Here is a 221,776-nt window from a genome sequence, read left to right on the forward strand (position 1 = left end):
TTGTAGTGTTTCTCTTCAATATTGAAAGAATTTGCTATACCCTTTTTTGTTTCTTGTAATTATGTTAGATGTTAATCAAAACAAACAAAATGATTTTTGGGTTTTTTTTTCTGCTTTATACTGGACAAAAATTGGAGGTCTTTTCAAAGAGAAGCCATAGTTCAGAGAATAAATAGCTAGCACTTTCTCCTGTGCAATGACTGGCAATAAGATCTTTGGGTACTAAAACCCAGAACAGCCACACAGGTTTTATTTTTATATTTATTTTCTTGCTGCCTACCTTCTTCCGTGAATAAGCTGATGCTGCAAATCCTTATTAGAGTTTAAAACATTTTAGAAGTCTGTTTCTGAGTTAAGTGAAGCTTCCCTGAAAAATGCAGCACTGAACTTTGTGACTGAGATGACAAACGAAACCTGGACATAAAAAGAACTCCTGAGATAAAACCATGGTCACATGTTGAAATCTACTGACTGTGCAATTTAGTATAATTAAGGTTTAATTCCAGCACCCATGTGTGTGTTGGTCTTGTTCTTTCTAAGTGCTGTTATACAAACAGTGTTAAGAGGAGAGAGAGAATCCAGTGTGTAAAAATATGTACATTTTCATAAGGGACACTCTGTAGATGTGACATGATACAATGTTTAGAACAAATAGCTCTTGAGTGATAACGCTAGCTCTGCCACTACATTCTACATCTATAAAACGGAAATGATGGCTACTAACCTGCTTTACAGAAGATTTGCGAAGATAAATTAGTTAATGTTTGTGCAATGTTTTCAACATGCAAAGTGTCATAAAGCTCCATGAATTATTACCTCAGTCTCTGCTTTAAAACAGCAGTGAGGAGTCATACAATATAAACTATAATGCAAACTGCAGTGTCCGTAATCTCAAACACCATGCAAATGAAATCTGAGAAAGCCAGATTGTAAAACCCTGCTAATTCAGCTCTACATAATTTCTTCTCTTCCAGTAAAAAGCCTGCCCTTTTCAAATCCCTTTTGCAACATACGGAGAAGAGCTGTGCTGCCATCGAGTAATAGTTGCTGGTTAATTTTTTTGGAGGGGCAAATGCTGACCCACTTCTTAGTGCATAATGAAAACCAAACCTTGTTTGTTTGGGGTTTTTTTCCCTCCTTTTTCAAGGAAAGGACCCAGCAGCAGGGATTTCTTTACTCTTGAAAAGATTTTGAGACTCTATTCTGTTTTGAGGGTATGTGGAAGACATAGGAGAATTAATCCTGATTTTTCCACTGATAGGGCAGTCATCTATTCATTCTCTATTAGTTCCTTCTCTCTATGTGGGGCAAAGTAACAAGTTCAGCAGTGCAGGCAAGTGGTGGTGAGCAATTGCAGTTCAGTTCTGCAATCCAGTAGAATCTTCATATGAGGGAACTACCAACTTACATGGACTTTACTTCATAGGTCAACATGTTTATGCTTAATATATAGAAGACAGGAGACACATACATACTATAAAGCAAGACAAAAGAAAGCTGAAGCAAGATGTTGCATTTAGTGTGATATTCTCACTATGAACCATCAATTTAAAAATTGGTGGTCAAAAGGTTGGCCTTTGTCCTGAACCTTTGATCTGTGCACACATGCAGCTGGTAATAAAAGTTTTGCAATATGAATATTGCATGCCCTTGACAAAATTCAACTCAAAGGAGTTATACCAAGGGCAGTCACTGCGTATGTGACCAACTGCTTAAGGAAAATGTCATGTTTGAACTGAAACTGTTTCAGAAATTTTTCAGTTGTGTAAAAAGGCCTGAAAGCCCTGCCTGTGATCATAAGCAGCTCAAACCTCAGTCTTAGAGTCTCTTTATGTATCTCATGACCTTGGCAAGTAGATCACAGATGCCATGAAAGTAACACATTTGTGCTCAAAAAGGTGGGAGGACGGCATTCATGGCAGCTTGCTGCACAGCCCCTTCAGCAGTACTGCACTGCCAGCAGCAGATCAGAGTCTCCTGTAGTGCATATCTGCAGTGTGGGAAAGCAAATTTAAATGGGAATTTGCCTAGTCTTCCTTTGCCCATCATGTCAGGAATGAAGGGTTTAGTTACAATTTAATACTTGGTTTAATGTGCATTTTTGTAAGGACAGTACATGATGGGAGGTGAAGCAAGTCTGATGTTCCTTCGCAGTATAGCAGGTAGAATCACAATTGCATGAAAAATTCTGCAAAGTGAGTATTTGTTCTTTAGCGTGTTAGGACAAGTCTTGGACAAGTTTCTCCAACAAGTTCATTTGCCAAAGATGTAGTGGTTTGTTTTGAGGTTTTTTTTGGTGGTGTTTTTTTGGTTGTGTGTTTTTTTATTTTTATTTTTTTTTTATTTGGTTGTGGTTTTTTAGTTGTGTTTTGTTTGGGTTTTTTTTTTGTTTTGTTTTGGTTTTTTTCCTATGTTTATTTTGTTTTGCAGCTATGAGCTTGAATCCTTTCTTTTTCTAGATTTTAAAAGGTTGATGCTCAACATGTCTGTCTAAGGGCACATGGTTTTATTTAGTATTTATCTACAGAACTGATTTAAGGTTAATTTCTTGGTTGTCTTAATTGTACTTCCTGTCTCATAATGCAAGATGCCATCATCAGTGTGGGCTGAGGATGCCTTGCAAATCTTCCCTCCCTATAAGCTGATTTTTTTTTCTGGTTCTCTCATTTTTAAAGATCCTCCTATTTGTCTAAATAAGTTCAAATTAATCATATACAGATAATATTTATGAAGTTGCATTGTATGAGCATCTTTGAAGCAAACTGCATTAATATTGTATTGTAAGCTAAGATTCTACCCTCAGTTACAACCATGGATGATACTAATGACTGAGTTTGGTTCAAAGTACATCTTTCACATTATTTACAAAATATAACCAAACCAGAATGTCAGCTGTAGCATACAAAAGCTGACTTGTGACCCAATTAATGATTACAGGCAAGGCGGGATGATACATGGCTAAAGGCATGTGGTCAGGCATAGGGATTTGTGCTAGGATAAGTAAATGAGATGGTGGTTTTCTCTCCTAGTTAGGACAGTAACTAGTTAAACTATCAGAAAAAGATTGTACAGAGGAAGTTGACTGGTAGAAGAAAAGTAATGCATCTCTCAGAGGACATGCATCACAGAGGAAAGTCAAGATACACTCAGTGGCTATTTTGCAATCCATTGTGTTCCAGCACTCTGAGATAGACACTAGCATTTAGCACGTAATCTCGCAAACCTCATGGCATTACAGATGTTACATTCAGTTTTGGACTTCCCAATTAATCATAACAGTTTTAAGGCTTCTTTGACTGCATGACCCAAGTGTTCACAAAAGTTTTATGAAGAAATTACCACCAGCGTTTAACAAGTCTGAGTGTTGAATCATGATTTACTCGGTGAGATTCCAACCCAGACAACTGACACTTCTATGTCCTATTTACATGTCTGAGTGACAAGACAGTGCTTCCTCCCACTTTCCAGAGGAGCAGCCTGATAAAAACAACGATTGTAACCATATTTTACTGCGTACTGAATAGCTTGGGTTTGCCTCTTGGGGGCAAAGCTGTTGCAGGGGGCAGGAGCACCATGCTCATATTTTTTTGCTTAATGTATGTGGATGTTCCTGGACATCCTCAGAACATCCTCAAGAACACTTGTGTGTTTATTAAGTAATTTGTTACGTTGAAGAAGGAGCACTTTCTCACTGCTGGTGCAGGAGACTAGCAACGGTATGTACAGATATGTACTCTGTTATCTTTGTGCTAAAATATGTGTAGAAACAGTGCAGTTTTATTCACACACACACACCTGGCCTTGCAAGCAGCTGCGGTAAAATGACCAGAAGGAGAACAGGACTGTTCACAGAGAAGCCAACTGGGCTCCTCAGCTTTCGGAGCAGCAGAAACGAGGGCCAGAGACCCGGAGATGCGCCCCTGGAGAGCAAATTTAACCTCCGGAGCCGCCTCGCTGCTGATGCTTCCAGAGAAAACGTTTCTATCTTCGTTGCCTGTTCACCCCTCCCTGGGGGCTTCAGGGACCCTGGGAAACGGGATGGGACAGAGTTTCTGCTGCAAAACAGCCCGGGGCACCCGCGCTCCCGCACAGCCTCTGCCCCCTCCCGGGGGCTGGGCCTTCGCCCGGGAGGGGACACGGGGCGGTGGGGGGAGTGGCGGAGGCAGTGCCAGGGCCACGCCGCTTTTTTGCGAGCAGCGGAGCAAATACATGTTCATGCTTTCAGCAGCTGCCGGGCAGAAGCCGCCAGGAAGCGAAGCATCACCCCTCCTCCCTCTCGAGCAAGGAGGGGTAGCTAAATTATCCTCTCCCCACTCACTCCTCCTCTCACCCTCTATCCCGGGACAGGTGGCGGGTCCTCCCCCTTCCCCACCTGGGCGGGGAAGGCGCCGCCGGTTTCTCCTCCTCTCTCCTCCTTGCTTCCCGCCCCATCCTCCTCCTCGGCGTCCCCAGAGGGAGCCCCTGCGCTCCGCGACCGGGCCGAGAGCGCAGCCGGGCGCGCCCCGTCCCGCAGCCGGCTCCGGCAGCTCCGCAAGCCCCTGCGCACCCACCGCCGCCTGTAGCAGGAGGAGCAGAGGGAGGAGGAGGAGGAGGAGGAGGAGGAAGGCAGCCCTCCCGCAGCGGGGCACGCACGTGTGCGCGCAGCCCTCGACGGCCGCCCTCCAGCATGCTGCGCGGAGCCGCGCAAGGCAGAGCGGTGGAGAGGAGCTGATCGCGGCCGCAGGAGAAGAGAAGAGAAGAGCAGAGCACAGCAGAGGAGAGGCTCCGCGGAAACCTCTGTGCGTCTGCCCCGTTCGACCCCGTCACCCCTGTGAGGGAGCGGTGGTCCCGCAGCATGGGCAGCTGCAGCCCTCTCGCCGCCGGGCCCCGCGGGGTCGCTGTCCTGGTGCTGCTTCTGGGGCGCGTCGCCTTCTGCTCCGTCGTGGAAGAAAAGAAAGGTAAGGGGGCCGTGGGGGTCCCGCCGCCGCTTTGCTGGCTGAGCCCCGTGGGACCGTGGGAGCCGGGACGCGGGCGCCGACGCGCCGCGGCCTCCCGCGGGGAGCGGCGGAGGGAAAGTCCCAACTACTTATTTCCTTGGAAAAAAGAAAAAAAAATAAAAGGAGAAAGGGAAAAAACCTAAACGTATAGCAGCGCTCACGCAGCTCTGGCTTCCTGATTCTAGGCTTATTTTCTTTTGTGGGGGTGGAGGAAATAAAGGGAATAAGCCTTGGCACATCTCATCGGTTGTGCCTCTTTCCTTTCGTGCCTTTTTCTTCATCCTTTCCTCCCGTTCTCTCCTTGTCCTGTCTTTCGCCGCGGCTCTCTCCGCGGCCGGGCAGGGGCGGTGCGAAGACGGGCGGCGAAAAGCCGCGCAGCCCCCTAGTAAGTGCCGCTCCGGTAACCCCCGCTCTAAGCGGGACACCTCCGCTCGTGCTGTTAAAAAAAATAAAATACGTGTATATATATGTATACACCTGGGAAGGGGAATGCGTGTAAAGAGGGGAAACTTCATGTGGGTTCTGGTTCCCCTGTTATTAAAAACAGGAGCGATTTATCCCTGTCTAACCCAGCGTGAAGAAGCCGCCGTCCCGACTCTGCCGGCGCTATCACCCCGCACAGTGACCGCCCAGCACGGCGGTGCGTGGGAACGGCGCAGAGCGGGCGTCTGCGGCCCCGGTCGTCTGATAGGGCTGGTGGTTTGGGGTGGTTTTGTGTGGTTTTTTTTGTTTGGTTGGGTTTTTTTCGTTTGTTTTTTGTGTTTGTCTTTATTTTTGTTTTGTTTTGTTTTGTTTTGTTTTCCTGAGAAACTGTTTTAGAGGGTGAGAAAACGTTTCTGGCTGGTCAGATCTGTCACTTTTTCTCTGTGTGTGGTGTTCTCTTTTGTGAATTTGGAGAGCAGGCCCCGGCTGCTGTTCCAGGCAGAGTGCAGTCCTCTTTATCTTGGAAATCTGCCAGCCAGGAAAAATGCAGATTTAAGTGGTGTGTTTTTTTTTTTTACTTTCATTCTTTCTTTTTAAATAAAGAGCGGGAGAAGAGAATTTTTAGAAGGACCAATGCATGGCTTAAAGCAACTGAGTGAAGTCTTTCATGACTGTGGACAGTAAAACCGTCCTGAAAAGGAGAAACACCCCATCCGAGAGAACTAGTTGCACAACCTTCAAAGAGTGGAGAGATTCTCTTGTTCCAGAAATCAAGTTCATACCTGTTGTTGATGTAACACGGGCAGTTTTTCTTTCCTGCTTTTCTTTTTTTTTCTCCCTCCCCTCACCCTTTGAAAATGATTAGAAGCAAGGTGACAGTATCTGCTGTGGTGTGTTTAAAGTCTTTTGAGATGCAGTCTCAAGTGCACATGACTTGTAACATATATAAAGTGTGAGGAGAAATACTTGTTTATAATGTTTAATTCTGTTTCTGATAAACTTAAGAGTGTGCCAGTTATTTCAGGATTACTAAATAACAGCTGAGTGATAAACACAATAGAGATTATTCTCAGTATGTTCTGTTAGCAAGTAACTGTTCCTCTGAGGAGAGCTGGAGGCTCAGTGGCAAAGAGGAAGGCAGAAGAATTTCTTCAGGAAGCATGAATCAATTGATTGGTCTTTATTACTTTCTCCCCACACTTGAGGATAAGCAAGAAAATAAGTCAGAGGTACAAAATGAAACGGCATTTGAGAGTTGTGAGATACTGGTTTGAAGCGATAGGTCCAACAGGTAACAAAGCATCAGTGTATGTGGAGGACGTGCCTCTTCATTTAAGTGATGGAATCCAGCATTAAAATTCAGGGTAATTCTGGAAGTAAACGTGCCGTAATAAATATATGCAACATACTTGAGTTTTAAGACCAAATTCTGTGGATTTTGGAAGTTCAAATTGCATATGGAATTACACTTTTAAAATTCCGCATTTCAAATTCAAAATTTCTCCAAAAAGTGGAGATGTCTCAATAATAAAAAAAAAAATACCTAGGCTTATGTTGTTTTTGTTAGAAGAATGTCAGAATCAACCTATAAAATCTGATCAACATAACGTTTGAATGGAAATTTAAATACAATTGTGTCTTTTCCCAAAACTTTACAATGAGTTCTTTGAATATGGATGAGAGAAAACTGGTTTAGTTATAACGCTGTAGTCATTAAGATACAAAAAAAGCCCTAATTGCGCATATTCCAGAACCAAATGGCATTGCTGGAAACAGAAGTACATTCACTGGGATCAGTACCTGACTCTATCTACCTGCTCTGATGTTGACCCAGATTAACCGCAGTGGAACTAATCCGGATTTCCATTAATGGCCTGCTCGGTGGTACCTGAGATAAATACCTGTGACAGCCAGAGTGCCACTTACACAGGATGCATTTGACCCACATCCAATTTTGTGTGTCAGTGCTTGGTGACAGCACTATGGTTAAGCGAACTGCCTTTTGTTGCTATATATTGGTTTTATATCTCTAGTTTTGATCTGTAGCTGCAGCCATTGTGGGATAGTGGCACGCTGCTCTGTGTTGGGAGCGTGTACGCAAGCATGCTGGGCAGCTCGGTAGCTGCAGAAGTTGGCTGCAATGGCGTTGAATACCTGGTAGCTTACCTGGATTTCTCAAAAACAAAGGAAAACTAAGTTCCTTAAGGATGTTGAAGTATTCATTTTCTCGTGAAATGAAAAAGCTCCATCTAATATCCTGTGCAGTGTTTACATGTGGACTGTGTGTGTACTGCTATTGTGCATTGCTGCCCTTTACGTTTTTTGTAGGTTCTGCACTGTATGTTATTCCATACTTACTAGTGATAGACGTACACAAGTAGACTGGTCTTTGTGGACTGCGTAGGGCTTGATCTGCTTATGTGCAGGCATCCAGTGCCTTTTCAGGTGCTCTCCGATGTAACCTGGCCACTGCTCTGTGGGAGCACAGATCTGGCACAAGATCCCTGTGAAATTTGCCCACTGGTGGGAGTGAGCACGGGGGCGTCTGCAGCTTGGTGGAGGAGTTGGCAGTGTCCTCAGCCTGACTGGTGCCAGTCACCAGGTCACAGCCAAAGGAGGTCTCTTACAGTACCTGTGTTGCTGCTACGCTGTTTTGTCATGCCTGTGTTTGCACTATCACTGATGCAAGTGGAGTTTTTTGTGTGGAGACAGAGCAAATATGTGTATGCGTGTGTAGGTATTTGTTTATTATCTATGGTCTTGTCTAAGCACCCTTTTACTTTTCTTTCTCCTTGGTAAATGACTGAACTTTCTTCGGATTTGGAAACTAAAACAAATCTCTGCAGCCTTAGCAATGAATGCAGTAAGAGAGATGGAAATTTAGGTATTGATACAGTTCAATATGGTGAAATAATATAATTAAATAAGTAGTCTTGAGTATAGACCTGCTCTTACTGCAGTACTTCAATGTGTGAATGATTAAGAAAACAAAAAAACAAAGCCCATCGTTAAGGACAATTTCTGATAACCAGGGAAGGAAAGGTAAAGTGCCAGCAGTCATCTCCTTAATTTGGGCAATCTGCAAAAATACCGTGACTGTGTGCAAAATAATACAAAAGAGATTTTCTTCTCAGCAAAGTATGTGCACGTGGTGAACAAACTACATACAGAAGTGATAGTAGTAAATACAAGTGGGTTGTTTCTCTCATCCAGAGTATATTAAGAGATTTGCAGATAAATAAGAAATCAAGATCAATGCCCTGGAGACTTTACAATCAGAGTAGTCCGTTGTAATTCATTTGTTAATTTATAGAGACTTTCAGGGAGTGTCGCACATGCCATTATGGTCCTCAGGGCTGACTTTTGCATTTGGGTATCCCTGTATCACTCAAATCAATGGGATATGCTAGCTTTAGCAGCAAGATAGATGACTAACCAAACCGGTTCCTTCAGGAGACGTCCTTATCTTCCTTTAGCACAAACTGCATTTGCTTAATAGCTCTTCAGAAACAAGCCCCGTGAAAGGTTTACTTCATTTTAGGCATGATGACAGTACCTTCATGGAATGGTGTGGCATAGAAACTGTTGAAATTGCCACAAACTCCTGGATCAGTCCAAGTTTTTGTAGCACATGTGCATCAGAGGGCACAGTCACTCTATATGTGAGCGGAGTATCCCAGGAAGAACTAACATATGTTCGAAATTAGCAGTCAGCATGTTACAAGCATTGGCATTTACAGGTGCAAGAACTTGTGTCAAATCTCATGTTAGACTTGGATCTGTATTGCAAAAGTCCTTGTGTAATGCAAAGGTGGTTGTACTGTCAGAGAAATGCTTTGACTTGTGGAACTTTAATTGGAGGAGCCAGAATTGGCTGTATCCACAAAAATATCCTCTGGCCAGTTAGGAGCACTTGCTAAGGTGTCCCAGCTGACAAAACTTATTAATTTAGATGATACAAAATAGAGATGAGGTCTTGTTCTGTACAAAGATGACCAGCTAGCTAGAGTAATATGTTATTCTGAAAATGCATGAACTGCATTAGGCATCTTCTATTTGTGTTTATAATTTTGCAAAACCCCATTCTGCTATACTTCTTGTGCACCCTCTAGGGAAAAATGCGATTGTGTTGGTTGGGGCTCAGCTGGCACAGGAATTGCACTTAATCCAGCTAGGATTTTGCTAGTTTTAGCAGAAAGGAAAAGTTAATAGGAAAGGCAGCAGGGCTTTCATTTGCTCCTCAGTGGAAGGCACATTCTCGCTTTTCGCTTCCTGGATTTGCTCTGTAGCAGTTGTAGAAGGTGTGTAGCCTCCGATGAATACTCAAGCAGCAGTTATTGCTGTGACAGGGATAATCGCCTGCCTTGCTCTCGCCTTGAGGTTAGCTTGAGCAACACGTCTTGCTGTAAGTGAAGTTGGCAAGGTTAGTGCAGAATTTGCCACTCTGGGTCCTAAGCCGCGCTCCACCCAGTGCCTGTACTGCGGACAATGACTGAGCAGGAGCTGGTGCTTCATGGAGCTGAGGGGTGCAGCAGGAGGGCAGGACTGGTGATGAGAGATTAGCAGAGAGGCCCTCACCTCTGGGATGCATCCTTTGAATGAGGCCGGTGCAGTGCCACACGTCTCCGGGTTCATGTGACAAGGGTGGGATAAAAGCTGCCGTGGAAAGCCCTTTGTTCCTGAGGACCACTGCTATTCATACCTGTTCATCTGGAGGGCTTGTGAAACGCATGAGGACATCAGCAGTGAGCACTATGGATTTATCAGCTTTGTGTAGGTGGAGGTAGAAAGTGTTCAGGTGAATTATTTTGCCAGGAGTTAATGGTACACAGTGCAGGAATCTACTGCTCAGCTTTTTGTGTGGGCTCTGACAGTTGTTGCTCAGCTCGGTACAGGACATGCTGACCCTGTAACATACATATTGATTTGACCTTCTCCTGTGCCACTTCCAGAAACATTTTATTCGTAGGTGCAGTATAAGATTAAGATAAGTATCTTTCAAGCCCATTCTGGTTTTTGATGTGTTACTTCTTGGCTTCCAACTGCGGCAAACGGGACTGTAATACCTTTTTTTTTAAGGGCTGAATTCTGCTGATCTAACAGTATTGAGTAACAGTGTATTTTTTTTTCTTCAGCAATAGTTACAGAACATTTGGCATGAATATGGGCAGCAGAAGTCATTTCTAAAGGAAATGTGGAAAAAAGAGATGTACTCCTCTGTACAGAGAAGTTGTACCAAAATAAATGTCTGTTCCCGCTGAAGCAAGATGGTTATTTATTAAGACTATGACCTGACTTCATAGTCTGTCCCAGAGGGAGAATGTGTAGGTGTGAGTCTTGTGCTTTCTGTGCTTAACAATGTTATTGAGGGTTGCTCACTGGGAAGCAGCACAAGAAACCCACTTGTGAGGTTGTGTGTTTGAACAGGAAATCTTTCTGATGACCATAGTCAAAAGACAAAGCCACATAGGTTGTCCATTGAGCTAGGTACACTTGCTACCATACTGCACCTCTTGAATTTTTTTTTAAAGAACAGGAGGCATTGCTAGGAGACAACAGGTCTGGATTTATGTAGCCTGTAAAGGCGTGTGAGCTTTCATTTTGAAGTTTTAATGCAAGGTGTGTTTTGCCTGTTGACAGATCCATGCAAGGCAAATGCAAAGTTCCTCCTTCTGCCAGCATGCCTTCTCCTGCCCAGCACATCTGCGTACATGAAAGTAAACATCTACGTGTTCACATGCATGTCGTACTGTTAGAGTGCATCAAACCATGGGTGGGTTTTGTTTGCTTTTGTGGTTGAAGAGGAGGAAAAAAAACCAAACCAAACCAAACTAAAAAAACCCCAACAAACCAAAACACAACCAAAACAAAACAAAACAAAAAAAAAAAAAACAACTGGAAAAAAGAATCACTTCCAGTCAAACTGCAACAAATATGTCAGGGTGATTCTAGTCAAGTGAAGGGAAAAAAAAAACCCAACAAAACACCAACAAAAAAACTCAGTTTTAAAATAATCTGGAAGATTAAACTGAACCCAAGACTATTTCTTTTCTTTTAAAGTTGGATAAGAAGGAAAATGAAATGCTGTTTGAAATGAAAATTTGCAGGTTTATTTTGAAAATACCAGACCACTTGATTTTCTTATGTCTCCCGCCCACTCACTTTTTTGGCCAAGTCCTGTTCTCTGAGTTTGGCTAAGTTAATGAACTAACTTCAATCCGCTTCTTCCTCCACTGAAAAACTAAAGGTTTGAGGGTGGAGTAAACTGTCATTTGAATACACATAAATATCTCTGCTCCAATTTGAGTGAACATTAAGTAAAGTGTCCAAAATGTTTGTGATCACTGTTTTCCATTTTCATCAAATGAAATAAAAATAATGAAATAATAGAAATAATGAAATATAATGAATAAATGAATGGGGTTTTTTTGAAAAATCTTGGTATCCATCACCTTCCTGGCCTATGTGTGCTTGCTGCCTTCACCATAACTTGCTAACCTCTGGCCAGAGGAGATGCTGGAGGCTTGCAACCTCCTTGCAGGAGGTGCACAAGCAGGCGGGCTGGGGCTTTGGGCAGGCAGGGTGAAAGCTGCCGAGCAGTAGCAATGCCCCAAGGGCAGTCAGTGCTGCTATGTGGGTTAAAAGCCTTCTCCATCTAGCGGTTACTGCTCTGTGGTTCTTTTACCTTGCAAAGGTGCTGCGTGAAGAAGGGTGGGTAGCTGCCCTGGGTGTACCCTCCAGCTCCCTGGAAAAGCCATGAGTTTGTCAGCCCCCTCCATCCCAAACAACACAAAAAAGAATAAATAAAACTATGCAGGACCAGCAAAGGCGGTTTTGCCAGAACCGCTCTGCCTGGGGTAGGTAGCTCCTCCCCAGGGTGTGGGGGCCAGCGGGGATGAGTGAGTTGAGTGAGTTGGCAGAGACCATGTCAGGCGGGATGTTTTCTGGGGAAAATGTGGAAGAAAGGAAGAGAAGATATAAACCAGGTGTCTTGATGACAGGATAGTAGTATTTTAGCTCTGGCTTTTATGAGAAGAAAATTATCAGTTTGTGGGAACAGGGCTTGTGTAAGTTTGGTAATCAAAACGTGGTGACATAATCCCTGCCTTCCCGTCACCAGATTCAGCAGTAAATATGAAGATAACCAGAAAAGCTCTGGAAATCAGCCACTCCTGGCACTGGGGCACTGCAAGATCATGCAGCACTTCTCCTAGGTAGGGAAAAGTATTATTTTACCTATCGGGAGCCATGGGATTGGAGCCACAGAGTCTTTGAATGGTTGCCTGAGGCAACACAGCTGGCTGTTGGCCTCTCGCCCCATGCCCAAGCCAATAATAAACAGTGCCTGGAGTTGAAGGTAACCAACATCCTGCTCAGGGTTCATTTGCTAGCTTTGAAATGAAATCTCACAGAGAGCATCATTTCCCCTTTTTTTCCTGAAGACCCTTCTGCATGTCCTTCTCTGGTGACAAGGCCCTTGATAGAGACTAGCTGTGGCTTGGGATGAGGTGACCCATGGTGGCATGCATCTGGCTTGGCTCCCTGTGACCCAAGCGTGCTCACTCCCTGTCTGTGGTATGGCTCAGCATGCCTGGCCCCTTGCTCCACCGCCCCAGGGGAAGCCCCAGCACATCCTGAAATAACAGTGGTATGAGACAGTAGCTGCAAATCAAGGTTGGGTGTAAGCAGATGTAAAGTCTGAATTGTTTCCTAAATTATGCATTCTACATAGCTGCAGCACAGTGGTGATGGCAATTTTCATATTTGCAAGGCCTAACTTAAAACCAAACAAACACAAGCAAACAATAACAAAAAAAAATACTATAGCTGCTTCTGTCTGGGGTTATGTATTCTCACTCACCATTAAGATCTGAGAGACATACATGCACTTCTGAAAGCTGAATTGATTCACATCTGAGGTAGTAAATGTTTCTTCTTGAGAGCTGTGTACTTGAATTCTGCAATGTGCAGTCACGGCTGAATGTGCAGTTCCCAATTGCTAAGCAATTCTCTGATCTTGGAAATACCCATTTTTTTCATTGCATGAAATTAGAGTCTATTTTATTATTTTTCTTAAATTCTTAAGTTCAAAATGCTTTTGTAGAATAATTGTGTTTTCTGAAGTTCACTCGTGATATAAGACTAAGGCAGGGTTCCAGAGAGAAGCTTGTTTTAGCAGTTGGTTCAGTTATTTCAACAATGCCTTTAGCAAAGAAATAAGAGGCTGTTTGCACAAATCGGTAACTAGTTCCCATGATTCAGATTGAATCACGTAGCTCAAGTCATTTGAATAAATAAATGACTTCTAGTAAATGAGACAACCTCTGCAATTAGGATGGCATGCTGCATATTTCATGTTATTTATTATGTGGTTTTCAATAGATATGATTAAGTTGGGTTGCACTTGGAATGCTAGGTGGCATTTCAACACAAGCCACTTAACCAAAGCTTACATAAAAAATGAGATACACATTTGTTCTGTACAGGTGGCATTGTACTGTATCTTCAACACTTAAGTTTTCTTACTGATTTTCCACAAGCGGGTACTTAACAGGGAAAAGGAGTCACTTTGCCAAGTGCACCTTCGCTTTCTTTAATTGTAGTGGGGAATGCTTCCCAAACTTTTGCAATTTGCTGCAATCTTAGCTTTGCTTCATGTCTTCTTGGGATATCAGCTCCCATGGATGTGCCATAAGCAGAGATGCAGAAAACTGCTTTTCTCAGATTTGCTCATGGATTATGTGCTATCCATGGTGATGTGCTTCATGGTACACCTCCAGCTTCTGCTGCTGAGTTTGGACTTGTGACAAGAGCATTGTAATTTGGTGTAGAAGACAAACAAGGAAAGGTCTTCTTGGCCTTTATTTCCTCATGGTATTATTTTGTAGTTTGTCTTAACTTTAAGTAACTGTATTATGCAATTGAAAGATCCCATGTGATTTTGGCATTGTGAAAGTAGTATTAAAAAAAATAAGGTCACTTTACTACCCTGTCATAAGTGGTTATACCATCTACAAAGCAATGTTGATTAATTTAAGAAAATACACTCTGAGATATCAAAGGCAATACGCAGATTTGGCTGATGATGCACTCTGGGGATATGGAGAATAGGTAAGATTTGGGGACCTACTGTCCAGATGATCATCTGCTTTATTCAGGAGAAAATTTTGCTATCATGTTTCTTTCCAACTTTTTTATAATATATAAATATTTATATAATGTAACTTTTTAATAATCTAAAAGATATGTAAGACACTAGGGATACCTATTTGATAAAAGGGCCTTTCAGTAGAGACCTTCAGTGCCAGATAAAAAATGCCATTTTGTATATGTGATCACCGTTTCTTCTGCAAGTGGAAGTTAGCGGTTCTCCTACCTGAAGGCATTGGTGCTGAACTTTGCACAAACTATGACTTTGGAAGCAGAAAAAAAAACCCAAAATCCTCTTTCTTTCCCTTTAATCATTGAGAAGGGGAAGCTGTGGTAAGAGGAGGTATGACTAATGTTTTACAAGCTTGCTTCTCGTTTGTTAAATCTGAAGGTACAGAGATCATCTACTGGGAATGTGAGGACAAGGATTCCTTCCCTCAAAAAAAAAATGGAGGGGAGTCCTCAAGTCCCTGAGTGCAACCCCATCACTGGTTGGATCAATGTTGTTGAAAACTACTGAGCAGGAAGTGCCTTACCGAAAAGCTTACATGTGTGGAGGTTTTTTTCCTCCTCCGTTTTTATTGCAGCTTATTTCTCATGAATGGAAACTTGACATTCCCACTTTCTGAACAGGATTCAATTTGTTTTGTTGCTCTTCAGAATTCTTTTGCACTAAGTCCGTGCCCAATTTTTTTCACCCCTATTAAAAACAAACAGAAAACCTCAAGTGAAAAACTGATGAAACCAGAACAAAACAAACCAATTTTTTGGAAACAGAAGTGTTAGTTGGCAAAATCCGGAGTCTGGAAGCTGCTTTGTCAAACCTAGGCTATAATTTAAGCTGTTTGGTCTCCATGTGAACATGAGTTTTGCACCACAGAGCAATGTGGAGGACGCAGGGCCCTAGGTGTTGGCTAAGAGTTGAGAAGTGGTGGCAGTACGACTTTGTTTTCAGAGCCAACCTAAAGGAGAGAAGTCGCTCCCTGAAAAACAAGCTGTCAGAAAATCTAGTAACAGCCCCATCTCCTCTCCCTTAAGCACTGATCCAGGTCTTTCCCAATGAAGACCTGCACGAACATGAACAGAAGATGAATTATGTCCAGGAAGAGTGTATGTCCCTCTTCAGGTTCAATATTTGAATTCTGGCTAGTTATCTGATCGCTCACAGTGAGATTGTCCTTACCAAGATACAGCAGCTGACAGGGCGTTGATCACCCGTAGAAGTGGGCAATTTAGGGTTTGGCTTTGTAATGAAAGCCTCTCTAGCTGGTCCTTTTGTACTCATACATGCTGGGGACAGAGCACAGCCTTCCATTTAAAGTTTCACTCATGGAGCAGAGGAAAGCCAACATTAGAATTGAGCTGGTGCCTCTGTGCAGCAGACTGAATGAAGCACATGAGGCTTGCAGGGTGGTATCAACACTGTGCTTTGCCTTTACTTTCATGGTTGTAGCATCTAGGTGGATATTGATGCCATTATCACTTCCCCAAAACTAATGGCAGAAGTGATAATGGTCTTTGGGAGTGGGAGCAGGGAGAAGTATTTCACAGCATATCCGGAAAGTCATGTTTATGCAAGTCATGTTTATGTTAAGTGCTTGGCTTCTACCTATCTGGAAAGGAAGAAAAATAGTTGAGTTGCAGCAGTCTTAATTTGGCGCAAAAGTAAAAATGTGATCCCTTCCATTTGTAATTCCTAATTTGACCACTTGCAAGGGGGATATCTTCAGTAGGGAGTGAAGTCAAAACTTCAGCATTTTCAGTTATCTGGTAGGATAATTTCTTAAAACATTTGTGTTAGGATATATGTCCATTTAATAGATCAGTTTGATATTTTTCTTTTTGTTTGGGATTTGAAAGGGTTATCATTGAAAAGCTGTCTCATTCCCATCTGGTCTTCAGAAAGTAATTAATTGTTGAGCAATGGCATTGTCATTGTGTTTCCTACCTAATAAGCTCTGCAACGTGCTCCTGTTAATGATTTTATTATTTCAGAGCTGCTCTTGTTCTTTCTTTCCCTCCTTAATGAGGCAGATCCCCTAGGCAGCATCACTTTATCACAGTTGTCTATGGTAGATGAACTAATCCAGCACTGTGGAAGTTTGTGTTCATCACTGTATAAGATGCTCCCATCAGTATGTGTGGGTAATTCTCCCTGACACTTAAAAGATTTGTCAAGTGCAAAAAAGGAAGAACAGACTGTTTTTCTAAATGAGGGTCATCTTGATTTGAACAGCAGCAGTCTGGTTTGCATCAATGAGCACATAACATTCAGTGAATTAAGAGTAAAAAGAACTAATTAACACTTTCTCTGTTTCTTTTGTCACTGGTCATTAGTCACTATGAACCAAATTAATTCCTGATAGGGTAGGACATGAAAGGTGCCAATGCCAAGCTCAGGTCAAGAACTGGATTCTTTGAGATTCTGGAGAGAAATATTCCCTTTTTACTGTATTGCTTGTTTCTCAGAGTTGCCTCCACGTATCATGGAATTTAATACATGTGTGTTTGTATGCTTGGGTAACGTCTGTATTTTGTATTTCATCATATGAAGAGAGAATATTAATTCATTATGGGCACTTGAAAGGGACTAAGGCTACTTTCTCCTGATTTAATATGGTACTGACTGGATCCTATCTATGAACTAAACTCAAATACTGTTTCAAAGACTCAGATCAGCTCAGAAATAGCAAACATATGGCTTCTGAATAAACAGACTAGCTATAATAGACAGGATTAGAAAATGGATTGTTCTGGGCCAACACTGTACTATTGAGAGTGATGATATCGTACTGGTAATTGCATTGTTGGGCTTAATGGCCCATAAACTTTGATAAAAGCTTTTGTAAAATTGTCAGCAATAATTCTCTCCATTGTTAGGTTACCAATGAACATCTTCAGCCCCCGGAATAGATTGCTACCATCAATTGTGTTTATGTAATTATATAAAATAAGACTTTCACTCTAAAGGTGTAATAACTCAAAAAAAAAAAAAAAAAACAAAAAAAAAAAAACAAAAAAACCAAACTACAAAACAAAAAAACCCTACCATTTTCAGCAGAAAATTAATGGGTCAGATCCACAATTGCTGTAACTACCAAGAGCTCTCTCACATAGGCTAGGACGAGGTGAGGGCTATGTGAATATGTGGTCCCTTCATTTTTTTTTTTCACATCTACCTACTTCCTAACTTTATTTTTCCTCCTTCATCCCCTCCAGGTGATTGGGTGAAAAACAAACTATCAGTCAGAAGATGATGGAAAATGAGCTATAATCCAAAGTGGGAAGAGGAGGAAGTTCTCTTGTGAGAAAATAAATAGCACAGGGTATTTAACAGTGCATTAAGCAACATAGCTGTTAGACTTCACTGATAATACAGTGATGAGGGCAGGAAAATACTCTGTATGTCATTAGTTTAGTCAAGCGGTGAAATGCTCTGGCTCTGATATTGTTGATGATATTCAACATATCTAACACAGCAGCATTGATAATGCAAAGCATAATGAAGAGCTGAACATGGACTTTCCACCTCTGCAGCGCAGGATGAAAAGGAGGAGCTGCCTCACCTGCCTGTAGGTGGAGTTTCATTTTTGTGCTCTAGGGAGGAGAGAAACTGAAGTGCTCCTTTTGCTAAATAGGAACAGGGTCTGTCCTCATAGAATTATTGCTTGCCTGTGCTTATTTGCTTAGCTTTCCTTAGGGGATGGTGGTAGAGGTAGGAACATATCCTGGAGGAGTATATTCTCCACTTTCCACCTATAGAGCTCCAGTAATGCTTTATGCCAGAAAAATATAACTCTTAAACTAATGATCTTGACTAGTGCACTAGCTGTGATAAAATTGCTTGCTCCATCTCCACCTTCCTGATGTATTTGGCAGTGGGTGGTAAAGTGGAATTCAAGGAGGGCCTCGAAGAGAGTCTGGCTTCTCATCTTTGGAGTGTGCAGCTTTGGAGAAAAGCACTGCAGCTACTTGCAGGGGAAATTATTAAAAAAGTAAAATTACAGAGAGCTGGAGGAGAAAGAAGAAAATCTGGAGCTCTTGTTTCTCCATTACAGTAACACTGGAGCAGGGACATGCATCTTCTATTGGGGCTCAATCCAGCAAACTTTAGGCATAATATTCCTTTGAAGTCTATGGGTATTTTGCCTGCCAGGACTGAAGGATCAGGTTTTTTATTACTTTATTTGCCTAAGAAAACTCTTCTCATTTAGTTTAAAGGGAAAAAGTGATAGAGAATACCACACCATGTTTTATGAAGACTATGCCAGAAAGTAATTCTCCTGAAACAGAAGGTATTATAAATTATAATCACATCACAAGGTATTGTGGTGTCAGTGTTATAACTTGAAATGAGTCTTCTGAGTGAGTATGCTTAAAAGTAAGTCTAGTAAGTATGTGTTCTGGTAATTGTTCTTCCACTTTCGTTCCCTACAAGATTGTTTCTAGATGCATTCTTGGATGGGTTTAAGATGGCTGAATTCTTTAGGTCATTTAAATCAGTGTGGCTTCAGCATTGATTTCTGCCAGCCAAAGTGGTGGTCTAACAGTTTAACAAGAAGGAGATGTCTCTCAGCTTGCTGGAATGAACTTCACTGATTTGAGCAACATTTCACTCACACACTGTATGTGTTGGTCTCAAAATTTTTACATGGGAGTTCTTAGAAAGAAGTGTGTGTATCTATATACCCCTTTCTCTTTCTCTCTGAATTATTTACTATAGCCCTGAGATGATATGTTAATGTGGAATTCTTAGTTTATAGATACCTCTGGCACTCTTGTGTTGTACTTAAGGAAGAAAATGGTGTTACCACAGCAACTGCTACACCACCCAGTACTGAAGCAGCTCCCATCTATGTAGCACTTATAAAAATACATTAGACAGATTTTTAAAGTGCATGTAACTAAAGCAAGAGAAGGAACTTAACACTTCCTGAATGCAACAGGGAAAGAGGAGCATGAATTTGTTCAGAAGTTGAGAAAAGTTCTTAATGGCAGTAATTAGCAATAGCTCTGATTCAGCAAGCTGCTCTAGCAGATGGGCTGTTTCAAGTCTAAATGTGATCCCTTTGAAATCAGTGGAGTTGTATGTATGCCTAGACTTTGTACAGGTTCAAGAGTCTTGCTTTACAGGGTACGAAAATTACATTGTTTAAGGGAGTGATGGTTTTGAGAGGCTCAAGTGGTGATACTTTCATAGGGTGTGACTGGTGAGGGCAGATACTTGGCATTTCTTGACAATGAGCTGCTGAAGATGATTGAAATGGAAGTCATGAGTAACTGGAAGTATCAGAGGTTTTGATTTATGTGAATTGTGAACAAAGTTTCATATTACATTTCTGTATCACCTGTATCTGATAGCAAGAAAATGGTTTTGAGGTGTGCGTGTATAATGCTGTTTTGCTGTTTATTAAACCTTAGACTGATACATTATAAATGTTTCTGTACAATAAAAATATAATTGTCGTAGGGGAGGTAAAAGACCTAGGAAAGACTATGAAAGGTTTTAGCCTAGTCTGGACTTGGTAAGATCATATCCTATTGAAAACCTAGTAGTGTAAGGTCAATATCCTGTTTAGGAGTTTTCTTTTTAAGACACAGTGGTACAGGAAGACCTTCTGTGGTAATGAATTTATTACATTTATTTGTATTCCTAATCCCCATGAAGAAAGAGCTAAGTATCTGTGAATTAATAAAAGTATGTGCTTAGAAAAAAACATACTTGGGATTATGAAGAATTACTTATTACTTTCAGTAGCACTGAATTTGCAACATTATTGATTGCTGTGCCCTTGTTGACTTCTTTTCTCACAGCTACTGTTTTTATCAGGTTGCGTAAAACAAAAGCAGTTTTCTAATTCTTGAAATAAAAACCAGAAAATGCTGTGCCTTTATTCTGGTCTCTTTCCCTGTTGACAGAGGAGTTTCTGGATGGCACCTTTAGTCTTTGAAAGTGTTTTGAAATCACCATACAGACAAAAATCTGCATAGATGCTAATCCAAAACTGAGTAAAAATGAATCCTGTGCTCTCCAAACTAAATTTCGCTCTCCACTACTGCTGTTCATCAGTGAGCTATTGCTAGTTGTGAGATAAATGACGTGTGGGGCTGGAGGGAGCAGCTCTCCTAGTGCTGTCTTTGCTCTTCGGGGTTACTGTGCTTTCCTTAGTATGCTCTGGAGCTGGTCCTGACGATGCTCTGAAGGACAGGCAACGCTGGGGATCACTTCTTTCTCTCCCATGAGAGTCCTTGGTTGAATAACTTAGGGGGGGGCATTGCAGAAGTGTGTCTTATCTGCTGTAGCTGGATGTTCGGAACTGAACCCAAGCCCTAGTGAAGCCAAGGTGCCCGTGAAAACTCACAAATTTTGCGTGAAAGCTATGCTGCGTTGGAAGGCAGTTGGCCCTTTCCTCTCCTTGACTCAGCCAGGTAGGCATGAATGCTAAAGTTCACTTTTGGGTGATTTGTGAACCTCTGCTTTTTATACTGTGGTGTAACCTCCAACACTTATGCTGATACTCCTCCATAATTCCCATTCTGTTCTTCTTCACAGATACTCTCCCTTGATAAGTATCTTTATTGCAGGTTTCTTACTGGATAACCATCCTACAACCTCGATACATTTTGTTCAAACAAATCCCAAAAGCACTTTGAAGTTCACTAAGTTAAAGGCAGTGACAGCGGCTATATCCTGGAACTGGAAGCTTTGCATGGAGGGAGCATCTTTGCGATGCTATCCAAAGGATAAGAAAAGCTGAGCAAGGTGGAGTGATCGTCTCTGAGAGGTCTTCTCTGTAACCTAATCTAGTTTTGGTACAAATATGCCAGGGGACTGCAGTGCATGAAAGATTTTCCATGCTTTGTATTAATAAACATTTTTTTAGGGAGAGTGCACAGACATGTAACATGTATTATGATTTGCCCAAAATGTAAGAAAAAAAGTAACTTTGTAGTCAAAAGCAGAATTTTTAAGAGACCTTTTATTGTTTTTATTCAATGTTTTGAATCGATACAGCAATAATGAGGCAGGCAGTCATTTATCTCAGATATGTACATATACCTTTAAAAACACAACCTCTGCCTGATTTCTCATTAATCACTCACCTCTGATGATAATGTTATACTAGGAATGCTTTCCAACGCTAGCAGGATTTTTTAAAAGCTGCTTTAGCTGTATCGTAAAAATGCTTTTGGAAACAGAGAAACAGAAAAGCTTGAAAGTCTCATGAGTATTCAAGTGAAAGGAGTTCTCAGGGGTAGGGGAACTGGCATTCCCCATTCATAGTGGTTTAACCAGGCAGGAAATTTATTTGGTCATCTGCTTACAGAGATATTGAGAGGATGACCTATTTTAAAATTCAAAATTAAAGGCAATGAAATTATTCCAGTACATGAAGTTCAGAGCCTTGCTTGAAGGTTGTGATGGTAGCTAGCATTGATATCTGAAGACCACATTTTCTCCATAATTTGCAACCCATACACAAAGTGAAAACAGGTGACTAATGTCAAAAGGAGGAAACGTCTCGAGGCTTAGAAAGTTATTTTGTAGGCTCTGTTTTTCATTGCACCAAATTTATTTATAATGTTTTGTGCTCCCTGTTTAAAATGTGTGCGTTGCCTTGCTGTGTTTTCTGATTTTACAGGATGTGATAATGTAAAAGGAGAGAAATTGCTTTAGCTATGGACTAAATTAAACACCAGAGGCTTCTGAAAGTCGTGTAAGAAAGTCTTTAGTTTTAAAGTGTAGTTTCATTTATAGGAAGGAATAGCAAACATTTACCTGTGCAGCAGGCAGCTGCATGGGCAGCTCTTATCTAACTTTAACAATACCTTTATGTGCACAGGTATGTACGGAGAGAGTGTAAGTATCTACAGCATCGTGGTATGAAAACATGAGGTCACATTCTGCCCTCAGGTGAACCTTCTGAAGCCCTGCTCAAGTGCTGAGATACTGTACTTAGGACTGAAAGCAGACCTGGGTATACAGCCAGGAGAAGCAGAGTTCAAAAGCAGGGATGCAAGTCTTTCAGGTTTGTTCCCAGTCTGGGCTGCCTGTCACAAAGGGCTTGTGGCAAAAAAAAGAAGTTGTTTGGCCTCTATGAATCCAAGCTGTTGTAGAGAAGTCCTGTATAGTACTCTTTCAATTACTTTTTGTTGTTTTGAGTATTTATTTCAGCCACTGTATAACTGCAGTAAAGAGTTTGCATGGAAATCATAATTAATCTGTTGCAGATAAAGCAGGGGGGTTTGGTTTAGTGTCTTAGAATAAGTGCTGGAAGAAGTATGGCCAAGAAAAAGGTAAAGTAAGGAGCAGATAAAATTACCTGAATTCAACTATGAAATCTTCAGCAGACTCTGGGGTAAAAGGTGGGGTGGCTGTTGTTTTCGGTTTTATTTGGGTGGATTGGATTGACTGTATAGGGATCAGAATAATGGATTTCCCATGAGATAGTCAAAAGAGGATTATAAAATCAGGATCTGTGTACTGTAGTTGTCTGCGCTGTTATATGGATTTGATATGGTCTAAAATTCACCCTACCCCCAGCCCCATGTAGCTGTATGTAGCCAAGAAATTACATGCTCTAATACAGGGTGTATGGACTAAAGAAATTACCTTTTTTTTTTTTTTTCTTTCTTTCTTCAAGGCCTTTATTTAGCTGTAAAAAAAAAGTGCAGATGAAGCCATGGCAAGATGTAAATGCTGGGGTCTTAAAAAATGTCTGTGTGTACATGTGTGGAAATTACCAGGAAACCCAATGGTTTTGGGAAATGTGTCTGATGTTAATTGCTTCTGACTTTCCAAGGAGCAGGTAGGCACCAGCTGGGACCAAGCACTGCATGGCAGGTGCCCCCATGGGACCCCATCTCCAGGGATGCTGGGGAGAAAGGGCTCTGCGCCACTCATTGCCTTGTGTGCTGGCTCGGCAGCTCCTTTGCTCTTCGGCCCCAGCTCGGCGGCTGGAGTGGTTAGAGCCTCTTTGATAAACTGGGAGGTTGTGTTTAGGTTAGGCATGATTCACTGCCTGAAAACTTGGCTAGGTGAGGGACTACATAACCTCTTCCTTATAGTCCTCTTAATTTGTCCACGGGTAAATTTTTGTTTTCTTCCAAAGTCTGTTGTGATTTGTAAGTTGTGGAGTGACAGAAAAAAAAATTGGAGCAGGAAAAAAAAATAAATATCTGTTAAGCTTTGAACTATATGTTGTCTATGAACTGCCATTAGCCATGGCTGCGTATAAGAAAGCTTTTTATTAGTTTGCAGCTTTGGGATATTCTGCTCTCATTAATATTGAGAATTAATCTGCACTGTGTTTTTCTGCAGCATTAGTGGCAATCCTTCTGCTGAATACAAATCAGATACTTGCTGCAGTCCAAATTTCAATATGGGTAAAGATTTAAAGAGGATATTTATGAGATATCTGCATGGAATAGTGGGTCCTGTTTTGGGTGTTTGGGAGGATGGTATTTGTTTTCTTTGTATTTTTTTGTTTGGTTGTTGTTGTTTTTTTGTTGTGGTTTTTCTGTGGGTTTTTTTGTTTTTTTTGTTAGTTGGTTGAAGTGACACTACTTTCTGCAACATGCCAGGATAACAGGTGGGATATTTACATCTCTTTTCTAGCTTTCCTTTTTTAGAGTGTTTGATCCTGTAGGGCCTCAGGAGTTCATAGCATATTTCCATCAAAAGATAATTTAGTCCTTTTCTACACTGTCAGAATCTCAGGACAATAGTCAGTTTTCAGATCATACATGATTTCTGAAGACAAAAGGGCTTTGTAAGCAAAAAACAGCCCTGAAATATCTGGGAAGCCTGCAAAAGGTGCTGAACAACTTCTGCACTTAACTAATGTTTTACAAGGATACTTGCAAACTGGCCGGATTGAGCTCTGCAGAAGGGGGGTGGAGATGTCTCCATGGCCAAGAACCCGATGCCAATCTTGGGCGTGTTGTATTTGCTCTATTTTCCTCCAAGCTGAGATAAGCATATTCCTTTGCCCAGCCACTTGCCTGTTGCCCTCGCCAGAAGTTTTCAGGTGGCTGAGCGCACACAGGGCTGATCTGCGCCTTCAGACAAAGCTCTGTAGGAAGGAAAAGCAGTTTAAAGCAAGGTGGTTTGGGCTTGCTGTCCTCCAGGCAGCAGCGCTGGTTAATTTGCTGCCCCCAGGGTATTTTTGTACCTGCAGCCTTTTTCTTTGGGGTGAGGAGTGGAGACATTGCCATGTGATGGTTGTCCATCATGTGATTCAAAAGGTGCTCCTTCCCCACAACTTTTTTGTTTTTTTAATGTGCATTGGACAGGCAAGACAAAATCCCCTTGATCTTCATAGCGTTTTGAACATGAATGACAGATAAATTGTTTGTTCTTCAGGCTTCATTTTGCATCTCGGTCCTGGGCCATGTTTTATTGGCAATTTAAATCCATTAGAAAGAAAAACAAGTCTCCACAGATCCTGTTATGTACAATAGCTTCCCATCTAAATTTGTAGTGTAATCATGCACAAACATTGACTTGACCAGCATTGCTAGTGGCATTCATGTTAAGTGGATAGTTAAAGGCTTAATGACCCCTTCAAAACCAAGTGCTTGCTTTCTGTCATATATTGATGGTACTGTGCAAGGCCAGCAATTTTTTTTTTTTTTCTTCTCAGTGATTTTTAGGAAACGTTTCAACTACTGGCATGGTTTGTCCACTCCGTTTCCCATGCTGGTTAAGATTGAGCTGTTTGGATAGGGCATGTGGCCATGTGACATCAAACTCTAGCTGGTTCATATAGCATCCTCGACGTTTCTTCTCAAATTTGGTGGACACTGGTTAACTTGCTGTCCTGATCATCAAGGCAAGAAGAGAAGTTGCCAGCTAGATGACAAATTTATATGATGCAAAGGAAAATCCCTCAGCCTGGGACATGTATAGTATTAATTATTTTCTTTGGTGAACCCAGTCACCAGGAGTTTTGCTTGTGGTGAGGTCTGAGGAGTAAAGGTAGAGAAGCCCTAACACTTAAGTTCCCCCATAACTTTTTCCATAGTGGGCTTTTTGTCATATGGCTTAAGAGTGTAGAGAGCAAAAATCACTAAATACCTTGTTTCTGAGTGTCTGTGATGAATGAGAAAGTAGTGCATAGAGGTCTAAAATGTAAGTGATCGAAAAAGTAGCTAGTTTGAGGTTTGGTAATGGAACAAATTGCTGGAAGCTTTGGGATGAAGTATGTAGGGATGCTCACTTTTTCTGGCACTTAGCAGCAGTTTAACACAGGAGAGCATGGCACAGGCCAGATGCTCCATGCTTTTAAAATGGGATTGATTCTTTAATGCTTTTAAGTCTTCTGCTTTTACCAGACAAATGTCTGCATGACCCACTGGCACTAACTGAGGCCTTGGGCTGCTGGGTGAACATCTCCAGCTGAACACCGAGGAACCTGAACAAAAGCAAGTGAAGCTTTCGCTCCTTGCTGTTTGTAGTTTCTCACCCCATTATAAATTTAACTTAATTTTAAAGAGGCAGCTGTTAAAACCAAGAACATACTGAACTTGGCATCAGTCCTCTTACGCAAGTCTGAGACTCATAAAAGACTTTGACATGGGATGAAGCACCTTCAGTGAGAGCCCCTGGCTGCTGCCCAGGACAGCTGCAGGGATGCCGCAGCCTCCTCTGCCAAACAAGGGTGTTGCAATACGCAGCCTCTGCTGAGTGCAAGGGGTCTTTCCTGCTAGTTTCCCCTCTTCCATGGAAAAACATACTCCCAAAAGTGAAGATGGAGAGCTGTTCTCCTCCTGGGACCAGCCTGGGGGGGGTCAGATAACATCTTTCGAGATGCCACTCTGCAGCCAAGAGACTGAATAAGCACTTAGATATGTCAGTCTGCTCTTTGGGACACTTAACAGTTGCAGCATTTGGTTGCAGCATTCGGTGTTCCCCGAAGTTGTGTGCGTGTAACCAAAGGCAAATGTGTGCTTGTGTAGACAGCAGACCTCTCCTGCAAAATCTCGCTTTGTTCATCCCTTGTGGTGTTAAGGGAAATCGTGCTTCCAGATTAAGCACACTGCTGTGTCTCCAGGAGATCTTTCTGCCTCTTGCCAAAGTGTTTGCATGCCTCTTCTTCTGGAGGAGCACTAGGGAAAGTGGAAGGAATCCTTAAGAAAGGCGGGGAGGCTTACTGGCATTTTGGCAGGCCTGCAACCAAGGAGATTTCTGAAGTCCCAGTTCTGCCTTTGGAAGGCTTGTTGTCACGTTATGTAGAAGGAGCTCTGCTTATGCAGGAATAACTTGCTGCTCTTGGTTTATGGAAACATACAGTGAGTCTGTACTCTGGGATGGTTGATTCTAAGACCTGTAAAGCTACAGTTTCTTTAAAGTCCCAAATTAAAGGGTAACTTTTATTTTTCTTTTTAAGCTGTGCAATTTGGCTGTTTGCAGTATTCCAGAGAGGCAGCAAAATTACTGTTGGCTTTCCCACAATAAATCCTTGACCTTCCCCACCACTTAAGCATTAACAGATTCCCTGCACTGTACATGGGTGTGGAGAAAGGAGCTGTGGAGTTACGTGCAGATACTGACAAACACATGTTCGTTAGTAGCTTCTAGCCTCAAGTCAGTGTTTGGGGGTTTATTTTCTCCTCTGCACAATACTGGATGTAAAACAGTTATGTTGCAAAACAATATTTTGCAAATTATGTAAAAACTGTCGCTCTGTACAACTGACATCACATTAATGTTCCCTGGGGCAGACGTGTAACATTTGTTGGTGTGTATCTGTGCATCCTCCTGCACCCAGCCCAAAGGGCTCTTGTGGTACTTGGCTTCTTCCTTTAAGCTCTTGGTGTTCATGCACTGATCCTTCATCTGGCGATGGTTGCAGAAGTTGAAACCTCATCTGTGCATGATGCTGATCACTGAGATGTAGTGTGACATGGAGTTTTTCCCTTCTACATTTCCATGAATCTCAGACTTCAGCAGCCTGTGAACTTTATGTAAGCTGATGGATGTGAAAAGAGTGCTGAGCACTGTAGGTGTAGGGTGGGGAGAGAGGCAGGGAGGATGGATTCAGGGCAGCACACATCTGTTACCTTCATGGCTTGCTCACAACAGAGCAGCGGGGGCTTTTTGCCACTTCAGATTTTTTTCAGTTCAGTTGCTTAATCCCGGCTTTTGTTTTGTACAGTACTGTAGTTTCACATTTCACTGTAAATTATTCACTTGCTGGATCAGACACAGGAAGTTTGTAGAAAATACTGAGCAGTTTGTGAGTAGGTTGAGGAAAGATGAGCAAATACCTGTGTTGGAGGTGATTAGTGCTGTGAGTTACACTCCCATTCAGACAGAGCATATGAGCCTTGCATCATATGTTGGAGCCAAGTGTGAAAATAACGGGTATGAGTTGCGTCCATGGGCCAATCCAAAGCTGATACCTTTGAGAATAAAGCAGACAAAACGGTGTCTGTATGCTTCTAATGGCTGAAAAACCTTATAAATTACAGAACACATTTAAAACCGAGTAAAAATATGCAGTGTATTACAAATACAGAGAACTACTGCTGGTTACCCAGTTTTCCTAGGCTGAGGTTACATTCTGGGATGGAAAATAAGAGGCTCTCCTTAGCCTGCATGTTCTGCAATAACATTTTATCAGCAGGCAAACTCTCATTAAATACACCCCATTGGCTGTGCTCGGGCTGCCAATTTTCAAGTGGAAACATTGTATTAACTTGGCTGTTCCCTCCAGGATATTACTCTTGGAAAATTATAACAAAGTGAACAATCCCCAAATCAGCATTTTTCATTTATAGCAGGCCATAATTTACAGTACAGTATGGATCTATGCCTGCCTTGAGAATTCCATGTCTGCTGTGGCAGGGAACAGCATACATTTCTGTATTTGCCCAAAGAAAGCATTTGTCTCTTTACCTAAATGTGCACAGCAGTTTGGATCTACCTGACCTCTGCATTTCACTGTATGTGTAATGACTTGTTATCAGCTGTGTAATCTGAGATTGTGCATTCTTCTTTGGGCCATAGTTTATCTCATTCATGTGAATGACATATGCTTCCCAGTGCCAAAAGGAAAGAACATGGTTGTGTCCCTCAACCCACCAGATTCCAGCCTGCAATAACTCACTTTAGGTCAAGACTTCATAAGGGAAAGGAAGAGAAGTTCTTCAAAATGCTGAATAAAAATCCAGCACCAAACTTCTTAAAGAGGAGTTTCAGGGCCTCCACTAAGACAACTAAGCAAGCCATCTTCTTGCACTCTAGAAATGTAATACTTGTAGCATCTGTAATTGTTTTCTTAACTGGATAAAGACAATACAATGTTTTAATTTAAATTTTGGAAGCTTTATGTCCTAAAGGTCTGTGAGAAGAGTAGAAAATTTTGCTATTACAGCAAAGGGAGAAGAAATCTTTCTCTCTGCCCTTAAAGTTTTCTTTGTCAAAGTTAAGTGATTTGCTTCGTGTTCAGAGGTACAGTCCTCAGAGTAGTTGTTCCCTTTTGTTTGCATAACAGTTGTATCAGCAAATGAAAACATGGTTCAAGCTATTCACTTTGGCAGTTTCTTTTTAATGGAGGGAATGCAAACACTAAATTGTAGCATGCTGGAAAAGCTCTGAATCCTGGAGGGGGGAACCAACCCCTAGTGTCCACAGAGGTGTGGTTGTTGGTGCATTTCTCTCTGTATTTACTTACATGTATCCATGGAAATGTATGTATATGTATATTCATATTTTTACACATCTGCTGCATAGAAACCTTTATTCTTTAAAAACATTACCCGTGGGTTTTCTTTCACATGGCCTTAGTCTAACTTGGTATCAGTGATTTCATGACAATGGGAGGAGAGCTATTCCGGTGCCACTACTTCTGAGAGTGCCAGCCTTAGATTTGCAGTTTGTGGGTGTTGTATGTTAAAAAAATACAATAAAATAAAATAAAATAAAATAAATGAAAACAATAAAATTTACTTGGGGGACTATAGTTGTTGTTTGTTTGGTTTTTTTTTTCCCATTGAAAACTTTTTTTATTTCTTGCTGGAGCATTTTGCAGAAGCTAGATGGGAAAGTATGCTTCCCTTAATATGTTAGAGATGGGGAGAAGAGGGCAGATATGGTCTGCTTTAGCTTTGTTTTTTCCCATTGACTCTGGTGTGGCTTCTCCCTTTCATATTCAATTTCATTTGACTTAATATTCTGCTTCAAAAGAGAGCAATTAAACAAAAGGCACTTTGTGCCAGCATTTTTGAAGCCAACCGTGAGACTCCATTCCCAGGGGATGAAACATAATTTTCAAGGAGGCCCAAAATTTCTAGTGCATAAACAAAGTAAGTATGTGGTTTTACTAAATTACTGTATTTATTAATAATTGTATTAACTGCTTGTTAGGGGGTCTACACCTGCTGATTTTTACATTACTGTTCTGGTAATCAGCTCAGCCTTTTCAATACCAGCAAGGTGCAGTGAGTGATGCCTGGTGCTCTTTCTGCTCCTCCTATTCTGCTGCCCAGACAAAAAGATGGAAGTGAAGCTGCCAGATCGTTTTTTCTTTTTTTCTTTTTTTTTTTTTTCCTTAAGAAAGAAGGCAGCAAGCATAGTTAGATCTACTTTGCACCCAGGCAGGTGATGAAATTGTATGGAGTGACCTTTTGGGGACACCAGAAAGTCATGTTACATTCATTAGTGTGCCGTGGTTGAGCTGTTATGAAAGAAGAGACCTTTTGGCTATTTTCTTTTTCTTTTTTATTTTCTTACAGTAAAATACATTTACCATTCCAAATTTGTTATTAAGAGTCAGCATATTTGATGCCTTTGTGGGTGGGCTCATAAAAACCTGATCTTGCTTCATGTTCTTTGCATAATGAAGAAGAAAAAGTAAAAACACCTCTGGGGGATTGTGATAATTGAAACGTAATTCCCAGGTATTTAAGCATATTAATGTCTTTAAAGACAAGGCCAGAAAGTGATGGGAACATCCAAGGACTTCATGCATATTTGTGGGAGGAAAAAGTGCATAGCCTTTACAGCTTTTCTTTTTTTTTTTTTAAATCCGGTCTTCTCATTGTTTCTTGAGAACATAATGCAAACTCCTGGATTAAGTAAGCAGAAGCAGCATATAAAATATTGATCTCGATTTTCAGCCCTACCACTCACTAGGGGGAAAGGAGATGCTTCCTGTGCAATTGCATCTCCATTGAAATTCACTTTCAGCTCCCTGGAGTTGAGGAGAAGAAGAGATGCCTTTCCATACTTCACAGGTGGAAGCGCAATGACCTGAAAGGCTCACACCAGAACTCACTCTCTTAAGCTCAAGGGCTATTCACAGTTACACTCTGCAAAGTTGTTCATGCCTCTTAAAGATATGTGGGATTACCAAGTGAAGATAAGGTTGGTAACTAGGGCAGTGCAACCTGTTAGCCCAAACCGAGCCTGCTGTGCAAAGAGAGAGAGTAGGAAGCTGAGGGAGGAGACAGTGTTGTGACTAAATAGAAGGTTGATCTTACTTGCTGCTTTTCAGCTGAAAGGTATCTCTACTTTCCACTTTCCAAAGGAGAACGCGTGTTGTTTTGGTTAGTCGCTGGGTTCAAAACCTAAGCCTCAGCTGTAATTAAATGTAAAAAAATAAATAAATAATGAGAGAACACAATTGTTTCCCTAAGGCTAATTTGAGCAGGTTGATTAATCATCTTTCAAACATTGAATGATAGAATTCAAAGTACCACTCCCCAGCAGTTTAAACCAGAAATTATTCTATAGGTAGTAGAGCATGTATGCAAAATATAGCAGCTTACTTGCAGTAGCCACTTTTGACCTCTGTGGGGAACTTTGCCAGTAAAAGTATCTTATGAAATTCAATTTTTCATGTACTCCTTTTCAATCCCACTCCTGCATTTGCAACCCAAAACTGTGCTTCACTAAGTACAGTTGGGACTGGAGGTCAAGTTCAGACACATGCTTCTGAGTCACACTGGACTGTTTGAAGGAGCCTCTAGCTGCCCAACACTGCCGAGCCCACCAGAGGGTCTGAAGAAGGAAAAGTGCCTCCATTACTGGAGTGTGAATCTAACACCTTTATTTAAATCGCCCATGAGCTAACTCCAAACTGTCATCAGTATAAGAAGAGCGAAAGCTCAGAAAACCTCAGGAGGCAATTCATGTTCTTTAGGATGGAGATGTTCACTCTCAGCGAAAAGCAGAACTTTTATAGTAGGGCGTGTGAGTTGGAAGTGATCAACAGTGTTGACTTCTGTAGAGTTGACTTCTGTAATGTTGACAGTTTTCTTCTGGAGTAGCAGTAGGATTAACAGAGCATCAAGGTATTATTAAGCAAAAATGATCAACCTTGGCACATAGTCTACGCAACCAACAGTCAGAGGCTGTGTGTGCAAGGGCTTTTGTTCTGATCTGGAAGAAATGACCATGCTGATATGTAGAATTAGGTTTTAATTAATGAGAAAGTGGGATGTGCTGTGTGTGGTGCCACACCTGAAAAGTATAATCTGACTTTTAGCTTGAGTGGCTTATGTTGTAGAGTCCACTTTTATATAAATCTCTGGGGAGTGGCAGAATGGAGGAACTTCTTGTATCCCATCATCATATGACTCATGTTTGCAGTGGATCTCTCTCCTCTGTTTGATAGAGGAGTCATTTGCTAGGCTCCCTGGCCCAAAGGACTGTGTCTCCTAGCAGTATTAGAAGCATGTAGGATTCCTGGATCACATAAGCATACATAGGATTTAAGGTGCTTCATTTCTTCCAGGAGAGGGGCAGCATGTTACAACCGGAGAGCTACAGAACAGTTCCAAGTGTGTATTGTCTGCTTTGCCTTTATGGGTTTCTGGCCCACCCTTCAAAAAGGAAAATTGTTTTTATACCCCTGGTTTTGAAGTTGCTAATGGTTTCTCACTGTCCTTGTGAGTTCTTGGGGTTCTCCTGATCTTCTGTGTAGAAGCTGGATCCTTTCCAGCTGCACAGGTTGGCATGAGCCATTCCCACAGGGCTCTTGCTGAAGCATCAGATATGTCAAGGCTGTTCTAACCTGTTGTTGGGACATCTCCAAGTTCTTGTTGGTAAGGTGGTTGAATTCCATACGCTTGTCTTTGGGGAGAGATTTCTGGGTCCCTTCCCACTTTTCAAATTGGTACTTGCCTGTGTATGGTTAAATGCCCATGGCCAATACTACAGACTGTTCAACCCTTTCTGCATAAGACACACAGAGGTCTAACACTTAGACTTCGGTCAGATGAATAAAGCTGTATGTTCTACTTGTGTTTTCTCATTCTTCACTCAGCATTTGGAAGAGCAAAGGGTTTTGGCAGAGGAGTCTTTTTGGTACTGTATTTTTTTTTTTTAAATGCTGTTCCATGGGCAGCTGATGTGGAATATGGGATCTGTTAGACATCTCTCATACTAGCAGTGCTTCTCTATCGGGGAGTTATCTTTAGGTTTTTCAAAATGTCTGCCCTGGGGTCACAGACTCCCTCTAAGGGTGCTTGTGAAGAAAATTACTGAAACCAGTCTTTTGTGAATGGGAGACAACAAAGTCAGGAGAGAGACTTGTAGTTGTCTGGGATAGTTACTGAATTTTCCTACCTTTCTATGGAAAAGGTGCACGTCATAGGAGAACCATCTCTCCTCTTGTGCTGAGGTGGTAGATCTGATGAGTGTAACTTGCTACCTGGCAAGATCGTTACATACCGTTAGGAGCTGTGGTGATACTAAAATGAATGTTGATTGTCCTATTCTGTATGTGTAATTGTATCATGTTTTGTATTTCAGATGAGTTTTTTAAGAGGTATTGCTAGTGCATGTCATACTGTTTCTGTTCCTTTATCCCTTTCAGGTGACAATGTGTTGTTTGCATTATCAGGCAAGCATGAACTTTCCATAGACCAAATCTTCGGCTTAAGCAGGGGATGCCTACTTGAATCTGTGGATTTTGTAGTATGAACTAAAAGCCAGAAAACAAAAAGGACTTCAGATATTATGGTGGAGGAACATTTTAGTGGAGACATTTCAGCCCATCCAGTCATTACTCATCCAAATTCAGTGGTTGCACTTAGCCCGTGTGGAAGAGACATTGGAATCCCATACTGTAGAGAGGAAGCACAAAGGGATATTGTCCCAGAAAGAAATATACATTATTTTCACAGTGGAACTATGTGTGTGTGTGCTGTTGGCCCTGTGGCCTTGATACCAGTGGGGAGGGATGCGACTTTGACAGTTCACTTCAGCAGAATTCGGATTAACAGTTCCTGGGCTTAGTTTAGGAATGAAACAACTGATGAAACTGTAAAGTGTTTCCACAGTGGTGTCATGTCCTGAAGTCTCTGCCCCTTTTGCATGCAGAGATCTACAATCCATTCTTCTTAACCTGTGCTTTGCTAAAGCTCCAGGATCTTAAACATTTCTTGTTGTTTTTTTTTTTTTTTTAACATATGTGTTTTCTTGAAGCACTGAAAATAAGACATTGTATTTTCAAGTGTCTTAAGATACGAAAGGAGGATGGGAAGTTAGAAATACAAAATTATAAGGAAACTATATGTTTAATGAAAACAGACCCTTTCACATGGAAGCCATGGTGAACACAGCAAATGGCTGCAGGTAGGAACAACAGATTAATTAAAACTGAAACAGAGAAACTTGTATATTATTAAAAAAAAAAAAAAACTAAAAAGCTTTGATTGACATGTAAAGCAGACACTTCTTTTAATGAAGAGCTCAGCCTGATTAATGTAGAAGGCTTGAGTGACTTTTCATCAGAGCAGTACGTGCCAGGCCATGTCTGAGCAGGAATATTTTCTCTTGGTTAATAAACATTTGTTCTTTGCCCGAAGCGCCAAACAACCCTGTTGTTCTGTTCTGCCGTGTGGAACACCTCAGTGAGCTTTACAAAGGAGACAAAAAAAATTCATCTTGGCTGATTAGAGCTCCTTGTGTTTATACTAAAAGCTTGGAACCCGCTCTCCCTCCTCTGCCTTGAACTCCTTGATTGGTGAAACTGCTCCCTGCCCTCTCTCAAGAGCTTCAAGTTGAGACAGTTTCTCTGCAGCAGCAGCAGCTGTGGCCGCCAAGGTTCCAGCGCTGGGGTCCCCTGCAGGAACAGCAGAGGTGGGAGTAATCGTTCCCTTTGGATGATCTGATGGCAGAAGGACAAAGTGGCTTGGAGTAAAGGGCCACAGCCTCTGCAGAGAAGGGTCTCCAGAAGGAGCCCCTGGGCTCTCCCAGACCTGTATTACATTACAGGCTGCTGCATCTCTCAAGCAAGCGCAAGAGCTGTAGCAGTGTAAGCGAAGGGGTGAATGTAAACTGATGTATCAGTGTAACTTCATGTGTGGCCAAATCCACTCAGAAAAGTCAAAGCAGATTAGGAAAGCAGAAAGCTGCCTGTTTAATGGTGAGCAGATACTTCTGAAGAGCATAATATGTGGGTGGTGGTGTAGCACAAGAGCAGTGTGTGTATGTGAAGCTGAGCAAGAATTAACTCTGTATTAAAGGATCCCTGTTGATTAAAGTCTATATACTCCTGTACTCATTTCATGTCACTTAGGAAGGGCTGCTTCTGTTATTGTGAACATGACACTAAGACATCTGATATCACATACTGTATTTTTATCATTTTTTGGCAGCACAGTTTTCTCACAAAATATTTTCTACTGGAAATAAAAGGGAGGGAGAAATGATGCTACAAACCCATTACTAATGCATCAGCTTTTTTTTCTACTACACTCGTGCCTTGCATGCCTTTTAAATGTGGCATGCAGTTTAACATCTGTTGGGGACTTGTATTTGTTCTTTTTCAGAGAATACAAGTTGGTTTGATCCTCACTTCTAATTCAGGAGGAAGGCTTGAAAAATCACTGTTACAAAAAAAAAAAAAAACCAAAACAAAACGGTAAATGTTATATATATATATATATATACCATAGGCATAAAATGGAAAGCTATCCATATGCTTCTAAAAATTAGTGAATCATGTTCATTTAAAGTAAATTGAATTAAATCTTTTGCCCTGGCCTCTGAGTAGCAGAGGTTTAGCACTACTTTGTTGCAGTAATTGATATTCAGAACATCAGATAACAGCAGATATCACAGACCAGACAAAAGCAGTTCACTTGAGAGTTCAACTACAGCAGTGTATTGTGTCTACTAAGAGCACCTTAGCTTTGTTAGAATGAATAGCATCCTTTATCTAGGTATTTTTCATACAAATTATGATAATAATGTATCCTGTGCTGACAAAGATGGCCTGATTTCACTTCTAATTGTAAGATGGCAATTATTCAAGCATTATTCAAGTAAACCAAAGAACAATCCAGTACACCTTGAATTCTCATCACACTCAAAAAGGCCCAATTAGTTTCCCTGGCAAAACTATCAAGCCCCAAATAAGAATTTAAATCAAAACTGTGTCCACTGCAGGATGTTACATGGCTGGTTGAGCCCTCTGCCTTTCTTTTGCAGTGTCTGACAAGAGGCGATAAGGTTTTCAGAGCAGTACTGCCCTTCCCCACCTCATCAGCAGCAGTTTTTTACTGACACTCAGCTTGGAAGAGAATGTCCTGGAGGCTTCCCAGCAGGGTTTGAGAGCCCATTCCCCTGCCCACAAACATTTCTTGACCTCTCTAGGAGACTGACTTCCACGGAAATTGGCTAGAAGGTTTGGTGGGTTTTTCACTTCAGTTTATTTAGAATGCATCTGGAAACATCTGTAATCTAGCACGGTTTTTCCTGGTTGTACCCCAAGCTCTCTGGAGCAGGGGAGCAGTGTGGCTGCAGAAAGCTGTTTCAGACATCTGATTTAAAGTAGTTTTGCAGCAGGTTCTCCTCCCACCCTCTGCACTCCCTTAGGAAGTTCACTTTGGGAATTGTGTAACTGTATTCGGCCAAGAGGACCATGCTGATTTAAAAAAAAAATCCTGAAAAAGAGCCTTACTGAAATTTTGGTTTTGATACTTCTTTTAGTTACTTTTTAAAAATTATTATTTAATCTTTGTCGCAGTTTCTTCAGAAACAAGCCTTTGCTCCGTCCCTGAATTAAACATAACTAAAGTCCATGCCATCGGTTGAATGTTCAGCCATTAAGCAGAATTTAAGCTAATTGCTGTACTGATTAAACCGCAGTTGTCGCCACTCCCCCAAGTGAGTTGCCTGGGAGATATTCTTGTACAATGACAATAAAACAGCCTCCGAGAAAGCAGAGGTAAATTGGTATGCATGGGTGTAATTAAATATAGTTATTATGGAATCTGTAATGGGACCACACTTGAACTTGTAATTTTACTGGAGCGTGTTTTTTTCTGAGTGGAACTTTTTCAGTATTTTCCTAAAAACACATGAATTTTATTTCTAAAAATCAGTTATGCAAATAACATGTTTTCTTGTTTGTTTGTTTAAAAGCATATGAAATGAAACACATAGCTGGATGTTCACATGTGCAAATGTTTGAACTGAACAAGCACAGAAGGAGTTTGTTTGCAGTTGCATACATTCCTGAGCTAAAAAATCTGGCCTATAGTTCATAAATATCCCTTGGATCTCTCAGGATAAAAGATACTAGGTAAATAGAATTATTTTTTATAATTGCTCTGCAGTGTAGCAAAAGTCATTACCTTCTAATCCTGAACAAGGGAATGTACTTAGAAAAGCCCAAAGCAATCTCTTTTAAACCTTCTGCTTTCTTCTTTGCTCCGTGTCACTGCAAAGCAGCTCCATGAGCACTCCCGGAGAGCTCTTCTCTCTCTGGGGAGCTGGAAAACCTGCCTGAAGAAGTTGTTTTTCAGGACTCAAGGTGCTTATCTTCCCTATCAGTTTCATGCTCACAAGGGCATTAAATTCATTCTGCTTTTCCACAGTTTACTTCTCAGGTCAGATGAAGTGCCAACAGCAGTGGTGGTATAGTCTTTGCTCCTCTGTCACCTTTCCCATCCCGGTGTAGCCAACCTTTTCTCCATCACCTCTGTGCTTTGAAATGAATTGCTGCGCTGGCCCAAGTCAGAAGTTCTCCCTTACCAAGACAAATGGGCTGGTCCTGTGCTACTCCCGAAGGGTTGTGTTGGTGTGGCTGGGAGGAGCTCTGCCAGGTGAGCACTGGAACAAGCAAGCTGGTGGAGGTGTGCAGCCACTCCTCTAAGTCAGCATTTGCTGCCAATGCCCCTCTAGTGCAGATCTAGAGCCTCAATAATGTACTATTTAAAAAAAAAAAAATGCTAGTAAGCTCTTTCTGTGGCAAAATGTGAAAGTGGGTATTGCTCTGATGCCCAAACCCCAGGGAGATACACCCTTTCTTGTCCCCCAGCAGCTGTCCTGCTGCTGCAGCCTTGCTTGGGCCAAGGATGCGGCACTCAGGCCCCTGGGTTTTTGTGGTGCTGTGCAGCACAGGGACTGCTGGGCTGTGCCTTGTGCTCGCTGAATGCCTGACCTGGCTTTGAGCTCCCTCCTGCCCTGCAAGCACGTGGGGAGCAGGAGGGACGTACCAGAGAGTTGTGGTGCTCACAAGGAGGTGTTGCTGCAAAGGTTGTACCAAGATGGAGCTTCAGGCCATGCGTCTGACAAACAAACTGTGGTTCAGTAAACCACCTTGAGTGTCAAAGGAGAGGTGTCTATATGTGAATAGTGCTTGCATCAGGGGGTAACACTGCATTTGTAATTTAGGACAGCTTTGCTTTTCCTCTAGGCTTTGGACAGTGGCTAGTTGTGTACAATAGTGTGGTGTAGGGTGAGTTGAGAGCCTGTGTCATTCGTATTCTATTTTATTGGATTTTATTGTTATGACTAGAGAAAGAAAAACTACAGAATGTTTTTAAAGACAGTATTTGGAAACTGTAGGCTTTTCCATTGTACTGAGCTGTGTTTCTGAAACAGAACTGTGTATTGGCAGAGGCTTTTGAGGCTGGGGTGACAGGCTCTGAACCAGGAGAGCAAAAGGTGTAAATTCTTAGCATTTCGTTTACAGGTCTGTTCCTTTGACCTTCCTTTGATGTAGTCCACCTTTTTGTGGGATTAAAATTCTGCTGAATCCCTCTTTGAGGAGGAATGTAACATCTCTTTGAGAGTCTCCAGGTTGCCCAAGGCGATAACGACTGTTCAGTTCTCTTACATAATGTGTCAAACATTAGCGAAGGGGCATTCTTCAAACATTTACACACTTGCTTTGCTTTAATCATGAGAGGAATCCTATTGAAACTGAGGTGGCTCTAAATGTTTGCAGGACATGTCCTTTAATCATCCCTCGAGGCATGGCCCTATGTCACTAATGAGTTTCTTCCTGAAAAAGGGACCAAGAGACAGGCCCATGCCTTCCATTTTCAAAGCATACATCAATGCCTTTAGATTTCCTATAGTTGTTTTTTATAAATACCACTGTATTGCAACAGTACATTATAATCTATATCATGTGTTTGACAGCTGTGTCAAGTTTTATTTAGATTTTTTTTTTAAACACTTGAACTCATTACCACGGTGTTTACATGGGTTCAGAGAGCAAGCAGGGGAAATCTGTGGATGAAATATCTATCAAGTGCCATTAAATACAAGTACATCTTCTGTTTCCAGAGTTTTTTCAGTGGTGGGCTAATGGAAAGACAAAAAAAGTCACGAGAGGCATCTTTTGTTCTTCACTGCTCTCCTGGCTGCTTTCCTTTGCTGCTGCTACTACTGGAGCAGGGGATAAGATGGAGAGACACACTACGATTGATTTACTTGAATTCTGCACAGATTAATGGGAATTTGAATGGCATAAATTTTGAATGAGAAAAGAAACTAATAGAAGCATCCTTGGAGATGAACGCAGTACTCAATAAAATTGGCCTGGCCTATTCTTCTCCATGAGTAGTTACCAACCCAGTTTTAGCATGGTGGTTCATTCAAACACAGGTGGTTTCCTACTCTAAGTGATACTGTGAACATCAGGCTGGTATACAACAAGGTGATTTGACATTAGGAAGTATATGATCAAAGCAAAGATCTTAAGGACTGGTAAACTTCAGAGACTTTCCTTTTACCTTCTAGCAATTTGCAGAAAAAGAACTTGGGCTAGTTGTCCATCATAGAGCATTGCCCCATACAGCAGTTTTTAAAATTTTAAACATGATTTTTGATTTTTAAAAGGGAACTCAATCCAAACAGATGAGTGCTGTTGTGAAGTTTCTACCACCATCCTGATGTCCGTATAGTTTTCTTATTCTACTGATCTGTAAAGGCTTTGAAACAATTAGTCTGCTTTAAGATGTTTTATAGATAACTAGGACATTGCTGAATGGTTTAGGGGCCATTAACTTGCATCCTTCAACTGATTGAATGGGATTCCTGCTGATTTGCTGGTACTGGCTCATGCGGTTTCCTGACCCCTAGATGCTTCTCATGGCTGCCATAAATGGCATTGTAAAGGAGCTCCCTGAAGTTATTGATATTCCCAGGGACAAAAATTCCTGAACCAGTTTCAATTTTCCTCTTGACAGCCATATTCAGACAGGCAGGAGAAGACCCTGTTGTTGTTTTTGTGCTCTTTGCCTTTTAGCACTCACTGGTTGGAGCTCCAGCACAGCTTTTGTAAGATGATCAATGCCTCTTCGAGCTAAAATCACTTTATTGAATTAAAATCTTCACCTTCCACAAAGTAAGAAAAAAAAAAAAGGCACAACAAAACCGACCAAACAAAAAAACATACAAAAAACCCAACCAAAACCGAACCAAAACATACCCCTCCACAAAAAAATTATCTCCAGGAGTGCTCATATACTGTTTGTTCACTTCAGATGTCCCTGCTTGTTTTTGAATGAGTGTTAATCGCTCAGAGAGGCCAGGCAAATTCCCACTGTCTAGTTTGCGAAATTCAGCAAATGCCTTGAGGAACCAGCAGTGCTGATTCAGTCCTGCTTGACATCTAGGAACCTTCTCTGAATTGTAAGTAGACCCTGTGTTTTGCCTGTATGGACTTGGGGAACCACAGATTCACTCAGTTATGGTGATAACTGAAGATGCAGATAAAGTGGAAATCCTGTGGATTTCAGCAGCACCAAAGCATCTGTGTTAAAGCTGTATGCACTGAAAACCAAGCTTTAGTTGTTAACTTAACTTCCCTTTCAATACTATAGAAATTGAGTGTATCATAGAAGCATTATCTGTTTATTTACTAGCAATATCCTGTCTGTAAATGCTTAAAGAACAGTTGAAAGTGCAAACCAGCTGTTTCTTAAGGCTTTTCTGGGGAGGCTTTGAATAACCTCAGTTCACACTGATTTGAAGCAAGCAAGTCAACGTATGGATGTAACTTTTGGGATCAGGCTCAGCGCCTTGTAAATCACCCATCTCCAGTATATTAATGAGTATTTACTTTAGTATAAGGAAATAATACATCTGTGGCATACTCTTTATGTCTGTAAGAGCTTTTTTTTTCTCAAAGCACTTGATAAAGGTATGACTAGTATGGCTCCAGAAGCCCATGAGAAACCTCAAGTGAGAGTTGAAGCTCTGTTACGGTGAAGATGAATGTTACACAGATTTTGTATGCCTCTGCCAGTACCTGTTCCAAAAGTTTCATCTTTTTTCCTTTAAACAGTCAAAGTTCACAAATGCTTTGCTGATTCTGTAGTGGTGGCATTATGTGTAATTGATGAGATGTTTGTTTGTGTGATTATTATGGTCAGAAAATCTGGTCTGCTGGACAAGACATAATTGTGCATTTGTGTGTTTTACCTGTTAATGTACATATTTATTGGCACCCAAAAGCCAGAACGAGGAGTGCATAAAACATTCAAACACATAGTGTGTTTGGGGGGCATGGTGCCCCTTGATAAGAGGTAGGGGGCAATCACATCCAGTTATCAACAGCAGAAATGTCTGTTTTCTATAATGGCAGAAGAATGTTATTGATGACTTGTGCAATCCAAACATATGATGTCAAGGCAGCTGCAGGGCTTTTGTTGTTGTTTTGTGTCCTGATTCCAATCTCTAGTACGTGCCAGTTACATTTGGTCACGGCAAGTGTTCCTGGACACACATGATCTCCGTGTGACAAAAATGCCTCTTTTCTCAGAGGTCAAAGAGCATCTCCCTTGCTTTGGCACCAGAGGGCTGCCTGACCTGCTTTCCACTGACCTTTAAAATGGCAAATATCTGATAAATGCACCTTGGAGAAGGCTTTGCTATTTTTGCCAGCATTTTGGGGATGCAGAGTTTCTGTGGTTCCCACTGTCTCCCTCATCTCTTTGGAGATAGTCCTTGTTTTTCCAGAATGCATTCCCAGAAATTGTCAAAAAAGCACAGTGGTCTCTGGGTATTGAGAGCTTTCAGACCTTGGTGCATGCTGTGACTGATCATTTAATCTCAAGAACACCAACTCTTTAACTTACTCAAGGCATTTCAACAGTCTGATGGTGTCTGCTGTGTGCAGGAAGAATAAAATAAATAGTGTTAAGTCAATAAGGGCTAATTTATTAATGCAGGAATACTTTTGAGGCATTGGTATCCTCTAGTCTAAAAGCTCTCCTTCCTAATAGACAGACGTGAGGTTGGATTTTCACAGTTGTATCCCCAAACCAGTAAATGGATACACCTCAAATTTTATCAGAATGAGAAGATTGTTTACCTGAACTGGAAATGATCTCCAGTGTAAACTGTAACAACTATGAGAGAAAGATGTCATTCACATACAAGTAAGACTTATTTCCAAACCAGAGCAGCAGAGGAATGCAGGTCAAGATCAGGGTGTCATCATGTTGTGACACAGCATTGCTGCATGTGGTGGAACACATGCAGTTTGACTTTTAATGACAGGCGCTTGGACATGCAGGAATGGCAGTGGTGAATGATACAGAAGGATAAGCATCTGCTAGGAAGAGATTCAAGTTATTTTAGCCCCTCTGATGCATCAGTGCTCCTGGTGACTTAATGTCATGATGGCATCCCTAGCGTCCCTGCTTGGTTTTAACCTTGTGGTCCAGTCAGTGGCTGGATTAAATGGCATTCACAGTCATTAGTGACAGTGATTATCACATTCAACCATACTCCAAAAGCAACAAAAGGAAACCTTTTCCTCGATCTCTCTTTCGTCTGATTATGATGACTAATATTTTTATCACTATTTGACATTCTGGGAAGTGTGTTTTTGAGAAAAGCTGTTTATAAAAGCGAAAAGGTGTTTATCCAAAGTCATGCCTGGTGAGAGTGAGCAGATTTTTAAATCATTAAGCATGACTTGATCAGATGTGCAGGTGAGAACCTCTATATATCTTTAATAAACAGCAACTAGTGCACTGTGACGTGTGGTTTTCTCACTGAAAAAGCAAAATGCAATCCTCTTGCATTTTTTCAAAAATTCCATGAATCACAGAATCACAGAATGTTAGGGATTGGAAGGGATCTCAACAGTCCAATCCCCCTGCTGGAGCAGGAACACCTGGATGAGGTTACACAGGAATGAGTCCAGGCGGATTTTGAATGTCTCTAGAGCAAGAGACTCCACAACCCCCCTGGGCAGCCTGTTCCAGTGCTCTGATACTCTTACTGAGAAGAAGTTTCTTCTCAAATTTAAGTGGAACCTCTTGTGTTCCAGTTTGAACCCATTACCCCTTGTCCTACTGTTGGCTGTCACCGAGAAGAGCCTGGCTCGTGACACTCACGCTTTATATATTTGTAAACATTAATAAGGTCACCCCTCAGTCTCCTCTTCTCCAGGCTAAAGAGACCCAGCTCCCTCAGCCTTTTGTCATAAGGGTGGTGCTCCACTCCCTTAATCATCTTTGTTGCCTTGCGCTGGACTCTCTCCAGCAATTCCATCCTTCTTGAACTGAGGGGCAATGGACCCGGAAAAAGATGTCTAAGAGGAGGCCTATGAGGGAAGAAGGCACATTAGTTGAGGGACTTATCCTGAACCAGGGTACCTTAAGGAACCAGTCAAACAGAGTTCTTTTTCTGAGTTACGCACTGTTGGTCAGTCAAGATATCTCTTCCTTCCTCTTACCCTCTCTGTAGCTGTCTTTCCCTCCAATATGTGCTTTTTCCTCTGTGGGAGCATCAACTAAAGTATCATAGACAAAGATATTTTTGTCTTGATGAAACGCACTATTAAATCAACAGACATTTTGCAGTGAAAGTGTTTTCTATAATTATATGTCTTGAAGACCCACTGAGGAGTGAAGAATGTAGGGGAATCACTTGGAGTTGAAATCGTATGGCAAAATGCTTCTTTCTTTCGCTAATCTTCGTCTTTTAAAGTATCAGCATGTTAGCATATGTGCAGTTCTGTGCTAGATAACAATGGACAAGCTCTTAGCACTGTTTGAACAAGGTACAAATCTCAGCTCTAATACATTGATGTGTTCTGTCCTTGCCAACAAGATAAATACAAGCAATTTTTGTTCTAACGCTACTGAGCAAATAGTGCTGTCTAACTGTAAATTGCTTTAAGGGGGAATCAATAAGGCGCATCCACTTTTAATAGCCCATTTGGCAATGTTTTTTTAAATCTATATATAAAGTTTGGGCATGGATGATCATTGTTCATTTTACTTGGCAATATATTGTATATAACTAATGCTATGGTTCAAGGGCACAGTGAGAAGGTCATGAGGTTTTAAAAAAATGATAACTGAGCACAGCAAAGGAAAGTTCATTGCTTTACAGTGTTTTGTAAATAATCTTACTAGGGATTTGCTCTGTATAAAATAGTCTTTATTTTAGTGAGTTGTTATGTAGTGGCTTTTACCTCTGAGGATCCATAGAGCACCTTCGTTCTGTCCTTCTTCTATAAATGAAGTTCAGAGGAAAACTAGTTCTTTGATAACTGTCTATTTATCCCGGTCCTCCATTTCGGCATACCACTGTTACACGCATTTCCATGGCAATTACAATGTATCTAAAGATTGTTCAGACTTGATTTCGTATCTTGGATTTGTTTTATAACTAGCTGCAATCAATAATTGCTCTCAGAAAGTACCCCAAGAGTATTGTCATTTAATCTCTGTAAACTTCTGTAGACACATACAAGTCTTGCTGGACCAGTCCTCCTATTGTTTTGGTTTGTCTTGTTTTGTGTTGTTTTGTTTTGTTTTAGTAGAACTCACCATTAACTTTGATATCCTATTGAAAGTAAGAATTTCTACTTAAAAATTGATTGCCTAGCAAAAGATTTGTTTATAACTGCAGGACTGAGAGAGAATGCTCTGGAGGCATTTCTCTGCAGGGTGGACAGTGCTTGGCTGCTCTCAATTTACACATGCTTGACTTCTGTGTTTCCAAAAATACAGTTTCCATCTATAATGACTAAAGTTTTTCTAATATCTGGGGGCTTTTGGAATCTAATGAAAAGGCATCTGATTTGTGTGTTTTCTGTTCTAGTTGTTTTATAAGATCACTGTTTTCTCAGAAAAAAAAAAAAATTGCAATGGGATTTGTGTCTGTGCCCCAAAGCAGATGGATGCAGTTAGACAGGGGAACAGCTTTCCCAGGGACCTGGTCCTGAGTTGTTTTCAGCACATCACAGGCTCATACTCACAAGACAAGGGCCACTGATCTCTAGGGGTATGTGTTGGCACCTCTACCTCTCACAAAGTATGAGAGTACATTCCATGGTAACCAGCGTGAATAAAGGGGCGAAAGCCTCTTACCTTTCCTCCTTTCTGCTTATTCCTTGCCTTTGCCTGTGGCCTTGTTTGTGTTTATGAGAACTGTACTTCAGAACAGATGTGATGGTCTTGATCAATTTCACCAGCACATTAGAAACAAACATTTTTTCCCTACAACATCTGTGTTGTGCATGTGTTTTCTATTTTATTCATCCCTTTATTTCAAGTGTTTTTATTATGAACCGGGTGATAAAAGCTTACTTTTTTGAGCCTATTTTCAGAGCTGGGTACCTTTTGTAGAGTATTCCAGGGCAATCATAGAATCATAGAATAAATCACTTAATGCTATGTGATAGTAACCTGAAATTAGAACACCAGGATGTAATGTGGAGGACCGACTGCCTTAGTTCCCGAAGTGTGGGGCAGAAATATAAATGATAACTTTTTGTTTTTAAGGAAGACGCTATTATAAGTAGGTTGTGGACAAGACTTGCACCTAAAGCAAGGTTATAACTTCTGAAATCCCTATTGGAAGGACTATAATGCAAATAACACGGTCGGACTATTCTGTCCATACGGAAGGTTTCAGTCGATATGCACACAGCAGTTAAGAAGTCATATTTTCAGTCTTTAACCCTGAAAGCTTGTACCCAAAGTTGACTGGTGTAAAAGCAGACTCTTAGATGGGTTCCTGTGAAGTGGTGAAGAAATGCTTGCTTTTATTTGAATAGGAAGTATGGCCACCTCAGCCAGGCAGGGCCTCAGGTAGCTTTGATGGCACTCCTTAAAGGAGATCTGGTAGCGTTTGGCCATTTATTAAAATGAAATTAGAACGTTATGTTGCAGAGTTGCTAAAAGGTGGCTAGATATTTCCTTTTCCATAATGTTTAATTTGAAGACATTTCAAAAGAATGATCTAGAGAGACTTTTTCTAAAACACAGTATTCTTAGTCTGTGACTTTCTTACAATGTTGCAGGTGCTCCATGGTTACCATCAAAATCCATGGCAGGAGTAGCAGTGGGAAAGTCCTCTCGCTGCTTGAAGCCATGCTAGAACTAGCCTTCACCAATTATGCTCTTTCTTTGGTGTTTAATGTTGGATTATATTTGTTTTATTCTCTGTTCTTCTGTCAGTTCGCTCTTATCCTACATGTCTCTGCAAATGGATATTGCTAGTCATGTGGCACTTTTATGAACTTTTTTGTGCCTCCTACTTTTTGGAACAATGTTTTGAGATGATGTTGAACTGCCAAGTCCTGTGGGAACTTTGTTATTTAATTGTGGTCCATATTCTCCCTTCAGGGCTTGAATTAAAAAAAACCAGACAGGGTCAATTTACACATGAATAAAAAATTAAGAAATAAATGAACAGGAAATAACCACTGTGCTTATATTGCCTTTTGCTCATTTCCAATTCTTTTCTTTTCACTATTACTCCCCTGTGATGTCAAGTCTGCTTAGAGTTATTTGGATTTGGGGCTTTATTCCCCCCTGCCATGTCCTCACTGTTACAGTTGTTCATTTCTGAGTCACTGAAGGTACACCTAACTATACAGATAATGCCACCGCCCTTTACAGATGGGTAGATGAGGTGTTTTGGATAGTCCTTGCAAAAGACAAGGCAGTCTGCAGGAGATGGGAGGACTGTTACACAAAACCTCCTGAGATTCACTCCCATTCTCAAGCACTTGCAGGTCTGTTCCTACCTGAGTCACTCGATTGTCACTGCAACATTGCTGCTCCTGGGCTGAAGCTCATAACCAACACTGTCAGCTGGATTTGTCAGAAAACAAATGAGGGGGGAGGGAGGGAAAGAACTGATACATAGAAACGATATAAAAGAACAGGGAGAAATCACAGGTTGCAAAACTATTTTACTTAATTACTATCTTGATTTTTCTACAACAGCTCTTTCTTCTTGTAATGGTTTTAACCTCTGGTCCATAGTTTGCTTCCTACCAACATCTGTCAGCAGGCTATATGCATGCTTGTGTTGGAAAACTGGGATAAACCAACCAGTTTAGGATTAACTCAATTTTCCTTTTAGCGCTTTCTGCTCAAGGAGAACCTCATAGTACCTGAAAATATCTGAAGTTCATGCTAAAGCTCAGCTAATAGCTTCAAGATTTTACTACTAAATTTAAGTGGGCATTTAATCTTTTTAAGTGATCTGTGACTTTTTAAGCCCAAAATTCCAAATGGCAGAATTAATTTTTATGTTATCTTAAATGTCTTCCTAGTGATGGTTTGCAGGTGAGGAGGACCACCAGGTTTCTTAGATATAGTCCCACCAAAGGAACTTTGTTTAGTGCTTTAAGAGAAAAGGATGGAACTCTTTAGGCCAGCAATTCCGAAATACAAAGACAAAAAAGGGAAATTCATATCCAGATTGATGTATTTACTATAGTTTCTTATAACTGGAGAGACAGCGGCTGTAATGACAGAGGATCTTTTCATAAAATACAGGGTATTCCTAAACATTAACAAGTACTGCACATGTGAGTGCATTTTCATTTTCCAATAGAGACACAGACCTAGAGCGTAAACCTGGAACAACCTCTGCAGTTTAGGCTCATCACGAATTCAGATACATAAAATCGTGGTTGTAGGAGGTAAAAAGCTTGGCTCTAGATCTTGTACACTTGCTGCTGCAGGCATTCTTCAGCAGTGAGGTTGTGCTTGCGATTTGAAGACAGTTTTGTTACGGGGATGGAGGAAATTTTTCCATGCTAAATTTGCAAACTACCCTCTGTTCTTCTCTGTATTGACTTTAGAAACATGTACTCTCACTTCCTTGAGCCCAAACATCTTTTGAAGATCACTCAAAGAAATGACCGAGAATATTTAGGAAAAGAAAAAATCTAGTTGATATTTGCGTTATGCCTTAGCTTTGACACCCAGCAGCAGGCAGACTTTATTAATGAAAGAGGATTGCCTAAAAGTTTGATCTTTAATGAAAGGGGGAGATGTGAATTGCTTTACTGCACCAGCTGAAATAGGAGTCTCTTGAGTTGCCTACAGGAGAGTTTCTCTTCCTTAGCAAGACATTTTGCATGCTGATTAATTTTTCCCTTTGGACCAGAAATCACACTGGAATAGTGGAGTCAAAGCTGTGAAAACACTACGAATGTGTTAGGGGCACAGAGCTGTGCCTGGAGTGCCAGGTGAGTTCTGTGCTTCTCTGTCTCTGTGCAGGGACATGCCATGCTGGTCCCATCCAGCCCCATGGCAGAGGGTTCATGGCACCCATGAAATGCTCCGTGACTGCTGCACACCCAGCTCCAGAAGAGTTATGGTAGACGTCATGTCCTGGTATTGACAGGGAGGACTTTTGTCAGGGCATGTTCCAGTAGCTGCGCACAAGCCCTCAAACTCAGGACTGAGTAGAGCCTCAGGCTCTTCTACTGGCACTGAGGCTCTTCTCTCTCAGGAGAGCCTCATAGGAGCCTCATGCTCTTGTGAAGCCCTTTGGTAGGCTGGAGAAGTCATGTTTCTTGTGGGAGGCTATTATGAGGCATGACTGGAAAGGCAGGGGTCAAGTACGTTATTAAATAGTGGCCAAGTCTGATGGGCTGTTCAATCTATATTGTGTAGACACCTCTCCTCAGCTTACTGTTTTTTCCTGTGGTGGCTTAGTGATGAGGTAAATCCCACTTCATTGGTCTTTGCATATCCAGTCTCAAGACTTCTATTTAAAAATAAACAAAAATAGGAAAAGCCAAATTACGTAATTCAGTACCGGTTGGGTTGGTGCCTGATCAGATACTAACTGTTCTTCTACAACTGGCATGAAGATGGTGTAAACGCACTGGGTCAAAATAAATGTCAAATCAGGTGTCCCAGCTAAACCAACAGTTGTGTTCCAGTGGCTGATCTGAACCTCTTGTGTCCTCCCGTGAGATGCTTGCCATGGGCAGTTGAGGAGCTATGACTTTCCTGTCCTCTTGTTCAAACCAAAGAGGGAGGTGGGAGGGCGTCAGCATGACCCACTGTGGCTCCAGCTGCAGTTTCTCAATGGGAAGCCAGCCATTCAATATGAGGTCCCGTTTCTCTCCAGCTTCCTCATCCATGGCCCTCACAGATCTGTCATTCACCTTGTGCCTTCTGTGGGACACTGCCGCTGGGCAATCCTCGGTTCTCTAATGTACTTTTAGCCCAATATCAACCTCTTTATGTGCAACCAATAATGTATCTTTTAAGCATTACCAACAGCTCACTTTTCCTTGTTCGAACATCTGGCTTTGGCATGTCTTCTTTTTTTTTTTAATGTATTGAGGATAGGTATGCTGTGGTTCTGGAAGGAGAAAGAAGCCACTGAAAGACTCTGCCTGGTTCCTGAGCTGCAAGCCAGTGAAATTTTGTGGCAAGTCAGTTCTTGAATGAAGGCTAAATGCAAGACCTGGGTGGGGTTTGCCTCTGTCTTCAGAAGTAATCTGAATTTTCTGTGAAGCACCAAAGCGATTTTTGGTTCTTTGATGAAGGAACCAGCTAGTTCTTTACAGTCTTGATTCTTCCTGTGGAAAATGAGTCTGATACTGGCTTTGTTTTAAAAAATAAATTCTAAAAAAAGTTTCTAAAACACAAGTTAGGGTTTGTTTCAGAGGTCATTATGCCCTTTTGTGATGTGAAGTATCTGGCTCTAGTATAACAAACAACACCAGTGCCAACAAGAAGCGGGCAAAGAGGAGCCATTTGCCCCTCTGCTTCCCCCTGGTGACTTTACCTCCTGCCCTGATGAGGTTTCTTTCAGACATCATTCCCTGCTAGAAACGTGTCTGTGACACGCTGATGGGTGCTGCGGCTTTCCTCTGGCACTGACATGTGCGGTCATAAAGCTGTCATCTCAGGTTGGCCCTCTTCATTATTCCTTCCAGTATTTTAGCTGCATTAACTTGGATGTCAAAACAGGCATAGAAAACTGTCTCTCCAATCTGGATGATGTATATAGTGTTGCTATTTTCATCTGTAAATCAGAGAATAAAAAACTGCGAGGCTTGCCTGAAAATTGCTCAACAGAAATGGGCAAAAATATCAAATTCTGAGAGAAAAAACACAACAACAACAACAACAACAACAACAACAACAAAACAAACAGGGAAAAGCAGAGCTCTCTATGCCCATGTGATTGTCTGTTTTGTCTGTTTGATTCGTATCATTTGGCTTTTAAAATAAGCTACAGAAACTGAAGCTGCTATGAATTATAGCCCAGGTGGCTACATCCAAGTCTTGCTCAGGACAGGAAGGAAATGTAAACTGAGAGTGTGTCAGTGTTCAGGTGTAGATCCTTCAGCCTTTGCGAGCAGAGCCAGGGCCAGGACAAGCACGGGGATGAGATGGGAGCATGCTCAAGTGTTTCAGCTGTTTGCTGAGAGCATGTCTGTGGGTCTCTGCCACAGAGCAATGAAAGTGAGTTACTGTCCACCTGAAGATTTTTTTTTACCCTTATTTCATAGTGAGCTGTGAACTAAGAAAGTTAAAACTCATGGATGGGTTTTAACCCTCGCTCTGAGTTGATGGCATGCTATCCAACTGCAGTTTAACCTAATGGTATGAAAAGCAAAGATAAATGAAGAGGAAAATTAAAGAGGTGAAGAGGAGATCTGCAGTATTCTTTATTTTTTTTTAAATTTTCCCAGCCTGTGAGCTGAGAAGACCATAGGGGCAGGGGGCAGGTAGATATCCATCTTGCTCGTAGATGACAGCCGCATCTCCTATTAAGGACTCTGTTGTATGTGAAATGCTTTAATGAATGGTGGGAGTTTTCTACTGGAAAAGACAAAATAAAATAAAGGTCATTCGAACAGTTGAAAAGTAATATATTTTTCTGTTTAAGTTTGTGCCGAGCATTCAGTCTTCATTTAACTGATTGTTTCCATATGGACTGACATTTTGTGCTCAGCTAATGTTAATCCAGCTGAAACCTAAGCAGGTCTTAATTCTTATGCTTAATGCTGCAGAAAGTGCACCTCTCTTTGTGTGCACATTAATTGCATGTTAGGGCAGTGTCTGTAGCATTTTTGGAGGTATTGCTATAACTGTGCTGAAGAGCAAGTTCCTGAAGTCATTACTGGACTGTTGCAGTTGAGTGGGGTCAGTACCAAATAAGAGCGTTTCCAGCATCCCAGCAAATTTGTCTGGATCTTGTTGATCATTTAAAGATGTTTCCTTTTTTTTCTGTATTTAGGACACTAAGGAAATTTAAACTAAACTAGGAAATTAATAGAAATATTTACAGTGCTGTTGAAATAATTTGTGGTGTTAATACAAAAGTAAACATTTCCAAGAAAGGATTGGAAAGCAGGATTATATTTTAAAAAGAAATAGCCAGCATGTTCTTTTCGTTCCGTCTTCCAACCTGCTAGTTCTGTTTGTCTCTCCCAAATGCCGCAGACTTTTTGCATGTTTATTTAGATTAAATAAAACATACAGCTCTATATCTTTTTCAGATTGGGTCAGAGAGCATAACTGGCTCAATCTGTAAAGCATAAATGAAAAATATAAATATTTTAACAAGTAAGCAGCTGCTGCATTTTCACTTCTACTGCGTGTGCTATTCTTGAAGGGAATGGGAAGGGAAATTGGGCTGGAGGGGAAGGAGGGAGGAGAAATGGTATGTAAAGAGAGACTGAGAAAATGCGCTAAAATGACACATCTTGAGAAAATCTGTTTGAATAGTGGAGATTTACAAAGTTTTGTCCTACTCCATGGCAACTTGGGTACACAGATCAAACATGTCATTGGAGTAATATCGGGCAGGTAAACTTTTTGCCAAAAAATGAGTGGGAGCAACATGAGGAGGCGGGTGAAGCTGAAAGACTTGCATGACCTCTGCTTGCTGAACGTCAGCAGCAGTTCTGACAGAGGAAGTAAGAGGATTCGATGCTCATCATGGGCTGCCACTAGCTGCAGCTGGAGATCTCACTTCATTTTTACAAGAGCACACAGTTACTGATTCTTTTGTTTATTTGTTTGTTTTGACAAAACCTTTATTTACAAATCCTGTAACACTGGATTAAGGACAAATACACATTTATTTGCTTTGCTTTCATTTAGAGATAGGGCTTGCTCCTTACTTTCCCATTGTCTGCTATGTATGACCAGAATATACTACTCCATGTTGATTTGCTGCTTATTTTACAACATGTTCTACAATTTGCCTTTCAATTTTAGGGTTTTTTTAAATTTATTTTTTCTTATGTGTCTTGACTTGTTTCCACTGTGATAGTGCTGAACACCTCAACCATTGACACAGTCTCTGTTATATCAGAAACTAAAACTGAGGTGTTCATGTAAATTTGGTGCTTTAAGGCCTTTTTGAGCAACACCAGAAGTCTTAGATCATTTCTAATACATCTTGATTGACAGAGCCTCCTTGAATGGAAATTACAGTGTGAGATCACACTGAGACACCACAGAATTCTCATGGCAGCTTAACGCATTCTCAACTCAGTGTAATTCTTGAGCTTGTACCTCTCAATATATGCCATTATTTTAGCTCAGTGGGTGTATCTCAATTGGCAGATTAATGACAAATTGTCTGGTTTTGTTCAATTTCATAGCTGAGTTTAGGAATTAAAGAAAAAAAAAAAGAGATGAGCTGACTTCTTAAAATAGTCTTTATTGAAGCTTAGTGTCCCCTGCAGCTAGAGAATGTACATGAACTGAAATGGGAAAGCCCATTTCTCCATAATGTTACTGGTTAGTGAGTTAGTGCAGCTGAAACAAGAATTTGATGCATGAAATTCAGATGATTGTTGGTTTCTGATGGGAGATGGCTGCTTATGTTTTATCAGAGGTCCAGTGGGCTGGAAGCAAAGCAAATCATAAACAGGAGCATGAGTTCTCCCTGTGCCATCCAACAAGGAGGGGAGAGGGGAACAATATGGGAAAGTTACAGGACAGAAGGAGATGTCTTGCTCTCATTACTTCAGCTTCTGATGATACTTGGAAAAAAACAGATGCTTTTAAATATATTCTTCTACTTTCTTTCCTGCATTTGTATATACAGTTCTGTCCTTTATCAAAACATGTTTGAAAATGACAGCTGGTCATGACCTCCTCTCAAAGCATTTCATTAGGTGCCATCAGTACCTGACCCTAGCTAAACTGCAATAAGAAAAATACCCAAAACAGCGTTACTAGTTTAAAATATTAAGTAATTAATTACCAGTAACAACTCCTTGTTTGCCCTAACAGAAGGCAGAGGAGGAGCAAGCTGGGCACCATGAGGACATAATTATTTTACCAACCTCTCCAGCCCCTTCATCTAAGCAGTGCTAGTGCTATGAGAATAGTTTTCTGCTCAGGGAGGGCCAATTCAAGTGGAACCTCTCTTCATTTGTTCAGTTTGGTTTGTGGGTTTCTTTTCTTTCTTCTTGAAAGCATCATTAATTCCAATAAATGATGAGAAATAGCAGAAGATGGTTCCATCCTTCTCTGAGATAAACTGAGGTTTTTGGTTTGTGAGAGACGCAACATTCCTGCAACTCCAGAGACTAAGGCAGTTTTTAGGCAGTGAGCGGTTAAACAGGTGGCTGATGTCAAATAAAGAGGGCAAAGAGGGAGCCTGTGGTTAAAGAAGGATGGGGTAAGGCTGGGATACTTCTGCCAGGTTCTGAAAGTGGGCCATCATTGTTTAGTCTATGCTGTGTCCAAGAAGCTGGGTCACACAAGAGTGTAACAGACCAGCTGGTCATATCTTTCAAGTAGCAAAGTTAGCAACATAAATCCTGAATATTAAGGTTTTGTAAGAACAGTCTAAGTTTTGGTACTCTTTTTTTCATACACTTCAAATAAGTTATTTTGGGAAGTCGATCAGCAGGGTGTTGCTGCTGCTTTCCTAGCAGGTTGACTTCTCATGAATGAGTGGCACTTCTGAGCAGTTCATTTTTAGCCAAATGAACCTAAGAGGAGACATTTCCCTTATTATGTTGTTCATCTTTTTTTCCAAGACCTTTTTTCAATAGTTCAATTTTCAATTCTCCAAGACATTTTTTTAATTCTCTTGAGCTTTGGTTAGATTCCCTGGGATTTATGGTGGCTTGAGTATTGTAAATGCTAGGAACGTTTCAAAAGATAGGTTCATTTCATCCCCTTTACTTAATACTTGACCAGGGAGGACACCTTACTGCCCAAGCCACTGTTGGCTCTACCTTGTCACATGGCTGGGAACTGTCCATCATCTCCCTGCAATAGGAGATGTATTGAGACCCACCTAGAGATGGGGGAAAATCAATAGTAAGTGACCAATGAAAACCAGTTACTATGTCTGCCACTTCCTGTTCTTGGGAATGAATGGGTTGAGAGACAGCACACACGTGAGCTCGTCTCCACAAGAAAACTCTGTAAGCAGGTCCAAGCTGCTGGTTCCGCTGGTGCCCATTGAAATTGCAGCCAGGGCAGGCTCATCCCTGCAAATGAAAACTCGAGGGTGACTCGGGTTTGGGGAAGAAAGTGAGAGGCATGGAGCTTATAGACTCAGTCGGGTGGTCTAGTGTCGGTGTAGCAGAGAGAGATACCCAGCCTGATGTGACTGGGTGGGAACACTGGAGGGTGATGGAGGCAAATGTGATCCATCGTTGCTTGTGTCCTTCACAGGAACTGCAGCTGTTGCTAAAAGCAGTTCATGGGACTGTGGGTATATAGATTAGCTTTCAATTACTATCTGTGCTCTGCACACTGTATCGTTGTTCTGCATTGTAATGTGTTACCAGAGCCCTTTCTTCTTGTGCTTTCTTCAGTAAGTGCAGAAAACTTTCAAGCTTTTAATACCAGTACTTGCAAAAAAAAGACAGCCTGCAAATGCACATGTATTTAAGTGTGTTTTATGGAGCATGTTTTTTTAAAGGTAAACATAGTTTACTACTAGTGGTGTAAGCCAAATAGAAGATCCCATATGTACTTGCAAACCCTTTTTTTTTTCCATTGTCAGCACTGTCAACTGATGACACTTGATGTTTTCGCTAAAGCCCAGTATCCTAGAAGCAAGTGATTAAATGACAAAGTGATTTTTAAAAAGCCTCACAAATCCAAACAAGCCCACCCAAAATGCTGGGTTTAGTCTTCCTGCTTGTAGAGAATGTTTTAAAATAAGACATCAATGCTTCCTAGGGCTTAAAATGTAAATAAATACAGCTATCTTCATGTTTATTATAATACACTTATTTTTATAGAATATCTTTCTGGAAGCCTGTTTATGATTTCTGAAAAGATCTAGGTGATTGTAGTAGTCTATTCAAAGATGTAGGGGTTTCCTTCTGATTAAGCCTAACTTACGTTAATAATACATGCCTGTATAATTCCAAAATGTTTCTTAATCCATATAACAGCTGCAGGTTTCTTCTTAATAGGTTTGAAATTTCCCCATTTGAAATTAGGTCTATTTAATTATAGTTGGATTAGGCACAGGAGTGTGTATTGTGGAGCAGCCTTGAAGGCGAGATTTTTGTCATACTTAGTGGTGGTATCAAGCAGGAAGGTGAACCAAGCCTGAGCACATTCTCCAGAACTGGTTATTTCAACATTATAGGGTATGCAATCTCCTCTGTAGACTCACTTTTGTCTTCTGTTGCCTGACTCGCGACTTCTCCTGGATTGCACTTGGCTTGATACTTCTATCAGATCTCAATATAAGCTCCGATTTCCTGTTATGCTCAGAAGAAGGTAAGCACACCGAGACGGCTGGGAAAGGGGTTTGTTACTGAGGGAGTCCAGCCTGGTGTTGGACTTTTTTTTTTTCCCCTATTTTTTGGCCAGCTCCAGCATTGCATAGATGAGAGCAGGACTTGGCAGTTATTCAGGGCTAATGTGCCAGACTGTATTTTCCTTTCCCAAATTAAGCATGCTGGTAGCGTGTCTGCAAGAGGTAGTGGCTCCTGGCTCCTAGCTCTTGCTGAGTTTGGAAATTGCTGGAAGCCAGGAGCTATTGCGTGCCAGTCAAAACTGGCCTTTGTACCGCAGCATGCCAGTTTGGTTTAGAGCATCCTGGAAATTATGGAAAGCCCTGTGTGAAGGCTTATTTTTAAGATGTTTTATGTTGTCTGTGCTCAGGCTTATCCTCCTCCATTCCCTGTGAATTTTTAAATAATACCTGTATTTGCTTACTTAATATTTCTGACCAAATTTTTGTCTCTGAAATGAGAGTGCAGACATGATGTTAACTGTCTCTCAACTCACTCGACTGGCTAGTCAATAAGCAAGAATCACAGCTTCTGCTAGATCTGCTAGCAGGCTGGCTTGCTTTCTGCAAGATGATGAAGAGTTGCTTTACTCCCAGCCACTTCCACATTCAGATCCTTGCTCTTTCTAATTCTTACGTGCTTGTACTTTCCAGTCTTTTAAAAATTTGTGGTCTCCAAAAAAGCTTTTTGTAGCAGAGGTGCAAACTTTAGAAATATTCTCCAGACTCCTGAGGCTTCATCTAGCTGTCCTTTTTTCCCATTCCTGTGGAGTGATACCTGCAGGATGTGATGCACAAATCCTTGCTGAACCTGGGGTAGCAGCTCAGCAACTGTTGAAGCTGCTCCTGGGATTCCTGGGTGCTTACAGATAAACAGTGGTGGTGGTATCTCATTCCCAGTCATCAGCCCAAACCTTTAATGACTTTGGCTCTGAGCTATGCCCCTTCACTACTTCTATCCCTGTTAAACCCATGGCAGCTAGGACCTGCTAGGCAAATGCTATTGCAGGTAGCATGTTCAGACTTATGTTGCAGTCTTGCTTACGGTGCTCAGGTCAGTTGCAAATGCTGTGCCGAGCTGATGAAATATGTTTCTGGCTCTGCGGTCTTGCTGGTTACACAGTGTAGCTAAAAATATTTTCTGGGTTTTTCTTTGAATTTTCTTTCACTTTCTATTTACCACTTCCATGGTATTAATGTATGTCAATCTGCAGCTGGTTTCCTTTTATTCAAATTAGGTGTATAAATGAGAAGTGGTAGTAAGTGTAATAGTGAGATCACGTGAATTCTCCCAGCATGGGAGCTCCCTGAGCACTTTTCAGGTTAACGAAGCAAAGTTGCTAAGTCAGGTTGCTATTTTTGTAAGGATTTGTCCATCTGTTCCCATGTTGTATCCTCAAACTCTCTGAAGTTTAGTCCAAGCAGAAGCTACCTCTGATGTTCGGGGTTATCTTTTTTATGCAGACTTGGTCAGCCTCTTCTGTAGCCATCCACAAATAAACACAGGAATCAAATTCTGCTCGATTTACAAGTAGGTCAACCTCATTGATTTCAGTGGGACTGCAGCAGACATAAGTCAGCGGAATATTTGCTCCGTGTTTTGCTAAGTTGTTGGCAGAAGGCGGATTTGTATAAGCTCATCAGAGCAGAGATTGTCCTCGCATGAGAAAAATAACACTTAGTACAACCGTCCCTAATTCGGTTTTCTCAGAGATGCAGCAATAACAAATATACTACCCCCAGTTACCAGCACTTAAAAGGATAACCTCATCCATGTTTCTTCACCCAGATGTAAGGGAGAGATATATTTAGAATAAAACCATTTCCCCCACTATCACCACAAACAAACAAAGCTCTGCAGTTGTAGAACTACTTGAGGCAACATGTGCAACTCATTCCCATTGGGTTTGGTAACTGAGGAGAAGCACGATGGGAACAGCTTGGAAGAAAATCTTCAAAGGCTACTTAGGACAGTATAGCCTTTGCACTGGAAGCCCTACCACAAACTTTGGCTTTTTTAAAACCCTTCTGACACTTGCAATCTGAAGGAAAGAGAATCAGTAGGTAGAAAGAAAAAAAATCGAAGACTTTCCTTACTTGTGTGACCAAGTTTCCATACTATCTTCCTTGTAGAGTAAGTCACCAAAAAATGAACGGGCTGGGCAATTTACAAGGTAAAATTCACAGTACTTCAGGTTTTGCTCTCTGCTTAGCCACATGAAAGAGTCTTAGAGATGCCCTCTGTGAGCTTGATAGCTGCTGAATATGCTTTGGGAGCCTGCAACAGTGATACAGACCCTGAACTAGCCCTTTCTCCTCCTTGAGACATCCTCACAGGCAAGAGCAGCACAACTATGTTGAGTGCCAATGGATGTCCTCTTCTTACAAACAGGATGCAGATATTTGCACCATTGCGTATAAACAATTTGGGCAGCACCAAAATGTTGGTACAAGCTAGAAATATTCCTATGGGCAGAGGATTAAACGGGCATATTTGGTTTCTTGAGCTCTTCCTATACATCTTCCCAAAATGTTAGTTGTAAACAGTCATTGATTATCTTTTTCCCTTATCTGTGCCTCCTGTAGAAGAACTATGCACAGAAAGCATATAGATTACACCTCCTATCCAAGAAGCATTCACATAGGTGCATATATACCAACCCACCATCATGTTGGCAACCCCCCAAATCTGTCTTTATTCTGTGGTTTTCATCAAGTTGGCCATTCCCTGGTATTACATGTAGTATCTCTGTGTGCAAGGAGCTGAGTTTGTGACAGGAGATTAGGTCGTGGGCTTTCAGAAATGCCCTCACATGCTTCAGCTCCCCTGCCCCAAAACTGCAAAATGTACTTTACATTGGAGTCTGCTCCCTTCAGTGCAGTTCAGCTTCGAGCAGCAGTGCTGGGTTGAACTCCCTGCAAATGAACCCACTGTGGAAAGGAGCTTTTGCCAGCTGAAAAGACCATTAAATGAGGTGCTTGGGGCTTTCAAACGCCTGTCTTCTCAATATGCTGCTGTGTAGCCTCTCTTCAAAGGGCTGTAAGCATATTACTTACTAATCCCAATTAAATTCAAAATATCCCTGGGTGTTTACTGCTGTTACCCTCTCTTTTCCATTCTTAATTGCATTGTAGCTGAACAACTCTGTATCCACATTGGCTTATTCATGAATAGCATATTGAGTTGTGTTCTTTTTCATTTCACAACCGGGGTCTGCTGCTCTATAATTGGTGTAGTCTGAAGCAAGAAACTAATATATGTGTTTCAAGTCAGTATTCTTGTCATGAACCGAACAGTAAGAGCTGTTCTGTTCTGTTTTCTATGAGTATGTGGTTTCCCAGTGAGGTGTACAGCTTATAGAATAAAAACAGCTTATAGAGTAAAAACAGCTTATAGAATAAAAACATGGTAAACAGGATCTATGACTGATCAATTTTGATTTCGGAGATTATTTGAACATCTCCTTATGTACATTATGTACTTATGTATACTGACAATTTGAGAGGGAAATGGTGAAACTACGTAAAACAGTTCCAGATTCTTTGACTCCAGTAACGCGGATGGATTGTGTGGGGGCACAATATTGCAGGGGGGAAAGCCCACCTTTTTTTGCTTTTTTTATTAAACCTCTAGAGCATAACTTCATCCCTGTTCCATGTCACCACTGGCTGTTGGGCCCTCTGCAAAACGAATGGTGGCTGCCCTTGGGATGGTGGTTGACACTGCTTGCTACAGCCAAAGCAGAGGTGCATTCTTCGTTGCTGAAGGCAGGTCCAGGTCCTCCTGGCCCTGCTGTGGGGCACAGTGGCCCAGAAAGCAGGGGTAGCTTTTGTGACATCCCTTCCTTACAGTTCTTCTGGCGATTAACCTAATTTCAGTTTCTGCAGCTATTGCAATCTCTCAGGTGCTCTGTGGTACCTTTTTTTGTGTGTTTGGTATGGTTTGGTTGATTGGTCAGGGTTTTTTTTCTTTTTTTTTTTTTAATAAAAATGTCCACTTGCTCTTATGTTCATTTAAGTCTTAAAGAAATATTTTTAAGTCTGTTTTATCATCTTTTTGCGCTATGCAATGGGGAGGAGGTGCAAATGCCGCCAGTATTGAAAATAAATCCTGTGGGTATTTTCATCAGGGGGTTCACCTAGGTGTGTGTCCCAGTGATTTTAATGAGTGGCACATGTTGGACAAGGAGAGTAAGCATATACACAAGTGGGGGGCAGACTTTGAGGAACAGAAAGAGCTGCTCTTGGGGTTATTAGTAATATTAAAACCTATTCGCTTTGCTTTTTGTTTATGGGTAAGAATAACCATTTCTCGTAAACAGGATGGAAATTGAAACTCCAAGAACCTTGCAAGTCACAGTGCATTTCGGGGTTTGAGGGGCATTTTAGAGGAGGAAGATGGTTTTCTTTGTTCTTGACTTTGAAGTCCTCAGAGAGGTGGGGTCTTTCACGCAGCAAAGCCTGCAAAACAGATCTCCTTTCTCTCTGAGACACCTTCCCATGCTGTCACAAGATCTACTTGATGCTGTGTGAAGTGGCTGCTGGGGACTAGAGCTATGGAGAGGCTCTCAAGACAGGTTTTGCCCCTTTTCCCTTTTGGTTTGAGGGACAGGGGGATGTTTCTCCTGACCTGCTCCAAAATAAATGGAGTACAATTAAAAGGACAAGGCCATGGACGCTGGCTCCTGCTGTCATGTGTAAACATGTACCTGGGATGTCCAAGCTGCTAAGCTCTTAGGCATATGGGTCACTTGATGGAGGATGGAGGGACTGTGGGAGTTAAAACTGCTTCACCTGAGACTTGAGATTGGAAGAAAGGTAGTGAGTGCAGGTTTGTGAGGTTTGTTTGTGCATAGATATAAAATCAAAAGTTCATCAGTGGTTTATCTGGATTCTGCTGACTTTTTCTGCTGAATATTTAGGAGTTTGTCTAGATTTTTTTCTTTTTTCCCCTCTCTTCATCATTTCCATTAGCTAAGCCTCTTCCTTAAAAGTTTCTTGCTGCTCTTCATTTTAAAAGCACTTTGAGTTGAATGGAAGTTGTTTTCTCTTGTCCCACTTGCCAGCCATGGCTATGTTCCCCCTAACTGACTGGAGGAAACCTTTGCTTCCTACTCAAGCCAACCCTGGGTAACACTGCTGTAGCTGCTCACACCAAAAGCCCGGGTATTCTGAGTACAAGCTGAAAGACACATGCAGAAAAACTTTGTGGGTTTTTTTTCTTCTGACTAACAAAAACCCACTGAGGAACTGGAAGATTTCCCATTTGGTTTAATTATGGAGGTCTAATGAATTACAAAAGTTAAAAGGGAGGAAGAGTTCTTGAAATGAATTTCAACTGTGATTTTTTTAAATTGGGGGGCTTCTGTAGCCTAAGCTGGCAGCAAGAGAGGAGACTCTCCAGTTAGAAATGTAGAAAGGCATATCAGTGTGTATTACTGTATTAGGCTTTAACCAAAATAAATTAGAAGCACCCAGGGGAGAGCATTTTATGTGGAACAGAACCTTAGTTAAATAACCTCAATTACTTTATTTAAAACATTTGTAAGTGCAGTGTATGAGAAGTTGACATAGTAGAGTAGAAGATACAGACAGTGAATGAAATGCCAATATAATTTATTGTATACATGTATTTAGGAAACTGCTTCCAAGACAATTTCCCTCATCCACAAAGCTGGCTTAGAGAATACTTGCTCTGCTCCCTCATTCATAGCTTTCTGTTGTAGTTTCGCACCTCCACCCTGTGCCTCTACAACTGTTCATACGGCTGGACTAGAAATCAGATCTCTGGTTATTTGGTCAGCATGGTAAATTTGTATTTAAAATAAGAATAAAATAATGTTTTACTTTTGGGAGTTTGGAGAGAAGCTAGAGGATAGCCCAGTGCATTTATCTAACCTGCTAGGAAAAATTACTGTAGAACTACATCAAAGTGGGAAACCCTGCCATGTTGTGGGTGACATGTGGGATGTTAAATCCCATCAGCTGCCCCCAAATAGGCAACAATTGAAAGCCTTGAATCAACTGCAGAATCCAACAATGAGATAGCAGGGTACAGGCTGGAATTGGGGGAAGGTTTGCTAGTGGTAGCCAGGTGTTTTCAGTCCCCTGGAAGCTCAGCACAGCTCCTTGCTCCCTCCTTCTTACTCTCATATACTCCTCATATATACAAACATAGGCATATAACCTGCACTGCCTATTTCTCTCCACATGCAAAGACTACCAAGCTAAGCACAATAGTAAAACAAGGACAGCTAGGTGAATTTTTTTTCACTTTCTCTGGTATAGCTGCTGCATGTACTGCTGCTGAATGAAAGGATTTGAATGTCCCAGTACCCTGTGACCTACTTAGAGAACTGGAGTAGCTTATAGTTACAGTTCATTAGGGAAAGGGATTTTAGTATGTAGAAGAACATGGTGACTAATACAATGGAATTTATATAATAGCAGTTGTATATATTTGCAATACATCACTCTTGTCTGTGCACTGGTGTTTCTGCGAAAGCATGTGGAATGTCCTGCTCTCTCCGTTGTGAGTACCCTTTGACAGTGCTTAGTGTTTATCCCTTATCTTCTGCTTTCTGAGGTGATACAGCTGCATTTATGCACTGAGACACCTTTTTAGAAACAGAGCCAGCAGCTTTTGATGTTGTGTATTACACCTATGGAGAAAACTCATGTCTAATTGAGTTGGTTTTGTAAAAGGAGCTGCAGTTCAAGTGGCCACTCTTAAAATATGCCATTTGCCCTCAATAATTTCATGGTTACTGTGCTGTCCATAGAACTTCCTGTAAAGAGCATTGAGTATAGCTATGTGATGCGACAGTAAAATTAATTAAAGGCAAACTGCAGAGTTTTCAGAAGGGCTGACTATATATATATATTGCATTTCTGGCAGAACGTGCCATAAATTCTGCAGGTCTGCTTTGCCATGCAGATTGCCAGCTAATGCCCTCCCTTGCTGACAGTGTGTTAGATTCAAATATTCTTCTGTTTTTACTTTGCTTTGTTGCTAGCAACAATTTCAGGAGTGTTGAAAGACAATGGTGCTTAGACAGAAGTCTCTTACAACAAAGCCAAGTAATCCCTCTTAGGCTTTGACCGTCATTGATTTAGCCCTTGTGCCACTTGTCCACATTGCACCCTCAGTGGGATTGTTCTGATGCAAATCCTTTGAGCGTTATTTTTGGCATCTTTGTCACATTTTTGTTTAAAACAGATAAATAAAAGCCTCCACAACACCCCAGAATAGCCTCATTTTTGATCTTGGTCATAGTTGAGAAGTGCAAGGGGAAAGGAATTGATGAGAATGATGTGCATTTTCCTTGCGTGTATTATTTGATATTATTCATGTCTTTGGTATGAAGGAATGCTAGTTTAGGCTGCAGCAGTTCTCTGGTTTTTTGGGCAGTACCTTGTCTATGCCAACACCTACTTTTGTTTCAGACCATTTCAGCTTGGCCACTCCCGCTTTCCTTCCTCCTCCTTCAGAAGAGGCAAAGGTCGGACAGAATCGCCCTTCCCCTTCACTTGGATTAAAATCTCACGGCCTATTAGTTCACAGGGACTCTGTCCAAACCCTTAAAAGGTTTATTGGCAGAGCCTCGGCTGGTGCAAATCAGCACTGTACCATGGCTTCTCAGCGGCCCTCTGCCAGGCTCTGCCAGCCGAAGGGCTGTCCAAGGAGCCCAAGGGATTTCTTATACCTCATTTAACCTTAGTGTTGGGTCTGAAAAAGGTTTTAATTTGCAGTGGAAAACCTCCTGGAAGAACAGGGGATCCTAAGGATGAGTCTGTTCCATGTTGCAACATATCTCAACGGGCTTTTCTTAATGAGAATTAGCCTGGAGGTGTTTCTACAGGGAAAGCTAAGTGAGGCAGCAGCAGCAAGCAGCAGCAACTCAGCTGCCAGGCTTCTGGCTCTTTGGCCATATGTGGGAGATCAAGCATTTTGATGCCAACTTGCTCCTAGAAAAAAAAAAAAAAAGTCAAACCAAAACAACAACAACAAAAAAAATCATCTTCTTACCCTGGGTTTAGCTACACTGAGGGAAAGATTTATACTTTTGTCCAAATTGAGCTGGGGTTACCCTCTGCCTTTGATGCCCTGGCTTCCCTTGAGTGTTTGCTGTCCGTGTCCCTGAGGTGTCAGATGTGGTGGGCGCTGGGCTTCTAGCCCCTATGGCTGGCCTGATCATTATGGGATACTCGTCAGGCAGTGGGTTGCAGCCCAGCATCAGCCAGCCTTGCTGGCTCTGCTGCGCGGCAGGCTCACAGGGAGGAAGGGCAAAGAGACCAGCGAGGCTTTAACATAATAAACCATCCCAGCAAAGCCTTCCAGAGGATGGTGAGTGAGAGCCCGTTGCGGCTGTCTTTCCCACAGGAAAGGAGAAGGGAGGATGCTAACCACCTTCGAGGAATGTGTTTAACAGATCGCAGGAGTCCATGCTGCTGACAACTTGCAATTGCACTTCTGGAATCAATACAGTCCCAGAAGTTTGGAGTCGCATGACAAATTGCTTGTGAATGAAAATCTCCGCTAGATAAACTGATACATTTTCAAGTGAGCACTGGATTTAAGAAGAAAAATAGTGGTGAACAAAATCCCCCTGTGCTGCTTTGATAGCCTTGTCCTGTTCCCAGCAAATTGCAACCTGGCTGATGTTATAAAAGCATTGAATGAAAGTTGAGCTGTTCTGTGCTATTATCTTAACAGAGCCAAGGTTTAGGGTTGTTTGGAGCTGGAGATACTGTGAGATTCTACCAGCATCCGGTGCCTGCTATATAGATATTGAAAGCAGGCTGGAAAGACCAGGTTGCTGTTAAATTCTGCCCTATTCATAAGCAAAAATGAACCAAGCACACAGAACTGAAATGTTATTTTAATTACTCCAGCTCTGGTAGTTGAATCAATAACCCATCTTTCTGGATTTTCTGGTGAACAGGCTCATTTTGAACCACAAAATAATTCTGTTCCCTCAAAGTCTTCTGTTGCCATTTGCATTTAGGCTCTTCCTGGCATTATTTGCTTCCAGGCTGTTTGCAGAAAACCTCTGTGACTGTGAATCAAAGTATAACGTGTTTTCACTTAGAACTCTGTCCCTACAAGCTGACCGCAAGCAACAGCAGAACAGCTGAAGGAAGATCTCGGAACTCTTTCCCATGTTTGCAGAGCTCCCTCTTCTCCCTTTACATGTACAAAAGCTGACAAGGAGGGGTGGCAGGGGAAATCACAGTAACACCAAATAAACTCCTTCAATTGACTTGGAGTTTCCATGCCACTCAACATAAACACAGAGATTTGCTGGCCCTTAAGTTCAACCACACTGCATGGTAGGGAAATCCCACAAGGTGCAGGGATGTTTTTTGGGGGTGGATCAAAGTTTGTGGAGCTCTGAGTAGCTCCTGATGCCACAGGAAGAGCTCCAGACAAGGGAAGCTGACGAAATTAAAGCATAGTGCCTCCATACTTCAGTCAATATGACATAGGTTCTGGAAACAAGTTTTAGTTTAAGTGTAGCAGGCAGGCAGCTTTTCAAATTCTGGACTTAAATTTCAGCCTCACTGAATTTTACAGTGGAATAGGACTGGGATATCATTCTTGGGAACATATACTAAACTCATTAGCCAAAGAATATTTTTAAAAGCTTCCATGAGGACTTTCCCAGAGTAAGAGCTGACTGGGGACCCTTTTTTGTTATTCCAGGTTTTACATTGGCATAAGCTACTGGAAGACTTTATAGTGGCATTGAATATATGATTCAGGATACATGAATCAAGTAGGGACCCATATTTTAAAACAATAACCTTTAGTCCTGAAGCACAAACCATCACTGCATTAGAATTCAATGTATTACAGCACAAGAGCTGTAAATGGGAAAAATATTTTATCTGAAATCCAGGCTTCACATGAGGACAGATTTTGACCTTTATATTGAATGGAAGAACTTTTTGTTCTGAGCTCCATTTTAGGGTTGCTGGTGGACATTCAGATGGCACCCAGAACACATGCAGGGGACCACTGCCTGTGTGTTTAATAATGAATATATATAGCATCCCATTAGCATCACCAGAAACCCATCTGTAATAGAAGGAGAATTTTGTTAATAAATACCTGTTCTGATCTCTAACAGTAAATGCTCAGCAGCCTGTCTACTATGATGAATAGGAAAGATGATACATTACGTTAGCAAAAGGACAGACAACTCAGAATTTTTTCCTTCATGGATATTGAAAATGGCTTCTGCTTCCAAAAAGCCTCCCAAGATTCATATGCAAAGAATTTAGGTGATAGCTTCTTCATTTCTTCACCCAAAACTGCTATCAGGAATGGTATTGCCAGTCCATTTGCCTATATGTTTACTCTGTCTTTTGCCAAATGCACTGTCTTTTCCCAGGTACTTTCAGACATAGTGTTAATATAAATGATGGATATTCTATGCCTGACTAGCATTTCATGTAGTGCCTCCTAGTATAAATCCCTACCAAATAAGACATGAAAAACAAATCAAACAAACAAACTTAAAGGTATGTGTCTGTTTGGCTTCCTTCCAAGAGCTGACAGATCTATTTACATGTTTTCATGAGCCAAAGTGTAGAAGTTTGAAGAAATTAGTAAAAAAATTCAAAATGACAACGCTAGCATAAAGGTTAATATGACTCCAAAATCAGGTGATCCTAAAAGTAATGACATGCAAAACAACCAGCATGAACTCTAATGGAGGAGAAAGTGAGGCCATACATTTCGTTTGACAAAACCTTTCCTGATGTTACCTGCTAAGAGTATCCTCATTCTCCTCCTGCCCTTACCTTGTGCTGCTGGAAAGTGCCACCCCCTCAGTCATACCTGCCACATTGTGTAACACTGGAGAATTTAAAAATAGCCTGGCAATTAAAATGTTTTGGTTTTTGTTTTGTGTGTGTGTGTGTGTGTGTGAACCTGTTAATCCGGTTCACAGAACATGGCTGTTGAAACAGTTGTGGTGGTGCAATGGAGGGGGTGGTAGACAGGCAGTGCTGTGGGGACAGGCAGGGACAGGGGAACAGCAGGACAGCAGTGAACCAGCCAGTGAAGAATTCACCTGGGAAGCCACAGCCTTAGTGCATCCTCATTTTCTGCCTCTGCTCCCTCTGCCTTTGCACCTTGGCGCTCTGTGGCTCTCTATATGAAGATGTCTCGCCATCCCTTCTGGGGCTACATGTCTGAACATTTGTTTCTTTCTATACTCTGTGCAGGCTGGTCTTGGGGTGTGATTTATTTTTAAATCCTCCCAAGGCCACTTACCTACAGAGCATCAGAGGAGAGCTATTTACAGGAACCACCAAACCAATTTTCATACAGATTAGTCATCAGCCTGGGACTTGTGAAGAATCTCAAACAGACTTCTTTTTGTCCTGTTGGGTGCGTTGAAGAAGAAAATTTATGGTTTTTGAAGTTAGTGCAGCAAATTAGCATCTGCTTGTCCAGTTTCTGCTGCATAATATTGTCATGTTGCAACAAGTTTGTGCTGGAGTCGAGAAGCACTGGTAAGTAACCAGGCTTCAGTGATGCACAAGCCTTTCCCAGGCACTTGTTGGTCTGTAAGCATGTGTATTGTGCCAAGTGAAAACCCCCTTTCTCCCCTCCCTTTTTCGAGCCTCCTCCCTTGTAGCTTGAATGCCTCAAAAGCATGTTGAATTAGCATTGAATTTCTGGTATGCAAGCAGAAAGTTCTGAACAAAATACAACCCTGCCATAGGTAGCCTCTGCTCACTTTGTTGCATGTGTTGACAGAGTGTGGGAAAACAGGTGGACCAAGCTTTACCAAATGCAATCTGGAAAGCATGTAAGCATGTAGGAACGAGCGGCATAGGCAGCTATTAATATTTTAAACGTTGGAGCTGTAGTTAAATAAGAGTTTTCTTTTTTTTCTTTTAAAGAAATGCCAAGGTATTTTTTTTTCATAATACCACTAATTGTTAGAACACACTTTAAAAGGTGTTTAATGCACTCCAGCTGCTTCATAATGGCATCTTTCCTACTACAAAAAATGGAGGGAACACGGCAGACTTGCCCACGTATAGTCTATTTATTTTAGTAGTCTGTAGTTTGGTGGGGTTTTTTTCTTGCTTCAAGATCTCATCACTCTTTCACATGGCTTTCGGTTTGCATGCTCTGTTGCAGTCATGCACCACCACTGCTATGATTCTCTTGCAATTTGTTAACTGTTTGTAGCTGAGCCTTTTTGGCAAGATGAAATGATATTTCTGTCCCAGAGTTCTGCACCTTCCCCTCCTCCCAGCATAGCAGTACTAGTTTTATTCAGCTTTACAAGGTATGAACTATGTCCCCAGGGAATCTGGGCCCTTATATCTCTCATTGAAACTTTCAGATGTATTAGTGTACATTGTTTCTCGATAACTGGGTCTGTGTTTTGTTTTGTGTGTTTGGTTTGTTTTTGTTGTTATTTTGTTTTGGTTTTTAGTTGGTTGATTTGGTTTTTGTTGGTTTTTGCTTGGTGGGGGTTTTCATTATTGTTTTGGGGGGTTGTTTTGCTTTGTTTTTATGCTGTTTCCTAGGAATAGATGTGCAAGGCAAAATTGTTCAAGTTTTCTTAGTGGCTATCTCAGTTTGATGCTAAGAAGCAGAAGCATTTCAGATTTATGCTCTCAACAATTTACAGATGTCATTCTGTGCTCACAGGAAGCCCCAGCACAGAGTGTATTAAAGGACTATGGTGACGTTCTGCAGCCCTTCCTCTTGTGATTTCATATCAGAAACTTATTTCAGGTTTTACATTTCTGTCCTGTTTCTTGGAATATATTTCCTTTTTCATCATTCTGGTAATAGTATCACTTGGTGAAAAACTGGCATTGTGAGTCAGCTTCATTTGGTAGAATGATCCACGTAAAGCAACGATGATCCCTCAGAAAGAGGATAGCTTGCCACTGCTTCAGGGAGCTGAGGACAGGAAAAGGAAATGTGCTGATCAGATAGCTTGAAACAAGAAACTAGAGTAAAACTTAGTTGTTTTTTTTTTCCATTCATTCACTTTTGGCCAAGTTCCTTAGTTATCCAGACTAATAGGACTCGATGGAATACTTTCTTTTCATTTAAATGAACATCGAACCAGAAAAATTTTATTAGCCAGTTCAAACCTGTTTTCATACTTTTTTCCCTTTTGAAGTTACTTAAATTTAACAGTGTATTGGCAAGAGTACTCTTCTTGGTGCAATTAAAAGAAATTTCATTCTAAGTAATATATATGCAAAGCTGCACAAAAAACCCCCACCTTACTCCCACAATCCTGGAGTGAGCGTCCCTTGTTCAGGGAGGTCTAATAAAAATAGAACATGGAAAGTCTCTTCTTTTGTATTTCTTACATTGAAATGCTTGCAACAAGAAAGTATGAGTCTTGCTGCAAAGATCATCTCTTTCCAAGGTTATTTTTTTTCAAATTTGCTTATGCCTTCTCTTTGTGGTGACACTCTCAATTCAGAACACCCGGTGTGATCATGATGGGAGTATTCCTTCCAGGCTTGAATAAATGGACAGCTACCATCAATGCAGCCTTTTCTGATAATCATTTACCATGTGATAACAGACATCAGCCCTTTGTGCTGCACTTGGCCATAGTAAATGATTTCATTTTTATGGAGGATTTCCAAAAGATCCCTCTTCTGACAAGGCGGTCAGATACAATACTTCAGAACAGCAGAGGCAAAAGTCAAGGTTAGCCCTTAAGACAGCTTTGATATATAATTGCAACTTCTGAGCCAAGACTGGTCACAACTGGTTTCTAGTGTATTTACTGGTCTGGACCCATTTCTCAGAGCAGCCCTGATGAGCTCCGAGTAACCCTGAAAGCTTAAATAGCAGCACAGGTCCTTGCTTTTCAACGTGCAGCTGGCACCCATAGGTGAGGTTTCACCAACATCAGGTGTACACAGGAGTTGGTAGAACAATCTTGTTTCTTAGAAGACTTTACCAGCCAGCTCGTAGAAGGGAATTCATTGCAGGCCAAAGACCAAAGCCAGCGTGCTATCTTGACTTGGTGCTATTCACCTTCACAGGGATGGGTCTCACCCGCTGCTAGAGGATCCCATGAATGCACTTGCAGAGTCCAGTCCTGTCCATACCACTGAAATATCACAAGAGGAGCCATTTCACAACTCTTGTAGCAGTTTATCGCTACAATGTGTGCTACTCAAGCACTAGATGCTCTTCGGCATCCTGCAGTTTACGCGAGCATTTCTGGCTCCTCTATTTTACCTCCCCTGCAGGTCTGCAGCATATCAGCCAACTGCCTCATCATAGGTACCCTATGAGGTCTTCCAAACCACAGGTCTTTTTGAGGCTTGATTCAAACCTATGGGATGCAGGGGCAGGGCTTCTCACCAGCAAGCCTCAGCTTCCTTTCTTTCCTCACCTATTTTGCATGTAAAGGCTTTGATTTCTCTGGAAAGGTTTGTTTTCCCTATGGAGTCCTGGTCAAGGTCAGTCATTAGGGCTTGGAGGAGTATGTCAGACCTTGAGTCATATCCGACACTGTCCTCGTCTCTTGTTCCGCTGCTCATTTTAGGAGCTTTTGGAATTTCTTTCTCTTTGTTCAGGCTTCAAAGATGTCTGCCTTTTCATACGTGAACCCTGTTGTTTATTTAATGACAGCCTTTCTGGGAACAAAAAAATTAAACAGCCACTAACCAGAAAAGAAATTGTTTATGATCACAAGGACTCCCGAACTGACTCTTTGGCATTCCTAGGAGGATGCTGAAACTGGAGGAAACAGCTTAGACTTTTCTTTAAGCCACTTAAAAGTAAACTAACATCACTTTTTCCAGTCCTGCAGAATGACTTTTCTACCTCTTAAGGTTTTGGATGAGCTCACAGCTGGTGAATGTTTTATGTTGGAGGCTTACTGAAATGCAAGTGCAAAATTTGCTTTCACTCTGTTTTTTCTTTTTTTCCTTCTGGGTGTTCATTTTCCCATCCAGAGGCAGGTATTTTAAGAGGAACAATTTGAGGGAATATCAGAAAGGAGTTATGTGAAATTAAATAATGATTAAGAAATCTGCACCAGAAATCTTTTTAAGCATTATTTTCATCTCACCTGCCGCAAGCTCAGTTTTACATTTCAGCAGCCCGCTCTTCCCACTGTCTCTCTCTGTCTCTCTCACCTTCCTGGTGCCTTCATGTGGTCTCCTGGGTTTGGAGCTTCTCTCCCTCTATGGTTCTGGTTTTAAAACATAAAACGTATTCCCTGCTTGAGTGAGAAGCAACATATTAAGGCCACTAGATCAAAATTGTGGTATTGAAGGGTTTGGTCTTTTTGTTTGGTCTTTTTTGTTTGTTTGTAATGTGTGTCTGTGTTAGCTGCGTATTTTCTGTTCAGTTGTGAGTGCACAGAGATCAGACATCTCTGTCCACAGAGACTGTCTCCTTAGCTCCAGTTACAGACCAGTACTTCCCAGTTTGACATTGCTATTCGGTGGTCAGCACCAGTCAACCCAGTGCAAGACTGAGGCTGCTCAGAACCAAGGAGCAGGTACTACGGTGTGAGGAGTCCTGCATAGATCCAGCTGGTCCTTCCTCTGCCAAAGAGCTGGTTGCTCCTGGTGGGATTTTATACTGAAGGCTGCAGAAGAAAGGCTGTAAAGGGGATTTGGGAGGAAGGAGTTGGAAATGCATGTGTAGGTAAAGAGAGTATGGAGCAGTGGGGAGCTGGGAAAGAGCTGAAAACTTCCGCGTAAGTGGGTGGCTTAGACAAGAGCATGAACACAACACAAAGTGTGGAAATAAGTGGAAAACACAGGCATGATCTGACAGCGGTAGCAGAGAGCAATAGGTAGAAAGTTCACGTTGATACAAAAGCTGTTGAGCAGATTTGGAGAGGTAAATAGCATCGCCAGAGAGGCAGCACAGTGAGGTGATCTTAGTTGCTGTATTTTGTAGAAACGTTTGTGTAGATGGAGCAAGATGGGCAGCCAGAGTGGGAGCTCACAGCAGATGGGGAGCATCCGATGGACCAGGAGGAGGCGGAGACAAATGAAGTTTGTAATGGCTTGGGAGAGGAAGGTCAGCTAGGACTCTGAATCTAAGACACACCATCTTCCAAATGTGGTGTTGAGTGATCTACTTCTCGTTGCTTTCACCTTAAAAGAGAACAGTGAATATAAACAACACAAGTTAGTGTTTTCATGACTGTCTGGAGTACCTGGTTTAAGCCTGAGGAATTGTAATTACATATCACTGGTGTCGATGCTTTCCTAATGAGTTCTAACAGCTTTAGCACACCAACAATATCAGGTGACTTAAGTGAGCAAAACCCTTTTTAAAGTTCTGAAAGAATGAAATGTCTTTGTGCAGAGAGGTGAGGTATTGGAAGGATAAAGAAAGATAGGGAAGGGGCAGAGGGGCAGCTCTTGACAGCCAGTTGTTTCAGTACCAAATCTGGGCAGGGCATTATTTCCTCAAAAAGCCATTTTCTTTCCTCCCATTTTTCCTTTTTAGGTTCTTTGATTACCAAGGGCGCTCCCATCTTTGCTTTGTTTGATCTTGTTGCTGCTTCCCAGGTGCAGAGATGCTGCCAGGGAGCTGCTGCCGGGGTGCTGCCGGCAGCACGGCGGGATGCGTCACCTTGCAGCCTGAGCAGCTGGCAGCCCATGCCCAGCGCCTGTGCGAAATGTGTGGCTTTTACGTCCCTCAGTAGAAACTTAAAGTTTGTTGTTTTTTTCTTTTCGTGTGAAAAGAGGATCCTCCTGGCTTTGGGTAAGCGCACAGTGTGGGTTTTAAGTATCGGGGTGGGAAAAAAAAACAAAACAAAACAACAAATTAAAAAAAAAAGGGGAGAAAGAAGGAAGGAAGGAAACAACCAGAGTTTTCAGTCGACACACTGAGCTCTCATCCTTGTGTTTCCTTTCCTTCAGGCAGGAACAAGAACTGTCTCTGTTTTTTTGGGTTTTTTTCTAGGCCATTCAGGAAGTCTTACAGAGCAATAATAGCCCTGTTATCTAATGGTCAAAGTTTATTTAGGCTTTTTAGGCTTTCACTGCTTCCCCTGCCCACTTGAACCCTCCCCCTCACACACACCCCCCTCATGCAGTTTGCTGGGCTGCTCTAGCCGGAGCTCAATTTGACAGCCAAGTGGGGGAGGGAAGCTGTTGCCTGCATGTCATTTCCATTACACTCACGCATATTGTCATCTGGAAACTTTTTTTTCTTTTTTTTTTTTTTTTCCCCCGAGAGACAACAATAACAACAGGAAAAAAATACAACTATGACAATAAAGCATCCTGTTTATCAGCAGAGCTTTGAGGACTGACCCCCATGAGGGACCCCTGAAGTATTACATGCATGCTTTAATCCAGCAGCACTGATAATTTTGTGCAATGTTGTTTGAAGAAGTCTTCACCATTAGGGTTGCCCAGAAGTTACAGATAGTAAATGCCTAATTTACTTGGGTATATTTCATGAACAGGAGAATCAGATAAGAGCAGAGCACTTTATTAATCATTGCGGAAACCCTTATCTTTTCCTTCCTTTCCTTTACTATGAAGCATGCTGGCAATATTGTGATAAATTTAGATTAGGCAGTGAATGATAAACCCCCAAGAGCGTTTTGGTTGTTTTATTTGTTTAGAAGTTGTTATTCAAGTGTTTCTGATGCTCAGAAGTAATAGTACATTGGGAAAAGAGCTGATGTGGACTGTGCCATACAGTAATAAATGCAGCAACACTGCACTGAGGGGAAAAAGCTAACATTCCCTTATTTTGCCAACTTTTCTTCAGACTCCACTTGTTGAACTGTCAGGATGCATGGATCTGAGACAGAAAAGGCCAAGTCAGTAGTAGTTTGAAGCTGGTTAGCCCTCAGCCCTTCACCTTTTCCAGTCAATACAGCAAGCAGGTTTGTCTCGGAAGGTCGAGGAGTTATTGTATGCAATATCATATACAATACTGAGAAGAGCCTCTAGGTTTCTTTTTCAAGAGTGGGGCTTAAAATCTGACATTACTAATCTGATTTGGATTGTTTTCTCATTATCCCTATGATATCTTCATGTGCTGAGAAGGTGGGCCTTGACTGGCGAATGATGCTCACCTTCCAGTAAGCAGCTCTCAGATAGTTACTCCCTTCCCAAGGTAATTTCCCTGTTTCCAGGCAGCAAGTGGATCAAATGCATGCATGGCTAGTTGCATCAAATTAAGAAAATTTCAGTGCAGTTTCTAAGTGAATGGCCAGGTCTTTTTAACTTTAAAAATAAAATCTAAGGGTGTTATTTTGTTAAGATAATGCTACATTATAGAGCAAATTATAGTACAGCGGAACACCTATGGGCATGTGACATGTACAGTAAAGTCAAGTAAGTGCATTATAGTGTGAGCTACACTTGTGATTAAAACATCAATTGGCACTTGAAAGAAATGTTCCCTTATGTGACATATGTGAAAGAAGAGATCCAGTCACTCCCTGCTAAATTAGTGTCTTTGCAGAGCTACAGTTTCAGCTTGTCTTCTGAATGCTGAGGTTTATTTCTGTATTTGGTTTATCCTGTGAAAAGACTATTTGGCAAGGCAAATATTTAAAGGCTTCTGGTTCTGCTTTCTCTTTCTACAGAGGCAGTGAGTTGTTTGGAAGTTCAAATTGCATCTCTGGGCTCTCTTTAAAAAAAAAAAAAAAAGGCATGGGATTGTAGCATCTGTTTTGCAACGTTCTATTAAAGGTAGTGATCACCCTGTGGCATTAGTCAAGCCAAAGAATGAGGTGCATACTTAAAAAAAAAAATGCACAGGAATTGTCCTTTACATGTTTGTTCTTCCTCAGTTTTTATTGAAGATGGCTAGGGCTGAGATTGCAAAGTTTCACCAAGAGTTTTTCTCCTTGATTCTCATGTCCTGGCACCAAAGTGGGACAGCTGTGTGCTATCGTGCAGGCTGTTGGAAGTCATGGGGTAGGCACAGGTATGCTCTCAGCAGAGAGGGGTGCTGTTGCAGGCTGGCCCATCCTCTGCTGTTGACAGCCAGCTGTGCTGCCAGCCAGCAGCCTGCGCCTGCAAGTGCACACCCACTGGCTTCCATTGGTGTGGGCTGGGTCTAGGTTCATCCCAGTGATGCTGGCTGGCCTGTAGTGTGGGTGCGGGCAGGACTTTGTGGATTGTTCCCTCTTTGCCCTGTCTGGGTTTGGAGCAGAAATGGGAAAGTATGAAAGCTATTGCCAATAACATATTGTGAGTCCTCAAGCAGGTTTTCTATTACAGAGCATAATAATTTGGAGGGTGTGAATCAAGACTTCCTTAGCATCCCTTTGGGATAACCTGTGGCTTTGTTTTTGCTGTTCAAATATAACGGGGGTAATCCAGCCAGCCTGTAGGTGAGCCATTGCAAAGATTGTTGTGCATGAGACAAATCACTGGATCTGCTTTTTGTCAGGAATTCGTGCTGCTTATTGTAGACAAAGAAGGAAAAAGCGATGTTATCCATGTTATGGCAAATGGGAAGTAGAAAATAGTTGTGTGAATTTGAACCCTGAATTTACATTCATGTTGAACAATTGATTTCTGTTGTTCTGGAGGTGTGTTTGGGATGACCAGTAGGACATTTTGGACATTTTGGCCTGCAAAGGCATTGCCAGTATGAGTGCACACACACGCTAGCTCTTCCTGCATGTAGGTACTGTTGTGCCAACTGGGCAAGTCTGCAAAGCTCTACTAGACTAATAGCATTTGTTCTTTGTTTTTGTTTTTAGATAAAACACCCCAAATAAAGCTAGTGACTGCTGTTGTACTTCAACACTAATTAGATTACTATTTGCCTAAAAAGTTTTGAAGGGGCTTTGTAAAAGCCAGGCAAGCAAGGGATTAAAAATATCTCTTTCCTCTTCCCTTGTGTGCTCCAAATGAATCTGGAGTACGTCTGTCACCAGGAAGAAGCTTATACTGGGGCTCAGTGTGGTCTTCTCCTGGGCTGTGATCCTGAAGGAGAGGAGCTAGATAGCACCACTCCTAGGGTGCCCTGTCACTTCATCATCACTGTGCCCAAAACCTAAGTGAGTTGCTGGGCTCTTGGGCATGTGGGAGTAGACTTTTTTCATCTTAAGGTAGCTTTAATGGTATTAAAAACATATGCGTAAATCATCTGTTAACTAAACTCATAGTGGAAATGTTTTGGAGGCTAGAAGGGATGTGAGGATATGTAGAAAGAGCCTTCCTGGATTTGCAGGATGTGAGAAACAGTTCTCGAACCTTCTCTTTCTCCCCTATTGCTTCCAAAACGACCAGTAGTAAAGCCACTACAGTCACAATTGCCACTATGTTACTCCTAGAGCTGGTCTTGGCTTAAGCGCATCCAGTTGCCATAGTGAATCCTCTTGTGTTCGTAAGTCATACCTTAGGACTCTTATAAATGTCCTCTATGTATACCCAAGGAGAATAAGGTGAGAGGCGTATTTTAGCAATCAAATGCAAACCCTGTCATCTATTAAATATGTTTCTCAAGTTAACAAGAGAACATGCTGTCCACAATACTCCCAGAGATGCGGCACACTTGAGAACTTTCCATACTGCAAGAGGAAAACATAATTCCTGCGGCTGTGTCCCAGGGGTTGACGTCTGGTGATAACATTTATTTCTTTGGAACTTTTGTTTCTTTGCAGATGGCAGTAGCCATTGATGGAAAACAATATATTGGTACGGTATCAAACTGCACACCCACTTAGGACATAACTCATCCCGTCTGTTACACAAGAATATTGTTAAGTTTCAGATGTCTTCTGGAAATGGCAAGCTTTAGACTTCAGGGAAGGTTCAGATTAATTTTGCTGAACCAGATGCGATGATGAAATTATATAAAATTCATGTATTCTTTTTGCTGTGGTCTAGTGATATTAACCATGGCCATCTCCCAAGCATGAATTCTCAGCTAATTGTTTAGAGAACATAACTAATTTTTAAAAATGAATTAAGACTTCTAATGTAACTAGTGTTGAGCTACATGCAAGAAGTTCTAGTCCAGGGCAAAAATCCTGGGATATAACCAGTGTAGTGGTGTATACTATATTGAACTCTCTAAGAGAGACACCCAGCACAGTATTAACCAGGTAAGTTAAACAAAATGTGTGCGGTTGCTCTTTAATAGAGCACTTGTCCTGTGCATTTGTTTCATAGCTGATAAAGTTAGAAGAGCATTGGCAAATGTTTACCTTTGTCCATCTGCTCAGAGCATTTTAAAAACCCCTAAAACTACTTTTTTTTTTTTTTTCTTTTTTTTTTTTTTTGTGTGGAAATGTTATGCGGAAATAACTCATCAGATAGAAACTCTAGATTATATAATGTTTGCTTAATACAAATAAAGCCACTTTATTTACAAGGTGGACTGGGTGACATTTGACAGCACAGAACCCTTTCTGATGAACTGGGTGTTACCACTTCCCGTATGAGTCTTTTAGTTTCATTTCATGGGGGTCAGAGTCTCATCTCACAGCAACTGCATTGAAGCTGCAGTCCAAGAATCCAAGATATTTGATAAACAGAGAGGAAGGCAGTCCTGTGCTTTAACAAAAGGATGAGAATTTAACTGTTAAGTCTAATTGTGTCCTTGGTTTAAGCCAACAGGAGATAAACCTGCAAAGCAAGGGTAGAAATGGACATTCAAAAGTTTCTAAGGTGATAAATACTTTCTACTTTCTTTGATATCAGAGGGAGCTCTGAGGCCAGAGCTTACAAACCTTATAATCTATATTTCATTTCATTTACTCACTGATGCTCAGAGGGCTATTTAAAACTTCTAAGTCAGGTGAATAAGGGCTTTCACAGATGAGAAGTAGAACATAAAGTGCTTGAATGGTCCCTGAAAATTTGTTAAACGTAATTGCCTTTTCTTTCCATAACCTCATCCTTTTTTCTCATCCATCAGCCAATTACAAGTTTCTCCAAATGGTTTGGATGTTGAGGATTTTTCTTCCTTAACAAATGAACAGACTCACATTTTGAAATGAGATCTTAGATCAGTAATTCATATTGTTTCTGTTGTGTACTTTAATTGCATATGCTAACAGCCAGCATAACACAAATTGCAATACCTTATGATCATACAATTACCTGAACAATCATATATTTAAATATTACAGTGGTCTTTTGATTCTCCCAACTGTACGCAAGATTGTTGTCACTTGCATTGTTGCACCATCTTTTCTTGGTGTATTTATTATCTATCATGTGTCTGTGTTAATGTGCTTCAGCTTGTGCCTCACAAAAATACTTCTTCTTTAGAAATCCCATTGCATGTGTAACTGTGCAAGAACCATCACAAGGATGCTGTACTTTGGATGATTTTGCTGATATAATGCATTAAGTTACTTACTTTTCATATGCATGGTTGCCTTGGCTTTGCTGATGCTTAGTACGAAGGTGGTGACAGGACAATGATGTTATCCCCTCCCAGACAATAAACTCCTCAGGGACCAAATGTTCCCGAAGAGCAGGATGGATTGACATACCAGTAGAAGAGCAGTGCACGTGCCAGTCATAAGGAAATTCTTCTCATGCCCCTAGAAAGCCAGACTTTCATCTTAGTGGGTTTTCCCCTACACAGTTAATAATGAGATTAACATTTTTTCCCTTTCTTGAATTAAAATTCCATGTACTTACATGGGGCCCTAGTACTAAAGTGCTACTGGAATGAATGGACGGGCTCCTGCTGATGCCCACAGAATCTGATGGAGCCCAACAGCAGAGCCAGCAGCAGGAGAGTGTCCAATGTTGGATGCGCATCTTGGCATTTGGGGGACATCTGAGGGAGGAGTCCCACCCAGACGTCTGACCTCCTGATCGCTCTTAACTTTGCATCTCTTCTCCTCCCACCATCCACAGATCAAACTGTCAAGGACAACACTGATCTCCTCCAGCTCCTGAAGGAGTGGAGGGGGAATAACTCCTCTGTCTCGCTCCAGCTGGGCCGTGCAGCTGGAGTGATTTTGAAGCCAGTGGAGTTTCTTTCAAGTTAGTCTATCTGGAAAAGGGTTGGAATTTTAGAAAAGTGAAATGCATCTCATTAAGTGTGAGATTAAAACTGGTTTTGAAGACATTAAAAGAATCTTTTGGCGTCTGATCTTTATTAAAAACTCTTTGTTCAAGCCCGTGTTTTATTAAAAAAATATATTTGTGTGTGTATTAGTGTCTCAGAATTACACACATACTTTTCATTTGAGGAGCTGTATTCTTTGCTTACAAAATTTCCATTCATGCAGAAAGAGAAGCATCAACGAAAGAACACCTTCTCTTCCTAGAGTGCCACCCTTAGCTAAGGCTCACCATATGCACTGTTAGTAGAAGAACTAGTAGAGACAAAAAGTGGTAATCTGACAGACATCCAAATAGGGTGTTTAGGTTTTTCTTTTAATTAAAATTGAAATACTTTTCCTTTTTACTGCCTTTGACTGATATTTCTGCTGCTACACTTCTTTGCTCATAAGGTTAGGGGGATTCGTTGTTTGTGTGGTTTGGGGTGTCTTACCTGTAAACCAGCAGCAAAATTGATGCATATGTCATAGACTTTTTAATGTTAAAAGTGGCTCTTAACATTATCCAGAATAACATAGAGGATTTAATTGCATCCAGATACTCTTGAAAGTGTTACTTCTTGGATTTTATCTTTCACTTCTCAGTGTTATTTTTGAGCACCAAGGATTCTGTGAGTGGTGGAATTAAAGAAACTTCTCTATTGATGTTTCCTGTGTTTCTTAGATATGATACCTCATCATGGTGACTCCAGTTGCCCTCCCTGTTGAGTTCCCCTTTTCCACCACTGCTGGCCTCCCCTTTCATGAACTGTAGCTCACAGCTTAGTGGGCAATGGTTCATTCAGCTTGCCCAGTGGTGGAGGGGTGGAAGATCCAACTTTATGCTGGTGCCCAGGGAGAGACAGGTTAAAGTTTTGACCCACAGTGCACCAAGGCCAATGGAAGTTTTTTCTGTTTTGGCTCCCTAAAGCCTTTGTTTGCTAAATAAGGGGGGAGAACTGAAAGATTGTCATGTGAAGCTGCCCTTTTTTTAAGCCTATCTTTTTAAATGTTTTGTTATTACAGTAATAGAAGACATTATATAAAAGGTCACATGCAGCAAGGCTTGCACTCATGTTTGGTCTGGATGGGTGACATTGAGTGGAGTTTCTCCATTGTCTTCACTGTTTTTTTGCTTGTTCTGGGCAAAATACAGGCAAGTAAACAAAAGCATCACATTGTCAAGTGCTCTGTGGTTTTGAGTGCCTTATTGGCTGAGTGGTCAGATGGAGATGCTGAGGGCTGTTGCTTTCAGGTGCTCTTTCACATCCTTCAGACTGTGACTGACATTTTTGGAAATGAGCATTTTGATAAATTCAAAGAATGAAGCCTCACGTTGGGTGCCTAAAAAAGGAAACATCCCAGATGGTGACTGCAGTTGAAATTTTAAGCATTAGAGAAGAGAGAGAAGGAGAAAACTTATAGCTGAAGATCTAGGAAAGAGCTCCAGGCTTAATTGTTGTTAGCTTTTCCAAACACATGCAAATCAGAATATGTGTGTTTATCCATGTATCTGTAAAGAAAACTTTGCCACGGCTGAAAAAGTAATATCTTGGGTTTATGTTTCTTTTGGACAATTCCTTTAAAAACAAACAAACAAACCAACCAACAAAAACTGCAGCTACTCATGTTTTTATATTAATACCAGGTCTTCTTTCTTTAAGATTATTCTCTAAATGCCATTATTTGATACACAGCAAGAAAATCCCTGGGCAAATAACCAACTCTTTTTCATATTTATCTGGCAAATGTGATTTTTTTTTTGGTCTTTTGAGGCCTTTGGTGGATTTTTATTTGCAGAGGACAGTGCAAAGAACAGTCAATATTTATTCTAGTCAACTGATAAATAACTGGGTGATTCAGGGAAACTTAGTCAGAATACCCTTGTCACGGTCATTGCTGACGTCTGAGACAACACAAGTTTATTGCTCATTAGGTTTTTGCAGGAGTCTGTGATAAAAACCTTAAACATACTGAGAGCTCCTAATGTAGGGGCTGGGTGCATAGTACATGTGCAGAGAGTGTGCAATTGTAGAAATGGAGGGGAGGCATCAGAGGTTTGCTATTAAGCTTAACCCGCAGCACTTCCACTCACCAGAAAGGATTATTTGTTTATAAACTCCTGTGCTTTACAAGGACTGGGCACATAATTAACATCCTAGCTTTTTAATTATTCATCTAGAAGGCTTCTCCTCCCTTTTGTATGGATTGTTTTCTGTGCAGTCACGCAAGCAGAAAAGGCGGCGTGTTTCATATTTTCTCTTAGTGCACCCTTTGCAAAAGGAAGTTTGGGAAATATTAGTGGAGCTTTTCTTTTTAACTAGCTGGAGCTCTTCAACCAAGCTTTAACTGTTCCCTTGCCACTACCACAATCTCTTCCAGCCCTTTCCTGTTATCACCAACAGCCAGTACAGTCCAGTCTGACGGAGAAGCTCTTGCTATCTGAAACGTGTCCTCCTCTGAAGCTGCTTTGGTTTCTACCAGCTGAGCTTCTAGCCTTTGTAGACCAAATGTTAGAAAGCCAAACATGGCTCTGAAAATGCAGAAAAATTAATTATAATGGAAGCTTTTCAGCTGTGTATTGAAACAATATAAGCAGTGCTGGAAGCTGGAGTGACCTCATTAGAATAGATCCATGTTTGAAATAAAGCTGCTAACAACTTTGGTGTGTAAGTTAAAGATGTGTGCCAGATGGTGTATGTTTAGTCTTTCTCTTCTCTAACAATATTTATGGTCTATACATTGAGAAAATAAATCTGTGGCTTTTTAGTACAAAGCAATCTGGTTAATATTTCTATTTGTGGTATATTGCTCAGCTTCTAAATAGCTCTGTGTTTTGCAGAGGGAAACATGATCCTGTTATTAAACAGTAGTTCGCTTTCACTCAGATGAGTTAGCACCTATTTTTTGAAAGTTTTTCTGTATCTGCAGTAGAGAAGAAAATCGTGATACACAAAATCATATCTCATTGCCTTCATGAGAGCAAACAATTATTCTGGTGGCCACACCTTCTTCTCTATCCTGTTACCTTCACATGTTCTTGATAAATGTAAACCTCAAGATCTGGCATGGGTTGTATGGGAAGGTGTTTTATTTTAAATAAAACTCTGCAGGACTACTAAGTGTGTTAACAGAGCTCATATCCACCCTGCCTCACAGGCAAGGGCCATCTAGATGGCATCCCACACTCAGATCCAGTCTACTATCAGTTTTGATCCTGCTTGTGAATGATTTTGGAGATGTCCATGTGCTCTCAGGCACTAGGGTCTGCCTGCTCCTGTTGGGTTTGAATGCTACCAGACAAAATGGTGAAAGTCCTCAGAGCTGGTGCAGGGGCATGGCTCTGTCCTTCCACTGAGATATCTGAGATCTTAAATCTGTCAGCCATAACATGCCTCCATTTAAAGTAAATTGAATTTAAGTAAATTAAGAGCAGAGTTTCTTCACCAACAGAGACAGCAACATTCATATCTGCAGAGGGTTTATAGTCAGAGGAGTTAAGTTGTGAAGGCTTTTGCCCACATGCAGCTCAGTCAAAGTGTTGCTGCAGGGTTAAAATTGGTGGCTTCCCAACAGAGGCCATTGTGGGGTGGCAGGAGCCTGATGGGCCGAGGTCATCTAGGGCACTGGGGACAGCAGTTTTCAAGAGGGAAGCCTGTGGTATAGGAAGAAATTCCCCTGGGGAAGGAGAGAAATGGGAGTAGTTTTCAGTCTTGGTTTGGTCTCTTTATGCTTGAAATCTGAATAAAAACTTAATAATTTAAAAGGTTTGACCTCAAACTTTTAGGGACTAATAGGCTAGGGCTGTTAGAAAAGCAAAACATATGTATTTCTTAACGTGTGCTAGACCTTCTCATCTGTGGTCCTTCAGAGGAAACATTACTTTCAGCAGCAGAGGGGAAGACTGGTGCCACTTATTTCCCAGCCCTCATCATGCGAGTGTGCTTATGTCTTCTTCCAGCTCTAAGCCTTAGGAACAACACTGAAATTTTATTGATATATATTACTAATGAGTACAGAAACATTCCTGGAAAATCACTCACTGCCTATAAAATGTCACCTGACTTAATTCGTCTGGTGAGGCATTTTCCTAAAGGTTAATGAATACACTCACTCCCAAAGATGGGTTTGGCAGCAGATTCAAAACTCCCGAGTGGTGACGAGAAGGAAGAGGACTCGACTGGCTCCTGAGAGGTGCCAAGATGGAAGAGAATCCCCAGATGCCATTCTTGACAATCTTTTCAATGTTGCTATTGGACTCGCTCTCCAACATGATCAAGGGGGAACCATGGTTGTGAGCTATGGCTGAACCAAGTTATTAGAGCTCAGTGGATGCTTCCTCCTTTCCAGGACTTCTGCTTTCATTCTAATGCACTGGGCATGCATGAAGGTTGTTTTTGTGCTAGGGGACAGGTTCTTGTTTCCCAAGTAAACTGAGGGGAGTTTGTTTTGTGGTTGGACTGATGATTTGCATGGGAATTTGTAGGGGTTGCTCAACTCCAAACCTAAAACATAAAATAAGGCGCTCAGCAACTGAGCAGTTGCTCTGTTTCCTTCAAAGCGAAAATTCACTGTGTAGCTTGCAAAAGGCTCTGTAGCCTTTAAGTGTCATTGAAACCCTCGGGTTAGGCTTCTAGCATGCCTTGTGTAAGAGTAGTTTGTGCCTCATCCTATAAACAGAGCAAGGGAAAGAAGTTCAGTTAGATTTTACAGTAGGTTGCATGTGTGTCCTGTTCCTTAAGTCTTTCTCTTCTCTTCTCTCTGGGTGGCAAGGAGAATCTACACTGGAGTCCTTTTGCCAGACTCTTTGCGATTCATTCCCCATCATTATGCAGTTGAACTACAAAGCTTCCATCATTTTCCTATACAAATATTTGGATAATTATATTATTTCGGTTGTTGTGCCTAAGTCAAAGCTTTATGCAGTCCTTTTTTATAGGTGTGGAATAACAGCAAGAAAAACTGGTCCCCCCCATCTGGAATGTGATCAGTGGAGACTGAGCCATCAGAAGTAAAATGAGAGGACTCGTTCTCTTTGGTTTCTTGGAAATACACCTTTTTTCTTGGTATCCAGCAGTCTTTGTACTCAGTACATATTGTATTTCTAGTCAAAATTTCTATTTCTAGTCTCTCTCCTTCCCTCTGGAGGGAACTGGTCATGAGGTGTCTCTTTGCCTGTTTTTTTTTTGTTTTGACTTGTGTGACAAGAAAGAAGGAAAAACTGTAATATGAGAGGTTTTTTTCTGGAGAAAGGCAATAACACACACATCTGGTTTATTATGGTACTGTTTAGAAGGAGGAAATAAGGGGGCGTGGAGTGAGGTTTTGTTTGTGTTGCTTTTTCCCTTGGCTTCTCCTACCACACGCAGGCTCAACCCCTGCCACTTGAATTGGCCTTTGGATTGTTCTTACGCTGCTGATGCAATGGGTGTCCAGCAGCTGTATTACTAACTACTGCAACAGGGAGAAAGCCTGGAGCCTTTTTTGTCTCTGAATTGTTGTGAAGGGAGGTCTAAGAGCGTGACCTCCCCATGTTTCAACATGGTACCAAGGTGCAAAATTAATGAGGTATTGGGATATGCCCAGTTTCTGCTGGTTGGTGGGAAATACGAGACTGGGGCATTGGCCTGAGGCAGTGTGCTCTCTGCAGAGTCAGTGCTGGGATCAGTCATCCATGCTGCATTTATAAAGCCTGAAGGAGGAGTGGGGAGGGTGTTTGAGTGTCCATGAACCAAAGAGACTTCTTACCCTGCCTGCTCTGAGGTGCTAACATGGGCACGCTCTTCAGAGGAAGACTTGTCCCTCCCCAGCTGCTGCAGAAATTCGTGGAAGTCTTGATGTCATAAGGCCACAGAATGTGGTCTGTGGCTTTTCTATTAAAAAGGAAGTTGTATAAACTCTTTGGTGGCTCAGGACCACACTGGTGGTGCATGAGCTACACTTAGGCAGGTGGCACTGCCTTCCTGTCCTGAAGCCTGACCTGCCCTTGGGAGGAGGATTTTCTCCTTTATCCCTCTGTAACACTGAGTATTTTGTTGGTGTTTGTTGTCTAATACCACTGCCTTGTTTTTAAAGGTCAGGCTTTATGAAAAGCCACTATACACATGTTGTGTTTAATGGTGTGATGTTAAAACAGGGAGAGGCTGTTCCAGAGGCTTCTGTATGGACTTAAGCATAGGTCTGATTTTTTCCAGTAAAGTTACCACGTCATTCCACAAGACACTGTTCCTTTTGCTTAGAGCACTGCAGATCCTTCAGCCTTTTCTTTAAGCAAGAGGCACATGCTGCTGTTATTGAAGCCTAGTGCATTAATACAGCGATTACTTTCCCAACTCAATCACACTCGGCTAAGGACTGTGTGAACTGACCTTCCTCTCTGTTTTTGGGGAGCGTCAGACCTCACAGCTTATAGTGCTGGTGGTAGTTTGCTTGGGGAGTCCTGTTATGCTCTACCTGTAGTGCACGCAATTGAGCAGAAGTTCTCCCAGGTTGAAGGTCCCAAGCAGCAAAGAAGCCTTCTTGCCTAATAAATCCTGGAGACCAATCTGGCCAGAAAGTTTCTCTTTCATGTCTCTTTCAGTTGTAAATTGAATTTTGATTACTTCAAGAACTTTGTATAGATATGCATTTCCATTTGTGAATCATGACATCATGGTCATGAGACTGTGCGATCTCAGCTGGGTTTTGCACTCAGGGACTGTATGTGGTTGTACAGATGTTTTCAGCAAACAATTGTATCAGAGATTTCTTGTAAGAACATTTGTTGCAATTTGTCTATCTGGGTGTCAAGGGTTTTTTTTTGCTTCCCAGCAAGATAAAAGAAGAGCTGATTTGATGCATGAAAGGAATGTTGGTCCTAAACCAGTTGTTTATTATTTTATCCAGGCCAGTATGAGAGAGAAAATGCATTGGGTTAACAGTAGTCTGGTTTTCTTCAGCATCTTCAAACTCTCTGAACTTTGATTCAGTTCTCCTTACTGAAAAAAAGGATCACACCTGTCTCATAGAATTAGCTTTTTGGCTCTTCTGTTGAAGGGCTGAAGAACAACAGGACATTTTTGTTTACAGTTAACATTTTTATGCTCTTACGCTTTATCTGTACTTCTGAATGAAGTATGAAGTATCTTGAAAGAGATTTGAAAGGGGTTTGCTACAGCAATAAACATATTTAAATAAAAAATAGGAAAAAAATCAGCTCTGTGTTCAGATTTCATGGATGTTCTTTAAAATCACTATTTTAAATTTATTTTCTGTTTGTAGTCTGGTTTTAGGATAGCTACTTTAAGATCACACATGTAAGTATGTGAGTTTTGTGCTAAGCCATTATGAAGAAGGCAACTTAGGAAAACAGTTTGAACACTTTGAAACTCGTAACAGAGGTACACACTAGATGTACTTCTTACAACCAACTACTTTATAAGTAGAATTATTGGACTCTCTGTGGATGTATTTTTCCAGATTAATAGTATCAGGAGCTCAGGAAAGGAGCTTAGCTTTTGTATATGAGTGTTACTTTGTTGCTCAGCATATATTAAGTGCCTAATTTTGCTCCTGTGAAGTCATTGGGATCTTGGCTGTGTATAAGATTAAGTGCAGCTATGAAGCTGTTCTGTCTATATTTAAATACTTGTCTGATGAGAGTCTTGGAAGTTAATTCTACTCTTATTATTTGGCATGAGAGAACCAATTGTGCTCAGTATCATAATTCACACATTGCAATAAAAGAGTCAAAATTACATGCCACTATATGTAGAGTCCTAACCTTAGAGGAGCTCACAGTTAACATTTTCTTTTGCTGAGTGCTAAGTCATGACAAACTCAAACAAGCATGTAGCATATAATAGCAGTTCAGTGTAATCTACAAATAACATTAGGGGGTTGAAAAAGATTGGGTTTTTTTATGACAGTTTTGGTTGTAGTTCTAGAATAGGCACAGTGGCTTGTGTAGCTTAGGAGGCCTTTTTCATGATGATGTCTGTATAGTTTTGTTGGAAACTACCTTTGAAGGGGTTTTTTTGTGCATGCAGATTTTCACCATATCTTATTATTGAAGACTTTTCTCCTTCTTTTGCAGTTGTATTGTTTACAAAGAAATAAGATCATAATAAATATTTGACAAAGGAGTTTTCTGGGGGAAATTTCCTACAATTTAAATATAAGCAGATCATTAACCCCAAAATTGTCACTAGTGTGTCTGGAATCCAAAATAGGTGCAGATCTCGTTCTGGGCAGATTCTGCTATTGACGATAATTGTGTTGATAACAGCAGTCTCATTGTTTTGGGATTTTAATAGAATCTTTAAGTATAGAATAGAATCTTTAATGATAAAAATGTGCAACTGCTGGATTTGTACTATAGGTCCTTTTTAAATTACATGGTCCCAAACCACAAAGTGTAGTTGGAGAGCACGAAGATACACACTCTGTCCTCATATTACAACATCTTACCCTTTTACTATCCCTATTCCTATATGCTTTTTCTTGTTTCTTGTCTTTATATTAAATCCGCTTGGATTTAATATAAAGAGTATTAGCTTGCAAGTCCTATCCGATCTAGGAAACCAAACATATTAGAAAGCCTGGTTTATCCATTATCATTTTCAGTGCCTTCCAAAAAATTATTTGATAGTGAGTGGGGAGAAAAAGAGAGAAAGGATTTTTATTGTCCTGTATTTTTCATTAAGTTTGGGCAGAAAGTATTTCAGCTGAACTTCTAATATACAGGACAGAGGAGAATACTGTGAAGATCCTCTGGGTACTGCAGAGTGAAGTGAAAGACAAGAGAAGGGTAGAAGCAACTTCTGTTTTTCCTTGCAAACAAAAGGTCACGTTTACCAACTTGGAAATGCTTTGCAAGAGTAAATGTTTGCCTGTTCAACAATTCTAGGTCCATTTGGGGAGTTTTTTAATAGGCTATGTAGTTTACTGCCTTACAAATCATTTTTGCATACCAACATGTGAACTTTCTTTTCAAATCTATATTTTAAACAGTGCCAGAAATGTACTTTTTTCTGTAGTGAGTGATGGGAAAGAGCCTGTGTTTCTGGCTTTGAAGGTAACCATTGCAATCTTGCTAGGAATACTGTGTCTGGGAGTACACATTTCAGCAAAGTTGCTCCCCTGCCCAAACTCTGGAATTTAGAGCAGATGTTCCAGCAAGTTCTGGTTTGATCATCTCGGTTGGACTCTAGGAAGACATGGCCATTTCGATGCTGTGCCCCCTTCCAGAAGCAGAGATCTGCAAGAGGCAGGTCAAACGCGTGGAGCTTGGGATAGTAAGCTCAGTTGACAAGTCCAGAAAAGGTTTTTCTTCTAGGTCTAGCAGAAACTGAAGCCTATTGACCTCCAGGCTACAGTTTGAGCACGTCTAGTAGCAGAGTGGATGCTATGAAGATACTTGAGTATCATGATTGGGGCAGGGATTTGAATAATTCAGCTGGCTGCTAATATTTTAAATTTATGATGCTGTTGTTTTATAACTATAATGATACACACTAAGCAATGACTGTAAACAGATAACAGCAATATTAGTTTGACAATCAATTTGACAGCTTTTCAGCATTTATTTTCAATTATTAGGCACTGAAGCCTCATGAACAGAAGGCAACATGCCGTGTTTGCTCACATAATGGTTGCCAGCATATAAAAGCTGTCCAGCAGGTGACCTGTCCCTCAAGACCAGAAGAAGTGGATGCGTTTAGATTAATCTCAGCTTTGGATGAGATGCCCACAATGGCTTCTTCCTAGAGTTTGGGGAGGGATGGAAAGAAAAAGATCGGAGGAATTGCAGCCATGGTGTGAAAAGGTGCATTGGTCCCAAGGTATCTCCTCCCAAGCCTCATGCAGAAGCATGTCTCCTTCCAACGCATCTGAACCCTGGGGCATGTCCCTGGCTCTGTAAGTCGAGGACTTGGTAGGTTACTAAAACAAGCCATATCCTTTCTGGTTGAGCAGTTTAACTGAATTAATGATAGCTGTGTAGAAGATAGCTCCAGCAGCTGTACTTTAAAGAAATTTGGGATTTTATAGCCCAAGCTCTTTGATGCAGAATGTGTTTGTATTTTCTGTTTAGATACCTCATTATAGGGGTTTTGTTTTTTATTTGTGCTGTTCTGAGGACACTAGGATGAAAAGCTGGAAGTATAAACACATCTGGAACTGGAATTTCTTGGGGTCTTTGAGTCAACCTGTTAGGAAACCGGAGACAAAATAATCTTATCTTGACTGATGAATTACAAGAAGATTTAGAGCTTGCAATGTTCAATTTATTTCACCAGGTTTTTAATTTCTTAAGCAGTAGCAAGTATTCAGCTGTCCATTTTTCTAGGCAGAGAATGAAATCAGATGCTTGACTTCGGTACTGAAGCGCAATTTCTGTATTCACATTAATCATCTGAAAGATAATTTGAGTTCAGCCATGAACATTTTGCATGTACATTTTCATTTTTGCAAAGACAGACAACACAACTACCCACAACCAATTTTTCTTATAGAGGAGAGGGCAAGTTCATTTCTCAGTAGTGTAATTCTGAGATTTTCTTTTAACAATAAAAGAAACCAGGAGGAAAGCATAGGAACGTTTACCTCAGAAAATGAAAATTATATCACCTTAGTGGGAAACTTAGCTTTGATTCATGAGAGAAAGAGGAAAAAATTAATATAGGTGTTTGCTTCTTTGGAAGCCATACAGGGCTGCGGTGCTGGTTGGTTGGTTTGTTGTTTTTTTCTTGTTGGTGAATTAAATGCAATCTTTTAATAACACACTGAACACTGATTTTTCTCTAATGAGGTGAGACACTGTAAGATCATCTCAGTCATCTCAAAGTCCAGCATGTTGGCATTGGAAATCATCATTGCAAATATGAAGTAAAAAGAGCTCCTGTTGGGCTGATCCCCACTCTGTTAGCCCTTCTGAGCAAGCCACAGCCAAAACCATGCTTACTGTAAAACAGAGGTGGGATTTGAACAGTCTTTGTCAGGGACAGAAAGCAGTATCAGGAGGATGTGTCTTTATAGCCTGCTTCTGTGCCTGTTTCTGCCACCTGAGAAGACAGTGTTGTTTAATGCTCTGCCTAGCAGTGTCCAAACAGTATTGTATTGTACCAGATTGACCTTGGCTAGGATTTAGAAAACAGCTAAGAAACTATGATCAGCCATATCCAACATCTTAATATAGCAAGGGCAGTTTGTGTAGGAGAGAGGGGACAGGCACAATATAAGATACAGCGTTGTGTTTAAAGCTTTGGCTATTAAGACATGATGAAAAAAAATGGTTTATACCTCTCTACCGGAATTGTGCAGATCAGCTGGAAGAAATAAAAAAGTGGAAGGTGAACCTAGTCCACCTGTGATAAAAGTCCATTACTCGGTTTGGTGGAAGAATCTCTTCTCTGCTATAACCATCCTTGTGTGAGGAGGATATTTTTTTTTTTTTCTGCAACATCTGGTTCACTCAAGGCAAGGAAAGATCTCATTGTTTACACAGAGCAGTTCATATTACGAACACAGACACTTTAAAATAGTATCTCTTCCTTTTGGTATGTTGTTCATGGAAAGGCTTGTTTTCTGGCATGAAATAAAAGGGAAAACTGTGTGAAGCAGCTAATTATTGAAAGAATATTAATAGAGGAATGATGGCTTGGACCCCATCCTGCTCAACAACGTTGCTAAACTGAAAAAGCTGAGCTGAATGTCTTTATTTGAAGTGTATTATCATTGCTAGTGAGTTATGAACTCCTGTAGAGTACAAATCCTGTTATTTCAGGTGCTTGTGTAAACTGCTTAGTTTCTGTGTAATTCTGCCACTCTTGGTAAACATGAGGCAGAAAGGAGAACAGGAATAACCACCCCTTGTGCTCAAACCTTCCCTGGTGAAATTTGACTTGTTCAAGGAGAGCTAGCATGAGTGCTTTTGTTACAGAAAAAAAAAAAAGGAACAAAATAAAGTCACCTTTTTTTCCCTCCTTATGCCCACCAGACAGATCTGTGAGGCCCTGAAGCAAAGTCACCAGCAGGCAGGATGGACTGTTTGGGAGCTAAGAAAAATATTTAAAGGCTATGTAAATATACAGAGCATCAGTGCATAAACCCCTCCCGGTAACTGGATGCTGACTGTTCACTCCACAGAAGTCTGAAAATGGGGCATCTGCCCGCCATAGAAAAAGAAGAGGTGGAGACAGCTTGCTGTCCCCTTCACTGAAATACGAATTCATATGTTCTCACTAGATTGCTGTCACAGCTTCGACTGCCACCAAATTCCCATCCTGTGTCACTGTGGGCAGCCGTGTTGGATTTAAGCTGAAAGGCCGGGCTCTGCAAAGTCTGGCAGGGGCAGTCCCTGCTGCAGAGAGCTACAGGTGCTGCATGTAGATGTGCCCTTCGTAATTAATGGGTCATGAATAATTTGTATTTTTAAAGGTATTTTCCTTAGTATGACATGTGTCATTGGCAGACATATTTGTGTACTGGTGCCAACAGTGATCTCTGATAATTTGCTAGAAGGAAAGGAAAAGTGGCTAAAAATTTATAAATTTTTAGGATCAGGCTTTTTTCCTCCCAAATTCTAAGAACTGATTTCTCAGTTTTTGGTTTCAATAAGTTTTCATCCATAAAATAACTTGAAAGCCAAATGGATGAGGAAGCAGACAGGCTTATGCCAATGCTGAGAAGGAAAAGAAAGATTAATCTTGCCACAGCTCATGCAAAGTCCCTTCTGTGTGCAGAGATGGGTTCAGCTTTGTATCTTTGAGGAGAAAAAAGCAGGTGATCTCAGATTGCTTTAAAAAGGAAGGTGGAGTAGTATGTACATCTTATCTATTGGTTAATAGCCGTTCTCTTCTTTACAAGTAATAAGCTGCAAAGCAAGAAGGGACAGGTACGAGAAAAATTATTGGAAGCTTTTGCTTTTTCCCAGATGAGTCAGTCTTCCTGAGAATATTCCTTTTGCCATTTATGCAGATAATCAAGAAAAAGGGTAGAGATTTAAAGAAATACTCTCAAGTTCACATGTGGATCAACCGTCCTTTGAAATAAAACTGCTTCAGACTTCCCGTGCTCATGTTCCCTAATGCAGTTTTCACATCACAAAAAAGCTTAAGTTACCTAATTTTTTAAGGCAGTCCTGGAATTAGGCCATAAATCGTGGATCTGGATAAGCACTGTCTTGCATGTTTTAGGCTATGTCCAGAAACCCTGTCACCAGGAACGCTTGAGCAGCTGTAGGGAAAAACCCTCCAGTGTTGTTGCCACTGCTGCAGGCAGGAACAGGGTGTGAAATGGTGGGCTGAATTGCTGGTAGTTTGAATGGGGTAGTTTCCCGTGGCAGGCAATTCAAGGCTTCCAGGCACAGGTTTTATTGTTCCTGTTACTTACTGTGTGCTGTGGGCTGTGTTCTGCCCTGCGTCTTATCTCTGCAAGTCAGGGGATACTGCCAAGTCAGGGCAGGATTTGGTTTAATAACACCAAGCACATAGCTCTGGCATCAAGTGGACTGAAGTGACCTACGTTTCTTCATAGTAAAACAATGTGTCCCATCAAATCCTATGAGTAATTCCCGTTTGGCCTGGCATCGTCCGCCTGTGAGCTGTACATGAACAGTACTAGCAACACTAAAATCTTGGGTAATACCTGGCATGTAGCTCTCTTGTCCCTCACTGGGCGTAATTCTGATTCGTAACGAGACACGACGTATTTATTGAGGGCAGGTTTTGTCCTATCAAATTCCCAGTGCTGCCCTGGGTAGCAGCCAGCAACAGCAGAGTAGGAGCGTACCTGCGGGTGGGAAAGCCAACGCCATCCTGTGTCCCAGCTGTTTATGTTGCCCTCCTTTCCTCTCATTCCCCAAAATATAAAAAGCAGACTTGAGTGGGTGAGAGATCCAATGAAAAGTCCATTCCCTGCGTGGGTGCCTGGATGTTCCTCCTGCCTGTAATATTTTGCTGCCTGTGGTTTGGATTTTTCTGTTTACAGCCCAGAAGCTGACTCAGTGGCCATGCAAACCCGGGCCGGAGGCAGCGTGTGCTGGCAAGCAGCTGACTGTGCCTACCCCAGCTGTTCACTGCCCCCTCTCTTTCTCTCTTCCCAAAACCCATGTATGTAACTCAGAATGTGAGTTTACATTTTTAATTATTCTTGATTTAACATATCTGTGGGATACGCTTTATTGCAGCAGAATGCTGACTTCTCTGCTCAGTAGGTCTGTGGCTTGGGATGGCAGGGCAAGATCTCCTAGAGCCCGTGGTAACCTTGACTTCAGCCAGCTGTCACGTTTGGGCAAGTTTTATCTTGCTCTGTGATGCTTACTTGGCCTTTTGTCATGGCCCAGCCCTGCCTGTCAGGAGCCTGGCTACATCGTGAAGCACAAGGCAGCAAGCAGGATGGCCCTCAGCACCCTGCAGCAGCTAAGGAACCTCCCAACATGGCCTTTTGGGGCTGGAAATGAAAATCCAGTGAAGTGGACCAAGGTGGGTTCACTTGGCTTGCTGCGGATGGTCTTTAGTAGCTTAAAATAAATGTGAGCTATTTACAAGAAATACTGTGCTGTAATGAAAGATAAAACCCAAGTGTTTTAGTAATTGGAAAGATACTTGCAACTTTTTTTTTTTTTTTTTTTAATTACATGCACTCATTATGGCTGGTGTGTTGTTACGGCCTGATGCTCAGCCAGCACCAGAACCAGGGTAGGGGGCAGCCCCAGCAGCGCTGCCGGAGGGACAAGCAGCTCATGAGGCTTCACATGGGAGCTGATGGAGACATCACAGGACAATTTGGATCCTTTGGAATCCAGCTCCTCATAGTTGTCCATGAGCAGAAGTGTCCCCACTCCCCCCTGCAACTGATGTCCACGCATCAGGAGTCTGGGGTGCTAATTCTCACCTCCTTGCCATCACAGATGTCCCCAGGACCTCTTTTCCCTATAGCTGTCATTAAGAGAACCATTGACCACTAAAAGTGAAATACATCCTAAAACGTGACTCTCTTAATTTTTGCATATTTTTTCTGTTGTTATTTGTGGTGGGGTTTGTTTTTCATTTGGCTCAGAGAACAAAATAATCTAGACTCTTTTTTTTTTTTTAATCTGTTCACGAGGGAGTTTTTACATGTGGAAGCTGGAAATTGGCACTTCACTAATGCGTAGCACTTAGGAATATAAAATATTGGCAAAGATTCACTATTATGGTCACAGAGGAGATTAAACATCTCCTGAAAGAAGATAAATACACGTAGACATTTTAATAAAGAGATGAAGCTCAAGGCCCCACACATTAACAAACAATAACTCCACTGTTAGTTATTAAATTTACTCTGGGTAAATTTACCCTGAGTGTGTCACAGCCTTGATTTTCAGTTTGCAAACGATTTTGGTTGGCACAGATAAGGATTTTGCTTTTGAGGGTTTCTGAATGATGATGTCAAGCAGTGGGAAAGAAAAGAGTGCTCGCTTTGGGGTGGGCACAGGGATGCAGGAGCCATGTCCCCTGGCTCATGCCAACCCACCCAGGCTGCAGCTCGTGGGCATGCTCCTCACTAGACAGTATGCTTATGCCTTCTTCACTCCTGGGCTTTGCTCTTGTAAAACAAGACCTTCTTTCTTTTTGCCTTTTTCTGGTTCACTGCTTTCTGGCTGCTTGTTTGGAAGAAAGCAGACTGCAGAGGGTAGATGTTTAAAAGAAAAAAAAAACCTGAATCTCAGTGGGAAATCACCAAGTGAAAAGATGAAATCAAGAAGAGCCCAGGACAAAGAAACATGTAGTGAAAGCCTTGAGTGCGTTAGCAGCAGACTGATGGGGACTGATCAAAAGGAGAACAGCCCTGCTATTGATCATGGGAATATTTGTCTTTGCAGACTTTTGGCTTTTCAATACTGTGTCCTAATTTAGGCCAGGGTGGGGAGTGATACATAGCAAAAGAAGCGATGAACCAAGATTTGCAAGATCGTCATTTCTCCCTCTTGCTTTTGAGATGTTGATTGTCATTTGGCCTTCACAGTAGCACATGTTAGCAGAGAGTTCATCCTTTCTGGTGCACTTGTTGCCCTGCATGATGCTACCCAACTGTGAGTGGTACCCAAGTACGTGATAAACTACAGGATAGTTTACATTATGGGCAGTTTTATCACTTTTTTTTAGTCATTTGAGCATGTCTTTTGATGAGGAAAGCAAAGATTAGAAAGCACTTTCTGATCATGTTGTTGTTCTGAACAGTGCTGGCTGCTGTAAACCCGGTTGTGCATTTTTGGAGCAAGGAGGGAGAAGCACCAGGGCAAGGTGTGAGTGCTGGGACAGGTAGCTGGTCACACTCCTCTCCCTTTCCTGCCCTCCCTTGTGTACCATGGATGCATGTCCTGATAATTACATAAGCAGCCCTATATGATATCCTCCCTTCCTCCCAGCACTTAAACCAGGGCCCTGAGAGCTCTGCAGAAATAAAAAGGATTTCATTCTGATGGTGAAGACAGATGCTCTCACTTTCATGCAGGAGAGAACGTAGTCCCAGATGCCTTCAGTGAGGATAAGAGTGGTCACACAGGCTGCAGAGTGCAGGAAGATACAACTGCCAAAGAAGTTGTTTTGACTGCAGCAGAGAAAATAAAATGTGAAAGCCATTAAGGAAATATGAGGGGGAATTCAAGGCTGCTGCTCTCTTAGAGGATAACTTCTTACTGGAAGGACCATTTAATCAAAACTCCAGATCCACCAATTATCTAACTTAGGAAAGTTACTCTCCTTTTTGCCATAGCTTCACTGCTACAACATATGTGCACATTTGTCTTGTGTTTAGCAGGTTTTTGTAATGCTTCGTGGCAATGAGACTGACACGCTAAGACTAGTTTTTCTTCTTGCTTGTAACTTTTAGAAGTATGATGATTTTGGCTTTAATTAAATGGATTGTCTTTAAACTTTTCTTACTCAGTGCTGTTCACAAGAGTGATGTAAATCTGGAATTATTTTGCTTCAGTCAGTGGCATTGCTCCTGTTATGACACTGATGTAACTGAGCTCAAAATCTGATCGCCCCTGAGAAAGCCATCATCTGCTAGTTTAAAAGGAAGGCTGGAAAGTCAGTGGGTTATGGAGAATATAATTAATGGTCTGTCATGCAAATCTCACAAATTTGCTTTTTTTAAGAAATAATGCAGTGTTACTTCAGTTAACAGAAAAGAATTCTTATTTTGTAATTTTTTTTTAAATTCATTGAATTTGATGTGGATTTCCAGAAAGCACAAAAAGAAGAACTCCAATTCTGGCCAGTCTGGGGCATGTGGTTCATTCTATACATGTGCATAAGCTTTCCTCCTCCGACAGGGGAGAGAACATCTTCAAATGCACATTTTTTCACATTCCCCTTTTAATGCAGCTTGATCCTACAGATAAATCACTACTCACTGTTTATGTTATCACTGTGGAAAAGTTTGTGAAATCACAGATTTGGCAGCATGGTTTCACAAACATCCTCAAATACAAGAGCACCATCTGGGAAAAGTGAAACTTCTATTACAAGTTAGGCTCTCGGCTTAGATGTCTGCAATATCTGCAGAAACACCCCCACTCCCTGAAAAAGATCGGACTAAGGTCTATCTGCCGGCACCTACAGCGTCATTTTTTATTTCAGCTATAGCCTGGGCTACTTTTGGCACCATTTGTATAAAAGTTGGTTTTACTTAATTTTATTTCTGGAGAATTTTAGAGAGGAGAGCATTAACCGTGCGTGAGAGCAATGTCTCAGAGCAAAAAGGCTGTGTCACAGCTGTAGCCTTGTGGATCTGTCCTGGGAACACCATGAAGAGGACAGAAGCCATCACCCTCATTGTTAGAGCAAGAGGTACTAGTGAGAGGTTAGTATGCAGAAGTTGTTGGTAGGATGCATTGAGATCCAGAAATATTTTGTTGCTTGCTGCTCAGAAGCAGCCAGTAGGAAAAACAAAAATAAATTGGTCAGTAGCATCTCAGTGAATTTTTAACTGTTTTCCTCAAGCACTCTTGACAAGAGTTGTTTTTTTCTCCTCAAAATGTGAAAGTGGATTACGTATCACAGCACAAATAATACTTTTTAATTAAACCAATGCTTTTTAAGAAATCAAATAATGGACAGAAAATTACAGTTCTGATCTTCCACTTACCTCCCTCTAATTTGAAACCAGCAATAATGCAAAAAATAATGCATGTGACAATAGAGCCTTATTGCTCTCCCTGACCTCTCTGACCTTTCCTGAGACAACATTTGCATTTGGCTTACTGAATAGGTTTTGTTTTTCTAGTAAATATTTAGTTTGTTTGGGGGGGAAAAAAAAAGACCCAACCAAAAAACCCCTGTCAGGTTAATTGTGGTTAATAGTTAGCCAAATAGTGACAGGTAAGTAAACAAAGCTTTACAAACAAGGTGTACAGGAAGCAGCACTGAGTATTTTCTGAGGCATTGCAGATGGGTAGTTTATCAGGTACAGCTCACAGAGCCTCAGTGACAGAGATATGACTGTCTGGGTTTGGTTTTTTGTTGTTTTTTTTTTTCTTTAATAATATTTGCCCCTAAATGTTCACTTGAATTTAAAATACCAGCCTCCTTCCTTATTTCTCTACAAAGGGTGTGAACTCCAGAAAGTTGCATTGATTAAGAAGGAAATGAATCAGAGGTTAACTCAAAATTGTGTCAGGCTGGATTTTGCCACCATGCAATGTGTTGCACGACACACAGGATGTTTCAGTGTACGGTAGAAGGTACATGGCCAGGAGAGCATCTGTAGGAAAGTAATTCTTGATGGAATTTCACAAGCTTAAATCTTCACTGAGAGAAACGTATCATCTCCAGTTTTCCCATTACTCCCCAGTCACAGCATAACGGGATCAAGCTCCTATTGCGTATAGTTTAGGAGTAACAAATTATTTATTTGAAAAGCAAGCAATTTAATCGCTCATCAGGCAATTACGGTTCTACATTTCTTTGCAATAAAATGAGGTCCCCTATTTTTAAGGAATGAAGACAGCCACAGAGCTGTAGAACCATTATTCTGCCTTTGAGACCATGCACAGCTTCAGAAAGTGTTTTGAAGGAAAGGAAAATTCAAGTTAATAAAGTAAATTAAAAATAGTCAAAAGCTTTAGCTGTATTAGCAAAGATCATTCCTACCAGGTTGTCTTTCATGTTGAGATGTTTGGGTTTTTGCTTTGGTTTTATTTTAGGGAGATAATTACTTACTTGGGCTTCCTTAACCCAAATAGAATAATGAAACAGTGGAAGCTACTTCTTATCTTGAAGGTGAAGTTTAGTATAAGAGTTTAAATTTGGATGAAAAGCTGATTAAAGAGGACACAACAGATTGTATCACAAAAGCATTCGAGATAGGTGTCTACTGGGTATCCTTAAGGATTGTTCTTGGAACATGTCTAATTATTTATTTTTTTAAAGTTTGTCTCAGTGATGTCTCACAATGGAAAGCTGAGAGATAGTGAGAAGGAACAGAAAGGTCTAGGTACCGTTTAAGTAGAATTAGAGGATACTAAGAAGTGGAATAAGTTAGATAGTTAGATAAAGTTAGATAAAGTTGTGCAGAACCCAAAAGTACATACTGGCTCTGCTTTAAGCTGGAAGAACAGGAGAGCCGTTGCATATATGGAGAAAATAATAAGAGGAAAATAGGTAGAAATACACTGTTTTATGAGACAGAGCAGAAGAAGTCTGGCTCTTTGAACAAGTAAAATTAATCTACTACTTGCTACATGCATTGGAAAAGAGTGGGGAACAAGCTACTTGAACGTAAAGAGCAATGCTGGTACAATTTCTACAAATGGTATGAAAGGTAAAGCCTGAGTTTAGGCTGACCATTTAGAAGCAAATTTCATAAATATCAGAGGTGTGAAGATCTGGAGCAATCTCCCAAGAAGCACAGAAAGCCCCACTGCCTCTCTGGAGCTCCGTGCATCTCTGGAGGGAGGTGGCATGGCACAGCTGAGGATTACATGGGGAACCTCTAGGAATATTATATGTCTCTAGAGATTGCAATGGATAAGTAATTTGCTTATAGTTATCACTGATGTCATTCACTCCTATTAATCTAGTACTTGTTTCTAAATTATCAGATCACAGGCAAGTTAGGTCTCATTATAAGCCAGATGTTTGTAGTGAAGTATTATGTATGTCATGTATCTATTGAAATACTTAGCTTTCTGCAACAAAGGGCCACAGTATCCTACACGGAGGGGAGGAATAGTTCTCTGGGTTTGCTTATCTCTCCCATTGACTGCAAAGGCTCTAGCAACAGCTCACGTCAACTGGTCCTTTGAAAGCAACTGTGTCTGCTGCTTCCTTTTTCCCAGTGTGCATGATTCAGCAGTACCCAGTCAGTAGGAGTGGTAAATTTGAGACATGACATGGGGTTTTTGCCCTTGCAGAGGCAGAGATTGAGCATTACAGGCAGGGAACTGGTGGAGCTTGTGTATATATGCAGTGTAATTTGACTTGCTATTTGTTTGTCCTATGGCTGGCATAGCAATAGGTGATCTCTTCCTCCTTCTGCAAGACTTTGCATATCATATCACTGCTACAGTCCCTTTGGCTCTCTAGGAGGGGAAATAACCTCGTTAGCTCTCCATGGACACTTAGAGCACACATTCAGTAAGGCACTGGTGCTAGTAATGTGGTCAGAGGAAGTGTCAACTTTTAACATGCCATGTGAATGAATCACTTTGAGAATCATAGAATGTCCTGAGTTGGAAGGACCCACAAGGATCATCGGGTCCAACTCCTGTCTCTGCATATGACAACCCCACAGTTCACATCATGTGTCTGAGGGCATTGTCCAGTCTGTTCTTGAACACCGTCAGGCTTGGGGCCGTGACACCTCCCTGGGGAGCCTGTTCCAGTGCTCCACCACCCTCTGGGTGAGGAACCTTTTCCTAATGTCCAACCCGAACCTCCCCTGGCACATCGTCCTGCCATTTCCTTGGGTTCTGACACTAGGTTACTAAGGAGAAGAGTTTGGCACCTGCCCCTTCTTCTCCCCTTGTGAGGAAGCTGTAGCTGCCATGAGGTCTCCCCTCAGTCTTCTCCAGGCTGAACAAGCCAAGTGACTTTAGCCACTCTTCATACAACTTCCCCTCTAAACCCTTCACCAACTTTGTAGTCCTTTGTAGAAACACCTTAGTCTTCAGGAATATTTGTAAGATTGTGAAATCAAAACTTTTCCTGCAACCAGAAAGCTCTCAGAAAGCATATGTTATATGCCAAAGCCATATATATAATAAGCTTACATTGTAACTTTTGACCTCCTAGCCCTCTTGAGCAAGAGCTTCCCAGGCTATTAAATTGTGTTTATTGCTCTGTCATGTATTGCATTTGTTCAGTAGTCAATATCTTGTAACAGCATTACAGTAAATCCTCTGCTTAAAAAAAAAAAAACAAAACACAAAAAAACCACAAACAAACAAACAAAACCCTTCTCTTTTTTCTTAATCAAGACAGGAACATGACCCTAGAGGAAAAAACACTGGCTGAAGAATTCACTCTTTGTTTTTAGTCATGGTATAGTGCCATAGAGGATAAAGTACATTTTTAAGTCACTGATAAATATGCTGACTACTTTTATTTAGGAACATGCTGTTACATACAAGTGGTAAGAAGTAATCATTGCACTTTCTAACTCTAATGTTTGTCATAGGGAAACATAAAAAATTCCCCTGTAATTTTCCCTCTTCTTTTCTTCCAAGCAATTGTTGAACAAGGAAAGAAGCTTTTCATGTCATAGCAAGGAAATAGTTACAGCATCTGGGTTATGTGAAGATAAACTCCTGTGGAAATCAAGACAGTACTGGTTTTCACTTGCAGCCATGTGTGTGTTAGTATCATACATAGCTATAAAATGTATTGAGGCTCTATTCTTCTTTCTGAAACTGTTCCAGAGAACTTCCTAGTATGCTGTGTCTTCAGCATCAGGATTTTCGTTATACAATTGGAGGAGAGTTTATGCATCTGATCTGGAACTTTAATTGCCCTGTATAAATTAAAGCTGATGACATGCATTTGTTGAAAATAACAGCGGAAGACATGACAGCAGCTCCATGGGGAGACTCGTGTAAGTGTGTGCGGGACTGGGAGTGTTTGCTTGTTGAGGGGTCTGTGTATTCGTACCCAAGACTTTATGGGTAGAGACTTGTAGGTGCTGTGCATGCACAGAGCATTGGGAAAGCTCAGAAATCAATGTGCGGTGCTTATACTGCCTGCATGCCCTGCACTTGCCCTGAAGAACATCTGCCAAGGCTGTTGGAGCACAGCTTGGGGTGAGCAGCTCCACACTGAGAGCTGTATGTGGGACCCAATCCTGGGCTGGACTGGGACCCTCCAGGGAAGGGACATGGCCCTTCAGGGTATGCTGCGTGCCTCCCAAAACCAGGCTGTTGGTCGCTGTGAGTTGTTAGTGCTGAAGTCAAGCTGGGGATTTGTGCATTCGGAAGATGTCAGCTTCCTTATGTGGGTCAGGGCGTGAGGCTTCAAGTCAGGAATGGGAGGCAGCAATAGGTTATAGTTACTGCACTATTTCCTTTTTGACACTGGGCTATTAGGATGACACAGAAACTTTTGTCTCCTTTAAGAACTACAGTCCTTAAGAGAGAGAAAAAAAAACACAACAATCTATCTATCTACTCAACAGGGTATGAGTAGCCTGTTCACTTACTATTTATTTCCATTGTTGCAAATTTCAGTCTTACCTTGCCTCTAAGTCTGCTCATGCATGTAGTTCCTGAACAAGAGATGTATTAATGTGGGATAAAGAACATTTAGCACTATCTGGCAAAGATAAAGTGCCTAGCAGTGTCCTTTTTACAATAAAACATGCTTTATCTCTGGACAACGGAATTCCACAGGAGCAGAGGTACCATGGTCACAGTGTAGCAGTGGTAGCTCTGCAGCCCTGTGCCTTCATGGGGAGTATTGATGGGGTCAGTGAGCAGGGATGCCAGGGGCTTGTGATGGTTAAATGGAGCAGAGCTGACATTCTAGCAACTGAGTTGTTTATTCCCTACATTCACTTTTCTATTTTTAATTGTAATTAGGCATGTGTATTCTCTTTGTCTGTGAAATGAGAATTTATGCTTCTTTCCCAAGCTCAAGAATTGCAAGTTTAGTCTCACTTTTAAGTACTTTAGGTAGACTTACAGTTTCTTCAAGGGGCCACTTAATATATTATATATACAAAATATATATATGTATGCATATGCAATGCTGTGAGGGGAAAGGCAGTGGAAGGAGTTGCTTTGAAGGAGTTCACAGTACATTTGTAGTGGGATTATGCATACCAGTGGTTTCCAGCCTTGCTCAATATGCAAGCTCCTACAGTATTTCTAAGGGAGATGGGGCATGGACCTCTGTCTAGAGAATGTAAGCCTGCTTTTCATTATTTACCTTTCATGGGCATGAAAATAGTCCAGGGACTCCCAGGGAGATGAAGAGCACAGGTTGAAAATCACTGGTGAGGAAGCACTTTAAATGATGCCTTGGAATGAATGAGATAATACATTTATGCAGTAATAACCACAGAGACCTAATAACATCCCTCTACTAAAATACAGGCAAAAATTAAGTTTCCAGTACTCTGTCTGAGAGATGTGCATATTTATTCACTGCTTTTGAAATCCTGTTACCTGTCCATAAGTTTTCACATAGCAACCAAAATGAAAAGCTTTCCATCAAGAGATGGTCTTCCAGTTCTGTAGTATAGGGTTGCATTATTTATAGCCAAGTTTGGATCTAAAAAAGATCTTAAAAACAAGAAGAATGGAGTAGGCAGAAGATTCAAAAGTGGCAGTGCTGCTATCAGAGCTTCAGTGACATCATCTTTACATGGTCACTAATCTAGGCCAATGCAGATTTTCCACCACATGAGATTTTTATTCGTGAAGCATAAAATGTTCTTTACCTTGCTGATGGGAAGCTAAATTTTGAGATAAATGCAATTAAATGGTAAAAGAAGAGCAGCCGATTTTGCATGCTTGAAGAGACATGTTACTAGGAGCAGGTAAGACTGTGTTTTCTCTTTATGAGCATCCCCATAGTTCTGAGTAGGATTGCTTCCTCCCAAGAATGCAAGCTCAATTCTGAGGTTTCAGAAAACCGGTATTTTATTGTGTACCAATGGCCTGCAATATATGATGTGTCATCCTGCAGTTACATCATGTGAAGTGCAGTTGCAAGAGCTATGGGACTCTTCCATGCAACTGTTGGCTCCAATGTGCAGAGGGAAGAGCAACACCCTAAAATCCACATTGGATTTACTGTTGGACCCACATTTTCTTTCCTGGGTCGTGTTAGTAGCATATTATTTGGAATAGATACACACAGAGCTTCCTCCTGCAAGAATAAACTGTACTGCCATTTTTTGGGAAAGTTCAGTACAGTATATAAAAAACTTTCCATAGACCATTTTGAAACTTTTAATGGAAACTTATTTTGGCAAAGCTCTGAAAGCACTCAATAATTTTTCCTTATGAGGTCCGAGAGTTAAAACACAAAGCCTTTCAATCGGAGGCTGCCTCATGAAAGCAGACCTGGTGACAGCAGAGACATCCTGTAGCTGTATAACATATTCTGATCACAAGCTAGATTTTCCCATGGATTTTCTCAGCTTCTGTACCAGAACCTCTTGGGGAACTTGTAAGCTGAGTGAGGATGTAATACATCTGCCAGCAGCTGGTCTCTGTCTCTTCTAAGACCATCTTTCTTTTTTGTTTTATTTTATTTTGTTACTGCTGTCATTTTTAAGGCTGTGTTGTGTTCTGCTTGATAATGAGGAGACCACTTCAAGGTCCTGCAGCCCATGAAAGTAAGCAAAGTCATTTTGGTGCGAGACAGGCTCTTGAAATACCCTAATGCTATATTGATATCAACACAATAATTTGGTGTTTGGTGCAAACTTCGTGCTCTTATTCCTTCAGAAAGTTCTTTCACAAAGGCATAGTAGGTTTGGGAACTTCACTTTTCAATGGCATAGCTTCCACTCTTGCTTGAGCAGTATTGACCCGTCCTAAAGAGAAGATTTTCAAAAGCCAGTTCTGATGTCTACCTTGCACTGCATGCTGTATAACTTGCACACTGAACTCCTATTCCCACTATGGAAAACTTCCACCTAAATTTTGTACTGCAGACCTTTATTTCTAGCTTTGGGATTGTTCTGCTTTATTTTTCCAAGACTGGCCATACAGTACAATGTATACCACAGTCAAACATTCAGCACTGCAAAATTTATTTCTTAGCCCATGGAAGAAATAGCTTGATTTCTTCAAGATGGGTAGTTTCTTCCAAGTTTGTTAGGGTGGGGTGAAGACAAGGGCAACTCAAAGCTGCTAAAACACAAAGCTGCTCTGTTCTCTGGAGCTGGTAGCGTTTCACTGTTTGCAGGGAGGTGTTTTACTGGGGTTCCAAGAGCTGCTGCAGCTCCTCCATGAAGCGATAGATACAAATGGGAGACTGGCAAATGCATCAAAGGCAGCCAGACAGACCTACGGCTTTAAAAACTTGCTAGGTGTCACTTTTCCCAGATAAGGTGGCTCTGGTTTTAGTAAGGCTTATCAGAAGTTACTTAATGCAGGGAACAGCTTTGCAATGGAGTGGGAGTGTTGGCAGAGTGACGTCCACATTTGCTCAGAAGGCAACTGTTTTGCAATTTTGGAAACTTTATGGGACGTGGTGGCCAAAGCACAATCCTTCCGAAGTTAATGTCATGTTGTGGAAAACTAAGTGTGGTGGGTTGTTCTTTTTTTCCCAACTGAGTTCATAACTGTCTGCTTTATGTATTTGTTTTTTTCTGATAGTTTTAGTATTCAGTAAAAGTCTATGAAAGCTTAAAGACTCAAGCATGCCAATTCTTGCAGTGGTAGATTACAAATCTTAACATTGTTTGCCTTCAGTTTCTTCAAAGCTTGCTACTCCACCAAGTCTGTCTTTCTTTGAATTCCCACCTAAGAAACGGGCTAGAGAAAAATGTGGCACCTCCACACAGTGTACCAGAAATATGCCATAATGTGATTTTGATTCTCTTGATAAAGAAACCTCTCACAACAAAAAAACTGGAGGCAAGGAAATGCCAGGGACATGAAGTGCACTGGGTTTCTTAGGCAGGTGCATTCGTATTATATTTTGGAAGGTAGGAGGCATCCTAGGAGTGTTAGAGTGACGAGTGTGTACATGGTGTGTGCCTTGGCAGATGAGCAAAGGCCATCCTCCTGCAACAGTGCCGAGATGATCCACAGCAGTAATCCTGGTTCTGGAGCTCACGCTGGGGTGTTCCCGTCTCTGTTCCCCTCCGTTTTCTTCTACATGCAGGAGAGGGATGGGTGTGGAGCAGGACTTGCATACCTGCTCTTACCCTCCCGTTGCTTTGCTTCACTGTCCCAAACTCATGTATTACAGTGAGTTTTCAAAGTGCTGTAATACAGTAAAAGACAAAGATCAGTTGTTTCTAGTTAGAGTGTGTTAAAAGGAAGAAAAAAATCCACCAGATTACAAAAAACCTCTCGCCATCAGAATACTTGAGTGCAATCTTTTGCAGCAGAAACATGGTGAGGACAAGGGAACAGATGGGAACAGGGATGAATGAGATCAGTTTTACAGTCAGGCTTTCATGTCTCTACATGAATTATGCTGCACTAGTAAAAAGTTCCTTTTTGTTGTTTTTTTTAAACCCCTCAGGACATCTTTGGCAAAGATAAGCACAGTCCAACCGACTGCTACCGATAACTTTTTCACATTCTGCACTGGAGCTTAGGTTGTAGCTAATTTACCAGCTTTTTGTCTTAAAGGGGATGTTTATTCCCCCGTTCACTGAACTGATGGAGCAGTTTCTTCCTGGCAATTTCTGCAGGGAGTGGAATGCATCAAAGCAGGTTTGTGGTGTTTATTAAAGGATTTTGTTTTTTAATCCTTATCTGCATGTCGTCTTCTGGATTTTCATATTTGCATGTAGGGTTTCTTTCTGTGTTTGAGAAAGCTGCACAGCATTTTGCCTGCCTTGTTGCTTAAAACAGGCCCATGAGGAAGACAGAACTGGTACCAACCCTTAAACTTGGGAGACAAACAAGTTGCAGAATCAAATTTAGCAGCTGCAGTCATCTTCATAATGATTTTAAACTGCTGACATCTAAACAGCCACAAATTCTGAGTATATATGAAATAATAATATGACCTGAAAAGACTGGTACAGGATGTTTTGGCTTTTGACAAATCTGTATTTTTTCATTCTTTTCAGGAAAGAAAATAATCTAATTTACTTATTTGTGATGTGTTTCTCTTATTAGTGTTTTCAAAGGTGAGGTAAATACAGGCTCCTCAGAAGTCTGCCACAGTAACAGTTGGTTTACAGGCTTTTGTGCAGCCCATTGCATGTATGGGCCGCAAATACTTTACACAGAGGCAGAAATGTTTCTTTTAAAGGAATAGAGAAAAATAAGCAGGAGGAAGTGGAAGAGCTGTTCTGACAAGGGCAGAGAGAAATAAAACCTATCCCTGGGGCCTATTCAATAACCAATCAAACAAGAGATAAACCCCATGATCTCATTTTCTGGGACCTGTGTGAGTGTCTGTTATGATGATACAAGTCTGAGAGCATTAGCAGAGCTTTATTCTGTATAACATAATATTTCTGCTGTTCAGATTGCAGAATTTCTGGACTCAGTACTAGGCCATGGAGCAGTTGCTTTGCTGAATAGGGTGAAAGAGCGTGAAGAAGGCTGCCTGCCTTCCAGCTCAGGTTGCATGGCAGAGGTTCACCATGCAAATCAAGAGATGGAAAGGGAACTTTTTCAGAGTTTGAACAGCATGTAATATACCATAATCGTGCATTTCAAGTACGTTTTAGAATGTCCAAACTTGTTTACATTTCTTCACAGAACTAAACTCTGGCATTAAATGTGGCTGAGATTCCCTATTGCTAAATAAGACTGACTTTAAAAGCAGTCCACTTGCTGTAACACGCAACATTTATAGTACTGACAACTAAGTTCGAAGTTTTTTCTTCCCAGACTTTTGAAGATAAATTGGTCTCCATCTTCAAAACTTACCCAGGTGCTGCTTAATCACTTTGTGGCTTTTTTGGCTGTGCTTTCAAAATGTAATTGTAGTTCTCCTACTTCCAGAAAAAAAAAGGGCGGTAGAAAGTCTGTTTACCTCATTTATTGAATTTCACACAGTTAAATTAAGTGAAATAAGAGCTTGATTCAGGTCCCGTTGGTTTCAACAGTAGTCTTTCCATTGAGTTTTAGTCAAGGCTTAAATGAAGATCAGAAGGCAATCCAGAGCTCATTTAGATTTAATATGCTCTTCAGCTATTCCTTTTAAACTTAAATATTATTGGAGGCTTTTGAAACCAGCAGCGTGTATTAACTTGCTTGCTTGTCAACATGTGCAAATATCCAAATTTCTGCTGGAAGCCCTAATGTAAGTATTAACTGTAACATTCATTCCCATGAACGTGTAGTAGCCGGAGACAAGCTTTTAAAGCTTTTTATCGGCTTTTGCTTGTTCTTTGTAGTTAGTTGTCAAGGCATTTGCTATGTTAGTACAGATAACTTAACAGTACCTTTACTGTTTGAAGTAGTAAATATTATCTTAGTCCTGTCTGCAGTTTTCATCTTGTTTTAGCCTCGCTCATGAAGGGGATCTCATTCCTAAGGGGCAAGGTGGCTCTTGGGGAATTACAGGCCATAGATTTTTCTTTCTGTAGATTCCCAACTTGTATCCATTGGAGGCTGGAACTTGCTATAGTTACTTGCTTCGGAGGAAGTATCATGCAGTGATGCAGCTATATGGACCCAGAGGCTTGATGCAGCATCCGCTGTGGTTGCTGACAACACTCGTCGTGACTTCAGTGGGCAGAACCGTGCACAGAAGTAGATAGGGTTAGCATGGAGGTGGGCGTGCGTAGTTCAGGCAGTGAACAAAACTTGCACCATTGCTGTTGTGTTTTCAGTAGTTCTCCAGACACACTGCAGTTTCTAGAGGTGTCAGTCTAGTCATCTGGGAGAGCTACATATATATGCGTATGTGCAGATATATGTTTATTGGCAAAAATACACAAGTGTGTTGCATTTGTAATAGCAAGCTTTTAGTCTTCTACTTGGAATCAGATGTAAGGTTTTTCTCTTGCCCTTTTTGAGTCTGAGTGCTCACATAGAATTTACACCTCGAAGTGTGAGGGATTTAAAAGTAAATATGTGTGCATCACATATTGTTTTGACATAAGACTTGATTTAATGTAGATAAAGAAAAATATGTGATTTATTTTCATTGGACGACATACATTTCTTAAGAAATCCCATGTGGTAAAATGTTCACAGCATAGTTTAATGCTTTTAAGTATCGTTTCTCTAACTCATTTTGAAACAATTCTAAACAATTCAGTGCTGATATAACTATAAACTGGGCCCACATTTTCATGGGCACACATTTTCAGTTTCTTTTTATTGTGCTATAAAATCCTGCTTCTCCATTGATGTTGCCAGAACAAACAACAATGAAGAACGCAATTTTCTTAGATCACAGAGCGCAGGCACAGGTATCCATTGCCATCCACTTGTTATCCCAAATATCCCGGTGTAGATCTTGAGATGCCACACTCCTGCCATACGTGTCTCCTCAGATTAACAGTGCAGTAAGCCATGCTCGCTGTCAGAGGTCTCTCGGCCACTTGCTTCTGTGCTCTACTTGGGCTTTTTATACTACTTGCAGCAACACAATAGTGACAAAATTCACCATGGAGATTCCTCTGAGCCATTTCACAGGGCCCAAACCTTGCTTGAATGGGGCTGTGTGACGGCCCTTCTCCTGCTCCAGAGCTCTGCCCAGCAGATGCATATGACTTTTTGGTGATGGGTGTAGTAGCTATGCTGGTGAGTGAACCTGGAGGGCAGGAGGGCTGCAGCTATGGACTGTCAGCCGGAGGCTGTGCTACCTGGTGGGCCCATCCTTGGGGGAAACCATCAGAGGGCGTGGAGCCTGTTTGGACTGACAGTGAAGTCTTTTGCCTCTTGCATGGTCTTGTTTGAATTTGTCTTCCACAGTACAAGACATACTTTGGTCAGTATGTGGGTTTCACACAGCATAAGGATAACTGTCTTGAAACAAGGGCATGGGCTATGCTTTTTCTTGGAGGACCCAGCATAAATGGGATGGCAATATTTCCATCCAGTGTTACCAAATATACTCCCGACTCTGCATTTCCCCCTCCATGATTTCCTCTACAGCAGTTTCCAAAGTACTAGGTGGTGTTTCCTTGTGCTGTACACCACTTGAATGTCTAAGCTACAGCTGGCGTGTTTTGACTTGAATAGCCACATTTTGCACCTTAAAATACACGCCTTCAGTTGCTCTGCTCTATGTAGGGAACCACAGGCCTAAAAATGGCATGTACTCATCACTTTGCCCATCCTGGTCTTGATAGATTTGTAGGGTTACACTTGTTACTCCTCTCTGTTGAGCTTAGACAGAGAACCTTTGGGAGGGACACCTCAAAGTCAATGCTGACTTCAAATAACTTGGTGTAGCCTGAGGTTTTATAAAGAAGGGTAAAAGATGGGGGTGGGAAAGGGTGCCTGTGTGGTTTTCTGTACAAAATTTATGAAGTGGTGTGTATGAAATGTATAAAGTGTTTGTTATAATTTGTGTATATATGTGTATGTTTGCATAGTGGCTGATAGATATGAAATTTCCTTATTCTTGGGTTTTCCTCACTAATAAATCATAGGAGCAGCTCATTATTTGGATTCATTGGTGACTGCACTTGCGATAAACCTGGCCATTAACCTTGAGCAATATCTTAACAGAGAATGGTCCACTTCTTTATAGCAGTCTCCCCAAAGGGTGTCAGTGGGAGGGACAACGCAGCAGCAGCACCCCAGCTGCTGGTGAGGACATCTTGGGGGCTTGACTTCCCAGTCAATGCCCCAAATAAAAAGCCTACAAAACTCAAGGCAAAGTCGTGCTGCAGTAGCCATTGGCTGTGTGACGTGGACAGAGGCCAAACTGCAGCTTGGAGAAGGGTTGAAGTTGTGGTGGAGCACCCAGGTGAGGTTGGGAGCCGGAGCTGCGCCTGGTGACACCCGCTTTGCCAGGAGAGGGGGGCCCCCTAGTGCAGAGGCCATGGCTCCTGGGTGTGTTGGGGCACTGCCAGCCATTTGTGCCGGCTCCTGCCTTCCCTTGCAAAGCATTTTCCCAGTGATTCACCCAGCCGTTGTGGTTTTCTGCTGCATCAAGTGATGCAGTGGTCACCTCTTACTATCCCCAAGTCCTTTTCAGGGCAATGGCATGCCAACACCCTGTTTTATATCTAGTACATGTTCTGCAGTCTTTGATGTAAGGCCTTGCCTTTGGCTATAGTTTAAATAAATGTTGTTCAGAGAGCTTATTTTCCAAAATCACACAAACCAGCCTGTGCAGGTCACCTGTCCCTCTTTGTTATTTAGAACACCAGTGATGTTTGTGTCATCTGCAGTCGTCCTTAGCAATGATTTTATGTCTTCTAATAGACCACTAACAAAGTCATCAGAAGAAAACTGATCTAAACCCGTGTCATCTTTCAGTACCCCACTAGAAACACTCCCTCAAAAAATCACAATTTGTTATTCACCATTAGAACTTTTCCCGAACTATAGAAAATTGGTGACAATTCCCGTTACTTTGCAATTATGCTGGTACTTACAAAAAAGCTTGTCTTGTGCTGTAGCTCTCCCACAGTTGTATGCTAAGGCATTCAGAGGGGGAACCTCAAATGCTGGTCTAGCCCACCCTGTCCTTGTAGTTGCTCCAAATTTACACTGGCGTCAGCGAGACAAGAATTTAATCCCCCATCCAGTTCTCACTGAAGCCAGTGGAAAGACTGATTTCAGCCCATCCCAGTCTGGCCTTAATCTGGAGGATTAATGAAGATACATGCTGAATTAAATAATGGCAACAGAGAAGAAAAAAAGAAATATTACTAAATTATATTGGGGAGAATAGAAAACACTGTAGGGAATTAGTAAGGCTGAATTCCTTGTTGTCAGAAATACTGTGACTTTGGAGAGGTCTTCATTCAGGAGCAAGGTGGTTTGTATATGACTATTGATTCTTCCAGGTGAAGGTGCACACCAGCTGTCGGGTCATGCAATTGTGCTGCCGCCATCCTTTGCAATTCAGGACATTACTTTTGCCATCGGAGGGCAGGTCTCCCCTCCTAACCAGAGCAAGGGAAACTTAAAATTAGATTTATTAATAGCTGGAAAAGTTGCTTTCATCAAGTGAATAAAAATAAGAAATCATCTGGGAAAGCTTTCCCTTAAGGCATATTCTTTTTCTGCACTATGGTGTTAGTTTTGGGTCACTTTGGCAACTGAAGTTTACATCTAAGTATTTTTAAGAGCTCTGTCATTGTTTTTTTCCAAGTGTGTCTAAAAGTTGGAATTAATCTCAGTAACTGCATTACTCAAAACCACACTGTTTGAGCAGGGACTTGGTACAGCCACACAGGGCTGTTTTTCACAATGTTTTAAATTAAAGTATTTGAATATATGTAAAAATTACTATCTTCTGAGGCAGCATTTCCAGTGCCAGGATGCTGCTTTGTTAAGCTGAAACTGGACTTTTTAGGCATCGTATGTGTTTGCAGCCACTCTTCTCAAGGCAAAACATCTCCCCACGGCTGAGCATTGTTTGTATGCCTCACCTGTTTTCGAGCTTTTCCTTTCCTTTTTGTAACTTCCCACAGCACATTGCAGCAGATTTGGATGGTTTTTTTTGTGTCACATGGACTTTCCTCCCTTTGAAATTCTTATTATGTAAAACATATTCAACCCAGTGATGCTGAAACTTCTCTATCACATCTCTCTCTAGTGTTGAGGAACTGGTTAATGTATGAAGTGTTTCTATTTAAATGGTTAATCACAAATAATGAAATATTGCTTCCTTTTTTCCAAACTCTTGCATTTCATTAGGGAAAACATTGCATCGTTCTTAACTTTCTATCAGAAATGGCATTGGTCATGATGACAAATGTCCTGTCCTCTCTAGTACTTCCTTGTAAGCTTAAATGCCATTATTTTGATCATTTGACAATACGAGCTGCACTTCCCTGGCTTATGTGGTAGTATGGAGAGATTATGTGTATCTTTTCAATAGCTGTAAGGGAATGCTTTGAGGTCAGTTAAAAGAAAATACCTGATATACAGGACCTGCCCTTATCTGTGATGCACAGATTTCTACTTGAATGACACAAGGATTTTCATCTAATTTCTAAGGCCCCACGAGGTGAAGGTCAGTGACAACCCTCACAAGGGGGAAACAGTTTTTTCTCCTAGGGAGGAGTGTGGAGGCACAGGGGATGGCCAGGATCCCAAATGCATTGTGCAGGGCTGACCCAGGGTGCAATGGGCAGAATTTTGGGGTGGTGTGGTTGCCCATATGTCAAGCTAATATTTTTTACAAAATGTTTGCAGTTCACTCTGATTAAAGTGAATTGGTTGCAGGGAGCACTGATGGTAAGACATCAGGCAACATTATGCCACCCGATTTTTGGAGGCAGCTCTGTATCTGGACAAAGTACCCTGGAAGGTACTGCTCTTCCATGAAATACCGGGGGAAAAAAAAAAGCAAAGGTGGAATTATTGCCAATGACTGAGGAGAGAGGAATATTTATAAACCTGCTGGCAGATGAAACAAGTATCTCTTGTTTGCAAGTTTTGCATTGTTGTCAATAATGGCTGGAAAACATGCAGAAAAAGTATATAAATTTATTATGCCAGGTCATATAGAGTTATAAGTGATATATGAAGCATGGAAATGGACTTGCATATCTCTGAAATTGCCTTTGCAAGCTATTATTTTGATGTGTCCGTCAGAGTTGCAGGGAGGCTAACAGAGGCTAAGCATGGACAGAAACAGCTGATGATTTGGGGATTGGTGGTAATTTGTTTTCAAAGCATTCTCAGGGGTTTTTCTGAAGTCTGGGACAAATATGCATGACAGGATTGAGACTTCAGTAATCAGATTTTCTGGGGAAAAGATGAAAACAGGTTTCACTTGTATCAGGGCAATTGTTGCAGAGACCACTTTGTTTAATCTGAGCTTGTATGGATTTGGAAGAATGCAGTTGCTTAGCATTATGGCTGAATGGATGCATTCTGTCTCCCTACCATCACTTGTGGAAAATGCCATTTAGAAAATGCTTCCATTTCACTCAGTTTCTTTGGGCTGCACAAGAAAAAAAAAAAAGGCCAAGAAGCAGAGGGTTGCAGATGGTGAACCATTTGGATCACTGACAAATACTCCTTTTAGGCTAAGATTGAGGCAGAGAAGGGGAGCGAGTATGACTGTGGACAGAGAGGATTTTAGTATCCAGAGCAGCCAACCCTGCACTTTCCCTAGGCACTGAAATTCGGTGAGTTTGCATCTATCAGTACAGTGTGCCTGTTCAGCTCTTTGATCGCTGCTGTCTTATGTAGCACCTGACATTTCAGGTCATTTCAGCAATATCTGCCCTTTTTTAGGCTGCCTGTTGAGGTAACACTGTAACTACTTCAAGATCAACAGTACTTTGGCATTTAGGAAGCACAGCACGTGTGCTAAGAGCAGTATCAGACAGAAATAAAATGCTTTGTGGTGATAATCCCATGCTGCTGCCCTTCAGACTTTTGGGGATGCCTCCACATCACAGGGGTGATGGCTGGGGCTTTGGAGGTCCGGTGGGTCACCTGGGCTGGGGCAGGAGAGCCTCATGGTCCTGGCAGGCAGCCCCATTTCAGCACTGCTTCAGATGGAGGCCTCATGGGATGTCCTCTCTGTGTCAAAACTTTTCCAGACTGGACGTATTTTTAGTATATTAACATCACACATAAGAGCAAAGCTTGCGTCTTTTGTGGATCAGCACGTACCCTGAAGTTCAGATCTGGATCTCAGCTTTTCTACAGGCCAGGGACATTTCTCATCCTGGATTTTGATCAGGAAACTTCTTGGGTTCTTTTTGTTTTACTTTTCTTTGTAGCTAAAATGTGCCACAACCATGTGCAAGTGTTCACATGGGATGTATATTATGTGGGACATGCTACCACAGGCCCTAGCACTACCACGTAAGTATCCTTACACACCACCGACTCCAAAACCTCGATAGTGCTGGCTTTGCTACACATTGAAACAAAAGTCTGTAATGAGTGTATGTGGCATCAAAATTTGTCCTTTGGAGGGCAAATAGGTCAAGCTTAATAGAGGTTAAATCATAATATAATCCATGCACTCGTGCATGCACGTCTCACTTAAAACTCTGCGGAGTGAGGTGAGCACTGCATTGTCTGTGCTTTTGCCTCTGGCCAAAATGACATTCACACTGTAGTATTATTAATATATACAGATAATTATACCATGTATGTTTTTCAGAACACGGTTTTCGTAAGTGAAGAAATTGCAGGAATGGCATTATTCATGAGATGCAAGCTGGCCATTTTCTTTCTTTGCAAATGTTACAGTTGGAAAATTATTTAGCACCTTTGCCTGAGTTTAATAATACTGCTGCAGGGGTTTAGCTTGTTTTGTTCGATTTGGGTTTTCTTTGCTCAGCATATACTGCTTATGACCAAGGTTCTCATACTGCTCTGATGAAGTTCACTTTTTGTATGTACTCAGATCTCCTTGCAGCAAACAAGGATTTGGTGTTGTAGCTCTTTGAGCAAACAAAAAATTGTGCATGGGGGGAAAGCTCCTATAGGGTGATCTGACTGATGCTAGCCATATACTGAAGCAACCCATTTTCTTTTGCTCTCCGGATCTTGACTAACATCTCATCTACATCTTCTGTTTACTGTGTAGAGGATGTGATGAGGTGATGAGCCTGGTGGAGAGGTCAAGTGGTTTTGCATGTGGCTTAAGACATCTTTGGTAGAGAGCCATCGAAGTGCTCTCTACTCCCAGAACAGGGAAAGAAAATAGGTCCTGGAGGACCAACCTGAAGCGTCTTTGTACAGCTTTATGTCTGTGTTTCCCTCTGCAGCTTCACAAGCCGGCAAGATCCTTCTCTTGACTGTTTGCTCCTGCCTCCTTGCTGTCCTCAGAGCTGTTTCCAATGCAGAAGTTCATGGGGTACCATGGTGAACCGAATCAGTGAGCTTTCCTGAGCTAAAAATACTCTCTGTCCATTTATTTATTTCTTGCTCTGCATTATTTGTAGCTTGGATCAACTCTTTGGCATGATTCACTGAGCAGTTCCATGGGAGAGGGAGAAACACAAGAGTAACCATGCCCTCTGCCTGCTGCATCGGCCTTAGCCTAGTAAGCAGTGAAAAACTCTGTGTTTCTTGGGACAGCTGAGCCAAGTTGAGATCTCCAGCACTTGTCCAGTCCTAAGGGAAACATGTTCAAGTGTGTGCAGTTTTTCCTGGAGCTTGTTTCAGTGAGCTTGACTGTGCAATCCAACCAGTACCAAGCTGCTTAGTGTCAATGTTGGGTATAGGTGACCAGTAGGATGCTGCTGCAGAAGGCTCCTCCTTCCAGCCTTCCTTCAGTGCAGATGTAGCATAAACACTGCAGTCTAAACTGCACCTGCTTCTGCATTGTATTTCAGTGCATTTCAAAATCACACACCTATAGATCAAATCTGAGATGCCTAAACTAAGCATCCAAGCTGACACTTCGAACCCTCCAAAGATCTTTTGTCACTGGCTTTTTCCTTCGTTGGAGGAATGCAAATGCTGATTTTAAGCATGGGCACGTTGCAATAGTTATGTTTGAAACTGAAACAGAGAATTCTTTGTAGGAATTTCTTGTCCATTACAGAAATTCGAGGCAAATGTAAAAAGGTGATTTTCTACACTTGATGCTCATGTAGTAACAAGCAGCTTACACAGTATAATCACAGCCCCTGTTAAACTGTACCCATTTATTAGCAGTTGCCACTCTGATCCCAAGCATCATAATGTTCATCTAAACATATAATGAAAAATAACTGAGGAATGTGAGTGAATAGCCTTGCTTTAAACATAGACAAAGACTATTTAATCTTTTATCACTGTTAACTCCTTAAGGGTGATGACTGTTCTGAGAAGTAACACATGCTCAGCTGCTCAGTGAATGGTTTTGATGACTGTTAATTGTTTCTTGATCACTGCTTATTAAGTTATTTTTCCTACTAATAAAAATTTAGTTGTTTGGTAAATCTTCAACAAATATCTTACGTTACTAACTCCGAAACTTATTTCCAGCTTTGTCAAGAGTCTTTGTTCTTTGCTTTATAGCACCCCACACCATGGTGTCCCAATCTGTGACTGGTGCTTCTAGGAATTACGGCTCTACAAGAGTATCACTTCATGATTTGGTTTTTTTTGGGGGGTTAGAAGAATGCAATTCTTTTGGTGTCTTATGGAAAGGTATGAGGTCAGACTTGGGTTGCATTACAGCAACAATGAGATAAAGGCTTCCTTCTGCTTCCGCTGAAGAGCAAAGTTGGGCTGAAGCTTTCCAACTGGAAGGTGTTGTGAAGTCTTTTACCACATTGCCTTTTGAATCATTCACATTTCCTCTGTATTGGCATAACTCAGATATGTTTTAATTTTAGCTAAGTAGGGACAGCCCAGAGGATGACTGGAAGAGTTTCTGGGACTTGTGTGTGGTGTTTTTTTCTTTAAAGCAATTTGCATTTTGCTCTTTTATTGCAATTGAATATAGTGGTGATAACTTGACATTTCATCTGGGTTTAGTAAAGCCGAGTAATAGAATTTCAGGTGGGGATTAATTTCTCCACTATGCCATTATGAATGTTTGTAATCTCAGTGGTGCTCTGTATGGCACCACTTCCTTTCCTTCCCTCCCTCCCTTCCTTCCTTCCTTCCTTCCTTCCTTCCTTCCTTCCTTCCTTCCTTCCTTCCTTCCTTCCTTCCTTCCTTCCTTCCTTCCTTCCTTCCCCACTAGCAAGGACTTGTGTGCCAAAGCTGAATATGCCAGGAATCTCCAGAATCTCCATGTGTTGGAGTGGCAAGAGATGTGTGAGCCCTGGAGGTTCAGTTTGCTCTTAAAACCTGGACTTTTAATTTGAGGTGTCCTGCAGGAAACCCTGACTCCCTCCCACTGGGTTAACAAGGAGATACAATGGCCCCCAAAGTAAATGGGTCCTCAGGGAAATTGCCTTTGCTGATACCTGGCAGCATACTGTTTTCAATGATGTTTGGTGGTACTGTATCAATACCCTCTCCTCAGGAACTGATTTATGTTTGTGGCACAGAAAGCTTAGTACTACCTATATACTAAAGCCTCATTTTGGAGTTTTTGATAGAAAGCAATGGAGGATTAGTCCAGCTCTTAATTCTGGTATCTTTCTGTGCTCGGGAAATGTCGCATGCTCCCTACACAATTGCCATTAGGGTCATGTAAGATAACATTTGTGGGGTTTGTGAATCTGTGCTGATGCTTCCCTTACTGTGGTGCCTGTAAAGATAGATGGGAAATAAGTCTTCACCCTGTACTTCTTGCTTTCCTTCATGGAGTTTTTTTCTTTCCTCCACAGTTTGTCAAGGGACAAATAACAAGCTGACTCAGTTGGGACATGTGGAAGACCATTTCACCAGCCTGCAGAGGATGTACAACAACTGTGAGGTGGTACTCAGCAACCTGGAGATTACATACGTGGAGCATAATCGTGACCTCTCTTTCCTGAAGGTTAGCTTTCCTGGCCAATATAACTTTGTCCTAAAGGAATCTTACTTCATTTTTTAAGTGCAAACGATTGGCTACCTATAAAATTCTGTGGTCATCCAAAAACATAAAAATAGCACATCACAGATGCAGGATACATGTAGGCTGCAGGATACCCTCAGCCCTACAATACTAAATCAGGTACTTTGAGAAATAGCTTTTCAAGTGCCTGCCAACCTGTGCTGGCTGCCAGGCAGTTAGGTTTCTTCTTATTTATAAATGTTATTGCATTTTTTCCCATTGCCTCTACTCCTCAGAGGGCAAAAGGCTTTGTGGTGCTATTGGGCAAAGCAAAGCACAAAGTGAGTGGCAATGCACTGATGGCAGATTTTGAAGTGTGGAGGCTCATACCCTGCCGTGTAAACTGTGACCCCTTCCCCTGCTGTGGTGGTGAGTTCCCCTCCAGCCTGCAGTGCCCACTTCCCAAGCAGGCAGGTCCTGTGCAATAGCTTCCCATGTGGACACTTGGAGCAATCTTCAAGATAGTCCTCTGCAGTTTAGACATGAGTCACTCCCATCTCAAGCTGAAAGCGGAACAGATGGGGACAGGTGATAAAACACAGCCATGGCATGAGGAGGAACGCTGTTCTACATGGGCACCTCAGGGTTCTCCACCAGCAGAGACTGGGCAAGGGGCACAGCTCTGCTCCCCCATTGCCGGGATGCTGCCACTGGAAATAGTGTCACACCTTAGGTTATATTTTTCTTAACAGATGTTTTTTAATGCATTGTTTTACACATGCCTTGTTCTGAAATTAGGAGGTTTTCAAAGAAAGAGGCAGGAGAGGAAGGTTTTTTTGACATGATAAGTCTATGTCTGGTATCAATGGTAGATTTCAATAAAAAGATCAGTCCTCTGGGCCAATAGGAGTAATCTCTTTGTGTGAGCTTTTCTTCTCAGAAAAGAGATGGTTCAGACATATGAGTTACAAATATGATGATATTGCCATTTTTCTTTCGCAAGCACAACTTGACCATGGAGCTCAGCGTTCACACGAACACAACAGATCTCTTGAAGACTCACTGGTGGTCTTCATAGAATAGGAAAATATCCTGAGTGGTAGCCTGAGGTTTTGTCATTATGGTGATTTTTGTAGGAGATGATAGAAATGCACACATTTTATAGTTCAAGGCAGGGATTAACCTACATCCAGGGACAGTGCCTCACTTGTCTTGTCCTATAGCTGTTACTTAAGAGAGAGGTTACCTGATCTTGCCCTCTGTTGAGCATTGGAGAATCAGCAAGGAAAGGGACACATCAGAGAGAGTGTAAAAGCCTCAATCAGATGGCGTCTTTGTGCCAACAATGGTTGGAATTGGGACAAGTATTCAGAGGAAGCATCACACTCGGTTGCTGTATTATATATGCTTGCCCTGTTTTCCTGCAACTCCTAGGCGGCCCCACTTGGCATTGCGTGGGGAGACCGCAGGGGAAGCTGGACCTTTGGAATGAGCCCCTGGTAGCTGCTCTAAGAGTCAGTTTGTAACTGCTTAGACAGCAAAGTTTTCCACATAGTCCCTTCTTATTATCAGATTTATTTTTTTTAAATGAGATTAAGCGGTTTATCATTCCTTAAAATTGAAAGATGGTGGGTTGGGGTGGTGGGAGAGGGGAAGTGACTCTGTCAAGAGCAGAAGAGTGCCATGGATTAAACACTTTGTTTCTTCTGTTGTTATTTCAGACGATACAGGAGGTTGCCGGCTATGTGCTCATCGCACTCAACATGGTGGATGTCATTCCTCTAGAAAACCTCCAGATCATCCGAGGCAATGTGCTCTATGACAACTCTTATGCCTTGGCAGTTTTATCCAATTACCACATGAATAAAACCCAGGGACTCCGAGAGCTGCCAATGAAACGGCTGTCAGGTAAGATGAGGGCAAGAGGTGGAGGCACCTGTAAAGCAAACTTCAACTGTTAGGTTCTTGGTATCAAGATCGGATTTAAGATCTCTTCTCGAAGTCACATGCCATCAAATCCTGCTTTAAAAACAAGGGTCTGATTGTAGCTTCCCAGCTTCCTCATTGCTTCCCTTCTAGCCATCTTTCTTCAAAAGATGAAGGCAGTTTATAATTTCCCATTGCAGAAAGATGCAGGAAAATCCAAAGCACCAACAGGTGGTAAGATTTATTTGTGTCCTTCAAAATGGCAGAGAAGTATCCAGTGATTATTTTGCATTAGTTGATTCCAGCACACCAGTATTATCAGTTAAATTCCAGTGGGAGCTGATAGTATGTGAGTTAAGGTCTTACCCGGTCCCTGGCTGTGCACACCAGCAGTGCCACCTCTGATGAGTGCAGTGGCCTCTGGAGGTAGCACTGGGCAGAAGGCCACATGTAGTGGCATCTTAGTGGCATCCAATAGCAGCCGACCCTCCAGAACCTGCCAGTCCGAGCCTGGTGTTAGTTGCACTACCAGGAGTGCTGGTGCCATGCAGATTGTCCTTTTCTGTCAGTATAGTGTGACTGAGGCAAAGAAACGTGTTTTATTTCCCTTTCTTTAGTTCAGAGACAGAAGACGTAGGCAAGTTTGCTTCACTTACCGATTTTTTTCTTTCCATGGCAGAAATTCTCAACGGAGGTGTTAAAATCAGCAACAACCCCAAGCTGTGCAACATGGACACTGTTCTCTGGAACGACATCATTGACACAAGCAAGAAGCCTCCCACAGTGCTTGAATTTGCAAGCAACCTGTCTTCTTGTGAGTATTAACTTAACCAAAATGCTATGTGCTCCCTCATTTCAGACTGAAGAACAAACATCCCATCTTTCATGTGGTGGGTTTCAGATCCACCAATTCCTGCACATTGACGGCCACCAAACCCTGTTCTGAGGGAAACCCTTTCATTTCTTCACCACTAGCCTAAGATGTAATTTTTCACTGAGCTCAGTGAAGTTATTGAGAATGCATCTCTTGATTTCAGACAGTACCCTACGTATGTGTGTCTTCAAAGACAACTCAGAATAATGTGCACTCGTTTTCCAGCAATCTTCTGTTTACTATATAAGGCTCTGGTCTAGAAGACCCATATGGGTACTGTCATGGAGTTACTGTGGGACTTGAAGCCTTTTTGCTGCTAAGGACCAAGTTGAGTGCTATAAAACTGCGATTTTGGGCTGCACAAATTATCCTTGCAAAATTACTGATAAACAGGCAGATAAATCTGATGCTTTAGTTGAGCAGAGAGATGAGCATATATTTAAAAGTTTGTTTAGCATATGCTTTCAGTGGGCTCAAGCTAATCCCTCAGTCTTACGAGTCCCTTGTAAAATCCCCAGTCATTTCACGGAAAGGAGAGTTTATTTTAATTTCTGAGCATTTCATTTCTGGCACTGTAACTTGGCGGAAAAGCATATTTTCTTTATCTTCTTCCAGTTGCGTAATTGCCTGAGAGCTAATAGCCAACTTCTGTGTTGACATATTTTTTCTGCAGAGCCTTAGCATAATCAAGGGGCTGTGAAGAATACAAGTCATCATAGGAGTTTGGCTCTAAACATCACAGAAATGTTAACCTTTAACTTTTCAACTTAAACAAAAAAGTAGTTCTTTGGTCTCACACCAAATGAATCAACTCTTGGACAAGTATTGGCATTTGTTCAGCTATTTGATGGCGGGCAGGGGAGGGGGAATCTTGTCACTAAGAGAAAGAAAAAGAAAGAAAGGAGTAAGGAGGGAGGGATGGGAAAGAGCCCGGCACTGAACATTCAAGGACAGGCAGGGTGTACATCCATCCTGCCACCTCTCCATCAATTGTCCATCTGCTGCAGGAGGAGTATTTTTATATATATGCTGAGGAGTATTTTTGGCAGAGGGCAGGAGGAGGGTGCGAAGCAGACAAGTCGAATTACTTTGTGGTTGGAGTAGCTGGCAGTTGCCTGTGAATCCAGTTGGGTTTGTTTTCTTTTCAGAACCGCATTGTTCAGAAGCAGTGATTTACATGTGGTCTGTAGCGAGCTGCTGGCACATGCCCGGCTGCAAGCAGCCGGCACTGACTTGCCATTGCATGCAAACTCCAGCAGAAAGGCCAGCCGGGCAGTAGCTGAGATCCTTGTTCCTGGGAAAAATATGTCTCTTTCGTAAACTAGACTGTCTGGGTATTGCCCTCACTTGCTCAAGGTGTGGAGAACTGCACGTAGAAAACCAGAGATGAACAAAGGATAAGGATTTAAGGTCTAGCTCTCAAAATTTTTGAGCACTGGTATAGAGGTGCTTCCTCCCCTGATTTATCAAAAACGAAAGCTCAAATCTTTTGTTTTCTGTGACTCACATGATGTTGTTGTTCATATTTATAGAATATAATACTCTGCTTTCATATTTTAGGTCCCAAATGCCATCCAAACTGCACAGAAGACCACTGCTGGGGTCCTGGTGAACAGAACTGCCAGACATGTAAGCCTGCAGATTAATTAAGAAATATCTTGTCTGCTCTGACATACTAGATTTCTATCTACTGGAAAACTAACTTATCAAGTGTGAATTAGTGACATGTATTTCATACTTTTCCTTCTCTGGATCCCAGTATGCTGGGCGTCCTTGAAGTGCACCATGAAGGGATGTGGCCTGCTTCCCACTCCGCAGAAGTGCAGTCGAGGGGAGGATGGCTGTGCCCACTACCCCCACATAGCTCCATTTCAGGAGGGGAAACCTCGAGGTAGTTTGACTTGGATGTGGGTTTCCCTGCAGATGTGCTGTTCATCCAGAGGGGAAAGACTGCAGCTGTCTCCTGCATTGAAAGGTTTTTTTGGTTGGACACAACTTTCTCCCATCTGCACTTGTGAACATTTATTCTTTAGATTATTTTACCATACAAGAGAATGCAGTAGCTGTGTGCTCAATTGTTTGCCTTCTTGCTGTTTCTCACAGAGTGATTCTGCAGGCTAGTTAAAGATATTTTGGATTAATTTCTAGCTATTAGAAGTGACAACATAACCCATTTTTTGCTGGCTTGAGTTCCTCTTTTTGGAATCCCTTTAAGTTTCTTTTGTAAACATGGAAGGTGTCACCTTCATGTCACCACAGATTGTATTTGAAGGGCCTTTGGAAGTCTCTCATAAATGCATAGCCATTTTTAAATTTGTAAATTGAGATATTTGACATTGTGAGGTTGTTCGGTTTGGCTGCCTGTGCTTTACTGTAAAATTTTGCAGGTAGGATGCTTGCCTGATAATAAGAGGGTGACAGAAACATCCATTTAGATGTGCTTGAGATTTTGCAAGACTTTATTTTTCCTAAAGTAAAGGCTGAGGAGGAAGACCACTTCTGTTTGTTTCACTACTTAATTATTTCCTTTTTCTGTATTAAGTAGGGAAATGCACTACTTCTGATTCTTTTTTTCCTGTTCTTTTTGTGCGAAGTTCAGTGGAAAGACTGCTGATCTGGACATAACATAAATAAAGCTACATCCTATCTTTGGTTTTCTGAAAATAAAACCTAAACCTAAGTTTCTTCTTTGAAAGTATCAGGCCAAATTTGCATGGCTTCTAGAGCTTAAGCAGAAAGGAGCATATAGCTTTTCTGTCTTCATTTAGTAAAAGCTTTAGTTTTTTTCAGTCAGCTCTGCAGTTTGGCTCCTGAGGTGGACAGTGGCTGCTCAAACAAAAGCCCTTCCCAGGTCAGTCCCCACAGTTGAAGCCACACAGCTGTCCCCGGGGCTTGCGAAACCTCAGGTCTCAGCCCTGTAACCTTCCAGCATTTACAAACTCCTCCTGGCTTCTGGAGGATGACTAGGAGTGTATAAAACAAAACCATCTGCAGGCACTGGCTCTCCTCTTCAGGCATTTCAGAATCTGGCCAACTGAAAATTTATCCCACATTTCCATATGTGGGAAAGTTTGGGACGGTACGTATCTCTCTCCTTCAATGAACGTGGGATATTCTGTATGAAAAATTTGCCGTGATACATGTTTCCAGCAGGAAGCTCTAGTCAATAGCTATCAAAGTGACGAGCTGTTTTACTCCCCTGCTGATGCTTATGAAAAAAATGATATCAAAATGCTGTTCATGTAAAACAATGTGCCTTTTATTCCCCTGTTTCTAGTTGGAGGAGCTGCTATCAGAGAAGCTAAGGCATATTGTGGAAATAATCTGTTTCCTTGAAAATATGATATCTTGCTTACAGACCCACAAGAAAAATGAAATAATACAGTTTGGATACAAAAGTGTGCAATGGAAAAAAACAGAAAATATTATTTTTTTAAAAAAACCACTGTTATATACCCTGTAGCAGGCTACATTTTCCAAAATTTTTCTGTTAATTAACAACCATCTGGTACGGACTTACAGGAATTCCTGATGATACTGTAACTCATTAGTGCTAACTGTGCTATTGATAACAGTCATTGTAGTGCACAGCTGAAGCACTCAGGGTGCTGTAATGCAGCAGATATGCCATCAGGTTTCTCTGACACGTAATGCCAAGGTCTGTGGACCAGTAATTTTTTCGTAGAGAGCATATAAACGCATTCTGGGTCTCTGATACAAACACATGCTAGCCATTAATTTCTGCTGGGTTTTTTTGATTGTTCTAATTATCGTTTTCTCTGCTTTGATATTCAAATGGAGGCAATTTCCCGATTCTCAACAAAATGTTGCAGGCAGTTTTTGCTTCCCTGCAAAAAGCTGAATCAGGGCCAGTTCTTCCTCTGGGTTGCTGCACTAGTGCAAACCCTGTGGGAATTGAGTAATGAAGATAAAATTTGGCCAAGAAATCGAAGTCTAAAGAAAAATAATACAATATGCATATGAAATTGCTTTGCTGAGTGGGTCTTCCATCTCTCTGCAAATTTCAGAAATATTTTTAGTGCATTGGAGGGATCCTAACACCCCACCAACAATGTAGTTTCCCGTTATAGTAGAGAGTCCTGGCAGTTCTCCTGTTGTGTTGTTTTTCTCGAAGCTACCACCAATAATACCAGATTTTCTCAACAAAATTGAGAAAGATTCTGCTCTACTGCCCAGCTGTAAGATGCAGTGAGTCCACAGAGTTTTTCTTGGTTTAGGCACTGATGCCGCAGGGACACGGATGCTCTTTCTAAGCAGGACATGGTTTCCTGGCTGGGACCAGAGTGCTTAAAGAGCCAAGCTAATTATGGGCTGAATACAACTTCTTCTCATCACCAACCACACCAGCTCTCACCCCTCCTGAGCCTTGGCCTTCTATGAGGACAGAATATGCATCCCATGGGCAAAATCTGGCACTGCACCAGTACTTTTCTCCATATTTCTTCATCTCATTGCAGCAAGTAAAGATTAAATGTTCTTCATTCCTGATGTTTTTCCTTTTTTCTTGTGTCTTCCAGTAACAAAAGTCATCTGTGCCCAGCAGTGCTCTGGCCGGTGCAGGGGAAAGGTGCCCAGCGACTGCTGCCACAACCAGTGTGCTGCGGGGTGCACGGGGCCTCGGGAGAGCGACTGCCTGGTAACAATGCTACCCCACCGCCCTAATTGCATAAGTCCCTGGCATGGCGAGGCAGGCTTTCAGCTGCATGGCCTCTAGCCTTCTTCCATCCCAGAAGGCCTCTGAGAGTTGCTGACCTGGAGGGTGCTCCAGGGTTTCCCTGCATGGGTGGTCAGTGGGAGGGAAAAGGAACTTCCACCGCACCCTTATCTGGTCTTTACTGACTCTGCAAGTGGAGCTTCCTAGTGCTTGTCCAACCAGCGTCAGTGGCTTCAAGACCCAGTGAGCTCAAAGTTGTTGCAGAGCAGCTGAGTGTTTGCTGTAGAGTGACTTCCCCATCTAGGCAGGTCCCCATGTCCTCAGCTGCTATGACTGCAGTGGTTTTCCATGCCAGCACAGCTTTGCCTTATGCTACTTAGCACTAGCCAGTAATAATCTTGGTTTACTAAAGCAAGAACTTGTAAGGGGAATAAGATGTGATGGATCTTCACTTTTTTTTGCATTTCATTGAACTTCAGACATTAAATCAATGTTTCCCTTTCTGGTTTTCACTTGCCACAAGAGCACTGTGTTCAGGGGACCCAGGGGCAGTGGAGGGACAAGGAGCAAATGGAGCCTTTTTAGGAAAAAATATCCCATTGCTTTTCTACAAGAGTTTCAGGGAGTTGGTGCACACTGTGGTTTTAACTCTTCCCTGTATTTGCACTGCACTTCGTTCTGAATTAAGTGACTACTGAGGAATTGCAACAGAAACCATCCAGTCTGGGATTTGTTGTTGTTACCTGTATTCCTGGTCCTCTTATAAATTACATGGCTATGATGCCCTTACTGGCTCACACAGTTACTTTTTCTCATCTGAAAAGCCAGGGAAGAGAAGAGAGGAAAAGAGAGCAATTATTAATTTAATGCCAAATTAGATTGGAAGAGCCAACTTGTCCTTCATAAATGCCTGCTAAATTGTTCATTACCTGCAGCCAAATATAATGGCTTCAGTTTAATATTTAGCTAGAAAAGTCAGTAATCGTCAGGAAAGGACTTGATTTGATTTAGGTTATTAAAAAGTGGCCAAGAAAAGTACGTTTGTCTTGATCTGGTTACCGCTTGTAGGGAAAATTCTTCTGTCTAAAGCATGCAGATTTACTCCTGTTCCCACGTGAATCCCAGCAGCTCTCTGCCAGAGTGCCAAGATTTCTTGTTCAGAACAAGAAAACCTCATGTTCTCTCTTTATTTTTTTCCAAATACTAAACTTGATTGCCAAACCTGAAGCAACTTTTCATATTCAAAGCATGAGAGACCATCCCTGTAACTGCTTGGGGTTTCCATTAGAACCAAGCAGGAAACAGATGAGCCCATCACAGTGTTTTTAAAGAGCTAATGTAAAACCATTATAGCTTTTTAAGGAGGAGGTAGTTTAATGTTGTTCAATGACAGGCATGCCGCAAGTTTCGGGATGAAGCTACGTGCAAGGATACGTGTCCCCCATTGGTCTTGTATAACCCCACCACCTATCAGATGGATGTCAACCCTGATGGAAAATACAGCTTCGGAGCCACTTGTGTGAGGGAATGTCCACGTAAGTTCATTTCAGGTTGCAACCACAAAGGAAGTGGGGTGTTTGACAGAGGTGGGAAGGGACCTGTATCAACCCTCTGTGTTATGGGCAAGTGAAAGAGCACTTTCTTGTTCTCCTCAGCTTCTGTAGTAACCGGGAACAGGTGGCAAAAATCAGAGAATAGCTGGTAATGAAGATAGCCTCTTCAAACTGTCTGCATCCATCTCCTTCTCTGATTTTTAACCATTAAATTTTGGCTTCTGGGGATTTTTCTCTTGATGGGGAGAAAAACATCTTGTGAGGATCACCAAACTAACAGCCATATGGGATCAATCTTGTGGATTACTGAAGCAGCATCAACTCTTAACTGGTTCTTTATTAGGACTGATAGAAAGTCAACAGTTTCAATGCACCCTCTCAAGGCCTGTGATCATTGCTTCCTCTGCAGATGCTTGCTTTTTCTTTCATGTTGTTCCACGTCCATGTTTTTTTAACCCATCAAGACTTATATGTAAGAGAGAGTTTAGCATGCAGAATTGGTATTCCTTTCTGAGACTGACCATTGCCCTGCCTAGCCCATAGCCTGGAATAGTGAGTAAAGGTGAGGGATCAGAAGTGCCGTGTATTGATCCCAGTTATGGCACTGCTGCACAGCCTGACCTTGGCAATGTTGTTTTATCCTTGTGTGACGGTTCCCCTCTCTGTAAATTGGTGATAGCACTGTATGTCCATCTATCTTCAAAGGATGTTTGTGAGAATTAGTAATTAATGCCTGTACTTTGCTATGTATATCCAAAGTTCAAAAACCCTTTTTCTTCCTAGTATTAAAGTGCCCTTGCAGCCCCCAATGCATCCCTCTCATTTCAATGACCTTTGTATCCTGTTTTTTCCAGACAACTATGTGGTGACAGACCATGGCTCCTGCGTTCGCTCTTGCAATACCGATACTTATGAAGTGGAAGAAAATGGTGTTCGGAAGTGTAAAAAGTGTGATGGGCTATGCAGCAAAGGTACAAAACCATGGAATAAACCAATAAGGCTTTGAGATAATAGGTGAATTATTAGAAAAAGTACATAGTGTTCTGACATGAATTAAGTGCAAATTCAATATAAATATCAAGTGATAGTTTGGAGATCTGACAAGTGGTTTGATCAGGAAACATGGCTGTGGAGCATCCTCTCCAACAGGGATACACCAAAAGTATAGTAAATAAACTATGTATTGTGTGCATGTGTATCTTGCAAATCAGCCTTCTCTTTTGTTTTTCCTTTCCAGTATCTCAACAAGGGGAATAAAATGAAAATGGGGTAAAGAGATTGAAGGGCATGTGCCAGAGGCTGTGTGCAGAGATGCTCAGACCGGAGCTGCACAGCTGGGCAAACAGAAAGCAGTTATGCTGTGGTGCTTTCTGAAAAGCAAAAGTAGCCACAAGATCTATGAAACTTACCTTGGGTGGTAGGTTTCACAATATGGGAGTGCGTTCTGGACTAATGTCATCTCCATGTTTATTCCCTTGTATGTGATTGGGCTTCACTCTTCTCCCCCCTGAATTCTGTATCTCTCTTTTAACAGTGTGCAATGGCATCGGAATAGGTGAACTTAAAGGGATCCTCTCCATAAATGCCACAAACATTGACTCCTTCAAAAACTGTACCAAGATCAACGGGGATGTTAGCATTCTCCCAGTTGCATTTCTAGGGTGAGTTGCCTGCTGATCATTTAGCACTGGAGGAGAAGGGCTAGGGAGAAATTCAGGCTGAGCCATTCTTTTCCCAATTCCTCATTCTGTTTGTTTCAGTGATGCCTTCACGAAGACCCTACCCTTGGACCCCAAGAAGCTGGATGTCTTCAAAACAGTCAAAGAAATATCAGGTTGGCAACAAATTTTAACCTGAGATGTTCTCTGAACGGTACTGCCAAAAACACAAGGGGAGAGTTGGGAATTTTTTTAAGCACATGAAGAGAAGTACAAGCAAAGAGTTTCTATCTCTGAGCTACGGGGGGTGGTCACTCTCCACAAAGGTGATCAGCAGCACCTCGTCAGCATTATGCCCACATAAGCCATACTGGTCTCCTATCCAAGGTGTATATGTGTAGTTTGGCCAGACCATCCCTTCTGCTGAACTGACAGCCTCAGCAAACAGTAAAAGCAAAGGAGATTTTCAGCCACCCAAGAAGTATGTGGTGATGCAGAGGCGTGCCACTCCAGCTAAAAAAAGCCAAGTATGTTTCTATTTGTGGAAAACCTTTCAGCAGCTCCTTAGGGAAGCGTGCTCAGTGGCTTGTGTCATCCTTGCAGAGACACCGTCTCCAGCCTGAAGAGCTCTTCCTTGGGGTGAATATGTCTCCACAAGCACAAAGTGGCCAGTGGAGCCATGTCTTGCACCAAGTATCAATTAAAAGTAATTTTATTCAGGCCATTATAAAATGAGTGTAACATCAGAGCTGGGTCCACAGATGCGACTCTTGTTGCCCTTTCCCAGTCTTTTACCTGTCTGTCTCCCTTCAGGGTAGCAATGACTAATCTCAGAGCTTCATGCAGCAGCCTGCAATTTCCCAAGTTCTCCCCCCTCCTCCTGAGTGCCTCAGCTGAGCAGGGAAATCTGCTTGCCTTAGCAAATCCACTCCAAGTGTCTGTCTGTCCTGCTCCATTTCTGCTTTCTTTTTAGTTTTTGTGATCCCTGAGGGCAGCTTGCAAATGGGACAGGGATGCCCTTTCTCCTGCAGCTTCTCAGCCAGGGTAAGAGCTGTCATCAGCTGCGGCTCGGTGTGGCAGGATGTGCAACTCACTGACACACCATCTCTTGAGCTCCTAAGCCCTCATGGTGGGCTAAGAAGTAAACTGTTTATAAAACAGGGTTTAAAAATATCTCCCTGCTCCCTAAAATGTCATGTTTCATTTTGAGATGCTCAGATAAGATAGGGAAAGCACAAGCGCCTTCTCCTGGCACAGGAGGAGCTTAAGGAAGAGGTTCTGCTGCCAATACTGACCTCAGTTTTAGTATTATTATTATTACTACTATTTTTTAATCTTCTTTTCCTCATTTCAGGGTTTTTGTTAATTCAGGCCTGGCCCGATAATGCTACTGATCTCTATGCTTTTGAAAATCTGGAGATTATACGAGGCAGAACCAAACAACAGTAAGTAAATCATGTAAAAGAAACTCTGTTTAGAGCTGCATTAGTCAGAGTACACCAAGGTATGTGGGTATCCCCAAAGTGAAACAAAATGGGGAAAAGCCTGCGAGAAGTCGAGCACCATCTCTGTAGCAGTAGATAATGTGCCCTGAGGGATGAGACCCTTAGCAATGTGCTGCATGTGAAGGGCTGCCCTGAGCCTTCTCCAGGACCAGGCTCTGCCACCAGCCTGGCAGCACAAGCAGGAGAGCTCTTTGCAGTCTCGGGCAAGTTAGGGTGGGGTTAGAAGCAGTTTGGGATCTGAGGTAGCAGGGCAGACAGGGATGGAGACCATGGCTGCCAGGCAGTGCAGACAATAGCAGTGCACCCAGTGCCAACCTGGGCTTACCCAAAGAGGAAGAATGACTTGGTGGACCAGTGCAAAACAATAGCTGCTTTACCTACAACCACTGTTGCTCATCATTTACTTGACGGAGCACACGTCCTGCGAGTTTTAGCTTAAAATTCTCATGCAAAACCAGATATGAGTATTGCAATTTTTTTATGATAGGTATGTCATGTACCAGGCATTAAGCTTAGAAGGCTGAGCAATGCCTTGCTTGAACAAAACTGAGTTTGCGGCAACACACATTTGAAAAACAAAAGAAAAATATGCTGAGTTAAACCCTGCTTAGTAATTCTTCTGTGAATTTTTCTTTTTGTTCACCTCCATTTTAGTGGCCAGTATTCTCTTGCTGTTGTTAACTTGAAAATACAGTCACTGGGGCTGCATTCCCTCAAGGAAATAAGTGATGGAGATGTCGCCATTATGAAGAACAAGAACCTGTGTTATGCTGACACCATGGACTGGCGCAGCCTGTTTGCTACTCAGAGCCAGAAAACAAAGATTATACACAACAGAAATAAAAATGAGTGTGGTAAGTCAGTTCTGCCTTCCTGCTCTCTGCAGAAGCTCGTGCTAAAATGCAAGGCTTTTTTCTCTTTATTTCCCTGGCTTCAAAATTCATCAGTGATACTGCTTTAATGAAGGTGATGGGGAAAAATGGAAAAATTCCACTAAGGATGTAGAATTATTGTTGTCCAGCAGATGGGAAGGAGTAGGTTCACCACTATGGGCATAGTGAAGCCACAGAGGTTGAAGGACACAGAAGCTAACTCCAAACATTGGACTTTTTTGAAAAGGTCAAAGCTGTTGTTCAACCACGCTGTTGTTAACTACGGTGGTCCCTAGACCAAAATCTAATTATTTCTCTTTGCAGACTATGAATTTGTTGTATTTTGGAAACTCATCACAGATTCGCAGAATGGTTTGGGTTGTAAGGGACCTTGAAGATCATCTAGTCCACCCCCACTGCCATGTGTAGGGACATCTTTGATTAGATAAGCCCGAAACAACCTGACCTTGGATGCTTCCAGGGATGGAACATCCACAAGTTCTCTGGGCAACTTGTTCCAGTGTCTCACTACCCTCATAATAAAAAATGTGATCCTTATGTCCTAGCTAAACCTACCGTCTTTCATTTTAAAGCCATTGGCCCTTGTCCTGTGACTACAGACTTTGGTAGAAAGTCCTTATAAACCCCTTTTAAGTATTTTTTTTTAATATATATACATATATATATATATATATATGGTCTTCCTGGAGCCTTCTCCAGGCTGAACAACCCCAACTCTCTCACCTTGGTACTAATTTAGCTTTATTACAGAGCTGTTAAACTGTCACAGAGGAACTTGTTTTTATTTTGAAAGGCCAGAAGTCATTCTTAATTTCAGGCTTTGGGAATTAAGAGAAGCATCCTTATTCCTCTTCCACACTGCCAGGACCATTCACATCTGCTTTGGAACAGGTTGGAGAAACTGGCTGGTCAGGATGGAGTCACTTGCAGTGCTATGTTTGCCCTCTCTCCTGCCTTGACATCCATGGCCCTTTTTCTTCTCTCTTTCTCTGCCAGCTGCTGCCGGGCATGTTTGTGACCCCCTGTGCTCAGATGTGGGCTGCTGGGGCCCTGGACCCTTCCACTGCTTCTCCTGCAGGTTTTTTGATCGTCAGAAGGAGTGTGTGAAACAGTGCAATATCCTGCAAGGGTAAGGTGTCTGGGGGTGCTTGAGGTTTGGTGATGATTTGGGGGTTTTGGATTTTAGAACATGTTATAGCTAGGAGGAAAGGATTTCACTAGTTCTGCACAGCTAAAAAGAGGGAAAAGCCAGGAGCTGAGGTAGCTCTTATTCCCTGTTCATCATTGCTTAGGAGTCCTCAAGTCTGCGAGGAAACTGTTTAGAGGCCCAGGAAGGCTAAGCCTTATGCTTCCTTCCCCTAAGAAATAAAGGAGCTTAAATCCAAGCTATGCCTGTCAAGCACGCTGGGCGAGAGCCGCAGCGAGTTGCAGTGACTGGGAACTCAGTCATCCCTGGAGCCAGGGCTTCACTGCTCGATAGGCTTCCTTACTGCAAAGCGACTCTTAGATCGGCTCAAATGAGCAGCTCGCCCTTGCAATTTGTGAAGTTGCAGTCAAGGGAGAATGAGCAAGCTTTCATCCAAAAAGCACTGAGAGCAGCAATTTCAGCCAAAATTATTGCTTCAGTTTTGCTCAGACCGAGGAAAATGTATTGCTGCCTGTGTGTCAAGACTGCGGCTCAGCTCGGTTTTTTGGTCAGTTCAAGAGGTGATGTAGGCGGGAAAGGCACAGCTAGCACTGAAAATTACATGGATTTTTTAAATAAATGTTTTAAAGTTTGACTTTCAAAAATCGTGAGTGTTAAGCAAGTACTTGACAGGGTTCTGATGCCCCTGATGTTTGTATTTGTCTAGCAACCTGCAGTTCAGCAGCTGTCTTTTTTGTAAGTGAATATCCTCCAGCAGCAATTATGACCTGAAGGGCAGATCTGGGCATTTTTTGTGTCATATGATGAGTAGATTTAGTTTAATTAATAACACCATTACTTGAAGTGGAACAGCTTTATCGCTATTGAAACCATCTGTTCCCAACTTTCATATTTTAATGATTCATTGTGTGTTGTAGGAAGGGCATGAATTTAATTATCAGTGCATTGCTGTTTAACTTTTGTAATTATTATTTGGAGCCTTGGAATCACATTAACTGTTTTTGATGATCTCTTTGCATCACTACCATTTAAAAGCCTTTGGAAATCATTGTGAATATTCTGTGTCATTAACTTAAAAGTGAAAGCAAACTAATTTGAAGTGCACAATCTGGGGTGCCATGTGTTTCACCGTCAACCAAATTTCCCTTATTCTTACCTCTCCCTGGTTGTGCTGAGCAAGTGCTACTTGTGTAACCAGGAGTGTCCCCCTGTACCTCCTCCTGTCTCAGTACTATCATCCTAATGTATTCAAACTGGAAAAGTCAGGAAAAGGAGAGACAACTACAATTTATCACTCGCTAATCAGCCTGTTTTTTAATTATTTCTGTTAATTTTTTGTTTTCCAGTGAGCCGAGAGAGTTTGAAAAGGACTCCAAGTGCCTCCCCTGCCACCCTGAGTGCCTGGTGCAAAACTCCACGGCGTACAACGCAACCTGCACTGGACCTGTAAGAGCAGATTCAGCTTAGCAAACCTGCTCCTCAGACCATATATTAATACGTATTTCTCATGTTGAGATAATCCTCAGGTCTCATTTACCCTTCTTCGCGATGGAGTGGAGGTGGGGGGATTAGAGGGCAAGATGTCAGGGCAAAGGAACAGAAACAGGAGGGGGAACCTTAGGGAGTTATTTGTCTTTTGTGTCACCCATCATACGTGTAATCCACAACCACAGGCATTGCAGGACCTTTTGGTTTTATGTCTTTTTACAGAAAACATTGCAAGGCTTACTTACATATGTGATCATATGGTAACTTGATAACATTTCAGGAACATGTAGTTACTGAACAGCCAAGTTGATGTGAACAAATTAAATTTCCTTATTCAGAGTGTAAGAACTGTAAAAAATAGTGGATTGAAGCAGTAGCTTTTTTGAACAGCCATGATAAAATTGTGATCAAAACCAGGCATTTACTGGAAAATATTCAGGAAGCAGTTTTTACTTAAAACCATGTTTCCTTCTATAACTAGGTTACAGTAAATACCTATATAAATGTGACTACAGGTTTAAATTATGTTCAAATAAATGTGATCAAAACAAAATGATTGGATTTTCAAAACAATTTAAATATTCCAAATTCATACAAAAGTTCCTTTTACAGAAGCCAGTACAGTGTAGTCTTGCTGGTCATTCAGAGTCTTCCTCAATTTTATTCTTTAATTTTGAAAATGCTCTTTTGTATTAGAAAAAGTCCAGTTTGTCAGCAATGCAATTGTTTCCTTTTAATCAGCTCGAACTCATATCTTAATTATCAGACTCTAATTCTCTCTCTCTTTTTTTTTGTTTTTCAAGGGGGACAGAAGAGGCGGGGTTGGGGAGTAATATCTACCAAAAATAAGCCCTAGCATGATTTTTCAGGATTTTTGAGGATGCTCAAAATATAAGCCCTATTCTAGAAATAAGCCTTAGTTACAGTTCATTAAAAAGTCAATTTAAATAGTGTCCAGGCAGCTATACGTATAAAAAAGTTATAAGTTCTGGAGCATAAATTAACATAAATCCCTGTCATATTTTCGGGGAAACAGTGTAGAAGTTGAATCTCCTGTTTCCATCACAGGTCCTCCTCTGTGCTCCTTAACCCAACTCTTTAAACACTTCTTGCCATCCCCTGCAGCCACCGAGTGTTTGACCCTTGCCCATCATCAGTCTGCAGAGTCATTGCTCAGTAATGTGAAGAATTCCCATTCTCCCTTCTAGCTTAGACCACCATGGCCTAAAGGATGTTATTAACATTATAATCTCCTTCAGGCAGTGACCACCACCTTGTTCCGTATTTGCCCAACATATAGTAATCAGTCTATTAGTGTGGCCCTTAAACATTACAGTAATTAAAATAATCTTCCTATAGCATGTCTTGCGTAGTTCCACTGAAACCAGCACTGTGGATCTGGTCTGGTGTTTCTCCATAGTAGAATTTGACCCAGAATTGCTGGTTTCACTGCTTTAAAATATTTAGGGCATTCCTGGTGGTGTTATAGTCTGAATAAAAATAGTTCTGCCAAAAATGGCCAAAGGCAATGCCTTTAAACACCAACTAAGTGCTCTTCAAAGTGAAAAAATGCATGGACTTCTTGGCTTGCCTCCTAATCGCCTACTTTGCCCTAACTGAGCAAAGAACCTGAGCTGAGAAACAGGAAAATAATGATTTGAGGCCAGTACTTCAGGGAGGTGTCAGCACGTCCAGCTCCATTGTTTTAAATTGTGTGATAATATTAGCTTTAAGCATCAGGTACTACCTTTTGTACAGTCCATCCTACAAGAGCAAATACTTGGAAGAATATCAAGTAGCAAGGCAATAAAATGAGATGATGCTGAAAACATCCAGCAGTGGAAGGCATTTAGATTTATCATGTGAATTTGCTCCTGAATAGGCTGATGTAAGTACATTATAAACAAGCTGTTTCTCTTTGCAGGGCCCGGACAATTGCATAAAGTGTGCCCATTTTATAGATGGCCCACACTGCGTGAAATCCTGCCCAGCAGGGGTTCTGGGTGAGAATGACACACTCGTCTGGAAATACGCTGACAGGAATGGTGTTTGCCAGCTCTGCCATCCAAACTGTACCCGAGGGTGAGTTAAACCTCAGGCTAAATGCAAACAGGGAGGGAAAAAATATGGAAATAGCTGTTTCAAGCTCTTTCCCTTCCTGATGGTCCCATTTCAAACCATTGAGCAAAAGGAACAGCAGGGAGCAAGAGAGGTTGGGAGTACACAGGTAACGTATGCAGAGTGCAGTGGACTTTGTAAATAGAAGTTCAGTGGCACATCCTCTCTACACAGCGGGCAAATAAAGGGAAAATGTTTTAGAGGGCTTGAAACCAGTTGGTTTGTTGATTTAAAGAGAAAACTTCCTTGAATTTTACAGAACTTACACACCAGTGATGCACTTTTTTCCCCCACCTGGTTCAGAGCTGCATCCCGTGGTTTTGGGAGGAACATCAGTGACATCTGGTGGATGCTGAGATCCTTGGGCCCATCTTTCTCACACCTTTCATTTTATAAAAGAGAAATCCCACTGGGGTACCACAGTGATTTTCTTCCTTCTTTCCATATCGTAGCACTTGGTCTGAGTTTAAAGCCTTGCTTGCCTCCTGAGTGTGGCTTTATTCATGAGCATCACAGTAAACCCAATCTTTATGAACAATTTTTGTCTTTATTTGGAGTCACACTTAAACAGCCACCTGTAATGAGCTGTGAGTTGAGCTGTATTTAACCTACATGACAATAAGCAACAGCTGTCTGCTCTCCTGGTTTCCAGCTGCAAGGGATGCACAATAAAAGGTTTTATGGTTTGAGATTCGGTTGTTGGACCGTGATACTTCCATAGCAAAAAACCAGCCCATGTTTGGTGTCTTTTACTTCACAGGCCTCTGCCCTGTACCCTGCAGGTCTGTCTGATCCAAAACCCTTCTGTAGTGTGGCTGTAATACATGTTGCAAGAGAGAAGTTACAACATATTCAGAGCAACCATCATGCAATTGTATATAAGCTAATGCAACTGCCAGGTCATTAAAGAGGAGAGTGCTCAGGTCCCCGCCTTCATGGAGAAAAGGAGATGAAGAGCTAAACCAGCAAGTGATGGCACTTCCTAGTGCTCTGGTTTTCAGATGGTAGCTGTAACAGCCGTGTGGGTTTGCTGTGATTTACAGCGATGGCCCCTGTGTTTTGTTACAGTTGCAGTCAAGGCTTATCAGGGCTTCCCATCACACTCCTGAGAACAAATGATCTCAATTGAAGAGGGTTCTTAATAGCTGCTCTCTATTAATGACCTTAGTAGCTGCAGCCATTAGTCCCTACTGATACAAACTGGCCATGGGGATCTAATATCCTTCTAACTGGCCACATGGAAATGTGGCTGATTACTGGAGCAGCATAGTGGATAACCACATCTGAACGAGGCTTTGAGCTGTGCAGCATTGGTAGCAAGACCAAACACTGGACTCAAGTGAATGCAAACTCGAGGGACATAACCTGTCAGATGTGGATTTATTAATAGCTCCAAGTCATGCACTGGCTCTTGGTGCACAAGCAAGTCCCCAGAGCAGAGTTCATCAGAAAAGTCCATTCTTGCCTGGCTTTAGCAGTGGAGGTGTGTACCACAGGAGCCTGGCAGGTGCTGGAGTAGGATAAGGAGAGGGGTTTTTTTTAAATTAGGGGTGCCTCAGTGTATTTGGCCCTGTGTTATTAATGCAGACATAAAAAGTAGTATCTGTTTCATCTCTTATATGAAAGAACTGGTCTAAGTTTGCCACAGCTGTATTGTAGGCATGTTCAATGGCCGTGTTGGAGTTACTGCCCAAATGTGGCAGAAGAAATAAGCTGTTTCCCTGAAGTGCTCAAGAAATCTAGGAGAAGGTAGTGTTACTATTTTGCTTTACAGATGGGACGCCTGAAGCCAATAGCATTGATGGGTAGGGAGCCAGTGTCAGAGGCATAATCTTGGAAACATGAAGTCTGGCACAATGTTGTCCCCATGAACGCAATCAGTCAGTAACGCCACTTCTCTTCATGCCTTTCCCTCGTGCTGCAGGAATGGGTTCTGTTCAGCAGTGGGTGGAAAACATCTGTCTCATGAAGTTTTTGCATCCTTAGAAACCAGTCTCAGCAGTTTCTGCATGACAAGAAACAACTTTATTTCTGTCCCTGTCCAATTTCATGGCTACAGCCCACAAAATCTTATCAGCGTGATTAAGTGTGCTGACTTCAATAGTCATGCAAGTAATGTTTCCAGGATCTGGCTCTATTTTCCTTGTTTGAAGAAACTGCAAGTAAAGAGGACTTCTCTTCCCAGCTGAGCTTTGTCACAAATTTTGGTCTTTAGGTGCACTTACTGGTAGTGCATTGCTTCCTTTGTATTGCTGTGAAGAATCCCATCTAGTCTCTTTTTCTTTGCTGAGTCGATTTTTCAGCCTTCATTAGAAAACAGAATAGAGGAATCTTTCTCCTGCCCAGCCCAAAAGACCCCTTCTCTCCAGTTTCTTCCTTGTGCTATGCCTCTAGTACAGCTGAGAAAATATGCTCTGATAAAGACAGCCCTGGCATCACCCCATTTATACCTCCAGCAACTAAAGACACACACCAGCTTGATTAATTTGCTTGGTGCTAAACGATTTGGTTTTCCTTTGCCACTCATCCAGAGTACAGGCAATAAATTCAGCCACAACCACTGGGATGGAAGAGCAAAAAGGAGAGAAGCCACCACTGTAATTCATAGCACTGTCTGACACGTCCTGCCTCCACAGTTGCTACCAACACTACGTGTCTCACCAGTCTTCATGTTAACTGCCAGGGGCTTCCAGGGGGCTGAGAAAGCAGCTAGGGGGTCTGATAGGAAAGGTTGCATCAGCATGGCACAAACGCAATGCCTTTGTCACAGTCTGAAGGTTAATGAGAAAGAAAGGACAGAGGAGAGTTCTTGCAAGGCTTTAAAATTCCCAATGGTTTTCCATTTCTTTTGTGACTGTGAAGTAATGTAAGGTATTATAGTGTGAGTTCCCCCTGGAAGGCCATAAATCATAGCAATGTGCTGTATTATATCAAATTAGGATCTACAGGTGGGAGAAAGTTGTGAAAATCATGATGGATTTGGGAAAAAATAGCTGTGTCTGTACTGGGACGAGTAATATTTACATAGACAGATGAAATGCTGAGTTCAGGATGCAATAGTTTTCAGAGACTGCACACAGCACTAATTTTCCAATAAGCAGAGAAATGTTCCAGAGACTACAACTGCTACTAGATTCCATCTGATACATCCATAAGACCTTGAGGCAGCTCATAACACAATGTCACATTTCTCATTTTGGTTTCTGTAAGCAGAAGAAAAACGATACAGAAGTGGAAGAAGTTATTGTTTAGATTCCGTAAATCCTGGGTTACCTATGTTGGGTGTCATGATGAAATTCTACATTAAGAAAGATAGTTATATTTAGTCCTGGATGGATATTTGTCATAGGCTGTTTTTCTCCTTTGACTTGTGAAATGAATCAGAAAATCACGTGGGATTTGAAAAGCACAACCTGATCTGTCATTTTCTTCCCAAACACCTTTTACTTTATCCTACTAGACTTGATATTGATGGATTTGAGTGGGAAATAATTTTTAAAAAGAAGGTGTCAGATGAAAATCTACACCTCTCCTACTTCTACTTTCTGGTGTAGGAAAGTAACTATTTGGTCATTCTTCAGACTGTAGATACTGTCACCTCAGCCATTTTTTTTTTGCTGTTAGGAAACACATGGAGGATGTACCATCATAAAGTAGCATGGTAAATTGGTATTTTTAGGAAGAAAAAATTTGAAGGACCATTCTGAAATAATGTGATGTCTTTTATTTTCACATCCTTATCAGGAGAATCTGCCCATGCTTTGTTGCATTAGCATGTAGAAATTCAGATCTGGGTGGTAGAGCAGGATAGGATGAGGTCTTGGGTCCTAGATCTGTTTTCTGTTGAGTAGCTGAAGAGAGATGCTGGCACAAAACTAGATATGTCTCCTGTGACTGTAAGCATGCTGGTGGTTCTGCTCTGCACGTGCGGCCTCTCTGTGCTTAGTTACACAACTGAGCAAACAAACCAAGCCATAGACAGACCAGGAGCACTAACAAAGCAGAGTGTCTGGGATCTGGGAACCGGTTATGCACAGCACTTCCAGCATGTTTAGGACACCAGGATGCACATTCTTGCATGGGAGCCCAGTAAACTCACAAGACCTTTCAAATGCTGGGTCTTGGAGCATTGTGCTGGCCCAGAAACAAGTCAAATACACAAGGAAAGATCAGGGTAATAAACACAAACAAACACGCAATAAAATGAGTAGTTGCTTCACCTCTTCCTCCCCCAGACCTAGATCATGTTATAAGGCCTACAGCTCCACCTGCCATTTTGAATTTTTTCTGGTTTCTCTTTTTGGTGAGAGGGAATTCAGAGCAGTTTTCCAGACACAGGCTCACTTCTTACCCCCTTCTTGACCTCCTCTGGATGCATTTTCTTTAAGTCAACACAGGGAGCGGATACCACAAAGTGGACTTTTCTTCTTGCTGTGCTCTTATTTTCAGAGGTGATGCAACCCTCTCTGTAATACTCTTCTTCCTCGGTAGACACCACAAAGACCACAATTCCCATGAAGAGCATATATCTTGCAGCCCAGCAGCACTGAGGGAAAACACGGTGCCTCTTATGCCCATTAGACCATCAAGTGAATGCAGTCAATATGTTTTCACCCATGTTGTTTTTTGCATCAGGCTGCCAAAACGGATTTCAGGCATTTCAAACTCAAATGGAGGGTGAATGACTTGCTAGTAGAGTTTCTGGCTCTCTGCATAACTATTATACCTGTTTACATTACCAGTATCTCTAGATCTTAGACTCTGAAATAAAAATATCATGGATACATACTAACAGACTATAGCCAAAGCGAGTAGTCAAATCCTGTTTTCTGATGGAAGTGTGTATCTGCTACCTAAGTTTTCCACTGCAATGGAAAGTCTGGAAATTGGAATCTTTTGCTTATCAGGAAACAAGGATTATGCAGGAGGGTCTGCAGTGATGCATTTCCTTGTGGCTTTTTGCCATAGTGTGGGGAAGAAGCTACTTCTGTTCTCCTCCATGATCAGCCCTGAGCTTCTGCACCAATGCAGGTGTCCACACAGAGCCAGAGAATCCAGGTCCATTTGAATTTTGTGTATATATGTCCACCCCCCATTCTACCACATGACAGAAAGCTGGTTTAAAATGTATGTATGCAGCATAACTATGCCTCTAGATAAAAGATTTTGGAGCAAGGCCATTGGCTGATATTTAATAGACTATATGACTGTTATAAATTCTTATGTTAATACTTGGACTGCTCTGAAACATGAACTTTTCAATCAGTAGCACTCTTCGTAGTTGGATTTATATGAGTATGCATACCAGAGCTAATATGCTGGTCATGTTTATTTGTTTTCACAGGTGCAAAGGACCAGGTCTTGAAGGCTGTCCAAATGGGTGAGTATTTCATCTGCTACAATCAATGACAGAACTGGAAAGAATGTGTGCATGTTTGTACTTCCATGCTGGACACTGCAAGGCTGGGACTAAAGTTAAGTTCTCAGCTTTGTACAGGGAAGTGACAGATTAGAGCAAGTTCTGAGGTATAAAAATGATTTAAAGGACTGAGAAATATTCCTGCTGGCACAAGACTCCAAAACCTTGTTCTGCTTAACTTGTTTGTCAAGGTGAGACCTGGAATCTGTTACTGAAGAGCAAAAGTAGGATCTGGAAAAACAAAGGATTAAGAGCTAGTGGCAGAGAGAGATATGTTTAGGATTGATATGATAACCTGCATTACAGGAGATTCATCTCAGGTACCCAGGGGGTCTTTTCCAGCCCTGTGCTCTGTACATCTCTAATCGCTTTGTGCACAGATGGATGTTCATTCTTCACACTAGATCTTACGTTGCATTGTTCCACATCATGACTTGCTCAAGGTCATGCAACAAATGAACAGGTTTCTCTGACTGAGAGAGAGTGATTTAGTTTCTGGCAACAAAATCATGCTATGGCAAGACAAATTCAACCTAGACATACTGTTAAAAAGTTACTCTATTTAATAGTAATCCCTGGGGCAACTTATAAAGAGCTGCAATGACTCTCTAAATATGGACCAAAAAAAACAAACTTGGAAAACAGGTTTCTGTTTTCAATTTAAATTGAAATGACCCAGGCTCTAATAAGCAGTCAGCAATCTGTATGTACAATGTAGATGGTTCATATATTACCTGGTCTCAGACATTTTGTGCCTGAGGAGGAGGATTGATGATCTGAAGTACATGGTGACCCTTACAGCATGCCCTCCTCTCCTTCTGCCTCCCTGGACAGACCATCAACATAACTTCCACTGTGCTTTGAAAAGGAAGTGTACAAAGTTGTCAGTACCTCATCTGCTTAGGGAGCCTTTTCACTCCTGCTTTACTATGTTAAAATCACTAGTGTATACAAACAGGCTTGTCTCTGCAAGGCTCAGTTCCTGCCACAGGAGTAGTTTTAAAGGAGAAATAAAAGTGTTTGGTTTATTAAAAGGAGGCTTTGCAAACATGGGACAAAATCAGAAACCCAGCAAAGCAAACAGCACCAAAATGGTAGATGCAGAAATGATCGGCAGAAGGAGGAGATGGCTGAGCAGCGGAGCAGAAGTCTTCACTGCCAAGCACAGTGAAGGTCAGGATGTTCTCATATATGTTCAGTCCTTTGGATCATTCACTTTTTATTAAAGCAAAAAAAGCAACCAGTAAATATGACGACTAGATGAGGAACTTAAAAATGCAGGTGCCCAAGATACTTAAAATGTCAAATAGACTTAAATGGATGTCCAGAGCATATGTTTGATCACAACCTAAGGCTTCATGCAACCTCTATAGGGTTTTTTTAAATCGTAACTCTTAAACATTGTTTCCTTTTTCTGCATCCCCTCCTGTCTTGCAGCTCCAAAATCCCATCTATTGCAGCTGGCGTCGTCGGGGGTCTGCTGTGCCTGGTGGTGGTGGGCTTGAGCATTGGTCTATACTTGCGGAGGCGTCACATCGTCAGAAAGCGAACCTTGCGTCGTCTGCTGCAGGAGAGGGAGGTGAGCGCTGCCAGCACGCCTGCAACACCAGCTGCTTTATTTGGGGCAATGGGTGCCCGCCTCCTCCTACCAGAGTATTAAAGTACCGTGCATCTGCCTCGTCACTCAACAAACCCTTGAGTTGGCAAACAGGGCGCCTGCCGCACTAGTCAGAAAAGAGGCGATGTTCACCTAACACCTTCTCACTTAATCTCAAGTCTGATCCCTCTGGATATTATTTTCAAAAGCTTTAGGGGATTTAGATGTCTAAATCCCAATGAAAGTCATGGAGACTGTCTACTCTGGAAAAAAAACTATGCCTTCAGGGTGAGGTGCAATGTGTTTGCTGATCCATACTGCCTTGCCATGTAGACCCCCAGCCTCAAATTATTTATCCCTCCAGACAAGCCTTGGGGCTGCTGAGCAACTTGGGTGCTTTAGAAAATTTTACCACCTTGATCAGACATATGTCTGATCCTGCAGAAAAAAATGAAAAAGGAGAGGAGGTAAAGGAATTGAGGGAAGTGTTTGTATCATGTCTGGGTTTGTTTTTAGGACAAAAACCCATAAAGCCATCAAAGTGAATAGTTCAACCTATTGGACATGAACAAGGTTTCTACACTGCTTTTTGTTTTCTTCATGGTTTCATGTACATTACAGCATCACCCTCTGGGTACCTCACATATAAAATAGCAAAATTCACTATCCTGGATTAAAGATGCTGTTTTATTATTAGCCCCCTTCTCTTTCTAGTCCAATTCAAGTACATAATTAGCAAATTGGATTTAGCATTCTGCTAAAAGCCCATTTTCAGCTTCCCTCTGTGCTCCCTGGCTTTGCAGAGTCAGCTGCTAAGATCCTTAAAAAAAAACAAAAACAACAAGCTCTCCTGCTTTCTGGTGCACTACCTAATGATATTTTACATAGCACTGCATTCTACACTTTTGATAGTAGAGTTCAATTAGTGCTCAGCTCATATTGTATGCTCTGGACTCCTCAAAATGAGGATATTTCATCACAACAGAAAGGTTACTGACCAGCAAACATCAGATCGCTTCTAGCTAAACACAGTTTTATTCAAAGGAGAGGGAAAAAAAAACACTAAAGGAAAAGCCTGACTTGTCCATCAAAAAAAGTGCTAAATATCTCTGTTTGGAGGGCATTGCTGCTGTTTGCAATAAGGCTTAGATCAAATTTTGGAAACATCAGAAGAATATTCAACATTGCCTTTTGTATTGATTAAAGAATCATGCTTAGATTTTCAGTTGCTGCTTGTAAAGCCTGTGGTCTGGCAGAGCCACCTCCAGTACCATGGGAATTTTATCCAGTTAAACAAGAGCAGACCTGAAAGGTTGTGCAGGTGGTTCTTGCCCAGTATTTAAAACATTTTTGTAATTGATTCACAAATTCAAAAGAGTAATCTTCTTTAGAATCTGTGGTAATTACACTGTTCTTCATGCCATGTGTTTTAAGGCTTTGAAGTCTTAAGTCTTCATTTGAACAGCAGTGTTCCTTCATTCTCCTTCGAAATGTCAGTCACCACTCCATGATTGATTTACTTCTGAAATCTGGAGCAACTCTAGATATTTATTGCTGTAAATCAGAGTGGAGCTGTCCTCCCATAAGCTTCACATGAAAAAAATGTTCATTATTTTAAAGGAAGGATTTATTTGCTTCCCCAAAAGCACTCTACTTGCTGTCTTCCTAGACTGTATATTCTTCTAATATTGACTTCTCTCTACACTAGCTTGTCGAACCACTGACACCCAGCGGGGAGGCACCGAACCAGGCTCATCTGAGAATTTTAAAGGAAACAGAATTTAAAAAGGTCAAAGTTTTAGGGTCTGGTGCTTTTGGCACTGTTTATAAGGTAAGATTACCATCTTGCTCCCTCACAGAGAAGCCACCCAATCAGAGCATGAACTGGAAGCTACAATCATTGTGTAGTTTATTTTTTTACTAGGTTTTATAGCACGTTTATATTGAATGGTTGAGAGATGACTCCATTCCCATTAGTTGACTTACGAATTGGGTAACATGGGAAGTTTTCCATAAGATGTTACCAAAGCCATACTGCTGAACCTGGACGACAAAGATCTCTGCTTAAAAGCTACTACAGCCAAATATGTGCTGTTGTGAATATTAGGAATTTTTTTTAAAAAAAAAAAGAAATGCACTTTGGTTAGCTCAGTGCTAAGCCATTTTCTTGTGTGGTCTGAGGTCTTGTTTTTATAATTGTCAATCATTGTTTCATTAGAACTGACTCAAATATGTGGAATTGTCTACACACCTTCAGGTGTGTAGGTCCACAGGGTATTTTTTCTCTTGGTATTTTTTTAATCCTCTGTGTTTCTTCTTCACCAAGTTCTATCTTCCTGTTATCTTTTTGTTCAGGGTATGTGTTTCAGGCTTTGCCAGTAGTAGTGAAATGCAAACTGTAGATTCATTTATCTTTTTATAAAGCTCTGTATTCTGAAGCAGACCTCCGGCTATGGCCAAGATCTGCAGGGGCACAAATCCCATTGACCTCTGAAAACATGCACCTACATTGCTGGGTACTTCAGCAGAGTGGCCTCACAGGGCCACACTGTTCACCCACTGCCCAAATGGCCTCATGACGCTATAGATGTAGAGCACTGAACCAGTCAGACATAAACCTACCTGCCACTGCATATGTTTAGTGCTGGATTATTTGTAGAGTACATATGCCATCTCTAGTTTTCATGAGAAAATGCCAGTGCTTTTCATCCCTTGATTTATAAATTGGAAGTGGCAAGGTTTTGCACATGCGGTTGCTGTGATGCAGTAATTAATTAGATTTCCATCCACAAAAGCTGCTCTTTATACATCTCTTGTTTTATTTATACAGTGATGGTAATGAACATGGTTTTTAAAAAAATATACAGTAGAGGTGACTGGAAGAGAAATAACATGCACTTCATTAACGGATTTTGTTAATTCCCACAAGACATGTTTTTTGCATATTTTTGTTGTCTGCTGTGTCTTCCCATTGCTCAGAATATTTAAGTCTACTCAGAAGATATAAAATGTATATGTAATTGTGAGAATTAAATTGTTAGATATGAGACTAACTCTGTACTTCTTTTTGTTAGGGACTTTGGATCCCAGAAGGGGAGAAGGTTAAAATTCCTGTTGCTATTAAGGAGTTGAGAGAGGCCACATCACCAAAAGCCAACAAAGAAATACTTGATGTAAGTTTTCATTATTGTTTTCTCAAGTTGTCAGCAGTTTGTAAATTTTCCTTTGTAACAACTGAACGGAGATCAGGATTTTTGATGGGAAGAAATATTTTGCACCCCAAACTGCATTCTTCATATAGAAGTACTGGGCTTTTCAGCCCACTCTGTGAAGTGCATTTGCTTCTCCTATGAACCCCTTGCTTGCAGTCCAGATACTGATGTTATAGTTGTGGTGTAGCACCTAAGAGGAGGTCAGGCACCATACATTTACAGCTACTTCTGTTTTCTTTACTCTGATGTTTCAGGCTTTAAACTGTGGCATTCATTGTCACCATGGCAGTAGAACTAAAAACAGTAATGACAGATCTAGTGATTTCTGAATCCTTACATTGCAGATTGTCATAACCTAGTTGCTTGGTTATATAGGACTAAGTTAATTATAAATCCAGAAGAAAAAAAAAAATCCCAGCTGTCTGATTTCTCTTCCATGAACAGCAAGAACTTATCTTGCATGGGAATTTTATTCTCTTGCTTGGATATAGCTGTGGGGAAAAGGCTGTGGGGCACTGCTTCAGGAGTTTACAAATGTGTGAGTTTACAGTGGGTGAGCCAGAGTCCTAAACACAAAGTTCCCTGGCCTTGGAATAGCTAAAAATCTGAACTCTTGTCACTAGATCTGAAGCCATACAACATGAAGCATCAAGGATATATATTTATATAGGAGGAGAGGAAAATGATGAGTGCAGAAAGGAGCACTCACATGTTCAGTATACATTCATTTCAGCTTTCCTACGCTGTGGCTGAGTCCTCAGTGACAAGAAACACGGTGTGTGTGTCTATGTGTGTGTGTCTGTCCTGTGTGTTCAGCCCTTCAAGCCCTGAGCTGGAGCCTGCTGGGTCACTCGGGAGGACTGGTCAGTCCAGGGACTCCCCAAGCAGCATAGTGTATTTGGTGCAGATGAAGTCTTTAAATTATCCTTGCTATACACAAGTGTGCCCCTAGAAAGCGTAGATTGGAAGCCTGGATTTGACAGGGGTTCTTCTATCAAGTGCTGGTTTGCAGGCACAAGATGCATATCCCAAATGGATATGCATGGATTAGATCCCAAATGGACCTGTGAAGTGCAGGTCCACAGCTTGGGACAGCCTGTTTGCGTGGAGGTGATGGTCCTTCATCCATGGGCAAAACTGTGGATACTTTTTATTTTGGTAGGAAGTGAACCACTTTAACAGGAAGTTTATTTTTAAATGTAACAATAATCCAGCTCAGACAGCAAATGACACCTCAAGTAGGAACACTCATCTCAAATGGTTCAAGCTGGAGAAAATCTGAACAAAAGACTCCTAGTGAGAAGTGTCAAGATGAATGGCTGTGAACAAACCTACCTGTGCTATTGATGATAATAAAGCACACTGGACTTTTCCAATCACCCTGAATAAACAGTGTTATTCCAATACATTACTTCGACAGATCATGTGTTATGTACCATATTATTTGATATGTGTATTGCAGCAATGCAAAAAATATGTGGTCCATCTCACAACCTGTACATAAAGCAATATCCATCCTGATTTTAGTTTAGTTAGACTCCAAGCCAGCCTCAGCCCTTCCCCAGGTCCATGCCTCTGTCCTGCCTGTGGCCAGGCTGCAGTCTCTCCCTTCCCTGGCATTCCCTGCACTGAGAACCCAGCAAAGATTTCCCTCTTCACAATGATAAGGAGCATAACACAATCTTCACAAAAGATGCTTTGGACTTAACAGCATTCAATTCCTGCATACTGAAGGAAGGGTTAATGAATAAGCCTACAGTACTGCATCCTGCCTTCAGCAGATCAAGATAGTTGCATGACAGGGCAGTAGATGCAGGGACTGCTTGCTCTTCAGGGATATCCAAGTACTTTCTCTTTTCAAAGAAGTTTCCATAGTGTATCCACAGATGATTTTTTTTTCTTTTGAATTATGATGCTTAACAAAAAGCTCTTGCTTTTTTTTCCATCTTGATCATTTTTTAGATTATTTGGTTGGTGGAATTCATTCTATATTTTGGAAGAAAATTTTAAAAATACAAAACCAGTGAAAGAAGTCAGAGGGATGACTCCAAAAGGTCCTCTCAAATCAGATTTTTGCTAGACAACCAACTTTTCAAGGTCACTGAAGGCTCAGAGATAATAATGTCCAATTAAATATGATTTGTCTTACACACTAGATATAGAACAAGCATAGCAGCTTTAGCTCATATAATCCAGGCAAGCTTTCTCTGGCTTTATTAGGGTAGGGCTAATTCAGAAGATTGTTGTTGAATACCAAGCATACTTGGAGCAGGTCAGAGTGTACCACAGAGATTTCCAAGATAAACAGTTGAAACAAAGGCCCACTTTAATGTCTTGGGCTACTTAGAGGGACCCACGACCGCACAATAGCTCCCTTCTGCTCCCTGTGAGGAGGCGGTGGCCTATTTTACTTTGCAGTATCAAATGCAATAGGCAGTGTCAACACTTGGATGCTCTCCGAAAGCTGTGTGGCCCATACGCTCACCCCGCTCTTTCAGCATCCCAGTTCTCAGCCCCCAGGTCAGCCCCACGTGGGCTGTGCAGCAGATGGGCAGTGAGAGCAGCTCCGACTCTGCAGATTCACGTCCTCCCCCCCCCCACTGAAATGAATACAATATGGATCTGAATCCCCACAGGAAGCAAGAAAAGGAACAGACACGCTTCATCGGTACAACGGCTCAGTTCGGAAGCCTGGGGAAATGAGCGTGTTTCTGTCTCTGCTGACATCTGAGGATCATATAGTGAATTCACAAGGTTCTCTAAAAAACACTGCCACAAATATCTCTGTAACTGACTAGAAGATTGTATTCTTGCTTTATCTTTCCTCAAACTAGCCCACAGAATCAGTGATGTCCATGACAGCGGGTTGTTTTTCAATGCCCCGCTCACATTCTGCAGTAGGTTGAGGAACACTTATCCAGTTCTGCCAGAGATCTTCTTTAACCAGACTGCCTAGAGGCCACTTTCACCCCAGGGGCTCCAAAACAAGGACACCAAATGCAGAATTAGCACGTCAGAAGAAACTACATGACATAATGTTTTGCTTAGGCTGGCACATCAAACAATAATACCAAGGCCAGAGAGTATTGCTTAAGAATCGGGGTTGTTTATTTCTTGAACGTCATTGCTTTAATAACTTTGTTTAATAATAGCTCTTACCAGCTACACAGCTATGTGACATTGATGGAAAGATTGTTAGATGATGAGTAAAGTGCTATGGTATTTCTTTTCTTAAGCTCATAGAAAGCGCAGATTTGCTCTTTTCCCTGCCACAGTAGTGGCCTGACTATTATTTTAAGCTTCGAGGGGTTGCTAGCCTAATGTTGAATTGCCGAGGGATGATTAATTGGTGTCACTCAAAGTCAAACTGTGGGTCCCATCCTAAATCACAACTTTTGAGTTTCTGGGTTAGTATTAACCTTGACAAAGGGGCAAAAGTCTCAAAAATACTGATTTCCAGTCAGTGTTGCAAAAAGATCTGAGAAGGTAAAAAAGTCCTATGACACATGTTCACAAGATGTGTTGCCCTTGCAATTAAGTGCTCAAAGTGGTGAAATCCCATCAGCTTCCAACTGATGTTTGATTTATTAATTCCCCCTAAGTCCATAAGTTTTGTTACTAGGGTTTTATGTCTAACGTTTATTTGGTGTACCAGTAGTGAGACACTGGCCCTCCTATGGCTTCTCAGCGATGTTTCAGTGTTCAAAATCTGGACCTTCCACAAGGAAAAATCTTGGTCCACAGAATGGGAAATACAAGTATTTTATATGTGATATGATGCACAGAGTTTGCATGTAGTATTTTAGCAACCTCTTGACTGACAAACTTATTTTAAACTGCTTCCAAACATTTCTGTCATGCCAAAGGGAGTGTTTCAGATTGCTTTTTTTCCCTTCTTCTCAGGAAGCTTACGTGATGGCTAGTGTTGACAATCCTCATGTGTGCCGCTTGTTGGGAATCTGTCTCACTTCTACAGTTCAGCTCATCACACAGCTGATGCCTTACGGCTGCCTCCTTGATTACATCCGAGAGCACAAGGACAACATTGGGTCCCAGTATCTTCTTAACTGGTGTGTGCAGATTGCAAAGGTAAGCAGACAAGCACACCACCAGATCAGCTAAAACTCAGACCCTGATGCAGAGAGTGACAGTGCATAATGTATTTATTGACTTACTTGTCTCTGTAAGTCTTTATATTTCAGCACATGGTTCCTAGATACCTTATATGAGTCAGTAAACAGTTACTTTGTCTTAAACAATTTACCATTTTCAAGCTACTGCACAAACCTTAACTATTCTCCAAAATACTTCTAGACAACACAATATTATCACCAAAGCATTTATGTCCAAACCAAAAATCTTGTAATGAGACAACAATGTGAAGGAACGAAGCTGTAGCAGGGAAGGGAGTAGAATTTGGCAACTGCCATATCGAAGTGCTGCTTCCATCAGTGAGTTTATTTGAGCTGTGCCATGGGGCAAACAGTTATGTTGTTGAAAACTTCTTCTTGCGTGCCTTGGAGAATTCCATGCTGAAATCTCTGAGGCCTGGAGATCAGAACTGATGACTAATAAATACCAGCTCTGTTCTAGCACAGGCTGGCTGTGACCAAAAGACATTGAGGCATCTCAGTGCACTGAGTTGGTGCCTATTGTCTAATTGCAGTGGCCACAGTGACAAATGTAAGACTCATTATCACACCTGGCACTATTTGCCGAGGAGAAGAGCAGCAGACAAAAGTATAGCCTCTGGCCCTTAGCAGCAATATGCTGTGTTTGGAAGGTGGCTAGCCATTTGCAAGCATGGAAGAATGGAGCAAAACCAGCAAAAAAATAGCTGCAGTTTGTTGGAGATTTGTCATATGAGATGGCAGTATCCGCAAAGCCCAGCTGCTTTAATGCTGCTTATTTCGGGAATGCCGGTCTGCAAGCTAACCGCACACTTACAGCCTTATCCATCCCTCGAGACCTTGTGTACATCCCAGCCTCACCTGGCAGTGGTTTGCTTTCAGGAAACATGCTGAGGACCTCAGAAATGTATCCACCAAAGAGTATACAGAGCACATTTTTCATCTCAGTGTGTGTACTTTTTTATAGCACACTCTGCAGCAAGTGGATTTTAATTTATGCATCCACCCGGGATGTGAACTGCCTTTTTCTGACTCTTTTGCTCTTTTGTTTAAAATAAATTACTGCTCTGTCCTGGGTTCAGCCCCTTTGGTGGATAAGCTGGAGGCCACATTTCCCTCCTCCTTGTTAATTTTTAAGGTGGCAAAATCAGTCTGCAAAATGATCCTGGGGGCATCTCTTGCCCAAAAGGTTGCCATTCACAATTGTTAACTTCTGTTTGATTTTTTTCTTGTCAGTTCAACATTTGCCCATAACAACCTCTACCCTCTCCAGTGCTGCCTGACCTTCCACTTACTCCTTTGTGCTGCTCCGCACTGAAGTTCCCCTCAAAGCGCTCATAAATCACTCGTATGCCTTTTTCCCACCAATGTGTCTGGTGTTACTGCTCTGATAAAGTTGTGCCAGATTTTTGGACATTCTTTGACTCTTTAAAAATGTACTTTTGGAGAGGAAAAAAATTGAAACAAATATATTTATGTCTGTAACTAACCAGCAGGAGGCAAGTTTCCTGGGAAGCTTATTTTTGTTTCTGTTTTCACAGCTTTGAATTAAGTTTTCTTTGTATCTTTTACAAACATTATCTTTCACCGAGGTACAGAGTCCTGTCTTTCAGAGATACTCCATGTGCAGAAACCCTGTGAAGTAACTCTTTGAACACATTGGTCTCACGCTTAATGATGGAAAATGCCTTAAACCCCAGGCCTGCACACAATTAAAGATCTGCTGAGCAGTTCAACATCTTCAGTGTACAGTTATGCATGTGCACAAGTCTTTTAGCCATCAACGTCTTAAACAGCTTAGTGTGGAACTGATATTTTGCCTTTCAGCAGCTTTGCATATTAATAACTCTCTGCAGCAAGATATGTTTAGCAGGAAATTTTTTGTCCTACTGGGGCTAGATTATGTGATTATTATTTTCTTTAAGATAGAATGTTTTCTGTTGGCAACTCAAGATTTTTTGTTTTGAGAGCTCTGCTTGCTAGAGATCTATCTGTGTGATGAAAGGCACACTCATAGTGGCGTTGTGCCAGTTTGTTTGGGTGGTTTGTTTTGGCAACAATGAGCAGCACATGGGTGAAGTTCTGCTGAGGCACTTGGGTGGAGGATTCCATGGTGGTCCACATTAGCAGTGGGCTTAGGAAGGGGATGGAGGCTGAAAGGGAATTGTTCCCTCCAGTGCTTTGTCATCACATCAACAGGATCATTTTGGTGTTAACTTTGTAGGTTAGAAGTACTTTTTTGTTAATTGTCTCTTCATAAAAATACAAGTGCATAAGCTGCTGCCAACAGAAACCTATGGACTGGGAATAATTGTGGTTTTTAGAAAAGTTCTTCCAGGAAACTTAGAAATCATTAACTTTTTGATTCCATTCACCAAGAGACTGATGTAGGGGGAAAGGAGAATAATTGCTGTGGTCAGAAACGCAGCTGTTCGTTTATACTTTAGCAGTCAAACCGGCATAATTAGTTGTATTCTTCCTCGAGAGGCAGTTGTACCAAAAAAGCACGTATGCTATGGCAAACCCAGTCTAAACATGGGAGACAGTGGAACTGGAATAACGTGCCTTTTCAAGGAGGATTTGAAAATAGATGCAAATCTGAGCTCAGCAGTAAAATGAATTTTTTGAAATTTTTTCCTTTTCTCACATTTGCAGTGGGATGCCTCATTGTTAGCTGGGAGAAGGCAGAGTACACTGTAACAAGATGCAGAATTGGCAGCTTTGAATGATTAATTTATTTTTACTTGGACTATTCTTCTAGGTTATTAATGCCTAAATACTCTAAAAGGTTGGCCTGTGTGCTTATGGAAGGTGATAGTTAAATTCTGCACTGTGCTTTCGTAAAGTCACTGGCATTGCACCTGAATGAAGGGTTTGCCCTCTTGTTTGCAAGTCCTATCCTGATTTTATATTTCTTGAACTAAATCCCAAAGGAACCACATCCCCTGCTATAACTGCTACTCCCCATTTTTTCTCCATCACTGCCCTGACACGTGGACCCACAAAAAGGTTCCAGGAGAGTAATAGTTGCATCTCCATGTAATTGTGCAAGCACACATCCTCACCCTGCAATAAGCGCCATGTAAATGAAACAGCAAATGTTTTTCCAAAGGGGGTTAAGTTACCGTGTGTTTATGGTGGTATGTGTACAGTTACTACAGAGCAGCTGAAGTTGGATAACTCGTTTGCACTTCCAAGCCCAAAATGATGCTTACCAACTGTCTGTTGTATTGCAGGGAATGAACTATTTGGAGGAACGTCGCCTGGTGCACCGTGACCTTGCTGCCAGAAACGTCCTCGTTAAGACTCCTCAACATGTGAAAATCACGGACTTTGGGCTGGCAAAGCTGCTGGGCGCCGATGAGAAGGAGTATCACGCCGAGGGAGGCAAGGTAAAGCGCATCGGAGAATGAACTGCTGTTCCTTCATCTGTGTTTGTGCTTGCACATGAGCCTTAAACACAGGGAAAAAAAGGAGAGTGGGTTTTTCAAAGCACTCAGTTGCCGTCTCAGCGTGCTGCCTTTGAAGCCTGTGGGAGACCTCTTGAAATCAGCTGAGGCAGCGTCAGGCCAGTGGGACTGCAGTGGGAGCAGAGGTAGCTGAATAGTGAATGCTTTTGAAATTCCCACCCAGAATGCCTGGGAAAAAGCAAGTTTATTAAAAAAAACATTTAAAAAAAAAAGGCATGGCTGAATTCATCAGTATAGCCAACAGCAATGACACTGTGCAGTTTATGAAAGGAAAGGGAATGCTGTATATTTATAGCAGAAGAAAGACATGTCAGACTTGGTTCAACACGCCTTCATGTTGTACTACGTGCTGATGGAGGGAATGTGTCCTGCTGAGAAATTAAAGAGAAGCTGCTTGCAAATATTGCAGAGACCATAAATGGAAGCCATATGAGTGCAGATCAGTCTTTGTCATACAGACTGAGATTGGATTTGTGTCCTGTTATGATAGGAGAAGGTTAAAAAAGTAGTAATTTGACTGTTAAAAATACTGTAAAACTAATTGTAAGAGATATTTCTAATATGCCTAATATTTCCCAAGTTCCCAGGTTCAACATAATAAATGAAAATAATAATGAGGGGCTCAAAAGTTGCCTGCTCTACCACTCAGATATTTGTGGTGTTGATTGTTTTTCTACCTTCTGCAACCAAACTGTTGATTTAAACACCACCTGGTGGTAAATATCGCTAATAAATTTTGGATCAACTTCTTAAGGCTTATTTGTGAATTTTCCCAGGTTCCTATTAAATGGATGGCTTTGGAGTCCATTTTACATCGGATTTACACTCATCAAAGTGATGTCTGGAGTTATGGTGAGTCTAAAGCCAGAGATAATTTTTGCAAGTGGATTGGAAATTTGCAAGATTTGTCAGTGACTCTACATGGCCCTTTTTGCTTCCTATTAGAAGAAGACTGAGAGATTAAACATAAACAATGCGCCCAAATGACCTATTCAACAAAGTAAAATTCCCATGAAATGGCATGCTGATGAGGTGTAAGATGTTTTTCAGAATACGCTTTCAGGTGATGAGCCCTCCCCTAAAAGGGGCTGCGGGCAGGAGACTGCTCCATTTGCTGAAGTTCTGCTGACACTTTTCTTCAGCAACTTCACATGAAATATAACTGGGCTGACATTAAAGCCATGTAACTAGACAGAGGACTTAAAACCCTTGGCCAGTTGATCAGTGTCAATGAGCGTAACTCTGCTGTGGCCTAAAAAGTTTGTTCTGTCCTGATATTGAGAGGACAATGCTGAAAGGGAAGCAAAGTGACAACCTCCTTGGATAATTAATTTTATATTTGGTATAGTTCATAAGCCAGTTTCAAAGAAAGAGGAGCAGAAAGGAAATCTTCAAAGCAACTTATTCCAAAATTTCCATTCCATGAGATCTTATTTTCCTGGAAAATATTTAGTGCAGATGGTCAGATCCTGTGTCCTTTTAGAAAAAGTACAGCCTCTCGTCCTCTTAATCCATTTAAGTATATCGGCATCCAAACTCTTGTTTTGTATCCTAAGCTACCAGACAATCAAAATATCTTCCTCACAAGAGTACATGGTATGTCAGCAAATGACACTGAGGCAGCTGGTTTACACATCTTTCCAAAACTTCTCTTGCTTGTCTCCAAAGAGATTGTTTTCAAACAAAAAGACAACTTCCATTTTTAAAAACATTTGCTGAGTTGGAGTCAGGAGGTGCTAACCTGCATTTCCTTTCTTTGGGGCTGGGAAGTTTGTGAGATGTTCAACACTAAGATACTAGCTGAGGTTTGGAAAAAAAAAAAAAAAAAAAAAAAAAAAAAAGGCAAGCCCCCCAAATTTACCAAATTTAGAGGAAAGCGGGATGATTTCAACCTGTTTTATTAATTTGTGTCTCTTCAAAATCATGGCAGAAAATGCTGCTCTGGCAGCGCAGTGCTCCAGGAGAGCCCCCTCTGCACCCAGGCCAAGCACCGCAGCTCTTGCCAAGGACTCTCTCATGGTCTTCTCTTTCCACCTTGCAGGTGTGACAGTTTGGGAGCTGATGACATTTGGGTCCAAGCCATATGATGGGATCCCCGCCAGTGAGATCTCCTCTGTCTTGGAGAAGGGCGAGCGTTTGCCCCAACCCCCTATCTGTACCATTGATGTGTACATGATCATGGTCAAATGTGAGTTCATGTTTGGGGTTGTGTGTGTTCACCTAAGTTGAATAAGTAGCACAATTGCCTTTGTTATGTCACATTTGTATATGCTGTGCTCTTGGTGACTGCACAGAAATATGGTTATGTGAAAAGACTGGTGACACCAGAATGTGTCCCTGCAACTTGAGCTTTAGCTAGGAGCATGAGATATGGTTTCAGTAGTTGTCAATTCAGCCAAACTAATATTTTTTCACCATTCACACCACTGGCTGATATTGTCAATTATTTTAAAGTTATATTGTCAGGCAGTATAAATTAGCTTAACACCACCCACTTTACCTGAAATTCTAGTTTTGTATGTCTAGAAAATAGAATTAACACTGCCTTCTCCTTCAGGCTCCCCTTTAGTTCAGTAATATGCCTCCCCTTGCAACCACACACATGGATTGTGTGCTTTTTTTACTATAGGAGTTCCAGGACCACAGGCACCACCCTAACAGCAGATGCACATGAGGATCTGTATTTCCTTATCCTATTTCTTCCTCCTTTCTGGATGACACTTTTTCAGCACACAGCTGTTGCTGTAAAGTATAGCACAAGGGGTTCTCTGAAGCACTTTTTGACCATTTTTAGGGCACATCAAAGGGCTTCTGACCCTCAAACCCCTTTTCCATCTATATCAGCTGCTAAAATGTCGAAATTATTACCTGGCTTCCCGTGCATCTGTAGGCCATCACTACTGTAAGGATGCTGATAAGCAGCCCACTAGGTGGCATTTTAGGCCTTCTCACTGGAGCAAAATGTACCTGTTCCTGAGATAGAAGCCGTGGCACCATGAACACCCCAGAGAACAGCAGGGTGTCCTGCTTTGTCAGGACAGGCACCACATATGGTGAGCCTGATTCTGTGCTCAGCAGGCCAAGCAGGAACCAGATCCAGATGTGTGCACCTCACCTGGGAGGTGCCCACACCCAAAAGCAGTGTCCTAGAAACTCATCCTCAGAGATGCTGAACCCTGAAATGCTCCACTCTGTCTAAAAGCAAGAAGGATTTATTATTGAATTAGCAGATCATATTTCTAGCATGGTAAAAAGTCACTGCAAATTATGAGATTTTTGTCTCCTGCAGATTTCAGATGGCGTATTATCACTTCATTTCTCCATTTCTATGGACAGGCTGTTTCTTATGAGTTCTTCTAGACACACTGAGCTTGACCTTCATTATTTTTAGTTTTAAACACTAGAGTCTCTACATCAGTTCATTACCTGATAAAAGAAGTGCGGGTTTCCTAAGTAACGTCACATGTAAAACCACCAGTATCTATATTTGAAATCTCTTCTAGCATTGATCCACACTAAGCTGTAGGATTTGTTTTTGTTGAAGTCCGTTTACTAATTATATGCAGCTTAGCTATAGTTAATCTTTCAAAATGTCCCCAGTGAGGATGTTTTGAATTTTAGGAGACATCTGGTACAGAGAGAGGCTTCTGCTTGAGGCATCCCAGGATTTCACAAAGCAGTGCAGTGACTAGACAGTTAAATCACTGTACCTCTGCAGGTGCCCACTGAAGTTAGTCTGCTTTCTCTCCTTCAAGAGCTTTTTCAGAGCAGGCTGGCCACCCATTTGCTATCCTCAGAACTGATGCGTTATTATCACTCAGGTGGGACCTGCCCGCCCACATGGAGATAGGCCAGCAGGAGAGGAGAAAGGCTTAGCCTCGAGCTTTGCCAACACTGGGTTTTATTACCTCCCTTAGTCTTTCCAAAACTGCCAAGATGTGCATTTTAAATGCTGAAATTCACACCAGTGGCTGGTGAATGAACTTTTTATGGTGGTCCTTTATAAGTAATTCCTTTCTTTGTTCCACACATGGCATGGCTCTTTTTGCTGTTACATTTTAAGCTCTGTATTTGATCACCAAAACAACTTTATTTGTGCTTTGCTTTCCCTGTCATCCCTCCAGGCTGGATGATTGATGCAGACAGCCGTCCCAAGTTTCGTGAGCTGATAGCAGAGTTCTCAAAAATGGCCCGTGACCCTCCACGCTATCTTGTTATACAGGTACTAAACCAAATGGTAGGAAGATGTCTGATGGGCATTTAATATGAGACCCAAAATGATTCATAATGCATATAAAAACATAAAATATGGATAATTTATGGCCAGATTTATCGTTGCTTTCCAGGTCTTAGCACATTCAGCTAGAGCCACAAACAAAATTTCAAGCACTCAGTATTCTCTTAGTACTGGTCCCAGTCTAAGACCAGTAACAGTCCATACTGCAGTCCTAAGAGGAGAACAGGATTTGATCCTCTTAAAAATGCAGATGTTTTACAGCAGCATAGACAGAGATTTCAGGCTCAAATTCCCTTAAACTCTAAGTAAATTTGGTTAAACACACAGATCAAGATTTTGCATCTTGGGCCTGTTGCTAAATTAATTTGTCTCTCAGATAAGGGGATAATGAGGGCTTGAAGGAAATCTAAAAGTCCTCTCTCACTCTGACTTGTCTCACAGGGAGATGATAGGATGCACCTGCCCAGCCCTACAGACTCCAAGTTTTATCGCACCCTGATGGAGGAGGAGGACATGGAAGATATAGTGGACGCGGATGAGTATCTCGTGCCCCACCAGGGCTTTTTCAACAGCCCTTCAACATCCCGCACTCCTCTCTTGAGTTCATTGGTATGAAACTTTTCCTCTGTGAAAACATGACAGGCAATTTTAAGAGTGAACTGCTTCTCAGAATGTCTGTATTTTCTTTCTCTCTCTTTTCAAGAGCGCTACTAGCAACAACTCTGCTACAACCTGCATTGACAGGAACGGGGTAAGTGGGTGACCTCTAAAAACGGAGCAACTTCTGTGCGGAGCAACTTCTACAGAACAGTCCCTTTAATATTGATTTTCTCTGCTTCCAACCTAGCAGGGGCACCCTGTGAGGGAAGACAGCTTTGTCCAGAGGTATAGCTCAGACCCAACAGGCGCTTTCCTGGAGGACAGTATAGACGACAGTTTCCTGCCAGCCCCAGGTGGGTACCTCTCCTGTGTTTCCATCCCGCAGCCACTCATTCACAAGCCATTTGGGTGTAAATATAATTATTGTCCTTCCTTTTCTGTGGAAAGAAAGCAATCCAAATGCTTCCTACTTTTTTTTTGCATGGTAAATAGGAGGGGAAATGTGCACAAATCATTTTCCTAGACTTTATACTTCTACTTCTGGCCATTTCTCATTTCCATTCCTTCACCAGAGGGGTTCCTCACATTTGCCATGTGTGCCATCTGGCTGGGGAGTTTGTGTGCATGGATATATGTTTAAAGCTTTCTATTTGGGAAAATATCCTTTAAAAAACAGGTTTCACCCCTTAAACCATTTCAGCAATATAAACAGCTTTCTGGCAGATTCTCTGCTTTCAGATGTTGATACACAGAAGGCAGCTCATGGTTTTACGTGGACTTACAGCGTAGGCGGTCGAAGATTGAGCCAGTGAGCACCGAGGGAGCTGCTGCTGGGTTATATAGTCATGATGCTTTGTGCCCTTAAAAAAATCCCAACTAACCCTTCCAAGAATATGCCACAGCTAAAGAGGGTGAAGGACCCTGCAAGGGATGGCATTGATCTGAAACATGGAGTCTCTGTTACTAACAGTCCTGTATTTTCAAGGCATTTTCTTCATCTCTAAACATTTTTCTAAGGAAACAGCTTCTGGCAGCGAAGCTCTCTGACTGCATTTTCAGAACAGTTTCTGGGACATAGCCACCCACACGTCACTAAATTCATCTGTAGCTATCTCACTCTTTTTGTGGTTCAAGCTGTCTTTCTGTTGCTTTGCAAACTGAATTCCTGAAGATGAACTTCAGGGCAGTGTGTTTGGTGCCACGGCACAGCAGTCGCTGCCTTTGGCTCTCTTCTGCTCCAGGAAGTTCAGTGAGATGCTGTGCATGAAGACCAAATGGCAGCTGGGTTCAAACTACAGCTCAAATGATGCAAATGGCTGCATTAGTTACATGTCTTCATTTTCATTGCTTCTCATTTTTATTTTCTTTTTATTCCAGAGTACGTAAACCAGTTGGTACCCAAGAAAGCATCTGCTTCAGCGGTCCAGAATCCAATCTACAACAACTTCTCTCTCACAGCAAACTCAAAGGTCTCCACAGACTCCAGCTACCAGAATTCACACAGCACAGCTGTGGACAACCCTGAGTATCTCAACACCAACCAGTCTCCACTGGCCAAGACTGTCTTTGAGAGCTCTCCTTACTGGATCCAGGCGGGCAACCACCAAATAAATCTGGACAATCCTGACTACCAGCAGGACTTCTTACCGAAGGAAACCAAACCTAATGGTCTTTTGAAAGTTCCTGCAGCAGAGAACCCAGAGTATTTGAGGGTAGCAGCACCAAAAAGTGAATACATTGAAGCCTCGGCATGACCATAGAGAATTTCTTCTTGCAGCAAGGAAAGCTACCTGGCTGCTGCAAGAACAGACTCTTGCTTAGAGCGAACAGCAACCATAATGCATCAATAAGCACATCTTTCCTTTGCAGCGTGGGGGCTGAAACTGCAAAGCCTATCTGATGGTAGTTTGGGTCCTTTCGTGCCCATTTCCATGTAATTACTGAGGCACATAGCCTGCACTCAGATGCATGTTGAGATGGAATGGGATATTGCTGGACAGAAGAAATATGGATGCATTCCTTTAATTTTCAAATGGTAGCATGGTAAGAAGCCACTCTGGGATGAACTTGAGAGCTGTACACATTGTACAGTCAAAGTCCTTTCTACAGTCTGTATTTTTATAAATGTTTCTAACAGAATTTTTGGATCTTCTACAAGACCAGATTCCTGTACTGCTGGTCTGTCATGTGGTGCTCAGATCACCAGTGGGAAAAGAAAAATGTTACTAAATAGTTTTCAAAAACTCCTGGAAAAGAAAGAGTTATTTCAAACCGTCGGATTTTTACAATTTGGCTCCATTTACTGCTTCTTGGCACAAACAGGAGAAGTGCATCTGGGGGACTTAGGGGAGATTCTGCCTGGAGCAGTGTGGAGTGGATCAGCCTGTGGAAAACTACCACAAGGAGCAAAATGGCATCACCTACTGACGACTACTGCTAAAAACTGACAGGAGGAACTCACTTCAAAATCATGGCTATAAAGTGCTTTCTAGTCTGTTTTCTAATGGTCAAACACAAGACTCTGTTTTTTCTGATCTCTTATGCAGCTGTCGAGTTGTCAAAATGCCTTTCTTCTTCAACAAAACTGTTAAAGATGTTGCCGTAACTGAAAAATGAAATGTCAAATAATGTTTAACAGACTTGATTAAATGTCAAGGAAATGCAAATGGTGGCAAATTGGAGCATTCATGAGACAGACTGGGAGAACTATACTAAATTGAACTTGACTAGGGCAAGAAACACAGGTGGCTCTAGCCAGGCAGTTTTATTTCCCTTCTTAAAGGGACTCAGAGCAGAAACCAGTTGCCCATATACATTTGGCAAATAAAAGGGGTATATCACTGTTACGCTTTACTCACTTCAAGGCAGAATACTGCCAGTTGCTGTACCACACTGGGGCAGAGACGGGGGCTGGTTGTCTGTCCCTTCAGGGTTACATATTTTGGCAATACAGGAAGGGGCCATGAGGATGAATTAAGGAAAGGAAGAATAATCTGGAGTGATGGAAAATAATATTATCTCCCTCTTCTGAAACACAGGGCTGCCTAGTTATTCTTTAAAATACCCAGGATCATCTTCTGTTTTCAGTGTAGAATAGGCAGACTAGTCAAGGCTCAGATTTTAGCTTCATAGTATAAATCAATCACAGCAGGAAAAGCTGCTACTCTTTCCATGGGCCTGTGAGATAGAACTGTTAACGATTCTTCCATTGTTAACATTTTTTATTAATGTAGGAGGAATAAAATGCCTAAAGTATTAATTTAGTCAATCATTTAGATGCATTCCACCAGCAGCTTGGCAGTGCTATTTTAATCAAACCACTCGATCAGAAACCAAATGCACATTGGGTGATTTTGGAACAAAGGCCCTTAACTAGTTTGATATTGGAAACTTGCTTGAGGGTAGCATAAGCAGCTGAGTTGCAGAGGATATGTAGTCTAAGTAAGTAGCAAGAAATAGTCAAATTTATGCTGCCACTGTGTTTTGAATGTATCAGTATGTTTCAATTTAAGTATTGCATCTGGAGTCCAGGATCAAGCACCACAACCTCAGAACATTGTTTTTACAAATTTATTGAGCAATGGAGGAGAAGAACAGTCATGTGAAATGACCCCTTTTATAAGTAACGTGGTGTAAAATGCATTAGCAGCTTGTATGAGCGTGCAGTAGTTCATCACCTACACTGCAGTCTCGGGTAGAGCAGTATATTAGGTCAAAATCCAAAGATCATCCTGTTTGGTATATCTGTGTCACCATGACCAAGGCCCAGGCACAGCAGTATGGAGGATGCAGTGTTTGACTTTGATTATTACTGGCTTGTATTGAAAACACTAACCAAAATTCAGTTCCCACGTCCAATTAGTGGCAAATTTCTCCTTGCATTCCTGAGAGCAGATTTGTTGTGTTGCTCTCACAACTGTGCAACATGTACACACAGGCAGTACCACTTTTCTCCACCCACCGCCCCAGGAGGAATGTACATGAACACACACACAAAAAAGATTGTAACAGAAATCACAGATACTTTTCTGTTTGCTAAATCTGTTATGTTTCTAAGCAGAACAGCAGAAAATCACATAGTGCATGTTTTCCTGCAGAATCTTTCTGACACTTGCACAAAGGAATTTATTTATATTTTGTTTTAGTTTGTTAGCTAAAACAAGAAAGTGACCAAGAAGTAGCAATATGTATCACCAGCATTATGTAGCATGAACATTATTTAATAGAGGTTAATATGCTTGCCCACAACAGTTTAGGACAGATTCAGGAGTGGCTCATTGCTAGAAACAGGGAGATTAATGTAAAAATCAAGCAAAGTAAGCTTGAAAGAGCATCACTTTTTGAATGTATTGTTTCTGATGAGAAAAGTGGGAAAGAGGGCATAGGACAACAAACTGTCAATACAAATGTACAGATTCCAGATTGGTGAGATCAGCTATATTGAAAAGTAGTAAATGGTAAAGATAGTCAATAACCATCCTGTAGGCTATGATTTGCAAATTGGCAGCTCAGAAATTATTCAAAAGCGGGCAAAAAAAATAAAAACTGGGCAGGGTGCTGTAGCCTGTGGGCAGTGCCTGCGGCACCAGATACAGTGGCACTGGAAGTGGATGGGATCACCCAGCTGCATGGCTGTTGCTGCAGGCACAGGTGCTACACAGGGTGATGCTCGCAGGGTGACAGACATGAGCAATGTACCAAATAATACACACTGTGATGGAAAATAAATAAATAAACAAATAAGCAGCTGAAATGGTCTGGTTTTCCCACTGCAGCACACTGATCATGTAACAGCAAGGAGCTCCGTGCAGATCTGAGATGCTCATAAAGGCAAACATGCTTAGGCAGCATTTCATGGGACCTTGCTGCTGCAGTGTTGCATGGAGTTTAGGCTACTGAATGGGACATAAAAGTTGTGCTTTTACAGATATTACGAAAAATATATACACTGCATCTTGAGAGCTTACACAAATCAAAGTCCAAAAATAACTTGAAAGTTCTGCTGTTGTCTCTCAGGAGGTGTGGGTAGAAAATGCTGATTTTTAAAATACAATGAAATAGCAATATGTAGCAAGCCACAGCTACTTCTAAAAGTTAACATGGTCTTACCAGCTGAGAAAATAAAAATTTCCCTTCTTACTGTACTTCTCATGGAAGGGAAAATAAAACCACTCACAAGTTAGTGCTTAGCATCTCTTAATCATGAAGCAGCAGTTAATATGGAACTTCTTTTGCAATAATAATTTAAGACTTTTAATAACTGCTAGGTATATGAAAATGTAATAAAGTCAAGAGTCTTCATCTTTGATGTTTTCCAGTGATCTTTGTACAGTGTCAGTGCACTTGACTTCATCTGGGCCTTGGGTTGTTTTCCTCTGCTGCAAAGGGAGTTGGCTTGGGAAATTTCCTTCATATTCCAATTTGTCTTGTCAGGTAAATTTATCCAAGAGGCTGGGGGTTTGCTTTTGTTTCCAGCTGGCAGGCAAAAATGCACTGAGTTTTCCAGAGAGAGCAGTTGGAAAGAGATGGTGGTTTCTGGAATACCTCAGGGTGATGCTGTGTCCCACCAGTTTCATTGTCAAGATAGCCACATGAAGCCCTGACCTTAGAAAGTACAGTCCCATGGTTTATTTGAAAGAAAGCAGTTTGTGTAGGGAGGTAAGGGGTACAGTCAACCAGTCCATACCTGAGATAGCTGCCGAATTTACTCAGGGACACCACTGAGGCTATTTACTGTTCCTGCAGGTACAGGTGGGAATAGAAACGTGGCTCCTGTCCCTGCTACCAGCTTGAAGCAAAGCCCTGTTGCAGAGATTGCTTGTATGAAAACCAACGTATGTGGTATTCATACCATGGCATAAATCTCTTCCCTGGGAGACGCAGTTAGGGCTACAACAATGTCACAGGACCCCAAACAGCTTAAAGAGGTCCCATCACAAGGTGCTTGGGGTGTCCTCCGTATGTCTGGAGATGCTCCAGGGTGCCAAGGACAAACTCTGCATTTCCAGACAAGTGCTCATTTTTCAGATTCAGAGTTCAACATCTTCTGTTGAGGCAGCTGAACTTCTGTTGAAGTACAACTGCTTCCTCTCCAAATGAGCAGTTATGATACTCTGGCTTTTGTTTCTCTGTGAGAAAACATCTGAATCAGGACAAAGTATCAAAATGTACCTGTGTCCTCTTACCTGATGGAAACCATATACTCATGAAATGTCAAACCCTGTGTATGACACTTAGAGACAATGCTTTGTAACATTTTATCACCACTGGTTCAAGTTTTTATATTGGGATCTCGTTTTCTACCTTTCTTTTTGTAATTGTTATCTCTTTGTTCTGACATACAACTTTTAAGGAGCCTTTTTAAAATAAGTTTTAAAAAATAGAAAAAAATGTTTATACAAAAGAAAAACATGGCACCTTCAAGTAGCTTTTCAAGTGGGCTGCATTAGGACCAAAGATGTAATGTCTTGTTTTCTTGCTTTAAAGGAGTAGGGTATTGATCACAGCATCCACAGCCTCTCATTACAGGGAAAAGCTACAGATCTCCACTCTTCATTAAAGATGGGCTAGACCTCCACTGAGCCAGGAGGGCTTGACAGGACGGTGAGGCCTGTCCATAGAAAACCAAACCAAATATCAGGACCAGTTATTACTTCAGAGCCAGACCTACAACCTCTACTCCATTTCAACTCATTTTGTACGCAGCGCAATAGCTAAACAGCGACACAGTGAAGAAAAAAAAAAAAAGCATGATGTTTTGTCTCAGCATCAGGAAAAAACACAATGATGTGAAGATAACTGCTTTCTATGTGAAGAAGTGTGTAGGCAGGCAGTGAGACTTTAAAATGATAACACTTTTGGTTATATATTACTTTAATTATGTGGGGGAGTTGAAAACACAGTGCTTCCATGGTAGGCTTTGCTTTCTGCCACGCATCCTGCCTCCGTTCAATATTGTGTGCTTTGGCAGATCACTTGTGTTACCGTGGCCGTGTGGACTGAGAATTGCAGGTCAGTCAGAGGTACTGCATGCAGATCCTCCTTCTTATACACAGGAGAGAGGAGTACAGTGATAGTAGACTGTACCACCATCAGAGATCAAGCAAACCCTCAGCAGCATCCAAACAAAGGGTTTCCTGAGGAAAAATGGATAACTAGAGACCTAGCTGGCAAAAGACAAGCCACTTCTTACACCACTGAAGTTAGCTGGCAAAATGCCTTTGGCCAGGATTCAAGGCTGGTGCTCCACCAGCTTTGCACTTTTACGTGGTGAAGACGGGCTGTCCATATGCGTGACAGCACAGGCTTTGTGGTCTCTCTGTACCTCTCACCTTGAAGCAACAGGTCTTTCTGATTAGTATGATGAAAACTAGAAATCAAACCCGCAGCTAACAACTGAACTGTTTGGAGGTTGTTTTTTCCTATGTGGCTAATACAGTACGTTTCCAATCATGTTGGAATTCATCCAGATCCTTCTCCTTACCTCTCACAAGTTAGCTGAAGAGTGCGCATTTCAAACCGCCATCCATTTTATCCTCATATTTTATGAAAGGGAATAAGTGAAGTAGTCTACAATGGTAGGAGGCTTGGCTCACATACCTAGGTTGTTTGTTTAATCTTCCATTCCTAATATCATTCCCCCTGAAATTAATGGGATGTTTAACTTGATTAGACTGAAAGTATAAAACAAGGCTAATGTCGAGTGATTTTTTTTAAATCCCTCGCAATAATCAGAGATCCTATGGATCCATGGCCCGTTTCAGGCTGCTTTTTATTGATACAATCAACCGAGTATAAGTTATACTGTCTTGGTTTTAATAAACTGTAAAGCAATATATCCACAGATACAGACGGTACCCTCAGAGCATTGTAAAGTTACTTAACTATGAAAGCACTATTTGTACAATAACAAACTCTTGACTTTTATATGGTTTTAATGGTTTATACTGTTGATCAAAGATTGTTTGTATATTGAGTGATAAAAATGAGGTGTATATTATTCTTTTTAATTGTTTTTAATTTTGGGGAGAACTTTTATTGTAATATACTGTTGTATTTGGGGGGAAGAAAAATCAGCGGCTGGCTTGTAGGGTGTGTAGCCAGAGAAGAACTCACATTAAGGGTTCTTTATTGATGGACTTAGATTTTTTTTTTTTTTTTTCTGATAAAAGTTGTAAGTTTGGGGATTTATCCAGATCTTAGTGAAGCTAATAACAGGACCCTTTCCTCTCTCCAAGACTCTTTGGCTCTCTGCCTGCACAGTTCTGGAGTTTCATAATGTGAGCAATAATAGAGCTAACACGACCGTTGAAAGTGCAATATGAAAGCCTCTGTGCTGCTTATTAGGGCGCTAATAAAAGCTGCTCTTTTGAACTGCATGGCAGGTTCTCACTTCAGTTTTATGACAAAAGCAGATGCGCAGACAAAGCAATCCCTCAGAAGCTCATCTGTGTGTCATTTGGCAGATGAAGCCATACTGCCGGCCATTTACGAATTGCATAGCTATGAGACGTGCAACAGCAAGGCAAGACTCCCTCATCAGGAGAGGCAAAATAAAGTCTCAACCAGAGCCACACCGGTGGTGTAAATTGCTGTACTACACTAGGCAGGAAGAAATTCTGTTAGCAAAGCCAGTCAAATGAAGCCCCAGGGTCCCCTGGGTTTTGGTGTTTAATTACACGACTGATGGAACACGTAGCAGACAAAGATTAAAGAAATTACAGGGTCTTCATCGTAACAGAGCAAAATGCACTGGGTTGGCAAGACAGTGAAGAAGAGAGGAGCTGGAGCTGACATTATGCATTCAGCCTGGATAAGTCCCCAGTATCACAATTAGTAAATTAAATAATTTTTATCTTTCTAGATTAACTTTGTACACAGAAAAAAAAAAAAAAAAGCCACTACCGCACCTTTCTCATTTTCATCTTTCCATCCAGTCCCTTCCAATACATAGGCTGCATGTTTTCCCAGCTCAACTTACTTTATGCAGAAATGGCGTAGTCTTAATCTTCATATTACTAGTTCTCAGAAATGTCTGATGCGTATTAATGCATGGTATTTTTATTTTAATAAAAGTAATTAAATAAGTCTTTGCTCTATTGGCACGTGATTGTTTCCCCCTTTTGGTGACCAGCTAGCTTGGGAAGATTCTATCTAAGCTAGTATTAATATTCTGAAGTGTATAGTATTAATATTGAGAAGGAAACTGAAGTATATGTTGTACATCCATATGCCTCCTATGTGAGGATCAGAAAACAACTTAGAGATTCAAGAGTCTTTATCACACAAGAAACATCTATTCTCCATATTTCACAGAATAATGGGCAGAGCAATGCCTCTGTACTTACCCCAGAAAAGATGGGGACACTGATCGAGATAAATCTGCTGTTAAAGCACTGAAAGAGAGGAAGTTAAAATGAAGAATGGTGTAGGTATTGAAATGTCCGGGTATTTGGGAAGGACAAGCATTCAGAAATTCCACTGAGCTCAGTGCTGCCAACTTTATATATCTGAAACATAAAAACTTACAAAGGGTGCAAGAGGAGAAGACAGTCAAAGAAATACAGCTGCAGTCTAACTGCCTATCTGCCTTCACAGGATGTGGTAGGTTAAGATAAGATAAAGAAAATTGCTATTTAAGGATGAGAGAGGAATACAAGTCTCTTCCACATGCTTTGTCATTATCGGCAGCGGCTCTAAGCCAGCCTTGCCCTTCATAGTTACTTGATGGTGAGTCTACTCCAATGCGCGCTTGAAACCAACACAAAAAGACAGGCACCAGGCAGATCCTGGGAGAAACAGTGATCTTTACATGATTAAACAACATGTGATTATGCAATAGTTATTAGAGGCAGCATTGATCCCAAATTCATCTTTGTAAGCATCCTTGTCGGAGTGCTAATTGCATTGGCTTTTCTAATGCTTCTCTTCAACAGAAGCTGGTTCAGATCAATAGGTCACTTCTCCCAGGAGAACAGTGCTCAATGAAAAGCTTGAAATCATTATTTAGACAGAGATGAGCCCATTCCAATGCTGGTAGCTGGGCCAGTTCGGAGGATTTCCACCAGGCTGGTTGCAGGGGGAAGCCAGTAGCAGGAGGGTGGAGGTGGCACATTCAGTCTAGAGACCTCCATGGTGGCCCTGGCTGCTTCACGGCATGTGACAAAATTTAGCCCCACGAGGACCCAGGGAGGTAGGAAAGCATATTACACACAGGTAGAGAAGCAAGAAAAAGAAATGCAAACTGGGCTGATGTGAGATGGCCTAAGGGGAGGGAGCAAATAGGTGGTGTGGCTGCACAAAGGACTATCATGATGGAAGAATAACATCTTTCTTAGGGACAGAAAGAAAACTTTGAGGAGGGATAAGCTAAGACAAGACACATCAGAGGCTTCTGGACTGACTTGGAAAAGAATGGCATTTTCCTTAAAATAAATCTGCATCAAAATTTGGTCACTGTTGAGTGTATTAACATAGCCACCTACCATTTATTTCCTTAGTTATTAACTGGACTCCTTTATACATATTGTTATTTTGTTTCATGACAAAGGTTTGAGCCCTCCGGAGATGTTTTGGATGGGATTAGATGGACTTGCTCAGATGGTCTGTTGAACTTGCTTCCTTCAGTAGAGGAGGGTGTAGCAAGTGGTATTTTGGGCAGTGCCGCAGGAAGATAAGTGCCTGTGGATCCTACCTGGAAGTAGGGAGGACAAGCACAGGCTGTAGGAAAGAGACAGTTTGGAGGGAGTACCTATTTTTGAGCCCATGTTTTAAGACTTAAGCTGCAGTGATGGCAGCCTGTTATACACCTCCCTTGACAGAGGGTGAGTGTGATTTCACAAACATTAGCTCTGTAGCTGAACTACATACAGGCATGTGTACTGCATGTTTCTTAGCAGGGTTTCTTAGGTACCCAGCTCAGTTAGGTCCCTATAAAACTGACCTGTTAGATTTTGCATGAAAAAGAAGACCTCTGGACAAAGCATGACTTCTACAAAGAGATGCTGGATATGTGGCCTTCTGCTCTAGCCTTTCTATGCAGAACAGGGTACAGGCATGTATGTATGTTTCCTCTTGCAGGATGCAATTTCCTATTTTGCAAGCCTGTCAGCTGCTTACACAGAGAAAGCACTACTTCAAAGAGTGTTTAATGGGCTCGTAGGTGACAGTCCCGATTGATGGGTCACTGAGTATTGAAGTTATTATTCAAAATGTTTGCTCAGAGAACTTTATTGGGTGAAAGACTGCTATTCTATTAACATCTATTTCCAACTAATTTAATGACCACAACTTAAATTTATGCTTTCTCACACAAAGAAACCCCAAAAAATTACCCAGAGGCTACCAGGAAATTAATAAATAGGTTCATTACAAACTGAATTACCCCAAGAGCTAAACATGCCCTCTTTTCATACTCTTCCCTTGAGCACCTACTACTAGGCACTGGGAGAGGAAAAATGTTTTGCTATATAGACCTTTTGCCTGATGACACCCAGACAGAATTTTAATAATACTGATGGAAACTAGAGGCCAAGCCTGGCTCAAATTGCCCTGGAAACATTTTTGGCTGTTCACTCCCATTCACTAAGCAGAAGACTTATTCCCTGGTCCTGGGGCTGCTTCAGCTCCCCACTGAGTATAAAGCAATGGGGTCTGACTGAAGCCCTGTTGATTTACATCCACTGAGCCACAGTGCTTTTAATCAGTTTACGAATTTATGGCTTGTCCTCCATTATGTCCACTATACACTCAAGTAACTAGTGGTAGCTAAGATGAAGTCCAAAAGTTCCTATTTGCATCTTCTCCAGGTATTCTCATGTCTCAGCTCTAAACACGTTAAAGTGTGTAAGTGCCCCAAAACACATTTGTACCAATGTTATCTGTCTCATAAACCTGTTACTTATAAAATTTTCCAGTGCTACAGTGGTCTACCTTAATGAAAGCTTAATAAATTAGGCACATCAAGATTTCTGTCAGAAGAACATTAACTAATTTTATTGAATATGAAAATATACTAACTTGTGTGATGAAGGAGACTGCTGTTTGCCATGTCACATGCTTCAGTTCCTGTGAAAGCATATAGTAGATAAAGAATAATCAGATGAGTCTAATGAAGACAAGGGGAGTTTCTTTATTAAACCAGCAGAAAGCTCTGAGAATTAGACTCAAAGCCTGTTGTTGCTGCCGAGTTATTGTGTTGAAATGACTAAGATGCACTAGTGCAGACTGTTTAGCACTTGGCTCTTCACTCTAAATACTGCCATTTTCCATGGGATTGCATGAAAAGAGGGTATTATCAAACTTGCCAGTGGCAAACATGCTGTCACATCTTTTCTGTCTTTCCAATGTAGGATCTATTACACAAAACAGAACACCAGCATGGTTTGCCTTCATTTATGAGAAGAGTTAGTCTCACAGATCTTGTTCACTAAGCTTAATTTCCTGGATTGCAAGGTTATATTTCTGTTATTTGTTGAAGCCAAGGAGAAACTCTGAGGGACTTTAATGTCACAAACAGAGAGGTTCTTCCATTTGGTGCACAGTGGTGGTGTACAACCTGGTGCTTTAGCCCAGCCTCCTCCTTTACCAGCAGGCACCCTTGGCAGTGTTGGTCCATGGGAGAGGCAGCAGCATCACAAAAGGCAGCAGCAGCTACACTGACAAAGCCAAGAAGGTAAATTCGACATTGAAAACCTGTCAGCAAACTGGATTCATAGTAAACCACTTCAGTGCAGCATGCAAAACAAAGAAGTTGTCAGAAATCCCACCTTCATAATCATCAGCAAGTTTAGCATTAAAAAAAAAAAAAAGAAAAAAAGAAAAAAAAAGAAGTTTTCATCTTCAAAGTCTTTTAAAAACATTCACTAATTAACTTCCATGTCTCAGTATTGCAGCTATCATGGGAAGGGCCTCAGGGGAAATGGTAGCAAAGTTTTAAACATCCCTTTAAGATGTCAGTTGTACCACAGATTCTTTTTTTTTTTTTTTAAACTCACCGCTGAATGCAAAGCACTTCTATAAATACTTCAAACAGCATCAACAATGATATTGAAATGTATACTTCTGTCTACAACCTCTATAAAAACTTATGCATCCTTTATGTTCCCCTTAAGTCTTTAAAATATGACTAATGACACACTGGTCCTCTCTGCTGGAGTGAATTTCTCTACGTGGGTATGTAAAAACTTGCATACATTATTAACTTTGTGAAGTAGCCCCACAGAGGCTCAGTGAAGCTGTTCCTGGTGTAATATAAGCATTTATCATTTGCATGAGCAAAGCCGCAATGAGTATAAATTGGCAGTTTGGCATCTTGTTGGCACAGACAGGCTTTTACGCAGGTAGATCCTTCAGCCATGCTGCAGTTCCTACTCTCACTTGTTTTTTTCCTGGGCAGCCTTTCGTCCTGGAGGAGCAACTTCATGGCTCACTTGGAGGCCCAAGCTAGAGTGTGCCCCAAGAAGCTCCACCACAAAGGAGTTTACTGCTGTGTCACTGATAAGAGCATCAACCACTTGTGCATGTTATAAAAGCTGAGTTGAACTCAGTAGCTGATGATTGTGATCCAAAAGGTAAAACTGTAGCAAAATCTGCATTTTTAAATGACACAATTCTGTATATATTTCCTCTTAGTACTGTATAGCATAATATGAAAGCTCAGAGGAATAGTCTTCTAAGTGTCTTGGTCTCTTTTCCAATGGGATTTTGAATAACCAGATTACTTAGGACCCAGTTCTTCAAAGTACACTTAGACTGAGACATTCAGATAGTCTCCTGACAGATGGCTTGCCATCTGACTCCCACTGCTTTCAAGATGTAGTCCTGATTCTTTTATGGAAACTTTTCCTTACTCCCTCATAAAACTTAAGCTGTTTTAGGAAAGTGGTCATAAATTTTAGTTTCCCATCATTGGCTGCAGTAAGGTCTGAGAACACAGCTAAAAACAAATTCTGAGTAATGTGTTCATAGGAGGGGGTTTCTTCCTGCTCTGAACTAAAATCTAGATGATTTATGACTTTCTCATAGGTTTTGTTTTGTGATGCAGTTGCGACTGCTTTAGTGTCACACAACTTGGCTGCAGAATATATTATTTAATTCATTTAAAATGCAAATTTTTAAAGGCTCTGTCATGATAGAGTCCCTGCATGTCTCCAGTTTTTGGGCTTCTGTGGTGATCACTATGACAAAGTGATAAAATTATCATTAGCAGGCATCGTTGACAATTAAACAAGAGCAGCAGGATTTGCTATTTACCAGTTCACTTGCAATTTTTACCAGTTTCAGCAGTTCCAGTCAGTCAAGTGAAACTGTGCAAGTGGAAAACTAGATCCATAAAGTTGTAGTTGAGTAACTAGAAACGTCAGAAACTTTTATACATGGTTTGCCAACAGTTACTGCTAACAGTCCAAATGAGGTATGACCTTTTCAGTTCTGTGGTATGGAAATGCATGCAAGACACACACTAAAACACCAAATGGGCTACTCTCAATGGAATTTTTCTCTTTAACTTTGCTGCAGGAAGAAGGGTACATCTGTTGAAACAGATGAAAGTTTTATGCAGGCCTCCACAGAGGGATCTCAAAGTTCATTATATTCACTTTCTGAAAAGTTTTCACTGAAGCTTTTGTCTCAGCTTCACACAAGGCAACCTTCCCATCTTTTAATTCTTTGAGGCATATAACTATTATTTGTTTGAATCTGTCCTGGTTTTGTTAAAAAACAAGCTTCTCTTTTAGTGATTCTGCCTGTCAGCTAAAGCTTTCATATTAGCTGCATTTTCCTGGGGAACTAGATACAGGTTTTGGTAAATATAGCAATGGAATGCAAAGCTATTGATAAGCATGGATGGACATCTCGCGAGAGGGGCAATAAGAAACAGGTGACTAAGAAACTGACCAACTGTGTATAACATTCCATTCATGTGAATACTTCATATAAAAGTGGGAAATCACAAGGATCTCATCCCTTTCCTTTTCCCTTTTGCTTATGTCCGACATTAGGAGAGGACCTTGCTAGTCGTCCCTGCGAACTGAGGCCTAGTAACAGACTGAATCCAGCTCCGGTTGGCTGCAGAGTCCAGTCCAGGACTTTGGGTGCCGGCTCTGCAATTGCTGAGACTTCAAGATTGGTTTTGTATCTTTTGTATTATTTTCTCTATTCTTATTAGTAGCATTAGTAAAAATATTTAATTTTTCCAACTCTCTTCTCTCTGTTCTTCTTTCCCTCCCGATCGCCTGTCCTGAGTGGGAAGGGGGGAGAGGGAGGGGCCGAAAGGGGAAGGGAGGAGGAGGGAAGAGGGGGGTTAACAATACATCTGCCACGGTTTTATTGTCACCCCGCAATCAAAACCCTCGACAGAATCATATAAAGGGTTAACTCATCTTTCAGGGAAACTTTCATCACCGGGATGTTCAAAGAGAGCCTGAGTTCATGCTGCACAGCTGAAAGGCGTCTCCTTTCCTCATATAAATCCACACCATCCCTTCCTTCTGCAAAGCTCTGCGGGACTACTGAAGCTCCCAGACTACCAGCACATTTTCCTGTGACAGCTGATTTCCACAGAGGGACCATTTTGCCTGACTTACAAGCTTGGCCTGGAAGATTGCAGTGCTACTGTATGCCAGTTGGGTGTCTGGGGTTATCTGAGTTTAAATTCCTGTCTGTGATGTACTCTTTATAAAACTTTCAGGCCTCGGATGAGTCCATGTAAATTTTGATCCACTGTTTCATAATTGCAGAGCTATTGTTTCAGAAAGTTTGGTATTGTACCAAAGAGAATTTTTATTTCCCCACTGTATGACAAGGGGCAAAACACAGTAAAGTTCAGAGCCTCATCTTCCCTCTTTCCTCTAAGTGATTACGCATTTTGTTATCAGACAAATGCTAGCACACGCACTGTAGGTTGTAGGTGAATACTCACTGTCCTTAGAGCTGCTAGGCATTTATCAGCAGCAGGCACTGAAGCACACACTGGCCACAACTACACATTGCAAAGACAGACCACTCAGGAAGCAAACAATTTGAGGAAAAAGTCAAATCAGTGATAATTCTGAAAAAATAAAGGTTGGATAGTAGGAGATGAGGCTAGGTAAGCTTCTTAAGAGCTTACTTTAATCTACTGGAGATACTTTATCTGGGTATTTACCAATAGCTAGAAACCACACAGCATTTCTTTTTTATTTTTCTAAACTCGCCATCTGTTTATATTCAAAACCAGAGATGGAAAGAAAGATAAATATTCATAGAGAGACTTGGAAAACACATGGAATTGGTAGAGGACTAGGCTGAATTTCTGAATTAGTGGTACATGACTGCTTTGAAACAGGGTTTGCTGAAAGCTGTCTTCTGACAACTGTTTGACCTATGTGAAGCAGGTAGAGGGATTCAGTTTGATTGTTGGAATAAAATGGTGACATCACCAGAATGCTGGATCTAATAATCATGAAGACAGGTCTACACAGTTATCCTTGGAATTAGCCCCTAGTAGACCTTAGTACCACAGAAACTTGCAACATCTGATTGTATCTGAATAGGAACAATTTCAGCCTCTGCAGCTACCAAAATATAACTTTCTGTGAGCATCAAGGTCAATGTGTGATCAAGAAAATATACCCATTATGCCCACATCTTAGGTTGGAATGAAGGCATTCAATACACTCTTTCCTTTTCATATTCTGCAACAGCTTTTGGCTCAGAAATATATGAAGTGGTGCAAGGAAACGCCTCTGGTGCGAGGAGCTTACCTCGCCCCCTCATCCCACCTTGCCAGGCTCAGGCTGCTAAATCTGTAACACTCATGCCAGCAACACGTCTGGTCCTCTCGTTCCACTTGACACCTCACCTGCCTTATCACACCTCGAACAGCTCACTATGCCCTAAAAAAACCCCCTTCTGCCTCCATCATTATATTCCTTGACCAAGAACTGCCTCTTTGGGAATGTCTCCCATTGTGTTACATGACCAAAGAACTCCTCCTGGCCAAGACCAAGAAACATTTTATGGTGAAAGCTATGAAAAGGTTTTCTTTTTTTCTTCTTTTCTCACTTTCTCTTTTTTTATTTTCATCTTCTCCTTCACATCTCCAGTTTACTTACTTTTTGGGCCAAAATCATCATCTTCGCCTTATGAGGTCCTGTTTCCTCTTCCCACCTTTCCTTCACTGCCTCAAACCACCCACAGGCTCTTCAGCTTCACATCCTTTCCTACTCACTGACCTCAGTCTTGTGCTATTTCACACTAACACGTAGCCCTTACTAGAGCCGCATGCCTTTGGGAGGACAGATCTGACACATCTAGAAGGAGTGTGCACCCTGCTGAGGAAGATCTCATAACCAAAGCCTGTAGTTCCCTTCACCCTTTTGAGCACTGAATTACACTGACATCGCCTTCTCCCCCCTTGGCTGCTTTATTTGAAAGATTTTATTTTTTTTATCCCCATGGAAAGCAGATAGCTTAACCTACTTAATGAAGTGCTCTGCAGCCTGATGACTGCAATTTATTCTGCTTCCTAAGTGGTTTACTTCTACACTGGTTATCCTTCAATTGTCAAAAAGGAACAGTAATTGGAACAGGAGTCACAGCGACTGCTTTAGATCAAATTGCCCTCAGTCTTCAGTGAGCCACCATTTTTCTATTTTCTGGCTGCTTTATTTTTTTTCAGTGTCTGCCAAAAAAAACCTTATTTTGTTGGAATTTCCAGCAAAAATAGCTCAGCAGTTTGGAACAGGAATGTTGTGTCAGAGGTGAAGGGAAGGATGGAAGGCATCTTGTGAGTAAAACAATCTCATGCTCTAAACAGTCCTGAAAAACAAAGCAGTTAGCCACTGAACTAGGCTTTCCTCAGCAACCGAGCTTTTAGGTATCGCAGGAGAACCTGAGTCTGAGTGAGCAGGTTCTTCTGCTATGTTAGTAGGCTGTGCATGTCAGAAACTGTTCACTGCACCAGACTTGATACAACACTCATTGGGCTGTGAAGTGTGGTCAGATGCTGTCAGGACACGGAAGGTTGTTGTGAAATCTCCATCCTTTGCAAAGCAAAGAGATCCTCTCAGAATTTGATCAAGGTAGGTGCTGATTCAGAGATGTCCCCCATGAACATCGCTGTGCAAAATCTAAAATAAGCCTTCCATCACACATTGCTTCTGAGATGGCTCTCTGAGTACAAACTTCTCTCTCAGACCAAGTCAAGTGAGATATCACTGCTCATTAGAGCCTGGATACCTTAGGGTGCGTTCTGATGGGCTGAAGCCAGAGTAAGTAAGATGAACTGGACTATCAGAAAACCATTTTTATTCAGGTTTGGTTGTTTCACTGAAGTAGAGAGAAGATAATTATGTTCCTGCTCAAATAATTGAAGATTGAGATTATACAAGTCCAGTATTTCCTGGATGTCTAATGCAGGAAGTACCAATGTGGGTCAACATGCAACATCTGACAACCACTGAATGCTTTCAATCCAGAAAACACTGTGAGGAATTCAAGGTGGCTGGTATAATGGATTTCTATATTGCCAGATTGCACTTGGTCTTCAAATGAATGATGTAGAGAAGGAAAGCAGGATAAAAGGAGCATTTCCTCAGCTTTTCAAACTGCAACTGGAAGAGAGTAGCCTCAGTGCTTCATTACCTAATAACTATGTCAGTGCTGGCAGGAAATCATTTTGTAGCAAAGCCTTCAATGTTCTATCATATATTTGTAAGACTCCAGAAAAAAACATTTCCTGATGCTCTCTCAATCTACAGACCTGTGGTTCTCCTTAAATCTTGGCTCTTGTATGTGGAAGACTTACTATCCCAAGATCTCACATTCTCAGCTCTGCCAAGCACCAGACAAAATTAATGGCTTTCCTAGCTGTCCTTGGCTCCAGATTCTCCCAATAATTCCCTTTGTGTTCTAGTTCCCCCGCTGTATCCAAACATGAACCTTCACCTTTGTTAAAGTAAAGACTTGGAAGTATTCACAATAAGAAAATGTACATTGCTGAAAACCTCAAACTCTACAGGAAATGGCAGTGCAGGGAGATGTGCATGTGAAATTTAGGAAAAATTAGAATTACTATATGGGTATATATGCACTTTGCAAAAACCAAGATGTTAGTCTATGTTAAGATGTCTGTCTAGCACATGGTATCTTGGTAAGATTAACATCACAAGTTCAAATGGTAGTAATGTCACCAAAAAGGGCATTTTCCTTCCCTGTGACAAAAGTTTTCCTAAGGATCTCTGTGTAATTGCATGGCTTTTGACTAACGCTATTATAAACTATGTCCAAGTCATAGAGTTGAGCTTTGGCAAGATGTGCATCCAAACTCAGATCCATTCATCTTTATGGTAGAAAATGCTCAGAACAACACAAGAGTGAACTGCAAAATGTGCTCTGAGCAGACACTTTTTATTAGTTCAAACATTGCACTGCCATTCAGTGTATTAGAAAACATCAGGCATCAGAAAACATCCACTGGACTACTGGGTGTATAAAAAAGAACTAAAAAAATGGGCAAGCAGAACATATCTGACAATTCCGTTGAAACATAAATCTTAAGTTTTAGTCCTCCTGTGCTTAAGTGAACTCCTGACCTGAAGACAGATGTAGTGAATGTGAGTATTCCCTAGTACTCTATACAACCACTAAGACAATTCAGTCTGGGCTTGAAGACAATATCTATTCCCAGATGACATGCCTGTGATTCTTTTGCATCCTGAGGCACTTGGCAAGTATCCTGACAAACAAGGTTAAACTCAAAAGAGACTCAAAATACCTGAGGCAGTGGTTTTCTAAGCCTTGGTCAACTGGAAAAGAGAGAAGAATTTCTTAGAAAAAGGAACAAAGAGAGATCATCTAAGCAATGCAAACTCAATACAGATACCAAGAATTAAAAAAAAACCCAAACCCACCCACCCAACTAACAAACCCACACTGACAAACCAGGAGGCACTAGGCAGAAGATATCACATCACTAATGTTGTTAGTAGATCCAAAATAGCACAAGAATGAATTTCCACTGAATGCAAAGAAAAATCTAGTAACGGTACAGACTGTAACCAGCTTTAGCAATCAGTCAACTCTGAGCAGTCACCACCTGTTAGGTATTGTTATGACATAATGGTTCCTCTAAGATTAACGTTATATCTTTGATAAGGGAGGGATTACAAATAATGACAATCTTTTCCACTACAGGCAGACCTTTGGGGGCAATAAATATCCATTTTCTGTATTTTGCTTAATACTGTAAATTCTGAAAGTGTTGCAAGCACAACACATCCACAATGGTTTTTTTTATCAATGTGTGTTATTGAGAGGCCAGGCCACAGCAAAACAATGTGCTTTTCTTGTTACACCAATGCCCTTCAGCTCTAATCCTGGATGAGATGGTAGCATCACAAGGATGTCTGTGTGCTCATTTAGGTCTTTCTTAAAGTTGCTCCCAGGTTGCTCCCAGATGTGGAGTTAATTAATACCATAAAGATACTACGTGTAAAATGTACATCTTAACTATCATAAAGTTAATATATCTTTTATTTATAAAAGAAGCAATATATACGCATTTCAATGAAAGATATTTCTGTTGGGATACTGAAGCACTAATAAAAGTCAAAATACCTACAGATAAGGACTGAGGCAATCAAACAGAATTTGTAGCAGTGAGAAAAGCAAGCCAGGATGTCTTTTTAAAACATGCTATAATTCATTGTTTTCTGCTAGCTGCAGAAATTGCTTTGTGATGTTCTCTGGTTTGCATTACTTAAGAAGACTGATGCACAGACATCCACTGTAGGCACAGAAATTTGAATGTCAGAGTTGAACTGGTAAAACCTAGAAGCAGAGAAAGAAGTCATGAAAAGTGTCTGGAAGTGCAATAATAAACATCCTGGGTGTAGAAAGCAGAGATCACATCATTGCATATTAATTTTTCTCTGTTGAAGTGCTTCAAGTTGCAGATTAAAAGGCTTTTTCTTAAATTTTGATCTTATTCACTAATGGGGAAGGGCTTGTTTGTAATACAGTAAGAAAAATACCCAAAGTTTAAAGTAAGCACTGTGCATAAATCCTTCCCTTTGCAGAGAATTAATACATCCTATATACATTAAGTCTTTGCCTATTTTATTTTTGATGGTCAGTGAGATTTTCTAAGGCATCACTAGCAGAAGAGCTAACCAGCTCTGTCCTTTAGCTAATTAACATACCATGTCTTCTGTCTTGACAGGAACAAAGTCTTGCTGTTATTTCTGCTAAGCAAAAAACCCTGCTATTAAACTCTTCATAAGTAAAGAATAAACAAGCGCCTTGAATAACACTCCAAAGCCCCAGGCATTAGAAGGCAAAGATGCTGACCTCATGGCTGCTTTTGCCTCTTTTTAAAAAATAAAGTGGACTCATTTAAGACTTACAGGTCTCTGTGCCTCAGGGTCCAGTTCTATTTCATCCCCAAGCACACATCACATGGGATTCTTGAGTCCCTGTAAACTAGAGTAGACATACATCAGATATTTTAGGCATTCTGTTTTGCTCAGTTAGATGCAGAAAAATCACAGCCTTTTTTTTTCCTTTCTCAGTTACAGCAGGAGTCTGCTTAAGAGCAAAGAATTTTCAAATCCCATCTGCTAAGGACAGTTACTGACCTCACTCGACCCTTATTACTCACTATCACTGCTCCTCTGAGGTGCAGTCATGGGATGTGCACTCCCGTACCTTTGCTCAGAGATGTAAGAAGGGTATTTGCAGTCACTGGTGCTTGAGGATAATGACTCCAGATTAATAGCCAGGAGATTAATGTGGAATAAAGCTAGAACTCATTCGAACTTAATTCCCTTTGCTTCTGAAGCTTTCTCAGAAAACACACTTTCCTCTAAATCTAAAATCTAAATATGGCACTATTAGTAGCCTCTTATGTCAGACTGACAGATTTTAAACAGCCTCCAGGAGGGCACCACTTTCATATTTCAGCTGTCTTCTCATTATTGTTAGACCTGGAAGCCCTGTGCTGGATGACAGAAATATTTGTACAGTTAAACACCAAGAGAGAGCTATGGAAATAAAAACACATGTCAAGAAACTGTCTGAATGGGGAGTTCACTTCAGACAGAAATCTCCCTTCAAGCCATAAAATGGAAAGCTGCCTAGATCCATCCATTTCTTTCTCTTATCTGTCAGGCCCGCCATTTGGCTCGCCATTCCCCTGGTAGAATTTTAAGCAAGTTTAGAAGCCTGATCTCCATCCCCACATAAATACTACACGTGCAGAACTGTTAATGACAATTAGACCTTAAAAGCCTGCTGTAGGAAATCTCACCCAGAAGCTCAGTCAACATTACAACCTTCTCTCTTGCCAATATACTTCCTTCAGCTGGAACTTTATTACAGAAAAAAACCACAAAGCTATGACCTCTTAATCACTGGTTACTAGAAGCTGTCAATTAATAAGCCAGGAGCTCTTTCATGTCCTCTGAGACCACTGTACTTCCCAGAGGCACAGAACTACAAACCTCTTGCTTTACTGGCTCACAACAACCACACTGTAGCATCTTATTTGGTTTATTGAGGTCCTTCTAAAAAAGACTCAGCAAGGCTGCTTCGAAACTCTCCTCCTCTGATACTTAAACCCCTTCTTGTTTTTAGCCTGAATTTCAACATGGGCAATGTACAACCATTTTGTTCAGTTGTGAATATGATCCTTAATCATTCTGACTTCCCCCTAGTACAGATACAGATCTATATTTATATCTCACTCATACTTATGAACAGCAACTACACACCATTTCAGCCTTCATTCTGCTAAAAAAGCCAGAGTGATCTAGGCTATCCTCATAAAACAGACTCTCCATTCCCATTCTCTGCCCCTGCTCCAATTTTCATGGATCTTTTTTGAGCATGACTGATCAGCTCTGCTGTAGGCAGAGTTATTATGACCTTGAACTGCAGTCAATACACCCTTACCCCTATTGAAACTACCAACCCCACACTCACAGCTGCCCATTTCTATCACTTAAGTCTTCTACTACAACATTCTGATTATTCTCTGCAAAAGTAAGTGGATTTTTTCTTATTTTCTGTAAAAACATCGTTAATATAAATGTCTACTAGGACCAGTTCCAAATCCACTCCTTTATTATCGTACCATCAACTCCATTACCTTTCCTCTAGCCCCATGTATCCTTTTGACAACAGCACATTGTTGCCTCCCCTTCTGCTAGACCCTTGCTTACTGTATAATAATGGTATTCATCTGCTCTTGGGCTACGTGGGAAATTACCAGTCATGCTATTGCGGCTGTACAAATTAGTAAGAGCTATTGTACATCCTTCAGCTTACAGACCTGGTTTTCTTATCAAAGAACTGTAGCGAGTTTCCCCAGTGTGAGCTATGTATTACAAAATCACACTATGCTTTTTTTTTAATTTTTCCACTTATCTCCATCTCCCCTATCAATCCTTTCTTCAACATTTGTTCTAAATTTTTGCATCCTAATAAGGTCATACTAATGGTTTATAATGGAGGCCTTCATTATTTCTGCATTCGTTAACCAGGTCCTTTATGTGCCATTCTCCAACCACACAGTATTGCCTGATTTGATAACTGCACAAATAAGCATCACTAAGGGAACTGCAGTTTCATTTGCCAACCTTCATGATCCCAGTCAAACTGAGTATTAAATAATTAAAGTTTTGCTTGAGCCCTAACCCAGAATGTGGTAATTTGTCCTCCTTCACTTGTTTGCATCACCCTGTTTCACTGTCACCTTCTGTAACTGCTGTGTTATTGAAAACAGAGCCAAAATATTGATTTTGCTTTTCACTAGACCTATACCATACTTAATCTCCTTAATGCTTTTTAATCTTCTCCTTAACTATTCAAAAAAGCAAAACATCTTCTTCTTTGCTCTTTGTTACTTACACAGCTAAAGGAATTTTACTATTGTTACAGCAGTTGTTGATTTCTTTTGCAAGATCCTAGTCACCTTAATTTTAGGAACTTTGGCTTTTTTCTTCTTACTTTCTGACAAAATAGGGCTTTTTTTAGAGATGCAAATCAGAACTTGGAGACAGGATACAAGAAGAATTCAAAACATAAGAACATCCAGGCCCATTTGGCAGAATGGGTTTTTGGTTAGTATTGACCTTTTACATTCCAGTTATTCATGAAAAAAATTGAGCTGCCTCTTTTTCTGTCTCCCTGTCTCCCCAACCTCAAGAGACAGAAACCCTGGGAAGAGTAAGGCTAATGATGGAAACTGTGCACCCCACAGAGGCCGATGAAGCCCTGCACTGACTGAAAAAAGTTGGAAGGGATGAGCCATGCAACCTTGTACCTGTGACTCCATCTTATAACATGTGAGCAAGATTGCACCAGGCAATGATAATAAGGAGGCTGTGACTCCTTTGGTTGTCGCTGCTGTTCTGTGGAAACACACCAGCTCCCCATGCTGTTCCCCACAAGGTTCAAAGAGGGATATGTCATATCCAAATTGAGAGATTGGTATCCGCACGGAGCCTCTTCCTCTATGAGGGTTGTGTTAGGAACTTTTCCACATGAATGTGGTTCTCCTTTGGCCTTCTTTTGTTGACCCCTACGTGTATCTCCCTAAGCAGTGATTTCAGTTCAAGCTTGGAGCTAAAGTACCAGATGAGATAGCTCCTGCTTCCATGACTAAGGCTGGGGCATGGACCTCACAGCAAAGGATGAAGAGGGCACTTCCTGGTACGCTCTACAAACATCAGAATGTTTCCTCCAGCAGATTTTATATTTCTAGTAAAATATGTGAGCAGTATACATCAGAAGGACAGAATCCTGCTGAGTACCAAATGCTCCAATAACATCTCATTAAATTCGTTTCTGAGCCAGGCTTCTGAGAATTATATGCTCATCTGAAAAGCTCTCCACAGGCTGTAGAAACACATCCATAACATACAGCAGAAAATTAGACTATGTTTCTACAAATGCTGCAGTCCCAAGGGCTCTTAGAGTAATTAGTTGTAATCAACTGAGACACACAAGTAGGTTTGGCTCTTCTTTCACCTTAGACGCTTTTCTGATACAGGTTTCCAGCTAAATGCATGACTCATCAGCCTTCTAATGCTGTTTGCAAGCCAGGTATCTTCAGAGCCTTTCTGGGAGATAGGTGCAGATAACAAAGGGAGTTGTAGGGTGGTTATCTGGACAAACCAATAACTATAAAATGCATGGCAGCCAAGGGATCAAAAATATCATACTACAAAGGTGAGGGGCAAAGAGGAAGGAGCAGGGTGATGTTCAGCCATAGACCCATTTCACTCCTTGCATTACAACCCACAAATCCACACCATATGGAGGTAGTTGTACCTGTGCTAGTTCCATTTTATTAGCAAGGCTGCAGAGGCATGAATCACAGAGTAAACTCTTCTCCACATGGTCTGAAACTGCAGCAAAGGACTTCCAGGCTGGATGCAGGGAGTAACTTGCTCATGGGAACAACAGAAGCGATGGCTGCTTGCAGAGGCGATTCTTCTTGGTGGTGGTTTTCAAAATCTGGTCAGGCAAATGCATCAGGAAAAGCCCTGACCTCTTGCAGCCGGAAGGTGGGTGAGAAGTTTGTCCTCCCTCTCAGCTGATTCTGAAGGCTGGTGACTACCCACAGCTGACAGGTGGTGGATGGTACAGTGTGTGTTAGAGACTTTCTTGCCATTTCACTACCATCATTATCCACGTTGTACTATCTTGAGCAATACTTTCTTCATTTGCATTTTCAGTGTCAGAGTAGAGATAAGCTAGCTGCCGCATTTAAAGTCACTGAGATCTTTCTCTGTTTCCTTTAGTAGGAGCAGCACAGCACTTCACTAGTCCTTGATGGTTTCATCTTTATCTTGTCTTCCTTGCATTCCCTTGTTTCCCCTTGTTTCTCCTCCTTCTTGTACTCTTGTAGTTTGTTCTTATCCTGCAGAAGTTATAGAGCTGCTTTGCTTGAATGTGCTTGTGTGTTGCATGTTTAGTCTCCCAAAAAAAACATTAACCCGCTCTCTCCTGATGCAGCGAAAACCACCAAAGATAGAACCCAATTCTGTGAACTTGTGAGCACATTTTGAAGAATGTAAACCTCACTAACCAAACCTTGAACAAACAGGACTGAGATCATCCAGCACATCGTAGCACCATGTCCATTACTTCTGGTAAATCCTGGGCCTGGGTCTTTCACCTATCCCTACGTCAAGATAGAGAGCAGAGATGCTTTATAAGCCACGCTGACATTGTGTCATTCACAGGATATCAAAAGAAATAAGAAAATAAGATGTAGCAGATTTAAAGTCAAATTTGAACATCCAGCTTGCAACAGCTTCCTTAGGCAAAGGGAATCTTCTCATCCAACACTTGTTCTTTGCTCCTTGAAAAAAACAACACTAGACCGATGGTTATTAAGGATACATTTTAATAACAGTGACGTGGTTTCATTTTCATCAAAGACAATAAAGACCTATAAGAACATGCACAGGCATCTTTGCATAACTTTGTTATTAGATGTATTCCTCAGGATGTGCAAATTGAAAACCACTGGGATTCAGGGGATAAGGAAGGGAAATGTTTGATTATTACAAAATTTACTTTTTAAAACAGGCTGAAGTGCAACAACTGCTGCTCAGACTTACCATTTATTAGTGTGAACTCATCAAAAGAGAAGTGCAACAGACTTCACAACACTGCTTTTTCTTCTACAAGACATGAAGAGAAAATAAGAAGATAAATATATTAGATGGAGTTATTATTAAAACTTGTGTGTGTGTGTGGTTGAGTAGCACAGTGTCTTATCAGATTCACAAAAATCTCCAAGATCTTAAATAGCAAGATTATGCTATCATACAGACCAGTTACTTACAGCACCCAGAGAAATTAGTTGCTACTGAAGAGCAATATGACGATAACATCACACAAGCCCATTTGTTCTCACATTGGGTTATACTCGATCTGAAGCTGAATTGAAACACAGGACTGAATTTGGTCCAAAACCTGTAAGTCTTTTGCAATTAAAATGCAAAACCTGATCCTGCAGATTTTATTTTGTAATATCATGCTTATTATAAGAAACAGTCTCCTGTAGCTTATTAGGCCTAAACAGTTTTAAATAATTTAGTTGCAGAACATATAATACTAGACAGCAGTGGAGGAAAAAAGGAATTAGGAAGTACAGCTAAAGGGAGGGGATAGTAATGGCAAGGAGGGATTAGGAACTTCTTATAGGCTATTATAGGCCTATGGTTGTGCTAGAGTAGAAAAAGGCTTGATAAAGAGCACAAAGGATGCAGCACAGACAAAACACAACCTGAAGAGAAGAGGACCAGAGAAAATAGCAGTCAATACAAAAGACTTATTTATGTTGAATAAAGGTATGATCCTTGATTTGCAGTGGGTCTAAACTGCCCCATTTCCATTGACCTCCTGTCCTAATTAATGCCAGCTGAGAAATTGCCATACCTTGTTTTTCCACGAGTAAATAAAGCAGTGTACAGCTTTGTTCTCCACTATGTATCACATTAGCAGGGTCCATTCCTAAAGCTCTGGCTTCTCTCAAGTAATTTCAGCTGAATCTCACAGATCTATATTTAGAAATAAAATGAGATTAATGCCAGCTGCTACACTGGTTTCCCAGAATTTACAAGACACTTTACAATGGGTGCTGAAGCCACATACTCATCATCCTGTCCCTGTGGAACAAAATACGGATGAGGCTGTTGCTTGCACATACCTGGAGACATCGCTCACAAAAATAAATAAGCGCTATGATACTGTAATAAGAATGAACACAGCTGTGGAAGGAACCATGAAACATGTCCCAGCTCTAGATTTGCAGATTCCTGATGGTTGCTTACACTAATTCTGCAAGCTGTGTCACATTGCAACATGATGTAGCCCTCATGCGGTATAGTGTGCAGGGCAGCTGTGTGCTAGCCCAGGGAGGGCTGGCTCTGTGATATATAATGCTCCTTCCCTCCTTGTTAGTTAGGATCACTTACTACACATACTGAAAATCAAACAGCAAACTACATTTGAAAGCATAGTGTCCTTAATGGTTTATGCATGGATTTTGATTATTTAGTGCTGGCCCAAAAAGTTACAGATACATTATTGTTCTAAAAATTGGCATCAGTCCCATCAGGAACACAATATCAGACACTGTAGATATAAAGAGGATTAGAGGGGAGGAAAGGCCAGAAGAAGTAAAACAGAGGGGTTTATGAATTCATCCTGTGTAAAGAATGAGTAGCCAAATAATCTGTTAAGCAAAACTTTTCATGAATTGCATGAAGAAATAGACATCTAAGCAGAAATCAGGCCTTGGTTTAAACATTCACTGCAATTTCACCTACATCACAGAAAGAAAAAGGACAGCTTTTGGCTAGATCAGCTTGCTGCAGGTCTGCACGTTTGCCAGTGCTGCAGAAGGCAGGTTACAGGAGTGCATAGCTGGAGTGGGAAGAAAGGATGAGGACTCACTGCTTTCAGTAGCATTTAGATGAAAGCATCCAGGAATTCATGGTTTGAGTAGGCAAGGCCTCCTGCTCAGTACTGTTACAGATGGGAGATATGAATTTATTCTTGCTTAAAACTTATGTTAAAGGTTGTCACCTCATTCAGCCCAACTTTTTTCCTCCTCCTTTATCCACGATTCCCATTCAGGCTTGTGAGAGCTCTATATGTATCAAAGGTAAAGGAGCAAAAGTAAAGCCTAAAATTCTTTTGAACTATATCCCACCAGCTAAGAACAAAAGACGACCTTGTAAACTTGCAGCTAAATATACTACATTGCAATAAATGTGAAGAACAGTGAAGATGGACAGAAGTGCCTCAGAAATAGGTGTTAAACAGGGTGTTAAACACAGCAGTGTGCAGATAAACTACCAGTGCAGTGCAAGACACACAAACCTACCACCACCCCTCAACCCCACTGCTGTAGAGGAAAAGAAGAATCTCCTCCTGCAAGGTGCCAGGAAGCACCTTCACTCGTCATCTGTAGGCCTTGAGCAGGTACAGTTGGTATGATCTTGCTTTTATATTCCTACTATTTTGATTCAAGGAGAGTAGGTGTAAGAAAACAGAAGTCACACACATTTGTATTGAAGGCCTAATTCTGATCTTCGATATGGGGATGCAATGACTTGCAGTGATGTAGCTGGTGTTCACTGAGGGCAGGAAACCATTCAAGATTCAAACGTTCTTTGCATAGCAAAACATCTACACAGAGACAAGAGATTTTTTTAAAAAGGTTCTGAATTTACCCTTTCAGGTTTCGCAACACAGCACAAAAGATCTTCCTGTTAAAGATGAAACCGTGCATTATTATTTAACAATTACTGAACAGGATATTTTATAGGTGATTGTGTAATTTTCGAGTGGATGGTTATTTTCACTTCCAGAGCAAACAGGAGGTACCTCTTGTTGGACATGCTGTTTGGAATTTCTGTTTTGTCACCAGGTCAACTTGTAAAAATACTTAAAATGAATACAGTACTTCCTAAAATTTATATCCTTCCACAAGATAATAGACATGTCCCATTTATTCACACGTATATTGCTGGAAACAACCATAAACCGAAGCCTGTGCTGGGAGAGGCATCACCTATATTTAATCTTACACATTGAATATGTATTTTGATAGCAATAAAATTACTCAGCACAGAAAACTAAAGATCAATAAGTCTGCACAGTGTCCAGATCTTGAATTAATAGTTCATGGTTTGGCTGACTTACAGTTACTAGCTAAAAAATGATGGCATAGTTGGGAGTAAATATTTAATGAGATAATGAGGTCTCCCATGTCCGTATTTTTACACACTACTGTGTACTGTGTTTGGCTGGATTGCAGGCTTTCTTACAACCTGTTTCTACACAAAGGTGTTTCAGTATGCACTACGAATTCCTGAAGATACAATATGAATAGCAGCTCCTGCTCAATCATGAATAGAAAAGATTTATCCTTGGTTATTGTTCAGCACCCCTTCACCTGGAGCTCTCCTAGCTTTACACGGGAGTGTCCATAAAACGACAGGCTAAATCCGTGTTGACATGGTGCCCTGGCATTCAGCCCCCCCTCCCAGGAATGGATCCCAAACAGAAACGCTCGATCCACCCCGGATCGAACCGCTGCACCTCCCGAGGCGGGGTGCGATCCCCCCTTACACCCAGCCGCCACCGGCCTGCTGCGTGTTTTTTTGGTGGTTTGCCTTTTTTTTAATATGTTTTGAGTTTTGGGAGGGGGTTTGCCGGGAGCAGAGCGGTGACAGCAGCCAGCGTGGCCACCAGCAGCTGTCAGCAGCGTTACAACCCGAAGGCGGGACGAGGGATGGAGGCCGCCCCCTCCCCTTCTCCCCGCGGAGCTGCCTCCTCTCGCCGGCTGAGGGGCGGACGTCGCCGGCGCCTCCCCCTCTCCGCTGGTCCGCAGCCGGGGGCTGCCTCCCTGCCGCCGGCGCTGGTCGAAGGCCGGGGGCTGCCGGCGAATGAGCGTGGCCCGGGGCAGGCTTCGGATGACCAGGGCGAAGGAGCTGGTGGCGTACTGCCTGCTCCTGGGGCTGTCCTTCCCCCTCCTGCTGCTGCTGCCGCTCCTCTGAGATGCCCCGGGCGACGGCTTGTCCCCGCCGCGGTGGGACGGGAGGGAGGAGCCGGCGGGAACGCCGCTCCGCCGTCCGGCGTGCGGCCCGCGGCAGCAGCAGCCGAAGGGACTGACGCCCCGGCGGGGGGACCATGAGGAGCCCCGGCGAGCTTTGCAGCGGTGCCACCCGGCCTGCGAGGGCGGGCGCGCTGCCTCTCCCCGCGCGGGGGCCCAGCCGCGGCCTCGGCCGCGCTCTGCCCCTGCAGCTGTGATGCCGCCGCCGCGCTCGCCGCGCCCCCTCTCCGGCTGAACGGGGACGCCAGGCAGAGCCGCGGCGTCGCAGCTTCCCTTTCGCCTTCCCAAGTTGGGCTTCGACGGCTTGGGGCCGGCGGCGCCTCTGCCCCGAGGCGGCTCAGATGGGCCAGCGGCCGCGGTCGCTGCCGGCGCAGGTCCCTCAGCGCGGGGCTGGCGAGCTGCGCCTCGCCGCGCTCTCTGACCCAGCGCCGCGGCCCCGCCGAGGGGCCCTCGCCTCTGTGCCCGCCGGGCGGCGGCTGTAGCCGGGAACCGCTGCCGGCCGCGGCGCTCGCGTTGCTGCAAATCCGCCGCTCTGCGGGGCGGAGTGTGTCCCTGCCGGCTTGCCGTGCGGGGAGGCGGGCCGGGGGCCGGCTGAGATGGGAGAGAGCATGTCCAAGAGACTGAAGCTGCAGCTGGGCGGCGAGGCGGAGATGGAGGAGCGGGCTTTCGCCAACCCTTATCCCGACTACCAGCCCCAGGCAGCCGGAGCCGCGGCCAGCCCCAGCGCGGCGGATGCCCGGCGGGACAGGGCGCTGGTCCCGCCGGAGGAGGAGTCTCTCCCCTTCGGCGACGATGGGAAGGTGAGTCCCGGGCGGGCGTGGAGGCAGGGGCCGCGTCCCTGTCCCCCAGGCCTTGCTTCACCCGCGGGGGGCTCCCTCACTGCAGGGGTGGCCCCGCAGAGCGGGCGGCCGCGGGCGCTGCCCTGGGCCCGGGCACGGCCTGCGGTGGGGCGGCCTGTCCGCGCCGCTGCGGAGCGCTGTGGCGCCCCCTGCCCCGGCCGGGCTCGGGCGGGCCGGCGGCCGTTCCCGCGCGGGCGGCGTGGCAGGGCAGCGGCCTCCGGGTCTCCTGAGGGAAGAGGCGGGTGGGGTGACCTGACCGAAGGAGCAGGAGCTCGGCTTAGCCCCACTGCACGGCTTGGAAGTGGTGAAGTGTCTGCCATGAGCTCTTTATTTTTCCCCTGGATGCGAATGAACACGGTACCGGGCCTGGAGGTAGTGCTGTGTGCACTGCAGTTACCGAATCACAGATTGTTAGAGACTGGAAGGAACCTCGAAAGATCATCTAGTCCAATCCCCCTGCTGGAGCAGGAACACCTAGATGAGGTTATACAGGAATGTGTCCAGGCGGGTTTTGAATGTCTCCGGAGAAGGAGACTCCACAACCTCCCTGGGCAGCCTGTTCCAGTGCTCCGGCACCCTCACTGAGGAGAAGTTTCTTCTCATATTTAAGTGAAACCTCCTGTGTTCCGGTTTGCACCCATTGCCCCTTGTTCTACCATTGGTTGTCGCCAAGAAGAGCCTGGCTCCATCCTTGTGACACTCATCCTTTACATATTATAAACATTAATGAGATCACCCCTCAGTCTCCTCTTCTCCAAGCCAAAGAGCCCCAGCTCCCTCAGCCTTTCCTCTTAAGATACTCCACTCCCTTAATCATGTTTGTTGCCCTGTGCTGGACCCTCTCCAGCAGTTCCCTGTCCTTCTTGAACTGAGGGGCCCAGAACTGGACACAATATTCCAGATGCGGTCTCACCAGGGCAGAGTAGAGGGGAAGGAGAACCTCTCTCGATCTACTAACCACATCCCTTCTAATACTAATAATTACTGTGGCTGTTCTGTCACCACTTGCAAGTTGCAAGAGTTTCACCAAAGCAAGCATGCAGGGCAGGGAATAGATGAGCATACATCTAGAAAAGATGAATTTCTCCATAGATGACAGCAGCACTCACATTTTAGGTGATACTGGACTGTTCTCCCCAAGGCACATGTTATATTGACATGCACACATTTACAGATTCGGGTGCACCATGACAGGCACCTGGCAGTTAGCAGAGAGTCTGTCTGATGGCACTGATGACACGAGGTTCACAGCCCTTCCTGCTCTGCTTATCTCCTTGACACCACACTGCTGTTTGTGGAGTCATGTGCATTTTAGGCTTTATGCACCGAAGCTGGTCTGGCCTGTTACCATGCAGACTGGTTTATGCTGTAGAAGGAACACCAGCATATGGACCTTCTATCATTTTAGCCCTTAACCAGCCTCATCTTTTAGAATTGTGCTGCTTTGCTATCTTTCGGATGAAAAACAATGCCTGGTGACATTGTTAGAAGCACAGATGTGTAGGGTGCAAAGCTAACTCCTAAGTCACGCGACTGAACACTTGGGTGAATAAAGGAGAACCTTTAATCTCAGCTCTGTATAAGGAATTACTTTGATTTACTTATAGGTTGGGCTGAGGATGGTGATGCCCAGTGTTAAGAGCAGCATTATTCCAGAGCATCATAAGAATGAGCAGGACAGCATCAGCTCACCATCAGTCTGAGACAATGAAAGGTTTTGTTAGTTGTTGCAATTGAGGTTTATGAGGTTGGGTGCAGAGAGCACAAAAGAGAATACTTTGGGGGATTGGTGTCTTACTGCTACAGCTAATTGCAGCTGTCAAAAGCAGAACTTGGTGCTTGAAAAGGGTTAGGTTTGAAAGTGGAATCTGATTTGTTTTTGCAAAATTCCCTAGTAGTATATACTCAGTGCTGGTAAAACTTTTTTTTTTTTTTTGTGAAACCAAACTGTGATTTCTTTGTTATTTTGTATCTGGCTCAGTATATAAAAAAACATTCAAATACGATGAGTTGAAGTATGAAGGCAGAGAGGAGATGGCAGAACAGCTCTAGCTATACATTGTTGCTAACTTGGTGAAAAAACATACCAAGAACTTTCTTTTAAGGCCTTATGTAGGCCAGTCATCATTCTTATGTACCTGCTTTACATCCGACACTTCATGTCCCTTTTTTAAAAGAGAAAATAAGCCTTAATTTACTGCTAATCTAGGTTATTACAGCTTTCCAAAGTGAGAACTGATATCGGAGGAAGGTGAACTTCCTTAAAATTTTTTTTAGAGAATACTAGATGTATTGCAGAATAGTTCAACTCTAACTTACTTCAGATTTAGTTCTTGAATTAATCCAAATTCAGAGACATTCTTCTGTGGCAGAGCTGAAATGAACTAGTCAGTAAATTTGTAGCCCTAGATTCATGTTAGGAATGTCTCTTCTGCTCTGCTTTTAGATGAGTATTCCTTTTTACAGGAGGTGCAAATGTTTTTTCTCGGCATCGGTGGTGAATGTCATTGCTTGTTATGGTGTGGCAGTTGGCAGCTATTTGTGCAGTTTTGTTTGGAAAATATCTATGAGCACCAGTGTAGCTGTGCATTTGATAAAAGGTGGTGTCTGGGCTTTGTTACATTCAAAAGTAAGAACCTTCTCTGGAAGAACAAATCCTCTTCTCTATCACATCAAAGTGATGTAACTACTTTCGATGGTCTTTGAATATTTTAAACTCTGTGCATTTGATAGGAGAGAGCAGATGCGTGTGTACATTTTCTTTTGTTTCTGCATCTGCAGAAACCTGAGGAATTGTCCTACGTATTTCTGGGCTAGAACATGGCCATGGGTATATTTATGTGTATTGATATTCTTTGCAGCCTTTGCATATTATCAATCCTAGTGCTGTCCTGAATTTTATGGGACTTCCTGATGAGTATTTTGAGATGCTTTTGTTGTTTGTGTTCTCTGGTTTGTGCTGTTTGTTTGTTTGGGTTTTTTTGGCATTTAACAAGCTCCAGTCCTGTAAGAGAAATGTCTTTGCCTGCCTAAAGCCCCAGTGAAGACTTTACACAGGTCAGGGAGTTTGTTCTGTATACTGAGGTATGCAGTAAGACAAGTTTCCTAAAAATGAGAGCAGCTTTCAGAAGCCCTCATTGCACTGCATAATTTCTTCCTCCCATCTGCTGTTGTGTGGAGCGGTGAGCGTTGAGTGACTCACAGAATGACAGCTAGAGGTGCGCGGTACTCTGCTGTTGTCATGGAAAGCGATGCATTATTAATCCTTCCATTTGATTTCATAAGCTGCCATGATTGCCATCTAAAATTCATCCAGCTGATAAAAGGACAAGAAACTCTTCAAGTCATTGTCTGCAATGTGAAACAATCAGGACAAAGTGCTGTATATGGAAACGTGTTTATATGCTTCGGGAAGCTAGAACTTATGGGAGCAGGAGAAGAGAAAAAGTTTCAGGCTGCTAATTTGCCTTCTCAAAAATAGTCACAGTAAACACTGCAGTTATCCACGTGGGCTTTGCTTGTGTAGTTGAAATAACTTTTTCTTAACTAGCTTTCTTCGCCATGAAAGTATCGCAGACTTTAATAGCTCCTGTAACTTGTCTGAGAAAGCTGAAGGTAATAATCCATGAGACTGCATTAGTTCTAGATTAATAAGAAGCATAACTTTAAATGTAAGAATTTGCTTAAAAATTGACTAATCTTTCAGTTAAATATATATCCTGTAGCCCTTTTACTTTTGATGTGAATCCCATAGTGATACCTTAGCCTAAAAAAGTATCTAGATGTTATCTTGAAGTGGTCCAAAAGTTTTCAAAATTGAAATCTAAATGGTTCAGGGATGCAGAGAAATTAAGATATAACTATAGAGTCAGAACAAACCATATTCCCTAGTTGATTGGAAAATCAGTTTGTCTGCTAAGTTTCATTTAGTTTTTAATTTTCTGTAATTGTTTATTGGGGAAGGTATTACTACTTGAAAAGCAGATGTTCTTCTGATAGTTTCCTCTGCATTGTAGGCAACACCCTGTATAAACTCACCTATTCTTACATGTGGCAGATCAGGCTATGGGCCCGTGCAGCCCAGGAACCAGAAAGTAAATGCCTGAGCAGTATTGTGCTTTGCTTCCCCATCTGAACTGGATCAGAGGCAGCCTATAGCTGCAATTAATGTCAAGGCTTGTTGGTATTGTGTTGCCTGTTAGCTGTGGTTGGGGACTGAGAATGGGGAGGTCTCCACAGGCTTGCATAAAGCAAGGGCAGCCAGTTGTCCTGGCTCAGAAACTGTTTATTAAAACCTTTGTGGGGTAGAGAGCGTGATGAATTTCCTTCGGAGAGGAAGCGTGAGGAGAACTTGCTTGTAAGAGGTGGCAATGGCTTGTTCGAGGACCTAACTCCATAGGTGACCCACCAGTATCAACCTCAGATTGCCCATCATACTCAGAACCACTCCAGCTCTGTGGCTACATCCATAGTGTAGGCAGGTGTGATTTGTGAGACACCTTCACACCTTCTGCAGGCCAGTGACTTGGGAACCAAATGCACGCCAATCTTACCTGCTTATCCAGGGGAAGGTGGAAGCAACCTTGTGCCCAGGCAACCTGGTGTGGATTTGGTGTGCTTGCAAGAAAACCACTCATGGCATCGAGATATTATCACACCACAGCCCTTGATTTGAGGTTGTCTGGATTTGTTGTGGAATCATAAGTCTTTACACTGAAATTGGATTCAAACTTTATGGTAGGTCACTAGGATGCCCAAATGGTAACTTCTTTTTTTAGGGTAATTATTTCATGATAATTTTTTTTCCGACTTGCTGTAATGTTTTAAGATATTAGTAAAAGGTTGTGTGTTCTGACAAATGCATACAGTGTACTTAATTAGGCTTTACGGGGGACTCTTTGCAGGGAACCTGTTTTAAAGCTAATGATGCTTATTGGCAAAGATTATAACTTAATGGAGATATTCTGACAGAATATTTACTTAGATTATCTTTTGAGTGATTTAGTAGTGTTTAGTTTCCTGGTGCTTTCTTAATCCCCTGTTAGTTCTGATAATTCCTTTATGTTGCTTTTCAGTCTCCTTTCTCTTTTAAAAGATGCAAAAAAAAAAAAACCAAACCAAAAACTAAAGTTCTTTGTCATTGCCTCATTCATCCTTCCCCTCCCTGAGGTATTTTTTTGTATTTATAGTATTGTCTCACTGGGCATTTTAGTTGTCTCGCTGAGAGCAGCAAGCTCTCTCCGTTCTGGCACTGATTCTGCAACCACTTGCACTAACAGGAATCATATCACTCGTTGCACTGCAAGCAAAATTGAACCTCTAGAGCCAATAAATATTTCTTCCCACCTTTTTGCCACAACTGTGTGGTGGGGTAACTTCATTTCTTGAGAATACCACTTCTTTGGCCATTGCCCGGCACTCCTATGTGTTAATGAGTTGTTAGACTGGTTACATGGGCAAGTGCAATAACAGGTACTCATTTTCTGATGGAAATAAATTATTTTGGGGATCTAACTGCGTAACACCAATATGCTGTCAAATTGAATATGTGGAATGTACCTGCTGTCCGTGCATCAAAATAATTTAAATGGTACTGATAGAGGTTTTAGCTTTTTTTACAAATTGTGGACCACCTAAAAATGTCTCAGCTAGGGTGGAGATCTCTGTGTGGTGAGTGACTTTAAATCCCACTTACAACAGAGTTTGATTTTCATAATTTTCAAGAAGTAGCATGTTGGTGTTAGGCTATCTGGAGAACCTCAGATTTTCAGTATTGCCCTTTTGCTTTATCAGCCTCCATTTCCCAAAACATAGGATAATGTTCCTCAGTGTCTTTTAATCATGATTATTTTTGTTATCAGTAATCTGAAGTCTTTGGATAGTCTGAATCTTTAGGCTTTGGGTTTTTTTTTGCAACCTAATCACCAGTGAGACAAATAGCACCTTTTACACACAAATGCATTAGAGGCACAGTCTCATTATTTCTTACATGCTTTAAACAATTATTTCTGTAACACGAATGGATTGCCTTTTAATTCTGTTTTTCACGCCCTCATCTCCTTCGAAGTAGATTGATGCCTCCATTTAAAGTCTGTTCCTAAATTGGCATTTGTAGCAGTGTAGTATTTTGCCTACAGCCTCCTTTTTTGCTTTTCTTCCTTTTTTTTTTGTCTTTTTTCTCCCATTATCACATGTATGGCACTAGGTGCCAGGTCACTGAAAAACAGAGCAATATGTTCCAAAGACAGCAGTGTTGCAAATCATTTATTAAGCATGTGGTTTTGCAGAACTGGCATTTGTTTCTGGAAAGAACCTGAGTACTAGCAGAAAGCTGCATTTAACCATTTCAGAGGCTGAGTGATAAGGTTTGTTTGTATGTGGTATTTTCAGAGAAGAAAAAAAAAGCTGCTCTTGGAGCTGCATCAGTCTTAATTTAGGTAAAAACAAAGTAAAACTTATTTTTCTGTACAAAAAGGCAAGTCACTTCCCAGCTGACCTTGCTAGATTCTGCATGTGGGATCCTACGACCATCCCTTCTGGTCTGCTCTTGCAGGAGCTCTGTGGAGGTAAGCATGAGAACTCATGCTGCTTCAATAAACCTGTGTGCTACAACGCGTGGGTGTGAAACCTGGCTCCCGTAACAGTCAGTGGCAAAGTTCCCGATGACTCCAGTACAGCCAGGATTTCGCGTTTCTATAGAGCTTGTGAGTTGTCCCCCACCAGTGTCTGTCATGTGTTCTATGCAAGTTTAGGTTTTGAATGAACCTTGCTGCACTGCCAGCTTGAGCTATATTTTCTTCTCTGTGTAATGCACATTGGCTGGAAGAAACGCCAGCACCTAGTTAGTCTCCTGTTCTACACATCACCAACAATAAAGTTGCTTTTCTCTACGATATGTTGTCTTAACATGATTCTAACTGAGATGGGATGAACTAAAAGTGTATTTTGCTTGTTCCGTAGGCAGCACTATGTGCATAGGCTTCTGTGGAATCAATCGTTTCCTCTTCAGTCTAATTTTTGCATGTAGCATCAGTCCCCCAAAAGCGGAGGAAGTAAAATGGAGTGAACAGTGAAATCAAGTTAGTAGCAAGATGGTTGTTTTGGGAGCTGGTGGTAGCAAGAAAGACTGGTATGCTGGCAACTGGTGAAGAAGCTGAGCTCAGGTCTCCATTGTCCTGCAGTGACAAGGACTTGACATAGATGTGTCATGATGCAAATAAACGTTGAGAGGTGTTTGTGAAAAACACATTCGTATCTAAATACCTGACAAAGGCAAATGAGATAACTCACCCTGTGTTTGTCAAACCAGAGTGTTACTTCTGACCACAAAACAAGTGGCATGAGGTCTCGCAGTTGGGTTGTCAGACTTATGTGAGCACTGTGATGTCTGGTCTAAATGTGCATGGAAGACTAAGTTACAGGCTTTTCTTACCTGCCAGAGATCATGGTCTAAACCACTTACATAGCAGCTGCTTGTTGCCTCATCTGCTCTTGGTGCTCGTTTGTTTTAAAACCGCAGCTATAAAGCTGAATATGGCTGTAATGGAGAGGTAGGTCAGTAAGAATTGGTATGTCACTGTAATATCAAATGCAAGTGATATGTGTGTTTCTTTTAGGAGATTTTTATTTGCATGGTGGTGTATTTTTTGTAATGTTTGTGTAGTTTTAGTGCTGAGTTTACAAAAGAAGATAATTTAAGTTCTTTTTAGAAACCATACAAATGAAAGAAAATAGATAGGGGAAACGGGTATTGCTGACAAACACAGCATGATTTGTACACTGTGCCATTAGAGCCAAAGGCAAGCGATGTTGCGTATACATTTACATTCCTTATGTTTTTGTTGTCTTTAAAAGGCTTTGGATTGGGATGTAGCTTTGTATACCACCTCATTGCAATGGAAAACTTGATGTGGTTCAAATAAATCAGAGAACAATCAATTTGCAAAACCAACATATTTGTATTTTTCTGCACTGCTTTTGTTTCACACTGATAATGACCCCTTCTTGTTACCATAATCAATATGGTGCAGCGTGCTGTTGGGTATTGTGGGGAATGAACTTGCATTTTGTGTGTGTGTGTGTTTTGCTGATCTAAAACTTGAGCAGTGGTTGGGATGACAGTGCTGTTCTCCCTGTAGCAGCAGAAGAGTAATGCAGCAGTTGAATTCCTGGAGAGAACCATTGCTAGCTTGTTAAAGATACTCTTCAGCTCCTGTTATCATGCATTCTGTTGTGAACCAGGAGTAAATGTGGTACTGGGTATCAGAGGTCAAGCTTCCTGGTTTTTGTTTTCTCCAAAAGGAATTACGAGAGTCATCTGCAGATAAGTGTGAATGCCAATTGGAATCATCCTCATGAACTGAATATGCTTCTCATGAAAATCAATCTGCGCTCAACACAAATTAGTGTGCTTTATGTTCAGCTGTAATGCTGCCATAAGATTCTTCGAAGGAGGTTTATAAATCTTCTAAACCCACCTTTCAACATCAATTTCTTTATGTAATTGATTTATTCCAGTGCATGTAAGCGTCTGTTATAAGCTTATAGTGGAATCTTATTAAATGAACAGTGATGGTGTTCAATTGTTAAAGCTTCAGAGCAACCAAAAACAAAGGCAGTGGCGGAGGAGTAGGCAGGTGGGAAAAACTTAGTTGCCACTCATAACCTATTCACAGTGGCATAGCTTGGGAGTAGCTTTGTTTGGGCTGATAAATAATTAAAAAATCCTTTCATCTGTGCTTTTCAAAGCACTGAATCAAGATAGATGAGTTACAATTCCCATTTTAGAAAGAGGGAAAGGCCAACCTGAGCTTAATTACTCATATGGGACAAAGCTTTTGAAGCAGAACCTAGGTGTCCTGATGTCCTAGTCCTCCCCTCCGGCCTCTGTGTAATTTGATCTGGTGTTGATAAAAAACATCCTGATTAGGTAACAGCAGGTGTATTGTCAGGACAAAAAGATAACCAGCTTGCTAGTGATATGCAGTAGATAAACAAACCAGGAGTCTGAAACCTTAGATCACTCTTGCCAGATAAACTCAGTGCCACGCCTGGATGTATCCACGTGGATACCCTCACGCTGTTTCACCATATGCCTTAGCCTTGGCATAGCTGTCTTTTTGAAGGAGAGAAGCCTTGGCCTTGGGACAGGTTGTGCTTTGTGTTGAGTATTCACTGAACTAGTTAAAAGGCGGGGAGTGTTGTGTTATATGTGCATGGTACAGTTTCCTAACAAAAATATAATTAATGCCACATTAAGGCTAAGGAGTAGATCTTGGATACTTACTGTGTTTGGTTGCTGTCATGGAGGCACCCCAAAGTCAGTTTTAGGTGGACAAAAAGTTCCAAAACAGACTTTACTTTAGCTGGAAAAGTGCAGCCAATAAACCAAATAGAAACAGGGTTTATACAGTTAGTTAGCACTCTGACAACATAAAATACAGGTTTGGATATCAGTTGAGGAGTTTATTGGGGTACAGCAAAATAAGAATAATGAGGATCCACAGCATCCATGCACACACTCACAAAAAACAAAACCAGAGCCCTCTGACTCCAGGGTACCCACAAGAAATAGTCATTCATCTGGGTTAGGCAAGGACTCACACTTGCCTGGTTAGGCAAGGACTCATTCAAGGATATATCCAGTAAATAACCACTCACTCGAACGAGGAGGTGAGGCACTCTCAATCCCGGGAAGTTTTCCTTTGATGGTGTTCCTGTCTAAGGAGAGGGCTCCAGTTCACAGACTCCCTTCGGTGGGAACCCCATTTTATAGCATGGTCAGATCTGGCTGTGGGCATTACAACATGTTCCAGAAGCTTTGCAGCTACTCTGGGCACCTCCTCTACTAATGACCCTGCCCCATCAGCTGGTGGAGGTGAAGTCACCCTGTCCTGGGGTAGGGGAGGATGTCACTATCGACACCTTGGTACCACTCTAGATGTATATGTGGAGACAGGCACAGTGGGGCACAAAGGTGCTAAAAGAGCCATCCACTGCCCCATTGAAGGCTCTAGATCTCAGGGGGATGTGCAACTGCCACAGTTGCTACTTCTAGACTTCCTGGAGAAGGTTAAGGGGCTGTAGCTCTTTCCTAGAGTGATATGTATGTGACATGAGATATAATGACCCAGTTTCCTTTTTGCTTCCTGTCCCACCATCATAAAATTGAAGTGTTGACTCTGGAGACTTCTGAGTGTGTCAGAGGACTTGTGTAATTCCTATTATCTTTCTGATTTCTGAATCCGTTGAATGGATATTTGGATTCACTGGTTTTTATTTGAAGTTCCCCTCTGAACAAGAGTACAAAATGTGGTGTATTTTGAGTAATCAGTTGCACGGTGGCATTCAGGACCTGTCATTTATCTGAACCGTTCCCTTTTGGGATGTATTGTAATCAAATAGAACTTGCCTTCCTAATAGAGTTAATTTCTCCTTCTCTGGTAAAACATCATAAATGTATATGTGTTTAACATAAAACTAAGCCTTCACGAATCTGATTTGTTCCAGCTGTTATTTGGGAGCAGATTGAGGAAGAAAGTGGTGGAAGGAGATCAAGCACTGTTCAGGAGACAGTAGCTTATTCTCAGTGTAAGCTGACGGCTAGCCAAATTTCATAATGCTGTTTTTCTGCATGATGATGACCGTTGTGTTGCGACTCTTGGTTTGGGAAGTGGGGAAGCTCTCCTGGCTTCCATAATCCTACAATTTCTCTTCTAGATGCTCCTGGATAACTGAGTCTTGGGTGACAAGTGTTGTATGGTTGGGGCTTTCTGTAAATAATGGAAGAAGCACATTCAGAAAATACTTTTGAGTGGCATGAAGTTTGTGTACATCACTGTTTTGTCAGAGTGATGCAATTGTCTGGTAATGGTAAAGCTTTTCCTATAGCCCAGGAAGGGAGAGGGTTTTTTTTTTCCTCCTTCTCTAGCTCTGTAGAAGGCAAATTGTTCTATAACTTAACCTAGACCTTAGGCTCTATGTAAATATAGGAAAAAGCTTTTAATAAATGTGTTAATAGGAAAAGCTGATCAATAAGTGATACTGTTTACAGGAAAAACAAACAACATTTTTGAGTATTATTGTGATGTTCCCACTCATATGCAGATGTGTCCTGTGAAGGGACTTCCTGAATTTAATAAGGTAGTAAATTCTAATTAATTGAGTATTTCCACATTCCATAGGTTTAAGGGAGTAATCATACACTGCTCATACACTGTGAGAGAGAAATAGTGGCTAGAGTAAATTATCCTGTGTTATATTCCATATATAGCATCAATGTAAACTTTTCTTGATCAAAAGTAAAAGCATGCAATGAGTAAAATCAAAAGATAGTTTCATCAACTTCCTGCATGAGCTCCTTTTACTCATCTTTGTGTCTAGCTCATTACGTTAGGTAGTTATTCTTTAATAGTTCATTTAACAACCTCGTTTCATGATAAAGCGTGTCAGTCCTGATATTGTTTTGGGGAGAGGAGAGAGAGCAAGAAACAAGAGGAAGGGCATTTTATGGCTCTAGCAACTTGCCTTCTATGTGGTGATCACAAACTGGGACATCAAAGAGAGTCTTGGATTTAGGAAGAAAATGTGAATGCATCATGGATGATGTGATTGAGCACATCATTGTAGATGATCGCTTGGCTTTGATTTGGTTGTCTCAAATATGAGCATTTATTTTCCTTTGGCTGTTCCCTGCTCTATAGTGCCAGAAAGGATGCACAGGGACCTTGTGATGAGAGCAAGCACCTATTACACAGGGCTTGTAGGTTCACTGTGCTGTGTTCCTCCATAATGTGGTCTTGGTGCCAGGACCCTGAATGGAGTACTGGCCCATGGAGTGCCAGGAGATGGTTGTCTTCTGTTTGCTTCTATTCACTTTTTACTCAGCTGAGAGAAGCTTTGCTTACTTTACTAGGAGCCTGAGATAAGAGGCAGCATATAATTACATACGGTCACAGTGTCCGTAGCTGTTCTTCATGTGACTTCAAAGCATCCTCAGGTAATTTTTATCTAATGTAGATACTAGTAACTTATTGTAATATGTAATCGGAATGCATTACGTGGGTCACACTTAAGATGGACCACCTTACCACTGCTGATTACTGCATGTAGTATTTATTCCCTGGTTATCTTTTGTTTGGTTTTCTTTTTTTTTTTTTTACTCAAACAAGAAAGTGGAGCAGCCAGCTTGTGTTCTTAGATTCTTTCCTTTGCTGACTCTCTCCCTTTCTCCTCTCTCCTGTTTTCAGGTCAGTGCTCGGTTCTCGAAACGGATCCAGACAAAAATCAAGGACCTTCTGCAACAAATGGAGGAAGGGCTGAAGACGGCAGATCCACATGACTGCTCTGCCTATACTGGCTGGACTGGTGAGAAAGCTAGGATTTGAATGAAGCATGTTTGTTAAATGATGTGACTAGGTTTGTTCACAGCAGGAGGTTCTGATATTCTCACAAGAGCAGCAGAAATACTCTTGATACTGACATTTGTGTGAGTTGGTTTCTTTTAGCTCTGGACCCTTGGTCACTACTGTCTGAAATGACTTGCATTGATTTCAGTGGGCAAGGGATCTAGTTACAGAGAGATAATTGGCTTTTGTATATGGAGATCTTTATCTTGCAAAAAGAAGTGGATTTTCTAAGACTATTCCTTCTTTTGACTTTCTTCTAGTTTGTTTAATATTTTACTAAAGTGGGTTATTTTCACCTTTTTCTGTTCAAATGACTGATGGTTAGCAGTTGTCTGACCATAACAGCATCTTCTAATCATTTGGCGGTAGGAGCTGTTTTGTGCTTCGGCTCTGCTTGTTCTGTCTGTCCAAAAATGGTAAAATGCACATGTGAGGACAGGGATTATGGGGGAGAGGTTGCAAGATGGTCAAGTGCATGAAGGTAAAGAAGCACGTGCTGGTTATTGCTAGGTACTGTTGTTCATTTAGCATTGCATCACTGATGCTGTCCAAATGTGAATGAGCCCTTCTGATCCTTTAGGCAGAGCCTGCAGTTGTCGAGCTGATGCAGCCGCTGCTTTTCAAGCTGCCAAAACGCTTTTCTGTCTTGACCTCTTAAGTGCCACTTTATTGTTACAGTGGCATATTCTGTTCCTGCTCTGTCTAGCTCATGCTTCAGACATTTATGTTTTTAGTACAACGTGTTTGAAATAGGGCTACAAAGTTGGTGAAGGGTTTGGACAGGAAGGTGTATGAGAAGCAGCTAAAGTCCCTTTTTTTGTTCAGCCTGGAGGAGAATGAGAGGAGACCTCATGGCGGCTGTGGCTTCCTCACAAGGGAAAGAGGAGCAGGCGCTGATCTTTTTCTCTCTGGTGACGAATGACAGAACCGAAGGGAGTAGCAGGAAGGTGTGTAAGGGGAGGTTTAGGTTGGACATTAGGAAAAGGTTCTTCACCCAGAGGGTGGTGGAGCACTGGAACAGGCTCCCCAGGGAGGCAGTCACAGCTTCAAGCCTGGCAGTGTTCAAGAAGAGACTGTACAATGCCCTCAGACACATGATGTGAATTTTGTGGCTGTCATATGCAGGGATGTTGGATTCAGTGATCCTTGTGGGTCCCTTCCAACTCAGGACGTTGTATTATTCTGTGAGCCTCAAGGAGATCTATTTTACCATTGTGTTGTGAGGAGGAGCAGCCTGGAAAAACTCTGCAGGCTTTGCCTGTGGTTAGGCTTAATTCTGGCAATGAAAGGGTAACATTTCTTTGCTTTATTCTTAATGTTTGAGTACAGATGGTGCTGTGGGTGGATGGGTGGGGAAGCTTTAGATAACTCAGACATGTTTCAAGGTCTGAAAGTGAGCGGCTGCTGAGTGAGTGCAGAAGATCTCAAGTGGTGGGCATTCTTGCACTTTCATTACAGAATGGCTCCCAGGGAGCCGTGTTCTGACACTGTGACTGACAACTGAAGTTACGGCTGATAAACCAGAGCATGCAGAAAATGAGTCATAAGCTAAAAGTAACACAGCCGTCATTAGCTGAAACAAGAAGACAGATGAACAAGTAACACAGTTAAATGAGAGTGGGTTTTTCCATCCTGTAGAAGGATAACCGACTACATCTATTCCAAATTGTAAACTTCTTTCAAGGCTCCTGTGGAAGTGACTCTGAATAAAAATATTTAAATGATCTGGCTTTCAAAATACTTAGTGCATATACTTTCTCCCCAGACTTGCTACCTGCAGCATTTTACTAGTGTACAAATCAGAAGGTAAAAACAATGCTGAAAACAACTGCCACGCTTGTTATGTACCAAGTCTAGACAGATCTTATTGACAGTGCAGTCCTGAGCATTGGCTTGTACTTTGTGAAACATCTTTAAAATCTTGGAGCGCATACTGTTGGCATGTGACAATCATAAGAGTCAATGTTAGAGTCCATCTTGCCTTATACAAGTCCTTTTTGTATGTGCCACATACCTTGGAGGGGCCATTTTAAGGGCGTTGCTCAAGGAAGGGTTGGATGAATTGGGCCTCATGGCTACTTTTTTTATATTGTTTGATCAAGTCCAGATATCTACACATTTGTTGCAATATAAAAAAGGGTTACAGAAATCCCAGTAAGTAGCCCCTAAGTTCCTGTACCACTGAATGGGGCTAACCAAGTTCTGCAGCTCTCCTCGTGGACTCATCTGGAAAGGCCTGTTCAAAGCTGGTCCAGAGAACATCTGAGGATTTAGCAGTACTCTTGTAGTGCCATTCTTCTCATACTCCTCAAGCCACCTCTCTGTGGATCTAAGTGGGCCTTGTGGTATTCTCTGCTTTAGTCGTGGCTCAGGAGAATGCTCCTCCCATTCAGAAACAGGAATTTGGGATGCAGTGTGGTCTGAAGGTAAACGTTTTGCTTCTACATGCGTCCACTTGCAATTGGCCAAAAAACATCCACTTAGATGTATTTGTTTCACTTTCTGCAGTCTCCATTGTTGTAACTTTTAAGGTTTTGGGTTGTTTGGTTTTAATGGAGAACTATGTAGTGAGTTTAATGGAGTGAAACTTGATATTACCTTCTGGCATTCTCCGAGGACTTACTTGCTTTCTAGCTTTTACAAATGAGCTTGACTTGTAGAAGCTCATAATCTTGTTGTGAAATACATGTAAGTGTTATAAGAACTTGGCAAGTTGAATCCAAAAATTCATCAAAAGATCCTTTTACAAAGCAAGTGGAAAATTAGTAGCTTCTTGCATATAACAGATGAGTATTGTATGGTCAATGTACTTGGTCATACCTATGCTTGTTAGCCCAAAATTTTGAGCCTTCAGTGTTTTCTTCACCAAGTGTTGGAGCCTGTATCATGAATTTTCTTTGTTCTTTGAGTCTGCCATTGGGCTACAGTCTGATTTTTTTTTTTTTTAATTTTTGTCACAATCCAAATTGAAATGTAATCAAAATAGATGGCCTGATGCCTTCCCTCGACTGATGTGTTTTAATTGCCCAAAAGCCTGTTTGCAGTTGAGTTATTGGTTCAGAGGCACTAAAGAGTGGAATATGATATACTTAGAAGGAAAAGTAAATTAAACTATCTGTTTTTTCATGTGTTTGTTCCAGGTATTGCCCTCTTATATCTGCAATTGTATCGCGTCACAAAAAACCAGAGCCATTTGCAGCGATCTCTTGATTATGTGAAGAGAATCCTTCGCAATCTGAATGGCAGAAGAGTTACTTTCCTCTGTGGTGATGCTGGGCCACTAGCAGTGGGTGCAGTAGTTTATCACAAGCTGAAAAATGACAGTGAATCTAAAGAATGTGTTGCCAAGTAAGTGGTTGATGGTGGAAAAAGCCATGCCCTTCATTTGTAGAGAGCATTGGTTCAGCAGCATTAGCAAGTAGAGTTCTGGAGGAGAGGATTAAAAAATGGAGATGCTTTTTTCCCAATACATTTTCTGTCGAAGATTACAAAATATGCTTTATTAAAGCTGGCTTACACTTGATTCATATTTAGAGAGTTATCTTGACTGCTCTGTTGCTGTAAGGACAGGATGTCCTGGCCCTATCTGTAGTGCATGCACATTTTGATTTTGTCACATTGAAGTGACATTTAACAAAAGCCGTACACTTGTCATCAGCAATATGTACTGCTTGGGCAGTATGCGATGCTTCCTGTAAAGCGTGGGTCTTAAATGTAGATTCATTACAAAACATGTACACTTCAGGGATCTGGAAATATCCAGACAGAAACATTGTACATTGGATTGATATGTAAAAATGATTTAATAAAACAGAGGCTTTAATTAGGTCAGAGCATAAGAAGGGTAGCCTGAAAAAAATCCAGCCCCTTTTCAAAGTAAGCTGAGTGTAACAAATGTCTTGAGAAATCCCATTTAGACATACAGCTTCCTTGGAGAACTGACAGTCCCTTTGCTGGCATGGAGCTGATTGCTGTCCTGGCGAGGGCTGGAAGCACTGGAGCCCTGTGGGGTTTGCATTCAGCACCAGCAATCTACCCACTAGTGATCCAGCAGCATACCTTAGGCTGCCAGAATTTGTGGGCTATCCTTGTGTCCTCATCTCCATTCTGGTTTATATTTGGAAATACAGTTGGTCTCTTTCTAATCTAAAACTGTAGTGTGATTAATCTCTATTGCTGTTCCTGAATATTTCCGTTTTGAAATGGGTGGTAGGTTTGGGTTTTTTTGCTTTCAGAACTGGCAGTGAACTTGGAAATGTCATTTTGGATGCAGCTAGGAAAGCATAAAGCATGAGTGTAGCAAAATGAGATTAGCGATAAATCTTTTATTCTCAACTCTGCTTGCAAAGTCATTTCTAGGAAGAGGACTGAAAAGGAGGTTAGTTTATTTGTTCCTTTTCTTCCTTTTCTGTTTACAAATACAAAGACACTGAGTGGCGTATTCTAGATGTCAAAATGTAAGCTATGACTGCACTTTCAGCTTTTTACCTTGTAGATGCCCAGTTTTATTATTTGAATAATAAAATAGTTTAACAGAAAATAATTTAATTACAAGTCCAAAGAATAATTCCAAGAAAGGAGTGATAATTTTTTTTTTGAGGGAGAGTGGCTTTTCCCTGGCATTAAGCAGTGACGGCATAAACAAATCATTGAGGTCAGTGTTTTTCTTCAACATGATGTTAATGCTAACATTTCTGCTGAGTAATGGTTGCTGAGCAGTCTGGGAAATGAATTTAGGCTTAAACCAAATTATTTTGCCGCCTTCACCGATTTAAAATATGATCATCTCCATGGTTTCATTTAATTGCTGATTTAATCGCAAAAGATAAAAAGTGACAGGGAGGGAATAGCCAGGAACACAGGTCTCTGGTCCACCTCAATTCTAACGGAAACTGGTGCAGTAATAGCAGGGAGTCTCTTTGGAACAAATACGAGTTGCAATGGCCAGCACAAGGTTTTTTTCCATCACTAAAGGCAAGCAAAGCACTTGTGCGTAATAGCAGTGCCCTTTTCAAAACTGAGCTGCTAAACATTTGACACATGTTGTCTAGGGAGAGGGATTACTGAATGGTGATGCTGGGTTTTTTGTTTTGTTTTCTTATTTCCCTCTTACACATCTACAATTAAAGGTCCTTGCTTAGGCAAAAAATCCAGAGGCTTCAGGTGATGCTCCCTATTTGTTGGAGTATTTCCCCGGTCTCATCCTACCTGACTCTGTACCCATACACCTTTTTCTGTCTGCACAAAAACCTGATAGTTGCACTAGTACTCTCCTGGCTCTGGCTCCAGGTTGCCTGTTTGTCGAGGACGACAGGCACGCAGAGCTCTTATGTGTAGCCCTGGCAGCTGCCTGAACTGGGGGTGGCTGAAGGAAACTTGGTAGGGCTTCGGCACTCATTCTGTTTCTGGTTTGATTGGTGCCTTGTGCAATACATGGTCCAATATGGTCTCTAGAGAAGATGCTCTCTCTCCCTACCTTCCTTATCTGATGCAGGTTGTTGCAGCTCCAAAGGACAGTTGTAAGCACAGATTCTGAACTTCCAGATGAGCTGCTTTATGGCAGAGCAGGTTACCTATATGCCTTGCTGTACCTGAATACTGAAATTGGTCCGGACACTGTCCCACAGTCTGTTATCAAAGAGGTAAGATGCTTACTTTTCTCTCTCCAGTGCCACAGCATCAGTGAGATTGAGCTGGAATCACTCCTTCACATAATTCAAGGGATTGAGAGAGGGATGCTGAAAAGGAGAGTGTTCTTGAACTGGGAACTCATTCATCCCTTCAATCTCTTCCCCCTTTCCCTGCTGCCCAGCTGGGACTGAGACAGACCAGTGCACATGGGTCCATGGCCAGCCATGGAAATGAATCTAATAAGTAACTAGTTTTGGAACATTTTAGCATGACTAATTGTTATGAAAAACTTTGAGACAGAAGTGTGGAAGTGCTTAAGTGAAAAGGAGGAGGATTCAGTGGGAAGAAAATGCACAGCTCTTCTGCATATACCAGAACCAGAGAAGTCAGACCTGTAAAAAAAAGTGATTTAGAAGTATTTATATATAAAATTCCTACTCTTAGAAAGATAAGTGATTCCATCATTTAGGAAAAATTCCATTTCTACCTCAACACTCAAGTCCAAATGAATTTAGTATCTTTGTCCTGTCACTGTTTATTGTGCCTTATTCTTTACTGTGATTTTAATTATAACAAAGCAAAACCCTCTGAATCCAAGCAAGACAGACAGAAGGGGTGTGTTCTCTTTCTTAGGTGATAGATGCTATTATTGAATCGGGGAAAAACTTTTCGAAGGAAGAACGGAAAACAGACCGTTGTCCTCTGTTGTACCAGTGGCACAGGAAGCAATATGTTGGAGCAGCCCATGGAGTGGCTGGGATCTATTACATGCTCATGCAGGTAAGAGCATCTTCTGTGGGCAGGGGTGAAACACCAGTTATTTCTTGCTTTGTATCAGAGGATCTTATCTTCAATTTTCATGAATATCCAGTGTTTTACTGGGTCATGGTCTCACAACTTGGTGTGAGACTCTGCAGCACAGAGCTATGCAGAGATGCCAGATCAGGCCATGGTAGCAGAAGAAAACTGTGACTTGGATATCCTCACATTAGAGTGAATTAACCATAAGTTGTGGTTCAGAGCGCTGGCATTCCACGAGCTGAAGGTTGTTATCCTCTGCAGAGACAGTGACACGCCTTCCCTCATCCTCATACTTAATTCTTCTGGTGCCTGCAGTTAGACCAGCTAATCACCATCCATCACTCTTAATCTTCAATTTTTTGCTATTTTTAAATGAGTACACTGCTGGTGCCTCCTGCCCTCCATGCCCTTCCTCTCTTCTCCAGTAACTTGTTTTTTTCACTGTCTTGAAGCTTTTGTAAGACTATCCTTAATCACACATTAGTCTTCAGTATGCTTTTATTCTTTAAATGTTCTTCCTTATCTCCCCCTATTTCTTCGCCCCAAAATCTGATGTTTCTTGTGCCTTTATGACTCCTGCTCTCCCCTTTCTCTTATCCTGAGTGAAATTCCTCTCTTCCATATACCTCCTCTTTCCCACTCTTAAATCTATTCCCCCCTGCCCTGAGATTCTCCAATAGGATTATAATGTTTTCTCAAAACAGACCTGTATATCTTATTTCTTTTGTACAATCTGGAAAAAGAGCCAGAAAACTCATTACAGAAGATGGCCATAGAGCTGCAAAATTTATATTGTACCTGTTTCTGTTTTTCAAAGGTGCTTCCAGTCTGTGCATCTTTGTAAATATTAACTGTTTTACCAGCTAATGAGAATGACCTCCCTTCTGGCAAGTAGAAGGATCATACATCCTTGCAGACTGAAGCTGTGTACAAGTGTTCACTGCAGAAGTGACTGAGCTGGTATTTGGTGTTGTCACTGTTCAGCCGTTTCTCATTTGCAAAAGATGCTATGACTTCTTTCCATCTGTTTCAGATTAGCTCACATTGCTTCCACCAGTAGCTGAGGCTGAAGCGGCTGACTTTGCTGTGGAAGTGGCTACTGCTCTCCTACCTGGGGGCATTTCTTGCCCTCACTTAACTCCCCATTTTCTGCAGTGACCATCTCACTGGGGCCTCAGGCTGCTCTGATTTCCTGTGCCCTTGTCTTCCCACTTTCTTCAACAAGGTGATCCACCCCTTTCTAGCTCCCTCATTTTTCTGGCTTCCATTCTTCCTTCTCTGGCTCTACAAGATTTTCTAAGAAACATCCGGTCCTTTAAAGAAGCCTCTTTAAAGGTTCCATCCTTCATTTACTATTCAAGGCTGATAGCAGAAATAATTGCACAGTGCTTTTTGGTTTAAGCAGAAGCTACTCTGTCTACATGTTAAAATCGTAACTATCTTTTCCTTTACATATAATTGTTGCTTTTAAGAATACCACAAAGCCATTGTTTATGCAGCATTAGATTACTGCCGTTTCACTGTACATTAAATATTGTGAGTCATGCAGAATTGAGTCATCCACTGCAGAAGAAGATGGCATATTAGAGCCTATCTTTTCCCCATCCCTCCCACGCCAAATGAGAATTTTTCTGTATTTTCAGCAAAGAATTCAGGAGATGGTTTGTTGAGTGGTTGTTTGATAACAAAAAAGGGTGTCCAACATCGCACCCGAGATGTGAAGGTCACTGATCATCTTTTCTGTACAACACCTTTGTGAGGAAACATGTATCGCTGGATTTACTTAGAGAAGACTACTGGAAGAGTAAGAGCTCAACAGTGTTGAATAACTTATCCAGGAGGTTAAGGGAGAATTCTGAAATGCTTGCTAGGGAATCTCTAATCATAGCCTCTTTCACTAACCCTGAGGCAAAAATTTCTGTTTCCGTGTCCTTCTCTTGGCCAGAGTCAGGACATGTACCTCCAGGTGCCTTTTTTGCTGTTGGAAGTAGGTGCTGGGAACCTCAGTAGCTGGGGCAAAGAACTTGCTGGTACTGAGATCTTCTCAGAAGCACAAGGTGAGAAGGAGGTTTGTAAAGACCTCTGCTCTTTATGTTTTACCTCCCAAGGACTGGGCTTGCCTTGCATAGCTCAAGACTGAAGACGTCAAACGTCTTGCTAGTGCCCATCTGCTTTTCCTTCTGCTCCAGAGGTGCAGCATGAAATCAGAGCCCCAAAGCAAAGCTTCCCCGAGAGCCTCCCAACCCCACAGGTCAGCATCTGAGTGAGGGCTGATCATCTCCATGGTGTTCTTCATGATAAGCTGACCTGTATTCAGGTATAGGTCTGATGAGCAGTGTGAAGAGTTCTGTACTAAGAGTTTGCTTGAGGGACCTGGTATGTAGAAGTTTGGCAAAGTTTTCCTGGCTGAGGTCAAATACAAGCTTTTGGCTTTTTCAGGTTACTCAAAATACAGCTATTGAAAGTCTTCCTTCATATGGCTGTAGGATTGTGAATTGCGGCAGTGTGCTCACCTGCGAATGTGCTGGAGCTGGTGGGAAACAGTGAAGTTGTATGACATCGAGTCATCAACAAAGACATTTTAGAAAATAAGCTCAGCTATTAGGCTTCGGTACACTCAAATTTCTGCGGTTGCTCCCGCAGCTTGCAGGATTTCCAGAAATAATGCAGGCTGTGTAAAAATTGAGAGCTCTGTTAGGAAAATACTGTAAAATGGGCTGGTAGGGGAGGGAATATCACCAAAGAACAACAGTAGACACAACAGATACCTTTACTTACAAGGAGTGTACAGGTTGGTGGATCTATTAATAAATAGAAGAAATGAGAAAGAAAATTCAGAAGAGCAATCTAAGGATGAGTTTCTAGTACAAAGACATTTAGCTACCTGGAGAAGTAGCTATTGCTTCTGAAATTGGAAATGCAGATTTATAGCCCGTAGCTTTAGGGCATTTTGTTTATGATGGAAAACTTGAACCTTCATAAACCTTTGCACGGTAAGCACTACATACACTCTTCTTAATTTATTGGGAAATAGGACAGGTTTACATTAGCTGTTTTAAAAACAAAATGTGTAACTGATTGTGTTTTAAGTGTGTATTATGAGCAAAAAAACTATCAAACCATCTTTATCCTATAAGTGTTCTCTCTATTGTAAGGTATTAAGAGAGGCCTAGGAGTCTGTATTCTGTTTTCAGTTCTTCCATAGTCTTTCTGTGTCACCTCCAGTAAGACAGGTAACAATGTGACGTCCCAGTTTCTTTGTCTCTATAGTAGCTGTAAAAATGCTCTTCATAAGGGTATTGGAAGTGGACTTTAATGAAATCTGTGTGAAGTGATTCAAAGTAATATTTGGATCAAGGGCACATATGTAGGATACTTGAAAATAGATCACAGAATTAAGTGTTCATACACAATTTTTTACTACTTCTGTTTATGGTTTTGGTCATGGGATTTTTATGTTTTCTTTAGCCAATTGCAAATGTGGACCAGGAGACTCTGGCAGAACTGGTGAAGCCAAGCATTGACTACGTGCGTCATAAAAAATTCCGATCTGGGAATTACCCATCGTCACTGAGCAATGAGACTGACAGACTGGTTCATTGGTGCCACGGTGCCCCCGGCGTCATCCACATGCTCATGCAAGCTTATAAGGTGAATTGTTCTATGTTCATATAGACCTCTATTTCTACAGAGAGACCTATACATGGGCCTATTAGATTGTAAGGCTTGCATTTTCCATCTTCTTAGATCTAGACTTTCAAACCAGAACCCCAGGCTAGGCACCTAAAAACCTCAAAATACTTACATAGGTTTGTTTGTAAAAGGGAAATAAGTGGATAAAATTGCTTCTCAGGATGCTAGTAGTTACTAGACTTCAGGCTTTCTTGGAAAAGGGCCATGTATTTGAACAATCTGGTATCAGAGTCCTGAGTGTGAGAACATTGACCTAAATTCTTTGAGTCTTCATCCCAAGAGTTTTAAGAATTATGTTGGTTTTCAAAAGCGTAGGTTCATGTGTCGTGCCAAAGAATGTCTTCCATAAATTACTCTTATTAACATACAGCTCTTGAGAACTTAAAAGTCAGAGCAAAGATCCCAGGCCCCTTCTAGGCCATAAATATAACCACCAAACTACCACAAGCCCACTGTTGGCTCTCCTCTATCCTTAACTAGGTTTACTGTCTCTCTTGTGTTGTGCACTTCTGATTTCCATGACATTTGAAAGCATGCCATTTAATTAAATTTATGCAAATTGATTCCTGCTCTCAGCAGCCCTCCTTGGCATATTCGCTCATTGGCTTCTGGGTGGGCTGATGAAAAGCAGGCTTGGTTTATAGAATAATTACTCTCGCTGCTACCTGAAATGTGAACTGTAAATCTCTTACAGCACTGCTGAATGAAGCAGCAGTCACAGTTGTTTTTCCTTTGGACTGTAGATTGACTTAACACTGCAGACAACTTTTTTTTTCACCCCCTTCTTTGCCAATGCGATGCTTTCCCCAGCACAAAATGTTTTGCAGGAGATAAGAGGGATAGGACCAAGTTTTGTTTAGCAGTCTCCTTTCTGGCCTCTTTTTCTGTTAAGATGATGGGGCATATGATGCTTTTCTTTTAGTCTTTATAATCTGCTTTTTGAAGACACGATAAGACAAGTTGGAGTGTGTTTTACTGGCTGTGCTTTCATAGCAAGCACAGGGACTTGCGATAACAAACAGCAGTGTTTGTCATGGACATCAAATACTGCAGTGCTGGGCCTTCATTTGAAATGCTACAGCTAAGTAGCTGACAAACCCTGTTTAGAGAGATGGACTTTCTTTATTACTCTTGTGGATTTAAGAATCTTGCATGTTAATTGCTTCTGTTACCTTATGAAATAGCATCCTTGCAGGGGATGCCATCTCTGAAGGATGAAGTCTGCAGTCATGCATCAGTTACTGTTCTTTTTTGTTTTGTTAATCTGTAGAGTGACTTAGGCAAAGGGGAGTGAAAAAGTAGTTTTCTAAAGATGCGAGTCTGGTGATGTTCAGCGAAACTGCTTGGTTTTGGCTCCCTGGATGGGCTCTCTGTGTCCAAAATGCACTCTCTTTGCAATAAACTTCGCAAAATTTGCCCTTTGCCCAAGTGCTTCTGAGTATTTCCAACAGAAATGCTAATCAAGATGATGAAGTGTTCCTACTTGCACCTGTGACAGAGAAAAGAGCCCTGTGCTGTGCAGAGAGACATTCTTGTGCATTTTCGACACTGAATTGAAGTCAGATGGTGAGCAATCAGCAGGAATTACTTAAAAAGACCAGGACCTAGAACTTTAGGACCAGATGTGATGGCCAGTATTCTGTGTTACACTTCCTGGAGGCAAGAAGTACATTCTGTATTTCAAGTCAAATGAGGTAGTGGTTTGGGAATGAAGAGAAGAAGCAAAAAAATGTACCAGGTACCCTTACAAAATAGATTACAGATTGTAGAGCCAAGGGCCTTGGACTTGAGGGCTATTTTCCTTTTGGGATCCTGATTTCAGAAACAAAACTTTAAAAGCTCTTTCTTTTTCTATGCAGAGAATTGAGAAACCACTTAGTAAGAAAAGAAAGGCAAGTCTATGATGAATGGATTATTAAAATCCAAATGAATTGCATATAAAAAAACCCATACCAAAAATGAGACATCTCTCAGGTCGAGTTTCCTTTTGTTTTCATTAGTATTTCAATTTATGTGTGTTTATTTTGTTTTTATTCCACAGACCTTTAAAGAAGATAAATACTTGAAAGATGCTATGGACTGTAGCGATGTCATCTGGCAGAGAGGTTTATTGAGAAAAGGATATGGGATCTGCCATGGTACTGCTGGCAATGGCTACTCCTTCTTGTCTCTCTATAACCTAACTCAGGACAAAAAGTACCTCTACCGAGCTTGCAAGGTGAGCTCTGCGGCATCCCAACAAAATTACTATTCCCTTTCACATCATGACGCCTGTGCAAGCGTAAAGTGTGATGAGAGTAGGCTGCAGTGTGCTGGATTTGGAGCTGGCTGGTAGTGTGGCTGGTGGGACAAGAGTCCTGTCCACCTGCTCCCCTGTACTCAGGCTTTGACTAGGCAGGTTCAGCTGTGGGGCAAGCACTGTCTCAATACACAGAGTGAAATGCACAAATGTTCTGTAAAGGGGGAGGAACTAAACTCATATTCAGAAAAAAATAAAGTCTGAAATTCAGCTTGCCTGAAGAATAAGAGGCTAATGTTATGTGGTGCTAATTATTCCGCTGAGACATCCAATGTCGTCCTCAGCTCCTCAAGCAATGCTGTTTGTAGTCTTTTGTAATTATTTGTTTTCAGACTCCTGTCTGTTTGGGGCTTTTAGAGCTCTGAGTTGCAGTTAGTAAATTGTTCACTAAATTTCTTTCATTAACACAAATTGCAGAGAAAGACGCATTCAGAATTTTTCCACAGGAATTGTCCAAGTTCTGCTATCAGCTCTGTGCTGGCAATTATAACACCAAAGGAAGAAGGCTTTCTTAGCTTCTGTTTCCTCATCTCACAAGACTTTGGGTTTGGTTTTGTGTTTGTTTTGTTTGGGTTTGTTTGTTCAGCTTAATTAATGGATATTTGGTTTCATATTGCATACATAGCTAAGGCCTTTTTTAAGGCATTAGCTAGGCCTTTTTAAAGCACTGTAACGGGAAATTTGATGAGTTGCTTGTTAGGTGCTTTCAGGTGAGCACTGGCCACATGTGAAGCTGTTCTATTCATCTCCACTGCCAGGCTGTCCTCTATTAGCAGAGCTTTAAAAAGTTGCTGCTTGTCTCACCTTACATTTAGCAAAGCATCATACCACAAGGACACCTGTGGGCATACTGGCATCCTAGAGAAGGTAATAAACCCCAGGCACTCCCACAGCAAATGTGTGACTTTATTAGATGTGGACTTACATGCTGCTGACAGGTGAGCCACAGCACTACGCACGCATTGCTGGCGGCACAGCTACCGGGCTCTCCCTGTCACCCTCCCTGCTCCTAAATCTTCTGTGGCTCTGTGCAGTACTGGCACTTCCTGTTGGTGCTGCATTTCTGGCCCAAGAGAGCCCTGTTGTTCTTCCATACGAAGCTAGAGAAAAGCAAGCATATCTATTTCTAAGCTGAAGAAAGAAGAGACTCAGTTACGTACCTGAAATCCCTTTGAGAAGAAAGATGTGGCACAGTGGCCAAAGACCGTTTGCTGGAGGTGTGCCGCATGGTCTGGTCTGGCAATGTATTTGCAGCCCTTCTGCATTTTAGCATCTCCAGCACTCAGTCAGGCCCTTCAGGCTCTTGCAAGGCAAATCTTGAAACAGGCAGAAGAATTTCCTTGTCTGGCATTCTAGAAGTCTTTTATTTTTGAGCCAGAGCATGCAAGGGAAGCGAACGTGCAGTTATGCTGATACCTAAAGGCATGTAACTGAGAGAACTAGATGGCTCCCCTCCCAGGGGTGTTTGCGCACCCTGAAAACATGAGGCCCAGGGCAAGGAGTCTGCCCAGGAATACCTAGTTACCTCTCAGCACCCATTAAACTGTTTCACGAATGAACCAGAAGAGCTTGAAAGGCCATGGCTCATAGAGCCCCCTGGTTTGTGCTTCTCACTTTTGGCTTCACAGCTTTTCTCCAGCATTAGCAGGCAGGCTCCCAGGAGGCTGAGTAGCTCCTGGCTGGACCTCTGGGGGGAGACAGGGGCTGTGGCATCCATGTCTCCAGGCAGCAGAGCATCCGAGCCCTGTGCTGCTCAGCATTGTGATTAAACCACTGCTGATGGCAAGCATGCCTAGTCTATGACAAATAATGGCAGATGTCTTCCTGCCAGAACATATTTCTTTTTTATCCCACTCCCACCCAGTGTTAGTGTGGCTTACTGGATCTGTGAGTTGTTGCTGAAGCTATGTAATTGTAAACAATGGTTGTACTACAATAGCCTGGGGTGCATTTCTTACATTTCTGTTGCAGTTCCCAGGCTGGTAGTAATAATAAAGGCTAGGATGCAATAAGATGTGGATGTTGCAAGAATTGATTGTAGTTTAGAAACATGGTATAAACATATTCTGTCCTCAGATGTAAGACAAGATTACATGGGGAATTAAACCTTGGTTTGAAGATTTACACCTGTGAGGGGACCAAAAATGTTTAATCAGTTCTTAATAACAGTGTGGACCACAATGTTTCTCATTTTTTTGCTGGGTATCATCAAGACATTCACATGCACACAGCCCTAGCAAGAGAAGAAAAATCCATCCCCTAATAAATATTTAAACAGAACAGAGTGGGGGAAGAGGGAGGAGATGCCAACCTTTCTCCTCCTGTTGAGCAGATTGATGGCTCCATGGGCATGCTCACTCCCCATGTAGCTCCTGTGCTGGAGCTAGGGCACCATCTAGTAATTTTAGACTGTATAAATGTAGCAGTAGTTACATTTATACAGTTCTAAAATTACATTTGGCTCTTTGAAGGCAACCACGAGGCTGATGTGGCCCCTCGTGAAAATGAATTTGACACCCCTGGTCTAGTTAGTAGAATGATCTGTTTGCTAGCAGGTTGCCCAAATTGCAAGGGAAGTGGGGAGACACCTCACAGTTCTTTGCTTTGCAGGAATCTTTGCACTGTATCTTGAATAAGCAGTGATTTGCTTCCAAGTACAGAAATACTGGGGGAACTTGTGGGCCCTGTATGCTCTGGGGAGCCATAGAGGAGAAGGAGGTAGTTGCTATTAAATTGATCCAAATGCAGTTCATAAGTCATATATGTCTAATGTAGCTATTGCAGCAGTGTTGATCACACACAAGAAAGACACTGTTAACTCTTTTTAATGGTGTTCCATCTTCTGCAACAAAATATTGATGACCACAATTGTGTAACTGTATTTATAATGATTTTTTCACAAAGCTTGGGGAGAGCAAATAAATAAAACGAAGTAATGGCAGGTGGAGATTTAATACTCTAAATTGGTGCACGGAAGTGAAAGAAAACCAAAATGCAATTAACAACCCTCCGTCCTGAGAACATGGATAAATTAAGCACCAAGATGGATAAGGAACTGGTATTAAGAGTATTAGAAAGATTTTGCCCTTGAAATTGAATATGTCTGTTCTCACGGCATTTTTCACTGACCTGTAGCAGGGTTGATTTACAGAAAACAGAAGTACAGCCCACCTAATTACATTGTTATGAAACTGAAACTTGTGCTGTGGAAATACGTATCCTAAAACCTAATTGCAGTCTTGTCATGGTTGAAGGGGGACAAATTATCTTGGACAGTGATTTCTGTGTTGTGTCGCTGTTTACACCACTTTATATTTAGTACCTGTTAAAGATATACAGATACTTAAGCTTGCATTTCACGGTCTTAATTTTTTTTTTTTAAATATTTTCCCCAGTTTGCTGAATGGTGTTTGGAGTACGGTGCACATGGATGTCGTATTCCTGACCGACCTTATTCTCTCTTTGAAGGTAAACTGATGGTGTTGCAAATGGTGTGGGAGAGAAGGGCAACTTTGCAATTTTGGCACATGCTTAGGAGCTGGGAAATCTTTGGTGGGTTCCTCTGCTATTAAAAATAGACCCACCTTCTATCACTACCTCTGCCTAAAAGGAGATGCAGGGACAGGGAGAAAAAGACAACATCATTCACTATCACAACTTTGACTTTTGGTTGCATTTTCAGCAATTTCCAGTGTAAAGCCGCTGCCACTGTCATCCTTTGATAAAATTCTGCTGTGCTGACACCTCTTGACTTAAGGGAAACAGAACCTGGGAACCTGGGCAACAGTTTTGTCACAGGGGTTGTTGCAGAGGGACTGGGCAGAGGAGCAGCTGTGGGCAGGGGGGTTCAAAGTCACTGCTGCTTGTCAGAATGAGACCTTCTCTGCTGCAATACCAAAGCAAGGAAAAGCTAATTCTAACATGAGCCCAAATCACTCGAACAGAAAAGAAATGCAGAATTCTTAGGGGCTTTTCTGCAAATTCAAAGATGTTCCTAAATACTTTCCTAGAGTTCCGTATATGTTTTTTTTTGTAGTTTATTTTCTATTCCCTATCTCATCCTTATGTTTTAGAAATACAGTAGCAAGGAATCATAGACCCAAGCAGGATTTAAAGTAGCGCGGCTGTTTCCCGAACAATGAGCCTAGCATGCCACCTATCACAAGTACATGAAATTACAGCAGACCAAATAAGATTATTTAACAAATAAACCAATCCAAGGTGTGAACACAAGAGAGCAGTAGTAATATGCGTCTTTTCTAAATACAGAGTTATTGTCTTGATGTTTAAGGGAGAAAAGTGTAAGTATTCTTATTCCTGAGAGCTCCCTTGTATGCACTTGTAAAGGGAAAATGCAGGCATAAAATCTGATGTATAAGAGCTTTGAAATTTGTTGAGAAGGTGAAGTAATGCCAGCAATAGGATGATTTGTGCTTTAATGTTGACATGCAGTTTTTATTTTAGTTTTTTAGCATCAGTGATTTATGTATTTATTTATTTTAGAAAAAACTAGGAGTCTCAAATTTGAGACAAGAAAAGTAAGTCTTAATTTGGGGGGTATTTTTGTGTTTGAAGTTGTCCAATTCTGCATGTACGTCCACTCTTTCAGTGGAAGTTGCATGTGCATCTTACGAGGTTGTCTTAGTCATTTAATGTGTACCAGACGCATTATTTCAGGAAGGTTCCTTTGTTTGTATGTGCTTAGCTGTTGATAAAATAGGAAGTCAACTTGGTCATAAAAGTGAGCTTGTATGCTCCCCTGCTGTAGGGTGGCTCTGTTGTCTGTCACCCTGAGAGTTTCATTAAGTGATGCTGGTGTTAGTGCTTCAGGCTCTGGATGACCTCTTTATGAATAGTAAACAAAAGAATCTGTACATCACAAGTATAATAAAGTTTTGCCTTTGTTTTTTTTCACCAGTGAAATGATGAGCAAGAGGTGCTCATATTCTGAGGGACAGTCCAAATTGGATTTTACTTTTTCTTAATTGAAGTATCATTGAGGTTGTGCAGCTGAAAAACTGGCAGCAGAGAGACCTTGGTTCTTTCCTTTGATCTTTTCAAGTGAAACTTGGTTTCCTGGGCAAACTACAGATGACCTTGCCTTTCTATAGGCCCTAAGTTCACCTGTTCAAAAAAATTAGTGAGGAGGTGTTTAAACAGGCACTGTTGCCTTTGCAGTCAGCTGTGCTGCTTTAGTGTCAAAGATGCACAAAAATGTCTTTTTCATTATTTTTTAGGTATGGCTGGAGCTATTCACTTCCTCTCAGATATTTCAGTACCGGAGACTTCTCAGTTTCCAGCGTTTGAACTTGGACCTCAAAGGAGGGAAAACAAAGTGGAACAGGACAGCTAAAAGATCATTTTGAAAGGAAACTGATGCCAAAAGAGATGAGACTGTTTAGTGCCTCTGATACGGAACCAACTCGACCCTGAACTGACAGATGGATAAACCCCTTTTTTCACCCCTGCCCCAAAGGACCATGAAGTCGTTCGAGCATGAATGGGAGAAGCCACAATTAAGTTCTGTTAAAATGACACCTTCAGATGCAGGACAAGAGAAGTCGAGTTTTGAACTTTCTCTCTTCCATTGTATTTGTCTTCTTCAGGTCTTTGACATGCTCTGCATGTTTATTGGTGTTGTCTGTTGATTGGAGTCTTTTGTTGTTAGCACAGCTGGTCTCTGTGAATCTCTGTCCTGTACCTTGGCGCATGACTCACAACAGCAGTGTTGCTTTCTGAAGCGTGGTTACCCAGAGAGTTCCACCTTATGCCAGAGAGTTCACTGCAGGACAGTGCCCAGCTTCACTTGTGAGCTGGCACCTTTAAAAAGAGTTGGAAAACATTTTTATGTTCATATTTTTCTGCATTTTTCTCCACAGTCCCTAGAAGCTAAGATGTTGGAGATGAGCCTTCTTTGATGAAGAGGTGTGAAACCGTCTCAGTTTTCAGAAACTCAGCAAGTTGGAAGAGACCTGACGTGTCTTTTGCTGCTGTTGTGGGAGGTTTTTTTAAAAGTCTGGAAGGGCGGCTCCCTTTGATACCTGCACCTGATTAGTAGGTTCAGCACTTAGAGCAGGCTGGAGATGCTTGTCCCCATCTCTGCAAAGCCCCATCCCATAGCATGAGCTTATCAAAGTGAAGGTGAAGTCACCTGGACTAAACTCCCACTGCTGCCAAGAGCACAGACAGCATAACTGTGCTTCTCCTCTTCTGTGCGTGGAGTTGTAATAAAACTGTCCTGCAGCATCTTGTATGCACATGAGTAAGGGAGGGTGTCAGGGCAGTTTCTCATGCTGTTAACTCAGGAAGAGTGATGCTTCTGAACCAAGGCAGTGATTTCTTTGGGGCCCTTCCCTCCCAATTCCCAGCCCTGCTGCGTTTAGCCCATATAGTATGATAGGAGCGATAAATACCAGCTGCTTGTGGAGGCTGCACAAGATTAATGAGCAATATGAAATGTTTGCTATAGGCTGTAATGGATGTTGATTTCATCTTAAAATCCAAACAGAAAAAGCCTTTTGCCCTTAGTTTTAACTTTGCTGCTAATGCTTTGTTTCCCCTGGTAATGTGGTGTGGTTGTGAAAGACCTGCCTCCAGGTCCTCCTGAGTATCAGGTGGGACATACTCCAAGTATACTTGCAGCAGGCTTATGTGTTCCAGACAGTGAGTAGGCTCCGTGCTTGGGGAAGGTAAGTCAGTGTAGCGCCCTCTCACTCACTCAAGTTCTGTTGTCATTCTTCGCCCAGGTGTCCCTGTGTTCTGTCATTTCAAGTGTTTATTTTAACTGATCCCTTCTATGGGGTGGCAGTGTCACAGATGGCAGAGACTTTGACCTTGCAGGCATGCATTGGGATAGATGTGATCTGTGGGACATCTTTTGAGCTCCAGTGTTTGCAGTCAGGCTCGGGGAGGCACTGTTGCTCCTGCACAGACCCCTGAGTGGTAGCACATGACTTCCTTGAACTTCATAGTGTCTATTGCCAAATCCATTCAGATGTTGACAGTCTCCACATTTGGTTCTGCTAGGCAAGAGCAGCAGTGCCGGTGAGGGACAGCTTAATGTCACAGTGTAGCTCCTCTGCTGGTTTGCAGGTAGGACTAAAACATGGGAGCATTGGGAGAGACTTCCACCGCTCTAGCAAAGGGCAGAAGATGGGGAGCGGGCACCCAACCCAGCTGCGTCTATACAGCTGGGCCTGAGGGAAGGTGCTGAAAGGCAGTGGGAATGAGGGAAGCAGCCTGGCAAGTGGCTGTGGTGAAACAAAAGGGAGCAGAGCACCAAAAAGCAGAGGGATCACTGAGCAATAGGGAGAGCAGATTAGAGGAGGCAATGCACAGAGTGTACTGGCAGAGGCAATCTCAAATGAGATGTTCCTCCGTGGCAGGCATGCTAAGGTCTGTGGTTTTTGTTTCAGCCTGTGCATCACCGATTCTGCCCATAAATCAGCCAGGGAGGAAACTGGCCGCAGGGTGAAGTCTCACAGAAGTCCTAGCAAATGAGGTATAATAGATGGTAGCCCAGATCTTGTTTCAC

The 221,776-nt window shown here is 41.7% G+C and overlaps 2 protein-coding genes across 2 annotated transcripts; both read left to right on the forward strand.

The window, feature by feature from the left end:
• Positions 1-4,834: 4,834 nt before the first annotated feature.
• EGFR (epidermal growth factor receptor) lies at positions 4,835-159,704 on the forward strand (the record flags this gene model as incomplete). Its single annotated transcript, XM_080340441.1, has 28 exons — positions 4,835-4,937; positions 117,300-117,451; positions 119,170-119,356; positions 120,054-120,188; positions 121,809-121,877; positions 124,787-124,905; positions 126,317-126,458; positions 127,331-127,447; positions 128,011-128,137; positions 128,237-128,310; positions 129,489-129,579; positions 130,294-130,493; positions 131,529-131,661; positions 133,026-133,125; positions 135,092-135,249; positions 140,630-140,665; positions 142,142-142,283; positions 144,010-144,132; positions 145,376-145,474; positions 149,417-149,602; positions 152,880-153,035; positions 153,890-153,965; positions 155,155-155,301; positions 157,238-157,335; positions 157,792-157,959; positions 158,054-158,101; positions 158,198-158,303; positions 159,328-159,704. The coding sequence occupies 28 exons, from the start codon at positions 4,835-4,837 to the stop codon at positions 159,702-159,704; spliced, it is 3,669 nt and encodes a 1,222-aa protein (XP_080196567.1).
• Positions 159,705-189,168: 29,464 nt separating this feature from the next.
• LANCL2 (LanC like glutathione S-transferase 2) lies at positions 189,169-219,595 on the forward strand (the record flags this gene model as incomplete). The annotated part of the gene is made up of 9 exons (XM_080340522.1): positions 189,169-189,372; positions 201,660-201,777; positions 204,959-205,166; positions 207,313-207,460; positions 208,083-208,229; positions 211,719-211,901; positions 213,985-214,161; positions 217,638-217,710; positions 219,480-219,595. 9 exons carry the CDS (start codon positions 189,169-189,171, stop codon positions 219,593-219,595), a joined length of 1,374 nt encoding a protein of 457 aa, XP_080196648.1.
• Positions 219,596-221,776: the final 2,181 nt, after the last annotated feature.

The sequence above is a fragment of the Nesoenas mayeri genome (genome assembly GCF_963082525.1).
Source record: "Nesoenas mayeri genome assembly, chromosome: 2".
Classification (NCBI taxonomy): domain Eukaryota; kingdom Metazoa; phylum Chordata; class Aves; order Columbiformes; family Columbidae; genus Nesoenas; species Nesoenas mayeri.